This window comes from Manis javanica, chromosome 1, assembly GCF_040802235.1.
Source record: "Manis javanica isolate MJ-LG chromosome 1, MJ_LKY, whole genome shotgun sequence".
NCBI lineage: Eukaryota > Metazoa > Chordata > Mammalia > Pholidota > Manidae > Manis > Manis javanica.
The window spans coordinates 117,587,400-117,871,556 of NC_133156.1; the positions used below are offsets into that span (position 1 = coordinate 117,587,400).

Consider the following 284,157-nt stretch of genomic DNA (forward strand, 5'->3'; position numbering starts at 1 on the left):
GACATCTGTGATCTCCTTCCGGACTTCATCCCACTGCTCTTGCATTTTTCTCTGCATCTCATCCCACTGCTCTTGCATTTTTCTCTGCATCTCATCCCATTGCTCTTGCATTTTTTTCTGCATCTCTGTCAGCATGTTCATGATTTTTATTTTGAATTCTTTTTCAGGAGGACTAGTTAGGTCTGTCTCCTTCTCAGGTGTTGTCTCTGTGATCTTTGTCTGCCTGTAGTTTTGCCTTTTCATGGTGATAGAGATAGTCTGCAGAGCTGGTACAAGTGACCGCTGGAAGAGCTTCCCTTCTTGTTGGTTTGTAGCCTTTTCCTGGGAGAATAGCGACCTCTAGTGGCTTGTGCTGGGCAGCTGTGCGCAGACAGGGCTTCTGCTTCCTGCCCAGTTGCTTTGGGGTTTATCTCCACTGTTGCTGTGGGCTTGGCCTGGCTGGGGCTGTTCCTCCAAAATGGTGGAGCCCCGTTGGAGGGGGAGCAGCCAGAAGACTATTTATCTCCGTAAGGGGCCTCTGTGCTCCCTGCTGCCCAGGGGGTTAGAGTGCCCAGAGATCCCCAGATTCCCTGCTTCTGGTCTAAGTGACCTGTCCTGCCCCTTTAAGATTTCCAAAAAGCACTCTCCAAACCAAAACAACAACAGCAACAATGAGAGAGGGAACAGAAAGGAAAAAAAAAAGAAAAAACACGTGATTTTTTTTTTTTTTTTTCCTCAGGTGCCGGTCCCAGGCACCCGCGCACTGGTCCTGCTGCCCTGTCTCCCTAGCACCAGGGTCCCTGTCCTTTCAAGGCTTCCAAAAAGCACCCACCCACCGGTCCCGCAGGGAAGGAACGCTCAATATTCTTGGTCCTCAGGCACTGGTCCCACGCACCCGCTCACCAGTCCCGCCGCCCTGCCTCCCTAGCACCGGGGTCCCTGTCCCTTCAAGGCTTCCAAAAAGCACTTGGCAAAAAGAGAGAAAAAAAAGGGGAAAAACGCGCAATTTCTTCCGTCCTCAGGTGCTGGTCTCAGGCACCCACCCACCGGTCCCACAGGGAAAAATGCGGGATATTCTTTGTCCTCAGGTGCCGGTCCCAGGCACCCGCTCACCAGTCCCGCCGCCCTGCCTCCCTAGCACCGGGGTCCCTGTCCCTTTTAGGCTTCTAAAAAGCACTCGCAGAAAAGAGAAAAAAAAAGGGGAAAAACGCGCGATTTCCTCTGTCCTCAAGTGCCGGTCTCAGGCACCCGCCCACCGGTCCCGCAGGGAAAAATGGGGGATATTCTTTGTCCTCAGGCGCCGGTCCCAGCCACCCGCTCACCAGTCCCGCCACCGTGCCTCCCTAGCACTGGGGTCCCCGTCCCTTCAAGGCTTCCAAAAAGCGCTTGCCAAAAAGAGAAAAAAAAAAAAAAAGGGGAAAAACGCGCGACCTCTTCCGTCCTCAGGCACCGGTCTCAGGCATCCGCCCCCAGGTCTCGCAGGGAGAAACGCGGGATATTCTTTGTCCTCCGGCGCCGTTCCCAGGCACCTCCTCACCGGTCCCGCCACCCTGCCTCCCCAGCAACGGGGGCCCGTCCCTCTAAGGCTTCCAAAAAGCGCTCGCCAAAAAAAAAAACTGCTCCGGTTTCTCTCCACCCGCCGGGAGCCGGGGGGAGGGGCGCTCGGGTCCCGCCGGGCTGGGGCTTGTATCTTACCCCCTTCACAAGGCGCTGGGTTCTTGCAGGTGTGGATGTGGTCTGGATGTTGTCCTGTGTCCTGTGGTCTCTATTTTAGGAAGATTTTTCTTTGTTATATTTTCATAGCTCTATGTGTTTTTGGGAGGAGATTTCCACTGCTCTACTCACGCCGCCATCTTGGCTCCCCCTCACATCCTTTCTTTTAAAACAAGAGGAATGAGAAAAGTATGAGTACACATATGTTAAGATATATAGGTTTAGTAACAGGGCGTACAAAAGTTTATCTGTGAGCATTTATTTCTTTGTAGTGTAGCAAGTAAAGTTGTCTGCTGTGAAGGATGGCTGTGGATTGAAGAGTATACATATGGGGCTGTGTGTGTCTGTGTGTAGGTGTGTGTTGATGAGGTATGCTGGGGAGAGAAATAGATGTTTAAGAGAGTGAAAGAGTTTTGAAATACTCATTATGGAGAGTTGGAGATTGAGTTGACTAGATGAAATAGTGGAATTATCAGGTAGTTTTGAGGCCCAGTTGAAGTAAGTGATCAAGCACTTATATACAAATACACTCACTTCATTTATTTATTCACTTAACAAATACGTATTGATTGTCAACACTGTTCGAGGTACTGAGGGTATATTAAAAAAACCCAACAAATTCTCTGTCACTATAGAGCCAATATTCTCACAGAGGAAGATAGGCAAAGATCATATAAATACATGTATCATTATTATGTTAGGTGGTGATAGATGCTGCGCAGAAAAATCATGCACAGTTATGGGGGAGTTATCTGTTTTACAGGGCAGTCAGGGAAGGAGACATTTGAACAGACCTGAGTGAAATGAGGGGTGAGACTTGTAGATACCTGGAAGAAGAGTATTTCAGGTAAGGAAATACCTGATGAAAGTAAATGCAAAATCCCTGAGGCAGGAAGAAGGACCAGCAATGAGATCAGAGTGGCCAACAGGGGGACAACACCAGAATGGAAACTGTGGGCCAAATCACAGAGTGTTCTAGAAGGTGGGAAGGAATTTGGCTTTTAATCAGAGCAAGATGTGGAGCTATTGGGAGGTTCTGAGCAGAGGAGTGATATGACACGCCTTGCATGTTGGGATTTTTTTTTCTAGCAACACTCAGCTGTCTGAGTGCAACCTTGGAGAAAGTCCTGGAGTTGGGCTGGCATATGCAAAGAAAAGGTGGAGAGGTATTGGGCATGGAGTTACTGTCTTTGTTGACTCTCAAAGTTAATTTAGGTAGGGGGGGACATAAAGACGGAGAAGCCAATGGATAGGGATAGGATAGAATTATCAGTGAACTTGAGCTCCATGAGTATAAAGAATGGTCAAACAAATTAGCAAGGAGGTAAGGAAATTGGGTGTAGGGGTGGGTGCATGATTTCATTATTTTACAAGTAGTGTAGCATCATGAAATGTTGATAGAATAACCATGGGAGAGAGTGGCTAAGTGAGAAGGTCAAGGAAGGGAGAGGCTAAATGTTTGTTGAATCTGACATATGATTATATTTCAATATTTAGCTTATGCTGAAATTTTCCACTAACCATACACTTGAAAAGTGTTCTAAGGAACACTGGTAACTTTGACAAGCATATTACTGTAAGTAGAGCAGAGCTCAGAGTCCTGTTCAAAACTTTGTACAAAGAAGATTTTCTTGAGTGGTATCCTATTCAGACAACATCGATGAGGGAGTTTGCTCGTGAAGTGTGAGTGGGTGAGAAGGTAGGTGAAGTCTGGTGTTCTTAGCACTGTGTACATGGATCACACCTGGGAAGTCTGAGCATTATGAGATTATTTTACCACATTCAGTTAAAAAATGAATTAAATGAGACCACAGTGACTTAGATCTGGCTGATTTCTGAATCATCTACAAAACTTTTCCAATACATTACAAGCATCTAGTTCCCACCCTGAAACTAATGTTTCACAATTTTTGAGGGATAAAGCCCATGTATATTTGTCTATGTATATAAAGCTCTCTGAATTTTATATAGCCAGGATTGAAAAACTGGAGTAGTGCTTAGCAGACAGTTATTGCTTTTGCCTGCCCATAACCAGGGCCATTTTTTCTGCTCATGGTGACGTGGCTGTACCCCAGGACACCATCCCCTGCCCACTCTTGGTGTATGTGCTTTTGGCAGAACGGATGCTACACTGACCCCAGGGATAGCAGGTTATCCAAGCCTGGTTGATTTGGGAATTGCATCTCTCTTTCAATGGAAGAAAGAGACAATCTATATCTATATGATAATATAGATAATAGGTTAGAGGTTCTCTGTATTAAAGATATAGGTTAGAGATCATCTAATCTATAATTACATCTCTCTTTCTAAGCCAAGGTGATTTTTTCCAATTAGAGATAATTCCAGGACCTTTGCTGCACTCATTGAGTTATTCTCTTCACTGTGGGTTTAGACCTGGGGGATGTAAGCATGGAGTTGCTGGCAGGTGTCTTGCCAACATGAAGAAAGCATCTCTGAGAGGGGAGCAGCACAGAGGGAAACAGAGGCAGCGTGAAGACAGACCCAGGCCTGCTGATGATAGTTGCTGCATTAAGCCACTCCTGATTTTGAGATCTGTGAGTCCATATTCCTCATTTGCTTAGGTAATTTGACTGGGGTTTTCCATCTCTGGAAACTGAGGAGTCTGATGCCTGGAGTCTGGAGGCTTGTCCTCGGCGATGCCGAGACCCTCTCCCAGCTGCTGGCCTTGTGTCATCATGTGGACATCCATCCTCGCTGGTAGCTTTTTTGACACTCTGGCTCAGGAAACTCACCTTCTCAGCATCTGGCTCCTGTGGTAAGGAGAAAAGAAAATAGAATCAGATCAGAATGAGAAGAAAATGGATTCTCTATGAGATTATGGTGTGTGGTGAGCCGTAGACATGCTTAGATTGCTCAGCTTCTAGTTAGACCCTGTTAACATACTTAGTTGGTTAAGGAGCAAATAACCTCGGTCGAAAGAGCTATTTAGGACTGAGAATGCTAGAAGTAATTGACTAGAACTTTATGTTCTAAACTCAGGTTTAATATATGACATAAGCTAGACATATTAATCTAAATATTTTTCTGTGTGGGTATGTTTCTTAGATTCCTCCCCTTTATGCTTTTTCCCTATGGATGCCTGGTTTAATCAAGTTATTAATGGTTTCTGAAATAAAGTGCTAGGTATTCCATGTTGTCACAAGATGAGGAATCACTTTATTTCCTAAGGTAATTTTAAAGAAATCAAGTTTTTGTTGCAAGGAATATTGAGAATTGATATAATACCACCTACCTCATTAAGCTCCCTGCTTCTAGTTTTTTCTCGAATGTTTAGCTCCAGAAACACCAGAGAAACCTGGGTAGGAGACACATTCAGTTTGAAGCTAGTCTCATACTATAGATCCTGAGACTCACTTTGAAGAAATGGAGATTTGGGCATCTTGGTTCACCTGTTGTCTTGCTGTTCATCAGGTAAATAGCTTTTCATTTCCTTGGAATGTCAGATGCTATTATTTTAGTGTCTGTAGAAGAAATCACTGTAACTATTTCTATACCTAGACAGAACACTGACCAACATTTCGTGGTGCAAAGTCCAACTATCTCATGAATTGAAATGCTAGTCATAGATGAAACTTGAAAATACAGTCAGAAAGGAAGCTCAATATAATTAATGTCCTTTTATTTCTCTTGAAAATGGTATAATCTTAGGCCTCTTGGTGAAGGTCATGTTTAACTGCTTTTCTCAAATGTCACAATCATTTCAGAATACTGCATAAATACCATTTTGGTATCAGTTTTCTTCCACGAAACAATTTTCCCTAATAACCTGAAACTCCCTCTGAGCCACAGTGTCTAACTTTCCTTATAACATGAAACTCAATTTTAGGGGAAAGAAATAGCAAAGGACAGTTGGCATTCAAATTCAGGAACTTGTGCTCAGCTATATGTTTCTTTTTCTTTTTCTTTCTTATCATTGGTTGCTTAAAAGTAAAAACATACACACACACACACACACACACACACACACACACACACACACACACACACACCACCAAAAACTTGCTAATATAGAAACACAGGAACAATTTACTTCTTTATTTGATTAGTACTAACATGCCCTAGCTTAGGAGGGTGCACAGTGATGATGTGTGGGGACCACTTCCATTTGTCACTATCAATGGAGCCACAAGAATTCTAGAGAATTCTAAGAGTACATCTCAGTATGATTAAAACCATCCTGATTTATCCTTTGTCTGGGAGCAACAAAACACTCACTTGAAAGCTCAAGTTTATTTCTTGCATTTAAAAATCCAGTTAGGGTAAGAAAGAAGCTGTCATGCAATATTTAAAACATGAAATCCAGTCAACTAAGTAGTATTTTAAAATCCAGTTCAGTATAGAAGTGACTACACACACACACACACACACACACACACACACACACACACACACACCCTATACTTAACTTAGGTTGGTATTTGATGGGAATACACACACATGCATGCATATCTTTAGGAAGGTAAATGTCTCATGTTGTTCAAACCAATAAATTAGGAGCTCAGGAGCCCATGTTGAGCTTCAGCAGTGTTCTCTCTGGGTCTTAGACATGCCTGAGTTCATCTAGAGTTCTGCAGGAATGGCCTTGCTAGATACCCATGGGCATACATGATGCTGGGGTCCCTGAGGAAACATACATCTTAAGAAAATGGCCAGAGACTCAAAAGACCATAAAAAGAACAGCACCTTCAGATTGGAGGAGAAAGAGTGATTTGACTACAACACAGGGTTTCTCATGAAAATTGTACACATGCCCAGCGATGCCTCCCCTCTCAGGGGTTTGCTTCCCAGTCTTACAGGGAGGGTGACTTTGAGGTTTAAAAAAAACTATTTTGTGATAATCTCAGTGAATTATCAAGAGATCATGAACCCAAGGCTGTATTGCTTTGTAGTGTAAGTTAAGCTTTAGCCCCGATGGGAGAAGAGGACTGTCTTAATCAGGGATTGCTGCTGTTAAATATTCAAATATAGAATAGACACAGTAGCAGGAAGTGTGGGTCCAAGCATGAACTGTGCAGTGAAGCATGGATCTGGGGCAAAGAAGCAGGACATGGGCTCACCCTTGAGAAGACCTCAGTGGTGTCTCAGTAGCACTGGAGGCTTCAGTGGCTGAGGCAGTGCATTGCCAGGGCTTCATTTTAGAACCTTCATCAGGCAAAGTTAATGGCTTCATCAAGCCAGCTAATGGAAAGATCTCACCACCGACATCTGGAGGCTGCAAGGGAGGTGAGGGGAAAAGTGGCAGATTCAATGTGTGCATGTAGGAATCAGATCATCAAAAGCACAGAAACCACTTGAAGTCTTCATAAATAGGCAGGGTATTGGCACAACTCTGGGAGGGAGAATTACTGTCCCATGACTGCACTTAGGCACCTGCTTTCCCTCCAAGGTGGAAGTGGACTGGGAAACACAGCTGTCCTTTCGTTTGAAAAGAATTCTTCCCTTGAATGAAAGATTCATCTCAGTGTTGTTTGGACAATGAGATATGATTGTCTTTCCCAAAATATTTGAATTAGAGACAATTTTTCCAGAACATCTCACTGTGAAGAGTGAGGACCTTTTGTGCTTTTGATTGCCATGCTAATCATCCATGGGAAAAGGGATTGAAAACTAGGGGATTTTATTTGAAGATTACAAAGTTGAGTCCAAAGTAGTGTTGCTAGAAGCAAAGATGAACACACACATGCTCCTTCCCTTCATGTAGCTGAGAGAATGAATATAGGTTGTACTTCCGGGACACCAGAGCATTAATGGAGCATTATTCCATCATTTGTGTAATAAGAATATCAACTGCTAATGGAAGAACTTTTGAGGATAATTCAATAAAAAGTAGTATGAAAATAACTGCCTAATCTTTATAATAGTGCTAATATGAAATATGAGACATTTAAGTATTTCTATTCACTAAAGCCCCAATTTCTGTCTGATATAATCTGGTGACTTTCTCACTATAAATTAAAGAGGTTTTGAGGTTCTCATTAAACTAGAGACTATTAAATCCATCTGATCAGAGTTGTTTAAATTATTAGTATACATTTCCTTTCTTTAAAAATCTTCTGTAATCCTGTTAGGATTGCCCATTTCATGGAAACAAATGTAGATTGCAAATAGGTTATAAAAAAGAGAAAAATGCCACATGACATGGGGGTGCAGACATCTTTTCAAGATCATAATTTCAGTTTGTTTGGATATATGCCTTCCATTTGCAACAACATGGATGAACTGAGAAGGCATAATGCTAAGTGAAAAACCAGACAGAGACAAATGCTGTATGGTATCACTTATGTGAAATTTAAAAAAAACCATCCAATTTCTTAGAAACAGAGAGTAGAAAGGTGGTTGCCAGGGACTGGTGGGGAGAGGGAGACGGGGAGATGTAGGTCAAAGGATACAAGCTTGCAAGTGTTACAAAGACTAAGCTCTGAGGACCTAATGTTCAGCATGGTGACTATAGTAAAAATACAGTATTGTATACTTGACAGTTGCTGAGAATAGATAATAAGTATTATCGCCACATTGTTTCTCTAAGATATTACGTTTCCCATGGGAATAAAAGTACATGATCTTATACATGGAATCTAAAAAATTAAACTCATTAAAGCAGAGAGTAAAAAAGTGGTTGTCAGGGACTGAAGGTGGAGTAAATGAGATGTTGGTCAAAGGGTACAAAGTTTAATACATGGGGTGGATATGTTCTGGAGATCTAATATAGAACATGGTGACTGTAGTTAGTAATGCTGTATTATGCACTTGACATTTACTAAGAGAGTAGATCTTATGTATTGTCACCACGTACACAAAAAAATTGTAGCTATGTGGGGTGATGGATATGTTGATTGATTGTGGTAATCATTTCACAGTGTATGTGTGTATCAAAACATCACATTGTTTACCTTGTATATGTCCAATTTTTATTTGTCAATTATTCCACATTAAAGATGGAAAAAAAGTTTCAATTACACTGAAACATTACATTGTGCATGTATAACCTGATAAGAGAAAAATTAATGAGGAAAAAAGATAAACTTACTATAGAGTAAAATTTCTGATATTATAATGAAGGTTGTTCATTTGGCATTTCTGACTGCTATAAATACTGGCAAGTAAGTCTGTTTAGTCTCTGTACTTCTTAATTTCTGCTGAGCACAGAACAAAGGATAATGTCTTTAAATAAGAAAGTTTTGGCTGATAGTAAGAGTATTAATACATATGGCAAAATTTTTTGAGATCCTATAAATTTCTAACAGCAAATGTAATGTTGCCTGAAGAAAGGGAAATGGGTAGGTATGGAAGGCATGGTTTGCAAGTATGAGGTAACACAAAGCTAAAAAATTCTGATACAGTGCATATTTAGCCCTGGCTTAAAGAGGACCTTATCTGACTAATGATGAGCTAAATCCAACAATATGAAATCTATAGGCAAAACATTTAAATCACTGCATTAGGTTCAAGAATTCAACCCGGGAGATTGTATTTTTGAGGGGAATTGAACCTACAGTGATTCAGGTATGAAAAGAGTGAGGGGTTTTAAGTGACTTGCTTTCTAAAGAAAATAATGGGACATGGCCTGCAATGAAAAACAAAAGTCAGGTTCAAATTATGGTACGGACTGGTCCCTCTTTCCTTTGTACAGTTCATGCTGTGGCATGCTAAATTCACCTACTTCTCACAAGGACAGGGAAACATGGTCCTAGGATAGGACCCAAACATGTCCCAAAGAAGTCACTGAAAGAAGCAAGTGAATTTAATGAAAACATATGAGTTGCTTATCCCTCATCATCTCCCCTTCATCATATTATTGCAGAATTGTCACTGAATTCAGATATTTGTCCTTCCTTGTTTTCCTTCTACCCTGACTCCCTTGGTAACTGCATCCGGTCTCATGGCTTTAAATAACATCTACATGCTGACAACTACCATGTGTATAGATATCCAGCCCCGATCTCTCCCAAGTTACTCTAGAGTCTCATATTCAACTATTGACTTGACATCTTCACATGGATGTATAGTAGATGTTTCAAACCTAACATGGTCAAAGCTGAACTCCTGTTCTGACCACCCCATTCCTCTTCCTCCTGAAACCTGCTTCTTGGCATTCTTCCCCATCTAACTTAGTGACAACCCCATCCTTCATTTGCTTACATCAGAACTATCAGAGTCATGCTTCTTTCTGATCATTGCCCAGGGGACATGATTCCTGGCAGATGTGCGGGAGGGAGATAGAGGACACGCACTGATCCAGTAGGAGCCGGCCTCACCTAGGCAAGTTCATAGAAAGCTTAGGAAGTATGTGTTCAGAGGTGACACTCGGCATTTGACAGTGAAGATTCAGTACTGGGCATGTCTTTCAAGAAAAGTCTTAGAGTTCTAGATACCTGCTGCTTTCATTCAGATCTGTGGATGAGGGGCAGAGTGGCATAATGAAAGTCACATTTTACATGGGTAGCCTCTTTCAGGAGAGGTTGTTCAGCAATGTTTGGGAGAGTCTGACTCTGAACACAGTCAAGTGTTGGCAACTGTGAGACTCACTCTGATGCCTGTTTTCAGTGACACTGAGAACAAAGCTTTTAATGATGGGCTCACCCACAGTGTGCAGTACACCTCCCAACACCATGACAGCTCAGTCTTCTGTTCTTGTGGAAGTAATTATACTATTCATGGAGCACAATAATCTGCAATATTTCTCAGATGAGAAAGAACAAATTCTGCCTCTCTTGGTTCAATTTACAGAGCAAAATTCAACAGCTTTACTCTTCTACAGGAAAAACAAAACTGAAAGCAAAACACACTGACAACTCTGATGTACAGAAAATGGCTGTGGGTCTCGCTGAATACATTTATTTCTGATTTTCCCTCTGATTTGTCTTTTGTACAGATACAGTAGATTTTAAAAGCTGGTATTCAACTTACTCTAATTGTTCCATGCATTCCATGATCATTCACTTAACCATGCACTTCAGTGCCTTTCTATGGATATTCTATAACCAGTGGGACAAAATTGGAGTTTCATTTGCCCTGAGACTTAGTAGTTAAACCCCCTTGAATATGAGATTTGCCAGAGTTTACTTATGCCTAATCTAAATGGGACTATGGCTAAATATGAAGCAAAGGAAGACAGGTGCCAATATTTTTTGTTACTTAACTGATTAAAGAGGGCTAAGCACTTTATATATGTTATTTCACTAATTCTCAAAAATAACCCTAAATAGATACTACTATTCCTTTTTATGAGGAAAATAGGTTTCATAGAAGTTTAAATGATTTGCTTGAGGTCACACACTAAGAAGTGGCAGATCCAAAATTTGAACCCAAGTCTTTTCTTTTTACTTCAGAGCCTACGTGCTTAGTTAATGTGCTGTGGTGCTTCTCCACCCCAAAAAAGGGGAAGAATAAACAAAGGAGTGACATGAAGGAACAGAAAGAAAGATGAGTGGCCTTCCTCTCTAGGGAGCTTGGAGGATGGCCAGGGTGAGGGTAGATGTAACAGGGCTGAGGTGACAGAGTTGAGACACCTTTGATGTCTACTCGAAGCTTCCATGGCTTGAAGCCGTGGCCTTAATGAACGTGATAATGAGAATAGCTGTTTAAAGGGAAACCATTCATAGGGTATTTTCCAGGACACAGAGTTCACCATGGCCCTCATACAGTGTTTTCAGTACCTTCCTGCAGACTTGTCAGTAGCTAGCAGAACAGAGGCAAGGACATTTCAGCAGTTCAACTCCTACCAAGGGCTGGAAATCAGAATCCATAGATTTACTGGGAACAAGTGGAACTGAGAGTCTGACCTCCTAACAGCCTCAGTATCCTGAGTGGAATATATTTTGTCCTGGTATAACTGAGGATCTGATGGTAGTCATGGGTTTTCAATTCTTTGAAATTTGGTTTGACAGGAATAAAAGAAAATTTCCCAGGTGTTTTGTCATTAATTAGCAATGGCAAGGTACTTCGAGAACAACTTTCTCTCTGGCTTTCAAGGTCAAAATTGTTCTTGCATTATTAGTGCCAAAAGGGTCTGTTAGATAAGGGAGAATAAAGAAGTTAACAGGAGGTTGTTGGCTAACTAATCATGATTTTCTAATATAACTCATCAAAAAAATAAATATAAGTAATTAGCAAAATCTAAAAATGGCTTATTTTGTCTGTCTGCTTCTGTAAGTAAAACATTGTATGGTCCTGTGAACTGTGAGTAGAGAAATAGTTAAGTGTATTTTCAGTATTAATGCTTAAGGAATTACATGAAAGCCTGATGCCCAGGTGTAAAAATATTAGGCTAAAAAGGCCTATATTTGAGTGTTGTAAAGATTATAAGTCACTTACTCCGAACCAGGACACAGAGAGGGGTTAATAGCAGCTTCATTGTCATATATGTGAAAGTGAAAATTGTTTCCTTAATTAAAGAAAAGGCTTATTTGTATAAATGTGTTAAAACCACCCACACAAGTAAGAAACAAGTGGTCTCATGCTTTTTTTAAAAAAAATTGCAATACTTTCCTAGTACTGATGAACAAAGTACCACAAATCTGGTGGCTTAAAACAACAAAAATTTACTTTCTCCCAGTTCTGCTGATATCAAGATGTCAGCAAGGCTATGGTCTTCCTGAAGGCTCTGAGGGAAAAATCCTTCCCTGCCTCTGCTGGCTTCTGGTGGGCATGGGCAGTTCTTGGCATTGCTTGGCTTGTGCATGCCTCACTCCAGTCTCCGCCTTGGGTATTATTACATGGCCATCTCTGCAGATGTCTCTCCGTGTCCCAGTTTCCCTCTTGTTATAAGAACCTACCTTAAGAGCAGCCCCTTCTCCTCTGCCTGTCATCAGCAACCCTAATCCAGTGTGACCTTAATCTTAACTTGATGTCATCTGCAAAGACCCTATTCCCAAATGATGTCACATTCATAAGTACTGGGGGTTGGGACTGGGACATCATTCTTTGGTCTGCATCTCGAAGTATGACTGAATCCCTTCTCCATGTATTTCCCTTCTCATCAGCTTTCTCTCTCACGTACCCTGAAGACACAAAGCCTGTCTTCCCTTCGTTTTTACAAAGCAAAACAAGCAACCAGGGAAGTCATGGACCAAGGGCCACATCCAGAGCCTGGAGATTAGTCAGGAAAAAGAAAATCAGAGTTGTTACTTTAAAGAGAGAATATAATGTAAGGAATCAGAGAACTGAAGAGATAAAAACAAAGCCCTGAAGTGACACAGGTCTGGTAAGTGCAGGAGGAGTGGGGGAGTACTGGCTGGCACTGGGGCTGGGAAAGGAACTTCAAGGACCTGGGTCCCTCACTGCCCTGCAGGTGGTGCCGGGCCATCTGCTGGCATCTCTGAAGGCACAGTGAGGCTTGTTATGTGAGTGTGGAAAAAACTGGGACCCAGTCCCACCGGACACTGCCCAGGTGAAGAGCTGTTACTGGGGTGACACGGGCAGGAAGCGCAGCCCCTTCTCCCCTGCCTGTCATCAGCAACCCTTTAGTTAGTCTGCCTCCTTTTGCCAGAGCCAATCTGAGAGGCATGTAGCAAAGCTGAGACTGGTCCAGACTCCCAGGCTGCGGCGCCACGAAGGAGAGCACAGGCAGGTGGGTTTGGAGCTGAGCGATGTAGCTTAAGAACCAGAAAATGCAAGTTTGCAGACCTGAAAGATTAGTTAACCCTGGAAGCTGGTAAAGAGAAGGAAAAGGGAAGAGGAGTTAATTAAACTAGAAAGAAAGGTGCAGAGGAATTGGGAAAGGGAAGAAAGACCTCTTTTCAAAAGGATCAGGACATGGAACAGAATGAATGAGGTTGGTGGACTGCTTGCTAACACTGGATATTTTTAGGCCCTCAGCTGAAGGTTTTGAGCTTAAACAGTTTGGATGGATGTTAAGGGCATGTGGGGAAGTCTCACCTTCTAATTAAAGAGGAAATTAAACAGATCCAGGTGAAAATTTCCCCGTAAACTGCAGACAACAGCTGATACTGTATCGCTGTTAAATTCCACAAATAGGTAACAGCTACTATTTATTATATGCTCCTGCAGTATGCACGGAGGGGAATAGAAAATAAATATGAAGAGGTGGACAATTAATTGCTGTAGCAATCAGCAGATTAGGACTCAAGAGAACAAATAATTTGTATTCTATATTGTAGTGTTTCTCAACCTTTATTTTTTTTTCATTATTGCCCCTTAAAAGAAACTTTCAGACTTTTTTTCCCCTAATTGTTCTCTCCCTGTGACATTTTAGTGCCATAGATATACTGTGTATCTGTTTATATACTGTGGCCCTTTGGGCAGATACAAACCATTGAAATGACTAAGATTTTCCCTTCTCATATCCTACAGGAACTAATTTCACCCCCTTGGGAATATATTGCCACACTGAGAATTCAGGCTGTAGTGGAGGGTGTCATTGGCCTGTCCGGATCTCACATAGCTGGTGTACCTATCCCGCAGCGGCTGTGATTATGGCCCTAGGAGAAGTCTCTGGAGCATTGCTCCAGCTCAAAGGAAACTACCCCAGTGGAGGTGTCTTGCCAATGGGTTTCAACCCCGGGCAAATTTGCTATGGATTCAGTGTGACCAAAGGAATTGACAGCAAAACGTTCTTGGAGTGAAAGGGTTTATTACCCGGCTTGTTTTCCAGCAGAAGGTGGAGCACTAGCATCTATGCCTCTGCCCAGAGCACTAGGCCGAGCTCTCTATAAAGTGCAATAATAGCTTATTGCCTAAAGGTGTGGAAGTGGCAGCCCAGCAACAGGCCAATTACATCATCAGGCAGCTTAAGTTCGGTGAGGATCCTGGCCATAGGAACCCCAACCTCCCCACAGGAGGCCTCCCCCAGTCCCCACCAAAGCCAGCAGCAGTGGCTCACAGCAAGGCGTGCAAGGCTGACCCTTGCTCCCAAGAGCACCTCCGTAGGCCTCTAGCGGTGTGCTGGGCTGGAAGCATGACCTGGGCTAAAGCTCCAGGGCAAGCAAATAGGCCTCTTTCATAAAAAGATGGGGGTATGTTCAGTCAGCTGTCTGTGTGCTGCCCTGTGGGGTGTCAGAACTGCGTCTCCAGTTGTTACAGTCCCATGGGACCCTGGGTGGCAAGCTCCTCCTGGGGCAGCTGCAAAAGCTGGGGCACCAGAGGTGGGTAAAAGCTCATCCACTGGAATGAGGTAGAAGGGTAGTGTATAGAGAGTGTCCACATGAAACAAGGACAGAGCTTAGTGTTTAAAAAAAAAGATGGTGCCTACTAGCTAGAGCGAGCAGAGGGAGTGTGAAGATGGTGCCCACCAGCCAGCAGACCCTCAGATATGTACTAATTTCGATGCCTGCCTCTCAGGCTGCTGCTTTTAAGAGCAGCAAATGAGCCTCATTCCATAAAGAGTGGAACCTTTTGCTCAGTGGCCTCTGCCTGGGCCCCTGGGTGAGAGAGTCTGGGCCCTTCAAGGGCTGTTTCTCAGCTCACTGTGGTCTGGTGGACACCACCCCCCTGGTTATCTAAGCTAGATGTGTTGGGGGCTTGTCTCTCAGGAGCAGGTGTTTGGGGTGCCTGATGTGGGGTTCAAACCCTTGGTGCCTCAGGGAGAGGCTCCAGGTTTTTAGTTACCACCTGTCTGTGGGCCACTGCGCCAGGCTTGGGGTTTGTGGTAAGATTGTGTCCCAGCCTCTCCCACCCACTTCGATGTGGGCCTTCTCTTGTTTGCCTGATGGATGAGCTCAGACACTTTCTGTGCTTTTTTTTTTTCCACAGGAAGTTGTTCTGTATTTAGCTGCAGACTCAGTGTGCCCATGGAAGAGGTGAGCCCAGAATCCTCCTAAGTCACCATCTGATCTGGAATCCCTGAGAAGCCCCATCTCCAAGGACGAGTACCAGCTGGGTGAGCAAGGGGGAGTGAAGACAGATGCGTGTTTGTGGGCATCAAAATGAGCAATAGCATGGAGGGTTTTGGAGCCAGTGAAGAGGCTGGATATTCACAGTAAAGAGTAAATCGAAATGGGTTAATAAGGTAGTTATTTCAGAGAATGGCTCTATTGCAGGAGCTTAGGTAATTGGAAAGTGTTCTGAGGAAGACAAAGCAATTAATTTGTTAACTTCAGGTAAGGACTTGCTGAGAGCCTGCTTGCTTAGCACATGAAGTGAGAGCAGGGACCCGGCAGAGGTAGGTGCTTCCTGCTCCTGAGCAAAGGACCCATCAGACATGCACATGGAATAGTCGGAGGGTGACAGGGGGTGTGACACAGTGTGAGATGGCACAGTTCATCCCTGCTGGCCATAGGATTGTAGAGCAAGGGGTGACTGGTGCAGTTGGTCAGTTATGCAGATCCTGACATAGAGATAAAGCCTAGGATTTAGAATTTATAATTATAAATACATTGTCCCACTAAAGGCTGCTGTGTTGTAGTGAAATTAGGGGCCGGTGAGAAGGCGATCAGTATTGGTCCAAACCTTTTCAAGACTTCTTTATTTTCAGAGATATGACATTTCCAGGAAAAGCAAGCCCAGAATTTGTCATATGCTCTGCTTTTGGACAAATGAACTTCCTGTTGATTTTCATACTCCTTCTTCTTGGCAGAAAAATCGACCTGTAGCTTGTAGAATAAGAGAGAGCCAGTGAGGAAACTTCACTGAGGATCACTATGGTTAATGGTCCTGAGCTTTTGAGGGAATACATCCATTAGAAAGGATTGGAGGCCAAAAACAGACTGGTGGGAATAAGAATAACCAAAGGCTAATGGGTCAAAAAGAAGGGACTATTGGCATGTAGAAGGGATAGGGTGAAGGGAGTGCAAGATCAAGCAGATAGAAAGTGAAGGTTGGCACAGATTCAGCTTGATGCAAATTCTGCAGTTCTTGATGTATCTTTTCACTATTTCTTAGATTTGTCCCCATCTCTGCACACTCACTGTCCCCATCTCTCCACACTCACTGTCCCCAAACGGGTGCAGCACTGTCCCAGCTGAGCTCTCTACTTCATGCCTTGCCAGCCTCGATCCTACCCCAATTCGTTTTCCGCTCTGCGGCCAATGAGCTTCCTAAAATATTCTTCCATTTACCCTGTGAATACTTGAGAAACCCCTCCTGTGAGCTAGGCACTCTATGGGCTGCTGGACCGTCAATGATCAGCTGTAGGATCTGCCTTCAGGGAGCAGAGGATATGTCCTTGCGGGCTGCTGTGAACAACAGCAGGGCTTTCAAGGCAAAGTGTGGGAAGGATGAGAGCACAAAGGGTCACAGTGTGCAGTTGGGAGGAGGGGGGAGCACGGGTCTAAAAGAAGGGTCCTCGAGAGAGTGATGTCTGCAAGCCACATTAGAAGCTTTAGTTACTAGATTAAATCAGTGGAAAGTCTGGCCAGGGAAAGGTTGTTGATAAGGGGAGATCCTGAGTTTTGTGGAGGCCATTCTTGCATCAGAAAGGAGAAAAATGTGGAGGGTACTAATTGAGTTTTCTCCATCTCTGCTTCCAAAGGATCCCTTTGTCTTCAGGTCTAAGTCTCGTTCCTTAGCTTGGTTTTTAAAGGCTCTTTGTGAGCAGTCTCTGCCTCTGCCACCAGTTTCATGGGTGGCTGGGCCTTTTCTCACAGTTCCCTCTGGTTCCCATTCAAAAATCCCTGGGGACATGTTAAAAATTCATATTCCCAGGCCCCATCCACAGGGATTTTGTTGTTTTCATTTCAGGGTTTGACTTGAAAATTAACATTCCTAAACACTACCCCATGCTGACAGTCTAGATCCCTGCTGTCCAAATAGAACTAACGGGCTTTTTCCATGTCTGTGCTATCCAGTGCAGTGGCCTAGGCCACATGCAACTATTAAGCACTTGAAATGTGGCTGTTGCAACAACTGAGAAACTAAATTTTAATTTTAATTTACTTAAATGAATTTAATTTAAATAGCCACCCGTGACTAGTGGATATCAAATCGGACAGTTCAGGTCTAGGCTTTGGTGGGAACTACTTTTTATACGATGGCTGTACTTAATGCGCAGTTCCCTGCCTCAGGGTCAGGCACAGGCTGTCCCCTCCAGGGGTCTGCTCCCCACCCACACCCAGAACACCTCCTCCCTGCATCCCATCCAAGTCCCTCCCCTTAAATCCTCCAGGTCTGAATTAGATACCCCTTCTCCAATATCACAAACTTATGCCTCATTATACTCACCAACATTGTGAGAGCTGCCTGAATACAGCATTCTTGGCATAGGCTTGTTTTACAGATAAACGAAAAAATAAAAAGACAGAACGATAGGTTGTAGAATCCCTTACCTGAGTCAGGTATAGGGAGAAACTTCCAATTAAAAGATTAGGATTTTGTTTGTTTGTTTTGCTACTGTTTTGCTGTATGGAATTTTTCTGCTGAACTCCCAAGAATTAAACTGTTCATGATCTTTAGTTACAAATAAGGTCAATGTTATGTCTCCAGTCTCTTTATGGATTGATGAGCTCTGCGGCATTTGAGTGGCAGCATGGTTTGGGGAGAAAAATTTTGGAGCCAGACTGCCTGGATTCAAATATTGGCTCTGTTACCTGCTAGCTGTGCGATCTCAGGGAAGATGTTCAGTTACTTAGTATTTCTTTTTCTTATTTTTGTCACCTACAAAATGGGTTAACCATAGTATCTACTTTTTCAGTGCTGTTAATAAATTTAATATGTGTAAAGGGTTTAGGGTAATATCTGGCACATATCAAGAAAAAGTATTTGTTAAATAAATTAAAAGCAAGCTTGGCTATTAGTTCCGTCAATCCATAGTCAGTGATCTTGCATCTTGGTCAAAAGGAGAATTAGGAGAAAAATGTAGGCAGTACATATACGTTATTAATATTCAGCAACCACCTATACCTTCTGGGCCCTACTCAAGATGAAGGGGTGGGGGAGCACCATGACCCCGAGACAGGCTCATGGTAAAGAGCACTGCTTTCTCCAGGAGTCACTGCATAGACTGGAGAGAGTGAGGATAGGTGAGAAGTTCTGGAAAGGTAAAAATGGGCAGTCAAGGTTTAAGTAAAATCTGGTGTGCTTTTGACGTGAACTGTAAGCTTGAAAAATGCCTCGTTTCAGTGCTCTTACCACCTTTCCATCCAAGACTGAAGTGAACCTTGGAAACAGAATTTGAGCTCCCATCTCTCATTTCTCAAAGAACTGCTCTCGGGCATTCCTAACACACTGCTGGGGATCCACTTGGCGCGAGCTCCTTTTGATTTGTAAGGTGATAAACTAAAATTCACTCATCCTATGAGATCCAGATTGGCTCCTTCTACAGTTACGTTGTAGCTTACTGGAATGTATCATATTTAGACTCACTATATAGTCCATTCCATCATTTTGCAAATGAACAAAGTCACAAATGAACATGGCTCTATTCCAATAAAACTTTATCTACAAATATAGGCAGCAGATAGGATTTGGCTCATGGGCCATTGTTTGCTGACAGTTGTCTTAGAATTGTGCCTGGTATGGATCAGGCATTCAACAAATACTCTTGACTGCATGAATGAAAAAAGGGGTCAGTTTAGAGGTCTGGCACAGTTCCCACCTAATGGCTTCTATTTTCTCTAAGTATTAACAGTGTAAGTTAGGATGTTGACAGTGGAATAGAGTTGGAGCTTTGAGATCATTAGCAAAGTTCTGAAATAACTGCTGGTTGGGGACAATGTCCAACTCCAAAATTCAATTCCTATCCTCTGCTATGAATAGTTTACTGGAAGGGAAATTAAAGAAACTAGCATCTCTTCAAAGTCGAATGTAGTATTTCTCAAAGTATACTCTTTGGAACACTTGAAACAAAATTACCTGTGTGCCCATTTAATACCTGAGGTGTTTGTTAATAGATGTGGCTATCTATTAATTCTGAGGCTCACCCCAGAACTTTTGAATCAGAACCTCTGAATGCACTGTTATTTTTATCAAGTTCCTAAAGTGATTCTCATGCAAATAAACTTTGAGAACCACTGGCTTAGTTGGTTTCAGCAACTCAAAGTATATTATTTTTATTCATTTATATTTATATTCACAACAGCCTAATGGGGTAGATATTATTAACCCCATTTTACAGATGGGGTTATAATGGAGTTTAACGGGGCAAAGAGAATTGCCCATAGTCACCTAGATAAGAAATGAAAGTATGAGGTTTCACATCCACACTTGTCTGCATTAAGCCCCCACTTCCCCACTATGCTGTTCTGCTCAGGTAACAATGGCAGAACAAAATTATAGGTTAAATTCTTCCAGGACATTATCTAAGTGGCTCCATCTATGAAAAAATCTAAAATACTACTAAGGTTCAATGTGAAAATGAAATATCTGAAGATGAAATATGTTGGACTGCGACTTAAAGAATACTCTGTAAGTTAAGGAGAAGTAGTCATGTGATGCTCCTGTAGTTTCTAGGATCCATGGTAGATTCGGGACAAGGAGGAGCTTCTCTGAAATGTGTCATATTGTTGTTTTCAGCAGCCTACCACAAAATAGATATGCTAAAGATATTTTTTTGAGGTTCTTGCTGGCATCAACTTTATGCAAGCTCCTTTTGATTTGTAAGGCAATAAACTAAAAGTCACTTATAAATGAGCTATGAATGACCTTCACATAGGCTCCTTCTATAGCCATGTTGTATCTTATTGGAAGGTATCATATTTAGTCTCATGTTATAGGTGATTTCATCATTTCACAAAATCGTACATGTTTTATAGACCGTGTCTCAGTTCAACTGAGGTTCACTTAATTGCCAGTTGTCTCCAACTCTGTTCTACCAGCACGCTGACCTGGGACTTCTGTGCTAATATCCTGATGCAGGCCAGTCCTTGACCAGTATGCCAGCTGGAAGCAGCACAAGCCTAACTGCTCAGTCCTCCAACCAGTGGGGAGCCCTAAGTCACAGCTTGGTGAGGTCTGTGAGCTGTGTCTAAAGGTAGAGGAAACCACTCTGTATGTTTCCTAGAAATGAGGCATATTTGGATTCTCACACAGGCTGTGAAAGTTTGTTGCCTGGGTAATTTTATTCTAAGATTTAAAAGTCTTCTGTTTTAGTTCAGTACCTGGAAATACAAGCCAACTTCGGGAATTCAAGTACAGGAGTATGCTCTGGAGTAATAGGAATATAGATCTATTAACTGTAAGAAAATGTGCCTGTTCTGAACTTATTAAAAGGATATTCAAATCCAAAGCATGAAATTTATCATCAAAGTTTAAGAAATTTTAAGAATAATTCTATTTGCAAATTTGGGTTCATAGGATAGTCTTTCAAAGGTCACCCTTCTCTGATGTGACTCTACTCTTCTGAAATGTTTCATATATGCTGACTTGTACTTTAATTACATTCCTTTGTGTATTGTTGGGTGAAAAGCACAATCAGCACTTTATAAACTGAATTTTTCACCACAAAATTGAAAATAGTAGCTAGGCTTTTACTTGGTGCCCTCCCCTGCCCCCATGAACATGCTGGCAGTTGCTGTGTGCCCATTTAATGCCAGTCTAGGTAAAGCATAGATGGTAAAAACTCATCTATTGTATTAAAAAAACACCCATTAAATATGTTCCCCAATTATTATCCAAATAGTATATTGTGCATTATCTAAGCCAAGGCTCAGCTCCTTTTTGCATGGAAAATTGAGAAAGGGCTAGGCAGCCAGAATTATAGTGTTTACAAAGGACAATTTTATGAGCCAGAAACTGCCCTAAATTCCTGCCAATGGCAGGAAAGAAAGTCTTCCTCCAAAGCCCAGCCGTAAGGTTCCAGCTGCCGAGTGATACTGCAGAACCCAGGCACAGATGATCCCATGGTCTGCCCTGATTCCCCCGCCCAACGGGGAGTCTAGTACCTAGGTTACAACAGGAGGAAGCATGTGAACTCCAGTACTGAGGGTCAATACCCTGCTGTTAAATGCCCTGGAAAGGAAGGAAGAAATTTCACAGTAACTTTCTTAAAGGAACATCCAAAAAAGCTGCCAGAGAAGTGGCAGAGAAGTAAGAAATGGCCCTTTCTTACAGGGAAGAGAAAACTCTTGGCTGAAAACAAGTCCTGAGGCTCCTCTTGAACTCTTATCCTCAAGAATAAGAGGTCCTGTTTTATGCACATGCACCTCTGGATCGCTCCATGTGTAAGAACACAGGGCTCATGCTGGGTAGAGGCAGTGGGAGGGAGAATAGGTCTTTGCACTTGATGAGAAACAAAATGAGCCAGATCCTAACAGGCACCTGGGAACAACAGACCCCAATCAAGCAGAGGAAGGAATATAGATGATTCTTAGCAGTGGGAAGTCAAGCACCACATCAATGATGTTTTATAAGAAGTATTACAATTCAACGTGACTGAGTACCATGCTGTCCAACTGGGATTTGGGCGAGGACTCCAGATTCTAGGATAATTTGCTGGGGAAAGATAACCTCAGTACTAGAGTTACCAAGGTAGAGATCAGACACATGGAAATAACACAATAATGTTTCAAGGGCAGGAAGAATGTTTGAGTTATTTTTGGGTCCCATTTTCTAGCTCAGTGCCTGGTGTGCAGGGAGAGTGTTTGAAGCTACTGATCTCTCTCTACTTTGAATACTAACTCCCTTTGGTTTCTGGTGCCATCACCCTTTTCTGTTTTGCCTTAGTTCCCTTGGCCAGGCCTTTTTTAACCATGGCGTTAAGGGACTTCTGCTTGCCACATACGGGACACCCCTGTGTGGCTACTCATTGGTATCTGGAATTCAGTGCATCCAAAATACACTCACTCTTGTCTCCAAACCCACGTTTTCCTGCTACAGTGAATGGCACTAACATCTTCCCAAAAACTTAAATCACAAGCTGGGGCAGCCTTTCCTTTCTCCCTCATTGTCTACATCCAGTCACCAAATCTGATTTATTTGTCCTTCTGAATAACTTTTGGAACAACTACCACCCACTTTTTTCCTATCCTGACTGCCAATGATTGTTCACCTATAGTACTGCACAATCTGCTCAATATTCTCCTTGCCTCCAGCTTTGCTACCATCCATGCATTCTCACTATTACAGCCAGGCATGTTTTTTGAAAGCACAAATCTAATCATGTCTTTTCTTGCTTAAATCCTGAAGCTTTCTATTATTCTTGAGTTCCCACATGAAAATTTCTTAAAATGATTATAAGGCTCTTCTTGACTTGACTCTTGATTACTTCTCTAGACTCCTCTTTCAACTAGTTCCCCCTTTATTTATCCTCCACCTTTTTCCAACTTTATTTTAGAAGCAGACTTACACCATGCTGTCTATAAAAGCTCTAGGCCTTTGCTCATTGCTCTCTCTGCCTTGAATATCCTTCCCCTCTTTTCTTTGGCTTTCTCCTGTTCTTCTTGTAGGTCACCCTTTATATATTATCTCTTCAGGAACACGTTTTATGTTCCAAACACCCCAACATAGAACTAGTCAAAGGGTGTAGTGATTGATTTTTATTCTTATCTATCAAATGTAATCTGTGTAAGGGCAAAAAAGATCCATCTGCCTTGCTTATCATTGTATTCCTAGGAACTATCACTGTTCTTGGCACATTAATCTCTCTCCATAAATAGTGAATAAATAAGGACTTATTGAACTCACCTGAAGAAATTTGTGGCAACAGGTTTCACAAGTAGAGTGTGAACATAAAAACTAGGCAAGACCCCAGAGTTGTGGCCATTGTGAGTGTGTGGCCCTTCTACGAGTCCTAGAGGAACAGCACTGTGGTAGATGAACAATTCTGGGACACTCTTCCCATGGAAAGGTGAAGGCCTATTTCCTCTCCCTTTGAATGATAGAAGCAAAGCTTGGCAGTCTGGACCCAGCATTTGAGAGGGCTGGCAGCTTTTACTTTATTCTCATGAAATTCTGTGATGCCGCCTAAGAAGTCTAACTACTCTGCCAGAAGCCCATGTGGAGAGGTCCTGAAACCACCTGGAGGGGGAGAGAGGCCCATCTGAGAGCCTTGCAGCTCTTCTTGCTGAGGTTTCAGGCATGTGAGTGAAGCCCTTGGAATTTTCTAGGAATTAAGGCAAGAGGCTACCAGACACAAGTGATCCCAGTAGATGCCAAGTGAGCAGAAGAATTTCCTTGGCAGAACCTTAGCCAAAAATTCTTGCCCCCTCAAATCAAGAGATACAGTGAATAGTTGAGGGGTGGTTTGTTATACAGCAGAAGATAACCAGAACATCTTTTTCACTGGTTGTAGAGATGCAAGGGAGGGAAGGGGTTTTCTTGATTCACGTTCTCCCTATAGTAGCTGTGGCTTTACGCTTGAAGCTGGGGTGGGGAGATGTATTTTTGGAGTTCTGAGTCTCAGAGTCCATTTTCCCATAGTAACAATTTTCTTTATAGCCAGGTTTCCAGATCAGCCCTCAAAAATCTACAAAGCTTATTTCCATTTATTTTATTAAGGTATTATTGATATACACTCTTACGAAGGTTTCACATGAAAAAACAATGTGGTTACTACATTTGCCCATATTATCATGTACCCCCCAGACCCCATTGCAGTCACTACCCATCAGTATAGTATAAGCTTATATCCATCTTGAAGAATTACTTTTTCCATTCACACAAACAAATATTTGGAACCTGACCTATTTGGAAACTTGAAATTGATTGAGTAGAGAGATAACTATTAAGAAGTAGCAAGACATTCATGGATATGGCTTAAAATCAAGCTTGCAAAAAGGTGTGGTCATTTGAAGATGTAGTTGCAGCAAGGAGAATGGTGGGGGCTACAGATGCCTGTCCTTGGAACTTGTTCCCATCTGTCTCAGGTTCTGGGGCTAATGAAACCTGTAGGTGGAGGGAATATAATGGCTAACAGAAGATGTGTCAGTTGGTCTTTTGCTTGGGCCTGCTAGGATTCTGGTGTTCCAACGCCTAATTACTCATGGCTCATTTTCCAATACCAAGTCATTACCTGGTAGTTCAGTTCTTTAACCAGATCTTTTTTTGACTCAAATGCCAGGATCCCAAAGACCAAATCTGTGACACCTGCTGCTGCACATCTTACCCATCTTGAGCCTCTGCGGTTCCTATGATATAAGGAGCTTTGGAAATTGCTTGACCTGCCTCTGATTACAACAACATTCTGAATTTTGGACTCCATTTGGACTTTCCTTCTCTCACCCTTGTGGTTTTTCTCCCCCTCTTCAGTTATTACCACCACCTCTGCAGCACCTCAAGAGGGTAAATCTCCGGTTGATCCCACTTGATGGTATGCTTAATGCTTATGCCCAGCTGTGTTCCCAGAATCCTACCCTTTTTATATTAGTCAGGATTTTTCAGTTGTAAGAGAGTCACATCAAGCTAAGTCTCATTTAATCTAAAAGAAGGAATTTATCATTTTTTTGATCCAATAAAAGGACTGAGACCATCCTTTAAGCAATTGGATCATGGGAATGAGCCACAGGATTATCTCCTGATCTCTGGCATCTGCTTCCCTCACTCTTTTTTGCGATAAATGTGTCAGTAAACAAAGCTACAGAATTCAAGGCTTATATCCTTTTAGTGGGAAACCAGAGAAGGAAGAAGAGTTTCCTCTGATATGCCCAAACTGGAGCAATCATTGTGGGTAAAGCCTCGTGGCTGCCTCAGCTTGAGCTGTCTGCTCAGTCCTGTGACCTGAGAGGGGCCTGGTACCAAGCAGCCACTAGGCCTGAGCAAGGCCTCAGAGGCAAGGTGTGAGCCGAGACACCCCAATTTGTTTTTGCAACTCTTGCCTGATTCTATGTGCCAATTGGGATTGTCTGTCTGGTAGTGTGAGGAAGTACAGGTGAGACAGACTGTGGAGTGGTGAGGGATGAACATGGGAGATCAGGAATAGAGAGAGGCTGGAGTGTGTCCATCTGAACACACACCTGAGCTCACAGCAGATGTAGCAAAGGGGAAGAGCAAAGTGGATTCTCCTCAGAAAGGCCCAGATCTTCACCATGTGCCATTTATAGAGATTTATTGGGAAGGAAACCTCAAAAATAAGCATTTGAGAACTAGATAAACTTGAGATTAAGCTGTTTATTGCTGGCATTAGTTCCTGCAGGTAATTCTATTTTACTTGAATTATGTTTATTTACTTATACTGTACCTGCAGAATAATAGCTGGACTTCATTTGAACTGTTTGCAGACTTAAGAAAGGTATGTTTTCTTTTAAAATAACTATGAAATGATGAAGGAAGGCAGATTTTTAAAAAATCTCTCTTTACAAGAAAAGAGATCAAAGATTTTGAATGGATAGCCTAATTGCCTTCTCTTAAATATCTTTTTAACCAAGAAAAGAAAATGAACATGTTTAAATCAATTAGGAGTTGCGAAATTGGAAAAATGCCTTTAAAAAAACAAAATATATATATAGCATTTTGTAATAAACTGGAATGCATCTATCTACTTTGTTGGATAATTTGCATAATATGTTAATTGATTATCTAGAAAATCCTTGCTGCTTTATTGATTAAAGCTTAAGAGTCTATAGATCTTCACTGGTAAAACAATTGATTTTGGAAATCACCTATTAAATACTGGAATAGTGCTATGTGTGCACTTATTAAGACAAATACTTACTTTGCACCATATTAAGATAAATCTTACTTTGCTAACAAATTATTCTAACTGAAGTGCCTTTTCTTTTTCCTATTTTAACATTGATTCTAAATTGGGTAAGCAAAAGTTTGGGATTTCTGATGAGAGGATTTTCTTTTTGTGGAAGTGTCTTTGTCTTCACAGAAGGCAAGGGCTCTATAGTTGGATGTTTTTCATAAAACTTGGCTTCATGTTTATCGAGTGGTCCTACACTCATGACAAATTGACTTTCCGGAGAAGTTTGGATTTCAAATATCTAAGCGAGTGCAACCATCCAGGTTAGACCATGTGTCCAGGCTTAGTGTGAAGAAAACATAGAAATTACACTCAGATAATGAGAGTGGTGTAGATTTTACCAATTTTCACTTGGAAAGCTTAGTTCAAGTTGGCTGAAATGGGAAAACTGTCACACAGTGAAAAGTGACTTAAAGAACACCAGGAGCATGTTTCAAGTGGACGCAACAGTTAGTACCTGAGCCACATCTAGAATTTAGTTTATTAAAATGCAGAATGGACCAGAATGGAAAATGGAGAAATGGAGTAAAAACATTGTAAACAACAATTCTCAATGGGTAAGAAACTTACAGATCAGTTATTCTGAAGGAGGCACAGTTTGAAAAGTAATTTAAATTATCTGTGAGTGTGCTGGGTTATAGGGACAACTCAAAAATAGCCTCACAGAAGAGTAAAGACAATAAGAAGGTCAAGTATCTGAGCTGCATACTTCATAAGAGGAGGCAGCCTCTTTTTAGACTGTCAGGGGATGACAACTGGGCGAGGCTTAATTGCTGTGGTGCAGAGCCATCTCACCAGATAGCCAGGTAGGAAACTGAGAAGTAATGTCTGAGAGGACTCAGAGGGGCATGTGCCCTTCTTTAGCCTGCCTTCTTCCCTTGAGCTGACCTTGTAAAGGAGTGTAATGGGTTAAATAGTACCCCTTACCCCCAAATTCATATCCAACCAGAACCCTAGAATGTGACCTTCTTTAGAAATACGGTCTTTACAGATATAATTAATTAAGGATTTCAACATGAAATCATCACAGATTTAAGGTGAGCCTTAAATCCAATGACTGGTGCGCTTATCAGAAGGGGAGAGGACACAGACAGAGGGAAGAAGGCCCCATGAAGACAGGACAGAGACTGGAGTTGTGCTGCCATATACCAAGGAATTCTAGGAGCACCAGAAGCTGGAAAAGTCAAGGAAAGACCTTAAGAACCTTCCTCTAGGGAGCAAGTGTGGTCCTGGCCACACTTCTGATTTCAGACTTTGGTCTCCAGATCTGGGAGAGAATAAATTCGTGTTGTAAACCACCAAGTTTATAGTAATTTGTTACAGCAGTTGTAGGAAACTGATACATAGAATTGTCTCAGACTGTGGTGAATCCCCATTAGGCCACTGCATCTGATTACATATAGGTGGAGTCACTCAGTCACTGAAACACGTTTGTTAGCAGAGAAGTAACAAGAGCAGTTAATCACTGCATGAGTGGGGTGAACTTGGTGAAGTGAAAATCTCATTATAGGCAACCACATTTTACAAAATTACACATGTGTGGGGAGTGGTATATGGGAAGACATTAATATGAAAATTGTGTATCAGTTTTCTGTCTGGGATCTGGCAAACACATCAAGTTTGGTGGAGATGAAAAAACTAATGAGTACGTCTGATGGCCTGAGTGGTGAGCAGAGGGGGTAAATCTTGCATTGGGAGCCTCACTATACAAACCTGGTGTATCAGGAACAGCTAATAGCAGAGGCTCCCAAGAGTGGGCAGCTTTGAAAGTAAGGTGAAGGAACCTGTTATGAGTGATGAGAAACATATGTAAAATGTCTAAGAAAGTGCTTGAAATATGATCACTAGGATGGGTGTTTAATAAATGTGAATTCCCATCCTCATCCTCTTCCCATATTGCTAAGCACGAATCAACCCTACAGAATTATGTATATTATGTAGGAAATACTGTGGAGCTATGTCCTGTCTAACTCACTGTCAGGGCAGGGCCATGTCTAAACATGCTAACCCCAAACAAATTCTAATCTTTACTTGTCTTTCTCTCTTAACAAAAAAGGTACAAATACATACTTCATGGCCACTGTTACAAGTTCTCCTCTCTGCTTCTACTCCCTTCTATCCCCAAATGGGGAATCTCTTTCTCTTCTGCCCCAAGGAACTTTCTCATCCATTCTATCCAGTCTCTATCATCTTAGATCTAAGACCAACTCTTTTGTCTCTGTTATCTGTGGCCCCATGGCATGTCCTTGATTCTTAGAGTGGTCAAGCTTCTGCAGAAAATCCTTCTACATGAATTTTCTCAAAAAACTACATACAGGGGAAATTTTATCCTTTTCTTTCCTGAAAAGGAGGGAAAGAAATACATAAGCAGGCAAGAGGTGTCAGGGAAAGACTGTAAACCGCTCCACATTAAATGATTTTATTCAATTATATGCAACTTAACAAAACTATTTAGATTTTCCAGAGTAGCGTATTTTTCTTCCTATCTTATATTGTTTAAATGAATATGGAACCTTCATTTTCAGCCTATTAGCTAAAATTACCTAATGGTGTGTGGTAGGTGGCATATGCTGTAGATGGGAAATAAGACTAAGATGAAAAACTTGCTTAGAGAAAAATGGTACTTTGCTGCATTTCCCTCTGCCCTAAAATACTATTGTTCTTGCTATCCCTAATCAACTCCTACTGATTCTTTAAGGTACCATTTCATACTGTTTTTCTGCTGTGAACCCTTTTCTGTCTCCCCCAGGGATAATCTCTTTACCATTGCGACCTCACATCAATTATTACACAATTATTTATGTGTGAGTGCTCTGTGGATTGTTGATGTATCTGTCCCCCTACAAGACTGTTGGTCCTTTGTAGGTGAGGACTTTTATCCTTAGAGTCAAGCACATACCTAGTAGGTATTCTCTAAATATGAAATATAGGCAGTTATTTCTATACTCAGTTAATGCACTTCCCACCATTTATAATGAAAGCCTCCCTGATTCCATGAGGGTAAGGTCTTAACTCCCTAAAGCTTTGTCTTTAGTGGGTTTTGACATTTGGCCTTTGATCAAACAGTAGGACGGAGGCAATGCCCCTTGTGTACCTGTTTAGTTTCATATTCCAAATAACCAGACCTTCATTATTTAGTAGGGGTACTCGCTCTCTGTTGGCTATAAATGAGAAGCTTCTCCTCAGGAGACAAGAGGGGCTCTGGGGACATGTGGAGGCTGTGAAGAGCACTGGTTCAGTACAAGATGAGAATAAACTTGAAATGTGGCTCTTAGAATAAGTCAATAGCCTCTGGCCCCTTTACAGCCTGCCTCCAGCTTTCTCTTCTCAAGAATTGCCCTCATCTAGACTTAGATCAGCATTTGTACCCAAAACTTATTTTGGTTGGCCCTCCAAAGTTCTTTTTACCCCAGAGGCTGACTGTGTAAAGCACCTAATTAAATTTGGTGAGATTTTTCCCTGGGAGACTATGAGGCACAGGAAGGGTATACTGAAGAGAAGTGGCAGGAATTGAGAAATGTCTCTTTGTGAAACTGGAAGAATGGAAAGATAAGTAAACATTGGGCCTCGAAAACCATCCTCAGGATGCCTAGGAAACTGGGAGAAATGAGAGCTGTGTAGAAGAGCATCTTCTTATTGCTGGCCAAAGTGTTGGTTTGCTATTAACATACGCAGTATGGACATGACTTAATCTTTTTTGGAAAAGTTGTAAAAGCTATATTATCTTTAACAGATATTTCCTAAGTTGCCTGCCACTCTTTTGTTTATTTGGATGAGGGCTACCATTTGCATGCAGGATTGAGTGGTCCCAAGTACTGGTCTCAGAACACCCAGCCTGACTGTTGCCCCAGCAGTTAGTCCTCAGATGAATTCTCTCACCTTGAATGATAATGGGCTGTGTAAGTTTTGATATTCTCCAGGTGGAAGAATAAAAGTGCAGCTGCTTTATTACAGTCATAAGAATAACAGCAATTATTGTTGCCGTTAACAGCAAGAACCTCAGAAAGCTAAAAGTACTTGAAAAGTGAAACTCAGAGGAATCTGAACTTACTGGAAGAAAAGTTAAGCTATTGTTTGTCTCAACTTTTATCTTCCTCTGGAGAGAGCAAGGGGCAGAAATTTCAGGCCAAACCTTTTTATCAACAGTAGTTATATAGAAAATGCATCAGATGACTTTTCTTCCTTTCCCTTTAGCTAAAAATGAGGGTGAAACTGTTTTGGACATTTTATCCCTTCAAAGAACCAGAACCTCTATTGTCTACTAAGAACCTTTGGAATTCACAACTTTGCAAAAGAGATTAGCTTAAAAGAAAACACTATTATCTGGCCTTACAGAGACTTTCAGTTTTGCTTCAAGTCATGTGTGTCTTTTTTTTCCACTAAAAAAACCACAAAGGGCAGAAAAGCAGATATTTAGAAGGTCAAATGCTTTGCTGATGGCAGAATATATGAACTTCAGTCTTTCCTGTTTCCCCGAGGATCCTCTGTTAGCCTGTGCAGAGCTGGTAGGATGGACATTGAACAGGATGTGGGTGAGTGTCATGGCCTGGGGTACAATGGAGCATATTGTGGAGGAGACTATTCTGGTCTGAGAGGCTAGAAAAAACTGCTTCCATCAAAGAATATGTAAGAAGAGACCTGAGTGATGAATAGGAGTTAATGTTCCAAGTGAGGGAACAAGATGTGTGAATTTTCTAGACAGAGAAACTGAAAGAAGACCATTTTAGAGAGAATGCATGGAGTGAGGAGGGGAGAGAAGACAGTTTGGAGGGTCAGCAGACCTTGAAGGGACTTGGAAGGTATGCCAAGAGCTCTGGAATTTATTATGTAGGAGTACAAAATGACTGAAGAGAAATGATGATCAGATTTACCTTTGAAAAGTTTACCCCAACCTAGTAATTGATGCAGTGAGTGATCATCAATGAATGTTAAAAGCTGGGTGAATGTTCCTGGGGAAGAGGATATTAGCATGGTGCCAGAGGGTCACCCAGCAAATCAAGTTCTGCTTGAAAGGAAAAAATGTATGGTACAATGAAGAGAGTCCAGAGCTATTGGTCAGCCTGTTCACCACATGTTAAAATTTAGCATCTCAAAACAATGAGGCAATAAATCAACACAATCAAAATGTTGGACAATGCAACTGTCTTGAACTTAACAAAAAAGTCAATGTCATTAGAAAAATGATTGGGGACATTTCTAAACTAAGATGTAAAAGAAATATAACAATGGAATGCAATAACTTAATCCATATAGAACCCTGGTTGAGGGTGGAGGGGGCAAAGACATTCTTGGGACAATTGGGGAACTAGAAATATGGACTGGATATTACAGGTGATCATAGAATTATAGTTGATTTTATTAGGTATGGTATCGTGCTTATTCAGGACATTCTCCATATTCTTAAGATATATATACTGAAGTCATAGAGGTGAAGTGTCATGTTATTTACAAATTACTTTCAAATAGTATAGACATTTGAAATACAAATAAATTTTAATATATATAATATAGTATATTATGTGAATATTTTTATATTAAGTATTATATGGAAAGTGAAATAAAGCAAATATAGTACAATGTTAACAATTGTGAAATATAAGTAGAGAGTATATACTATTATTCATTGTAAAACTTCTCTGAAGCTTTCACAATTAAAAATTAGTAATAGGATTATATATTATGGGATAGAGAGGAATAAAGAGTGAATGTATCAGGAGGTTATTGCAGTAGTTCGGGTAAGACCTGGAGCATAAACTAAAGCAGAGGAGTTAACTTGGCAAATTACATTGTGATTTAGGTAGCAGAATGGATTAAACAGAATGAATTAGAGATGATGTTTTGGAACAGTGCATAGCACTTGGTAGGCACTCAACTGTGGACTAAAGAAGAGGAAGAAGTATACCTTCCATATTTTTTACTTAGCAACTGGATACATAGCAAGACCACTAATTAAAATAAAAAACAAGAGAAGCAGCACATTGGAAGGAAAATAACATGAGCAGGTTGAATTTGAGGTTTCTTATAGATCATCAAAGTGAAGGCCTCAGATTGGCAGTTATATATAGAGTTCAGGAGCAAATTATTTCAGAATTACTGGCCAATAGCGCAATTGAAGCAGAAAAAGTTGCCCAGGAAGAGTAAAAGCTAAAAGAAGAAAAGTCCAGGATGAAGCTCTGGGGCAGTCTACCCTTTGACATATGGGCAGAGAAGGGCAGTTTATAAGACATATTGGCTTAGGTGACCTAGGAAGTTGGAGGAGAAGAAAGGGACAGTGCAAGGGGAAACTACTGTAAGAGGGAAGTATCAGAACAGTGTGAAATGTTATTGAAAAAAGAGGCATGGTGGGATTGAACAGTGAATATGAAGACCGAGGAGACTCCGGTTTGGGCCTGAGGGAACATGTCTGGAGGAGTGGGAAGGAGAGACCCCAGCTTGCACTGTGCTGTGAGGCTGACTGAGAGGTGAGGACATGGCAGCACAGCCAACTCCTTTGAGAAACTGGACGGTGAGGAAAGAGACATAAACTAGGAATTGGAGGGCGGTAGAGATAGAGGAACGGATTTGTTTTTAAAGTTGGAAGACATTTGAGCAGATATAAATGCAAACTGGAAAGCTGTTGTGAGGCCGAATTTCCGTTACAGAAGCGGGAGGGAATCCTTGCTGGTGCAAGGTCCCTGAGAACACAGAGGATGGTAAGGAAGGTCCAGAGCAGAGATGCATAAGGTGGGCCTCCTTCTTTAACTGTGTTGGGCTAAGTTTTTGTTGGTGAAATGAAGGGCACTGACTGAGAGGTTTCCAAGGTTCCTTCCAGCTCTAACCACTTATGTTTTTGTGTGTCAGGAAGACTGTGGACTTGGAAGATGGATCCCATTAGGTATATGCAGGCAGAAAGACGCCATCAACCAGCAGGGTCAGGAATGATAATCTTGCGGTGACTGTGTTCTGGGGGCATCACCTGTAGGAGATGAAGTGAATGAATGGACACCTGTGAAAATCACCCTAAACATGGAAGTGCTGGTTTTTGGTACTATTCCCATCTAAGCAAGAACAGGAGGAAACATAGGTCAAACTATTTTGCAGTTTAGACAGGCTATTCCTGCACCTGTCACAGCTTAGGATCACTTTGAAGATATTTTTTCAACTGACAACTGAATTAAAGATAGTTTCCTCTAGGATTCTTTTTATATGCAACTTTAGTAAAAGAGCTTGACCATACAAACATTTTTTGGACTTCCATGATAACTGTGAGAGTACAGATTTGGCATAGGGAAACAGTTGAAAAGAGGGATTGGCGACCAAGACATGAAGGTGGGCCAGTGTGGTGGAGAGGAGAGAGGTGATGAGACAGGGAATGATGAGCACGGGTACTGGCTGTGACTCCCGTGGGTGTTCACAAGACAGTTTTAATTAATATTAATATGAATCAAAACAATAATGACCATTTATTGAGCATGTACTATGTGTCAGGTACTGTGAAGACAGTTTATTATCTCACATAATTCTCAAAACAATCCCATGAGGTACTGTTACTGTTTTTTTTATTGTGGTAAAATATATATCACATAAAATTGATCATTTTAATCATTTTTAAGTGGTATTAAGTATATCAACATTGTTAATCATCTATCAACAGAACCCTTTTATCACCATCATCACCATCTATCTCTAGAACCCTTTTCATCATCCTGAACTGAAACTCTGATCCATTAAACAGTTAGCTCTCCTTTCCCCTCTCCACGATTATTCCTGTTTTGAAGATGAGACCGCTAAGGCTTAAAGAAAGTAAAAAATATTTCCCAAGGGTATAGAGCTGGTTCTATGTCCTTAATTTTAGAGTCTGGAATTTATGTGTCTAGAAGGATTTGAAGTGAGTATAGCATTCCAGGCAGAACTTCCAGTCTATGGTTTAAGTTCCCAGCTCCACAGAAGAAAGAAGGATTGTGCTAAGAATAAAGTAAATCTGAGTTCTGGAAGACCAAAGACACTTTAAGAAAAGAGTTTCCTCTTAGAATTGTTTTTATATGCAACTTTAGCAAAAATGCTTGACCCTTGCAAACATTTTTTTGGACCTCTGGGATGACTATGCCTGATATAAAGGTGTGAGAGGGAGCACAGACTTGGAATAGGGAAATACTGAGTAGGGTATAAAATGTGGTTAAGAAGTTATAGGAAACTATATTCAGTAAATTAATGCAGCTAACATATTGCTCTCAGAGTCCTGGCTGGAGAGTTTCCTACTCCACAGTCTCTGTTACTCATGATCAGTACTTTGTACTTTTATGAAGTTCATCTGCTTGCCAAGGAATAAGGTCTTTTGAGGATGCCAGGAAATGTTCTTGAATTACCTTTTGGGCTAGAACAGTGAGCTACAGAAGAACCTAGTAAAGTATCTCATTTAATCCAAAACTGAATTCCCCCCAGAAATTAGTAGTTTATTAAACAATAATAGCTTGACCATCTTTTTTATTTGGGGTGCAGATTTAGCAGAGAAAATTGTTAAAACCTGAAAAATAATATTACTTTTCCATCTGATTTTATTTGGTTTCTTTTGCTTTTTTTGCCTTTTTTCCCTCTCTGTCAACCTCTTTCTGTAAAGTCAGGCTTACCTACAGACTATGCATACATCAGTTGGCAGCACATTTTTCATATGTTGCTTGGATACAGATGTTTGGAAATATAGGTGCACAATTTATACCTGATTCAGTTACTAAGGAAACCAGGGCAACTTCGGAATTTTCCTTTGGGAATCGTGATTACAAAGTGTAAAGAAATCTATTAAGAGTTTTGGAAGAAGAAAATATGCAAGGCATTGTATTTCTACACTGGCAAGTTCATATTTCTATATATTTCTGTAGCCTTTTTCTGTCTGTGGTATAAATATTGCTACATAAGTCTTTTCAGTAAGTTTGATCACATTACATGGTATGTGGGGGATGGCCAGGGTATTTAAATAGAAACACAAACCACACTTGTAAAACATTTCCTCAAACAGGCTAGAAATAAAATACTGGTGCTTTAAGGGACAACACTTAATGGATTTTAGTTCTACAAACCTTCTTTTACAAGGAGACCATGGAATTTGCAGGAGAAATTTCTTTACCTCTCCAGGTAAAACAAACAAAACAGGAGGTTAATTTGTCCAATCTATTTTGTTTCTCTGGCTACAAGGAAACATTGTGCCTGAGATTTCCTTCCATCCAAACCCTAACAGGCTCCCTTAATATTACTGAAGCTGACAGAGGGAGAGGTAAGTTTAGGGTGGCAAGAAAAACCCTATCTGCCCTTGCCAGCTGATAGTGCCTTTTAACGTATATGAAACTGAGTCCTGAAACATAGCTACTCATGAGAGTAAGAATGTTCTCTTCTAGACAGTGTCTTCAGTGAAGCTCAGTGTTCTGATAGCTCTAGTCATCTTCTAAAAACTGCTGCAGGCTGATGGTAAGAAGTACCTTGTCTCTGAACACAGAGCCCAAACAGTGCTAAAATGGGAAATGGAACATATGGTAATAAACTCTCTGAAGCTTGGATGCCTGGTGGTAATCAGCAACCTGGGTGAGAGAGGCCCTGGCAAATACGAACTCTCCCCCTAGGGCCTCATTAGCAAGGCCAACTGGGCCATGATGGAGGAAAACAGTGTCACGTACTTGAGGAAGTTCACAGCCTCTCAGGGAAAACTGTATTATTATTCCTTTGGCTGGAAGGAGCATTAATTGGAAGGAAAGGAAGCTTTAACAAGAAGCTGGAAGAAAATCACACTACCCAAGTGGCCCCTTTACCATAGGTGCCTCTGTTTATTTGGAAACAATATTGACGAGTTTCTGAAAGTTGATTTCGGTCATATGATGCACGTAGAGCCCTGTATGTAAGGGATCAGGAGACTGGCTCTTTGGCCGCTCCTAGCTCTGACCATAACGTAGTGGGAGGTCGTTCTTGGCTTCAGCTTTCCTGGAGGTGGAAGGGGGAGGGACTGTGCTTGCCTGGAGTGTTTGCTCGGATCCTTTATGGTCCCCCAAAGACGTTCCATGCAAAGGCACTCATTTGCAGACCTTTTCCCTATGAGGATGAGACCAGTGGGTGATTTTACAGACACTGCCAAGGCAGTATGTGTGTCCTTTTCAATTTCAAAAGGCTTCCTTATGTACAGGTAGTTCTGAGGGCCCTTCTCTCTCTCTCTCTTCAGTACATTCCACCACCTCCTTGTCCTCCTCTTCCTTTTTCTTCTTCCCCATCGTCTTCTTCTAACCAATCTTGTTAACGATAAATTTTCAAAATTCTTGGTACTATATATATGCTGAAGATATCATCGAAATAAGGTGGGAAAAGGTTTCAGGCTGGGTGATATCTGTGGCTCTGCCTACTGTTTTAGTCATAGTCGCCTCTAGTTACCCATTCAGTATCATATTTACTATCTGTTTGCAGGGTTTTCTTATTTGTTTATACACTGCAGTTTATAACTGCATTTCCTCTTTGTCAACCTGACTGCACTTTATTTTGTACTTTATTATTCCTTTGAAAATGATAATAGTAATCTAATAATCATTATTATTCAATAGCTATCATTTATTCTATGCTTGTTATAATCTTTATATACAGCATCACGACTAATCATTAAAACAAATCTTTGGCATAAATATTATTATCTTCATTTTATAGATGGCTCCTAGAAGCTCTAAGTCACAGAGTTAATGAGTGACACCCTGGATTCATAAGCAGAGAGATCTATTTTCTTTCAAAAGGTGTGGCCGTTCCATTACAATATGCCACCTTTATCTCAAGAGTGTACAGAAAGATTTTTGGAATCTTATGAAGTTGATTGTAATTTGTCTGGAGTGGGAAGACCCCTGAAGCCCTTTCCAGGGCTTTAAGTTGATGCTTTACATGTGCCAAATAGTGGAGATATTGGCAGCCATGATATTTATAGTGATATTATGGTGATACTATTTATAGTGAAGTATTTAGTTGCGTGTGAAAATGTGGTCAAGAAATTAAGAGAGACTTAGATTCTACCCTTATTTCCATGGATACCAAAGTGTAAGACTTTGAGCAAGTCACTAACCAGTTTGCCCTTCTATTCTTCCTCTGTGCGATGATTAATGAATTTATAGACTAATTCCATGTCTGCTTTAAAGAGAAGTAAAAACCTTCCATTAACCTGTGGCATGGCGGAGTTAACTAGATCTATATAATATTTTGCATTTTTCTAAGTCACTTAGAGTTTCATAGCATCTCTTAACAACCCAGAACGTGTTCTAGAGGAAGCATGTAGCTACGTGGAATGGCCTTGTTGTGTCTCTGGTTTGGGACTGAAGGATTAATGGGGAGAAAAGAAGCAGAACCCATGGTTGAAAATACCTGTGTACCCCACCCTTGGACCTCAAAGTCACCATGCCTTTCTGGAGGGTGTCTCAGGTCATCAGCCTGGAAGAGAAACAATGAAATGGGGGAAAACAGTGGGGTAAAATCTGCAAGGCTGGAGAGAACACTCCACATGGTCCCAGACTCAGAATGGGTCCCCCATGAGGCCTGTTGTGAGTGCTTTGTGGATTCTTCCCTCCCAGAGCGGAGGTGACCCTCCTCCTTGGAAAGGGTAAAGGTGTGTCTCCTGTCACCACCTGTTGAAAAGCCACACTTCCTCTCTCCTCCATGGGTATTTGAGCTAGTCTGCTTCTGTCTTCTGTCTAGATCATTTGTCTTTATCTTATTCTAATAAGATAGAAAAATCTTTTATATCAATTTTGGTCCATCACCCTTTGGAAGTTCCAATGTGTAGTTCTAAAAATTGCCAAACTTTGTAATAAATGTTTATTGAATAAATAAATGAACTCTGAAGTGTATCATGAAAAAACACTAATTCCTCCACTTTTCCTCTGAGATATTTTCCCCAAACAAACTCCATAACTTTTTGCTCACTTTTCTGCTCACATTACAATATAAGCCAGTTTTGTGTAGCCCCTGCTCAGGTGGGATGTGGAGCAGGTAGGTTTATCCCCACATTTACATACTCATGTAGTCAGCTCCCCACTGGACCTCTCCACCTGAGTATCAAAAAAAAAAAATCCTCTGAAACTTAGTGTGTTCAATGATCTCTTGATTTTCCCCCAGGTACCAGCTGTTTTCATATTCTGCATATCTAAGTTATTGTGTTCTTTTAGTTACTCTAGCCCAGAATCTTGTGTCATCCTTGGCCCTCTTGTTTCCTTCACACCCCACAACCCATCTGTCAGCAAATTTTGTTAGCTCTACCTCTTAAAAAAATACCCAGAAGCTGAGCCCTTCTCCTCATCTCCACCGTTAATCCACCATCATTTCTCACGACTGTTATTTTAATAGCCTTTTAAGTTTGATCTTTTCTTCTACCCTGTTACCCTATAGTCTATTTTCAATAGTGGCCAGAAAGGTCCTGTTCAGATTTAAGTCAGATCATGTTATCATAGTCATAAACCTTCCAAAGGCCTCCCATAGTATGTAGAATAAAAACCAAAGTCTGCAGTCTAGCTCCCCTGTTACTTTCCAGAAGTCGTCTCCTACTGCTTCACCCTTGTCCATTCTGCTTCAGCCGCGCTGGCCTCCCTGCTGTTCTTTGCACATGCCCAGTATATCCCACAGAGCCTCTGCATCTGCTCTTGTCCAGCTGCACTAGTTGGCTCCCTCTTGTTCAGGTCCTTAAGCAAATATCCCCTTTTCAGTGAGACTTCTTTTGGCTATTCTATTTAATACTGTGTATCTGACCTCAGTTCCCCACCTACACACATGTCATATTGAGTTTTCCTGCTTAATTTTTCTCATAGCATCTATTATGTGTTGAATTGTGTCCCCCAGAGCATATATTTGGAAGGCGTAACCCCCTGTACTTGGGAATGTGTTCTGATTTGGAGATTGTCTTTGTCAGTTTAATGAAGTTGAGATGAACTCATTAGCGTGGGTCATATCTCAATGTCATTTATGTCTTTAAGAGAAGAGAGAAACACCATAGGAAGACAGAGACACACAGGAGAATGCTTTGTGATGACAGAGGCAGACATCGGAGAGACACAGCTGTAAGCCAAGGAAAAGCAAAGTATCGGCATTCACCGCGAGGAGCTAGGAAGAGGCAAGAGAGGATTCGACCCAGAGTTCTAGAGGGAGCACGGACCTGCCTACACCTTGATTTTGGACTTCTGGCCTATGAGAGAATTAATTTCTGCTGTTTTATGCCACCTAGATTATGGTACATTATTATGGCAGCCCTGGCAAACTGACATAGCATGTATCACACCATCTGATGTATTACATATTTTACATATTTGATGTATTTATTGTCTGTCTCCCCAGTACTGCAATGTAAGCTCCAGGGGGGACACATCAGTTCTGGTTCTGTGTCCCACACTTCTCTGATCTCTGCTGGGTTCTATCCAACCTGAGTTCTACCCAAAGACTAATTGTTTCTAATGCTTCATGGCTGAACCTGCAAAGGAATTGCATGGAGAACTAAACTGAACTCAGAAGAAGAAATGGAAATTCTAGCTCCCATCTATGAAAAGTAGAAGAATAATTTGGGAATAAGTAGAATCTAGAGACTATCCAGACTGTGGTGCTGCCATATAGGAAGTCATCCATTTGGACTGCCATCTAATGCTGACCGTGTGCCCAGACCAAGTGGTGAAAGGGATTAGTGCCTGCACATAAGATGAAGAAAATGTTGATGGATTGGTTGGACATAGAAGGACACACACCTCAGAGAATTCCTGACAAGTTATGAAAATATCTTGTCAAAAATTCAGTTGTCTTTAATTTTACCTCACACTGTTAGCTTTAATAGCTTTTAATTTTTTCACAGCACTGTGTGTCTCAATAACACTATGCCTCAAAGGAAAATGCATTATCTTTGTAACACAATATGATATGCGTTATTGAATTATGAAGCTAAACTTGTTAGAAAAGTAATACAAAATGCACAAAGCATTCTCTAGCAGGCTTTACAGCATTTAGAATGACACCAAAAAGAAATGTTGTCCATTACCCAGGAGAGGCCCTATATCTCATCCCTGGTCTATAAATAAAGATAGAAAATGACAGGGGGAGAAAAAGTAAAGAACTAAAAACAGAAAATGAAGACTCTTAGGGTGATAGAGTGCAATGTTTGGGGGAATAGACTATGGCATTATAGCTGAATTTGAATTCTGGTTCAAAGACTTAATAGGTGTGGATGGTCCCTACTAATCTTAAATGTCCCAGCAAGAATACCTGCCTCAAAGTGTTGTTGTGGGTAAAAGAAATACTCATGGAATTTCTCCCTAATTTTCTAGAGGATACAAAGACACAGCCTCACACATTTCAAAATATGTAGAGGAGGAGAAAGGTTATCCCCGGGGTTGACTTTATTATTGTTGCCTTATTAATGTTTTTTTCTTTGTAAGTTCCCTTGAAAAGCTCTCACCGTGTACATGGATGGACCAGAGTCCATTATATGACAATTAGACCCTCCTGAAAACTTTGCCTTCCTATTTAAATTATTTTTCTGCTTAAGGCCCGTTATTATGCATTCTGATTTTCTAGTATTACCTTCACCTCTCTTATTTTAACAGACAAATAATTACCCAATTGGGTATTCAACTTTTCCCTTAACTAGGTGTGACTGGCTTTTAGATAAATGAATTTAAAATGACCCAGCTAATGGAAAGCACCAACTTGTAAATGAATCAAGAACTTCACTGGATCTGAACTTTGGCTGGCAATCTGAGCAGGGAGCTTGGCTATCAACACATGAGGCATGTTTTAATTAAGAATTTTGTTACATCATTACAGGGAGTAAAGACAGTGTGGGTTCTGGAGATTATATGCTAGATGCTTAAGGAGGCTCTCCTGCCATGAGACTCTTGTCAGAATCTGACCTTTCCATTCTGTAAGGTGATGACAAAGAAAACGTGCTATCTTTCTTTCTTTGCAAAGTTGTTAAGAAAATGACCAGATTCATTGAAATTGTGGAAAAAGTATTCCTGTTCAGAATTGTTTACTTTAGAAAAGGAGTATGGGATCATTGTTGTGCCCTCTATAGGGCTCCCCACCCTGGGATTGTGGGGCATGTTCCTCACCTTGCCTAAGTCTCTCTACTCAAATGTCTCCTCCTTATCTTTTGTTGTGTTACCTATCACAAGCTTATATTGCACTTTGTAATTTTGTAGGGTTATTTATTGTCTGTCTCCTCTATTGGAATGGGAATTCTATGAGAGCACAGATTTGAGATGGTCACCACTTCATCCTGAGTCAGTAATTATGAAATGAAAGTTTAATGACTTGAAGGAGATGGTGGAGAGACAGAATTAAACACAAATGGTGTCAAACTGGATTACTGTCTAACTCCATATACAAAAGTAAACTCAAAATGGATTAAAGGCCTTTAAGATATGAAACCATAAAATTCTAAGGAGAAAATGTAGACAAAACATCATGAACATAAGCATGAGTAATCTTTTTTTGGGCATGTCTCCCTGAGCAAGGGAAACAAAAGCAAAAATTAACCAGTGAGACTATATCAAACGTAAAGCTTCTGTACAACAAAGGACACTATCAATGAAACAAAAAGGCAACCAACAGTATGGGAGAATATAGTCATCAACAGTATATCTGATAAGGGGTTAACAGCCAAAATATATAAAGAACTCATAGGACTTAACACCAAAAAACCACAAATAACCCAATCAAAATATGGGCAGAGGAGCTGAACATCTTTCCAAAGAAGACATACAGATGGCCAACAGGCGCATGAAAAATACCCCACATCTCTAATCATCAGGGAAATGCTAATCAAAACCACAATGAGTTATTACTTCACACCAGCCAGAATTGCCACTATCAGAAGACAAGAAATAAGTGTTGACAAGGATGTGGAGAAAAGGGAATCCTCCTACACTGGTGGTGGGAATGTAAATTGGTACAACCACTGTGGAAAGAAGTATGGGGGTTCTTCAAAAAAACTGAAAGTAGAAATATCATTCAATCCAGTAATTCCACTTCTAGGAATTCACCTGAAGAAAACAAAATCACTGCTTTGAAAAGATGCATGCACCCATATGTTTATCACTGCACTATTTACAATAGCCAAGATATGGAAGCAACCTAAGTGTCCATCAGTAGATGAATGGATAAAGAAGAGTTGGTACATATACACAATGGAAAATTATTCAGCCATATAAAAGAAAGAAATCCTGCCATTTGCAAAAACATGGATGGACTTAGAGGGTATTATGCTAAGTGAAATAAGCCAGACAGAGAAAGACAAATACCATATGAATTCACTTGTATGTGAATCTAAATACAAACAAAACAAAATGAACAAAACAGCAATAGACTCATAGACACGGAGAAGTGACTGGTGGTTACCATGGAGGAGGGGTTGGGTGGGTGAGTAGGTGAAGGGGATAAAGAGGCACAAAATCTTAATCATAATATAAATTAGTCACAGGGATGAAAGTACAACAGAGAATATAGACAATAGTTCTGTAACATCTTTCTATATTCATAGTGACTACTAGTTGGGGTGAGGATTTAATAATGTATATAACTGTTGAATTGTTATGTTGTAACTTGAAACCAGTATGATATTGTATATCAACTATACTTCAATAAAAAAGAACTTTTTGTAATTCTATCTGCAAAAAAAGAAAAAAAAGACAAATGGTGTCAAGTAATGAAATGGACACAACTAGCTGGACTAGGGGCTATCAGGCCTAGTTTCAAAGAATTTTTATAAAAGCCTGATTCCTTTTGTGAGAACCTAGTTTGTGTCACTATGGTAGTAAGAAGCAGGAATAATTAAAACCTACAGGTAATCCTATGGAACTCTTTAGTTTTCATCAACAGTTAACCTCTCTCCCAGAGTGAGGAACTCTGCATCCTTTTTCCCTCACCCCAGGCAGAAGAGAGGAGAGTTAAGATGGGCAGATGCCAGTCAGTAAGGCAGAGGTGGGTGCAGCGTGTGTTGGTGCTTGCAGGGGCTTGTTGTGAATGGCACGTGTGGAGGCTTTCTCTCAGGTAGCAAGTGATCAATAGCTGATACATCAGCCACTGAATTGCTCTCCACGACTCCTACCTTCCTTTCTCACCCCTAAGCCTTATTCAAACCTTCCTCCATTCCTTTTCTTCCTTACTAATGTCTTTCTTTCCATCGCCTTCATAACTGGGGTAGCAGATGACTCAGCCTCCCTCTGGTAGAAGTCAGAGTACAAGGTTTGGAGCTAAGCGACAGGGACATTAAAATGGTATCCATTCTTTTAGTTATTGGCTGAGCTGCCCAGACTCTATGGTTGAGGGTTTGGGATAAATCATTCTTTTTTTCAGTTTGACTCTTTTTCCAGGAGATTAAGGATGGAAGAAGTTTTAAATGCATTTTTCAAAAGCATACTTTTGCTCTTCTCTGTGTATCTGTTTTGAATAACTTTACCGTCTACTGTTAGCTGAGTGAAAAATATTAGATGATGATGGCAATGATCACAGCGACTGTTTTTGAACATGAATGTTCTAGGCCTTGTACTAAGGACTATAAAAGCATTATTTATCTAACATTCTTAACAATGAATATCGTTATCAGTATTAGCTCTAATTTACAGATAAAGAAAATGAAATTTGGGTTAAGGAATTTGCTCAAAGTCAGTAGTTAATAAGAAACAAAATCAGTGGCTCAACATGCAAAAATTAATTACTGTAATACATCACATTAACAGAATGGCGGTTCCTCAAAAATAGAATTAACATATGACACAGCAACTCCACTTCTGGGTATGTACCCCAAAGCATTGAAAGCAGGGTTTCAAAGAGACATTCGCACACCTATATTCATGCAGGAGCTAAGAGATGAAAGCAACCTACATGTCTATTGATGGATGAATGGATAAAATATGGCATATGCATACAGAGAAATATTATCCAGATTTAAAAACAAAGGAAATTCTGACACATGGTACAGCATGGATGAATCTTAAAGACATTATGCTGTGAAATAAACCAGTTACAAAAGGACAAATATTGTATGACTCCACTTACATGAGGTACCCTTATTAGTGAAATTCAGAGGCACAACGTAAGGTGGTGGCTGACAAGGGCTGAGGGAAAGGAGGAAGTGGTGGTAATATTTAATGGGTATAGAGTTTAAGTTTGGGAAGATAAAAAAGTCCTAGAGATGAATGGTAGTTATTATTATACAACAAAATGAAAGTACTTAATGCCCTGGAACTGTGCATTTAAAAATGATTAAAATATTGAACTTTAAGTTTTGTGTACTTTAGCACAATTTTTTTAAAAAGTAAAATTAGGACTTATACCTAAACTTATAAAATAAAATGCCTTGAGAACCCAACATGTTGGAGCACTTGGAAGATTACAAAGGAACAACTCTGCTCTTGAGCTCATATGTCAGCTTCTGTGTTTTTATCCAAGATGCCTGGCCCGACCAATACACCACAGAAGTTGGTATTAAAAAGTGGGTAAGACTTGCATTTCAGAGTTAGAGTACCTGGTTTTAAATCCTAGAGTTTAGATCCATGCATGAGACTGCACTCTGTTAATCTGTTATCTTCCTTCTCATGCTTTGATATGAGTAGTAATTCCAGAAACTCACTCAGAAAGGCACACTTTTTCTGAGGCAAGTATTGGTTGTGCTGTTTATTTGGATATAGTTCAGTTGTGGTCTGTTCCACAACTTTATGAGTGAAGTTTTGATACAACAGCTCTTCTGCAATGCCTCATGCTCTCACAGAAATACCTTGTTGGCAAATTTAGTAGACAATGGAGTGGATATAGATTTGTGTGATGTAGTCTCCTCAAAGTCTAGACTTCACAATATGCAACAATTCACAATGGGGTTTTGTGAAGAACTTTCCTTCAATCTGCTTAACAGAAACTAAATATCAAAAAACCAGCTATCAGCCTCTGTTTTAATAACTTCGAACTGCTAACATGGAAGAAGGTATCCAGAAGAGCAATTAAAATTGATTTAGTGCATGGAGGAGGGCATACACACTTATAATTATGGCCTTCTCTACTGTGTGCTGGCTATGTGACCTTAAGCAAGTTATGTAACCTTCCTGGGCCTTGGTTTCTTCATCTTAAAATGGGTATTTTAATAGTATCTACTGCACAGGGTAATGATGGGAATGAAGTAAAATGCTTCCAATTGTCTTCCTGTTTCTACCTCTGCTCCCTTAAAACTCTTCCAATTCTGCAGCTGTAGCTGCAGATTTTATGTCATCCCGTCACATCTTGGCTCAATATTAGAATGGCTCCCCATTATGTTCAGAGTGAAAGCCAGTCTGCAAAGTGGCCTCCATGGCTCTGTGGATCCAGCCCCCTGTAGCCTCTCTGCTATCTATCTGCTTTTACTATTTTCCCCTCACTTCCTGTTAGCAACACTGGCCTTCAACATGCCAGGGATAATTCTGCCTGGAGTTCCTTTTGGGGGCTGATCCTCTGCCCAGGACACCCTTCATCCACATATGCACACAGCTCATTCTTTCTCAGCTTTAAAGCTTTATATCACGTCACCTTTCAGTGGCCTACACTGATCACCCTAATAAAACAGAAGACTGCCACCCCAGCATTATCTCCCCTCCTTCGCCTGTTGTGATTTTTGGATAGCACTTATAACCTTCTAATATGCTGTGCATTTACCTATATATTCTGTATTTGCCTGTAGCTGCTATTAAAAATTTAAGACCAAAGGAACAGGGATTTTTACCGTTTTTTTCACTACTGAAGCCCTAGTGTCTAGAACAGAGCTGGCACATAGTTGGTATTTAATAGTTTGGAAGAATAAGTCAATCCATATAAACCACATAGCTGCTGGTGCATACATTCTGATGCCAAGGTCCTGAGTATTTTTTGTCCTCTTCCCTAATTGTAGAGAGTGGAGGGCTGGGGCATGTTTTTGAATATTAATTTAAAACAAGTATAGGTCTTGATTAGCACACAATCAGATTCTTGGAAGGGAACTTAGATATTTTTACATTAACCTTTTAAATAGCAGCTCTTTGTTAATTCTTAAGACTTCAGACAAGTCATTAATGCTACTGAACCTCAGTTTCTTGTCTATTACATGAGTGTCAGAGAAGTGACTGGGAAAAAATTACTTTCCTTTATTCTCATGAGCATAGACTCAAAATTCCTAAACACAATGTTAGCCAATACAACCAACAATATAGAAATAACATAATAATTCATGACCAAGTAAGGTTTATTTGAGGAATATGATGATAGTTATTTAATATTTAATATTTAAAAATCAATGAATGTACTTTTAAAAATAACTGTAAAACAGAGAAAATAATACTATCGTCTCAGTAGATGCAAAAAAGGTATGAGACAAAATTCAACCCCATTCATGATCAAAACAAATAACTGAGGAACTTAGGAATAGTTCTCTAGCTTTTAAAATGTGATAAAAAGCATCTGCAAAAAAATCTTCAAAAAGAGTTCAACTAATATTGAACTCCTTCCCCCTAAATTTGAAAATATCTATTCAATGTAATTTTGAAAGTTCTAGTCATTAGAAGAGAAGGGAATGAAAATTATAAAAATATTAAATAATAAAAGAAATATAATTGCCTTTATTTACAAATGACGATTATCTGCATAAGAATCCAAAAGAAGTTATAAACTATGAGAATTAATAAGTAATTTAGTAAACTTGCTGGATGGACAATCAATACAGAAAAAGTACTTTATGTATGAGCCAAAATAGGCAGAATAGGTTAGAGAATTAGAAAAACGATGCCATTTAAAATAGCACCTAAAAACCATGTACCTATGGATTAAAGTTAACAAAAGATTTGTAAGACATCTATTATTAAAACTACAGAATGTTGCTACAAGAAAGTAACAAAGACGTCAATAGAGATATATCAAGTTTGTGTGGGAAGACCCAATATTTTTGTATGTCATTTTCCCAAAATTGATCTATAAATTTGATATGACCCCCATCAAAGCTGTAGCAGGTTTTTGTGTATAAACTGACCAGCTGATTCTAACATTTATATTGAAATAAAAGGACCTAAAAAAGCTTACATGACATTGGAGAACAAAGCTAGAGGGCTTACACCACCAGACTTCCAGACTTACTGTAAAGCTCCAATAATTAACACAGTGTGGTATTATGCAAGGAAAGACAAATGGACCAATGGGAAAGAATTAGGTGTCCAGAAATAGATTCATGTGTATGGAGTCCCTTGGTTTATTATCCATGTGCCACTGGAGTTCAGTGGGAGAAAGAGTGGTCTTTTCATTAAATTGTGCAGTAATATTAAATATTCATATAAAAAATGAACCATGCCTCCTATATTATAGCATATAATAAAATTAATTTGAGTTGGATTACAGATCTATATATAAAAGACAGAAAAATAAAGTTTCAAGAAGACAGAAGCCATCTTTATGATCTTAGGCTAGGCATAGATTTCTTTAAATAGATTCATAAAGCATTCGCCATTTAAAAACAACACTGATAAACTGGACTTCAATAGAACCATGAAGGTCAATTCTTCAGAAGATATCAATTGTTGTGAGAGTCCCAGACCACTTAATTATGTCCCGTTGGTCTTTGTCTCTCCTTGCAAAATACCACACTGTGTTAATTATTGGAGCTTTACAGTAAGTCTGGAAGTCTGGTAGTGTAAGCTCTCTAGCTTTGTTCTTCAATGTCATGTAAGCTTTTTTAGGTCCTATATGCTGAGAGTAATTTATATCTGACAAAGGTGTGGCATGCTGAATATTGAAAGAGCTTATGTAAATTAATAGACATAAAGCATATAGTTTTAAAAATATTTCAGGTATTCTATAAGCAGGATTTCCAAATAACCAATAAGCATATTGAAATCTAATCAATATTATTACTCATCAAGAAAATGTAAATTAAAAGCACAATAAAATAAAACTTTACATCCACTGAAGTGGCAAAGAGTTAAAGGGTTTACAGTATGAAAGCTTATTCTCATACACTGCTGGTAGGAGTGTAAACTAGTGTAAACACTTTGGAAAACTGACAGTACCTACTAATCTTGCATCCCTGTAATTCAGAAATTTTACTTTCAGTAATTTGAGGAGTAGAAATGCATATATATGTTCACCAAAACCACTACAAGGTAATAGAATTATTATTCATAATAGCTAAAAACAAGAAATAAAATGTTAATCAGGAGGAGAATGAGAAGAAAGCCACCATGCAGTCCTACAATGAAATGCGACAGGAAATAAAATAGAACCAACTGCTAATCAACCACATGTATGATCATCAAATAATTATGCTTTAAGAAGCCAGATTTAAAAAAAAGTAGTTCTGATTTTGTTTATATGAGGTTCAAAACAGGTACAACCAATTTATTTGTAACAGAAGGCAGTATAGTGTTTATCTAGGGAGAGTGTAATTATTGGGAGGGGGCATGAGAGAAATTCCTCCTGTGCTGGTACTATTCTGTGCCATGATTCAGTGGTGGTGACCCAGGGGTAGACATGTACAAACACATCTGGATGTATGGTCAAGATGAGGGCACTCTGTGAACCTCACTGGGTGCATCTTACACTTCAGTTAGAAAGAAAACAAAATAAAAAATTAGATTTTAGTGAAAGTAAAAGGCATCAGTTAAAAGAACATAAGAGGACAAAATAATAAAAGATAAGCCACCAGGTGGAAGAATATTCTCATACCTCTGGGTGGGCAGACCACTGGGTTACAGCTCCCTGGAGTGAGAATGCAGGCAGCATACACTGAGGTCTGTTCAGGATTTGAGTTCACTGGAGTCAGCTAACTCTCTGAGCAGCAGGCTTCAGAGCTAACAGCCTTTCAGCCTCTATGTGTATTAGACAGGCATTAACACCTCAAAAGGAGCAGAGAACTGGGCAGCATCGGCGCAGCCAGCTGAGCTCTCACAAGTCCAGTAGCCTCTAGCAACCAGAAGGGAACTTTTGGCATTTAGCCCTTTCCCTTTGTCACCAGTAGACCCCTGCAGGATGCCTCTGGCAAGGACTGGCATAGGACTTTTGCTTTTTGTCCATTCTCCACAAAAAAGCAATTCCATTCTGGGCAGAACTTTTTGATTGATGGATTTTTAGGCCTAGTCAATAACTACCATGATTGGAAAACTATTTGTAATCCATTCTGATGGGGGAGTTTGTTCAAGAACGGAAAGGGTATTTTAAATCTGGTTTTTGGATTTCATATCACATTCTCAGGTTTTGCTGTGAATGAAATGAGCAGCCAAAGAGCTCTGTCTAAACCATTGCTTTCTGTGGCTCCAAGCTTGCTCACTGTGGATGCTGGCCCAGATGCAGAGCTAAACCAAGAATGTCATAAACTCCTCGTCTTTGGTGTCAGATACTATAGTGACTAAAACAATAGTCTTGTTTGACAGTGCCTATCTTAGCCTCTTATTCATCTCAAGCTGTAAAGGGAGGTGCATTAGTATTTGTGGTCATGTGTTGATCAGTGGAAACCTCATCAACTGCTTTCAAATGCAAGTGAAAAAGTGGTTTTTAGGCATGAGGCACTATAAGAGCTGCAGAGCATTGTAATTGGCACCTCTTTGTCTAGCACATGTTCATATTTACTAATATTATAATTTATATGAGATGTGACAATTTCAACACACTTCTATGCACATTGTTTCATTGGATCCTCCTAAATTTCCATAAAATATTTACCACACCAATTGGACTTCTACTCAAGATCACCAAGTAGAGGTGTTGGGACTACAACTCATATGTTTTTGTCCCCACTGCAATTTCTAGGCTGGACTTTCACAAGCAAAATCTGTTGCTTTTGAACTTTCAAACTAGACAGCTTGAACTAGCAAGTGTATTTTCCCCCTTCTGAGATCACATGTTGGCACAAAACTTTGCAATGCATGACATTTGTACAGGAGGTGTTCATCACACCATTCTGTAAGGTAGGGCATACAAAGAACATGGACCACACAGAGATCTGGTTATATTTCTCCAAATTAGTAGATGCCTGTAATGAACGTACGGGCTGCAACGAACAATACACAAACCCTGACATTTTGCTTTAGGTTTAGAGTGTATCAGACAAAGTTTTATTAAATCATTAGAGAAGGGAAACAGAAACCTAGCTGCCATTTCAAACACCCAAGTGACCCTCATTTTTTTAGTGAATTATAAAATATTGGACACTCTAAGAAGGAAGTGAATGAAAAAAATTAAGTTTTCTGTAACTACTCAGCATCTGAAGTGATTAATAATGGATATAATTCATGAACTATCACTACTTCTTACAGAGTGGAAACATCACTTTTCTCCATTGTTTTATTAAGGTATAATTTACATTCAGCAAAATTTCTCCTTTTTAGTGTTCAGTTCTGCAGATTTTGGCTGACACATACGGTTGTATAACCACCACCCAAATCAAGATACAGAACAGTTCTAATCACCCCCCAAAATCCTATATAATCTGTATTATGATTATCTACAATTGCCTAAAATGTGTTGACTTACCATGACATCCAGAAACACAGAAATTAATATGTGTATGTATATGCCAAATATGTGTATATTTAGAGATTATTTGTCCTACATTTACAGATCGGCAGATTGAGGCCCAGGGAGGGGCATGATTTCCCTGAGTGGTGCAGCTAGGGTTAAACCATGTCTGTCTTAGAGCTATTATTACTGTTCTAACATACACACTGTTCATATTTGGAGATAGAAAGTTAAGGAAGAGCCCAGCTTATGTAGACAGACCTGAGAAAAACCCTCTGTCCTGAAAGTGGGACCTGCTGAGCTGGACTCCAGCTCCCTGGTTATAAATAAGTATGTTTTTCTTTGACAACAACACAAATCTGCCTTCATCAGTAATTTTTGACTTAGCCCAGTGTGGGACTTTTCTCCCCATATGAATACTGCTCTGATTTTATGGTAGAAATTTGTTAGATAACAGAATTTACAGAACTGTGCTGTACTTGCAGAAATGCTTGATGCCACAGCTGTAACTTGACCATAAAGTAAGGGATGCCTTGTTTTATCCACAGGCAAGCTATCAAGGACTGAAAAAACCCCACAGAGGAAGAAGGGGTGATTAATCAGACAAATAAAAATTTGCTGCTTATATCATCATCCAACTGTGCATGCTGCAAATGTCATTTTATTTTAACATGCTGGGAACACTTGTCTTGATTGAATGTTAGTCAATAAAAATTCCCTTTTAAAGGACTGCTGCTGTGGGGTCCTCTCTTGTTTCCTGAAGCTTCAGAGACATGCTGAGAATTCAGACAAAAACATAATGCACAATACTAAATAGAGTGCTATAAAGTACTAAAAAGGTACAGTCCCTTGTCCATTAAAAGTACAGTAAATTTTTCTGAAAGTTAGATTCAATATTATGTGTGAGTTTTTCTTTCTTGGAACCATAGATTTCCTTAAATATTTCCATTAGATCCAAGATAGAGTGACATGATAAAAATGAAATAAAAAATTATAATCATCCATTGGATATCAGAAGAAAAAGGAGACTGGGTTTTTTTTTCATAAAAATAAAACTCAAAGGAACTCAAGCTCATCCCATTTGCAATTAAAGCACACATTTAAGTCACAAAGTTACACAGCCTTGGCAGAGAAGCTGAGCTAATTTATAGGTATTTAATTAACTCCACGGGGTAGAGTCCCCTGTTGTTGCTTTGTGAATGTAAAATTTATATTGATGATTATAAAAAACTAGTTTAAAATAGTTAAGAACACCTGAATGAACACAGTAAGGCCTATTCTCTCTCAGACTCCAAATGGTCCATATCAGGTTGTGAAAATTGACACAATATTTCACAAGAGCTTTACTGGGGCTAAGTGGTAGGAGAACAAGGGTGAAGAGGAAGAAGAGGAAAATGCAGCCAGATTCCTTCCTTTTGTTTTCTTTCGATGGAGGAAACTGAAGAGTATCCTGTTTTCTTTTTCCCATCTTGGCGGAATGTAATGTAGGGCCAACAGGCAAAGCAATCTCCTTGAAAAGGCGTGGACCACTGCCATACGAAAGAAACAAACCCTACCATTTGCAACCACATGGATGGAGCTGGAGGACGTTATGCTCAGTGAAATAAGCCAGGGGGAGAAAGACAAATGCCACATGATTTCCCTCATTTGTGGAGTATAACAATGAAGCAAAACTGAAGGAACAAAATAGCAGACTCAGAGACTCCAAGAACGAACTGGTGGTTACCAAAGGGGAGGGGTGTGGGAGGGTGGGTGAGGAGGGAGGGAGCAGGGGATTGATGGGTATTATGTTTAGTACACATGGTGTGGGGGGTCACGGGGAGAACAGTGTATCACAGAGAGGGCACATAGTGGATCTGTGGCAACTTGCTGCACTGGTGAACAGTGACTGCAATGGGGTATGGGTGGGGACTTGATAATGTGGGTAAATGTAGTAACCACATTGTTTTTTCATGTGAAACCTTCATAAGAATGTATATCAATCATACCTTAATAAAAATAAAAAGAAGATGCAGACCACTGACAAACCAGCCAACCTCTCAGTATTTATTCAGTCTTTTTTTTTTATTTTTATTCTCTTGCATTTCTTCCACACCCTACACACGGGCAGTTTTTTTTTTCAGAGTTGAAGGCCATCACACGACTATTTTCTCCTTTCTCTTTCAGAACTATTTTAGCTGCCCCTGAAAAAAAGTCCATTAAACTCAAATGTATTAGAGTAAGTAATGGAAATGTAAAAAGAGGTATTAGTTGATAATATTTACTGAGCATTTAATGGGCAATGTCTGTACAATTTTCTCTAAGTTTCATTCCACCTGTCTTTGGGGAGATGAATGATAAATGTTATTTTCTAAATTGCCTTGAGTCAAAGCTTGGATTCATTACAAAAATATTAAGAAATTGTTAGTAAATATGTTTTTTAAAGAACAAAAACACTATTTGCTACTCAGAAAGAGGTACTTGAAATCCAACACTGTGTCTCTCCTACAGTGTAGCATCTTTAAATCCCCCTCCTCTGCTTGTGTCTCCCGTTTCCTGCTCTGATCCTGGCCCTCTAGCCTCCCTCTTGTGAGGACCCTTGTAATTCCACTGGGTGCACCCACATAACTCAGGATACTCTCCCTAGCTCAAGATCCCTAATATTTTTACATCTACAAAGTCCCTTTTGTATCATGTAAGTTAATATATACACAGGTTTCAGGGATTAAAATATGGTTAACTTTGGGTGAACCATTATCCTGTCTACCACACATGCCAGTTGCTAAGCTGTGTTTCCTTGGTGACAAATCCACTATTCTATATCTCTGATTTGAGATAATGGGACTCTGCAGACTGTGTTTCTGTTTTAATCACTGGTTGCCTGTTAGGTTATGCCAATAGGGGGCATTAAAGGATACTGGAAGGCAGGAAGAGGAAGAAGGGAATTAATTCTGTTTAGCTTGATACTCGTATTGACATTGCCCCAGAATGGTCCTCACTGGCAGCAGCAGATGGCACAGATTCCAGCTTTATTCCACACTCCCAAAATGGCTACACTTCCTGAGTCAGCCTCCTCACCCTCAGACTACCCAGACAAGAGGTCAGTGGACCTCTGCATGGAATCTAGTCTCCACTCATCAGCACCACTGATTCAGGCATCTGGGTTCTGATAATCTCAAATTATTTTGTCTCTCCAGACCTAGAGAGGACAAGAGTTTCTTGCAATAATTATTATAGTGTTCATTTTTAGATTTTTCAGTTCTCCAACATCTGTTTAACCATTTCACTACATTAAACATCTCTTGGTTTGAACATGTGGTATAATTTTGTTATCTGATACATTTATTTGCACTATGACTGGTTTTTCAATGCCCCCCAACAAATAGGTATGAAGTTAAAGAGTGATATCAGCCTTAGAAGAAATATGCGGGAATAGTTATGAGAGAGAGAAATTTTCTCAAAGCTGTCTGCTGCTAGTTGTTTGTAGGGAACATTATGATATAGAAAAGTATCTATCTTCCTAATAAAATGATCTCATAGAATTAAAAGTTCAAAATTTCTTCTTAATGTGGAGCAAGCAAAATCCAAAAGGCATTCACCTGGCTTTAATATTTTGAAATGGAAAAATCATCTAAAGGAATATAATTCAGGGTTACTAAAAAATCTTAATCCAGTTTAAAGTTAAAACTATACAAAAAGTGATTTAGTTTGGCCAAATTTAATTCAATACTTATATAATTTTAGTACCAGTAGTTTAACAGTCAATCTGAATACAATTTCATACACATGTGAGAGAAAGCGATTTATAAATTATATAGTCTTACAGTGTTTAAATAAGCTGACCAAAGAAACTATCCATTTGAATTTCTGGATGTATGCTGTAGTGAAACTACACTTACAATTTATGACCTCATTTATTACATATTTGAACATCCTTTAGATTACACTCTTATCAGAGATAAATGCACTCGACATAAAATAATAATGTTTCAATCACGGAAATGTGATCTTAATCATGCTTAAATTCACTTTTCATACTCTGACATTAATTAGCAACCCAGAGCCCCTTCTAAACCTCCACACCCAGTCTTTGAAGAGGTTACTCATCAGATAAGAATGATGTTTGTCTAGAGGTGCACTTCTCTTAATGGACTTACTATCATTATTTTTAAAATGTCCAGATCTTCATTCCCCTTCCCCCACCTCCTGCTCAGCTTCAATGGATTCTTAGAGCTCTTTAAGGTCATTGAGACACTAGGAAGAGTTGCTGCGATATAAATCTACCAGGAGTCAAAACAATCAAGTACCTATGAATTAAAAAGACAACACTTTGGGAGTTGGATGGGAGGAGTTGAGGACACGGAGCAAGTCACACTGAAAGTCCCCACATATCTGAAGTTGGTTATATGAACAATGGAGTTTAAAGGGGAAAATAATTCACAAAAGGAAAAACCAAAGTGGTGTGTATGTGTGAAGGGTAAAAGGTGGATAATATTCTTGCATTCCTAATAGTGAGGACCCCAGGGAATGTACTGGAGGTTCACGTGTGTATATTCTTTCCCAGTGGCTGCTTTCTTGCATCATTGCCCATCTGTCTGCTGTACCCCCTCCTCAAATCCCTGAACCCGGCTTTCCTGTACCCTAACAGCGGCTTGTTTGCTGAGAGCTTGAGGGACTCAGGATGAGATTAGTTAGGCTAATGTCAAATGCTCACCTCTCATAGTAATGACCTTAGCAGTCTGAATTACTGTGCAATATAAGAGATTCATGATGTATGCTAATTAGAAAAGAAAGGAGAGGTTCTATGGGAAAACATTAATTTTGATTTGAAAATATAGAGGTAAGGACAAGGACTGTCATGGGAATTTAAATTCTGGAGGATTAATATTAAACTTAAAGATAGCTGGACTGAAAGGAAGACCAAAGGAGGGATCGAATGAAAGAAGAGCAAAACCCCCCTATAAATTAATTTTAAGTTTATAAATCAGATTCATGATTCAGAACTACAGGCAAAAGTCCAACTGGAAATCTGGGTGCTATGCTCAAATTCCTATGCACACTTTTCCTTAAAAAGCACAGGATAGTGAGCATGGGAAAAGTGAAATTATTAGAAAAGCATCTATTAAGGGGTATAAAGACTATGATGGTAGAGAGGAGGTTTGAGGATACTTAGTACCTCAGAAAAAAAGAAAGTTGTGGAATGTGGCTACAGGGAGCCAAATGACAAATCAGTTTGAGTGATTGTTGCATATTTAATCATCAGGACCCTTGCATTGCTCTGACTGCACTGAAAGTTCGAGCCTGGGGAGAGAACCTGGAAAGCTAATGGGTTAATTGGTCTTAATCCCCCTGTGCAGTAATTCCAGAATCATGTACATAATGTGTCATGTATCTTAGTGCTGATGGTAGGTACTAAGGACTCACTAGTGTGCCTGCCTTCTTCCTCGGTAATGATTTCTAGATAAAATATGGTAAGGAGTCTGGATCACTGTGTGAAATATAGCTGGTTACTTTCTCTTTTAATTATTATGTCAGTGAAGGTAAATTTTCTGACAGTATTTAAAAAATTTTTTTCATGTTACTTTTCATCCTCTTTTGGCCTAACATACGTCCCTGGGGATTAAACAAAAATGTGTTACGTTGGTCTAAATTCTGTTGAAATAATGTATACTGCGAAAATATCTAAATGAAAAAAAGGAAGAAATTCAAATTTTCCTGATACAGGCAAAACATCTGAATAATGGAAGTAATCACCCCATTTTCATTGGGGTATTTTGTTAGATGGTAGCTTTAGGCATAAATACAAAATAGAAAACAAAGTGAAGGGAATCAAGCTAATTAGTGTGGCCAAATAAACAAGACTCTGGAGGGGCCAGAATTGGTGTCTTGATCCAAATTAACCAGTCAAGTTTTCTACATAATTGTATTAACTAACTAATTAACAAATTTTAGTTTTTCTTTCTGATGGAAAGTATAGTCAGAGAAGTTCATGACTTATTTCAGAGTCATTCAGTTTCACCCTTACCACGTTTTTCATTTAACTTCTGTTTTTGTTTCTCTTCCTGGCTTCCCTGCTTTTGCTGCATGATGGCTTCTGCTTCTCTTCACCTTTTCTGTCCATTTCTTGCAGGAAAGATGGTATAGACTTGTCCTTAAGCTAATCTTAAAATGGTTAATACTTATCGGTAACAGATATTTAAAATTATCTCATGATAGTCTGAAACCATTACATCATACTACTAATTGCCAGAATTTGCTTCACATGAAATCTGTCCATATAATTTCTAAATTGTCTATAGTATATTTTAATTGCTCTTATACCTATTAACTTCAGCAAATGTCCTACCATCAAATCATCACATCATTAAACTTATTGCATATGGAAATGTGCTTGCTTCACAAAGCCATATTATTGTTTCCAACAGCTATTTTGTATAGTTCATTTTAAAATCATTTTTACCTAGGTGAAGGCCTCCCAATCCCCTTTAGAGCCATTGTGATGAACTACAGTCAATTCAAACCCATTCTTTTCAAAAGCTGAATTTTCCAAACCCTGTGTCTCTTAGGTATAAGCCAAGAGCCACATCTCAGCATTTTCAGTGCTTGTGAAAGAAAATAAAAGCAGCATGAATAATCATAATAGATGTATTATTCTTCAATCTCACTAATCAAAGTCAATAATGAGGTATAATGAGTAATATCTTTGTGGAAAATAATACCAATAATTGTCATGTATGAAGAATGCAAGTTTTATAATTACACAAAGTATATGATAATACTGGGCTATAATTTTCTTGCTATAAATTATTTTAAATAGAAAATAACTTCCCTGTTATTAGCCAGTGCATACTGGGACATTCATCTGTTGCTTATCTGCCTGCAGGTGGCCACATCACTTAACTGTAACTTTAAGTATTGTATTTTTTAATTTCCATGCAAACTCAAGATTGATTAGTCTTGTGATTCTTTGTGTTTGCAAACCAGCATTATTCACTTTGAGAAGTGTGCCATTTTTTTTAATGCACTGACTTCACTGGGATTTTCTGCCAATCCCATTATAATTGAAAGGTTGTATGTTTATAAAGATTTTGTTTAAGGAAGGTAGCTCCATAACTTCCTCATCTCATGATGTGGGATTATGTGTGTGTGTGATTGGGGGTAGGGGTTTGGTCTCCTATTCAATCATATTTTCTCAGCTCCTATTCTCTTCCATTCATTTAACAAACTAGACTCACTCAGCCAGGGAAATAAGGCATCGAGACATATGCAGTCTCCTTTGGAGTTACTTTGTGATTTACGATGAATTTTGGCATTCAGCTCCTCTGGGTCCACAAGTATCTTTGCTGGAACCAGGAAAGCTAGCTGCTTCTTAGTCATCTTGCGTTAATGATAATTCGCTCTCATTTGATGTGGTATAATTTTTTACACTGCATTCTTCCATGTATAAGGGCAACTTTATTTACAAGCTCTTTATGTAAGCTTTTAAAGTAACTTTGATTTCAAATATAGCCATCTTGCACACAGTACAAATATTAGATAATTATTAGATTGAGTGCATTCCTTTATTTTAGAACATGTAATTTCTTTATAACTATAAAAGGATCTTTACATGTATTTTCAGAGACAATATGGGAAAGTAAAAAAAATTACATCTTTTGTAAATGTGACACATAAAAGAAGAATTTAGTTGTCATGTGGGTTACTTGGTGTGTAGTGGACAAAATGAGGCTGAGGTCTTAGGTTTGATTTTTTTTAATTAGAAATGTATGTTTTCTTTTGCTTAAAAAATAAGGTTAACATTTTTATAAAAAAACCACAAACTTTAATCATTTGTAAAGAGAAAGCTTTTAGGTTATGTAGAATATATGCAGTGATTATGGCCCACAGATTTAGGGAAATTATCTTTTCAAAGTATGTGCCTATTGTAATTATGTAACCAGGGGGTGTGGTTACATTGAATTTATGGTAGTCTATGTAAAGTTTTACTTTTACTTTATTTTGCCTTACGTTTACTTTCTACACCTTCCCTACACTACAAAAGTTGTATATAGGGAAATAAACCATCCCCAAGTTGTATATATTTCCCTATATACAACTTGACTTAAATAAGATAACTTAAAAGTATCACATTTATATCTTATCAGTGAGTTCAGAAAAACCACAGTCAGTTCATTCAGTCATTGGTGATTCAAAATATCTGAATTGACTGATTGCTTGACTGAAATAATCAGCTCAGGATATTGAAATATTATATGTTAAATGTTATCATATGTGGAATTTACTTCAAAATAATTCCATTTGGAAGAGAGGGTGTGAAAATAAATAAAAAGTGCCCATGGGCTGATAATCACTGAGACCTAGGAGTTTTCTAGGTAGTATTGGCTGGGCCTCATGTTCACCTGTTCAACCTAGACACATTCAACATAAACACAGCCACTCTTTGACTTCGATGAATTTAAAAAAGAAGAACATTATCCGTCTGTAATCGTGTCTGAAAATAGACAAAAACATTAATATTGTCCATTCAACAGAAATTATCCGATATTCTCCATTGACATGAGTGACTCCCATTTCTTATTACAGGTCTAGCCTTAGTCTAATCTCTCCTCCTTCTAGATGAGATTTATCAATATATCCATTGATTACCCCCACACCACTTCCTGGCAACAGCCAAATCAGAGCAAAACCCTACTTCCTTAAATCCTCCACAAATCAGCTAACATAAGAGAAAATCCTATGAAAAGTTCTAACACCCTCTTACTGAGATGATCCAGGGTTCCCATGACGTGTGTCCTCCCTCACAGCAGAAAGCAATAAACCCAATCGGTGTGATTTCAAGTGCTGTTCCTGGTAGTCATTGGCCAGAAGATAAACTATTACTAAAGGGTTATGGTGGGGACTTTCTAGTACATCAAACAAGTGTGGTCTTCTGCCCAACAAAGTCACTGGTCATTAGGTTTTTTAATTGTGATAAAATATACAGAACATAAAATTTACCATCTAAACTATTTTTAAGTGTACAGGTCAATGGCGTTAAGTATATTTACATTGTTGTGCAACTATCACCACTTTCTATTCATCTCCAGAATTTTTCATGATCCTAAACTGAAACTCTGTACCTATTAAGCTATAAGTCCCCATTCTCCACTTCTCCAGACCCTGATACCACTGTTCTACTTACTGTCTCTATGAATTTCACTATTTTAGGTACCTCATATAGTGGCATCATATAATATTTGTCCTCTTGGGTCTGGCTTATTTCACTTAGTATAATGTCTTCAAAGTTCATCCATGTTGTAGAAGATATCGGACTTTTCTTCCTTTTTAAAGCTGAATAATATTCCATAGATGATTTTATCACATGTTATTTAGTCATTCATCTGTGGATGAACATTGGGTCATTTTCATCTTTTGGCAATCGTGAATAATGCTGCTATGAGCATTGGTGTAATAATGATCTTTTTTTTCAGCAATGATGAGAACAGGTCCAGGATTTTTCTGGTTCTGCCTATGAATCTAAAGTAGTCTCCCTCTTTCTTTCCAAGCTATCCTCCACCCCTAGCAATCCGATACTCTGAAAAATCAAATATTTTGCTAGTAATGACCTTCAAACTCTAGAACAGTACATCATTTTATTTCTGTCATCATTGACTTTAGCTAGATTGCACTAGGGATGGGATACATGGGGAAGATGGCATAGAGAGGCAAAACAATTCTGAACTAATTTTTCTTTCAAAATATGTTTTCAAAACTAAGTTACAAGTGTTTGGCTGCTAGCAAAGTGCTAAAACATAGGCATACTAAAGTAGGGCTTTTGACATGAGGTGAGAGATACAGCCATGTGATTTATTTATTCAGCCATTAAAGCTACTACTGTCTGCTACTTTCTGCCAGTGGGGAAATGGAAGTTTCTAAGGCCAGGGTCCTCACCTGACCCTAAACTACTTGATAATATGACTGGACTACTGCTAGGCACTGCTTCCACACCCATAGGCAATAAGCTATTATTGACTGAGTCACTATATAAAGAGCTCTGCCCAGTAGTCTGGGAGGAGTCAGAGACGAAGTTGGATTATGGACCTACAGAATGCTGAATGCCGACATGATTCCAGTGCTCAAACTGCTGCTGGGAGAATAAAACTGGATATAAATGCTTTTACGCCAAGAATGTTCTGTTGTCATTTCTTGGTCTCACTGAATCATAGTGAACTTGCCCGGGGCTGAAACATAAAAGTTCAGGGACTTGTTACTGTCTCCTCTTTCTCTAGAACGGAGCACATAATAGATAGTAAATATTTATGAAATAAGTGAGCTAATGAATAATTATAATGAACCCTTATTATGTTATAGGCACTATGAGAGGTATCAGATAACACCATCTCTATCCACATAATGCTTTAAAACCAGCTGGGGAACTAGAAACACACTACTGGATAGCACTAAACAAATTGCAGTGCTGTGCAGAAAACGAAAAGATCACTTCTACATACGGATAGTAAAGGAAGTTGTAAAGATAATGTAGTATGGGAAGACTTTTGACAGATGAAAGTATGAAAGTGCATCCCATGTAGAGTTAACAGCATGAGCAAAGACATGGTAGCAAGAATCATAATGATGAACTGTAGTTAACTTTTGAGAGTCCATTCTGTTAAACAAAATGTAGATTCTTCATTTAAGCTTCATAGCACCTTCCATTTTCCCACCCTCAGGAGGAAATAATTGTTCTTCATACTTTAAGAGAACCAAGAAATATACCTAATTAATTGGGAAACCTGGATTTGAGTTTAAGCCTTCAGGTCCCATAGCCTGTGATTCCACCCACTAGATTATGTTCAGTGAGTGCTATTAGCTTACTTTGGGCCACGTAAGATGCAGATATAGAGGAAGAGAGGAGAGAGAAGCCTGGAAACTCTGTAGGGTTAGTGTGGTGGAGGGAAGTGGGGCTTTTACTTTTTGCTACTTTGAATTTAAGTGCAAAATACATTTTACACTTAAAATACAGTGAAGTTCTTTGAATGGAATATCTAGGTAGAGGTTGTAGAGAATGGTATAAAAAAGCATTGGTTTTTATAGCACTTTTGTCTGTGTTTTCTTTATGGGTTCTCTATAAATTTTTATTCTGAACATTGTTTCTTAATGACTTGACTGAATTATTTTAAACAGAGTTCCTCTTTTAAAATGATTAAGCTGAAATGTGTTCTGTTTTTTGACTTATAAGAACCTTGTTTTTCAGAACATAATTCAAAACCAATTTAACTGAACAAACAAAACATATATCTCCAATAATTAAGAAATGCTCTGAGCTAATGAAAGAAAATGTTGCCAAGAGACATATATTTTTAAGAGCAGAAGAGGATATGAAGTAAGGAAATGTTCCAAATGAGTAGCAGTGTTTATACACTGCATGGTGTTATTTTGATGGGCCGCTGAAGATTACATGTATAAGTTTTAGTAGAAGTATGAAACCATTACAAATAGTCATTTTGCTCTTTCTGTTTATGCTTAAAACATTTTTTTAAAATAAAAGGTTGGCTACTGTCAACACCACAATTAAAAATCATTAGTATTTTCTCATCTTTGTTGTTTTAGAGATAAAAATGTTATTCCACACCTTGAGTAGTCTGGAGGGAGTAAAAAAAACAAGTAAATATTTTCATTCCTCCTCTTGGTGTTTCCGGCAGCCATATGCATGAGAAATAATCATAAAGGAGGCAGAATGATAGAACAATAGAGTCAAAAATGGCCCTAGAGATCCGGAACAACTTTTCCTTAAGTTTGCCAGTGTTTGTGGTGGTTACTTTTATGAGGCAACTTGGCTGGGCTGTGATGCCCAGTCTTTTGGCTAAACACTAGCTGTTGCTTTGAAGGTATTTGTGGATATGATTAACATATACAATTATTTGACATTGAGTAAAGTGGATTACTTGCTAGAAATGTGGGTGGGCCTCATGAAATCAGTTGAAGGTCTGAAGAGCAGAAACTATAAGATTTCCTGAAGAATTCTGCTTCAAGACCACAACATAGATATCCTACCTGAGTTCCCAACTTGCTGGCTTATCTTTCAGATTTGCCAGCTCTCACAGTCACAAGAGCTAATTCCTTAAATTAAATCTCTACCTATTTATCTCTATCTATATCTAGATATAGATGTAGATATAACTGGTTCTATTTCCCTGGGGAACCCTAATAAAGTGGGCAAACTAAAGCCTATAGAAATTACATAATTTTCCTAATGTCATTTAGTAAGTGGTGGTAAAGCTGGTAATAGAAAGATGGGGAAACTGGTTGTAAAGTTGCCTAAAATATTGATCATAAGTCCTGGAAAGTAATTCAAAATTATCAACCCTGTCTTTTCTAGTGGACTATATGCTGAGAAATCTAAAATTTTGTATGAAATCAATACATTAAAAAATCTGAAATTCAAAGCAGATTAAACAGGAGAGGGACTGTTTGCTTTACTAAACATTTAAGGTGGTTTCATTTAAAAAATGCTTTGTAAACTTTTATAGACACATAAGTTCAACACACTTGAGCAGAGCATGTTTTTCAAATGTATCATATTAAAAAATATTCCCAAGATTCAATAATTATTTCATTCTCTTAAAAATGAATACTTTATAAAGATATAAAGGGCAAAGAGAAGAAAATGTACATATGTTGTTATCTTATTAAAGAGAAATCGCACATTTGTATGATGGTTTGCTGCTAACAAAGCTTTTTCATATATATACCCTTTCCTGGAAGCCTCACCACAAATCTCTTGAGCCCTAGACCACCAGGGCTGACAGATACTAGTGTACTTGCCCAAACTACTAGGATACAGACTGATTCCCAGATCGGAGCACTCCTTCCTTATTGCCCTGCAGTGATGCCACAGAGCATCAATGTTAGTCACAAGGGTGGTGTTTGTAGATCTCCTGACCAAGAATCCATAGTGATCTAAATAGTCATTTTAAACAAAAGGATTTGTGGTTTCTACTGTGTTAACAAGAATATTGAGATTTACCTTGGGAGAAAAATCCCAGTACATTTCTTTCTCATTCTTAAGATAGACCTACCATGTACTTTTCAAACTATGCATTGATTCTAGGAGAGAATGGAAAATTTGATCACAAAGATAAGGAATTATCTTTTCTGTCTTTCTCATAATGCTCACCATTTCCAATGAATATTCTTTGGGTTCTGAATCCTTGTACAGAAAGGATTCTTTAGTTGTTATTGTTTTTAATGGTATATGTTTACTGAAATGAATTTTCATTTTTCCCAACCTAAGAGCATTTACTTTAGGAAAAGGATTTACACAGCACTGGACTTTTACTGCATCTATGTTCTCTGGGTTGCAAAGACCCAACACACTTTCTTTTTGTATAAGCAACATTTCGCTGCTTATACATTCCTACTCAGGCCACCCTTGGACTCATCACATTTATAAGACTTGATTTCTCTCTTCTCATCTAATAGCAGGTAGGCCAAGACAGTTTTTTGGAGCCTCAATGAATTATTTGTCTTGAGAGGCACATCTCTCGAGTCTACCAGGCAACAAAAATTCAAACAACCACATAGATCATTTTGAAATAAATTCCACCAGATGATACTGGCAATAATTACGGCATGTTGCTGGGAAATGTGGTGATTTTTTTTCTAGTGTCAGCCTTCAGTCTTGTCCTGAGTGTCACAAAAATGACAGACAAAGGATGCAGGCAGCTTTCTCCATAGTAGTAACAGATTTCTCATGATCAGGGAAATGAAGGGATTGAAGTGCTTCTTTACCTTGAGATGTATAGAACAGGATAACAGGGATTAAATAGGAATCACCTAGAATTTACTGCTCTCTGCTGACAGCCCACTTGTCAACTACTCTAAAAATGCGCAAAGTGGTGAACAGAGACCACCATTTTGTTACAAGCAGGGCTGTGGGCTCCAGCTGAGGAAAGGCGCAACCTGTTGGTGCTCACAAAAAAGAAAGCTCGTTGTTAAGCCTCGAAAGTCGTAAAAGCCAGTATGAGATCTCTTCTATGGGAGGCAATAGCATCCCAAAGTCTACTAGGATTTTAGGTTCAACCACAGACTGTCTTTTATCCAAACAAGACTGGGAAGTCACATCAAAAGGCCAAGCAAGACCGTGAGCACAGCAGCTGGGTGTCCTAAGTTTAAATAATAATAATAATAATAATAATAAAAAAAGGAGTAGGGAGAAGCCAAGGAAAGCTGCAGAATGGCGAGAATCGGCAGAGACGCATGGGAGGGATGAGACGGAAGGAGGAGGGAGTGGGCAGGGGTGGGGAGAGAGGAGAAAGCCGAGTGCGGACGTCGGGAACAAAGCTACGGCGGAGTCTGGCGGAGGCACTAAGGGACCATGGGGTGTTTTGAATAATTATTAAAATTAGCATGTGTCTGCGCCATCCTGTGGGTGTGGCGCAGAGCGGAGTGTAAACTCTAGCGGGGCTGGAGCAAACATTGGATTAGCGGCAGCAGCCTGCCAGCCTGCGCGAGGAGCGCGGGGACCAGCGCGCACGCCGCCGGGCACCATGGCCTCGTCTCAGGGGAAGAACGAGCTGAAATTAGCCGACTGGATGGCAACTCTGCCCGAGAGCATCCACAGCATCCCCCTCACCAATCTAGCCATCCCAGGTAAGCGCGCAGAGGCTGCGGACGGGGCGCTCGGCGCCCGCTGCACCTGCCCCGCCCTGCTTTATCTGCCGCGAAGTGGTAACTTGCCCCGATGCCCGAGGGACGCAAAGTCGTCCCCACGGGTGGGTCTCGGGCCGGGGGAGTGCGTGCCTGGGAGGCTCCGGCCTCCTGGCGTTGCCCAAACCTCTGGGACCGTGGCGCGGCGGGTCAAGGTGACTGCTTTCGTCCTGGGCTTCTGAAGCAAGCGGTGCGGGGCTGGGGCAGGGGAAAGGCTCGGCCCTGGGACGGCGCCTCGCGCCCCTCCCACGGTCTTCCTCGCAGACTTGGGGGTGCGGGCGATTTCTGAGGCTCTGCGGTGATAGGGCGCATTGAGCGCGACCTGGTGTCCTAAGGGCTTGGCTCTGGCTAGTGGACCTCCGACTCCGTCCCTGTCACGGAATCGCGCGGATTAGGTAGATTTCTCGGTTAAACCCTACCCGAGTGATTAATATCCGTCCTCAGTCTCCTGTACAGAGACAAAGCGCTTCCTGAAGCACGGAAAGTTCAGGCACCGGCGGCGGCGGGATCGCTGCCGTTGACCGGGAGCCGGAGGGGGCCGTTTCCTGGTCTGCGTGGACCCGGAGGGCCTGGCCGGGTGGCCACTGTCTGGATTCTGGTTCAAGGGCTGTTAGCAACGCACGGCGCCCACATCAGGAAAGCAAACCCTTGCGGACCGTGCGTTTGTTGCTCGGGACAGAAGCCGGGCAGGGGAACCTGCGTGAGCAGCGGCGGAGGGGTGGGATCCACACGCACAGCCTCGAAGGAAGGAAGCCTAGGCAAACCGAAGGGGACAGGAGGGATCCAGAGGCTTTGGCATATCGCGCACGACTTGCACCAGAGGACTGGGCAGGTTTTTGGGGCGGTAGCGCGCAGCAGCCCCTAGCTCAAGTGTGCAGGACAGAGGGTCGTTTGAAAGCTGTACCACCGTGACAGCTGGGGACACGACTGACTTCGTTACCAATCTGATTTTTCACTTGGGTTGAGGGTGTAGATGCTTGATCCTTCCAGGACCCGGCTAGAGGGCAAATTACCCACAGGTAGTCCACCGCTGGCCTGAACCGAGCCCGGTTATTAGGCTCAACCTTCGGGTGTTACCTCCTTTTGCTCTGCCCCATCCAGCGTCCCCTCTCAGCCTCTGGGGAAAAACATGATTAAAATAAGAAAGAGAACGGTCCTGTTGAAAATCCCAAGGAGTTCTAACCAGCAGCGCTGGAATTGATCAGTAACTCAAATCAATGGTCGTTAGTCAAGTGGCCGCTTGGCTGTTAGGACAGGCATTGGCTGCACGCTGGGCGCCAGCCCCGGAAGGGAAGGGTTTGTTCCCTATGCCCTTCTTCAGGAGGTGGCTTCCCAAGAGCCCAGGTATCTCCAGGAAACAGAACAACCCAGCTCCTCAGCTCTGCACTTAACCCTGCTACCTGGGTGAGCCAGAGGATTGCTCTTTTGAAGGATACTGTGGAAAGTACACAACTTTGCTGGCAAAATTCCACTCTCACTTCCACACGCATTCCTATCCTCTTTTCTTACTATTTGGTTTTCAGACATTCACATGTTCTTACCTGATGATTTCTGTACACATAGGAAGTAAAAAATGCAAGGACTCTGATGCCAGCCTTGTTAGAGAACTCTCCAGAGACACAGGGAATTTAAGTCTAAATTCACATTACTACTTCTCAGGGATGATATGATACCATGTCTGAATCTCTCTTGCATTTCTGTAATACTTCACTTTTCAAAGTCCTAGTATGTACACCAGATCACAGAATCCCTCCCCAAACCTCGAGAAAGAAGCAGGCTGTGCTGGTACTATTAACTCCATTTCACAGGTGTAAAAATTGCTGCTAAGTGAAGGCAAATAACCTATTATCAGATCAGTGATCTGATCCCTCAAGTGATCCTTAGGGAAGATCTAGGAATTTTGGATGGGAATGCTTTGGGGTTCATATATAGATGATTAAGTGGCAACACGTGCTAATCATGGTGAGGGAACAAGGAACTAGGCTTTAGCAGGATAAAGGGCAATTTTCCTTTTCCCATAGGGACAAAGTGGAAACCTGAGGTCAGAGACTTCAGTATTCTAGTAGACATAAAGGTGATGACTTTGGATGGATACAGTGGGAATTTCCACTGCTTTCCCAACCCCTCTGAGTATTATACTCAAAATAGTTCCTCTGCAAAGTCTCGCATTCTCACATCCATTATTTCTGAGGGAAAAAAAACCATGTATTTCACCAAATCCATACACCTGAATTTCTCCATGATTCTGTAAAGTAGGTTTGGTAGATCCACATATAGAAACCAGCTTTTAAAATGGATTTGGTACCTTTCTGCATTATTTAACTGTGAGAATTTTTGGAGGAAAAACAACATTCAAACTTTGATAGAGAAGACTAATTGGAGACTATTAAACACTAATGGAATAATTGCCTTAAAATCATGCTAATAGCTTCCTGGCTGCTACATGTTTACTTGGCCAGTTGCTACAGCCTGAATTAAGTAATTATCGCCGCCATTTAAAACCACTGCCGATGTACCGCACAAGTGTTTCTATGGAAGAGAATGGCTGCTCAGTCATTCTCAAGGCTTCAGGTTTTCTTACGTGCAGCAACAGGAGTGAGGAGCTGCCTGATCATGAGGCTGCCACTTGGGGCAGCGGACCCAGATTATCCAGGGCTAGCACAAAGAACAATGTGCAGGTGTGTTACAGTGCCCACCAGGAGTGCGGTGCATCTCCAAACATTTCTCAGGGGCCCACATCTTGCATACTTTCAGAGTCAAATCTCTCAGTGGCTGTTTTACATTTAAATGGCCTCATGATGTAGTACTGACTGGCCGAGGGAATTAAGTACTTGGTATTAGAAGTTTTACTTTCAATTAATTTTTCAAAGGAATGGTACTGTTAGCACACATTTATCATTATTTCCCATCTCTTAGGCTTATTTATCATTTTTTCCTATCTCTGGTGACACCAAACTCAGTTTTCATTCATATGTGTTTAACAATATCCTGGCATTATGGAGTATGAATGAAGCTTTCTCTCACCACAAGCTGGTGAGGGGATAAATAGGGATGGAGGCATGAAAACAAACTATACAATTTAGGTGAAAGTGAGTCTGATGAATTTCTGGTATCTCTGAAACCAATTTCTAACTCTATGGTCATGGTGCCTCCAGAACTGTTTGGTGTACAAATACCCTTCATGGGAGCAAGCAGGCTGTTGCTTAATCTGGGGAAGGTGTCGGTGATCTGGGTGTGTGATAGGGAATCTTTCTCTCCAAAATCTAAAATATCAGGAAGGGTTTTTATTCCCGGGAGGAATCTGCAATGCATTTTCTGATATGTGACAGCAAATAGAACATGTGATAACAAAAGGTTTGCTGAAAATTTGTGGGACTGGAACCTCAGAAAAAGCATACATTTCCTTGGTGTTGGAGGAGGCCATCTAGAGGACATGACCCCTGGTTGACCTGTGAACTGGACCAGGGCAATCAGAAGCTCCGTACCCCTCCTGGGTGGGAATAAACATTTGGCGCACCATTCCCACAGCTGGAGTAGTTTTCAAGGATGCAGCCTTGAGGGAGTAATGTGTTGTTAACACCATCTGAATGCTGCATGTGATTGAACCTAGTTAAGGCCTCCATATAAGCGTCTTTTTTTGGGGGGTATCATTAATATACAATTACATGAGCAACATTGTGGTTACTAGATTCCCTGGATTATCAAGTCCCTACCACATACCCCATTACTGTCACTGTCCACCAGCGTAGTAAGATGCTATAGAGTCAATACTTGCCTTCTCTATGCTATACTGCCTTCCCCGGGCTCCCCACCCCACATTATGTGTGCTAATCATAATGCCCGTTATTCCCCTTCTCCCTCCCTTGCCACCCACCCACCCCAGTCTCTTTCCCTTTGGCAACTGTTAGTCCATTCTTGGGTTCTGTGAGTCTGTTGCTGTTTTGCTCCTTCAGTTTTTGCTTTGTTCTTATGCTCCACAGATGAGTGAAATCATTTGGTACTTAATCTTTTCTCTGCCTGGCTTATTTCACTAAGTATAATACCATCTAGCTCCATCCATGTTGTTGCAAATAGTAGGATTTGTTTTCTTCTTATGGCTGAATAATATTCCATTGTGTATATGTACCACATCTTCTTTATCCATTCATCTACTGATGGACACTTAGGTTGCTTCCATTTCTTGGCTATTGTAAATAGTCCTGGGGTAAACGTAGGAGTGCATATGTCTTTTTCAAACTGCAAAACTGCATTCTTAGGGTAAAGTCCTAGGAGTGGAATTCTGGGTCAAATGGTATTTCTATTTTTAGTTTTTTGAGGAACTTCCATACTGCTTTCCACAATGGTTGAACTAATTTACATTCCCAACAGTAGTGTAGGAGAGTTCCCCTTTCTCCGCATCCTCACCAGCATTTGTTGTTCCTATTCTTTTCTATGTTGGCCATTCTAACTGGCATGAGGTGATACCTCATTGCGGTTTTAATTTGCATTTCCCTGATAATTATTGATGTCGAGCATCTTTTCATGTGCGTGTTGGGCCATCTGAATTTCTTCTTTGGAGAATTGTCTGTTCATATCCTCCACCCATTTTTTTAATAGGGTTATTTGCTTTTTAGGTGTTGAGGCATGTGAATTCTTTATATATTTTGGATGTTAACCCCTTGTTGGATATGTCATTTACAAATATATTCTTCCATACTGTAGGATGCCTTTTTGTTCTGCTGATAGTATCCTCCGCTGTACAGCTTTTTAGCATGATGTAGTCCCATTTGTTCATTTTTTATTTTATTTCCCTTGCTAGAGGAGATCCATTCAGGGAAAGGTTGCTCATGTTTACATTCAAGAGATTTTTGCCTATGTTTTCTTCTAAGAGTTTTATAGTTTCATGACTTTACATTCAGGTCTTTGATCCATTTGGAGTTTACTTTTGTGTATGGAGTTAGACAGTAATCCAGTTTCATTCTCTTACATGTAGCTGTCCAGTTTTGCCAACACCAGTTGTTTTAGAGGCTGTCATTTCCCCATTGTATATCCATGCTTCCTTTATCATATATTAATTGACCATATTCTTGACTTTATATCTGGTCTCTCTATTCTGTTCCATTGATCCATGGGTCTGTTCTTGTGCCAGTACCAAATTGTCTCTTGATTATTGTGGCTTTATAGTAGAGCTTGAAGTTGGGGAGCATAATCCTAGCTTTATTCTTCCTTCTCAGAATTGCTTTGGCTAGTCGGGGTCTTTTGTGGTTCCATATGAACTTTAGAACTCTTTGTTCTAGTTCGTTGAAGAATGCTGTTGGTATTTTGATAGGCATTGCATTGAATCTGTAGATTGCTTTAGGAAGGATGGCCATTTTGACAATATTGATTCTTCCTATCCATGAGCATGGGACATGTTTCCATTTATTAGTATCTTCTTCAATTTCTCTCATGAGTGTCTTGTAGTTTTCAGAGTATAGTTCTTTCACTTCCTTGGTTAGGTTTATTCCTAGGTATTTTACTCTTTTTGATGCAATTGTGAATGGAATTCTTTTCCTGATTTCTCTTTCTGCTAGTTCATTGTTAGTGTATAGGAATGCAACAGATTTCTGTGTATTTATTTTGTATCCTGCAACTTTGCTGAATTTAGATATTAGATGCTTCATATAAACTTTTAAGAATCTGGTGGGCTGATGTGGATATCTACTTGTTTCGCGGCTGCCCAATACAAGCCTCATACATTCCCTTGTGCCCAACACAAGCCTCATATGTTCCCACTTTTGACTAAGCCCTTTCTATTTCTATTGGGCCATGCAGTCCATGTATGAATGCTCAAATTTACAGTCAGGCTGAGAGAAAGAACGCCATATTTGACTCAAACTGATGACTACCAGTCTGGAGTGGCCTGCCTCTTTTTTCAGTCTCTCTTTGTCCTCTGTGTACAGGTACCAGTTTGTGAGCCAATGCATGAATAAGAATTTTTGATTGTACTATAGATAAGTAACATAGAAATGCTTTAGAAATCAATAATGGTACCTGTTGATGTTGTTCATTTCTTTCAGAAAATACCAACACCAATTAGGAAAAAGGGTTTTACTTAAGGAAACTAGGTGTTTATACAGCTCTGATTTCTGTGGTTGTGTCTGATTTTATTGTTTTTAAATTGCTCCCATAGAGCTATCTCTTCTCCTGTTGCCAGTGTTCCTGGGGACAACTGCTTCTTCCTTTTTTCTTGTAATTTACTATTTCTGTTTTTATTTGGATGAGACTATCTACAGGACAATCTGGGATTGGGTCTAATTGTACAAATTTCTTTTAAAAAGCAGGGTTTTGGGCATCATTTTAGTCAGGATAGTGATACAAAAGTTAACCTTTCAAGGCAATAAAAAAGAAACAAAATTGTTAAGGCTGAATATCTTTCTTGTGTTGCCTTTCCAATCCCAGTTTTGTTTTTATTTTGTTGACAAGGAAAAACTGAAGAATATCTGGAATATAATTTATTTTACCAGCCAGGACTTTTTCTTGAGGAATTGAACTGAACCACCATTATTAATACAAAGTAAATACTTATGCCTTTTTATAGTTCACAGTGTTTTCTCATGTATACACATGCTCTTTACATGTTCCATCAATGATTGTCTAAGGCTTTGCTACTCAAAGTTGGTCCAGGGACAAGTAGGAGCAGGTACATCTTCGTAGAAATGCAGCATCTCAGACCCTACCCTGAGACCAATGTAATCACAATCTGCATTTAACAAGATCACCAGGTGACTTTTCTATACTTTCAGAGTTTAAGAAGCATTGCTTTAAGGTATCTTTATGGGGATCCTTTATGTAAGCAGCAGAGCCTAGTCTAAGTTTACACTTTTGACTAAGCTCTTTCTATTTGGCCATGCAGTCTACCTATGAATGCTCAAATTTACAGTCAGGCTGAGAGCCAGAACTCCATATTTGACTCAAGGCTAATGGACCAGGTTGGGAACATTTCTAACTGACATTATGGTTCTTCATGCACCTTGCACACCAAATGCGATTTCGTTGCTACTTAAGTGTTCCAATTAGGTCACTGTGATAAATGTAAAACCTTTCCCCTCATTGCCTCAAAGTCCTGCTGTTTGTTGGTATCAGCCATCAACAGCACTTAAAGTCAGCCCATTTGGCGATGCTGGTGGTCACTAATGACAATTTAGGAAACTTCCCTGTATAGGTTCATTGTCCATTTGGTCTCTTATCTTTGTTGTATTACAGGCCCAGCTACTTTTGTTACATTTATATTTTATAGGTTACAGATTCATTCAATTTATCTATAAGCTAGAACTTTCCAATATTGCTCTTGAATAATAGTGATATTATGAATGCAAAACTGTGGTAATAATCAGCATCAGAAAGCCATCAAAAACAAAGATAAATTAATTTTTGATAAAAAAATGATCAATCTTGTTTATATTTGCAAACCATGCCTCATTTATTTGATGCTTGATAAATATGGAATAGAAACATGCATAAATGTGTTTATAAACTCACTTGTTTGCATTTTATTTAGCATAATCAGTGTTCTAAAATAGTTAAAATAAAAACCCCTCAAATTGCTAATATGGATATCACAATGTTTATATGTTAAGGCTCACACACTTTGAAATGAAAATGTCTCCTATCCTTACTAATAGTTTGTTTTCTCTTATTTAATTCCAACCCACCCAATCAAAACAGAGTAAATTATGAAGAGGAAGAATAATCCTATTGAATTCCATACATCAGCAATCACAACAGGGAATATTCGGGAGGGAAGACTGACAAATGAAGGCACAGGGACACAAAAGGAAGTGTTCCCGAAACCCTGCCAGCCCAAAAGTAAAATCAGTCCTATTAACTGTCAGTTTTGATTCCTCCTAAAGGACTTCCAAATAGTTCTAGAAATCTCTGGGCAAATTCTTAAGTATGTTTTACAAGGCAATTTGGGGTATTACCATGTACATAGTTTCTGCCATTTTCCTTCGTGTTTTGAGGCAGCTTTGGGGAGTTGTCTCTTTTGCTGCTTTGACATATAGAGGAAATGCTTCCGTAAAACAGTCCTGCTGTTGACAGTCCCACCAGGGCTTGTGCTACGTCTGCAGAGACCCAGCATTGAGAATGTTAATGTGTAACAAGGGCTGTGGATTCCACTATGGCCAAAGGCTCCCAGAGGTGGGCCCCTATGTGGAAGCCAGCTTTTCCTGCTGACATCTCATCACTACTGATGCCATGAGTGCCAACACTGCCAAAACCTTTTTCAATCTTCTGCCTGTATGGATGTCAACAAAAGTGACATCTTTGAATTTAGATTGATTCTTCTGTTGTCCCCTGGCCTTAAGACTCAGGTATGAGTTTATGAGGGCTGGGCAGAGGGCAATGTATGGGATAGATTTTATTCTGTACTCTGCATCGTTCTCAATATTAGCTCACACTCTGTGCTTGTGTGTGTGCATGCACATGCATAGTGTATATTGACTTTCTCTTAAATAACTTCTTTTCCAAACAGCTTCTTGTTTATTTTTTCCTATAAATAGACCTCTGGTTGCTGTTATCTAAGTAATCATTTCTCCAGACAGATCCAGAGTAGTAATACAGCTGGGGATCTTATTGTTCCCAGTGAGCAGCCTGGGACAATGTAAATAGACCCAATTATCTGACATAAATAAAAGTAATGGCTAACACCTCCATTGTTTCAGAGCCCGTTAGTAATTGATGTGCTCTGAGCCTTCAAGAAAAGGTTGGTTTTCATACACACATATGCCCATCAATGCACACCTTTTAATTGTTGGTTTAATTGTTGTTTACTACTCTGTTAATCTGGAAATCTACCTATTACCACCAATGAGGCTGCCTCTTACCCACAAGCATTAGTTTCTGGAAACCAGAGAACATGTCCCCTTGATAGGAACTTCTAGACACAGTCATGAGATTTGACATCCTCAAGAAGCTTATATATTCTTTATCCTTCTCTGGGTAAGGTTAAGATCAGTCTCAGAAGGTTGGAGACCAGAAAAATATCTAAATCACATAATCCAGAAGGCAAAGAAAAGTGAGAGAGAAATGTACCATGGTTCAGACGAAATTCTGCTGCCAGAAGCTTTTTACAACACCATATGCTTTCATCATGCTTATTAAGAGAGGGAGATGGTTCAGGAAGAGGGGCAGGAGGAGATGGTTAAACATATTTGAGAAGCAACCAGAATTAGTCACCTCCGGAGATCAGGTACCGAAACAGATGGCCCATTGATTTGTTAGATGTGCTCTTGTTTTGTTCCTATATTTCATTACAGATCCGGGGAGTGGACAGCTCTTATACTACTCTACCTTAAATGCCAGCTAATTCTATATTTCACTTAGAAGAAGTCTTCCTGGGAATTAATTTTTATGAAGCAGCCATGTTTATCCTTAGTCAACATTGTAAAATGATGGTTATGCTCCTTGATTCACTTGGAGAATTTTTGTTTCCTGAAGCATAGTGGACTATGATGAATGACAATCTTAGTTGCCTGCTAGGCTTTCCTGGAGGTCCCCGTTAGCTTGTTGGGTGGTGAGGAGGAAAATGCACTTGAAGGAATCCTAATGGGCAAATGGGAACTTATCTCAATGTATGTCTCAGGCCATACTCCCCTGTTGCCATATAAAGAGGAAGAGGAGAGGACCAGGGCTGACTTAGTACGGAGTTAGCCTTAACCACACTCTTGACAAGACACCTGCCATTGGCTATTCTCAGGAAAAAAAGGTCGTCAGAGGGATATAAAGATCCTGCCTTGAAAGTTGATAGAAGGGAAGGAAGGCTGCAGAACTGTTAAGTTTTGTTCAGTCTTTATTACCCCTTATGTCCTCATTGTTCTTCATATCAGCTCAAATTCCTTGGCCCAGCATTAGAATCCCACTCTTCAAAGTGTCACTAATTCTTTTTCTCAGAGCTTTCCTGCTCTGCTTAACTGGAAAAACTCCAGCTCAGTTAAACTCAATTTTCTACCTAATCTATATACAGAAAATTTCAGTGGCTAAACATTGTTAGAGAAAAATTACACAACCCGGGTGTCTTGACTCACTAGAAATTTCGACCATAAATCTTTCTCTCATCCCCAGTAAACTTATTCTCCTATCCTCTGAGATAATTTCATACCTCTTCCTCCTCTTCAAATCAACATCTCCTTTATATCTCACTCAAAATTAATGACCTCTTCTCTCATTTTATGGAAAATATCAATGCAAACAAACAAGAACTTTCTCAGTTTCTCACCATTAATACACCAACCCAACCTGTATCTATTTCTGCATATTCTGCATTTTCTTCAGGTAGGATGAAGTCACGGACCTGCCCCTACCAAAGTCCAACTTCTTCACCTGTGGTCTGCATCCCATGCACTCAACTGTCTTCAAAGCTCACTTCCAAATTTCTCCCCTTTCTCCCCTACATCATTATTTTTCTCTATCTCTACTGGATTACTCTAGTCAGTACACAAATATATGTAAATATTATCAGTCTTTAAAAAAGAAACCCTCTTTGTATATCTTCCTTTCTACCCATGCATTATTTCTCTGATTTATAAAAATATGCCTGCTGTCTTCAGGTTGTTATTTCCTTTTCTGTCCCCAGCTAAAGCTAATCTCAGTATTTCTCCACCACTGCATTAAAATTGTTTTTATCAAGGTTTCCAAGGATCTGTATTTTGCCAAAGCTAACAGTTATTTCTGTCTCATCTTATTTGACATTTCAGCATCATTTGATATGGTTGACCATAACCTTCTTCTTGAAATATGTTCTTTTGGCTTCTTACGGCACTTTATTTTTTTGTGTGGTTAAAAAAAGCCACACACACACGAGATTTACTCTATACAATTTTTAAAAAATTGTTAGCTATAAGTGCAATGGCATACAGGATATCTCAAGAGCATTGTCTTCTTGCATGACTGAAATTTTATATCCTTTAAATAGTAACTCATAATTTCCTCCTCCCATCAGTCCATGGAAACCAGCATTCTACTTTTTGCTTTTATGAGTTTGACTACTTTAGATACTACCTGAGTATAGTATTTGTTCTTCTATTACTGGCTTATTTTACATCCATAGTGTCCTCAGGTTTCATTCATGTTGTAGTATAGGACATGATTTCCTTCTTTTTCATGGCTGCATAACATTCCATTGTGAGTATATACTGCATTTGTTTTTTCATCTGTCAATAGATATTTAGGTTGTTTTTATGTCTTGGCTATTGTGAATGATGGTGCAGTGAATGTGGGAGTGCTGATACCTCTTTGATATCCTTACTTCAGTTCTTTTGGATAAATACCCAGAAGTGGGATTGTTGGGTCATACAATTTAATGTTTTGAGGAACTGCCATATTGTTTTCTATAGCAGCTGTACCATTTTACATTTCCACTAACAGAAAATAAGAATTCTAAATTTTCCATATATTCACCAACACTTTTCATTTTCTGTTGTTGTTTATAATAACCACCCTAATGACTTTAATTTCCACAATGATTAGTGATGTTAAGCATTTCTTCATATATCTGTTGACTATTTGCATGTATTTTTTTTGAGAAATGTCTATTCAAGTCTTTTGCCATTTAAAAAAATTGGGTTATTTGATATTTTGCTATTTGGTTGTAGGAGTTAATTATGTGTTTTGGAAATTCATCCCTTAATTTCTTTCACTAATGTTTGCAGTTTTCTGAATTCAAGTCTTTACCTCTTTAGTTAAGTTTATTCCTAAGTATGTTATTTTTTGATGCTGTTGTATGGGATTATTTTCTTAATTTCCTTTTCAGATTGCTTATTTTTGTATATAGAAATGAGATTGATTTTTGTATGCTGGTTTTTGGATCCTGCAACTTACCTAAGTGCATTTATTTTAACAATTTGTGTGTGTGTGTGTGTGTGTGTGTGTGTGTGTGTGTGTGTGTGTGTGTTTATCTAATCTTTAGGGTGTTCTACATATTAGATCATGTCATCTGTGAACAAAGATAATTTTAGTTCTTTCTTTCCTATTTGGATGTCTTTTATTTACTTTTCTTACTTAATTGCTTTGATTAGATTTATAGTATTATGTTGAATAAAAATGGTAAAAGTGGGCATACTTACTTTGTTCCTGATCTTAGTGGGAAATTTTTCAACTCTGTATAATGTTAGCTGTAGGTACTTCATATATAAACTTTTTTATATTAAGGTAATTTCCTTCTATTCCCAGTTTGATGCAAATATGAAAGGGTGTTGAGTTTTGTCAAATACTTTTTCTGTATGTATTAAGATGATCATGTAATTTTTATCCTTTGTTTTGTTAATGTATATCACATTGACTGACTTTTTTTTTTGGTATATTGAACCATCCTTGCACTCCTGGGTTAAATCCCACTTGGTCATGCTGTATGATCTTTTCAGTGTGCTGTTGAATTTGTTTTGCTAGGATTTTGTTGAGGAGTTTTGAATCCATATCCACAGGGGATATTGGATTGTAGTCTTCTTTTCAAGTCATGTCTTTGTCCAGCTTTGCTCTCAGAGTAATGCTGGCCTCACAAAATAATCTGGAAGTGTCCCTGCCTCTTTAGTTCTTTGGGAGAATTGAAGAAAGATTGGTGTTAATTCTTTAAATGTTTGCTAGCATTCAGCAGTGAAGTCATCTGTTTCTGGGATTTTCTTTGATCAGGTTTTTGATTACTGATTGAATCTCCTGATTAGCTATAGATCTGCTCATATTTCCTATTTCTTCATGATTTATTCTTGGTAGGTTGTAAGTTTCTAGGAATTTGTCCATTTTTTCTAGGTTATACAGTTTGTTGGCACATAATTTCATAATTTTTCATACTAGTCTCTTTTAATCCTTTTAATTTTTGTGATCTCACTTATAATGTCTCCTTTTTCATGTTTTATTTCATTTGTTTGAGTCTTGTCTTTTTTTCTTAGTCTTGATAAAGGTTTATTTATCTTTTCAAAAAGCTATTAGTTGTGTTGACTTTTCTCTATTGTCTTCCTATTCTCATTTTCATTTATTTCCTCTCTAATCTTTAATATTTCCTTCCTTCAACTAATGTTGGGCTTAATTTAGTCTTCTTTTTCTAGTTCCTCAAGGAGTAGAATTAGGTTATTTGCTATCTCTTTCCTTTTTTTAGTTAAGGTATTTGCTGCTATAAACTTCCTTCGTAGTAATGCTTCTGATGCATTCCATAAGTTTTGGTATGGTATGTTTTCATTTTCCTTTGTCTCAAGATATTTTCCAATTTACCTTTGACTTTTGACCCATTGTTTATTTTAAAATATATTGCCTAATTTCTACATATTTGAGAAATTTTCAGTCTTTGTTTGTTAATGATTTCTGGTTTTATTCCACTATGGTCAGAAAAGACACTTGTTATTATTTCAGGATTTTAGATGTGTTGAGACTTACCTTGTGACTGAACATATAATCTTTCCTGGAGAGTGTTCCATGTGTGTTTGATAAGAATGTGTGTTCTGCTTTGGTTGGTTAGAATGTTCTATATATGTGTGTATATGACTACCCTTGGTCTATAGTGTTCAAGTTCTCTTTTTCCTTATTGATCTCCTGTCTGGATGTTCTCTCCATTATTGAAAGTGGAGTATTGAAATCACTTGTTACTATTGTGTTGCTGTCTGTTTCTCCCTTCAGTTTTGTCAATGTTTGCTTTATATATTTAGGCACTCTAATGTTGGTTTTGGGTACATACATGTTTTCAATTTGTATATCTTCCTTATAAATTGACCCTTTTGTGATTATACAGTGTCTTTGTGTCTTCTGACGGTTTTTAACTTTGTCTGATATAAGTATGGCTACCCCTGCTGTCTTTTGCTTACCATTAGCATGGAATATCTTTTTCCATCCTTTCATTTTCAACCTGTGTCTTTAAATCTAGAGTCTCACATTTTAAGAGGATCATGTACCATGATCACATGGGCTTTACCCATGGTATGCAAAGTTGGTTCAACATATGAAATTAATAAACATGATGTGCCATGTTTATAGATCATATGACCCTTTCATTAGATGCAGAGAAAGCATTTGACAAAATTCAGTAACATTTCATGATAAAAACTCTCAACAAATTAGATATAGAAGGAACATACCTCAGCATTATAAAGACCATATATACAAAACCCACAGCTAACTTCACACCTAATAGTGAAGAAGTTAAGAACTTTTACTCTAAAATCAGAAACAAGACAAAGATGCCACTCTAACCTCTGCTATTCAGCCTTGGATGGAAGTTTTAGCTGCAGCAATTAGGCAAGAAAAATAAAAGATATTGAAATTGGAAAGAAAGAAGTAAAATTGTCTTGGTTTGCAGATGACATGATCTTATATACAGAAAAGCCTAAAGGCTCAGCCAAAAAGTTGTTAGAACAAATTAATTCAGTAAAGTTATAGGACGCAAAATCAACATACAAAAATCAGTTACCTTTCTATAGACTAACAACAAAATTTATGAAAGGGAAATTAAAGAAAATCATCCTATTTATAATAGCATTAAAAAACAATAAAACACTTAAAAACAAATCTAACCAAGAAGATGAAAGATTTGTATACATTGAAAACTATAAGACATTGATGAAAGAAATTGAAGATAACAAATTAATGGAAAGATATCCAATGTCTGTAACTCAAAATAGTTAATATTGTTAAAATGTCCATACTACCCAAAGTCATTTATAAATTCAATGCAGTTCCTATCAAAATTACAATGCCATTTTTCACAAAAACAGGAAAAGCAATCCTAAAATTCATTTGGAACCACAAAAGACACTGAATAGCCAAAGCCATCTTGAGAAATAACAACAGAGTTGAGACATCACTTTTCTTATTTTGAACTATGCTACAAAGCTACAGTAATCAAAACAGTATGGTACTGGGCTAAGAGTAGGCATATTGACCAATGGAAAAAACTGAGAGCCCAGAAGTAAACCCATGTATACATGGTCAACTATATTTGATAAGGGAGACAAGACTACTCAGTGGGGAAAAAATAGTCTTTTCAATAAATGTGTTGGGAAAACTGGATATTCACATGCAAAAGAATGAAATTGTATCCCTATCTTAAACATACACAAAAATTAGCTTAAAATAGATTTAAGACTTAAACATATGACCTGAAATTGTGAAGCTCCTAGAATAAAACAGGGAAAAAGCAACTTGATGTTAGTCTTTGCTATGACTTTTTGGATATGACACCAAGAGCACAAGCAATAAAAAGCAAAATGATTAAAAGTAGGAATACATAAAACTAAAAAACTTCACACACAGTAGAAGAAATGCTCAACGAAAGGAAGAGGTAACCTACAGAATAGTAGAAAATATTTGCAAACTATATAGCTGATAAGGGATTAAATGCCAAAATATATGAGGAACTCCTACAATTCAATAGCAAAGAGACAAAAACAAAAATAATCTGATTGAAAAATAGGCAGAATATCTGAGTAGACATTTTCCAAAGAAAGCATAAAAATGGCCAACAGTTGCATGAAATCACTAATCATCAGGGAAATTAAAACTACAATGAGATGTCACTTCATACCTTTTAAATTAGCTATTATCAAAAAGATATAATCAACCTGGCTAGAGATTCTGGGGGCCTCTCAAACCTTTTTTGTGGATGTATCTTTTCTGAACTTCTGCTTGTAGATTCCTAATTAGAGGGATTTGCCAGGTTTCCCCCACCCCCCAGGATCTCATAGTCTCTCACTCCTTCTAATGTCTGTCATCATAGCTCCCACCTCTTTTTTTATTCTCAGCAGCTCTCAGGCATCTAGAATATGCCAGGTCCCATCAGGGCTTTGGGACAGGCAAAACAGCGGTCAGTTCCTTGGGCAGCCCTCTGAAAAGCCAGCATGTTGGACACACGCTCTACTCTTCTCTTTCCCCTGAGGGAGATGCTGCCGTGCTATACTGGCCTGTCTGTTGTATTGCTCTTCCTCTGGAGCAGCAGCGAGCCACCCAGCTCTCTGCTCAGTGGCCCCCAGGTGTCTGGAGTGTGCTGGGTTCCATCAGTGATGAGTGAGGCAAGACAGAAGCCAGTCTCAGGCAGCCCCCACAAAAAAAGTCAGAACATTGGTAAGATAGTCTAATCTTTTCTTTTCCTAGGAGAAACTGGGCATTTCCTCTCAATTGTGTGACACTGTGGCAAGGGGAAGGACTATGGCTAGAGTGTGCCACAAATTTTCCTGCCAGCTTCAGTGCGGCTGTTTGCACTTGTGGGGGGTGCAGGAGCCTCTAACTTTGTTCCTGGATTTCTTGTACAGGGAATTGGTATATGTATTCTTTAATCAGTGTCACCAGGGGAGGAAAAAAGGTTTGGAGTTTCCTACTCTGCCATCTTGTTGATGTCAGTCTTGATTGTACTAACTTATTTTTCTGACTTAGGTCATCTTTGCTAGCTATGCCTTCTTTTCTTTACATCTAAAGAAATGTTGGAATACCCAAGACCCAAGTATTGAGCACTTTTTCTTTATAGCTACACTTTTCCCTTAGGTGACAATATCTAAACCAATGGTTTGAGGTAATATCTATATATTGATGATTTTTAAGTTTATATTATTACCCAGACTTCTTGCTGAACTTTATTGTCATGGATCTCACTGCCTTCCCATCATTTGTATTTGACTGTTCTATACAAATCTCAAATTTAACATGACCCAAAAGAACTACTGAGTTCACCATCCACTGCCAAATTTGTTCCTAATCAAGTTTTCCTCATCTAAGTATTTTTCTTCACTATCTGTCAGTTTCTGAAGCCCAAAACCTTGGAGCGATTCTTCTTTTTTTCACCCCTCAAACGCTAAAAACCACTTAATCAGTAAACCTGTTGGATATTTCTCTAAAATGCATCCTAAACCCTTTCATTTCTCACTACTTCCACCATTACAGCCCTAGTTAGTGTCATCTCCCACATGAATTAATCCACAGGTTTCCTAACCAAGTCCCCTGCCCTCATTTGAACTTTTACACACAGAATCTTTCAAAAGTATAAGGGTATATCATTCACTTGTTTAAAATGTTCTGCATTTACTTGCCACATTACTGATCCCTGTTTATCTTTCTGACCTCAAACCCTTCCACGCTTTCTTACGAATCCCAGCCATTCTTTGTGGCCCTCATATCCTCCAGATTTCTTTGTGTTTCAGAGGTTTGCTTAGAATCTTCCTCCAGATCATTACCAGTCTGTCTTCTTCTGTTTCCTAGTATGTTACCTTTTCCTCAGGAGATAGTCCCTGACCATAGTAGCCAATGCAGCTTACCTCCATCCTCATCATTTTCTAACAATTGCTTGGTTTATACCTTCTTCATAGTGCTTAACTATGACTATTTATCTATACATTGACTATAAGTCAACTGAGTATAATATAAACTTCTTGAGGGCAGGACCTTGTCTTCATTTTTTCTGGAGCCCAGAATATGTCTGGCCTATAGTCATTGTGCAATACGTATTTGTGGCTAACCAATGACAAAGCCAATGTAGAGGGTCTCTGTGTACAAAGGCTTCAGCTGATCTGAGAATAAGGCAACCCAAAGAAGGAATATGAGTCAGTTCCACTATTCAAATTCTAAGAAGTCCTGACCCACAACAGGTTAATTTCAGCAAAGGGATGATTTCATTGAACTTTAATATAGACTCCACCGGCCCCAGTGTTTTTTGAATGAGACATACGACAGCTGAACCAAGCGAAATAGGAAGTTGTTTTGTGCAGCAGTTTTTAGCCAGTGTGGTACTACATGTTCAACCAATGTTCTTATAACTTCTACATTCATATGCTTAATGATTAGTGGTCATAATAAAGTCTTTGAAGATTATCTTGTGCCTTCAAGAAAAAAAAACTTTGCTATTTTTAATACTGCTTTGGTTTTTAAGTTTGGTATTCTAATTTTCTTGAAGTTGGTATTTCAGGTATAATCTCTATAGGGACTTATTTAACTAAAATATAGAAATAATACCCAACTCCACAATTACTTTGAATAATGGTTTTATTATTTTATTAACGTCTATAAAAGAACATGGGAAATTCTATTTAAATATAACGAAAGTATACATGATATCCACAAGGCAAAAAAACAGGATCCATCTAAGAAACCAATATAATTGATTTCAAACACCATGTACAAAAGGTGTGAGAGCTGGCATTTAATTGCATAAATGTGTTAAAACAATGAAGATGATACCTAAGTCCCTGTTCACTGTGCTTGGAGCTAGAAGAAGCATAAGGAAGGGATAAAACAGTGCTCACAGCAGGTAGTGTGAAATCAACCGGTGATAATAAGAATAACTGCTACCTAATTCAGGCAGAGGAGGTATAGTTTAAAAATGCAGGTTCTGGTTTCAAATACCTGGGTTTAAAGCCTGGCTTTGCCATTTATTAGCTCTGTGACTTTGGAAAAATTACTTACTCTCTCTGTGCCTCAGTTTCCTCAACTGAAAAGTCAGGATAATGATAGTACTTAATAGGTTGCCATGAGTACTTCATAGGAATAGCACTTCTTAGGTCACTGTTAGGATTAAGTGAGGATACATGTAAAGTGACTAGCAGTGGCGGTCATACACAATGCTACCTGTTCATATTTTATTTGTGATTTTCAATCAGGATGAATAATTGTCAGAAGTGAGAAGATAGTAAGGAAAAATGTTTCTAAAGGCGATGAACTCTTGTGGCAAGGCAATATGTATCTCCAGGTAACAAGGGGGAAAGAAACCAAAAGAATTTCAGAACTCAACAGTCATTTCTAGAGGTTGTGAAAATTGAGGTATAAAGTACATGAATGTCACAATTTCCAAGAGGAAAAATGGTTCTCAGAAACTTCATAATGGATATGGATGTTCTTCCCATCACTCCTCACCATGTCTGCCTAGCCAACATCTTCTCCACCAACGGGCAGATAGTTCCCCTCTCTGGCCTCACTCATGTGCCCCTCCCATAACAGCTCATTCTCCGTACCCAGAATTGTAGGGTATGTCTGGCCTATAGTCAGTGTGCAGTATGTATTGTGGCTAACCAATGACAAAGCCAGTGTAGAGAGGCTCTGTGTTCAAAGGCTTCAGCTGATCTGAGAACAAGGCAACCCAAAGAAGGAATTTGAGTCAGTTGCCATGAGTGGTTTAGGTTTGTGAGCCATTAAGAAAGGAAGAGATGGTAATCTCCATGCTGGGTGAAGGATCACCTCATACCATGAACAGCGAGCTGCCTGAGAGGGAGGAGACCACCACTGCGGTCCTGCGTCTGCAGCCAGGTGTCGGGCAAGTCACTGAACTCCCGCAGTCTCTGGAGTTAACCTCTGTGAAACTGCACAGCTGTTGATGTGAGCACACTTGGTTCAAGCCATAGCTTACTTGGGGGAGCCACTGAAAACTCTCTGGGTTACAATTTCCTCCATTCTAAAGTGGAGATAATGACAGTACCAACCTCACATCCTTTGTTGTGAGGATTCCATAGGATAATATATGTACTCTACCTGTGACAGAGTAAGTGGTCAATAAATATTGCTCTTTTTACTGTTCCTTCATGTCTGATTAACCCCACTTACTTTGGGAACAGGGTCCCCGGCAGGGCTTCTCTACACTCCTTTGTCCTTGTCCCCCTTCAGTTAAAGCCTCCGGACTTTTCTCTTTTCGGTTTTCAGGCTTAGGACTGCCTGAGGCCCCAGAACAGTCCAGCCATAAACAGGGAAGTGAAGAGGGCTGCTTGCACAGTTACCCTACTGCGTCCAGCCCTCCGCTCCTCCAGCGCAGCTGGGTGCAGAGAATGAGCTGCTGCGGGAGGGGCGCGTGAGTGAGGCCGGAGGGGGGTAACGATCTGCCCGTTGGCGGGGAAGATGTTGGCTAGGCAGACACGGGGAGGAGTGACGGGGAGAACATCCGCATCCAGGGAGGACGGTGACCGGCAATAGTTCTGAGGCAGCAGAGGAAACGGGCGCCAATACGTGAATAGAGATAATAGGAAATCTAGAAGCAGATTTTCCGGAAACAGGGAAACTTCAGCCGGATTGGACTTCCTCATATGAAGTTGACATGTCCAAGTCTGAACCTTAGACACCATCATAGGTGACTAGGTTTTTCTCTCAAAGATTAAGTTCTTCAGCTCCAGGCTATACCATATCCGAGGATGGGAGCAGTTCTGCATGAGTCTCCCCACCCAGTCCCAGAATACCTTGTGCCCGACTGAGCTGTCTTTTACTGTGATTTATGTGAAAACTCCCAGTTGTTACAAGTTCATATAATAGGTAACGGAGCCTAAATTTTAAGAAGATTTATAAATTTGAAGATTAATTGGAGCTATTCTGATGAGCTTTAACAAGAGTCAAACAAAAAATTGAAATATAAAATATGTAAGAGTCATCAACATAACTGTGATTTAACTGTGGCTTGTGAGAAAAAGACCTCGGGCATATAGCCAACTGGGAGCTGACTGCAAGGCGGTAGTGTGACACAGCAGCAGTAATGCGTGTGCACGCTTGGGCTACATCACCAGATGTAGTTTGTACAAGAAGGATGTGACAGTCTTATTAGGCAGAGCCACAGGCGACGTGGTGCCCAGCTCTAGATTTCAGGTTTTCACGGAGCCTGTGGAAAGCTGCAGTGTGTTGGAGGAGCAAGGGATGGGAGATGGCGGAGAGGCTCTACTGACTCATTTAAAGTTTCTGAAAGCTAAATAATATGGGAGTAGAACTACCTCTCTTCAAACACGTAAAGGAGTGGTCTCTGCACCTCTAAATTAAAGCAACCGAAAGAATTTAAAGGGATGAAGGTTTGGCAAGCAGAAAGGCAAGGAAGAACCTTTCATCAGTGTGGTTGTTAAGTAGTGAAATCACCCTTTCTAGAAGAAATGTGTAAAGAGAGGCTGGGTGGTCAACTTCAGAACATCTGCACAGCACTTAAGCCAGATGACCTCTCAGGCCGTTCCTGGTTCTAAGATGCTGTGTGATGTAGGGTATGTTACCTGGTCTCTTTGAACATCAGTTTCTTATATGAAAATGGGGGTAGGAATAGTGCCCTCTTCATATGATTGTTATGTGAGTTAAATGGAATAATTGGTGTGAAACATTTACCTAAGTGCCTGATGCCTAGTAAGCTCCCAATGAATGAGTTGAGTTATATATAATTACCTAATGAATTCCTGACAGACTGAATAAACCAAATCTCACTGATCACTATTTCTGCCTTAACTGTCCTCCATTTATAGAATGTTTTTGGTGTGTTTTACCTTCATTTTTATAAAGTTTAACTTATTGTTTAATTGCCTAGTAGGATTTAGCAATCTCTTCTAGCAGTCAGGATGTAAACTGAAAATTGAATACAGCAGGAACAAAACCCATTTTAATTTAGAGCCTAAATATATTTCCAAGGCTATTAGATTAAGAACAATGTTTTGACATATCAGTAGCTGCAACTTATTTTTCTCTTGTGTCAATGTAATTACTGAGATGGACCTCAGCATTAGAAGATGTGCAGACTCCTGGCTGTGGAGTCATTTTACACAGATTGGGATCCCCTGGGCCTTTCCTGAAGTCAAGATACCAGAATAACCCCAAGGGCCTGACTTCGAGCATACTTCTTCAGGGAGAAAATGCTGTGTGCAAAATTTTTTGGAAAATGTTTTTCTCCCTAAAGCCAATTTACTTTTCAGATAGTTCATTATGTTAATGTACAATTCATCTAAGGGTCATTTAAACAATTTAATAGGGAGCACTCTAGTATTTGGCAATGGTTATTAAATTTTAATAAAATGAATGATTAGGAAGAGAAAAAATCTACTGGACTTACAGCCTAGAAATGTAAGAACAAACAAAACGCTTTGCAAAAAGTTGCTCAAAAATAAAGGTGTGTGACTCATGGAGAAAGTAACTTGAATGTGGCTCATCTATTTTGGTTTCAGTTGTTCAATGAATATGCATTTAAATATTTGACTACTATTGTGTGTGTGTTTTAATTTTTTTATTGAAGTATAGTTGATATATAATATTATATTGGTTTCAAATATAAAACACAGTGGTTCAACATTTACCCATATTATTATTAAATTCTTACCCCAACTAGTACCGTTACTATCTGTCAACATAGGAAGATGTTACAGAATCACTGACTGTATTCTCCATGCTGTACTACCATTCCCTGGGACCAACTTATATTATGACTGAGAATTTCTGTGCCCCTTTATTCCCCTCACCCTCCCTGTCCACTCACCCCAACCCCTCCCACATGGTAACCACCAGTCACTTCTCAGTGTCTGTGAGTCTACTGCTATTTTGTTCATTTTGTTTTATTTTGTTTTTATATTCCACAAGTAAGTGAAATCCTATGGTGTTTGTCTTTCTCCACCTGTTTTATTTCACTTACCATAGTACCCTCTAGATCCATCCATGTTGTTGCAAATGGCAGGATTTCTTTCTTATTTGTGGCTGAATAATATTCCATTGTGTATATGTACCACATCTTCTTTATCCATCCATCTATGGATGGACACTTTGATTGTTTTCGTAGCTTGGCTATTGTAAATAATGTGGCAAAAAACATAGGAATGCACGTATCTTTTTGAATCAGAGACTTTGTTTTCTTTGGGTACATTCCTAGAAGTAGAATTACGGTGTCCTGTTGTATTTCTATTTTTAGTTTTTTCAGGAACCTCCATGCTGCTTTCCTGTGTGTTTTAGGATATTAAATCACACACTTTATTGATATCAAGAATTTACTAAGTCAAGCTTATTAAGCATGGAAATCATACATATAGAACCAACTTCTCATCCCCTCTAGTGCAGGTGCTAAACTGGACACTACCTTTTTTGTTGATAACTGGCAGTTTGGACTCCTAGGGTGGAGCAAGTCACTCAACATTTTTGTGTTTCTGTTTCCTCATCTACTAAATGGTTATATCAACGATTGCTTTCTTAAAAGGAAAGGGATTCTATGTTAATGCATTTGGAGCCTTTATAAAATATGCATGATAATACCAGGATCAGTAAGATTTGACTATTTAATTTTGTGAGCGTTTATAGTGCTGACAGTATTTTAGATAGAGGAGGGCAAAATAATGGCAATTCAAAATCTAAACACTGACACATGCTTATTAATTTAAATAGGAAAATAGTGCGACTTTTTAATTCCAAAACATGTAATCTGAAATGAGCAATCATTTTTAAAGATTTAAGTAGTATTTTATATATATGTATATGTATATAAATTAAAGAAAGTAATTTATAGTTCTAAAATATTAGCAAAATATACATAACAAAATTTACCATTTTTTAGTGTCCAGTTCTGTGATATCATCAAGTGCAGTCACACTGTTGTGCAGCCATTGCTGCCATCCATCCACAGAACATTCTTTATCTTACAAAACTGAAACCTCTGCCCACTAAATATAACATTTTGAAATTACTTTTATTTCTCACCTGTAAAGCACTTTTGATATTAAGAAACTAACAAAGATATTACAAAGATATAGTATATATTTTGTTATTTGTCCATCAACAGTCTTTTAAGAAAGATGGGAACTCAAGGCTCAGAGACACTTGGTAGCTTGCTCTCAGTTCTTTCTTTCAATTAATCACAGAGTCAGAACTGGAACTCGGGCCTGTTGGCTCCCAGTCTGGGATTTTTTTCTGCTGAATCCCATTGTTAATGCAAAACTAACTTGTTTGGTTCACCTGTTCTCTCAAGGAACTGGGATTATATTTCTTTTATTGTCTTAACCTATTGTAAACTTTGTATTTGCATTCCAGGTTCTTTTAATGTCTAGTATTTGTGGGTTTTTTTTTTCTGATGGGATTATATCACATTCACTTTAATTAAGATTCTTTATTCTTTAAATGATATTTGTAGAAACTGATCTTAAAAATGAACTTGCCCAGTGGATGAAGCCAGTGACATAAGCCGGCCACAAAAAGACAAATACTGGATGATTCCACTTATATAGGGTATCTAAATAGTCCAACTCACAGAATCAGAGTAGAATGCTGGGTGCCAGGGTCTGAGCAGAAGGGAGAACTGGAAAGTCATTGAACGTGAGCAGAGTTTCAGTTTTGCAAGGTGAAAAAGTTCTGGAGTGCCATTGGACAACAGTGTAAGTGTTCTTAACATATTGAACTGCACACCTAAAAGTCATTAAGATGATGAGTTTTATGCTATGTGTTTTTTGTTTGTCTTTCTGCTACAATTGGAGAGAAAAAGAACTTGTCCAGTCAGATCAAGTTTTATGGTTTCTGACATAACCACCCAGAGGTTTAGTCTGAAGTTTTCTGCCATATTTGTAACTCTTTGAGGCTCTAACACCAAGAAAGGGCATCTTTAGTTTTGCTCCTGGCTGTGAGGCACATAATCTTGTTTTCCCTCTTCTTATTTCATTTATGATCTCACTGATTGAAGATGGTCCAATTACATTACCTTCTTAGATCTGTTTCTTTAGTGTGATATCAGATTAATGTGCTCTGTTCTCTTAAGCATCCTGCTGGTTAGGGTTAATAAAATAACATGTGGGCAGTTTTCAGATTCCTTATATTGGAGACATATTCCTGGGAGGATTCACGCTGCCTAGACTTCCCTGCCGAAGATGATTTCTCTTGTTGGATGGAATCAGTGGCACCATACTATGACTTAGATGAGGTCAGGATTCATTCTTTCACTCAGAAATTATATTCTACACACTAAATATATTCCAGGCCAGTCTGGGGCTGGAAATGGTGGTAAACAAGAGAGATTAAACAATTCCATTCAGTAGTAGGAAAGGGACTATAAATAACAACAGAGAAACAAGATCTCTTGAAAGACTTCACCTTTATCAGAGGAGCATGTTGACTTTTATTGACATATTTGAGCTCCAGGACAAAACCAGTTGTCTTGGAGGGCTTCATTTTTTGTATCCACATTACAATTTGCAGTACACACACAATGGTTGGGCCCATAAACACTTTTAGGTCATTATCCATGTCACTTGGGCCAGGAATAGCTAATTAAATAGCAAGAATGTCTATCTGTATTTTAGGTAGTCCCAAATATCCAGATGAATGCCTGACACTTGCACCTTTTGCAAACATATTTTTGTGGACTCACTCCCTGATCCTCATGCTAGAAGGTGGGAGCAGGGAGGGAAGCCACAGCTGAGGTGCTCATACCCCAGTTTTTTTAGCGTCTGCTTCCAGGCCGGGTGACAGTTGCTTGTAATCATATCACACAGTTTATTTACCTGCTTCTTCCATTTCAGGCCCTGACCAGGGTAATATATAAAGGAAGCATCTCTTTTTTCCCTTGGTCCTTTTAGAAGTTGTCTGTCTGGTTGGAGAGCATTTGCTGAGTTTTAGGATCACACTGCCCCCTAGAAGTCTGAAGGAAGTTGCTTCCAAGGTGATGGGAAAACAATTGTTGGTTTTGCTCCTTAGTTGCAATTCCAAAGGTATCATCTGACTCAGCTTCAGGAGGCTGGAAAGTGCTCACGCCCGGCAGAAGTGCAGTTCTAGGAGATCTAGTAAAAGTACTTTAGGAAGAGATCATGGTAATAGCTGCCATTTATCGAGGGCCTGCCTTTTGACAGTCACTTACACATACTAACTCTGTATCTTACAGTAACCCTGTGCAGTCAAAATTATTCCCATTTTACAGATGTGCAGTGATTAAATTTTGGCTCACAGAGATGTTAGGAGATGGACACCCAGTGCTGTCAAGTTTCCAAGTGCAAGCTTTATTTCTTTAGTTAGCTTTTAAATTAAGGCATATATCCTGAATATAACTTCTAGGTCTTGAGTCGCAGTATTCATTATCTTTCCAGGATTCTCTCCACAGACAGTTATAAACTATGTTTTTCTGTGTTGCTCTGATTTGAGTAGTTAAATGCATATTTGTTTGAGCCCTTTAGAAACAACCAGTGTTTGTGTACTTTAACATTTTAACTTACTTTTCCATTATGCTGTAAGTTTAAAAATGGACCTAGAAATTTTCTTAAATCTTTAAGTAAGTAAAGCACCAAATTGAGCAGAATAAATTCAGCAAGAGCGAGATGAAAAGTTTCCTTTTGCCTTAAACCCCAAATTGTGTTTTTTTCCAACACCCTATCCCTGGCTGCAGAATGTCATTATACCGTTTTGTATCAGATGAGAAACAGCAAATGTTATAAAAGAGAAATACATTAAGTGCAGCTACATCAGCCTCATAAGTGCCTAAATGGAACTTTAAATCCTAATGTTATATTCAAAAGGACATTGCCTCTCAATGGATGATGCACTGGTCCTTGACCCTGGGATATGGCATTTTGATTTTGATTGCTTTTTTATGGAGAGTTTAGAACGTTTCCCAGAATATTGCTTTCAGGAGATTTTTCTTGACTAATCTTTGGGCAAAAATCATTTTTATTCCTGCTGAAAAGCATATTTTTCACCAGGATTCAGAATAGAATATGACAAAACTTTGACTCCTATCTATCTAAAGTGGTGTGATTTCATTATAATATTTGCTCACAATCATAACAAATGTACTTCCCCAAACTTTAACACAATATTTTAATAGAAATTAAAGAAATACATTTTACTAGATTTTTTTCTCCATTAAAAAATGTAGCCTATGGAACCATCATTTAATAGTTGCTTTCTCTATTCTAGACAGTATATTAGATACTTTGGCAAATATTGACTAGCAGTTATATGTAATGAGCTCATGGTGTCATTTTTTAAAAATTATGTAATATGCCCTTTTAAGGATGACACCACAATTAATTTCAACTATTTTGAACAAAAATTTCTCTCTCCTTTCTTTTTAGCAGATTACTAAGAATGAACAGAATTTAATCATTTTTGTGGTATAGGAGTATAATTATTATTAGCATAAATTCTTGAACTATATGTCATACAGAGATATTTGAAGAAGCTGTTGGTATGTGCACAGCGGTTTGCACACACACACAAAAAATCATTGGAGCAGGCATTGAAGTTTTTAAGTTCTTGTGTTTGTTACAGTTTTGTGTGTATGTGTGGTAAAATATACAACATAATATTTACCATTTAAGTGTGGTTCTGTAGCATTAAGTACCTTCATATTTTTGTACAAACAGAACCACCATTCATCTCTAGAACTTTTCTATCTTCCTCTACTGAAACTCATTGAGCACTAACTCTCTATTTCTCTACCCATCCCCTTGCAACCACCAGCCACCTACTGTCTTCATGAATTCGACAACTCTAGTACCTCATGTAAGTGGACTTGGGTAATATGTGTCCTCTTGTGAATGCCTTATTTCACTTAGTGTAGTGTTTTTAAGGTTTGTCCGTGTTATATATAGCTTCTGTCAGAACTTCTTTCCTTTTTAAGGATGGATATAATATTGCATTGTATGTATGTTCCACATTTTGCTTATCCATTCCCTAGTTGATAGACACTTGTGGCTTCTACCTTCTGGCATTAGGAGTGATGCTGTTATGAACACAGCTGCACAAATCTCGGTTCCAGTCACTGCTTTCACTTCTTGGGTGTGTTTATCCCCAGGAGTGGAACTGAGAGGTCATATGGTAGGTAGTTCTGTGCTTACTTTTTTGAGGAATCTGATTGTTGTAGTTTCAATCTCTTTTCTCCTGCTGCCGTTTCTTTGTACTGATAGCATGCCATCAAAAAACTGTTCCTACCTAGTTACACCTCTTTATACTTTGCTGTTTATTTTCACTTAGCTGAAGAGGGATTTAGCTGATTGCAACTGTGTTTAGAATAGAAGTAAATAGTCTTTGAGGGACTTACTCAATTACTTAAACTTCATTAAAATTAAGTAAAGTTCATTAGCTTTCCTAAATTTTATCATATCTAATATTTAGTAGTAGTATTTAGTATGTAAATTTTATCATGTCTATTTTAACACTGAAAGATCCTTTATTATACTTTAAATGTATATAACTGAAAGTGTTACTCTGATGGAGTTTTAGATAATTAAGATCATAGGAGTTGTGACTTTTGCATAAGCAAGATATTTGGTTATTTGAATTAATATTCCATAATCTAGATAATAACTCCATGTAGTTTCTTGTTCTGGTAGTGGTCCAAACAGTGGGTAATATCCATTGCAGAAATTTTTTTGAAAATCATGAATTACTATTATAGATGCTTATTATGTATCTGTGTCACTTCCTAAGCACAGTTTTAGATTAGCATATGGAAATACTGAGTCTAGATCTTGTGTATAAAATGGAAATACAAGCCTTTGTGCACATGCCAATAAACAAGACAGAACATAATTTTCTGATGGTACAAATGTCTTTAATGATAGCCAACCATTTCATGGAAAATAAATACCAATAAATAATATGGCCACATAGAAAGGGGATGTAATAGTTTGCTAATTTTTGAATAGTAGACTTTTAGCAAGGACATATGCAAGTTATCCTTAAGGCGATTTCTCAGTGGAGTGGTCTTTATCCTTAGATTATTGCAGGATTACCATTACTACTACAGCATTTCAGAAAAATTGTCTTTCCTTACTTCTTACCTTTTCTAGGCAAGCCAACTGACCCAGCTGACACTAGGCAACCTACGCTCCAACCCTACTCAGGACATTTATCTTGGAGCTTGGTTGTTTTTCTTCGCTTCACCTGTGCTCTGGGTCCATGTTTTCATCCAATGCCTGTTTGGATTCTGACCCATCTGGCTTTGTCTCCCTTTTCTACTTGCCTCTCATACTTGGTGACAGAGAGAAAAATAGACTTCTGGAAAATAAAATAGGAAGAACTATCTATATTAGAAATTTCATAAAAACCAAAACCAACATGGAAAGACTTCCTTCTCCTGAAGTAGAGAAGCTACTTTATTGAGGATTAGTGGTAGGAAAGCAATGTATCCTCCCTCTCTCTCCCCTCCCTCCTTCTCTCTCTTTCCTCTCTCTCTTTCATTCATCTAATGACCATTACCTTATAGAACTTATTAGATACTTCTAGTTTCTATCCCCACAGCAAAAAAAAAAAAAAAAAAAGTAGCCTCAACCCTTAAATAGTTCATAGTCCCCTGGAGGAAGCACACATGTTAAAAAAGTTTGATCAAAACCAAAGTAAAGATCTGCCTAGCTTCACAGCAATGTATAAACTGTAGGGTTTGAGGACCGGTAAGATTTACCATAAGAGGTATGCTGAGGTTGAGTCCCAGAGAATTAGTTTTCTTGGCAGAAAAGGAGGCCCAAGGCAATCTGGCAGAAGGGTCCAATATATGCAAAAACATCAAGTGTCAAGTAATATGGCACATTCAAGTAATATGGCACAACTATTATCTGTTTGACACAAGGCAACATATTTGGAGATGAGACAGAACAGTAGAAGAATGAGGGTTTCAGCTGGAGCTGAGGAAAAAAACATTCTTGTATCTCTGCTTAGGGAACAATCTCCAATTGCATGTAAATATGACATGGTGAGAAGAACTGCCGAGCACACTTGATGGTAGAACAGCAATGTCTGGAGAATCCCCTATCAGTGCATGCCTTGATCACTGGCATTGTGACCACTCAGATTTCACTTTGTGGGGTTCCAAGTTCCTGGCACACAATCTAGGACTATCTTTGGGAATATCTCTCCCATTGACTTAGTTATGTAACTTTAATTTAGTTTAATTTCCATGTACATTAATTTATCAATGTAAGAGTGGCTTTGGATCAGCTTCTCAATTCAGTTGGTAATATCCCTTTTCATACTTTTTACATAAGGTATAATAATACTTTTTAAAGAAGGTACAAATGGGCTTCTTAACGTAAATCCTAGAGTTAGACTTACCATTAGGGACTAATTATCACCATCTGGCAGAGAGGGAAACATAACACATTCTCTGAAAGGGCAGGATGTCTACTAAGACAAAGGGGAATGCTGTATGTGATAAAGTCATTCCAACACTCTGGATGGGAAGGCCTGAGGAAGTAGGCAGAGAGGCCAGGGACATCAGAAGTGAGGAGGAATTTTCTCCCCTTAAATGCTTTGTGCTCAGGTTGCTAAGGACCTCAGTTTTGACTTTTCCCATAATCCTCCAAAGAACCTAAGCTATACCTTGAACCACAGTTCCTGTGATCGGTCCTTTTGTCCATTTGGACACAGGATATTGCCTCTCTCTTGACTTTCTTTTCTTGCCTCCTGTTTAGATTTCCCTCAATTGCCTTCTGGATTTGTCTCAGCTCCATAAACTGTTGGCAACAGCCAACAAGTACTGTTTGTGATGGGTGATTTTACTCAATCTTTATAATCTATTCCTTTAGAGAGCAGATCATGGTATGTATGATTCATCATCATGCAAAAAATGTTTTTTTTAATCTGGCTAGTTGTCATATAAGATTTCTGGTGCTCAGAGTTCTTGTTTTTAAAATTTGAGGGTTGAACTAGTTGATCCTTAGGGTTTAGGAGGCTAACTTTTCCAAAGACTCTGTAGAAAATTTAAATGTTGGCATAAACTCCTTACCTCTCCATGAATCTACTTGGCACAGCCTCATTATGAGCAGAGGATACTTCCCTATCCTTTGGAATTGCTCATGTGACATGCTGGGAATAGGACAGAAGGTACAGTATGCCAGTTCTGAGCCTAAGCCTTTGAGAGGCTTCCCGCTGTACTTCTGCCATTATTATGAGGGTAACTTTCTCTGGGTAGCCTGTCAGTCCCAAGAGGAGAATGAGAGACATATGGAGCAGAGCCACATAAGCCATTGCTGCGTGATGCTGAGCCTTCTCAGCCACTTCAAATTTGTGAGCAAGAAGTAAATGCTAATTGTTGTATGCCACTGATTTTAAAGTTGTTTGTTATGCAGCATTATTATGGGAATGCCTAACTTACACAGCCTCCATGGCTGTAGTGTTTTACACATAGTAGATGATACATATTGATTCAATTACTCTATTTTTGAAGATTGTTTTATTATATGTGTTTTTGCATGAAGCACAATGTTCAAAATAACACTGCATTACAGGGGTTAATCAAACTAAAGTACGGCGACTAGGGATTCTTAAAAAAAGTCCTTTCTGTAAAGGAAAGTAGAGTGGTAGCTACTGAGTGATACACTCTGTCAGACATTTCTTAAATCATCTGTACCCCTGCAACTATGCACAACCCCACTCCTAGCCAGCACATGTCTGTATCTAGCTCTTGGAGACTCCACTCCTGGCAAGCTCCCATCAAAAGGTTCTCAAGTGTCTTTGCAATTTTTCCAGCTAGCTGTATTGTACCATTCTGACCTAGATCATTTGGGGGAGGAAAGAGAGGCTGCTAAAGAGATGAAAGCTTTTAATGAGACTCTTCACTGGAGTTTTTACAAATTAGGTCAGTTACAATCTGATAAAAGCAGGAGATAGTCTGTAGTGGATAATTAGGAAATTGCACTGAGATAAAGGACAGCCTCTTCAGGCTGACTTCTAATGCCTAGATGAGTTTTTTGGAGCAAGGTACAATGCTGAGAAATCCAGAGTTTGGAAGTTGTTGTGGTACAAGGGGGCTGAATCTTGATATTGAGTACCATTCCAGACCAAGGATCTGAGAAAAGAGGTACCTGATTCTTTTAAGTGCCCTTCAGAGAGAACCAGATAATGTCACAGGCCTTTTAGCAAGTAGGATGCTGGAATTTAGAGAAAGTAAGAAATTGACCCAAATTCTCTCTACCACCCAGTGACATCCTAGTTACTTCATATATTGCCATGTTAATAAAGTATGTTTCTTTTTTCTTGATCATCTACAATAAGCTCTGCATTGTACTAAGAAATGAAAGGATTATTGGATATTATAGAAATTATAACTACTACTAGTCAGCAAGTACCATTACTTGAGTTCTTTCTTTGAACTAGATGATTTTGTCTTTTTTATTTCATTTAATTTTAATACTTTTACTGGAAGGATAAAAATAGTATTGCCACTTTTCAGATGAGGAAATGAAGCCCTAGAGAAGTGATTTTCTCCAGTTCACAGGATCAGAAATACAAAACATGGGCACTCTGGTTTTACAGAGATTGAGGGAGCTTTGCCCGGATGACAGGGTTAGAAAAATGATGTGTAGGAAATGAGAACAGTACAAGTGGCATAAGATTGGCTAGGAGACATGTAGGGTCTAGAGCAGGAGTCTCAAACCTTTTCTCTGAAGGGCTGTGTGATCTCTGTTGCAATTACTCAACTCTGCCTGTGATAGAAAACAGTCATGGAAATATGTAAACAACTAATGGTTAGGGACGTGTTCCAATTAAACATCATATATGGACACTCAAGTTTGAATTTCTCAAAATCTTAATGTCACAAAATATTCTTTTTTTGCCTTTTTAAAGCCATTAAAAAATACAAACCCATTCTTAGTATGCAGGCTGTAAAAAACAGCTGGCAGGCTATACTTTGTCCCCTGGCCTGTAGTTTGCTGAGCCCTGGTCTAGGGCCCAGCAGCACATATGTATACATACATATAATTTTAATTATTTATTTATTGTAGCGAGAAATGGGAAAAGCATTGTCACTGAATACTGATAAAATCAGGAAATCTATGGCAACCCCATTTTGTGACCATCTCAAAAGAAGTAGAAGACTGGAATGTTAAGCACTGTTAGGTCACTCAGAGTCATTCTGACTTTTACTAAAAGCCTTGATGAAAACTTTGGGATTTCCTTAACCTTTCTTTACCTCAGTTTTCTCCTCTGAACAGTGTGGATAATAAAAATACTTACTCTCTGTGTCAGGTTCCCTGACACCAACCTCAGATTCAATGATGCACGAGGAGGAATCACAGGACTCAGCATGTGGGCCAGCTCCTAACGATGATGTACTGTGGTGAAAGACAGCAACCAAATCAGGAACTGAAGAGGCACACGGGGCGGAGTTTAGGGAAACCACTCACAAACTTCCAGTGGTCACACAACGCGTCATGACAACACATGTGAGTTGCTGTCAACAAGGGAAGCACTTTAGAGACTCAACACCTAGGGTTGAAAAAAATCTGTGTTTTGAACAAATTTATTTTACTGGGGGTTGATCATGTAGGCATCCTCTGTCATGCATGTATCAAATTCCAGACACCCAGAAAGGAAGCAGTTATTCAACAGAAGCCATAGTGTTTGCACAAGTAGTTTAGTCACAGGGAGGCACCCTCATCATTTCTGGCAATGGTGGAAAACCCCCTGAAAGCCAAGGACCAAGATGCCAGCCAAGAGTGAACACTGCAGGTATGCCTTTCAAAGGACAGCAGTTAATTCTTTTCTGTGCATTCTCCCAAAGTCCTGAGAATTAAATGAGTTAATGTGTTGTGCCTAAATAATGCTTGGCAAATAATGAGCCCACAACACTGTATATTTTACTCTGAGCAGACTAACTAGGAGACAGGCACAAAGAGAAAGTCTCACAAGGTTGCAGATATGACCCCTTTTCATGGATGTATTGGTGCAATGTGAGTCATTATACACTCATAAAGCTACATGGGAAAGTGTCATTAGTTTTACCTGTCAAGCTATAGCAATTAAGAATCTGAATTTCTCAGTTAACACTTGATTGTTAATGCTTTCTTAGCCAAACGGATACTTAGAGAAGTCCACACATGACGCAATGTCAATGTGATGTTCAGAATTCCTATAATACTGGAGGATGCCCATGTACATGGACCCTTGAAGATTGCCAGATTTGTTTGAAATTTTAACAAAGAAGAATAGACCTTTGGTTGCAAATTACTGCTGAAGGACTGGAGGGGACATCCAAGTCATTGTACAGTAATTGACAAGGTTACTTTGTGGACTATTCCACCATGTGCCTTTCTTTCTCTTAGGGAAGCCTAACCGTGGAATGTCTACACCAGTTCAATTTTTGTATTGCTCACCATTAGTGCCAAGAAAGGATGATAGATGTGCTATCAGTTTGTATGAGGGGGCAAGTCATTACTTTTTCTGTGTGCTGTGGAAATTCCAGTGATTGTAAATTGATTCATTAAAGGCACAAAATGTCAGGGTTCTTCTTTTATTCTGTTGAGATACTGTTAATCCTCAATTACCAGCCAATGCATTTTCTACTTTATGGTTAATTTAGATGCTAACTTTTAATACCAGGCAGAGTTTCCTCTGCCATCCAGAATATTTTCCCTCATGCGCAGATTTTTTTTAGACAATAAAAATGTTTTACAAAGTAAAACATTTAAAAATGAATTTTCTGCACAAAGTAACATATAAATTGTTAAGGATTTAGAAGAGGCTTATAGTTGTATTTATTATTTTGGATTATCCATAATCTTGAAGCTGATATTTGACTCAACCTTGAGTTTTTAAAACAAAGTGTCTTCTTAAAAGAAAGCAAAACAATTATTCTGTTTTTTTATACATAGTAAAACAATTATCCTTTTATAATGGAGATAGAACTTAAGTGGTAAACAACTGTAGTTATGTTAGTATCTACAATGAAGTTTTTCCTTTCTGGTCAGTTAATGAATCTCTTGCGTATTGCGGGATTAGACCAAGCTAAAGGTCATCAGTTCTCTAATAATCCAGTGCTTCTCTGACAAAACCATAACCTCCAAAGAATCATCACTTCTTAGAAAGCAGAACCTTAAACTACTGTATCTCCAAAACAGAACAACATGGTCTACCTGTTCAGGGATGAGATTTCATGCTGTTTGTTATATAGAAATTATGATCTAGTTTGTTTGTTTTAAAGAGCCTACTTCAACTATTCAAGGACTTTAGAAGAAATCTACCTGGTTGAAAACTAAAAAGTGCAGCCATTTTTAATTCTATCATGTACAATTTAATATAATTTGCATGCTTCTTCATCACCTTAAATATCTTACTGAGTTTCTTAGGCAAGGAAGTTTTGTCACGATAAAAATGGTATTTAGTTACACAAGGAAGGGAATGAATTCCTAGGCCATGCTCTACTTACTAAATGGTTCAGAGACCAGGCAAAGCAGACTGGGTGCAGTTACTGACACTTGGAGAATTAAGTACCTTTTCCTGAAATGTACGGAATGGCAGAAGCATCAGTTTGAAATATTAAGAAACAAACTGCCTCAACAATTAATCTTTTGGACCAGATAGGTTATCCTTTATGCTATAGTCCTGCTTAAGTATATCATTCAATTTGAAACTTTAAATTATGAACTCATCACAGTTAAAAAGTTAATTTTAAGTGGGAAATAGATCCAGATTTTAATTCTGTAGCATTATTCTGGGATTGGTCCAGGGACTTGATATCTTGATTGTCAAAGGAAGAGCGAAAGAGATGTGATAATCATTAAAATCCAGCTATACAGAGAGGGCAATAAATAAAGCAGTGTGAAAGGGGAAGAGCCCCGGGTGTAAGCAAATAGACTATACTTCAGTTTTGCTAACAAATACTTTTATATGTAGTAACAAGGAAGACCATATTTAGGTCTGAAAAACAATCATATTGGTATGTAGCCTGGGTTATAAATGAGAGATTAAATCCAGTGGGCAAGATGAAGTTCAATATCAACATCAAAACCTTTGTGAATGAAATAGGGAGGGGTTTTCATTTACCTTCAAAAGTGGGATTAATGAAATGTTCCTACCTTTATTGATTCAACTAGAGTCAAGATCAAATTGCTTATTTTATTGAAATCCATATAGGTTTCTTGCAGGTGCTCACCAAAGTTATTCATTTAAAATCTGACATTCAGTTAACTGTCACTCTCAGTATGATTACACGCAAAACTTGCTTTTACCAGAAAAGGCCACTTCTAAGAATATATCCCACTGATACACTTGTACATTTGTAAAGTGATATGTGTACTAGGATGTTACAGCATTGTTTGCAGTGGTAAAACATTGGCAACAACTGTATGTCTGTCATTTAGGGGTCTGTTTAAATAACTTACAGTACAATTAAAAAATACTAAGACAGCTCTATATGTCTAACATGGAATGATTTTTAAAGTATATTAAATGAGAAATATCATGTAGAAATCTGTTTTACATGCAACCATTTGTAGGCAAGTCTATTTTTAATGCTTGTATATGAATATGTTTATATTCATGTTGAAAATGTAGAACACCTTTGTAAGGAAACACAGTTGTAATTGGTAACAATCATTACCTTTTGGGAGGTGAAATATTGTTGAAGACCAGGGATGAGAGAGAGATTTAAATTTCATCATATATACTATTTTGCATCTTTTGACTTTTATGATGTGTTTGTGTTACCTATTCAAAACATAGTTTTCAAAAATTCACCTGCCTGGGAAGAGCAATGGGTTTGTCACCTACTCTCCAAAATACTTTGTACATACTCCTGTTATTATATTTATCAAACCATCTCCTGTTGAATTCTCTTGCTAGTTTGTGAGCTCCTTAAGCTTAAGACTGTATTACGCATTTTAACACCAGATCTAACATGTCTAGCATATGGTGGGGGTTCAATAATGTTTGAATGAATGAATGCATTTTTTTGGTATCATTTATCTACAATTACATGAGGAACATTATGTTTACTAGACTCCCCCCATCACCAAGTTCCCCCTACATACCCCACTACAGTCACTGTCCATCAGTGTAGTAAGATGCTGTAGAATCACTACTTGTCTTCTCTGTGTTGTACAACCCTCCCCGTGCCCCATGTTAGCAAGGTTGTGGAGAAAGGAGAACCCTCCTACACTGCTGGTGGGAATGTAAATTAGTTCAGCCATTGTGGAAAGCAGTATGGAGGTTCCTCAAAAACTCAAAATAGAAATACCATTTGAGCCAGGAATTCCACTTCTAGGAATTTACCCTAAGAATGCAGCAGCCCAGTTTGAAAAAGACATATGCACCCCTATGTTTATCCCAGCACTATTTACAATAGCCAAGAAATGGAAGCAACCTAAGTGTCCATCAGTAGATGAATAGATAAAGATGATGTGGTACATATACACAATGGAATATTATTCAGCTATAAGAAGAAAACAAATCCTACCATCTGCAACAACATGGATGGAGCTGGAGGGTATTATGCTCAGTGAACTAAGCCAGGTGGAAAAAGACAAGTACCAAATGATTTCACTCATCTGTGGAGTATAAGAACAAGGAAAAAAACTGAATGAATGCATTTTTATATGCCATGATTCACTCTAATTACAGTTTTTAGTTTTTACTTTATTATTTTATAATTAATTTATAAAAGTAATATTAAAAAATTTATGAAGTACAAATAGGCTTATATTGAAAAGCAGAAGTCTCCTGTCCCCATGCAGTCCCTTCCTGTGAAGAAAAACACTCAGCTTCCTTTTGGCTACATTTTCTAATATTTATCCCCATATCTCTAAATAATAATCTTACATTGAAGGTTGCTGATTTGTCAATTTTAAGTACCATCCATTGACTTCTTGGTGTAGTATTTGAGCTCTTAACTCACTTTTAACTCCCACTGCCTCCCACTACCACACCTTATCATTCTCATTATAATTATTTTACCATTGTCGGTTAAATTTATTTGGTGTCTATGTTCCTATGATGAGGTAATTATTTTTTACTACTAAGTGAAAATACTCATGTGGTAGATACTATTACTGTCTCCATTGTACAGATGAGGAAATTGAGCTGCATAGAGGTTAAGCAGTTTTCTCAATCCCACACAACTAGAAAGTGAAAGAGGCAACATTCAAATCCAGGATTCTGATTCCAGGATCTGTGCCTTAATCATTTTAATATCCTGCCTCATGTTAAGATATATCTTCTTTACTCATGAAAGGGTATTTGGGGGGTAAATTTTGAGTTCTTGCATGTCAGAAAATATACTTATTTTATGCTTATGATTGATTGTTATATTGGTTAGGTATAGAATTTTAAGTTGAAAATTATTTCAGATTAGAATTTTGGAAGCATTGTCTTTTAGCATCAGTATTACTTTAAGAAACAAAATGCCATTTGACTCCCTGTGTATGATCTGTTCATAAATAACCACTGTAAACTCTTAAAAACTCCTGTTTATCTCTAGTGTTTTGAACTCTGATGGTCTCTGATGATGATTTCCTTTCATTCATTCATTTTGCTGGATAATTGGTGGCCCTTTCAATCTATAAAGTTATGATTTTAGCTCTCAGAAACTTTCCTGTACTGCTTCTTTGATAATTTACTCCCTGTTCTTTTTGTTTATTTGTTTCTTTAGGAAGTCCTATTAATCTGTGTTCTTAAAGATACTTTTTTATTTGTTTTTGGGCTCTTTCCTGATGGAGGCTTCATTAAAATATCTGGTGATCCTTGGATGCCCATTCATATTTACAAGTGAGACTAGATAAGTTTATTGGAAGTCCAGTGATGGTGATGAGAATGACGTGTGTGCTGGAAGCAGCTTGGGGATGCCCTCTAGGATTCACTCTAAGGCGATGAGCAGACAAACATGTCTGCTCCCTGAGGTAGACACCTCCTTGGATTGTTTTGTGGAAGCATGTTTTTCTGTTTTTCTCTCAGAAGCTCTTCAGATTACCCAGAAAAGAACATTCTAGTTTTTTTGACTCTTTAGACTTCTAGTAGTAGGTGAACTAAACCAGTAAGGGAGTTGGAATCTCCACTGTTGAGTGGCACTGGCCCACCTTCAGTTTCCACCATAGACATGTCCCTCCTGGATCAATTTTTCCCAAGCAAAATCTTTGTTTTCCTTTCAGTTTGTGGGGAGGAATCCTTGCTCAGTTGTATGGGATGAAGGAAGAGACCCATGGGTCTAACTGCTCTGATTTAGAGACTGTTGACTAGCTATTCCCTCACTTTCAGCTTGTCGCATTGCATCTTCCGTGATGCTTGGTGCCTCTTGATGCATCTTCTCTTTGCCTTTTGTGGGTTCTGTGGAATGATGGACTTACTTTTCATCAGTATCTTCCTTTCAAGGTTTTGGGTTGCAGCTTCCTCTGCTCTTCTAAGTCATTCATAATTCATCTGTTCACTTTTTATCTTCCAGATATTTGTCAATGTCTCTTTGCTTCCTTTTACATTCTCATTATTCCTGTAATTTCTCTCTCTCTCTCTTTTAATTTGGGAAAAGAATGGAGATCGTAACACACACTTACTATGCCATGCTTCCTAAATTCATTTCACATGTATTTTTAAATGATACCTTGGCTAACAAAATAATTGGATAGAGCTCCTGTTCTAAATCACATCAAAGAGGACTTTGTTTTTTCTAAATTAGCTGCTATCATCTCATTATTACTTTTGGTCCCACCACTCTCATTTACCATCTCATCTAAGACAAGCAAGATATTTAAGAAGGTAGAGACTGTGGATAAAGTTCTATTGGTGCCTAAGGCATTTCATTAGGGAAAGAATATGGTAGATGAATTTATGACTCACACTGTTAAGAAAGTAATGAAAACAGCATATGTTATGATACAGAAAGAACATTTTCCTACCAAAATGGTATATAAGTATAACACAGATGAAAGTAGACTCTAATTTTTTTCTCACTCATTGTTTCATGGATGGTAAGTTTTTAAAAACATAATTAGTTCTGTTTTATAAAAATGTAACTATGATATATTTAATAGTACCTATGATTTTTCTTCCCACACTGCTAGATTCAGCTATTAACTTTATAGGAATTTTTAGATCTGTTTTTTTTGTCCAGTGCTCAATTTTCTCACACATTTTAAAATACTTTTCAATGAAATTTTTAAAAACTATCTACTGACTCTTAAAAATCTGTTTCTGTTAAACGTTTCTATAGTTTTTTTAGGTCAAATTCTTATTAGAATTTTAATTCTATTTGGAGACTACCACACTTTAGGAGATTAGAAAAATAAGGGATAGTGGAAGAGGGCAATAGTTTTAAAAAGTATTGGTTAATAAGATGTAGGGAGAAAGATGAAAGAAATGGGTTTCCTTTTGTGTTGTTCAAAGATAAGGGGAGAAAAGAAAGAAAATACTTAATTGGGTAGTTTTTTCATTTTTCAAGATTTTTATTTTGTGGGTTAGGAAAATTTGCGATTTGAGACTCTTGCCCAATTTCATAACAGAAGTATATTTTCAAATTGAATTGAGGAGAAAGTGCTTTCAAGGTTGTTAAGAATCATCAGTAAGCGAGCTGAGACAGGAGCTTTTACTCCAGGCTATTTCAAAAGTTGAGAGCAGAGTTAAGAATAGCTCTTCATAATGGACAGTCTAATTTTCAAACCACAAATACATGCTCCCTTGTCCCTGTGCCTGCTTAGAACATCATTTTAAAATATGCAGTGGTTGGATATCTCTGAAGAGACTGAGTCACTTTATTACTTACCTGAATTTTTCTGGTTGGTTATTGGATTAAAAGCAAAGCTGAGACAAGGACCAAGTTTTCTGATTCAAGAGAGTAAATTGAGAATAGAGCACATGCTGAATCCTCTCCCATCTGTTCATAATTTTTATAAGTATTTACCCAGTATTTTTCAAGAAAACACATAAATATTTCAAATGCTAGGAGAGAGAGGTCTCAGGAAACCCCAAGTAGATATGCTTAAAAAAAATTGAGAATCCATGGAGATAAGTAGAAACTGAAGTTTAAGAACATAAAATGGTGTTCTTAAACTGGAGTTTTCTAACAGGGCCTGAGTGCTGGGCACCACACCTTCAATGCTGGGGCATCACTATCTCCCTGAGTACCTGAGAAGGTCAATGTAATGAAAAACAGGCAGTAATTTAGCAAGCTTAGGAATCTACATCCCCCCAAATAGGGATCATTGTGCAATCTCAAATAAAATTTTTAAACCTACTTTTAATATATTTTAAAAGAAAAAATGGAATGGGAACACCAGAAAAAAAAAAAGAAAAAGTACAGGAGATAATAAAACAAGAACAAGTGATAATGAAACAAGAAGCAGATATATTGAAAATTACCATTAGAATTCTTAGAACTTAGTAAAATAGTTATTGAAATAAAAAGAAAATATAATTACATACATTGAATAGAAGACTGGCAATAGCTGAGGAGAGAATAATGAACTGGAAGAACATAGCACAAAGATAAAAATAGAAAATAAAAAAGATGATCTAGGAGACATGGAAGATTTAGAAAGGCCAATATACATACGCTGCAAATATAAAAAGGAGAAAATACAGAAAATAGTAGAGGAATAATGTTTAAAGAGATAATGGTTGAGAATTCCCCAGAATATAAAACATAAGTGTTCAGATTAGAAATATTGTCTGAGGACCGAGCAAGTTAAACAATGATCAGGATAAGCTAAAGAGCAACTTTGAACATGGAGACTGGAAATAAACATAATTTTTACCCATATTTCATATCACTATCTCATCTCTCTCTCTCTCTTTTTAGCATATGCATTACACTATTCACAACATGCAAAGCAGTAATACATACAAGTAGATATCTACTGATAGTGGTGCACAGTCAGAAAAATTTGGAATTCTTTTTTATTTCCTAGAAATTCTTAAATAAGGATTGAGCTCAACCAAAACTGTGGAAACTCAATAAATGTGCTGAAACTATAGACCACAGAGCTCTTCAGATTAAAGCCAATTAATAAATTATCGCTGTCAGTGCAGAACGAGGAATTCGGTCACATTAAAACAATGGAGTAATGAAAAATGTTTCAGTCAGTACTGGGCATGCTGTCGATCTTATCTGTGAGCAGCAATTGGAAAACACAATTATGGTAGCAAGAGGGTCAGCAAGTACCTGACTGAAAGTGTCTAGAGTAAAGCCTGTAGCATAATTGCTAATAAAACTTTTACATTCAAAAGTGTTGTTGTTGACTTCTGCTGAAATTCCCAAGGATTTAGGGGGCCTAATTCTCTTTTGAGAAGACAAGTATTCAAAGAGGAAGGGCAACCCTGAAGTGAATGCTGTGATTGGTAGAAAAGGAGGAAGCTCAAGGAAACCCAAGCCTAGCAGTAGTTAATGCCGATGCACAAATGGAGAAGCTTAGAGGGAATAGCGCAGCAGCCTTGTAGGGACACACACTACAGTCAGGAATGCAAGCTTTGTGTTACGGTAATTTAACTCTGGGGAAAACAGAGCCTTTGCGTCCAGATAGCAAGGTCTGGGAAAATCCCTAAGAGGTTGCAAACATGGATTAGAGATGGAAAACAAACAGACAAAGACCAGAAATGTGAATCTCCTATCAGAAGAAGCAAGTACAATATGGCAAATTCTTTTTGAGGTGGGATTTGTGTTTAGGTGAGATTATGCAAAACAACTGGTTATAGAACACACAGTATATAAACTTCCCTCAAAGATGAGGTTGTTCAGAATTCTACACATGCTGTTTCCAGTTCCTTACTTTCCGTTTTCCTATTCATACCAATCTGGCTGCTGCCCTTACCTTCTACTTAAAATGCTCATTCTAATTCACCAGCAACTTGGCCTGGCAAAATCAGAGGCTTTTAAATCATCATCTCAGGTTCATTTCACAAAGCTGAGCATGTCCTCTTCTTTAAGAAATCAGTATTCTACAGGCTTCTGCTCAGGGACTGTTCTCTTACCCCTTAAGCTACTCTTCCTCAGAAATCCTCTATGGTTGAATTTCTAAATATTAGGTTTAGGCTTTGTCCTGGATCCATTTTTCTTCTCACTCCATATTCTCTATATATTCACTCTAAGATGAGATCATTGAACACCATCTATATCCAAAAACTCCCAAATTCATATTTCTATCATGATCTCTCCTCTGAGTTCCAGGACTACCCAACTGACAACATGCAATCTCCACTGGATTGTCTCACAGGTACTGCAAATATGCTCAAAACTCCACTTCTGCTCATACACCCCATCTCCCTTGCTGTGTCAGAATCTGACCTTTGGTTAACCTGCTAGCTCTGTTGCTTTGGAAACCTGATATCAGAGTGAAATGTCACCCATATTTTTAGGCAGAATTGCTTATGGCAAAATGACCCTAGATTTCAACACTCTGTCCCTACTAGTAGCAACTCTGTATACCTGATGTGGACATCATAGCTTTGGACTTTCCTGAATATGGTGACTCTTGTAACTGGACATGTCTCTTGTAGGGATGTTACAGCTACTGTCTGGGTCACGTTTCCTGCTGAAGAACAAGCCTGAGTGCACCTGTGACCCCCAGACTCTCTCAGGACATGGTGCAGCTTTAATACAGTTAGTCTCTCAGGGCTGTGGATGGAACAAAGTTAATAGATTGTGAGATACCCACTTCTTCAACGGATTTGATACCTAAGTTAAAATTGCATCTGTTAGTAGAAAACAAATATGAAAGTAAATTGTCACAGTTGAATTTCTAAAGACTTGTCCAGTTCCCACTTGTGTTCCGACCCTGACAATGAGTTGGTTTGCTGCTATGCTTTGGGAGCAAGATAAGCTGCTTCATTCTCCCACATCCAAGCAACCACTGTGACTGGTGTTACCATCCCTTTCTCTCTTTTCCCTTAATCATTTGAAAGGTGATCAGACTCCTCTGAAATACTGTAGAAATAAGGCTAAAAGTAGAAACACCAGTGTAGGTTAACAAGTGAGGCTGTGATGAGATATGCTCATGTAACCCAGTGTCTTAGAAAGAAATCCCCATGGGCTTGTGACACACTGTGTGGTGGAGAGAAAATTAAATTCTCAAGTGTATGTGAAACAGATTGCAGTGACTTAGTGGAGAGTTATTACTTCCAAAAAATCACGTTTTTCTTCTTCCTCTTTTACAGATTTTTGAGGTAGGAGGGATGATTTCCTGATCCTTTGTAGAATACAAAAAAAAAAAAGGAGGGGAATTATTTTTGTCATGAATTACACTGCTCCTGCAGACTCCTCTAACTTAGAATCCTGTGTAACACACTGATGGACCCCTTTTGGTTTTGTCTGTTGAGTCAACTTATGGATTACATAGAAAAGTCTGTTCCAATATTTAGCAGGAATATTTTGCTTTAGTTTATTTACCAGTAAACCATGTAATTCCAAAATGTATTATGTAATCTGCTGATCCGTTTCAGTCTCTAGACACAGTCCAGAGAACTTTTTGTTCTTTCAGAAAAGATCACACGAATTTTTAAAGGTTTGACACTACTGAGAATATTCTGAATGCATTTGCTGATAAAACATAAAAAATTAACCTTATACCAAATTTTGGAAGGCAGAACATGTTATAATCCCTTTGATCAAAGACAAAGTATTCAGGCAATAACAACAATAGCAACAAGACAGAAACCTAACAATTTCTAACAATCAAAGAATAGCTCCAGTAACTTTACATATTCATAAACAATAATTTTAAATTACTAGAGAACACAAACTATAAACCACTTGTTAATGATAATACATGAAATCTAATTATCAAAGATTTAAACTGATGTATCATTGTATAAATATATAACAAACCCATCATAAAAAGAGGAATAGGAATCTTTCAATTCCTCCAGGGTAATGAGAACTCACTAAGTAAAATTATTGGTGTGGAAACACATTAAATTTCTTGGTCACCCAGTGCCCAGTGGTGTTAAAACAGAAGCACACATGAACTGCTTGGTGTTTTTCAATGTAACACGCACTCTTCTAACTGCTGAGTAGCTGCAATAAACTCTGGAATTTCTATGCAGAAAAAAAAATAAAGTAAATCTGATGCTGTGCATGTCTTAGTCCACTAGGGCTACTATAACAAAATAGTATAGACAGGGCAGTTTATGAACAGCAGAAACTTTTCTCTCATAGTTCTGGGGGATGAGAAGTCGAAGATCAGGGTGTTGGCAAATTCAGTGTCTGTTGAGAACCAGCTTCCCAGTTCACAGATGGCTGTGCAACGTACTCAGATGGCAGAAGGGGAGGGGAGCTCTCTGGGGTCTCTTTTATAAGGGCACTATTCCTATGCATGAGAGCTCTGCTGTCATAACCTAATCACCTCCCCAAAGCCCAACATCTAAATACCATCACGTTGAAGATTAGATCTCAACATAAGATTTTCGGGGGGACACAAATATTCAGTTGTATTACCCAAGCTCCTCTATTTACCCACATTCTGAATGGCTTAAGCACAGTTAAGCAGGAGCCAAGGTGGGTGGATTAAAGTTCAGCCAACATTGCTAAGAACTAATGGCATGGTCACCTCTGTGGTAGGCACTGGAGTGCTAAAAATGAAAATTCCCTGACTCTGAAAGGTTTACAATACAAATAGGAAGATAAAGCACCCATAAAATCACCTTGTACAGGATCCTGGGGACCATTAGGTATCTACATATCTTTGTTGGAAAATATAGGTTAATTAAGTCTTCTAAATTGCAGATCCTTTCTCTCCACACTGCATAGTTAAGCCCTTTGTTACTTATGACCTTGACCTTGGATTGTTTCTTGAAGCTGTATCTTGGCCTCCAGCATTATTAGCTCCTTGCAATATTTGTGTTTATGTATCTAATCGTTCCTCCTTTCCTTCGCCTCCATGACACCCTAGCCCAATGATAGGCACAGAAAAGATGCTCAGTCAGTACCTGTCAGTTGCTTGATCATGTGCTTGATGGAGGTAAGCCTTAAATCAGCTGCACAAGTTGGTGGACAAGAGGTCAGAATCTGAGCTATACTGAGAGTGCTGACTGCAGATGCTGGTAGAGAAGGAACATAATGATAGACTGAGAAATCGGAGTGAGGCGCCTCTGACAGAATGGAGTGGAATGTGTTAGGAAGCAGTGAGAGAGAAGGCCATCTAACCAGCTGGCAGTCTTGAAGCCAGGGCTATGAAATTTTGTTATTAACCTTAAGACTGTGGCATTTTATGAATATTAACTTGACACTGGTATGCTAAAGGGACTAGAGTTGCATGATACAAGTTAGACATGTCCCAGTCATTCATATGAATTTACTATTCTCTCAAAATTAATAAGATTAGCTAGATTCACAGTATTTATTCATTGTGACATTATTTTTTGGTTCCAGGTTGTGTTGACTGATTTGTCACCTCCGTTTCTAGTAATGAATTCTAATTGAAGGGTTTTTAAACAAGCTACTCTGCCACATTTATGTGGGCGATTTTTTAAAAATAACATTTCTGAAATCCTAGAGACTGTTTTATTCCTTTTGTCTATTCTGAATGCCATTTACATTTGGAAGAATCAAGATGTGAAATCCTAACCTGTTCAAACATGAGAGTGGCTGTCAATATGTTTTTTTCATTTGTCTTCTTAAACCATATTTTCCTCTCCAGCCTTGAGCCTAAGTGAAGAGACTTAGAAGGAGAAGAAAATGTTTAATCAGTAGCTTTACTTTTCTTTTTAGTCATTTGAGAGAGTACTTGGCACTTAAGGGAAATATTTTTCTTTGAAAAAGCATAATAAAGAATGAAAAAATCCAAGCAATATTCTATGGAAATGTATAAACAAAAGATGCTTTTCATAAGAAAACAAGTTGTATGAACAGATACTCTGAAAAATAAAAATATATCTTTTTTTATTGGAAAATGTACAACTAAATGTAGCATATGGTGCATATGTTTGTATAACACCACCCAATGTTTCTGTGTAAATTATCTTACAGGGTCTGAGAGGGAACTTGCCCTGTTAAATGTGTATGTAGCTCCTGACATAAATGCAATTTGTGTAGATGTCTTTGAAAGTTTTCCTTCTGAACCCTTGTCTTTCATATCAGCCCAATCCTTGCTTTAGCTTTCTTTGGCCTCACAGTGCAAAGAAAAGGATTTCCAGAGGGAATTCAGCATTAAGCACTGTTTGAATAAGTGTCTTTGCCCACACTGACTTGCAGTAGACTGTACAGAGATGCCTCTGTGTGTGTGTGTGTGTGTGTGTGTGTGTGTGTGTGTGTGTTTGGGGGTACATGGCAGCTCAAGTATATCACTGCTTTGTGTGTCTGTTCTTCAGATGTTTCATTCGGGGGTCATATTTTGACACTATTACTGTTGATAGTTTCTTCTCTGTAATCTGGCTGTCTTGACCTAAGTTTCATCTTCTCTGGGAGATCATTGCCTACTCAGGGAGTTGGTGCTGCCCTGGAGGAAAGCCTTATAGCTTCTATTCACAAAGTTTAGACCATTTCAAGCATGCCTTCTAAAGTTGGTGAAGATCTAACTAGCTTCACTTAATGTGTATAGATTTTTTTTTAAGAATCTAATTATTTTACCTTTTACTCTTCTTCAGTAGGTTCTGCACTTTTGGAAGCCTGATGGGATAGTACTAAAGAGGAGGTACCAAAGGAAGGTGGGCTGGTCTAGACCCCAGGTGATTTAACAGGTGATAATATCAGCAAAATTCAAAAGACATCAAGGGAAGGGCAAACCTGGGAGACAAATCAGGGCAGCTCACTCCATGTTTTTCCCCATCAGATTTCTCCTTCAGGCACCAGTACTTTGTGTATTGGTTTTATTTTAGTAAGGACCGTGATCCCCATGAGAGGAAAGAAAGGCTAGGGAAACAGTGTGGCAATCACAACATCCTATATTTCAACATAGCCACAAAATGGTCCTCATCTGAGAGTTATGTAAATACTATACTCCAAGTGTCAGACAAGCTTTGGGAAGTCTCCAGACCAACAATAAAATGATATTTTATCTTACTGTTCAGTCAGTTGATTATATTGTTTAAAGAAAATTGCTGTCAGAAAGATCTAGAATAAAGTGACAAATGTGAAAAAAAGGAAGAATCCCATGGAGAGCCAGTTTTTAGGGCACAGTCTCCCTCCAGTGTCTTTCATTAGATGAGTTCATCTGGTCCTTTGCTGGTAACAAGGAATAGGAGTAGATACCCCATGGAAAATAAAAAAAGCTCAGCTCTACCTGACAAAATAATTACTCTATTATTCTTCTGAGGTGTTTCCCAAACATTCCTGGCAAAGCAGTGCTTTTTCCTGTCTGTGTAAGTTTTTGGGGCATGCAGCCTTTATTACCACTGTGGTCTATGCCAATCTTTTCTGCTAGAGTGTGACCTTGTTGACATCAGGAATGGTCTTATGCTCATTTTTGTAGTAATAGGACCATAAAGGTCTATCAAATTGAATTGTAAATATAAACAATTTTCCTCCTCAAGCTGAGAACCTTTATGACGTTTCCAAAGATCATCATGAGCAAATATTCTTTACACTTTTTCTAGTAAGAAATTCCCTGGCTTACAAAATATACCACCTGGGTATCTCAGGAGCAAAAACAAGAAGACAAATCTGGATGTGTGCTTGCGCTTTGCACTGAGATGTCTTAGGATACCTTGAAGTGCTAGGAGCCCTTGATTCTCTTGAAGAGACTACTGTAGAGTAAAACTCTTTGTTCAACATGTACCAAGAGAACACTGTTTCCCCGATTCCATTTGTTTCATCAGAAGTGTACACCAGAAAAACCTTCTCCCGACCTAGAGACCTCCTCCAAATGAGAGATGAGGGCACAGAGTTACACTCCAGGGTTTTACTAATTTGGCATAGAGACAGCCAGAGGTTCAACTCCAGCTTTGCTAATCAGCCTCCTATTCATCTCCATTTTTCTGCTTCCATTCTTCCCAACATAGATGGGTCTACATTGCAATCCATCTCCCTCTTTTTCCCCTTCCTACTGCTCCTCTTCTCTCTACTCATCTGGGGAATCCTTTGAATGGAGAAGAAAGAATGAGTTAATGCCACTCTTCTCTATGTTCCTCATAGAGGAGGATCTGTTTGTTGGCATCAGAGGTAGCCGAAGGATTCAGGAGACCTGCCTTTAGAAAATGTGTCACTGGTAAGGAACGTCTATAGAAAATCTTAACAAGTAAAGCATTTTGGGGAAGATGAGCATTAAATGGGCAAATGGTAAATCAGCCTCTCTCTCTGCTGCTGGAGAGACGTGAAGTCAGGTGTGGCTTTGCCAGAAACTTTCAGCCTGCTTCTATCAGTGTTGTCCGTCTTGTAAAGTTTGTGTAAACTGCCAGGCAGCTCTCCTGACAGCCACCTTTCCCAGTCAGTGCCTAGGGAACTTCATCTTTAAACTGTTGATGAATAAAAGGTTAAATTTTAATTCTCTGTCAATCAAAACTTGCTAATTAAAATTCCATGTTCTTTTGTCTCAGAGGCCTTTGAAAAATGGTGTATAGATGCTTGTCTAGAGATAACATAACTATTACCTGGCTTGCAGCCTTTGTGCCTAAGATGCTAGAAATGTTGATTTCTTATCAATTCCAACTTGCAAGAAAATCAGCAGGTTTTTTGTTCTCCTTGCATTAGTCTTTTACACACATCTTCCTAGGCTGTCCTTCTTCCCTACCTTCGCCAAGCTCCTCAGCATCTTGATACCATAGAAATCGAGCTAAAATCAAGGGCAGCTTTGAAGATGGAAGAAGAGATGAAATTCTGTAGGACAGTCACTTTTCTTTCAGTTTGTTTTCAGGGTGCCATTTCCAGTTGCAGATGCATGGACTACATAGTTGCTCTCTTGCATATTCTTCCAAAGAATACCACTAGCATCTCCTTTAGAATTAAAATTATGAAAATATTTGGTTATTTGGTGTCAATACCATTTCCTTGGTAAGGGTTTGATTTAGGCTTTAAGATACATGGTGTAGCAGACACTACTGGTGTCCTGCCTATATCCCCTTGGTGCTCCGCATTCCAGTGCCCACCAATGGCTTAAGAGCACAAGGCTTCTTAATGGAGGGTTGATTGGGGGTGGGACAGAAGCAGAGCCTTAACCAATGACAAAAAGAAGTTGGTAGATAAATATCCGAGCCTCCTCACCCCTCAGTGAGAAAGCTCTGAGGCATGTTCTGTATTACAGTCTAGATGTTCCCAGTGGGATAGGGCCCCCGTGCCTATAGGGGCATCTTGATCATCAGTGAACTTTGCACTGACTTCTTTTCTTCTCTGTCTCATTTCTTTACTCTCCTGTTGGTGCTTCTGGGACCATCTCCTAAATAAACTACTTATATTAAAATCTTAGACTCGGTATCTGCTTTTGGGCAACCCAAACTAAGCTACAGAGAGAATATATTTTATTTTTTTGAACATGAAAAAATCTATGGTGTCACTGATAATAGTAGAAAAATCTGTATGTAGTTTAGGAAATTAGAAAGTTATCTTGAAACTCAACCAGGGCCTATACTCTGAGATTTCTGCTTTATACTCTCAGGACAATCTTTCTCAGACACTCATTAGAAATTTTTTTTTCTGAATTCTGATATAAGAGGCTTTAGTGCAGATTACTATGAGGATATCAGTAAATGTAATATCTTTTCCTATTTACAAAAATATTGGATTGGATGCTTGAAGAGAATAGATGGAATATAAAAAGTTAAAAGATAATAGATAAAATAATATGTGGAATGTCAAGGAGTATAATGAGTAAATATTAAATTGAAAAACAAAAATCAAAATAATACATACTGTGGAAGTTCATAGAGAAAGACATGTATATGGCAAGTGTCCTGGAAAATATCATGGAGGAGGATCCCGGATGAGCCAGAGGAAGTTTTAAAGATACAGAGTGGAGAAAGTATGTGTGTATTCTAGGTCTGGCTGACATGGAAGATACTTTTAGGAAAGCATTAAAATTAAAAATATGTAGGTACAATGTCCCTAGGTTAAGAAGGCCTGAATGTCAAGCTAAGGATTTTGGAAGATGAATTCTATTTTTCTTTTCTTTTCTTTTTTTCTAAATAAAGTACTAGCATTCATCCATTCTCTCATTCTTTTTTCACTAAACACATACTGATCTTCTCTATTTAAAGGCATCCACTAGGTTGTTACCTGAAGACAATGAAAGGAAGGAGAAAAAGGTGACTCCGAACTTGGATGGTTTAGGAAAATTAAGGGAGAATTGAATTTGATTTTAGACAAATTATTTATTTAGTTATTCACTACCTTTTCTGGAAAATACTTAAGACTGGCTGCACTGAACCGATATACCAATCCTGTGTTGTTTTTACAATGTGAAAGATCTTACAAATTTATCTCATTCTCGATTTTATCCATTTGCTCAGTTACTTTTGGAAAACCCAATTGGCACCAATTCTCAAGGCATTTTCAGAGGATTCCAGTAGTGGCTAAGGGCCAGTTTGGGATGGGAGAATTAAGAAGGCTCCAGCCAAAGTAAATTCGCCCAAAGCTTGGCCCCGGACCTCTTCTCCTCAAGAGCAGGTGGCCTTTTCATCTGCCTAAACTCCTTGAAGTTAACAGCATTCCTGGCTTGGATCAGCTGTGTGGACTCCAAGAGTGAGGGGAGAAACAGGCCTCAGGTGCCAGTCAAGAGTGCCTTGTCAGAAGCGTTGATTTCCTGAAACCTTTGACGGCTGTTTTGGTCCTGGAGATCCGTGGATACTACAGAGTCGAGGTTCCAACTCTTGATGGCATTGTAAGAGCTGTTATGAGGTTTTCAGTTACATCTGCACCAGTGTCTGAGGGTAGGTTTCTCTCTTTCCTCCTCTTTTCTCCCCCATGATTTCGGTGTATGAATGATTGGTGTTTGTACTGTTACATTGCATGTCAACCAACAACAGCCAGAATGCTTCTGAATCGGCATTTAATTTATTCACAACACAGTGTGCAGCCAGATGATGATGGCAAGTTAACGGGCTTTGCTTTACTGAAATAACTGTTTGCCTCCCAGGTTTGGAGTTTGGAGGTTTCTGCTAGTTTTGTGAGCCTTACCTAAGCACATAAAGGAAGAAGTTGTAGCTTTATGCTGACATATTATCAGGTCCATTTGCAGAGAAAGACAGATGTTAGGGCCTCTACCTACTGCTCTGTTCTTTGAGCCATGTCAAGTTTTATCCACCTTCTATTTTTTCACAATTAAATGCAACATCCCCTGGAGCTCACCCATGTGGCTTAGATGAAGAGGCTATTCAAGTTACATATTCCAGGGAGTTGCATCTTAATTCCAATATGCTCTTATCAAGCAGGGTCTGTAAGTGTACTGGCTCTGTCTTTCTGCCTCCCTCCCTCCCTGCAACTCTTTCCCTTCTTCTTTTTTAATCCAGCAGGATTTAGGATCCTGGAAATAATATGATGTGAAAACTAACACCTCCCAAAGAAAAAGAAATTGACAAGATGCTTGGCCCTAGCTCTATGTGTATATATATATATATATATATATATATATATATATATATATATATATATATATATATATACATGCAATACATATACAATTTTTATTTCTCTTTTTTCTCCACTCACTTCAAAATTATTGCTGAGTCTTTAACCCTGGCTAATGACCACATCTTCCCCAGTCTGCCTTTCTGGTAACTTATTAGTGCTCAGCAATGAGAAGAAAAGGGCAACAGCTCTATTAACACAACCAAACTGATTCATAATCAGACATGAACCAGGAACTGGGTAAGAGTTGTTACAACTGTTAAAGGTTAATAGAATCATTCTCCAGCCCGTTTTTCCAAACCAACCCCTTGTGGGGTTTTCTGACCTCCACCCCCAGACATACAGCCATCGCATAAGAACTTTTGGCAAAGGTGGCATGTAGGTAGAAGTTATTTATGAACAGTAATAGCTTTTTCAACTATTGAACAATTATTAGAGCACTGCTACATGTAGCCCCAGCTAGGTTCAAAATAAAGCAATTATATAGTTAATTTAGCATTTATCTGGAGGACTGGGCTTCAAATTAAAAAGCTTGTTCAGTTGAAACCAGCATTTATTCATCCCATGGGGATTTTTACACAGACTCTATTTGCCAGTATGAAACACCCATGTGAAGCTCTTTTTCAGAACTGACTAGTTGAGTGAGATCATAGTCCAATCAATTTCAGACTGAACAGCCAGCTGGAGAGAAGCCATACTTCCCATTACTGGTTCACTGCTTTGGTATGGATGTGACTGGCTAATCTATCCTAAGGCCAAGGAGACCTTGAAATAGTTTGCATGGGGTAATTCACTCCTAGAAAGGAACTAACCAATGGCACTGTGCCTCCACTGCCCCCCAAACACTGTTCTCTGATTGTTGGGAATAATAGTTTCACCTTTCTCCCTCTCCCCCAAAATATATTTGTCTTACATTTTAGTTTTGGATACATTATTTCATTGATCTTTTCTTCAAAGAAGTCTCTGCTAGAGTTTCAGAGATGTCTTTCCTCATTAAATTCAAGGCTTGCTTCCTAGTGAGACTCAGTGGCAGCATTGCCACATTCTCACAGATGGAGTCCTGAAGACTCTAATAACTCTGTATGAGTTGAATGACTCAATTGTTGAAATTTTGGCATGCAATTGAGGTGTGGGATATTAGTTTTCTTTGACTCCAAGGATAAAAGGTGGCATAATAAGGATGTGCCAATTAGGTTAATTCCTGCGTTGGGGGCCAGGATGATCTGACTTAATGTGCCCTTCCTTAACAAGAGAACCTGAACACTCAATATAAAGAATTTGGTACTTGAAAATAATCTGTCACCAGGAATTACTCCCCATGAGGCAATAAACCAGCCTTGCTGTGCATTCAGCTGGCAGGATCCTCAAAGTCACAAGTCAAAAATGACCTTACACCTGTTGACTGTACTTAGCATGTTTATGTAAAGAAACGGGTTTCTCTTCAGGGCCATGGACTTAGATTCTCATCGATGGAGAATTTTCTCTGGAGCTCTGTCCAGGGAGAGCATGTTATATATTTATAAATTGTTAACAGCAGTGTATGTGACAAAAGCTTACTGGATAAGCTTTCTCATCCTTTTCACTTTAAGAATATGAGCCAGTTATTACTCCCCTCTCTAACTTTTTCTTTTTTAAACTATAATATCAAAAGTAATCTACTATTTTATTGTTGAAATACTAATAGCAAATTTTTATATAGAGTTTACTACTATATGCTACCACAATCAAAAAGCCTACCAATATTAATTAAATAACTTTGGCACAACTTTACTGTAAGTGGTTGTTTGTGCCTGTTTGTTTTGATGAACAAATAGTTCAGGGGCTTCAGCCTATTACCTATTCAAAATTGAATTGGCCATTTAATTATTCATTTTATTAATATCATTATCTGCAGCTATGAAACCACTGCTGAAAAATGTGTCCTGTTTTATTAATTCATACATTATTAACCTTCTAGCATGTATTGTAGCTTAATTGGTATTACAGGACCTAGATCATTTGTTTAAGTAATGAGGAGAAAATAAGAAGAATTGGGCTTATATTTCAGCAAAGGGGATTTAGTTCAATTCTAGATAAATAGATAAACAAAGGCTGTTTTTGGTGAAGCTGATCTTACTCTTTAGGAGGAAGATGCTTTCTGAAAAACACTGAAGAAGTCCCTCCTACCCCAACTAAAACTGTGACTCCATCTGTTTCTGCTGGTACCTGAGATATATTGTTAGGATTTCTGCCCTTTGCCATCCGCAGAAAGAATGGTTACAGCATGGGACTCCTAAGAATGTAACTCCTAAGGAAGCTTGAGGAGTCCTGGGGACATGTGTGAGAAAAACTCAAAGGAGATACCTATGGGTAGACCAGGGGATACAATATTCAAAATATCGTACAAATAACCACATTAATATTATGTGAATAATATGGTTGTCACCTCTGTTCATTTCTAATTAAGGCCAACAATTATAGAGTGGAATTTACTAAAGACACTGGCCTGGAGATGAGTAATAAAACCTGAGAAGAAAATATCTCTACACTAATTTTCCATTTAAAAGAATTCCTGTAAGAATTTAACTAGGAAAAATAAAGCAGGTTCCAATCTTTTACAAACAAAATAGCTCAGGAAATGTATTAAGACAAAAGACTTGAAAAAAAGGTCAGGGGCAGAACAGTATGCATAGATCCTCACCTCAGAGAAATTTGCTGTTTTTTAACACAATCACAAGCTGTCTTAGTATTTAAAACTAAGTCTGGTCTGTTTTTGTTTCACTCAGCCTGCCCTGATTGCTCATCAAAAAAGGTAATCATTTTATTTTATCAACACATCCCAAGTTTCCTTAAAGGCTCAGTTCAGACTTCTTCCTTCAGAATGCTAACCTCAGCATTCTTGCAAAAAGTCAGCACAGTCTTCCCGCCCTCCGTGCTGTGACTCTCCTGACAATAAGAACAACAAACAGAAGCAATATATTCAATGCTTACTAAGTTCCAAGTGCTCTAATGACTGATTTTATCTACCTACCTGTCACCTAAACGAATGGGCAAATGTTAACGTGCGTCGATTCCCTGCATCTCCTCTTCCCCTCCTCCTCACTACAAGGAGACGTCTTTCTCTGCTGTCTTCACGTTTGTGACTTATGCAGCTTGGAGTAAAGGGTGAAGGGAAGGTCCAAAATAAACTGAGCCACATAGAGAGAGAGGGGTGAGAGGAGGAGGGCCGAGAGAGACAGGTCAGGTTCGACTTTCGTGTTTGAATGAGCAAAGGGGATTTAGGGGCAGTTAATGGAGGGGGGAAAGGAGACCACGAAGCTTTCCCTTGCATGGTGAGAGGACTCCCCGTTGGCATTGTTTTGCCACTGCCACACACATTTTTAAGCTTGCTTAATTTAATTATTTTTGGGTGTTGGAAAAGTGTTACTTCTTAGTGTGACTCTGCTCAGGCAAACCATAAAACACCTCAATGCTATATATTTTACACATTCATTATCTCATTTAATCCTTACAGTATTGACTTTTATTCTCCTCTCACTTTATAAATGAGGAAACTGTGGCTTAGAAACATGGTAATTTGGGCAGGCTGGCAGTAGCCTTATCCTCATGTATGTTTATTATTATTTTAATGTGTGTCATCACATGTAAAGGGTTGGGATGCACTGACATTAACTTGAACATATTAAAGAACTTCTTTGGCATTGGAAACTGTCCAATGAACATGGAAGATTGTAGAATATTGTTAGCTAAGTCATACAACATGCCTACTTTGTGCACTCACTTCCCTGTCAGTTAGCACCTGTCTGAGCTGTTTATTCATTATTACATATGGATTTAGAAGAGAAATTCACTATTATCCTGTTATATGGAAGGCTTGTTCTTCTTCAGAGTAATTATTTTATTTTCATAGGAAAGAAAAATCATCATGGGATAATCAAAATTTCAGTATGATCATCTAAATAAGACCTCATATAGATTTGAACATTTTTAAAATTTTAGATGTGATCAAAGAAAGCATCTGTGGCTTATATGTAGAGATGCTCGAGGTCTTCACATTTATAGGGTGGACCTAGTACATATTATTTTTGTTTTATAGGCAGGGGACATGAAGTACAAAGAGGTGAGATGATCTTTTCCTGTTCACTTGGCAGAACTGAGATAATACCCAAGACTTGGCCTGGGCTTCTCCTACAGGTGATATATAGAAGACATGCAGAGAGACAAAAGAATCAAGAAACTAACTTAGAAGTGCATGGTGAGGTCCGTAATATGTAGTTCAACATATATGAAAGTGGGGGTGCATGTGGGCAAATGGGGCTGCTCTGAAAAAGTCTCTTGAGTTCACCTACTGCTCCTGTGTCAACAGAGATTCCCCCAGGAGGATGCTTAGAGAAGCTATCTCAGGTGAGGAAAATTTCTTGGCCATAGAAAGGGAAATTGGCTCCCCATGAGAATGAGGAGAAGGGTGAAAATTGGAGCAGAACTGATGCATTTGTATTTTTCCCTGAGAGAAATAATGATCTTACAAATGTTGGCAGAGAGGAAGGCTTGTCTCTGCTAGAACTGCATAATGTTCACTGAGTGGTAACATTGATATTGCATGAGTAAGTTTTCTAAATTGATTCCCTTCTGAGTCTTGGTTAGTACTGTTTTGGGGGGTTTTTGGACAGGTACCTACTCTCCTTTCACTGCACGTCTCTTCAAGACTGTATTTTTTGGGTCTATCATCTTTTCCAGTATGAAAAGCCCAGCTTGAACTATCTTAAGCAGAAACCAAATAATAAATGGATGGTTGAATAGACAAATGGACAGGATTTAGAGGCAAGACACTATAGTCGTTCACAAAATTAAAGGAAGGGCTGTGATAACCAGGCAGTTCTGGGCCTGGACTATCACTGGAACCATGTCTGTTTTTGTCTCTACATCCCACTGTACACTGGCTTTCAGGGTCACACGAGGCAGTCCTTTATGGCAGGCAATCTCGTGTTATCCCATGAAAGAAATATCACTCTGGGCAGAAGGAGCATGAACTAAGGGCCTGGGTATGAGCTTTGGGATGACTATCTAGGCACAAATCCTGGAGTTGTTCAGAGCATCTGGGCAGCCCATGTTCAGTGATAGCTGGCCTGAGGGCAACCCAAAGAGATGAAACAGGGAGCAGGGTCCTTATCCAGGCTTAGGGCCCAACCAGTGACACTGCCAGACCCAGCTGGTCCCAGATACTAGAGAGGACTTAAACATGTCAAGAAAGGCACTCCAAAGTGTAGGGTCCTGGAGGCACAGGGCTTGGGGCAGTGGCCCTGCTTGCTCAAGACTGTTTGGCTTTTCCTCTTTAACCAGCTTCTTTATCAAGTTTAGATTCATAATTATAGATACACCTCTTCCCATTCTCCTTAAAGAGGGAAAATCCTCCTTAGCTTCAGTTCTAAAATTCTAGGAAACACCCTTGCTGCCTTATATTAGATTACATGTCTACTTCTTGAAATAACCAAAATGGCTAGGGGTGAGTTATTCTTTGGCCTAGTGTGGGTCCTCCTATTCACCTGTGAGGTGGTGGGGGAGGGCAGTACCGTGATTACCCTGAAGTAAGAACAGATTCCAAAATGAAGACAAGTAATGTTACCAGGAAAAAGCTCCAGGTCAGTCAGACTCCTAACAGCTAATACCTATAGAGTACTTATTATATGCCACACACTCCTCTATGTACTTACATATACTGACAATAGAGCTATAAGGTAGACTCTGTTTAAAGTATTAGAAGAGGCATAAGAGATTACATAAAATTTGCTCAAGGCCAAATAGCTAATAAGTGCTAGAGCTCGCATCTGAACCCACATGGTCTGGTTCCTGAAATCCGTGGTCTTAATCACTATACACTCTATTACTTTTTATCAATGGCCATCATGCAAGCCAAGCCAACGTCCACATGTCTATGAATCCTTCCCCTTCTACCCCTGCCCCAGTTTTCTCCTTTATACTTCTTAAAAGTCGTAGTCACTTCTCTCCAACTTAACGGTAGTTACTATTGTCTTTCACTTCTTATTCTGCAAATTCTGCCTGCCCAACTTAGCCTGAGCAGATGTGTGTAGAGAAACTGTTCTTTTGTGTCTCTAGAGAATCTGGTACTTAGTGGGGGACCAATATACAACTCAATGGAACGTTGAGATACTGAAGGTTTTAGAAATTAGGTTTGAGTATTTGGGAGACTGTCAAATAACAAATAAGTTTCAATGCACGTAACATTAAAAAAATGCAAATAATAAAACAAGGTGATTTTACCTGCCTCTCACCTGAAGAGAGTTCGAAGAAGTTAGTCCAGGGATAAAATAGTAACTTTATGATGTCTTCAGGGACCCGGGCTCCTGCCACCAATAGTACCTGGTGCCTATCCTCAAGTCTCTCTCTTGGTCAGGCATTACATCTGCATTACAGACAGCAGACAAGGAAGGGTACTCTTCAATGGGAAAACTTATTTTAAAGAGACTTCCTGAAGATCTCAAATAATACTTTAGCTTAGATCTCATTGGATGGAACTTTTCATATGGCTACTCCTAACTTCAAGTGTGACTGGGAATGTAGTCTTTTATTTAGCCCATCAGCTTGCCCACCTAAAAAATGAGTTGGAAGGGGAGAATGAATGTTAGACAGGCATCTAGTAAGTTTTGACACCAGAAGAATGAAAATAATCTATCAGTTTCTTCTCAGCTACCTTTTATTTTTTATGGACAAATTTTTTTTTCATGATCCATACAAGAAATTTAAATGTACTCTGGGTGACTTCTGGGAGGTACAGGAGGCCTGGAGAGGAGCCTGGTCTCCTTTCCATGGAAATAATATGTCAGGAAATACCCCAGAGCGCCACTGTCAGTCAGCAACAATGCTGTTTCATTTGCTTAGCTCCTTAAAGATTGGAGGTCTGCTATATTAAAACAAACAAAAAACATTGAAATTTACCTTGATAAATGTACTTTTCTATTTACAGAAATGAACATATGTAAAACTTTGCTTTTTTTGACTCTTTCCCAAGGAGAAAAACATTTGGCTGATCACTTAGCTTTTTTATGCTCTGATTTTAGTTGATAAAAATAGATTGTAAAGTTGCTTTTCTAATCACAGTTTCAATCCTAAATAATAATTTTCAAAGGACACTGTCCAGGTTAACAATCCTGGATATTTCTTCTGGAGAGACTTTCACATGAGTTAGCCTACTGTTCATTAAGTTACCTTGTGCATTAAGGTAAAACGATTAAATTGCTGAAAGAAGCAACCCAACAATACTTTAACTTAAAAATAAGGAATTTAATTTCCCTGTCACATAAAAGCCTGATGTGAGTGTTCTAAGACACTCAGGGACTCAGTAATGGCTTGTCTAGTGATCACTTTTCCAGCCAACTTAAGGCAGAACAAACAGAAACACAGGGCTAAGGATTTCTTCCCAACTTTCCTCATGTTTCAATGGTGAGCATTACACAAGAGAAGCTGGGAATCATCCTATAGCCTTGTCCAGGAGGAAGGAAAATGGCAGCAGTATCATCACACATTGATGGACAGTAGTTGGTCTCCCTTCTTCTACTCTCTGCACCTCATAATCCAGTCTCCCCCCACCGCCGTATTGAAGAGGTCTTTTGAAAAGTGAACAGATCATACTACTCTTCTGATCCAGTCTCACCCATGGCTGCATCTAACCCTTGAATAAAATAGTCTTTTTGCCTGTATCTATTAGACAAGACATCTGGCCAATGACCCTTCTTCTCCCTAACACCTCCATTTTTACATCAGTTGGGTTTGGCCCCATTGACTTCTTCCTATTTGTTGACCTCACCAAGCTCTTTCTAACATTTAAGCTTGTGAACGTGCTGTGCTGTGGGTCTGGAACGGAGCACCCTGAGATGCTCACATTGCTGCTTCCTTTTCATGGGTCCACTTTCCCCTCAAATGTCACCTCTGCAAAAAGGCCTTCCCCAGCCACTTCCCACTGTCACTAGTTATGATCACAAGCCTATCATTAGGGTCTTCTTTAATACTTAATGTTTTCTGAAATTTCTTCTTTTATGCATTTCCTTATTTATAGTGTTTGTTTATTTGCTATGTGTTTACCACTGATTAGTAGAAGGAAAGTTCACTGTGGCCAAAACCTCTGAGTGGCTCATAGCCAATTCCAGTGGGCCTGATGTCTCAGTATTTCATTCTTTTTACTTTAAGTTTGGTTTTAAATAAGGTATCCTAAAGTAGGTTTGTGTCTTTTGTCCCACAGAAATGTGAAGTGGTTTTCCACTTTCTAGAAGCTCCAGATTTGGTCCTCATTGCCCTCTTGCTCTGCAGTATTGAATTAAGTTAAAAAATTTCATGGCTGCTTATCCTAGCAGGTAGTATTGTGGGATCCCAACCTTCCACCACTGGAATTTCTTGGTGGAATGCCTGCTGGTGCTGTTAAAAAAAGATACTTTTAAAAGCTTTTCCATTGAGCTAGCAATAGTAATAACTGACATTTAATGAAGATATTAAGTAGCAAACACAAAACTTGTGTGTGTAATTTAACTATTTAACCAAGTCTTTGGTTGGAGATGAGTCAACCAAGGCTTAACAACATTAAGTAATTTGCAGATGATCACACAGCTGGTAAGAGACAAAGTAAGGATTTGAACCCAACTCCATCTTACAACAGATAACATTCTCTTAATGCTAAATTGCCTCCTATTAGTAGACATTTACAGAGACTGTGCTCAGTGATATTTATCTTAGGAAATGCTTAGATAATTGCAAAGATAGCAATTAAGGGTTGACATTTGAGTCTAACTAGTTATAATGTTCAAAATACTTATCAGACATCCAGGCAGAATGGATGCCAGCACATCTCACCTGGTGTATTCTTCCTGAATGTCATTCCTGTTCCAACCTGGCTACTGGAGCCTTCCTTAGATATTGAGGATACAGGATATCCAACTTGGATATTTGTCCTTTTCTCAGAGGATACAAGAATACTCTCACTCCCAACCAATATGTTAGGCTTGACTGGTACCCACACCACAGGCCAGGCTTTCAGGAGCAGAGACGCCATGCAGAAGGTAGTATAGGGTGACCTAAAGGACCCCACAAAGGGTTCTGTGTAGTATGATGCTGAATGATGGTTCCTGCCTCTTCATGGGAGAAAGTCTTCTTTCTCTGGTAAATTCTGATTAAGAACTTATGCTCTTTTAAGGAGTCTCCTTAAATCGTATTTTCCAAACTTTATCCAAACACTTGACAAATATTTTAAAACTAATTTTGCATGTATTTCAATCCATCAAAAACCTATCCACCTATTAACTTTGTTCAGAATTAGTGTCTTGGAAAATGCCATGCAATCCAAAGTATCTTCCCCTCCTGTATACACCCAACTCCCCTGATCCTAACCCTTTCCTTCCCCATTTATATATGAGGAGATTCAGATTCAGAGAGGTTAGGTAACTTTTCTAAGGTTTCTCAGGCAAGGGCTGAGACTTTGAGTTTTCAAAAATCTTTCCCATGTAGCCCACTGCACTTTCCCATCTAGCCTCCATCCCTCTGCTTGCACACCATAGCTGACCAGTGTCCATGTGATAGCCAGTGAACCCCAATTACAAGATGATAAAAGTAGACACTCATCTTGGGTTTCAATGACAGATTGACATTTTTTGGATACTCTGGCTTCTCTAAGGGTCTTTATCAGAAGGTTACTTATAATAGTCAAAACCTGGAAAATTTTATCTAACTATCACAAAGGGACTTGTTCTATAAATTGTTGTGTAAGCATACATTGGCACCCACCATCTTCATAAAAATGATGACAAAGTTGTACACTTGAGTTAGAGAAATGCTCAGGACGTATCAAAAAGTGATAAAGGCAGGTTACAAAATAATATTCTCAGTACACTATCATTTAAAATCATATGTGCCTTTGTACATACATGTGGACAGTTGTGCATTGTATGCAAAGAAAAATATCTAAAACCTACATACCAAAATACCAGTACACCAATTCCTTAAATAGTTACATTATGAATAATTTTTATTTTATTTATATACTTTTTTATATTACTGAAAATGTTTTATAGTGAGGATGTACTGCCATTAAAATTAAGATGAAAAAAACAACAAAGCTATTTTCATTTAGAAAAACCAATTTTACCAATTCCAATCCTATGTACTTTCTCCTCATCCCACACACTACCTCTTACCATCAGCTCCAGGCACAACTCCAGTGGCCCTCTAGAGACCATGCCTCCTGCCCCCACTCTCACCAGGCTCACTTTCACCCAGGTCCTCAACAATCGGCTTTCTACTTTCCTACACAATGCCTTTCTCTTCCCCTTTTTCCATTTTTATCTCCGTCCACCAGAAACCCATCCCATTCCATTTCAAGTCCCATTCTAAGATTCACCCCTGGATAACTCAGATTCTTGGTGCCTTTGAAACCATCTCATTGGTTGTATTCCTGTGCTTTTACAAGATTTCATATCACAGGATTGGATACCCAGCTGCTGTGTTCATTGTACTCTGCATAGAGGCATGTGACAGAGAGAGTGAATTAGAGAATAAGGTCCAGGCTGCAATCTGGTCACCACACTGGCTTCCTGACCTCCTTAACTACATCAGACCCTTCTGTTGTTAGCCATTGTCCTAACTGTAATTAAACATTACCAATGCCCATCTATCCATTACCCAAGAAGAAAAGAGTCCAGGTCTGCTTTTGCTCACCCAGTACAGTGTCTGGCATACAGAAGATACTCAGAAGATATTCATTGAATGAATTAATAAATGAATAGAAGTTCAAGTGACTTGCCCAAAATTACACACAGAAATCAACTTGGGGTGCTCTGTAATAGAGCAATTTGGGGAGCAGCCACCAGGGCAGATGGAGGTGAGCAAAGATATGTAGCAGAACCACAAGGTTTCACAGCTTTGGCAGGTACCTCCCAGGACCTTCCTCCAGCAGCTGTGAGAGCATCTCCTGCTGCTTCCCTGGACAGTGGGAGAGTAAACGGTTCAGATCCTGCTGCTAACCATGTTTGCAGTGTGAGTGGCACCTGTGCAGAATGCTCCACCCCAGTGGAGCCCATCAGATCACATCACATCACAGCTACATAAGTGACCCGTTCATTTTCTCTTTCCACCTCCAAGCTTTTGATGGACATGGAGAAGGGGGTGAGGTGGGGATGGGAAACCATATCATCTCAAAAGAGAGGAGTCATTTTGTTTTTGTTTCTGCACATCAAAGAATTGATTCATAAGGTTTTCATGGATTACTTGATACTGCAACAATTTTCTCTCTCTGCTATGAGGGGCTGATTAGGTCGACTGAAAAGAGCAAGGCTGAATACTTTAGTCATTCTTAGCATGAGCATTGGATTTCCAGATTTCTCCTGTCATCTTTCTGAGTCAGTAGTAGAAGAAACACTTTGGCACCAAGAGCTCAGGTCTCATTACTCCTGTGGCTGAGCAAACACGGAAAAATCTATACAACTGCTCTCAGAGGTTACTGAGAAATTAATCTAGCTGCTCCCACCTTGAGACTGAGGAAGAGGGTGTCCCACAGTGAGTGAGTGGGATACTTCATAATAGAAAGTTTTGGGGGAGCCGACGTTAGTCCATTTTTCTGACTGTGTGCTTAGGCACATGATAGATGGAGAAAGGGTCCACAAGGGACAGAGATAAGGGTCACTTAGTGAACATAAGACATATTCCAGATAATGATCATTAAGGATTTACTGTCATATAATCCTTAAACAGGACAGTGAGGTTGTTGTGACTATTTTCACTTAGGGTGTGGACTCTGAGGCTCAGAGAAGCAAAACATAGTCCCAGGTTACCTGGTTGGTAAGAAGCAGAGTGCAAATTCTCCCTGCTCTGACTCCAGCAGAGGAGCTGGCAGAGAGGCAGGCTGGGGCCATGCATGACCCCTGGACCCCCCTCATGTAGTGGAAGACTGCCAGGCTGATGGAACAGAGTTTTGGGTGTGCAACATTCCGACTTCACCATCGACACCAGCTCACCGCAACATTCCGACTTCACCATCGACACCAGCTCACCACTCCAGGACCTCGAAAGTAAGGTCATGTTCCTTGTGACGTAAGGAAATGGTTCTGGGCTAAACTGAAACTCCAGACAAGTCAGAGTGAGATGTGGACAGAGTAGGCAGCCTCCTGTGTTCTTTACCAAAGAAGAAAAGATGCATCCGTCAATTCAACCTATACGCAGGTCAATTCAATGAAAATACTAAGAAAGCCATGGAGCACAGCTAACTATTTATTTGAGGCAAAACAATTGGCTGACTACCCTTTTTTTCATCTATTAGTGGCATTATTTTATAAATACAAACAGAATCTTTTTGCTCCCATTTACTCAGCAAATATCTCTTATGCACTGAGTGTGACAGATTCTTCTGGATGCTCTGGCACCACAGACACGGCTCTGTTCTCAGAACTCAGCTCTCTTACTTGCTTTTCTTTGGCAGGTTGTGCTTTGGAAAGACAGTTTTAAAGTAATTTCTGAAGGAGTAACATTGAAAAAATGACATGCAGTTTATTGCTGAAATTCTCAAGACTTTATCAAATAATAAGGAATCAATTATCTGAATTCAGTGCATCATTCCCCTCCTCTTCCCTCTGCTTCCTTGCCTCCCCTTTCTTCCCTCCTTACTTTCCTTTATCCTTTGATAGACTTATGCTGGTCACCAGAAAAGCAGTGGTAGTCAAAGAAATGAGAGGTTTTCAGCTTTGATAAGCTTGCCCAAATTTCACAACCGGAACATTTAGAAATTCCTCTCCTTTAAGCACCAGTATGAGAATTGCAATTTTTGAATTAAAATCGTTCTTATTTTTAATTACATAGTAATATCATTCAGGCTGAGGGCCTCTAAAAGGTTTCACCTGTTCTGGATTATGAAGGCGATTTAAGCAATTTCACAGCATCCAAAAGCAGGAAACCAGGGGAAGTTGGGTCCTTTGTGGGTGGACCCTAGGTAATTGGAGGATCTGCGTTTTTGCTTCCAGACAGAGGGATCTCTCCCTCTGCTTCATCTTCCTGTCTCCCCATTCTGTTCTCAGCCTGGACCAGCTTCTCCTTCCTGCTCATCTTGCTCAAGGCCCTGTATGGCTGCCTGGGGCTCCTCATATACAGGAAACTTCATGCACCTAGTGCCCATTCTGGGCTAGTTGTAAGAGAGTGACTTAAAATTGGAGGCTCGCACATTATATTCCCCTCACACATTTATGAAGCCCAAATGTTATCTGAAATCTGAAATCATCTGCTTCTCACCTTTAAAACCCTTGCTTCTGTTAGAGATTTGTAAGCAGTTGCTCAGCAAGACAGCCAGGTCAGTGGGACCTCCCTCTGTGGGCTTTAATGTAAAATACTCTACATTGAGTCTGAAAACAATCAAATGAAAAGGATGATTGGATTTTGTTCTGTGGATTTTGTTCTGCTAGTTTTCTTTTTGAGTGAAGAACAGAAATGTGAAATATATAGACAGGCAAGCCACCCACTTAATGTACGAGCTAATGAATATTTCCGTCCCAATTCATGTATAATTTCTAGAACCTCTCTATAAAACTATATATGTTGGCAAGAAAATTTAGGATAAACTTATTACAAAAGGGATTGTGTTATATGAATAAATCTATAACCTAAAACAAAAATTACCACCAAGTAATGCATAAGAATTTGTAAGTCTACATATCAAAATTTTATAGATATGGCATATCTATATGCCAAAATTTATGGCATAGATTGTGGTGGTGGTTTTGCAGATGTTTAATAATATCTAAACTCATCAACACATGTTCATTAAATATGTACATCTTTTTGTATGTCAATCATACCTCAATAAACTGGTTATAAAAGTAAATATCAATAATTTTATATTCTCAGTGTGCTTTTTACCTTTACAAACTCTTACCACAGGCTATTGTATACACAGAGGAGTGTACATAAATGTTTTTCTGATTCCTATTCAAACCTGAGAATTGACAAGTAGTTCCATCTATAACCATTCTTTAATTAAATGAAATTTTGAATAATAACTCAAAATCTAGTGCTTGGAAGCCAAAACATCATCAGTGAGAGATGAAATCCATACATGGAAATAGACTGACGATTTCCAGCCCGGGGAATTGGCATGGATCTTCTCTGACTCTAACATCTATGTGGTGACTCTTACCCATTGTATAATGAGCTCCTCAACAGAGAATTCCTTTCTTGCATATTTCCAAGTGAAGACAATTTGGTTAAATACATGAAGGACAATCACTTGGTCAGCCTAAGCTGGGGGAACACAGTTGTTCCTAGAGTCAGCATGGATAAGCAGCAAATGGAAACATTGTGCGGGCTGAGGGCCAGAGATGCCAACATTTTCTCTGTCTTTCATGGTAACTTTTCTATTTTTTTACACTTGACAGTGTGTTTTTAAGAATGTTTTTGCAATTTAAATCTTTCATTTTCCCTCCCCAAGACTTTGGGTAATTTATATCTTCAAATTATTTGAGACCCAAGTACTACTCTGGCCTCCTTGAAGGTGTCCTGGAGAGAGACTAGAGAAGGTCACTGAACAAATGAGTACTTTTCCCCAGCTCACAGCACACACCAGGTCAGAGAATTCTCTTGCAGTCTTGCCAGGTTAATTTTGGACACAGGAAGGCCCAAGCAGAGAGGCAAGCGAAAACCCAGCCATAATACTAAGAAGTATTTTGTGTCTTTCCTAAATATTCCAGCCTTGATAAACCCCGTTATCAGAGGACATTGTGGAAATTTTTGCTGGTTCAAGCTGTAGCTGCTCCCAATAAATTGAGTTAGTGTGGTTTCTATATTTAACCTTGGAAAACTACCAACAGGCCAATTCTTTATGAGTTCATGATTTTGGTTCTATAATCTAATTTTACCAGAGTTCCATGCAACTGTTTGATTCACTTCAGTTCAGCAAACCTTTCTTGGGTTCATTCCTCCCTCATAGAAAGCAAAATTAACTAAATGTATGTATTTACTTTTTGGCAAGCGTTTAGACAGCATTCACCATATGCTAGGAACTATTAAAAGTGTTGTACAGATATTAACTCATTTAATTCATAAACTTATGAGGTAAGTACTATTATTATTCCTATGATACAAGTAAGGCAACTTAAGGCACAGAGAGGTTAAGTAACTTGCTCAAGGCTGCACACCAACCAAGTGGCAACACTACGATTCAGACCAGACAGTCTTGCTCTAGAGTTTGTTCTCTTGCTTTAGATCACTGGGAGATGCCCTGCCAACTAGGCCCTCGGCTCCATCGTTGACATTTACTTTCCTCTGCTATGTAAAACAATGTTTTCAGAGGCATCAGTGTTGATGAGAAGCTGAATATTTTTCTAACGCTATGATACTTGTAACTAATTGATGCTGAGCAAGAAAATTAAACATAAGTTAAAATGTTAACTTATATGGCTCCTCCAATGACTGTTATAGGTTTTTGGATCAATTTGGCTGTGTATAGATGTTATCTTTTATAGAAATCTCTGACCTGAACTTCTTCCTCCCTCATTCTCTTTTCTCTTTTTTTCCATCCTCCTTCCTTATCATATTTCCTTGTTTCTCTTTTCCAAGGGCAGTTATTTTCCAGAGCGCCCACTTATTCACAGCATCCACTTCCAATGAACCCAACTGGGCCTCCTTTCATTATCTGAAATCAATACATTCATGTTCAAGAAGATTTGCAGCCCAAATTCAGTGACTTAGAAATCCCAGTGCTATAAGATACAAATCCACCAGATTTTCCTTAAATCCTTTGGCATATGCTCCTGTTTGGCAATTTTTGTAATTCAACTTGACCGAGTAGTTGCTTTTCCCTCTGCCTCCCTCCCTCCCTGCAACAGTAAATTATCTCCAGATATAAAATGTGTCCATTCCCTCTGCTAGTAGCAGTGTCTTCTTTGTCCATTTAGTTTTCAGTCTCATCTATTCCTGCTTAATTGAAGGGTCACTTATTCTTTCCTAAGCAACTCCTTGTAGAAAACAGGAGTCCAGCAGCTTCTCTGAGTGAAACTTTTCACTAGATAATATTGCATTTCTGTTCTGGTGATTGAAAGTATGCCTAATGTGATAGAAAGAATGAGCAGTTTCTGCTCTGGGAGAAATGCAAAAGTTTGGGTGGGTCGGTACAGCCTGAGTAATATAGACACAGAAAGAATTTTTAGACAGCTGGGATAATGCCATACTGTTCCAAGGCAGAAATCTCTCTGTGCAGTGCTTCCAAGTTAGTCCATGGTCTGACTAGTACAGTTTCTGGAAAGAGTCTGAATTCAGGGAGTCTTTGCAGTATTGTATGAATAAAACTAGCATTTGTTTTACTTCATCCCATTTATCTTACTGTGATACCAATTTTTTAAAAGTACCTTTCTTCACCAACTTTTTAAACAGCATATGAAGCTTCTATAAGCATTTTCTTTGTGTAGAAAAATGTGCTAAATGTTACAGGGTGAATTTGGGAAGCTGAAGGTTTTAATTTTAAAAATTAAGCTATTTCTGAAAAATTATCAGAGTAGACTAGGATGGAGACCCTTGTGCTAAACTACTATACTAGTTTGCCAAAGCTGTCATGATGAAATACCACAGCCTATGTGTCTTAAAACACAGAAATTCATTTTCTCATAGTTCTGAAAACTAGACATCCAAGATCAAGGTGTCAGAAGATTTTGTTCTGAGGCCTCTTTCCTTGGCTTACAGATGGCCGCCATCTTGCTGTGTCCTGTTGCAGTCTTTTCTCTGTGTGTTTACACTCCTGGTGTCTCTTTTCCCATATCCAAATTTCCTTTTCGTATAAGGACACCAGTCGGATCAGACTGGATCAAGGCCCACCTTAGCGGTTTCATTTTGCCTTAATCACTTACTTAAAAGCCCTGTCTCCAAATACAGTTACATTCTGAGATTAGATCTTAAGGGTTAAGGCTTCAACATATGCATTTTTGTAGGGACACAGTTCAGCCCAAAGAAACATCTAGGGATGTCGGTTGAAAAACAATTTTTGAAATATATGTCCAAGCTTAGAAGAAAGACCTAGGCATTCCTGTGAGCCAGAGATAGGGAGCTAAAAGCCAGAGGAATTGTCTCCCATTTAAACAATGGCATATTGGGGTACAAGGTTTAGAGGAAGGATGAAGCCTAGGTTTGGATGTCTTCCCAGGGTTAGGAAACATGATATCTGATCCAAACAGATCTCACAGAAGGTAGGAAATGGGTACTGAGTCTCGTGACTAAAGATGGGAACTTTGAAGGACAGCTGCCTCAAGAAAAGGTGGACTAAATGGGTTCACTACTGGTTTTGGAAAAATGTAAGTTGTTGTTTCTTTTCTGTTTTTGAGTTGATTAAAAAAATGTTTCCCGTGTGCCTCTAATGGGGTTGGAGCCAAAATTTATCCTACCTAAATGGTACTTCAAACCCTAGGCTGAGAAATTAACATAAAAGTTTTTCCCATGTGAATGGTACTCATGGGGTGAATGAAAGAAGAAAATGCCAACCTAGGAGTACTACTTCAACAATCCAGACACCCTGAGGAAAAGGAGCCAAGATTCCCTCAGGAAAAAACAATACTTGCTTAAAATGATCTCCCAATAAGAAGTTCCAAAAGACACCTGGAAGTTATCTACTTACTTCCAGCAGCAGGTAATTAATCTGTAAGACTGGCTGGAAACTTAGCAACCATAAAACTTGAGATAATAGACAAATCATCTGATAGAAGAATTCACATAGTACAACTAATTTTTTTAAAAAGATTAAGATCTAGAAGCCAAAAGGAAAGAATACGGTGTCATGTAAAAGACTGAGAGAAATATGAAATATACAACAAATAAATCTTCTATATATAGAAGATTCTTCATAGAATTTAAGACACAGTGTATATTTGGTAAATAGATTATACACAGCTGAATAAATTTAATGAACTAGAAAACAGAGTTGAGAAAATGAACAGGACTGCAATATCAAGGAAAAAATGGAAATATGAATGATAGGGTAGAAGTCATGGAGGACAGAATGAGAAATCCCAAAGTAAGGCTCATAAAGTTTTTGAAAGAAATACAGAGAATAAGGAATGGGTGATATTCAAAGAAATCATGACTGAGAATTTTCCAGATTTGATTAGCAAGACTAATCTTCATCTTTAAAAACTCCATGGGTCCTGAGTAGGAAAAAGCAAAAAATAAATTTACATACAAATGTATTGTAGTTTAATTACCAAACAACAAAGGCCAAGAGAAAGGTCTAAGTAGCTAAAAGATAGGAAAGATTGATGTTAAAAAGAATAAAATCAGCAAATTCTCAATAAAATCATTAATGATCAGAAAAGAATGAAATACCTTCAAAATATTGATACCAATAATAATCTTCCTAGAATTCTCTATTCAGATAAATTATTATTTAAATGAGAACAAAATAAAGACATCTTTAGAAAAACAGAACTTGAGAGAACTGATCAAAGGCCCTTATCAAATGAACTACCTTAAAAAGGGGAAAACTTTAAACAGGATGCAAGAAGTAATGGTAAGCAAATAAATTAATAAATATTTATATAAATCTCAATGAACATTAAATGCAAAACTGAATAATAACAATGATCGTTAATTTGGGCAGAGAATTAAAAAGAAGGTAGAATGAAGATTCTTGAAAAATAATAACATTTAATGTAGAGAGAGATAATCGTTTTTCTAATAGTATTTTTTCAAGAAAAGGATAGATACATTAACTTAGATTGTCAAATTAAGTTGTGTATCAAATTTTGAAGGATAAAAACTAACATAGAAATAGAATGCATAACTTTCAACCCAATAGAAAGAAAAGAGGGAAATAAAGAATACTTGATTCATATAAAAGAAGGCAGAAAATAATAAAATACAACAAAAAAGGAAAAGTATGGCAAATAGAAGGCACAGATAAGATGGTAAGAATAAATCTACACTCATTGATATAATTAATGGATGTAAACAAATTTCGATATTTAACCTTGGTGCTTGTTGAGGCCTGCTATGTGACCTAATATTTAGTTAATATTTAAATGTACTCCAAAAGTGCTTGAAAGGAATGAGTAGCTTTTAATTTGGGGGGAGTATGATTCTTTATACCCATAATTATATCAAGCCTGTTTATTGCCTTGTCAAATCATACACAACCTTACTAATTTTTTAACTGCATGATCTAACATGTAATATAAGAATTATGCTACAAATATTCCTCCAGTAAAATTCTGATTTCATTATTGAAGTGCAATCAGCTTTCACTTTGTATATTTTGAGGCTCTTTTGTTAGGTGCATGCAGCTTCAGAGCTCTTCTAGCTTCTTGGCAAATTGTCCTTTTAATCATTGTATAGTAATTATCTTTCTTTTATTATAATGCTTTTTGTCTTACAGTCTAATTTGTGTGATATTAATGTAGCTACATCAACTTCCTTTCATTAATATTTACTTAGTATATGTTTTCCACCCTTTTACTTTTGACTACTTTGTGTCATGTCTCAGGTGTATCTCTCATGAAGATCATAAAAGCAGGATTCTTTGAAAGTGTCTCCAAATTGTATGTTTTTAATAGACTTTATTTTTAGAGAAGTTTTAGGTTCACAGCAAAATTGAATGGAAGGTACAGAGATTTCCCATATATTCCCTACTTTCACACGTGCAGAGTCTCCCCCATTATCAATATCCCCCACCAGAGTGGCACATTTGTTAGCACAGATGAGCCTATATGAACACATCATTATCATGCAATGTCCATAGTTTGCATTAAGGTTCACTCTATTGTGTTCATTCAATGGATTTGGATAAGTGTATAATGGCGTGTAGCCACCATTATAGTATCATACAGAATGTCCACTACTGTAGACATCCTCTGTGCTCTACCTATTCATTCTTTCCTTCCCCCGTAACCCTTGGCAACCACTGATCATTTTACTGTCTCCATAGTTTTGCCTCTTCCGGAATGTCATATAGTTGGAATCGTACAGTATGCAGCCTTTTGAGACTGGCTTCTTTTAGTTACTAGTATGTATTTAAAGTTCCTTTATGACTTTTTATGACTTGAGAGCTCACTTCTTTATAGTGCTGAATACTATTTCACTGTCTGGATGTAAGACAGTTTATTTGTCCATTCACCAAGAAGGATATCTTGGTTGCTTCCAAGTTTGGGCAATTATGAATAAAGCTGCTATAAATATCCATGTGCAGGTTTCTGTGTAGACATAAATTTTCATTTCCTTTGGGTAAATACCAAAGAGCACAATTGCTAGATCGTATGGTTAGAGTATGCACAGTTTTGTAAGAAACTGCCAAACTATCTTCCAAAGTGGCTGTATCATTTTGCATTCCCACGAGCAATGAATGAGAGCTGCTGTTCTGCCCCACATCCTCACCAGTAACTGCTCTTGTCAATGTTCAGAATTTTGGCCATTTTAATAGGTATATAGCAGTATCTCACTGTTGTTTTAATTTGCATTAAAATTAAATATACATTGCATTTCCGTAATGACATGATGTGGAGCATCTTTTCATATATTTACTTGCCATCTGTGTATCTTCTTTGGTAAGGTGTCTGTTAGGTCTTTAACCCATTTATTAATTGAGTTGTTTATTAATCATATATGGGAAATCACTGGACCTTCTATTCAATTTTGCCATGAATCTAAAACTTCTCCAAAAAATAAATCTTATTAAAAACATAGAATTTGGAGACACTTTCAAAGAATCCTGCTTTTATGATCTTCATAAGAGATACACCTGAGACATGACACAAAATAGTCAAAAGTAAAAGGGTGGAAAACATATACTAAGTAAATATTAATGAAAGGAAGTTGATGTAGCTACATTAATATCACACAAATTAGACTGTAAGACAAAAAGCATTATAATAAAAGAAAGATAATTACTATACAATGATTAAAAGGACAATTTGCCAAGAAGCTAGAAGAGCTCTGAAGCTGTATGCACCTAACAAAAGAGCCTCAAAATATACAAAGTGAAAGTGATTGCACTTCAATAATGAAATCAGAATTTTACTGGAGGAATATTTGTAGCATAATTCTTATATTACATGTTAGATCATGCAGTTAAAAAATTAGTAAGGTTGTGTATGATTTGACAAGGCAATAAACAGGCTTGATATAATTATGGGTATAAAGAATCATACTCCCTCCAAATTAAAAGCTACTCATTCCTTTCAAGCACATTTGGAATACATTTAAATATTAACCACATATTAGGTCACATAGCAGGTCTCAGCAAGCACCAAGTTAAAATATCAAAATTATACTTACTAAGTTCCTTATTAACAATGCAAAAATATTAGAAATAGCAAAAAATGGAAAAATAATTTTTAAAAACATTAGGGAATTAAAAATTAAAATAATAAAATAAAAATGTCAAAGGATTTTTATTTTTAAAAAAGCATATGGAGATTCCTCAAGAAAACAAAAAATAGAAATACAATATGACCCAGTCATTCCACTCTTAGGAATTTACCTCAAGAAAACATAATATCTGTTTCAAGAAGATATATCCACCCTTATGTTTATCACCGCACTGTTTGGAATAGCCAAGATATGGAAGCAACCTAAGTGTCCGTCAATAGATGAATGGATAAAGAAGATGTGGTACATATACACAATCGAATATTATTCAGCCATAAAAGGAAAAGAAATCCTGCCATTTGCAACAACACGGATGGATCTAGGGGGTACTATATGCTCAGTGAAATAAGCCAGGCAGAGAAAGACAAGTGTCATATGATTTTAGTTGTTCATGGTATATAAAAACAAAGTAAAACAGAGGGAACAAAACAGCATTAGACTCATAGTTACTGAGAAGTGACTGGTGGTTACCAAGGGGGAGGGGAGTGAGTGGGAAGGAGGTGGGGAAGAGGGGCTATTAAACCACTGTTACATGTTTGATTATTTAAAACAATTTTTTAAATAAATTAAAATGTCAGAGAAAAAGTAATGGAAAGTACAAGTAGATACCAAAACTTGTGTAATGAAGCTAAGCTGGTTCTTAGAGTGGAATTCAGAGCCTTTTATGTACACATTAGGAAAGAAAAAAAATGTGAATTAGTAAGCTAATCTAACTCAAGAAGTTAGAAAAATAAAAAGAAATTAAATACAAAGGATGGAAAAATGATGAGGAGAAACTTATTAAATACAAGTCAGAGAATATAGAGAGATAACAAATACAAATACACTTCTTCCAATAAAATAGACTAAATTCTAGAAAAATTGGGTAAGATGAAAAGGGAATGGAAAAACAAATAATGCTAGAAATGAGGAGAAGGCATGACTGTTGCTGTTGGAATATTTTTAAAAAGTCCATGAAGTACTTCATGCAAATACATTTGAGTAAGTTAATGTTTTAGAAAAATAGAACTTACAGAACTGACTCATTAGAGAAAATCTAAAACTCCTATAATAATTAAGCATTAAGCAAAAACTTTTAAAAAAAATCTATCCTAACTGACAAATATAACATTTGGACCAGACTATGTTCCAAACATAATCTTCCAAACCATCAAAGAACATATAACCCCTATTTCATATAAACTGTTCTAGAGAAGAGAAAAAAATTAAAATAATAAATAAAAGTCAGAGAGGGTTTATGACAAGAATGTTAGGTTACTTTGAAATTAGAAAATGTATGACTGTTACCACATTAGCAGATTAAGAAAGGAAAAAAAGATTTATCATCTCACAAATACAGAGATGTTTGATAAAATTCAACATCCATTCATAATTTAAAAAACCACACTTCTTAGAAAACTAAGAATAAAAAAAGAGACTCCTTAATCAGATAAAGTATATCTATCAAATATCTAAATTTAGCGTTCTATTTAACACTGAAAGAGACTTTCTCTCTAAATTTAGAAACAAGGCAAGGATGCCTGCTCTCATTATTGCCATCTAGCACTATGTTGGAGGACCAGCTAGTATATTAAGAAAAAAATAAATAAAAACATTCATATTGGAAAGAATGAATTAAAACCGCTACTTTTGTAGCAACCCAAGCTATATGATACATGAAAATGAGGCTAACAAAAGAGGCATAGAAAGTTCATGACCAAATTATAAAGTCATATTGAAGGACATTAAAAAAACCAAACTTGAGTAAATGAAGAGAAGTATGGTGTTGGAAGGTAAGAAGAGTTCCATGCAATGAAGATGACAGTTCTCCTCAAATTGTTCTATTTATGAATGCAATCTGAGTCAAAATCTCAGTAAGTCTTTTCAATGGATCTGACTAATATATACTAAAGTTCCTTTTAAAGAAGGCATCTACAAGATTAGCCAAAGCACTTTTCACCAAGCAAGGGAAGAGGATGGGTGATACCCATCCTACTGAGCTATGCAGACAGTGGTCGGGAAATTTCCCAGGACTGTATAGTTCAGGCAAAGCTAAGAGTAAACAGGTTCATTCTGCTGCCAAGGCCACACTCTTACACACTGTGCTCCTTCAGGACATTTAAGTCATAATGTAAAGCCATTTTGGGGATTGATAAAATGAAGAGTGTAAAAGAACAGCAAGGATAAGAAAGTTATTTATAAGAAAGAGAAAGCTGATTAATATATTCTGAATAATTACCCCAAAGCATATACAATTCTATAAGTCTTTAAGCAATAATATATACCTTCTATTTTCTACAAAGATTTAAGGATAAAGAATGCAATAAACATGTTAAAAAGAATACATATATAAATAACTCTAAGTAAGATTGGTAACTTTCTATATGCATTAGAAAAAAATACATAGAATGCATACTTAGAAGAATCTAGGTTATCTTTTCATGAGTGATACTGAGAATTATAGTAACTATGAAGAAAAGTGTGCCATTAAATCAAACTTGTTTTATTAATGGGTAACTGAACACTGAGGTCTCACTGCTCGGGACAACTGAGTTCATGTGAGCCTGAATTTTTGTTAAAATCAGCTGAAATTAGAATGTGAATATATTTAACCTGTCCATTCATCTGATTTCTGCCAGCCAGTCTTTTTTAAAGGATGTGCTAAACACCCAACACTGTAATATTCTGTAGACTATTAAAAGAAATATGTTATGGACACTACTTTCCTTATACTTACCTACAACTATAAAGGAATTTCAGTAATGTGTATCTGACAATAAATTTAATGAGAGATGCAAGAAGAAATACAAACAGGGAAGAATTTAATATTAAGAAGAATTTAATTCTGTTTTAGTGTTTCAAGTCTTGATATTAAGGATATTTTTCCATTTTTATGTTACTGGAAAATAATTTCCTAGGGCTTCAGAGCTCAGAAGTGGTACTGGAAGGGTCCTCTGCACACCTTGAGAGAGGAAAAGGGGATAAGGGTCTACTTGGGGGTTAGGAATCAAGTGAGTAAACCCGGAGTATGCAGGAGAAATGTGTCCCTATCTGTGACCTTAATGGATTTGATTACCCGTAGTCTCACATAATGAAGTTAACTGGCCCCATGATTGCAGAGAGAAGCCTCCTGCAAGAGTTAGTATAGCAAAAACAACCAATAGCTTGCAGACCATGCAGAGATGATGTGACAAAACTAAGCAGTGAGGAAAAGATAAAAAATGCACAAATACTGTCATATTGTGTCTGGCCTATTGTCTGTAAGTATCCGGTTATGCAAAGAGAAATTCTGTCCTGAGCACTGGAGGTGCCACTTGCCACAGAGGAATTGGATTGCTGAGTACGGCAGGATTGGCAAAAGCCCAGGCTGAGAGATGTAACCTCTTTGCTAACTGGCAGGGGAAGGCGGTTGGTAGGTGGGCATGGACAGTTTAATTCCTTGGCATCTTTTCTTGTTACCCTTTACATCCTAGAAGAACATGTGATGATCATAATCTTGTGTCATGCAGCATCTGAAGCTGGCTGTTTAGAGAAAGCAGAACACTGCAGCTGAACCAGCAGAGCTTTGGGTTGTTGCTGGGCTTGGGCTCGGATTTCCATAATTTCCCTAACAGGACTCAAAGGCATGTACTTCTGGGCTGAGGAGACAGGTAGACATAAAGAGATTCATTTCAAATACATCATATTTAGTGACATATATGTGTTTTCTCCTATTCCTTTTTACTACATCCTCTGATTAATATACATTCAGCATTCCTTTTTGTTCTGAGGATAGGAGTTAGATATAAAAAGAAGTCCATTTAAAAACTCAGAGGTGAAATATTTGATATATAGATACAATTATAGTCTTTATTTTTATTTGTAATTTATGCCCCACATCCTTTTTGAAAAGATTTGAATGTAATGTAGCAACAACACATTTGACACAGAATAATGAAAATGAAAAAAGATTGGTAATTGAGGAATAGAAAAAAAAAGGATGGGTCATGTACCTCTAACATGGTGTTATTTAGCCACTGAAGAGCTTGTTAAGGAAGCTCAGAGAAATAATATTCTGACTACAGTCATAATCATAATAGTTAATTATTTGGCATTTAAGTGCTGAGGTAAGTGTTTACATGTATTCCCTTATTTAATTCCCATAACAGCCCATTGAGTGAGGTTGGTCTATGGTATTTTCCCCATCTCACAGGAAACTGAGGCACAGAGAGATTAAATCACTTAACCTGCTGACATAGCTAAGTAGTGGAACCAGGCAATCTAATTCTAGAATCCATGTCATTCTCTCCAGTATGACCTTTGGTGTGAGATGACTTACTGGACAATAGAATAATACTATTCAAAGAAATAAGAGGACTAATCCAAATCTCTGGGACTTCAATCTCAGACCTTTTTTTTTTTAATGGCTTCATTGTAAACGTAGCACAAGTTGCTATCTACCAATTTCTCAATACTCCAACTATGTCTAGCATCATGGAAATTTGCCTGACTTACCATATATGTTATTGTCTACTGGAAAGAAAATCTCACGTCCTAGGAAACCTCTTAAATCTTTCTCTTGTTCTTTGATTCTAATATTCCAGAAAACCATTCTACATGATGAATGCATTGTATAGGGAGGGCATGGGCTTAGTTTTTTGGTCCTTGTTGTTATCATGAAAACTGAGGATGGGGAGTTTGATCTGATCTGGGGTAGACCTGATGCTCTAAACTCTTGAGCAGAACTGGGCAGGAAGGGACTCTTGCTGCTGGCTGCATTTTCCTATTTTTTTCTCCCTGGGAACCCCATCCAATGGCATTTTTGCTCAAAATCATTACTCCTAACACCTCTCCTGCCAAACTGCTAACTTTCACGTTTCTAATCTACAGAGAAGGAGAAGAGGGAACTACTAAGGGCATAAAGTGAGACTTACTGTCCATCAGGCGAGGGCTGGGGCCTCAGTTTCTCCTTCAAGACGGTGGAACCTAGAACTCTGTTGCCTGCTGCTCAGTCTTAGCCTCTCTCTGACTCTACTGCTCTACTGCAGATGATACAAATGATGAACAGTATAATGTTTTAGGTGTAATGGTTCATCATTTCATTGTGACTCATTGGAAATGACAAAATATTTAGGGGTCATATTCTTCTAAAAATGATGAATGATTCCTTGTCACTGTAGGAATAACAAATGGTTCAGACTATTTATGAGTGATTGTATTTTCAGCTGGAAGCTGGGGTGGGTGATGCAGGGAGGGGTGTGGCAGGAAGGAAAGCGGGATCAAGAAGGTATCACTTCTACTTTAGGAACACTTGGTCTACTTTAATTCATAAACTAGGGGACTTGTGAGTGAGGTGATGTAGAATTCAAATTTATGTTTAGTTCAGTGTCTAGGATATTGCCAGACAGATGTTAAATATTAAGTAACACTTACCAAAAAAACTGATATAACTCATGTATTTTTAATCTTTAGCTTCTAGGTTTACGAAAGACCTTAAGGGCTCTTCCTACTGCCTGTCTCTCTACTTATACACAGGGCTGTACATTACCAGAATTGCCCGGAATTTTCCACCCAAGAACTTCTAATGGCTATAGGTGAACAGCAGTCCCCCAAACATTGGGGGGTGGGTGTAGGTTTCTGTGTTGTTCAGGGTAGCTTGCCACAAGAGAGAAAGTGTTTGAAGCCTTATGTTTCATCTAAAAATAAGCAAATTTTGTCCTCTTCTCCTTCTCCTTAACTTCTTAAGGATATGTGTGTGTGTGTGTGTGTGTGTATGTATTTGATGAAAATAGTATCTTCCTCCTTCAAATATCAGGTAAAATTGATGTCCTAGAAATATACCATGCTTGCGCATTGGCTTCTAGAACATTATGCTGCCACATACTTCTATTGCAGTTTGAAAAGACTATCCCACGCCATCTTGGACACATTTTTTTCCCTAATAGTGAAGAGGCAATTACATTTGCTGTCTGATTGTTTGATAGGGGTTAAGTTTGGCCACTTTAATATGCCTCTGAAAACCAGTACATAGATAATTCCAAACTGTTAGTAAGTGTGATATGAAACAACCCCTGAGGATTCTTTTCCTCTATTCTGTATATCCTAATCTCCAAAAACCTGCTCCATCTCTTCAGCCAGGCTGACGTGTGCACCAGATCAGGTTCCACTGTAGGCAAGTTTCCCTGGCTGCCCTCCCCAGTATCGGTGCCCACCCTGCCTGAGTTGGCAGGGCCTCCTCGCAGAGGTCCAGTCATCACGGGCTTGTGCAGTGCAGGTCCATGCAATGGCTTGACAGGTTTGTGAGGGCAGCACTCTCCTAATTGTCGGGCGGAAGGTCACTAAGCTCATTTGCAACAATTAGCTGCTAATCAGAGAGTAGTTAATACTAATGTGTTTTTCTGTTCCAGGATTTTTTTTTCTTCCCTTAGGATTTCTCCAAGGATTTCTCAGAGGCCTGATTGCCCTCCTCCTGTTGATTCTTTAGTCACCAACTGTGTCTTCTTGCCTTGCTAGCTAGGACAAGAGGCAAGGGAATACTTTTCACAGCCTAATCAAGCAACATTCTGAGCCCCTCTTGGTATTGAGCCAAGTGTCATCATCTGCTTCTAGCTCCTAGTTTTTGGGGTGAAAAGAAGGAAGCTGATGCGATAATTCAGCTGGAGTTCTTGAGAAGACATGCTCTGTCACTTAATCCACTCACCTGCAGTGGGGAAACCCTCTTTGTAATGCAGGCGTCAGCAATGGAACCAACTTTCAGTATAGTGGCTATCCTACGGGGTTGGAATGGGTATACCTTCCTGGGACCCTTAGGCAGTCCGTAATGGGTAATAATAACCATGGTCATATGTAGAGAGCCCTACAATTTACAAAGTGCTTTTTCACTGTTTTACTTAATTATCATAATAGCGAGGTGAGATAAGTCTATAAAGAAATAATGGCCACCATTAGGGTTGACTACAGATTTGAGGAGGAAGCAGAGAGGTGTAGTAGACACCTGTTATCCTGAAATGTCTCCACCATTGTTCTTTTTTTGAAGTATAGGTAATATACAGTATTATATTAGTTTCCGATATAAAATGCCATGCCGTGCATGTTAGTGTTCTCTGTTTAATGATTGGTCCTGGGAAGCATCTTTTGTTCACATAGGATTAATTGGTATTTCTGGGACTCTGCTGCAGCGGAAGTTTAGAGGAGCTGTCTTCACAGACACAGAGGGTGCATCTACTCCTGTCTTCCAGAGTTCAGTTCTAGCTCAGACTGGGGCCAGGGGTCTTCTGCGTGGGCAGAAGGGCACTGATGGTTTTTAAACTTTTTCACCCTGCCAGCTCCCTTCTCACATGGGCAGACCCTTCACACAGTTAACTTTCAAATTCTGAAAACTAGTGTGTCTCTTTGAAGCCAGACCAGATCTGTCTTTGGCTGTGGTCCCACACTTCACACAGTGTCCGGCCTGCCATATGCTGGGTTGTGTCAGTGTTTAGCAAAAGAGAATGCTGAATGGATCTGGTTGTTGGAACATTCCACTCCCTTGGCCCTGGGCCCTACCCTGGCTTCCCATCTGCTTCTGGGTACAGCTCTTGGATCCGATTCTAATCTGAAAGTAGAAGATGGTCTGAGACCCGCCCTCCCTGGGCTCTGACTCAACACTGTTCCCAGAGCTTCCTTCTAGTAGGAGAGTTTTCATTCAGGTCAGCTGAATTTAACTTAACTCACTAGGCATTTTGAGCAGTATAAGAAGCATTATCTTTGGTTGACAGTAGACTTGGAGTTAGAAGAAATCTATTCCAACCAAAGCTATATGTCCTAGATATTGTTTCTTTTTCCCTCCAGATCTCTCTACCCTCCTTCCCCTTCCCCTTGGCTCCAGAAGGCTGACTATTATGGAATCCATTAATGGGTTTCTATGTTCTCAGGCTCACAAATGGGTTTGACCAATGAAAATACCTTAAGATGATAGAGGAAGGTGATGTTGGGATATTTATTGCTCTGGATCCCTCTCTGTGGGTGCTTTGGGATGGGTGAGTCCCTTCACTGAAGATCCTTGTTCCACTCAAGGCAGACTTCATTAAGACCTCTCCTACCAGTTTCTTATCTTACCCTTATTTTTTGCTACCTAGGAGTGGTAGCAGTTCTTCAACCATGAATAGCCTTGAGACACTACATTATAATTTGTGGTTTCTCTACATCCAATTTACACGGTCCCATTATAAATGAACCCTCCTTGGATTACCTGATTGGAGTGTGCCATTTGTTTTCTGTTGATGCTCTGACAGATGAAACAGTGATTTGGGGCAAGTCACTTCACTGGACTAGTTACATCCAATGTAACACAAGTTTAAAGCAGATAATATCCCTCCCAGCTCTGCCAGGGAGGTAAGGTAGAGACTGAAAAATAAGTCTCTTCTTTGGAAGATTCAGCTCTCATTAAAGAGATAATCTATAGACCTATGAAATGCAGAATAGAGTAAGTATCCAAGTGATTAGGAAACATAATAAGGGCTCTAAGAATTCAGAAATGAATAAGGTCAGTGTGAACCGATTAGTCAAAGGAAACATATGGATCTGCCAATAAATTCTGTGCTAACACCACAAAAAAACCATTTGTTCATGGATTTTCTAATCCAGATCCAAGATGGATGTTGTGTGCAAGGCTGTACCATGCAGAAAGCCTGTCTTGGAGCTGTTCCACAGAGCCCACACAGTATTGCTTAGTCCTAGACAGTGCTCCTGGAAATGATTTACTCTTGAGACTAGACACAGCCACATCCCACAATAAGATATACATCTTCTAGGATTTCTTGCATTGGAATACTCTTTTAAAAAAGAAGTACAGAAAAAGCAGAGGTTTAGGGGTTGAGAGGCTGGAGTTCTAATCTTAGTTGTCACTAGTTAGCTGTTCCCTAAACCTTTTTAATCTGAAAATAGCTATCTTTTATTTTATTTGTTATAGGCCACTTTGAGTTTTTTTTTCCCCTTTGATTCAGAAATGTTAAAGACATACATACTAACATAAGAATATTATAGAAATCACCCTTGTATCTAACATACAGATTAAAAAATAAAATATTATAATACAACTGAAGTCCACAGAGTATCCTTCCCCATTTGGATACTGCTATTTTTCCACAAAAGATAATTCCTATGCCCTGTCTCCACCCACCCACCCAATCTACAGCCAAAGTCAGGACGGACACATTGCTTCGCCAACTCCCTTTGCGTAGAGAAGCCTCACTTTCATTGAGAGTGTAGAGGGATGATATACCAGCCCTCAGAGGATTTTGGCTTTATGTGAACACCACTTGCTCAGGCCCAGGCCTTTCTCCTTTGCATGTATAAAGACCAAAGCCCTAGGTTTTTGTGTCAGTGAATGTCCTCTTGATATCCAACGTCTCAGGGATGGCTCACCCTAGTGGATTCTGTCTGCTCCTTTGTTTGGATTTGACCACTGGCAATTTTCCTTATTTTTCTAACTGAAATACTGTTAACGTACAATCTTATATTGGTTTCAAGTATACAGCACAGTGGTTCAACGGTTACCCATATTATTAAATCCTCACCCCAACTAGTGTGGTTACTATCTGTCAACATAGGGAGATGTTACTGAATCACTGACCATTATCTCCATGATGTACTATCTCTGTGACCAACTTATATTATGATTGAGAATGTGCGTGCTCTTTAACCCCCTTCATCTCCACACTTACCTCAACCCCTCCCTGTTAGAAACCACCAGTCACTTCTCAGTGTCTGAGTCTATTGCTATTTTGTTCATTTGGTTTTGTTTTTATATTCCACAAATAAGTGAAATCATATGGTATTTGTCTTTCTCCAACTGGCTTATTTTGCCTAGCTTAATACCCTCTAGATCTATCCATGTTGTTGCAAATGGTAAGATTTCTTTTTTATGGCTGAATAATATTCCATTGTGTATATGTACCACCTCTTCTTTATCCATTCACCTACTGATGGACACTGACATCGCATCCATAACGTGACTATTGTAAATAATGCAATTTTCCTTATTTTCTCACTAGCTTAGCTGTAGATTTTAATAATAAAATAATGATAAAATAAAATAATAAAATAAAAATATTTGAAGGTATATTTTCCAAGATTTCTCTTGTAGTAGGAGACTTTAAAAATAATTTAGTTTACTATATTCTGCACTATAGAGTACAGAAACAAGACACTCTCCTGAGAGTCAAAGACTACTCCTCTAGAAGTTTGAAAACCCTTCTTCCACTTCACAGGCAAGGTGACCGTTGTCTAAACTATAAAAATAGAAAAGTTTCATAACCAAGAAGCTAACTCAGCTAACCCACATCTGTTGCAACTGAAATGTGCTGATTATAAGAAATGAATAATGGAAAGTAAAATAACAGGTTTTTGATGCTATTCTTTACACCTTTTCACCTAAAATTCCTTAAAGGCAGAGACCATTCTTTTAAACACATTTGATTTTATTAGAGCCAGAGATTGTCTTATTTGTTTCTACATCCCTCATGGCATTTAACACATTTCCTTTCACATTGTAAGTATCCAATATGTATTTGTTGATTTGATTTGAATCGACTCTTCCAAGTTCAGTGTGAGGACGAAATGGCCCTCATATTTCCTCTTGTTTTACTGGTCCTGACAGTGAAACAGAGCCAGCTCATGGCAGCCCTTTCCTGGTGTTCCACAGAATTTGTGATTTTCATGATCTAACATTGGGCTCTTTCACTTGTGCAGTACTTGCTTGGTTTATATAAAAATAAATTTAACTTTTCACTAGGGAGTTGTTTTTAATTATTTGCAGTCTTGTGTGGTTGAGTGCTAATTCTCGAACTAAACATAAACTCTAACTAGTGTAGTGCAATAAATGGCAGGCTTTATTATGATTACTTATTGCTTGATTTTGTTTTCATCTCAACCTTGGGTCATTAGAAAATGACTGATTGTCATGGATAGCGGCCTTCTTTTATATCTATTGCTAATACGGCAGGACACATACTAGGTGTCATTCCACCTCTCATTATTTCTTTCCTGATGAGACTGAAAGTGATTAAGAACATGGGGTATGTATTTGACTACAATTGAAATACAATCTGAAGTTCAACCCCAAGACAAGATAAATACTCAATATAATAAAATGGCTTTTCAAAAAAAAAAAAAGAATTTTCTTAAGCAGTAAACATTTTTACTTTGAGAATGTGTGTTGGAGATGTGTTTGTCCCTGTGTGTGCTCTAAGTAGTGCAAATTCAAGCCCAGATGATATCAAGCCCTTTTAACAACTCTCTGAGGTGAGGTCTTGAGTAACTAGACATTAGAGGTAAGGACTGGCCAAAAAGAAGATAAATAAGGAAATAGATATGTGCCCCATCAAGGCTGAGACAAGAAATGCCTGTGTTCTCGGGGGAGCAGACTGAGAAAAACATGTGATTGGAGTGATTTTCAAAGGATCCCATGGCCACTGTAATTCTCCCCACTCATAATTCCCATGATCTCAATAGCCAGCTTTTAGTGTCCTTTGCTTCCTTGTTGTGGTTAACACAACTCCAAAGGCAAGAGGCAGTGCTAAAGTAGAGAGGGAGGAAAGAATATGTTAAGTCACCCAAAAATATAAGACTATTGAGTTTCTGAAAATTTACTGTTAAAGAAATTATGGGAAGAGGTTCCCTTCAGTATAGTGTTTATAGAGGAAACTTAAAAATGCAAGCTAACAGAAGAAATGTTAAAGTACATATTAGCATATATAATATAAAACAGTCATTTAAACAATGTTTGAAGACTGTAGTACTACAGAAAAATATTGATATCATCCAGTGTGTTTGGTATATACTGATCAAACTATGTAAAATATGACTGCATGTGGACACATACTGAAAGGATATACGGGTAATGGATAGTTTTCTCTAGAAAAGCTCACATAGGGTAGGAAAATGTGCATGTCTTCTTTCTTTTTAAACTACCTTTTAATGGTTCATACTTGCTTTGTAGCCAGTAAAAGCAAGATACATATGGTGGGGCGTGGAAAAGGGAGTGGGGAGAAGTTGGTGGAGGGCGAGACCACCCGTGCCTGAATCAGACTGCTGGTATCATTGTTCCCAAAGTCTCCTTTGCTGTCTTATTTTTACCATAAGAGACTAAGAAAGATCCTGAATGGCCAGGAATAGCTGCCTTTTTTTTTATCTACTACTAATGTGTGCAGAACACATACTAAGTGCCCATTAAATACTAAATTAATATCCAGTTAATGTATTTTGAGTGTCATTCCATCATTTTTTCATTTCACGAATGGCAACATCCATTATCCATTTTAGATACCATGTAGAGTCATGGTTTTTCATTTGAAAGTAAGACAAATATATATCTCCATGATTAATATATAATGCTTTATAAGACATACTTTGGGGTGATTTGTTTGGGAATGTTTGTATGGCATGAAGTATGTGTGTATATTCTTGGATTTGGGGGACAGAGTATCATGTGTCATTAAGGTGGTGCTATTCTGAATCTTATTACGTTCAGTAGTGGTACCTATGTTACAGTTTTTAGAAACTAGTCTATGTGTGCACCAGATCTACAGACATTACTTATTCTCTTAGCTCTGCTGTAAGTTTGGGAAGAAAGAGGATGTATGTTGTTCTCTACATATCCAGATCTTCAACCCTAAGGCTGGAGGGAGGGAAAGGGAGATTGGAAGGAAGCCCAAAGGAATAAACAGTCCCCATGCCTCAAACATGTTTTCGATAAGAAAGATCCAGCTGGTAGCAAAAAGTGGTGTTTTGTGAGGGCATCATAGAATCAAAGGCATATATTTCAAGGGGATGTTCTTTTTGTAGCACAAACATGATTAAGGGTAATGCTGTATTATTTCAGATTTTCATTATTCATAAAAGGAAAACCAATAGTGCCAGACATGCAAGAACAAAGTTAAATAGACTTCAGAGGCCTTCTGGCTCCCAGATCTAAGAGACTATAATAATTGGGCTGTTTATTTGCCATGCCTCTTATTTGTTTTCTTCTCAGAGGGAAAACACAGTAGAGGTTTTTTTTTCATTTAGAATAGTTAGAGTTAGTAACATGGATTTGGTTCTATCTATATGCCCCCTCCTTTCCCCAGGCCATTACCTCTGCCCAGCTAACCAGAGCTGCTCCTGTGCTTACAGATCTCCTAGGCTGCCCCAAATGCTGGAGTCTGCCTACAGGGACAGAAACCAGAGACAGTGGCATAAAAAGACATCAGCATCTTAAGCAATCAGCTCCAGAAGAGGGGTGGGCAAGACTGGGCAGACTGTAGCAAGTGCATCTAGCTCCAGCCTCTTTTTCTGTTCCTTATGACGAATGTTACCACAGCGTGACTGAGTCCTTTGCTTTTCCTCCAATGGCTGCTATTAATCTTAGTTTTAGCAAACTATACCAAAGATAAAACTACTGTAGGAAGAGATGGTCATGGAGCAAGCTGCCCTACCCTTCAGCCCCCTACAGGTAGCCTGGGTTGAGGGAAAGCTGTGGGCTCTGGCTCTGGACATCGGGAGGAGAAGCTACGCTGTGGTAAGAATTTCTGGAATGGCATGTGCATAAGGAGCCCAGCCTTCCTTCCAGAGAGGATGGCTCTTGGCATTGCTGCATCTGGTACAGGAACTCATGGTCCAGAAAATCAGAAAGAGAGAGAACTTTAAAACCCATTTATCTATCTAAAGCCCTTCCTGGAGACTATGGCAGTATTTTTATTGAGTAGTTCTAAGAACTTATATCAGTCATTGTGTTTATAATGTTTTGGTGCAATTCCCATTCATTCATGCATTCATCCAGTGCCAGACACTTAGTGCTTAGAGTTAATAATGTACAAATAATACTTAATAGTGACAATGCAAACTAAAAATAAAAACTATATTTATAAAGTATTTTCTGCAATTGATATTTAGTGCTTATCATTTATTTTACCATCTTTATACATAGATAGCATCATCAGTTTACATATTACGATATTGAGGCTTACAGAGATAAAAGGATAGTATTTCATACAATAAATATTTACTGGGTATCTTCTCTGTGTCAGTTGCTGTGCCTTTTGCTGGGAATACTGTAGTGAGCAAGACTGATTAGATTCTTTTTTGTTTGGAATTAAATTCTCATGAGGGGATCCATGTATAGATGAGTGGATAAACATGTGGTACATACATACAATGGAATATTATTTAGCCATAAAAAAGAACAAAGTCTTGCCATGCGAGGCAATATGGGTGGACCTAGAGGGTACTATGCTAAGTGAAATAAGTTATACAGAGAAAGGCAAATACCATATGATTTCATTTATATGTGGAATCTGAAAAACAAAACAAATAAAACTAGATTCATAAACACAGAGAACAGACTGTTACCATAGGGAGGGGGTGGGAGGATGGATGAAACAGGTGAAGGAGAATAAAAATTAGTGATCATGTTTGGTATCTTGATCAGGCAATGGTTACATGAGCATATATACATGTTGAAATTTGTCAAGCTATATGCTAAGATTTGTGCGTTCTATCATATGTACCTCAATAAAAAAATTTAAATAATTCTTGTGAGAAGAGATAGATAAGAAGTAAATATACAGTTTAAAAATCTGAAATGAAGCTAGTGAAAATACTGTGAAGAAAAGAGAACTTCATCATCTGATAGACTTATAGCCAGCAGGGGCAGGTTGGACCCTTAGTCCCTGTAGAGACAGGAGGGCTTACTTAAATTGATGACAGCTGAGCTGAGACTTGAACAAAAAGGTTGCCAGCTATGCAAACGACTAGAGGTAAAGCATTACTGGCAGTGGGAATAGCAAGCACAAGGGCTCAGTTGGAATGAAGTTAGTGTATTCAATAAGCGGAAAGAACCCTCTGTAGCTGGAGTCCAGCCACCAAAGGGAGAGTGACCTATCTGGAGTGGTCTTAGGATCCTGGGCTATGCACTGCTGCAGGATTCTAGGAGTCCCATTTCTTTAGGCTCCATTGAACATCTCTGGGGGCAGTGCATGGGGGAAGAGCAAGGCAGTCTGCTGTGCAAAACAGATGTCCTCATGTTTCCTTATAGATAAAGGACATCTTTCTCTTTTAGATCTGGACTGTCTTGTCCTTTCTGAGCTGCTCAGGCCCTTTGGGAGGTGAGGCAGGAGGAGCGTGGTTTTCTTCTGGTTGTCTCCCAAATTACTCACCAACAGATATGTCCCTTCTGGGCTCCTCTCTAAGCTCTGCTAACATAACCAGAGCCAGTCAGCCTTGTGGACAACATATGCCATGTCTCTCCTTCAGCTTTACCACATTTCTCTCGTGGACACCACTTCCCACCATGCTTATTTAATCACCATTGATTCATCCTTCTCCCTGACTCACTGCAGCTGGTAGAGTGGTCATCATGAATCTAAACACAGATCATTTGAAAGAGAGCAGCTCAGCGGCCACAAGGATGAGATGCAGGAGTCTTGTGCTCAGATCTGCTCTCGCCCTGTTCTTACGGCCAGGGGCCTGTGTTTGGTTTATTGATTAAGATGTGCAGATTGACTTCCAGAGTTCACGGAAGTGTTAATAAGTAAGTGACCTCAGAAAATTTACCAAAATAAATCTGTTAATATAAAAATTAGTAATGAATGTTTTATTAATAAGTAAAAAGATCAGTTCAGACTCTCTTCTTTGTGACACAGCAAAGGGCTCAATCAGTAAGCCACAGCACAGGCATTATGACGTCCCCCCAAACTCAAAAATCACACAAGCAGAATATGTACATGAATGTGTGTGTGTGTGTGTGTGTGTGTGTGTGTGTGTGTGTGTGTGTGTGTGTGTGTGTGAAGATAGACGGACTGAGAGTGGAGAAGCCTAGGAAACTGAGGAAAGAAGGCAATGTAATGAATGGTTGATAAGCAAGAAGATGCCAGTATTACCTTAATGCCTTTTATTTATTCAAAGTGTGGTCCTTGAAACAAAAGCCTTGATAATAACTGGGAGCTTATTAGAAATGCAGAATCTCATGCCCCATCCCTGACCAGTGTAATCAGATTTTAACAAGAACCTCCAGTGATCCATATGCATATTAACAGTGAAAAAGTGTAACCTTAATGATTGTATGTGTTTGGAGTTTTGTTTTTACCTGTCAGCTCTGATTATTAGTTATCTCTAGAAGCTCATGTTGTACTCAGGACTGAACTACCATTTTATTAAAAGGTATCACATACAATTTGTGATAGCATTTATTGTAGTTTCTGATAATGGTGGTTTTCCTTGCCTGTTTCTCCCACTACAATATGGACTCCACAAGGACAAAGCCCAACTGAGTCTTGGGTACTGTTTTATTTCCATATCCCTGACCCAATGCTTGACATATATAGATGTTCAATAAATGTCTACCAAATTCTTGACACAACCAAGCAGGAAATAAAGTGTAGGAAATCCTTGTTGGAAGGAACCCACCTTCCCTTCCCTTACTTGATAAATGCTCTTCCTTTTATCTCTCCAACCCCCACCTCTTCTCAGCCACACCCCAAACAACACTCACAGTGCCTTGCACACCACAGCCACTTGATTTATTTAATAAATGAAATAAAGGCTAGACAAATCTTGTCCCCTCAAAACTCGTGCCACCCAGAACCTCCTGGAGTGGAGATGGAGATCAGTGAACAAAAGGTACCTATCTTCATGGATTAATTTAGCCTGAAAGATTTGCTGATTATCTTGAGAACATGTCAGAACAATTGAAATAAATCTTGGAGTAAAGATCAAGAGATCAGTAGAACCCAGTGCAAAAGCCACAGATGCTGTTGGATTTTGAACACACTCAAAAGCATTGCTTCATGTGTGATAGTTTTCAGTTGCTGTAAGGATTTAGAACAGCATCACAGTAAAATGGCACAGTGAGAAGTGTGTGAAAGATGAATTATAGGTGTGGGGAAATGTGTGTGTTATAGGTGCAGACAGGGGTGCAACTCAGAGTGGCTTCTGCCTGTGGCAGTTACTTCATCTGCCCATAGGGTTTCCACTAGAGCAGGTGTTCTCAGCCTTGTTACTGCTGACATTTCAGGCAGGATGATCCTTCAATGTCAGAGCTGTCTCGTGTCTTGTGGGATGTTCGGAAGCATCCAGGGCCCTCTACCCACTAGATGCCAGCAGTGCCGCCCTACAGGTGTAACAATGCAAAACATCTCTACATGTTGTCAAATACCTCCAGAGTCACAATGCTGCTTAATTAAGTTCTCCTGCTCTAGGGAAGCAGATGGGTCTATAGGTCTTTCTAATTATCCAACAAATACTGCTGTCTGCTCTACTGATAGTCCTCTTGAATCCTTTTATTTCTGATGTAGATTCTTACTGGTCCCAGAGCCTTCCCTCTTGGGCTGCTGCCCTCACCAATGCTCTGTAGGTTTAGAAGGTTGCACTGCTGTTATTATTGGCTTAGCAGTGCCGTGTACATGGCAAAACCTTGGAGCATGATTCCATTTGACTGTCTGCTGAGAAGAGTTCAGATACAGTAGAAAGGGAGACTGCTTGGCTGAGTTGCTTTAGACAGTAATTTAGGACTTCCCCTATTTCTTGGGGTCTCTTCTAATTATTTTTCTGGCAGCCCTATTGATAGTCCTTGCAAGGAAACTTTTATGAAAAGAAAGCTTAATAGTTTCACCCAGGGTGGCAATTGGACTGGGCTCCTTTTTCTGCCCTTCAACTGGAACACCGCTGCTCTGAAATATTCACTGTCAGCTCATCTATTGGTTTAAGGGAACAACCCAGGAAGTTTAAAGAAATAGTGTTGAATATTGAGCTTCACTGCCCTGGGAGGCATCAATGTAACAGACCTTCTCAAATTTAGCATCTGGGAACCTAGAACAAAAGTTTTAAGTAAGGAAACCAACCTCCTTCACTTCAGCTTACTGGCTCTGCAATGTACTGAGGGGGAAGACTCTACCCAAGATGAAAGTTAGAGATTCACCCAAAGAGAAATCACAGTGTCACTGTTTTGATTTTTCCTTTACTAAAGGATTAATCTCGGTGTTCTGCAAGATATGCCAGGTTTAATTTAATATTTGAACATGTATTTCTTATACATGTATTATGTATAGCAAACTATACACATTAAATTACCAGTGTGTGGTTTTTAATTATCTGTTCAATTCTAGAAGTGTTTTGGTTTGTGATTCATATTGTGCCTTATCTTGGATGGCACAAAATCTCTTGTCTTGTCCACAAAGACCTGATCATGTGCTGCAGGACTGAGGAAAGATTATCTACCAGGAATAAGGAGTGATCCTTATTCTTCAAGATTTGAACTCTTCTCCAACAAATCCAAGTAACAGATCAGCTTAATCAATTGGACAAACAAAATTAATGAAATTAGTTTGTCAAGTAAGAACCAAGTAATTAACTTTAATTTTTTTCTGTCACATTGAGCATCATGCATTTAAAATGTAGAGAACTGACTGACTTTCAAACCAAGTAAAACTGATTTGAGAATTAATACTGTTTCCATAATCTGTGTATTTTCTCTCCTCCATTACAGTTAGAAACCAAGAGTGGATTTTAATTATTTTGAATACTATAAGGTTTGGGACAGTACAGATCCACCTGCAGAGAGCATATGCTGTGGTTAGAGTCCTATATGCCATCAATTGGATTTATAACCTCTCAAGGCCAGGGTCCACACACAGGGTTTGGTTAGGGATTTACTACAAGGTAACAGGGAATGGAGCCGGATAATTAGTACTCAGGAGACAGTGGTATTGAAGGAATTCCAATACGCAAGCAGACTCTGGAGGTAACCAGATTCTAGTTACCAGTCTACATTTAACAATGGGATTTCAAATTCCTTGGGGTGGAGAATGTTTTATAAAAGTGAATAATTCACATAGAAGAGTTGGTTACTAGATAAATTACTAAATCAAAATTCATGTTAATGAAAATGGGACAGAATCATGAGGAGCATGTTGATGAGTGCCATTGTACCGGGCTGGAATCAATTATATCTCTTCCCTAAAATTAAATCCGTTTAGAGGATGAGGCAGGGAAGGAGGGTTAAATGGTGGCTGCTGGGATGAAGGGAACAGTAGCTGAAAGCTATTTCAGTGGTGTCAATAGGAAACAAGGCCACTGACAATGGGGCAGGAAGGAAGAGGGCATGAAGAGAGGATAGGAAGTCAATGCAGTAGGACTTGAGGACTGGCTGAATGTGAGGTTTGGGGGGCAGAGAGGAATTAAAGATGAATCCAAGGATGAGATCAAAGGATTATAAGATGATTAACTATGTTGGGGGGCACATGGAAAGGAGTAGGTTTGAAGGAGAAGATAGAAAATCCATCAGGTTTTAAGTTTAAGGGTTCCATGAAATGATGAAATTTAGTTGCCTGGTAGGCAGACAGGGGTCTGGAATGCAGGTCAGATTAGATAGTATCAGTTTATGGTGCACCTATTAGAAGCATGAGGCCAAAGAAATGGATGAGATTACCCAAGAAAAAAGCATGGAGCAAGTAGAAGTCTTGAATAGAACTTTTGATAACAGCCTTATTTAAGAGTTGGGAGAACAAGAGGCAGAGAAAGAGACAGAAGGGATAGTTACAGAGAGAGTAGAAAAACTAGGAAGAGTTTTTGTCTTTCCTAAGCCCAAAGGAGGAAAATTTTTCACCAAGGAAGTATAGCATTATCAAGATTTCCAGAAGTTGGAGCAGGATTCACTCACTGGTTTATTCAATATAGCTAAATGCTCTGTGCTAAGGTTTAGGAATGAGCTCACAGAACTATCTGGTAGGTTTTCTTTATTAGACATCAGTGATATTTCACAGAGGATTTATCGAAGTTGGATTAGTGATAGTCCGATTACACTGGATTAAAGATGAAACCAAAGTTAGGTAGAGAGAGCCAGGCAGTATAGACTGATTTTCTGAGAAATTTGAGAGGAAATGGTAAAGAAAAATCAGGCCAGTAATGGCCTAATCTATAAAAATGATTATTAGTAGAAGTAGTTATTTCATTTTTGTAGCATATCCCATGTGAACAATTTTAACCCATTGACTTGAGTCAAATATTTTGACATTAATAAAGCTAGAAGCAATAGTAGACACAGAATTATAAGGCTCTTTTCTTTTCTTTTTAGAAAGCCTACAATGTAGCTTAAAATCAATGTGCAGATATACAGAGCTTGCAGATGGAGAACAAGATAAAGGCAGAATGAATTTCAATGAATGTGACAAGTGTTAGTAACAACATCTAATAACAATTACAGACATACTTTGTTTTATTGAATTCACATATATTTTGTTTTCTACTTGAAGGTTCATGGCAACCCTGCGTTGAGCAAGTCTACACCATTTTTCCAAATAGCATTTGCTCACTTTGTGTCTCTGTGTCACATTTTGATGATTCTCGTAATATTTCAAGCTTTTTAATTATTACTGTATTTATTTTGCTCATCTGAGATCAGTTGTCTTTGATGTTATTACTGTAATTGTTTTGGAGTGCCATAAACCACACCCACATAAGACAGCAAACTATTGATAAATGTTACATGAGTTTTGATTGCTCCACCAACTAGCCATTCCCCCATTCTTTCTCTCTCCTTGGGCCTCCCTATTCTTTGAGACACAGCCCTATTGAAATAGGCCAATTAACAACCCTGTACAGCCTCTAAGTGTTAAAGTGAAAGGGAGGGTTGCACGTCTTTCACTTTAAATCAAAAGCTGAAGTGATTAAGCTTAGTGAGGAAGGCATGTTGAAAAGCTGAGATAGGCCAAAAGTTGTAACTCATATGCCAAACAGTTATCGAAGCTGTGGATGCAAAGGAAAAGTTCTTGAGGGAAATTAAAAGTGCTACTCCAGGGAACACATGAATGGTAAGAAAGCAAAACAGCCTTATAGCTGATGTGGAGAAAGTTCTAGTGGTGTGGATAGAAGATCAAACCAGCCACAACATTCTCTTAAGCCAAAGCCTAATCCAGAGCAGGGCCCTAACTCTCAATTCTATGAAGGCTGAGAGAGATAAGGAAGCTGCAGAAGAAAAGTATGAAGCTAGGTGAGGTTGGTTCATGAGATTTAAGGAAAGAAGCTATCTTTGTAACATGAAAGTGCAAGGTGAAGCTGCAGGTGCTGATATAGAAGGTCAACAGGTTTTCCAGAAGCCCTAAGATAATTAATGAAGGTGGCTACACTAAACAACAGATTTTCTATGTTGACAAAATAATCTTATCTTGGAAGAAGATGCTGTCTTGGACTTTCATAACTAGAGAGAAGCCAATGCCTGGCTTCAAAGCTTCAAGGGACAGGCTGACTTTCTAGTTAGTGGCTAATGCAGCTGGTGATTTTCATTTGAAACCAATGCTCATTTATCATTCTGAAAATCCTAGGGCCCTTAAGAAATATGCTAACTCTACTCTGCCTGTGCTCTATAAATGGAACAACAAAGCCTGGATGACAGCACATCTGTTACAACATTGATTTACCGAATATTTTAAGCCTTCTGTTGAGACCTACTGCTCAGAAAAAAAGGTTCCTTTCTAAATATTACTGTTCATTGACAATTCTTTTTACTCAGGAGCTCTGATGATGTCCAATGAGATGAATGTTGTTTGTATGCCTGCTAATACAACATCCATAGATCAAGGAGTCATTTTGATTTCAAGTAATTGCTGAAGAAATACATTTTGTAAGGCTATAGCTGCCATACATATAGTGATTCCTTTGATAAACCCAGGCAAAGTAAATCAGAAACCTGGAGAAGATTCACCTTTCTAGATGACATTAAAGAACACTCATGATTCATGGGAAGAGGTCAACATATCAACATGAACAGGAGTTTGGAAGAAGTTGATTCTAACCCTCATGGATGACTTTGAGGGGTCAAAGATTTCAGTGAAAAAAGTAACTGCAGATTCGGTGGGAGAATCAAGAGAACTAGAATTAGAAGTAGAGCTTCTATTTCTATTATGCAATTCTAATATGAATGCTACAATCTCATGATGAAATTTGAATGGGTAAGGAGTTGTTCTGTATGAGCAAAGGAAGTGGTTTCTTGAGATGGAATTTACTGGTGAAGATGCTGTGAAATTTTAAAGTGATAAAGGATTTAGAATATTATATAAACTTGGTTGATAAAATAATGCCAGGGTTTAGGGGCTGATGCTAATTTTGAATGAAGTTCCACTGTGGGTTAAATGCTATCAAACAGCATTGAGGGCTACAGAGAAATCACTCATGAGAGAAAGAGTCAATTGATGGGCTCATTTCATTGTTGTCTTTGTTAAGAAATTGCCACAGCCACCCGACCCTTCAGCAACCACCACCCTGATCAGTCAGCAGCCATTAACATTGAGGCAAGACCTTCTACCAGCAAAAAGATTATGACTCACTGAAGTCTAAAATAATGTTAGCATTTTTTTAGCAATAAAATACTTTTAAATTAAGGCATATACATTGCTTTTTTAGGCATAATGCTATTGCACATTTAATAGACTCTAGTGTAATGTAAACATAACTTTTTATGAATGGGAAACCCCCAAATCCATTGATTTGGTGTTACTGCAATATTTGCTTTATCACAGTGGTTCTAGAACAGGACTAGTTGCTATGGCGGAGCTGCAGGCCAGGTGAACTGTGAATTGAGGGATAGGGAAGACTTCCATGAGTGAAAAAAGGCTTTGCCACAGAGAATGAAATACATGTGGGTCATAAAAGAAGACTAGAATTAAGACTTTCACAAAGGGAAAACAAGAGGGTAAATTTCACTTCAGACTCTCCCCATGGAAGGTGGAAATTGTGCCACCTGCCCATCTTCCTCCTTAGAAAAGGGCCTCAAAGCCAAAATCTACCCTTGCAGCTACTCACCCAACACTCTTTCAGTTCACAGATGGAAGGCACATATGCTTCCCCACTCCTGTGGTGTTGGCCCTATTATTGCAAAAGGTATCAAGGCATCAAATATGCAGGAGACCTATTATCAGAAAGCATAAAATAATGTCTTGCCAAGTGATAGGACAGAGCAGGCAAGGAGAGGGAAGCCCTGGGTGCCGTACATAAGCTGTTGTCAACATGCACAGGGCCTTGCAGAGGCAAGCAGGGGAGTGGTTCTTATTTTAATTGTGCCAGAGCCTGAGTTCTGAGGTCAGGTGTAGATATTGGAGTTACACACTCTTGGTTATGTCAAACTTTAGCCTACAGGGCCTTTTTGGTTTGAAGGTTCACAGATGAAATTGACATGATGTGTTTTCTTTGATGTTTATTAAACCCATAATTTTGTAGTTTGAAATGGAACTATGGCCAAACCAAGAGACTCCCCCAAGGTTCAGCCCAAAGACCTTTTATCGATAATAGTGGAAAGATACTGATTAGGATTTAGTAAGCATAACATTAATTTTCTTAACATGGCAGAATGTAAATATTTAGTTGCTGTTCAAAGCAACAAGAAGTGATGTACTTTTGATTTTTCTCTGTTTGCTTAATCTTAGACAAATGACACGTAAAAATCTTGCTTTCAAAAAATATTTACAAACCTAAATCCTGTGATTTAAATTATTTCTCTTCCATGCTTCCCTCTGCGTGAGCCTACACAGGCATTCCCAGTCCTTTGTCACACAGGCCTTTTCGATGTGGGAGTTTGCTTTGTCAGAGCCAATAAGGGAGAGAGCACCAGGACGGAAGCCACACGCCTTTATGACCTGATCCCATCATGGCCAACACTATATTATATATTTTCACTGAGAAATGCTTAGAGTGTCTTGCATCCACCAATGCTTTCATTATCCTCTCCAAATCACATTTGCATCTGGTGTATCATTCTGCACCTATAGTGCTTGTACCTCAGAGTCATCTAGCTTAGAACAAATATTGGCGGGGGTACCGATGTTTCCTCCGTTTGACTGTTAGCTGTTTTTAATTTTAATTTTTAACATTATTTTTTCCTTAAATGTCAACAAATTATGTAATCAAGAAACTATAATGTCCTTTTACAGGGTTGTCAAAATCAGTGAATTTCCTAGACTATTTCATTTATTTATATTGAAGTAGAGTTGATATACTATATTTTGTTGGTTTCAAGTATACAACATAGTGATTCAATAGTAATCTATATTAGTATGTTCACCCCAAGTAGTGTTCTTACTGTCAACATAGAATAGTGGTACACAATTATCAACTATATTCTCATAGGCAATTTTTTTTTAATTTGTCACAAAACCATATGATAGAATGGTGGAACTAAAGTCATGTTGAAAACAAAGAACCATTCATTTCTGGAAAAAGATATTTAGCCATATTTAATGCCCTTTCTGCTTCCTTCCAATTATGTCCTCTACTAGATTATAGAAGTAATCAATTACTTTTATCCCCTTGTTTCACATGCCTGGAAATTAACTTGAAATTTTTTATATGTTATAAATGAACCCTTATTTCAAGAGTTTATTCATTTCTTTAGACCTATTTTAATGGTAGATCATTTAATGATAACTCTTCTTAAGCTCACCTTTTCATTTATTTCTTTAAACATATTCTTGCTGTATACTGAGCCATAGTATAGTTTATTTAGCTTCTTCATTTATATTGCAATCAACTGAATAGCAACTACTAAATCTATATGTAGCAGTTTAAATCCCTGTTAAAATTTGCCCATGCTGGATCCAAACTGCTTACTTGGAAAGTGCTGACATTTTCTTCCCATAGCATCTACTAAAGATAAATAGATCAAACAGTTCCAGATTAAATTAAACATGGCATTTCTGCATGTTTGAGTTACCTTTCATTGTCTGAAAAAAAATCTAATAATTCTGAGGGGTTATCTGTTCCAAATCTTAAAGGTTATGATTTGCAAGGTATCAAAATAGTTTTCAAAATACTTTCTCTAACAACCTACCATGGTGTCTGAAGTCCATCCTCTTGTGATTCCTATGGACTATTTAATGTTAAAAATAGATATGTAGACATACAGAGATATAAATATAGATTGATATGGGCATGGAATATAGACAAAGATAAATAATACAATTTTTTTATTATCACTGTAAAAATAATTGCTTCAAGTAGCTTCTCAGACAAAGGCCCTGAGGTGATGGGTGATAAACTTAGAGAGAGTGTGTGTATGTGTGTGCGTGTTTAAGCTGGAGGAGTGAAAGAACTAGAAAAATGTGTGCCTTTTTTAGTTCTGAGAGAACCAGATTGGAAGTGGGACCAGACCAAATGTAAAGAAGATGAGTAATTGATGGGGAATCATGATATCTGCCCTTCCTAATGTATGAAAAATCTAGGATATATGAATTAATTTTATCTGTTCTGGGCTCTTTCTCAAGGGTTAAGGAAGCCTTTAAAAAAATAAAATTAAAACTTGAAATAATTTTTCTTTATTGGGTCTAATAATATTTAAATGGCACTCTCTGTACTTACAGGCAAACCATATACACGTTCATCGCTACATTTCTGGTTTTGTTATTTGTAACAGCCCAAAATAAAATAATTAAATAGGTTGTCTTTGTTCTTCCCAGGAAAACATCCTTCTAAATTTGGAAACCAACTCCAAAGAGAGCTTTTACTGTTTAGAGGAAATAGCTGAAGAAAGTTGTCTATTAGTTAATTTTTAAATGCGGTCAGTTGTATTAAGTTACAAGAAAGATCATTTACCCAATATGTGAAAAGTATTTGGCCTCATAAGTCCACAATTACCCAAACGTAGGGGCAGGAATGAAGTTAAACACACCAGCATTATACTGTCCCCTTGCCTTATTTCTCTCCCTCTATCCCTGTGACCTCTTGGGCTTTCTAAAGTGTATGAGGTAACAGTTCATACGCTGATTGTCTCCCTGTGGAAAGCACTTCTTTATTCATTGAAAAAAGCCCTATGGGCTTAAAATCATCTGAAATGAAGGGGAAAAGGGCAAGATTATAGACAAAGTACTTGGGAACTGGTGAGTCCCCATAAATTCCACTTTATGAATTGTCACTTATGCTGCATACATGGAAAGCCAATCCGGATAGTACATTAAATTCTCTGCTTACAGAAGTAGTGATCATTTGAATTTAAAATATCCATCAGAAGGGATTTTTCTTATCATTTTACAATAAATTTGATCTGTTGGAGTGCTCTGTGTATCATACAGGCTGTAAAAAGACCATCCTAAGACATGAGAGTGAATGAGGGGGTGAGATATGGACACTGCAGGAGCGAAAGAAGTTGGAAAGACAAAGGACTGAAATATAACCACATTATGCCTTGTTTTTCTTCCAGGATCTCATGATTCCTTCAGCTTCTACATTGACGAAGCCTCCCCAGTGGGGCCCGAACAGCCAGAAACTGTCCAGAATTTTGTCTCTGTGTTTGGAACTGTGGCCAAAAAGCTAATGCGGAAGTGGCTGGCCACTCAAACAATGAACTTTACTGGGCAGCTGGGAGCTGGGATCCGTTATTTTGATCTTCGAATTTCCACCAAGCCCAGAGACCCCGACAACGAACTTTACTTTGCTCATGGTTTGTTCAGTGCCAAAGTCAATGAAGGCCTGGAGGAGATCAATGCATTCCTCACAGATCACCATAAGGAGGTGGTTTTCTTGGACTTCAACCATTTTTATGGTATGCAGAAATACCACCATGAAAAACTGGTTCAAATGCTGAAAGACATCTATGGAAATAAAATGTGCCCAGCAATTTTTGCCCAGGAAGTTAGTCTGAAATACCTGTGGGAAAAGGACTACCAAGTGTTAGTCTTCTACCACAGTCCAGTGGCTCTGGAAATGCCCTTTCTGTGGCCTGGGCAGATGATGCCAGCACCGTGGGCCAACACCACAGACCCAGAAAAATTGATCCAGTTTCTTCAGGCATCCATCACTGAAAGAAGAAAGAAGGGCTCGTTTTTTATATCTCAGGTGGTGCTGACCCCCAAAGCTAGCACTCTGGTCAAAGGTGTGGCCAGTGGTCTCAGAGAAACGATCACAGAAAGGTAAGTGTCTTAAGGTATCAGGGAAAAGTTTAAGTCATTTAACCCAAATTCCTAGAGCTGGTAAACGATGGAGCTAAGCTCATACCTGTGTGTGTTAGTTTCCTAGGGCTGCCACAACAAAGTACCACAAACTAGGTGACTTCAAGCAGAATTTCATTGTCTTTCAGTTCTAGAGGCTAGAAGTCTAAAACGAAAGTGTTGACAAAGTTGATTCCTCCGGAGGCTCTGAGGGAGAGTCTTTCCATGCCTCTCCCTGAATTTCTGGTGATGCTTGGCAATCCTCTGTATTCCTGGGGTGTAGATACATCGGCCCAATCTCTGCCTCCATCTTCCTATGGCCTTGTCCCTGTGCATCTCTGTCTTCTCTTCTTATAAGGACACCAGTCATACTGCATGCGAGCCTGTTCCAGTGATACCATCTTAACTGTAAACACTCTATTTCCAAGTAAGGGCACGCTTATAGGTGGGGGATTAGGATGTCAACATATTTTTTTGTAGGACACAATGAATCAGTACATAGCACCATGCATTTTGATACCATCTCCAGTTATCTTTTCACAGTACTACTTTCACATTTGTGTATAGCTCTGAAAAATTACAAAGCCCTTTCTCTACTGTTTGCAGTCTTTCTGTATACCTAATTCCACTCCATCTGCATAACAACCCTGGGAAAGAGATATTATCTTACAGATAAAAATTGAAGTTCAGAAATTTGAAATGAAATGAATGATGAAGCAAAGTCCCAAGCCCCATTCTTCTGAAGCCATAATCTATGCCTTACCCTGTAACATAACCCAGGATCGCCCTTCAGAGAGTGGGCATTCCATTCAAGCTCAGTCATACGTGTAAAGTGGTAGTTACCTGCAAGTATAATTTGAGCAACCAGCAAAGATGTCTGTAGGTCTTTCCCACGAGTGTGATACATCATGTAGAACTGTCCATGTACATGTATTTATTCTTTTGAGTTGAAGTATTAAACAAGGCAAACATTGTCTGAAGAGAAAACATAATTCTTATCAGACATTTTATCTTTACCTGATATTTTGAATCACAGTAAGGAGACAGAGCATGAATGTTTGCTAAAAGTCTTTGTAGAGCAAGACAAGAAGATGAAGAGCTGGAGGTGAAAATAGTATGGGTGGCCTTATAGCATAGCATATAGGGCAGGGAAGGGCAGGGGATGAGGTTTGTAGTGGGGCAGGACACACCTGCAAGAAAGCTTTTAGCCAGGCTTCATGGAGCTTCATCCTGTTCATGGAGAACTAGAAAATGAAATTTAGCAGTAGAGTGACTTACTCAGATCTACAATTTAGATAGATAACTGGTGCAGCATGGAGTGGAGAGAGGGAACAGCTAGGAAGTGGCGCTTGGAACTGTTTTAGCAAGGTAATACGAGCTAAACTGAGGAAGGGAGAAAACAGAGCAGAGTGATAAGCCACAGCAAAAACTGGGTGATTTGGTGATATTTAGCTCTGTGTCATAAACAGGTGAAACAAACTAAGGATTAAGTTGCTTCTTGAGAAATGGAATGAGTGATACAAGCATCTACAGAGGCAGGAAACAAAGGCACAGGGACATGGTGAAGAGGTGGGGAAGTTATGATCAGGGTTATGCTAACTCTACAGTGCTAGCAAGGCATCCAGTGGATGTGGCCAACTGATCATTAGGACTATAGGCCAACTTATTTGGGGTTGTAGGGAAAGCCACAAGCCAGTGGAAAGGAAGGATTCCTCCTAAAACCATAAGTTCCTTCTGTTATTCAGATGTTAGCTGAGATCTCCCTGTTCCTTAAGATGTATAGATGATCCCCAACTCTTCAATGTACATCCCATGCTAGTAAAAATATAAGGATGCTTTCCCTAAGATTTCTGCTGATGTCTAGATTTCTTACATTTCTATGGTATTTGTTCTTGCTGCCTTATGTCCCTCTCTGTGTTACCTGAGACAGAAAACTTGTTTATTACTCAGTTTCCACAATGGTTTTAGGACTTTACTGAAGATCTGAGAAGACAGGTGAAGTTTTATAATCATAATAATGCAGATAATTTAAAATGAAATTTTAGACTTGTCTGTAATTACAGATGCTCTGACCTGGGATATCTTCCCCTGCTGACATCTGTAATACCTCTCACCCCTGCCTCGAATCCTCCAGCTGAATCGTTTCCCCCACCTCTTCTCCGTGCCTTTTCTCACCTCTCTCCCCATATTGCCTTGGAAACACTGCTGTCTCCTCTAGGTGGTTACACCAAACTATTCACCTCTCTTCTGCCTCTAGGCCGGCACTCAACCAGTCCCATCAAATGTTCATCAGAACAGGAAGGTTTTTTTAGTCAATAGTACCATGTTCTAACAAAGTTAATTGTTTTGGTAAGTAACTTACCACCTTTCTTAAAAATAAGGGAGTCATATACATGTAAGAATGTGTTGTTTCCAACTTTCCTCTGTAAAGTCCCAGATTTTGAGGAATCCCCGAAAGCACACAAAAGTGTGGAAGAGGCAGAAGGGACCAGCTGACTCCAAGTCTCTTCATTCTCACTGTAATGAAAGAAGTTTCATTTCTAGCTTTTACATACTGGACATGAAAAGTGTCTTCCTATGGCCCTTTCAGCTTTACCTCCTCTTCCATAGTTCTATGGAAAACATTTTTTCATAACATATCAACTTTGCATTTGAGCAAGAACCACACCCTGACTTTACCTGTGTAGGAAATAGCTTTTGGAAAGTCAGGAAGAAAAATCTACCCAAGGAATAAATGATTCTCCTTTTTTTCTCTTATGGCATTTCATGCAGTTTAGGACTCTGCAAGATGTAAGTTGAACTGCTTTTTGGTAACTTATGCTCTAGTACAGTATTATTGAAACAGAATTTGTAGGGAAAAGATCAAATAAGTTAGGAAACTTCTGAAAATTATATTATATATCTACTCAACTCTCCCAAAAGGTTCACAGTGCACATTAGCATATAAAGGCACTAACAAGTATTTTAGTGAAGAATCCTGTTTAATTTAACTTATACAATGTTTGCCAAGCACTTTTTTTTTTCAAATAACACTTATTAGCAGCCCATGGAATTAGTTTTGAAAAACTGTCCTCAACCATTTGCTCTAATTCAGAACTTCTCACTCCCTCTGGCCTATATATCTGGAATAGTAGAGTTATATCATTGAAAAGAGAAAGAGAAGTGGGAAAAAAAATTTTTAAGTAGAAATGAAGGCTCTATAGGTAGAATCAGCTTTTTTCTAACTTGGATTATTCAAATACTTGCAAATGATTTTCAAACGTATCTGAACCTGGCCATGATACTTGAGCTACAAGCATTCTCAAAGAATTTATCTTGGAAGTACTTGAAAGACCTCTTTAAAACCAATTGCAAAGCCTGTATTCTGCATATGGTATTAATGTGAAACTTGGGTTCTGTTTGGTTTTGATATATATTAGGTTCCTGGGTAAGGTCTTTAGGAAAGATAATTGTCAGTCCCTAGAGAGTGCGTCACAAATGTCATTTACTTACCTCTGAAGGAGTAAGAGAAGCAGCACTTGGCTTCCCAAAAACATACTGCTTCTTTCTTCTCACCAAGTGATGAAGCCCATAAAAGGGGCCTTTTCTGCCATTTTCCTCTGCTCATTCAGGAAGTCATCTTTTTTGACACCAAAAGATGTCATGAGACTCACCTGTGCTGCTAAATGAGAAGTCACTCAGCAAATTTAAGACTTCTCTGGGCTTTAAGTATTTTCTTCTGTAAAACTTAGAGTTTAAACTAGTTTAACTCTAAGATGCTTTGCAGTTCTAAAATCCTGTAGTTCTAAGATCCTGCATTTAACTAGATTCTGTATAATTTCTTATTGTGTCTAATATTTGGGTTAACAAAACTCTGAGCACATGCCTTTAGAAAACAGTGTTTGAAGGTGTGGGTGGCTTTCAGGGAAACCAAATCCAGCCTGGATTCAGGTACTGTAACTTCAATTTGGCTACCTGATCCAAGCACTGTGGATGCATCTTCTACATTTTAGCAATGCCAAAAGACACAGATTTTTATTTCTTAAAGACCTATTTTTAATTTATTTTTCAAACACCAGCTTTTGCACCTCACGCCCACGAAATTCACACATTCTTAAAAAGAAGGTGTGCAACTTTAGTCAAGTCCTTCCCTAATTTGTGGAAGTTTATTAAATTATAGGTTTGGGGAGTCTTTTAGTTAAAAAAAAATTCAGTTAGACTGCCTATCAGAATATTTAAGGAGCAATGCATCTTTTCAAGTAAATTGATGCTGAATTAATTTACACAATGTTTATATAGGCCAACAGCTTAGAGGATGATAACAGCAATAATAATGATGATCTATTTTAAGTGTTCTGTATCTGTTTAATAAAGCTAGGTCGATTTCCCTATCCCTTTACTCTCATGATTATCGTCATTGCCATGAAGGTAAGGCAGAACCTTCAGGTTGGGGCCAGGATGTGGTTGGCTATTAATAAGCACCGATATTACCCAACTGGGGGAAAGGAAGGCAAAATTATATTTGTTGAACCTACATTATTTTCCAGGCACTGTGCTAAGTGCTTTCTTTACATGAATCCATTTCATCCTTCCTTCAGCCTTGCCAGTGAAGTATTATTAGATTCATTAGAGATAGATAACTGAGCTTGAGAAATGTCTAGCACCTTCTCAAAAATTCCATAGTATTTCAGCGAAGCTAAAATTATTTGGATTTGTTTGACTCCAAGTCCCATTCTTATTTCCTATAAATTGGGTAAAATTCACATTTCTTAGCAGTGAGTACATGCAATACATTATCTGTCCTCTTGGAGGGCAGAGGCAGGTCTAGGGGTCATGGAAAGTAAAGTATGCAGATGTGGGATGGGCAAGGCTGTGAGAAGAGCAGATCTGAAGTGTGTGGCCTGGCCTCAAGAAAGCAAAGCCAAGTAGAAAGCTGGCCTGGGGGCCCCAGGAAGCACCAGTTCTCCCACCTGCAGGCAGGATTCAGTCCTCCACATTTCAGGGAGGGATGAGGACAGAGATGGACAGGAAGATCAGGGAGGGCAAGCCAGCCCTAAGTCTGCACTAGGTGCCAAAAACATGATGCCCTGGAACCCTGACTGACAGGATCAAAGGTCGCGCCTGGGGATGGACAGTGATCTTGTGAAGGACCAGTCTTCCCTGGGCTTTTGCTCTTAGTGCCTCATATGAGCACAGTGGACTCTATTTTTTCTATACAGTGGGACACACCCCAGCTTAAAAAAAGGCCAAACTACCTGTGCCCAGTGTCCACGTCACTGCCTTCCCCAGAAGGTGAGGGGCTGCTCTCCAGGAAGTTGTTGTTCACTGGTCGCACCAATCATCTTAGCAGCTTTGGGCCAAGAAAAACCTCCCTGAGAGGTGGAGACTCAGAATGGCTCAAAGGCACCTGCAGGGTGACAGGAGAGCCCTCCTCTCCATGAAGAGCAGCTTTTTGGCTCTGTCCTCCAGGCCATGCCCCCAAAATAGATCAGTGCAAAAGTAGAGCAGCTGAAAATGGATCAATCTTTTCAGTTAAGGGAAAGCTGCCTCCTCGGGCTACATATGCCCGAGGAGAAAGAATATCGAGGACCCTGTGGAAATCCAGCATTGAATAATCATTGTTTACAACATGCTTTCATCACAAGATTCTTTTCTTCAACATATACTTTTTGGAGGCCTCATTTGTTCAGCAGGTATTATTCCCAATTTGCAATTTAAGAAATGGAAGATCAGAAAGGCTTAATTATTTGTTCAGGTGCTGCTGTGAGCCAGTGCTGGGATCACTTCAGAGTCCAAGCCTTCGAACCACTAGAAAGAGGAGTGAGGCTTGTAACTCGGAAAGAATCTCCAGAAAGAAACCCTTTCCCTACCTCAAGGCTTGGCAAACCAGAATGTGCTGCTTGTGGGGAGTTTGTTAAAATACAAATTCCTGGGCACCACCCCCAGAGGCTCTGATTCATGATTCTGTGGCTCAGATTTTTTATTTCTAGCAGATTTCAGGTGAGCCCCCCTTGAGTAACCCTGCTCCTATCTGCAGACAGGCCACACCTCAACCACCCCCAGCAACAGGTGGACTTGGCTTTAAGAAATCTGGAAAGAGAGAGTCAACCCCAAGATTTATCAGTCCCCTGCCACCCAGGTTCAGGTAGTTCTTCCTTAAGTCTAAGCTATGACTCCTCTATGCTCCTCTACCCACCAGCCCTACCAGATTTAATGTCAGATTTGCTTGTTCTGTCATGAAGGTAGAGCTGCCCATCACTGATTTCCAAAAAAATGGTCCTCTGCTGTTCTCCCCATGCATCTTCTTTGCCATGCCACATAGGTGGCTCCTAGGATTCCTGAGCCACAGAGGCAGTGGCAAAGGCTTCTGGAGGAGCGGGCTCCCCTGGGCTCGACAGTACATTCCCACGGGAGAAGTCTCTCGGTAACTTACAGGCTCAATGTGTCCTACCAAACCCAATTAACATTACAACACTTTTTAATCCCAGCCCTCATTTCAAACAGTTAAAAAGAAGTTCTGTAACAGCTTCCAACTCTGAAGCCATGTGACAGAAGAGTGATTTCAGCCTGCATCCTGCTGGGTTATGGCAGGAGGGAGGGCTGTCATAACTCTTTCTGTCTTAACAAATTTTGATGCAAGAATTTTTTAAATAGGAGTACACATAAAAAAGCTCTCTGTCTCCTTCATTCTGCTAATTTTGTTAGATTAAAGTACAGGCAAATACAGGCAGGCACCTTTCATTATTTGTGTCAGGAGGGTCAAAGGCTGGAGAGAATTCCAAGCTATTGGGAAGTAGTTACCCCTTCAATGCCTGGTGAGTGTGTGTGTGAGAGAGAGATGGTGGTGGTGGAGCCGAGTGGTGGTGGTGGTGGTGATGATAGATACACTTTTGTAAAAAGCATGGCATAGGATAGACACTCACCCACTTTAATAAATCTCTCTGGATCTCAGTTTTCTTATGTGGAATGCTGGGCAAACTGAGTTTAATGTCGGAAAAGGAAATAGCCCAGTATGTAGCTGGCACTCACAGAAAGTTGAGAGCTGGTGGGTTATGGGGAGCAGAAGAATAAAGATGGAGGGTCTAGGCAGCAAGGAAGTTTGGCCAGTCAGGTCATGGCACAATAGTCTGGGGACTTCAGCCCACAGCTGGGGGCTAGAGAGGTTTGTTCGACCTCTGAAGTGAGCCCCTGTGAACTGTCTGCAGATGGGCAAGCATGATTCATGACATGAAAGGCCCTGGATCTGGGCAGCGCAGACGCATGCAGACGCTGCAAGGAGGAGGTCTTGGGCCACCTCTCCCTTTCTGCCTTTCACAGGCTGGACTCCTGAAGCAGAGCACCAGCTAGTCCACGCCGCCAACAACTCATCCAAGGAGGAACAGCTCCACCTAGATTTTTCTGTTTTAAACTAGGAACTGGGGACGTAAGTGTTCTGTGATTGCCAACCCAGCAGACATGGTTGAATATGCCGTTTATTGCTTGTTGCAGCAAGGGTGAACACATACCAGGGGAACCAGGACACATCTCAGTGGGAGGGCATTATGAAGGACTTTTTATAGGGTTAGGCTTTGGGTGACTTGGGGGAAGGCATAAGGAAGCAAAGGTTCTGTCTAGATTGGATGCTGTCAGAAGCTAGAACGGCTCTGTGAGAGGGTATTTCAGTAAGTCTCATCTATAGGGCCAGAACGAGGATAACCTATAATTGATAAAGAAGCCAGAGTAGGTTCATTTTATTCTAGAGAAGTAGACTGTTTGGTTATTTTGTGGGTGATCTTGTTTTTGTGCTTAGGCAAAATTACCAAGTATCCTTTTTTTATCTCACTTTCTTATGATCTCGAGTAACCTTGCATCCAATTGGTATTCTGGGAAATGGTTTATTTTTATGTTTCTCCAAAGGAGAACAACTTGGCCTAGTTGTATCAGGCCAGCTTCCAGGTATAAGGGTTGCTTTTTAGTTTCTTGTCCTCTTTTTCAGTGCAATGCAAGAAAAAAAATATCACTTATTTCCATTTGGCTTGAAGGCTCTTGGTGTGATTAGGCTTGCTATGTATTTTCTCTTTGTTGATCTTTTTCTCATTAAAACAACTGAGGCTGTATCTATGCAGAAGCCCAGACCATTTTGATAATGAGGCAAATCAAGTGTTGGCCTAGCCTTGGGCTTGTCTACTGAAAATGAAAACCCTTCAAACTGAGCCATACTGACAATCAACTTGACATTGTTTCTCTGTAGTCTAAAGTTTCTGTCTATCTCGTTGGGCAAAGGTTGGAACTGACTAACAAGAATAACGAATCCCCGGTGGTACAGACTGAAAAGGTTGGGGGTGGCAATGAAATGCAGGAACACAATATTTTGTAATGGGAATTGCTGATTCTTTATACTTGGGAAAATTCCAACTTCTTTCCCAAGGTTTTGCAACTCACTCAGGGCACAAAGAAGCAGAAGAGGAGAGGGACAACGATGTTCTTTTCAACTGAAATATTTTCTTGCCCCTTTTGGTGGGGAAAGGCATTCCTTTTTTTTACCTTGTTTGAATGCGTGCCCCTGAAGGCTTGTTTGTGTTGTTCTACTTAGCAGACAAGCTTTGGGTGACTGATCTACTGACTACCAAAGGGTGACTCTGACAAGTATAAAAGCTTGTTTAAGTGAGGTGATGTAAACCAAGTCCTCTCTGTCAAAGAATATAAAGGTGAAGAGTTGCTTTAAGTGTGCCCAACCTAACAAAATTGTTAGATAAATCTCCAGTGACTTTTGGCAATGACGTGTCAGCTTTTAACTTAATGCATTCAGTTGATAAAATATTTTCTTCCATAATATTTTCAATATAACAACAGCAGTAAAAAAGCTGAAAATAGGAAATTTTCTCAACATATCTGGCCTTGGAAGATTACATGTAACAGTGGCAGACATGAATCTTTGGCTTCATTGTATGGAGCATGAAGCTGGCTTTTGCTCTGTGTGTCTGGGATGACAGCCTATTGCTAATTAACTTATTTTAAAGTAGTAAAAATAACAAGACAAGAATGGCTAGAGACTTGCTTGTCATAATTGATTTTTTTTTAACAGAAATTGTTAAGTATAGCTAGAATTTTTGCTTTAAAAATTTCCTTCCTCATACCCCCTCATCACTTATTTCCCTCTGGCCTCAGCTGTAAAGAGAAAAGCAGCTTACACGTTGTTCTGGAGCTGTGACATCCTATCTTGAAGGAGTGGTATGTGGCAGTGAGACTGTAATGTGTGATTTCATTAGTGAATGCTAAAAGCACAGGCTGCCCTTTGGAAATGCATGTGATTTGGCCAACATAAAACTGAGCAAATTCACCATGTAGCTGTTGCTTATCTGAATACTAAACAGAAAAGCTGTTGCCAGTATAACTTAACTCGGGTTCAAAAACGGACCAGTCAAGAAAACAAATAACACAATAACAAGTTATTCATGAATGCACACATTTCAGGTTTTTTGGTTCACTTTTGAAGGGTTTAATTTAGATTGCCTATATCTCCAAATAAAATACTATAGTAAGTCACTTGTAGTGAATAGATTGCAAGGATACTTGGTTAAACAGTTCAGTTTAATTTCAGTCTGTTAACAGAGACCATATGTGCCCTCAGGGGAGACATAGTGGATCTACTGATAAAAAATAGCTTATAAACTTAGTTTTATTTCTGTTTCAGTTTTACATTTACCGGTTAGTTGTTAAAGGGTTACTTAATGAGTTTGAGTGTTACTGCCATTCATAGGCCACGTGTGTTTCTACATGGTTTTATAGGATGAAAGGAGAATTTCACACCTTTGCACACATACATAACTCATTGCCAATGTGTTTAAACTTCACATGTGTGTCCAAGTAGCCCTGAGACAGGATATGACCAAGGATTCTTGTACCTGATAAAGACTGGAAGCTGTTTACTGCCATGCACCATGAGCAGGGACATTTTGATGTCTTTATGACATGGGCAAATACAGGCAATGTCAGTGATATACCTTTTTCTACTCCAACTAGCACTTGGTAGTCAGCTTTATATTGAAAATATGCATGTGTGTGTATGTGTGTTCATGTGTGTGTTTGTGTGTGTGTTGAAAGGGGTGAGAGAGAAGTAATGAAAATTAGCAGAAATCTAGTCTTCCCAGCCCCTGGGAGGGCGCATTGCTTCACTCCTGCGCGTGAGGGAAGGACGCTTCCCGTGTGGGGTGTCCTTCTCTCCCAGTGCAGGGAAAAGGAAGAGGGCTCACGTACAACAAGGTGGCACTTTCTCACCCAGTTTTGTGACTGTCCTGGAACATGCATTTACATTTTTTAAAATCTGGCTCTAGATCTCATATTTTCTTTCGTGTTTTTCTTGAGAAAAACTTGACTGTTTTTCTTTGGCAGTTTAGTTATAAAAGTTTTTTTTTCTTCCTCAACACTTGTTTGGCTTATCTCTGTGATATTTTGGAGCTTTTTTCTTTCTATATCTCTTGCTAAAAATGTAAACAGAACTTAGATGTGGTAGGACAGAGAGGGGAAGAAAATGATAAAATCCACTTGGTGACTAGGATGTTATTTATATTATGACTTTATAAAATCTTCATTTCTCTTTTTTGAAGTAGACTAAAGTAGTTTTTCCTAGTCTCAGGAAAAAAAGCCAACCATTTATTGCATCAACCAGTCACCCAACCAGCAGGAATATATGGAAACTATAAGCTATGGACTTGAAGTAGGCCCAGGAGAGGCATGGTGTAATGTCATAAGACTGAGCCTCATGATCCTTGTCCTAGGGTTACAGAGCAGTCTCTGTGGAATGTGACATTTCTATAACATACGTAAGTAGAGAATGACAGGAGAGAGTTTGCAACTGAGTGCTTATATTTGACCTGTTGATTTCATATGCTATAGGGACTCAAAGGAAGGAAAGATGACAAAAGTGACCAATATCTTAGGACAATAACACACTGACCTTTACCTTTCCTCAAAACATGATAATGTTGCACTCAAATATCAGGAGCACATCTCTTTTCTCTACTCAAATATGATCTACTTATGTGGTTGTCCAGTCATTTGGACATCGATCATCAACAATGGTAAAAAGCATCTTTTCTAAGGTAGAAGATGATGCTTGGTTTTGGGAACATTTTCGGACAATAAGGTTCAGACTAGGCCAACAAGTGAGGGTTCCTTGGAGACTGGAGAGACTCAGCCACAGACACTCAACATTGTGTGCTTATTGTTGTTCGTGACAGCTGTTCATGGGGAGGGGAAAGCAAAACCATTAGGTGAAAGGGTTCTTTCTGACCACAAAACTCAGCAAGTCCCCAGAGAAAATTTGCTAACTACATGTTACATATTTTATTTTAAAAATTCAAGGTAGAAAAATATGCTTTTAGGCTTAACATTCTTTCATTCCGAGTGTATATGCCAAAATTTACCCGTTTATTATCAAAAGTACATATCAAATGAAGTATGTTCCTTACTCACAGAATTGGCTTGACACTGAGGGAGGCAGCTTCAGGCCTTCTGAAGGACAGCTGAGAAGCAGCCTTTTGACAAGTGTGGTTGGCCTTTGTACTGTTTATTCCTCTCTTTCTTCTCAGTTTTGCAGTGGAAAGGAACAATTTTATAGCAACTTGGCAAAACGATAGTGCAGGAAGTCCCAGCTGTTCTTGCCCCAGCTGTCTCTGAGATCTAATAATATAGGGTGGGAATAGCACATCTCTCTAAAGAGCACACACATTTTAAGTTGCTTTAATTTTCCTGCCAATTAGATTTCTAAGATGCCAAATGCATCTCTAGGCAACCTCAGTGAAAATTTAGTACCCTTTGGTAAAGGAGGCTAAGGCAAGGAAAGTTTTCCAGTGGCAAAATAGCACGGAAAAAATTTACTCCTTCATCACCAAAGAAAAATATATGTGCATATATGTAGGGAAACATGGGGATACAGGGGTATAGACACTGATGCTAGTGAAGGCTACTTAAGAGTCTGGGAGTCAGAATTCCCAGCCTAAAGGAGAATTTCCCAGCCTCAGCATAACTGACATTTTAGACACGGTAATTCATTGTTTGGGGTGGGGGGTAATCCCACATATTGTACGATATTTTGTGGTGTCCCTGGGCTCTACCACGGTTCGAATAGCATCTCCCCCCCCAGTCACAATGGTTAAACATGTCTCGAGACATTGTCAAACACCTACTCTCCCCCCACCAAGAGGGGTGTGTGTTTGCATGGCTGTGAGAAAAACTCCCCCTGGTTGAAAACCACTGGCCTAAAACCTTGTGGCCACTGTACAAAAGATCTTGTGACAGTCTCTTTTCCTGGAGCTCAGTTTCTTATTAAACAGATAATACGAATTGCCTAGGGACTGGGGAAACGTAGATTATATACGCATATGGCTTGCTTTTTGTTTAAATGGATATGCCCGAATTTATACATTTCCGGGGGTCTGCTGCCTTCAGATTAGTCACCCTGGAAATTTATTCATCCATCCAAATGATGCTGAAGGAATTTAAAGAACAGTGTTAGTGGGAAGTAAATCTTTATTCTGTCAAGGTGAATTAGTTTTTGAAACAACCTAAATTCATTCAGAGCCAAGTTTTGTAAATAAGGAGGGTGAGCAAAGGTGATGAATGATGTTTAGAGTCAAAATCCAAGTGGAACAATAATGAGATCAATTTTCTCTTATGTGCCTCGTGACCACACTCTGAAGGCAGTTTCAACTGAGGAGTTATAAAAAATTTTGAGTCATTCTATCATTGGTGGGATAACTGAACAGTCATCTCCATAGGTAACAATTCTGAGTGACGACTCACTGTCAGCTTGTAAGTTTGGTAGTCTTTACTGAAAAAGGAAAATCCCACTGCTTCAGAGTCATACTTCATAAAATAAGATAACATAAGAGAAAAATCTTAATTCTTGAAAAAAATCTTTCTTTAAGGAGTTATAAAAAATTTTGAGTCATTCTATCATTGGTGGGATAACTGAACAGTCATCTCCATAGGTAACAATTCTGAGTGACGACTCACTGTCAGCTTGTAAGTTTGGTAGTCTTTACTGAAAAAGGAAAATCCCACTGCTTCAGAGTCATACTTCATAAAATAAGATAACATAAGAGAAAAATCTTAATTCTTGAAAAAAATCTTTCTTTAAGTATTTTTACTATTATTTGTACTAATTGGGTCAAACAATATATATTCATAGAACTTTTACTGAGCCGGTGCTAAGTGCCTACACTTCAATGTGGCTGTGACACAGTCCCTGATCCTCAAGGTGGTGACGTTCTAGTAGGGAGGCATGTTTCAGCATAGTGTGGTTAAGTGCTAAGATAAATCACAAGCAGCTGTTCATCTGGTCTCTCAGCCCAGCCATTTACTAAGAACTGTGTAAACCGGAGGCAGTCACTTAATTTTAACCTGCCTTTAGTTTCCTGATCTTCTAAAGTAAAGGCATTGATCAGCCTTTATTCCCTCTTCCAGCATCAATACTCTCATTCTGTGGTAACACACTGTATGGTAATACTCCAACATTGCTAAGGACATATGTATTGCAATGTTTTGTAAGGGAAATCTAATCAAAGGGTATCTAAATACCAACCACTAATTTCCTTTGCATCATATTACCACAGGGAGAAATGCCCATCTAGATGTTCATGAACACCAAATGTTGAGAGATCTGACCTGTCACTGGTAGTTCATTACTAAAGAATGACCATCAGCCAAGTAAATTATCCTGACTTTCTTCTTCCTGGACTGTGCAGGGTTATAATGAGCTAAAGGTAGACTTGGTTGACCAGAAGTTGCTGCCTCCTAAGAAAATGGCAAGCAGTGCAAAGTACAGTAAGAAGTTTATATTTAAAACTTAAGTCATAAATCCTTCATTATTTAAATTAATGCATTATTGGAAAAAAACATGAGTGACCTACATAAACTTAGATTCAAGTTTGGATGACTTTCACAGTGTCAGTTTCTGACCTCAAAATTCTCAACTGTAAGATGAAGGGATTGGCATGAAAATAATGTATTTTCAATAACTACAGTGGACATATGATGTATGTTCTCATTTTAGACGTCCTAACAACTGAATGATGCAGATATTTTCACTCCGATTTTATATGTGGAAAAATTAAGTTCAGCAAAGTAAGCCAACTCACCCAGCCTTCCACAGCATCTACGGTAAAGCTGGGATTCAGACATATGTCTGCCAGATTCTAGAGTCTGTTTCTTTACTTACCCCCTACACATCACTCTACCTTTCAAGTTGTTTCTGATTAAGTTCTGAAATTACACGATCCTTTCCACAAGTAACCCAAAGCAGCAATAGGAAAGTATCAGGTATTTACTAACAATTGCAAAATGAAAGAGAAGAAAATGTTTATAACTACTTCCAAATTCAGGGATTTTAAATGGCAAACAACTTAAAAGTCCTGTCAGAAGTGCAGCTTTTCCCAACATGTGAAAATGGCTACCAAGAAGTGTTCTTGATTCTCACTCAGAATATTTCAAATTCCCAATGCTTCAGGGGTAGAGGTAAAGACAACTGGATTTTCAGGTTATCTCCTTTGGTCAGCGTACGAACCAACAGGCTACCATTCTGTTTGGTGGCTTGTGCGAAGAGCAGCCACCTCCACCTCCAGTTTTTAACCTCCATCGGTAAAAGCCTTGGTGATTCATGACTCGGCATGTTAGCATTGTGATAACTAATTCGAGATTAAAATTGGCAATTAGATGAAATGTATTTTTTAATTATATTACTTTTGTGTCTTGTAGATTTTTAAAAAATGTATTGAATTTTACAGCTAGAAATTAACTGATAGCCCTGATATATGACATTCCCTCTTGACACAGAGCTGGGCTTGTCCTGACTCTGCCTCTTGCCATGTGTGCTCTTAGACAAGTTCCTTAAACTCTCTGAGCCTCAGTTTCTCCTCTGTAAAATGGAAATAAAAATACACCTGTCTCATAGGGCTATTGTGAAACACAAACATGATAATTACACAGGTGTTTAGCTCAGTGCTTAGACATAGTGAATGATCAATAAATGTTGACTTTCATTGTTATTAACAACAACAGTTTTGTAAGGATACTCAATAGTACTTTGTTAAATTAAAAGAGTAAATAATCCTTTTTAAGAACATTATTTCCTAGGAAGAGATTTCCTTATTAAGGCTAATTAAGTTTACTTTAAATAGAACCTTGTTATAATAGAGTTTATTATTTTGATTTGGATTTTTTTAATAGATGTGGACACATGGCTGTTCCATACTCTAATTGTCAGATGTTATGTGGCCACCTTGCAATAGATATCTTGGGGTTTCACTTTTTTTTCTAACACTAATATTACTGATCTCTTTTATGTTTACCATTATTGTTATTTTCTTATAATCATTTTAAGAACTAAGCTTAAATCTGATACAGTGGTTTTGTACATCAGAATTACCAGTGGGACCTTACAATACATATGTGTTCAAGCTCCCTTTCTGGAGGTTCTGCAGTGGGCCTGGATCCTAATGCTATTTTGGTATTGGGTCTGGTTTGAGAACACTGATTGACTATACCATGAGCTCCTTAAAGACAAGGATCACTACCTCTTCAGTTCTGTATCCCCTAAAATTCCTTATAATAACTATTAAGTATTTTCTGAATAGCCTTGGGGGTCAGATATCATAGAAGATAATGAAAGAGAAATGGAGTTACATATTCCCAAATAAACCAAGTGTTGGCATGTTTTAAGAAATGAGTTGATATCTGACAAATTCATAATTGGCTAGTGCCACCTTAAATCATGACAGTAACAATTTTTAAATTGATACCATTGTTTCTAAAGCTCAGTCTCTAGTGTTTTTATCTACATTGGTTTAGACCAAGGAGCAAAGACTAGCCACAATTAACGCATAGCTTAAATACCTGTCCGTTAGGGGTCTACTGACAGATTGGGCTAGCTGGGTAATGCTGACAAGACATTGTTCTGAGAAAGCCATGTTGTCATTAATCCCATTTCCACTATTTGAATGTATCAACCAATGCAGCAGATGTTGTGTAGGTAAGCATAAATCCATCGTAGGGTGAGGTCAAGCATGTCTGCACACATGTGGTTGTTATAGTAAAACTGAAAACAGTTCATTAAGTCTCTTCTAGGATCTCTGACAACTTGGTGTGACTGGTGTAATTGTGCAGCTAATAATGAAAGCTAATGGTGGGACCCTGGGATGTGTGAGTTTTCCAAATCCCTGTGCAGCCCTCTGTTTGCCCTGTAGCTTACAATAACACTATGCCCCCTCCAGATGGTATGGCTTAGTGAGGCCATCTCTTGGTAGCAGAGGCCCCCTCTTTTGGAGACGTGATTGGGTAGTAAAGATAAATGGTCTGGGTTTGCAAACAATCATTTCATGTAAGTTAAAAATTGAAGCCAAAGGAAACCATTTGATGTATAAAAGAAAAAGATACACTAGTGGAAAAATAAAAAGTCCTGATTTGTGGTACATGGATGCTATTTTCTCCTCCTAACATTACCCTCACCTGTCCCAATACAAACCTCAGCTTGCTCCATATTCCCCCATGCCTACCTTCTCTCCAGACCTTACATGAAGCTCTCTTGTGACTAGGGCAGCACAGGTGGGGAGAAAGACATCATTTGGTGAGTGAAAACAATGCAATGATGCTGATTTCCTTTAAATGTGTATAACATGCATCAAGCCAGTTAAAGAAAAGTCCCAAGGCAGGGTCTTCCATCTCCCCCAGCTGATATGGAAGTCCTCTCTGGGAGTTAGCAAGGAAAGAATTTGAATGGAGTGCAACTGGACAGTGACAGTGCATGGCAGGACTCTTGTTAAAAGTTAAAAAGAAAAAAAGAGGTAGGACGTCAGGCTGAAGCAGGAGCATGGAGGTTGGAGTAGATGGGGATTGTGATGTTATTTTTTCAGACAAGGGCCTTATTGTCTGGAAAGATAATTATGCAAGCTGAAAAGTGTTCTAGAGTGTGTCATCCCCATCTCACTTAGGAAAGTGTCACTTCAGGGGCTGTGTGACTCTTTGCAGCTCTGTGCATTTTAAAATACGATCTCCGAAGACAGAACATCATTTACATCACATAATCAAATGTTGGGTTAGGAGTTATAATACCTGGAACTGCAAGGGCACTTTTGCCTGTCAAAGGTCTAAGAGACAGCCTGCTTCTGTACTCTTAGTAGACTGGTACCTGGTGCCAGGCCAGTGTTAGGGGAGGGCGCAGATGCTGCTACAGTGAGGTTTATGTTGCAGTTAGCATGGACAACAATGCTGTTTCAGAAGCTTGGTGTGTGTCACTTTGTACTCTGATGGGAGTTTTCTTTAGACATACAGAACTGCATTTATCTGGAGGTAAGAGAAAGCACACATGCTCTTGGGGAACTGCAATGGGTTCTATATGATGAACTACAGCATTTGGAATTAGAGAAAGAGATAAGTCTAGAAAAAAAAATAAGGGACCTTCTTTGATTTCATGATGAGAAATCTGAGGATTTCTTCAGAATGAATTGAAAGGTTTTATGCAGGGAAGTGATATGATCAGATTTAGATTTAGACAAATTACTCTCTCTACAGTAGAAGGAGTGGGTTCAAGTGAGACAATACCACAGGCAGGGAGACCAGGGGAGAGCTGAGACCAAACTCCCTAATGGAGTAGGCAACTTCGGCTATTTTTTCTCCTCAGCACCTCAGTCTGTAACAGGTAGTCAATAAATGTTTGCTGTTACATGAGACTGTGATAGTCATTTAGGTGCTGTGTGATGATGGACTAACTAATGTGGTTGGCAGTAGGGATTAAAAGAGGTGGACAAAGATTCTAATGATGTTAGAGAGGTAGAATCTACAGCAGTTGGACAATTGACTCACCATAAGGAGAGGGGTGAAAAAAATTGAAGAAGTCAAAGTAAAAACAGGTTTCTGGCTTGAATCACTCATGATGCCATTTGCTGAGGTTGGAAACACTGGACATAAGACATGTTGAGTGAGAGAAGAAGATAGTTTGCTTCAAATAGGTGGACTTTGAGAGGTCTGTAGGACTGTAAGTACTGATGACTGCAGGTAGCCTGGGTAGAAGGGTCTGGATGGAGCTCAGGAGAGAGGTCTGGGTTACAAAAGTGTTGTGGAAGGTCACCATCGTGCAGATGGGAATTAAAGTTATGGTAGTAATGAGATCACTGAGAGAGGGGGTGAAAACCAGAAAGGTAGACAAACCTCTGACAATCACCAACCTTTTAGGTTTGGGTAGAAGAATAGCGGTTGCAGAAAAACTCAGGGACCAAAAGTTGGAAGAAAATATTTCAGGAGATATGGCTTCCCGGAAACCAAAGGAGGAGATTTCAAGAGGAAGGTGTACATATTCTAAAACTAAAGATGTAAAGATCCAAAAAAGCATTGCCCTTCTCTAGAGAACTTCAAATTCTGGTGAGGGAGGAGACAATGAAGTAGATCATTCAACGTCATTAATGCTCACAGTCGAGAAGGAAAGCATTGGTAAGGCCCAGAGGAAAAGTGCCTCTATTAAACCCTCTGTTCCAAATCTCCAACCAAAACAAACTCAGAAGTAGAAGGCTCCTGAACAATTGCTTCCCTAATGAGTGGTCTCACTCGTGAGAGTCTCACTCACAATGAGTTTGTGTATTATGTCTCCCTTCAATCAAATGGAAACTCCACAAAGACATAGTTTTTTGTCTGTTTTGCTCACTTGTGTGCACCATTGCTTAGAATAGTGCCTGGCATGTAGTAGATGCCCTATAAATATTTGTTGAATGGATACAATGACTGTTGTACTTCTGGACCAGATGTGTACTGACCTTAACCACATCTATGAAAGCCTACTTATATAAAACCCCTGAAGTGAATTCATTTTCTTGTGTTTGGCTCTTTCTCTTTAGAGCAGAGTGCTCAAAATACTGGTTTTGACTGAAGGTTCTAATATACAGTGTTTTAGTTAACCGAGAGTTCACTGTGTCATGAGGATTATTCAACACTTCTGGCAAACCTTCTTACCCATGATGTGTATCGTCTTGAAATCATATGAAAAAAATCCTCATTATTATCTTGCTCTTTAAAATTTTTCACTAAGGGATTCTCCTTCAAATAGGTCCAATTCTGGGAAGTATTCTAAAGCCAGTGATGATGTGAAGGGCCTCTTTTCACATTAATTTCAATCACTTAGAATTCTAGAAAAATACCTGAAACTTAAAAAAAATTCAACCTGCAAAAGCACAACTTGATAAAAACCATTTGTGTCATTTTAAGCTCTCTAAACAAAGCATTTCTCAGCTGTCAAGAATTGTTCAGATGTGTATTTGTGTTTTGCTTGAATAACTCAAAGACAGTTGGGTCTTAAAAATATCAGACCATGCAGAATTCTGAATAGAGACAGGTGGTTTACGCAGTGGATAGCTACCTTTATTCCAACCAAATACATTAATAAAAACAAGCAGGGATTTAAAACGGGAGTAATTATCATTTATTCATAACTCAAGCACCTGCTTTTGTCAGCATTTGCTACAGTGTCCATTTAAAGTTAAATAAGATACCGCCCTTGCCCTCATGAATCCAGAGATTTTCAAGAAAACTTCACAGAAAGAGCAATTTTCAAATCTCAGAATTATAGCACTAGGAATTTGCCAAATTAGTCTGGTGAAAAAGACATCTTGAGGGAGAGTGAGTACTTCATGCAAGTTGAAGGAGGTGTTTAATAGGAAATAATGTTCGCGTTCATCATGCACGAGTTGTTACGGGTCTTGAACCCAAGTGCATGTGGGAAAAGGCCAGATGAAGCAACCAGAAGTTTAAGAGTTCAGACAGTCAGGTGGTCTCTTGTGTGTAGAACTTTTCAATTGATAAAGGAGATCCAGTGCTTTATTTTATAATTTTAAATACATTTATTGATAAGGAGAGTATATTTGTGGCTACAGTCCATACTGTGAATAGTTTTATCATCAGCCAAATTCATTGATTGAGATTCATAGGATCTGGCCATTCTTGGGAATAGGTCATTCTGGCCTCACGAAACCCATAAAACTTAACATTACAGTAGATAAATGAGGCAAAGGTGACTTAGTTCTGATATGTAATAGTCACCATAAAATTTGATATTTACCTTGCCAGAAAATTGCAATGACTTTGCTCCTTTTTTCAAATGTTCCCTCAAAGAAAAAAAGGCATATTTCTCACATTTCAAAGTAGCAAAGTGAAGCATGAAAATTGAGTGATATGACTTAACTGAAAAACTAATATAGACTTGACTTAACCTTCTTAAGACCAAGATCTGTGTGGTCCTTAAAATGTAATGGGCAGTAGTAATAACAACATTGCTTATTCACTGAATGAATGAACACTTCGCCACACTGGCAATGTGAGAATCCTGGAATCTGAAAACTGGAAGGGATTTTAACTGCTCTCCTTATAGAAATATCATTTTAAATATATGAGAACTGAGAGCCACAAGTCAAAAAGCTATTTAGTAAAGCTGATCCTATAATCTGGGCCCTTGGGCTCCCAGTCCAGTGGCTCCTTTCTACCCCATCACTGAGATGATATTTGAACTCCTTCTGTTCTTCAAGGAGTCCAAGTAGGAAGCACAGTGAGAACCTCACTTCACTTGCATACACTGGAGTGTGCTGTGTGCTCAGTCCTCCTGCCCAGTTCTGGGGATGCAACAATGGATAAAAGGAAACAGAGTCCCTACCAGTGTGAAGCTCATGCTTCAATGAAATTGGTTATTAGTGGGATACTGATAAAGTCATAGTATGTGAAATGACAAGCTGTAGGTAATGTTGATTAGAAAAGGTGTATGGTCTAATGAAAGCAAATATCAGAGGGATCTAGTGAGTCCCTGTATCTACCTGATTTTTAAATTTTCCTAAAAATCCAAGAAATACAAAAGTTAGAGCAAGTTTGTCCCAAAAAAGTATGTGCTCTGAGGCCCTAGGGTTTCTTTGACAGTTTGTGTGACATCTCATCACCTGACTTTCAGAACCTTGTTTTACAGCTGGTTTTTTCAGAACCTAACAAAGTTTTCCCAGTCTTTGCCAAAAGCAATATTATAATATGTGTTTGGTGATTTTTGTTTACTGTAACAGTAGGAATCAATTATTTGCAGAGCTTATCACTTCAGGCTGGTGGTAAAGGCATAAAGTTATCAAAACCAGTTACCAGTCCCAAATTAAAACAAAACAACAAAAGCACCAAGATCTAAGAAGAATTTAAAGAACAAATAAGAGATTTTGATTTGTTAGTGTAATTTGTTTATCAGACTTTAAGAGGCAATTTTCTGAGAGAAATAATATCATTTATAATTACTCTACTTGATAGTTTGATAGTTCTCTGTGGGACTTTTCTCATACTGAATCTTCTAGAGTGGATATTGAGGGGAAATTTTCTTTATGTTGCCTTTTATACAGGATCTTGTTTTTGGACAAGATTGCACCTAATTTTTCTAATCCATGTTATATGCTCAGACCACCTTTATTGTATTCCTTTAAACATGATATAAGGAAGATGAAATTTGTATTTAATTACCCAGTTCTCCTTTGCCTTGATGGTCGTTCTAATGGAATGTAAGCCTGAAATAGAAAGACAGAATCCCAAGAAAATCCATAATATCATCAGCATAATGGAGATAGGATCTAATACCCTAAGATTATTTCCCCTACTCTTACAGCTTCAGACAGAGAAAAAGGTAAAACGTAGAGGAAAAGGGCCAGTGAAGAGAAAGAGTGAGGGAGATGGGGAGTGCAGTAGATGTGGGTTGGGTTGGACAGTAGCTCAGCCTTCCCAGTACCTCTTTTATGGGCTGTGCTCTAGAATTGGCTGAAATTAACATGCTTCACTCATTTTCAAAAAGGAAACAGAGAAGCAACTTTAGAAATGAGACAATTGGGCCTTTAAAGAGAGGAGAGTGGAGAGACCTAAACCAGGCACAGGGTGTTTCAAGTTCAGTTATTTCTAGGATCCTGACTGGGGAAATGACCTTGAGTACTTTCAAAGGACAGATAGTCAACCAGCATGTTGCAAAACTGCAGAGTGAGCTGTCAAATTTTGATCATTGTGTACAATTTATTTAGGCTTTGTGACAACAAAAAAAGCAGATAGTAAACTGCTCCTAATGTTTGCTACATGAAGAAGAAAACACTTAGCATGTACTCAACCCAGAGGAGAATGATTTGGTACCTTGAAGTTAAAAATGTTCTATGCAGAACTACTTATAAACTTGAGCAAGTGGAAGTCATGTGAGGGTTATGGTAGACAGATACTAGTTCAGCTGAACAGGTTAGGCCACATGGATACAACTGGATACAGTTCTCTGCAACAAAATGGTTCAGAGCACTAAGAAAAATAAATAAAACCTGCATGTTACTGGGACATTCCAGAACTTTACCCTGGGAGTTTATGAGTATGGTCCGGACAGTAAGCAGATGGAATAGTATAGCTGAAGGACAACCAAGTGACTAGTGCTTCAGCACTGTAGGGTGATTTAAACACTGGGACACATGGTTGTGCTGTAATGATGACTCATTTGCTTAGTGCTTTTTTGAGACTTTAAGTGTGCAGCAAAAAATTCTAGCATTTTAAAGTGTCATTTATATCTCCAAAATACAAGAACCACAGCTTTAAAGCCTTGGACCACCTCACATGGGGAAAGTGCGGGATGCCTTTGACACTCCCTCACCTGCAACCTCACAGCCCCCTGCACCAAAGTGGGATGTGCTCTGCTGGCTGCAGTTCAAAGGAATGTTGATTTCTTGGGGATAATGTCATTTTATCACATTGTTCAGCAGAATTTAGTATAACAAAAGGTTAAAGAACATCATACACCTTTCCCAAGGAGAATAGTTAAAATCTCTGGATGTGGTAGAAGTTATCCATAAGAATGACTGCCCTTTTTAGGAACTGTTTGATTATCAAAATGACATTTTCATCCAGACATGTCCTTTTGTTCCTAAAGTCATGTTTAAGTATCCTAACAGTCTCTAATGAACCCAGCTATCCTTTTAAAAAAGTAAATCTTGCTTTCAAAACAGAAGAACAAACACAAGAACAATTTTTCTGGCCACTTAACTACTGGATAGCCCCTTCACCTTGCATATTGTAGAGTTGGCAACATCTCGGTATCTGGAATCTTCCCAATACTTTTGTGCTAACAGTCATTACCTGTTGATGGATATTGTCAGTAAATCATAAGAACAATTATAAATCACATTACAGTCATCTAGGGGTTTTGAATTGAATGGGTGCTGATTTGACCTTGGTAGAGTCTACCACTCTTCAGTACCCTTGGTAGACTGCAGAGTCACAGTGTGTCTCTACTTTATAAGCATAGCAGGCAGTTTACAAGTTTCTCTCCTCCTTTGCCAAGCACTCATGGATCATCTCAGGTCTTGATCTCTCACAATACCTTTTTACATAAGAAACCTGCATGTAGAAGACTGCCAAGCATCTAATGTATTCAGCGTCACCTCTGGCCCAGTGCTCTTGGGATCTAAAACAAAGCTACGTCAAAAGCCCGGTTATTTGTTCTCTTTGTAAGTCATCATTTTCTGTGATGGTTATGGCATTTCTGGGGGAAGAATATCTCTTTCAAAACTGGGAGAACTTTTGTATTGTATTTGCAAAAGCCACTTTGTCTTCTTAATTAACTAGTTAAGCTAGAATAGTAGATATTAACATTGCAAAAGACCACAGAAATGGTTGGATTTTTTCCTGGTTTCTCACAGCAACTCAAAATTCTGTTCTCATTCTTATGACATCAGATATAAAGATAGAAAAAAGTGAGTTCCTGACAGGATTTCTGTCCTGTACTGATTACTTCTTTTCATTCTCCTACCTGTATTTTAAGATAATGGTACATTGGGGTCCATTTAGAACCTCTGTTGAGCCATAAAATCATACCAGTGGTCAAGCCTTTGTTTTGAAAATATCACCCAGAGCTGCTGCTTCCCCAAGTCACTTAGGGAATGAGGCTATTACTACCAACTTGCTTTACAAAGTGAGAAATGCTTTATGGTAGAGAAACTTTATGAAGTGTTAACTCATCATTTGGAAAAAGTATTTATTTCTCTAACCACCCACTGGAGCTGCCAGAGAACATCTCTAAAACAATCTGCAATGAAGTATCTTGACTTTGTGCTTTAGGGAAGCCCTGAGAAGTAGTGGCTGGACTGCCACTGACCCTGAGGAGTGATAGTTGTCACAGAGAAGCCGCACCTCACTACCTGGGGAGGGAAAAGAGCGGTAAAGCCAAGCCAGCAACTCTCTCTCCCTCTCTCTCTCTCTCTTTTTTTTTGGACTGGTTAGTCCTTTTGAAACTATTTAGGTTTTTCTCTTTCATTCTTGCCCCTACTTGAGTAATCGTGCTTCACCTTGATCAAGTGTTGGAACGAGGGAAACCTGGGACAACTGCAACTCAGCACACAAGTGTTAGAGCAGACAGTGAAGCTGAAGGCCAGGATGAGGGCAAATTGGTTTTGCATGTCCTTCACTAATATCTGTGGTAATCAGGAGCAAACTCTAAGCTGATAAGCACCTCGTACAGACTCTGTGCTTGACACAGGGATGCAGACCCAGGTCCATCAAGCTTCCTGCCTTTAGGACTAGAAAGTCCAGTGAGAAAGGCTGGAGTAGAGCAATAAATTGTTGCAGTGCAGTATGATTAGTGAGTAATATAAGTATGAACAAGGTGCTGCAAGAGCTCGGAGAAGAGAGAGATCAATCATTTGGCTTTGAAGTGGAAGGTTGCTAAAGACCTATGAAACTGATTTAGTAAATATCCAGAGCAGACCAACTCTACTGGATGGCAAGCTTTGCCAACAATGAACCACAGATAATTCAAATAGGTGCAGCATTTTTTTTTTACCACTGTGCTGAGACTTCTCTTCAACATTTTGATCTGGAAAAATTCTAAAATATTTATTTATTAAAACAGTGAGATACCATTACACACTTACTTAGAATGGCTAAAACCCAAGACACTGACAACACCGAACACCCCACCAAATGTGGAGCAACAGGAGCCCTCATTCTTTCCAGCAGGGAATGCAAATTGGAACAGCTGTTGTGGAAAGCAGTTTGGCAGTTCCTTACAAAGCTAACCCTAGTCTTACCATATGATCTAGCACTCTGGCTCCTCAGTATTGATCAAAATAATTTGAAAACTTATATCCACATACAAACCTGCACATGGATGTTTATAAGCTGCTTTATTCATAACTGCCAAGACTTGGCAGCAACTGGAATGTCCTTCAATAGGTGAATAGGTAAACTGTGATACATCCATATAAGGGAGTATTATTCAATGATGAAAAAGAAATGAGCCACAAAAAGACATTGAAGAAACTTAGGTGCAAGTGATAAGTGTGAGAAGCCAGTCTGAGAAGGCTACATACTGTATAATTTCAATAACATGACATTCGGGGAAAGAAAAAACTATAGAGACAATTGGATACTGGTGGTGGTTTGCCCAGCACCAGTGAATGTATTCAGTGCCCACTGAACTGTACACTTAACCATGCTTAAAAAGGTATATTTTATGTTATGCATATTTCACTACACAGGCGTGCACACACACACACAGAACTAGGATAGGTCAAGTAGGTGGAGCACAGAGCATCTTCAGGGCAGCAAAACTGGCACTGTACTGGTGCATTCAGGACATGATGTATTTGTCAAAACCAACAGAACTTTACAAGACAAAGAATAAATCCTAATGTAAACTATGGACTTCAGTTAATAAGGACATATCATTATTGGTTCATCAATTATAATGAACATGTCACACTCATGCAAGATTTTAATAATAGGAGAAACTGTGTATGTGAGGAAGAAGGAGAGAGAGTATATATGAAACTCTCCATACTTGCTGTGTAAATTTTCTATAAACATAAAACTTGTCTAAAAAATAGAATCTATTAAAAAGTATCCATTTGGATAAAGTCAAATAATATATAGCAAAAAGTAAACATGAGGTTGGCTATGAGTTCATGCCAATTTTGGTTTTATCAAAAGAGTAAAAATCTATCAAAGTTAGTGGCTTTAAACCTGGAAATATGTATACACACACACAAAATTTAGGGAAAAAGTTGACGTATGATAAGTAATTGGAAGCTTACCAAGATCCTCAGTTGTGTACATAAGCTCTATTTTTCATTCACCATTGATTTGAGCTGCATGACAGGTTATGTTCAGAAAACAATTGTTACTTCATGATTATTGTCATTCTCTAAGCTCTCTGATCACATTGCTATCCAGTTATTGTCTTACTGAATCAAAGTAAATAAGATTAGATACACCAGACCCTATAGTATGGATAAGAGGGATGTACTCTGGACAGGACTTTAGCATAATGGGGTTCCAATTTCATCTCTACTACTGAGAGAAAACAATGCAGGGGAAAGCTACTCACCCTTCCTCATGTGTAGTTACCATGTCTCTCCTATAACAGGACTGGAACACATGCTCTCTGAACTCCATTCATGCTCTCAAGTTCTTTTGTCATACCTAGTTAAATTCAGCCAAGACATAATTTAAAGAATCCCAAAGAAAACCCATGTCTGCAGAGATAATTTAATTTTGAGATGAATCTAATGTTGACTTCATCAATTACTATTTGGACTTTGAAAAAGATAATATCCAAGGTGCTATTATGATTACCCTGACTGGGTCAAAGTCGCCCCATTATGTGCTCTTAGAGAGCCTTTTAACTTCCTTACCTATCTCTTTCCACAGTTTGTAATTATGCTGCTATGTTTATGATTACATTGTTAATGCATGCATACACATACCCACCACTAAATTGTGAACTACATGAGTGCAGAGGAAGAACTGATTTTATTCACCATTAATTCCATGATGCCTAGAGCCCATTCAGTGAATGAATGAATGAATGAACAGAGTCAATATATTAGTTTAATTAAACACAAATATAATTTTTAATTATATTTGTAAATCAAGGTAAAAGAATCATGATTTTTAAAACATTGTTTTCTCTGCTTGAATTAGGAAGCTTTTCCTAAATGATATCCAACATTAGATGCAGATTTGAGCTAAACATTTTTTTCAACAGGAAGTTGGGAATTTCAACTTTTAGTAATCAGTGGTAATTTCTTTTGCATAAACGATCTTCTATTAATTGATATGAGCCACAGACATTAGTTGCATTTATATATGTTTTATCTAAAATAAATTCTAGGGAAATTAATGGATTAAAATTAAGTTATAAAAACAAATGAATGTGAACTATGCTGAATATAAAACTTATACCAAAAATAACTATTCCCTTATGTGACAAAATGAAAACAAATTTTTCATTTTAGATGCAAGTGTTTGATCAAGTATTTGATCAATTTTTAGTTGCAAGTTGATGATTTGATATTAAGAGCTCATGTTTTCATTTTTCTGCAGAAAAAGAAACTGGAAAATGTAAAAAGTACTCTTTTTTTATTTGAAATAAGCAATGAAAAAGATTTGAAACCTCAATGATTAGATCTACTTTTTATAAAAATAAGTTGCACTGCTAGGTGGTTGACTTGGTGCTCAGTCTTTTGGTCAAATATGTTGTAAAATATTGAATAGACTACTTTTGCTTTCTTCTGTCCTGTATTTATGGAGATGATTCTAAATGCCAGCTTAATGTTTGGCCTTTATGACCAATTTATTATTCATGTTTTAGAAGCCCATCTGAAATAATTCCTTTCAAACATGTCCATTAATTCAGAACAACAATTTAGAAAGATTATTTTTGCAGTTCAAGATAATGTTTTATGGTGAGTGGAGAATCACAAAAGCCATTTAAAACTTATAGCAAATACAAGACAGTAAAAAAAAGCTATACAGTTTTTTTTTTTTACTTATCTGAAATCAAAATAGATGCCTGAGGTGTAAAGAAGAATTTTTCTTTTCAAACAAATGAATCATCCAATTCAGCTTAAGCAAGTAAATAACACAACTCATGGAAATGTTTGCCTTGTGTGTAGCAAATATATGCTTGGGTTTTAGGGGCAAATGTTTTAATGTGACTGTGACTTGGCATTGAAAAACATATTCATTGAGATCAGAAAAATGTCAGAATCCACTATTAGCTGATGCCATTCTCTTATTTTCTCCAGGTTAAAGCATATTGGATTTTCATTATTACTAAATATATTCTCAGTCTAGACATGTGTTATGGTTTTATATTATTTTAATTCACTGCTCAGGATGTAGCTACACACTGAGTTTTGTGATTTTTGTGAAAGTCTGACATGGAACCATCTACTGGGCTTAGAAATTTTGCCTTTAGTATTGAATTGACCATTTCTTTTAGCCAAAGAGAAGGCACTTACTTGGTAGATTAACAAAGTTAATTTTTCTGTTGCCTAACAGCAATTCATTTTTAAAATATTAATTGGGTACTTGGAGATATTTTGTTTTGGCTTTGGATCGGGTTTTCTTTCCCCTGTTTATGTAAAATATTTTTGAAGCAAAACCACTAGATTTCAAATACACATAAAATCTTCAGATTGTATAAGAGAGGACAGTCCCTTTGTCTGAAAAAAATATGCTTTTAATATCTTTAGTCCAATTTTCCCAAGTCCTTATGATGTGTTAAGTGGTCTCCATGTCCTGTATGCTTAGAAGACCAGTAAGTGGGCAAGAACTCAGGACAGAAAAAGTAGAGCTTCCTGAGTTTAAATCTGAGGATCTACAGCTTGTGTAAAGTTGGAGCTGCTTTGACAGCACAGGTGTGTTGATGGTAGAAGATAATTATCATTAAACTTTTATATGCCTCTGGTGAAAAGAAAATCTGTATTCATCCCATACTCACACTCGGGTAAGTATAGATTTTTGTAGCTTCTGATTTTCCAGTTTGGAGAACATGAAATCTTCCAGGATCCATCCAGCTGTCCACCATTATTATTTGCTCCAGATAGAACCCTTTTTTTAGACAAAATGCAAAAAAGGAAAAAGAAAACAGCATGATTGCTCATGTTTTTCTATATGTGAAACAGGGATACCAAATTTATTGAAATAAGTAAGTACATTATGCAATCTCACATATTTGAATTTGAAATGAATGAGTTCCTTTTCTATTGTTTTACGTTTCTTTTCATGCTGCATTTGTGAGTTTTGCTTTTGTTTTGAAATCTTCCCTACAACAGTTGCTGATGATCATTGATATATTAAACAGAGAAAGAAAGTGAGATTGAAATTGGTAATAGAATGTCAATGTTACATTTACAAAGTATTCTGGATATCTTATTTTGTAATTTCAGTAAGACATAGTTTGTGAACCTTCATCTTAATCATCACACTCCTTTTTGGCTCAAGCTTTTTGGGACCCAAACTTTCTATACCATTGTTAAGGTGTTTGGTGGACAGAGTCGATAACATCTAAGGCATGCACAGCTGGTGAAACTAGGGCCATTTTTTCAGTATATGTTCATCTTTGCTCGTTTTAACTAAACTTTAAGGTCTCATCTTTACATACTCTGCTGAGCTCACTGGACAACACCTAGAACAGTGCTGCCATTGCCTACCATAATGCCTAACATGCAGATGTTAGTGCTAATGACCCTGAATGAAAACTGTGGCATCACCAGCCAGGAGGATCTTTAATGGGGTACTGTGCTGAAGCTGATATTACCATCACTGGATCAATTAGAGGATATATGGATTACCCTGTGAGGGACATTGCCTTCAAAATCACATCTGCTTGCTGCTGTGCTTATTTCCAAAAGGGGCAGATTCCCTCCTGGCTACCCAGGTTTATTCTTGAATTGATGGAGGAGAAGACACGAGCACACCAGACCTCAGCCCCATAATCGAGTATCCTTTATTACAGTGATTGGAACAAAGCCTTCTAGTCGATGGTGGGAACTCCAACTAAGAGAGCACTGTGGGCTCATATCTTGAGCAAGAAAACATGGCTAAGAATGGGCCAGGCCCCTTTGTAGCCCAGTTGAGTTGTTTGGCCCCAAAGCAGAATGCTGGAATCTCTGTTTATAACCTTATGTACTTACACAGTTATACAGAAACTAGATTCCAACTTCATTTCAGATTCAAGTTATTTGATATTAGCAACATGGGGGAGATTCTAAGAAATGTAAAAAAGAAACAGTGATAGAAACCTTCTTTTCTACCATGACCTTGACTATTTTTCCAATACTTTTTATGGCCTCTAATAGGAGGAATGTTGACCAAGGCAAGTTGGGTGAACATTGAAAACCCAATGGCAATCCAATCCATTTACACATGAAAAGTTCAGCAGAGAGTCAAGAGGATTTTCAGTTTTCATAATTCCAAATAATTCATTTAATTGGAACAACTTAAATTTGTAGGGCTCCTTGCAGCTTTCAAGGATGCTCACAGTCATGATTATAGCTGAGCTTCCCAATAACCTGAGGTGGAGTGATACATTTCCAACCTGCTCATTGCTAGAAGGTCAGTGACCTACAGACATGGCTCAAGTAAGGACACAGTCTTGGTTTCAAGAACTACTTTTCCATAGTCAGATAGGCAACTAGCCATTTTGAATATTTATGTGGCAGTGTAGGAATATGATATTGATGGCTTCTCTTCTGTGGTTGCCTGTTAGGAGTAGAGCCAGGTTTAGAAGCAAGGATTCATAAGTCTCAAGCCAATCTTACTGATTTTGTTTTCCAATCAGTTCTACTAGCTATAACAGTAAAATGTAGCTAAGAAGAGTAAATCAGCATTATGGACCGTTCTTTATTTGTCATCTGAAATAGTAATGAGCAGCATGCAAAAACGGCAGGTATTTTAGCCGCAAACATCTTTTACATCTATTTAGAATACCTTACTTCAACAGGATATTAACAAAGGCTTCTGTATTTTTTTTAACATTAAACCCTTTTTATCCCCTAAAATGGAACTGAATACCAGGAATAAGCCCTGTTATAAAATGCTTTCTATTATTAGTGGCTGAGAAAGACACATATTTGAAGATATTTTCAAACGATTTCTACTTAATGACTTCCAGTGGGACAGGAGTGCCTAATAAAATTAACAGTATCATTTCTCGGGTTCTTTCCTGCTGATCTCAACCTTTAGTTGAAAAGTATTCATTAATGCCTTCACTCGAAAACAGCACTGTCCCGCTGAACTAATTCCCTGTCAAAGAGGCTTAAGAGGCTTTAACTCCCTGGGAGAAGATTCTTCCCTGGCTTTGCCTCATAGGGAGGTAGGGCTGGTCTAGCTGATGAGCTGCTGGCCCCCAGTCACCAGAGACAATGCCCATCTCTGGTGCTGCTGTCTAACTCACCTCCCACTCCCTTTGCTCCTTTTCAAATTTGAACTTGGTTGTTTGAAAGAAAATTGTCCAGTCTACATGAGTGAAGAATATGTGGGATTTAGATAATTGCACTTCTGGTCTGCAGCAGAGAAATTGGGAACACCAGCATTCACATTATTTTGTAATGTTTGGTTGATTGATACACTATAGCAGTTATATAGAAAATATATTTAGTTGCCTCTAGGGTAGTTTTGATATTTTGGAGTATTAGTTATTTTAATTTCATAGTATCATATTATCTGTTTTCAGAGACGCTGTGTGCAATCAAGTTTAAAATTCAGTGGCAGGCAAATGCATTGATGTAAGGCAGATGTGGTACAAGCTGGTCACCACATTCATTCCCTCAGTGAAACTGCTTCTTCATTATCTCACAGAGTTACTGCTGATGGAAGGACCTAGGAGAATAACATCTATATAAAAATAGGCAGTTAATGCAATTATTTTTGCATTATGCAATCTATGACTCTATAGATCTTTGGAAGTTGAGAACCCAGAAAACACACACACACACACACACATATACATGAGCTCCTTTTCTGAAATTTCAGCAATGCTTCATGTCCTCACCAGAAAGATCCTCTGCCCTTCTCTGTGTTGGTGTCTTTTCTTGTTGTCTAGCCTGAATCAGTCCTGCAATAACTTTTAAAGAGTTATCCTCACAGACGTCCCTGAGATAACTAACCCAGGACTGGCCTGTCACGAAGAAGCATTTTATTTCACTGTTTTGGGGGGCTTTTTTATAGCATTATAGATTAATGTAAAGGGAGATTGTAATTAAGCAAAAGTGTAGCAAGTATTCTTTTAGGACCACATTTTCAAATGCTCTTCTAAAATACACCTACACAAAGTTGCTAATAATGCTCCAATTTCATATACCACATTCTATGTTCATTGACTCTTAGAATCAATAGCTAGTTAATTAATGACTTAATTAAAGCTAGAATGAGCACCAGCCCTGAGGAAGGGCAGCATTATTGTCATTATGTCACCTTGCTAATCTCTGCTTCTATATTTGCTAAGTGCAGACTCAGTCAGGCAGGTGGATAGTTTACATGGCCAAATATTCACACGTATATGTGATTCCAAGTTTGGAAAAAATTATATTAGCTACAAATTTCTCTATATCTGTACAACTTTTCCTGATGGTGATACTTTAAAACAACTCAGAGAAGACTTATCTGGATGGCTAACATCCCCTAACAATACCATTACTACTACCTGTTGGAGCCACCTCCTAGAGGATCAAAATTTCCATTTTTCATCTGTTCCTACTCCTTGGTCTCCATCCATTATCTAGCCAAAGACCACTCTTGAGGACTTTTCTAGAGTTCTGGTGGAATCCCAGCTCCAAAATGCTTTGTATCTTTTAGGGGCAGCAAAGAGGAGATTCCCTGAGCTGAAGAGGGAGAAGAATGTGCAAGGAAGCAAGCTTATGTTGACTTTTCTAAAAGTAGAGCCACTTTTTAGAAAACTTCCCCTCCACTAGTACTGCCTAATCCTTTCCTGCTTCCTTTAGAAGAAGTGGTTGAAGAATTCCAGGAAAGTGGTGAAGATGGAATGATTTGGGGGTATTGAAAGAGAAATAGTCAAAATAATCTCTAATTGTACTAAGAGCACAATAGTAACTAGAATGAGGGTGGAGATGCTCTGTTATACTCTACACCCAAGTTAGCAAGCTGCCTTTCTTTTTCAGGAACCTTTTGGGGAGGAATGTATTTACAAGATGGAGTATTCAAAAGAGAGTGACAAGGACAATAAGAGTATTCCAAACTGAATAATCTAATAAGGAAAGGAAAAGAAGAAGGGTAGATATAGATGGCGGGGTAGGGGAGTCCTAATTATTTTCACATATTTAAAGGAAGATTATTATGTTGAAGAGGAATACACTTGTTCTGGATAAGCTTAAGAAAGACTAGTGGGTGGTCAGAAAGAATCATCTAGTAGTGGGAGCAGTCCAAAGATGGGAGGGTATGACTCAGGAAGCTGTGAGAATTTCAAGTCCCTGAAACACATGGCAGAGCTGAGCCCTTGAGTAGGATATTTACTGTAGAGCAGTAATTCCAGAACAGTGTTCTATAGAACACTAGGTCTGCTAGATGTCCACTGATGGTTTGTAGGAAGAAATAAAAAGACTCTGTGTGTGTGTGTGTGTGTGTGTGTGTGTGTGTGTGTGTGTGTGTGTGTGGTGTGTGTGTGTTTGTAGCTGTGGGACTATTCTTGGGTCAAATAAATTGGAAACACCAGTTTGAAAAAAGGGAAATAAGTTCTTAAGTTATTTCAATAACATGTCGGTGTCCTTAATATGATATTAATATGTTTAATATGCTATTACATGTATTGTGAACATCAAAGAGTCTTCAACATTACCTAAATATGTTTGACCAAAGGAATATTTATTTGTCTTAGAACTATCTTTCAATATCTCATGAAGATGTGTTCCATGTAACTCAGTTTAGGAAATATGTTTACAGAGAATGTCACAGTTTATAACATTTTAAGGACATTTTCAAACCTGTAATCCTCTGTCACTTTTGTAAATGTGGCAGTAAGGGAATATACAAGGAAGAGGGAGTATGTATTATCAAGTATGGCACATATATGGTCCAGAGATGTCTGCTGTTTGTTATTAAGGTCTGAGGAATTTTCCACATTGTGAATGAATGTAAAGTGGGCAATTTAAGAAGTGCCAAATAATGTGATTTTCCAAAGAGAGAACCAACAGATAACTCAATATAAAATGCTCTTCTCAGACTAATTGACTCAAAATTTTTCACTCCTTTGGTTCTATTAAAAGAGTAACTTTTTAAGACCGCTGTCAGGAAGAAATTATAGAATTAACAGCATAATGAATATTATTCTCTTGCAGAACAGATGACATATGCCTCTACCCTTTACACCTGCAGTTGTCACTGATTAAAGGGGAAAAGGCCAAAGACATCACTCCTGATAATTATGCATGATTACATGGACCCACAGACACATGAGCACATTAGCACCTGGGATAAGATCAAATTAAATTCTGTGTTCATTCTGCCTATTAGCATTTTCTCTAAGGAATGTGAAATTTCTGAATTTGGCTTTTTAAAAATTGAACATCTGATCTGGATGCTGTAACCACATTCATCTTTGAAAGAACATGTCAGGAACATGGATTGCTCAAAGCACTATATACAAAAGCCCAAAGATGTAATAAATACCCTCCAGCTTCTGCTGGGCATTTTGGACTGGAAAAGTCACCCATTAGAGTGACTAAGACAAATGTTTTCTTTAAAAGCAGGTTTAGATTTTCTGAGCCTCAATTCATTATTCATAGCATAATGACATCCAGAGGGAAAACCTAACAGGTGACTGAGATAAGACTATGTGGTCACTGTTTCTAAGTAACTGACTTTGGTGGCCTTTCCACTTTGCTGGAGGAAGTAGAGGTACCCACATGAGTCTTCACAGTGCACAGCATGAAGCATAAATGGCAATGGTTTCAATTTCTCTGTCTCCTTAAGGTTACCAAAGACCACTCTTGATTCCTTCTTGGGGTGAAGCAGAATGTCTACTGATCACAGAGTATTGAGCCATCTAAATCAGTGACTTGTTGGTTGGGTTTCTCCAATATTCTTAGATGCTGAGGTCTGTGTGCAGAAGTTTTACTCTGGAGTTCCCTTGAGATCAATGCCTATTGGAGAGTGAAAGATACAGGGCTGGGTAGAAGGAGAAGTTGGGCTGTGGAAGAGGCGCAACAAAGGCCTCAGCCAAACTTTTGGGAAATTCTGGAGCTGTGAGAAGTCTGCAGAGTTGTCCCACCTTGAGGCAAGTGCCTTTTCACATGCTCCTCCGCCAAGATCAGTCACTGGATGTGTGTTGTCCACAGAGAGGATCTGTAGCTTTAAATAGGTGGCTCTCTGGCTGAGGGCAATTCCTGGACAGAAACTCAGCTGAGAGCTGACAGGCAGCAACACTCCTAGCAGCTGGGAGAATGGGAGATTCCCTCAGTCTGGGATGGAGAATCTGGGTGGCTATTCACAGCAATCACTAGACATCTAAGCACAGAGTAGCTTTTTCAATTACCTGCCTTAAAAGCAACCTAAAACTAGAAAAATGTTGGCAACTATCATTTATTTACTGTCTACTATGTACTATGCACTTTAAGCATTAACACTAAAATGGAATGGCAGCTAACATTTATTGAGTTTTTGTTTCTCAGGTATTGTGCTAAATTTTATATACATGTTACTCTATTTAATCTTTGAATCAATTCACTCATTTTATTCTGTTTCACAAATAAGGAAACTGAAGCTAGAAAAGTTTAAGTGACATGTCTGAAGTAACCCAAATATAAATGAAAGTGTCAGGATTTGAATTCAGACAGTCTGCTCCAAAGTCTTCACTCCTTAGTTCCAGGTTATACCACTTGTCTACACTGTATTGCTTTCTTTTATGCTTGCAAAAATGCATGTACCATTATTATCCCCATTTGACATTGAATAAAATGAGCATTGGGGAAGTTATGTTACCTTCCCCAAGGTTACTCATTATTAGTAACTCAAATAGTCTCCATCTTATTCTAAAGCTCTTGTTCTTTTTACCGCCCCTGTATCGATTGTAGGCAGTGCATTAAAACTCGATAAACACTCACTTAACTTATGAGGCCTTGGAGAGTAGTTTTTATTTAGCCTCATGAATTTATAACCATCATGGAATATTTCAATTAGAATTGGAGTGTGTGCCAAGAAAGAGGCCAACAGCTAGTTTATGAAGCCAAAGGAAGCTTCATGGACATCTCCATTTCCCCATGTTTCATGCAAGGCTATTCAGAGCAATTAAGCGATTTCTTTTTGCAGCAGTTCAGGTAATTCCAAGATTAGTTCCATAATTAAGGTAAGGACCATGTCTGATTCATACCTGTATCCATCCAAGTGACTGCCACATTGCAGATGCTCAATAAAAATTTGTTGACAGTGTGAGGGAACATAAGAATGTGATGGAGACCAGTAGTTCCCACGATTTTACCATCAAGGACCTCTTACCCCATGTTCCCTCCCAGAACCCATTTCCTCTTAATAAATTCATATTTTATAAGTAATAACTTATTTTACCATTGTTAAAATTAAAGAATTCCACTAGAACCCTAACCCTAACCTTAACCCAATAAGCTACAGCTAGTTAATACTGAAACAGAATTAATAAAGTGATCCTGCCAACAGAAAAGTAACATTTCAGTTAACTCGTGTGGCCACAGTTTACAGGTGACTGATTTCTATGGTGGTCGACAATGTTACTACCTTTGATATTTGTAGGTCCAGGACCCTCAGATTGGAAACCATTGAGAGTCAAGGGATCAACCTAGATAGTCCCTGAGATGTTTATTTCAGACGAAAACAAGACATTTTGAGTTTCCTTTCAGCACAAGTTCAGCAACAGCTCTTTCTTAGTGAAGGGAGAGGAGCAAGGAAGGGCAGGTACCAGCAGATGGAAACTATATGTTTGAACAAAGTAAATTGCTTCTTAATTCTGAGCACCCAGACTCGCTGAGCGTTTGCACTGGATGAGGGGCTATTTGGTGCTGAGGAAGAGACTGAGATGGGAACAGTTGATTCCACAAGTGTTCATTAGAGTGACACTCTACCCTTGAAAGAAAACCCATTGTCTGCCAACTCGCAACCTGAATCTTAATATACGGCAGGGTCTTTTTGTTTAGAGCTTGCAAGCTTTCTTTCTTTCTTCTCTTCTTAGAAAATTATTGAACAGAATAATCCCTATGCAGCAGGAAGCCCCCGCAGCAGAGCTGACTGCGCTCACGTTCTGTCTCCCGGCAGGGTTTATGGCTCTTTCGGAAACGTCGGCTAGGAGTAAAAGATGAGCCTGCAGACACAATACATTTTATGAATGCCAAACACCATTTTTCTTGTAGTATGTATGATCTTATTTTAATTGAAAATGGATTTTTAGCGCCTTTCTTCCGTTCCGCAATAAAAAGGACTTCTGTTGCTGTCATCAAAAGAAACAGGCGGCATCTTTTGCTTTGATTTGACTGCATTGCTTTTTGTTAAACAAGCACAAAAATAGACTAAACAACCTGCTCCCTTGTATTCCGAGGACTTGGCGTTCATCTCTTTGAAACTGCAAAGCAGTAGTGCAGTTACAGTGATGGTGAAGGCAGGTCAGTCTCTGCGCCAGATATTCCTGGGGTGGCAGCAGCTCTTGTGTCCTTACCCTGTGACTCCCAGGATATGTCTGCATTCATGGCTGTGGCCAAGTCCTCAGGAACATGCCTGGACCTTACAATGGAATAGTGCCCTCATAGACAGCATCACCTGTGTGTGGGGGTGTGTCTACCTTCAAGGGTTATTGTTCCTAATTTTACAATTGGGACTCAGAAGAGGTGCACAATTTATGCAAGATTATAAATAAACACAATGAAACACATTACTGTACTCAGGACCTGAAATTTATCTCTTAATGCCAATCCGCTTGATATGATAGTTTTTGTTTGTTTAGTTATTTCTAGTAAATCTCTTTCCTCTAGTAGACTGCATATACCCAGAGAGTAAGGGCTGTGTCTGTTCCTGAGCACCGTCATGACCTCAGCACACAGAATAATATGTAGCACATGAGAGGTGCTTTATGAATATGCATTGGACAGATAAGCTTGAATGCAGTTTGAACTTGACTTGAACACAGAATCTGGGAAAGTCAAGGAGAGACGGATTCTTTTTTTCCTTTCACAGTCAACCCAAGTATATGCTTAGTCATGCTTTTAATTATTTTCTGTCTTGCACCTAAATACTTGCAGTAATTTAGTTCCAAAAATAAGTAGTGCAGGTCACAGGAAGACTTAGGAGGGCTTTTGTCTCCTATTCAGGGAAGCCCAGGTACTCTAAAATCTCAAGAGTTGTTTGTTAGGACATTTGTTTTGCAGACAATTCATATGACTTCTTTCTTTCTCTGAGTGCAATTTTAAGGGAGAATTTTTTTCAAAACTGAGCTATTTTCATCAGGTATTAATCAGATATGCTGCTTCCTGAAGAGAAACAGGTTTAGCAAAAAATGATGAGCCTGTATTTATGGAAGTTATGATTTACAGTATACATCTGTCTGTCTACCTGAATCCTCTTCTAGAGTTTAAACCTACAAATGTAAAAAGCTTTGCCTTTGATCCCTGTATGCTTCAGTGAATGAAATGCCAACCTTTTGGGCAAGTCTCTTTTCATTGTCTTTCTCTTCTTTACATTTCCAAAAAAATTTCTAAGCTTTCAGAAATGCCCAGATTGACAGGAAATCATATTTTAAAATATGTCAGACTTGATTTTAATTAGTTGGTCCTGGGTGACTCAGTTGCTCTATGGAAGAAAGATCTGTGATCATTATTTTAAACTCTGCAGATCAGTGAAGCCTCCATTTCCCAGGAGAGGCTGAGTTTGGGACAGGCAGTCATGAGGCTCTGACATTTTCACCATAATCTTTACCCGCAAGGGCATCAGAGGGTTCTGTAAAAACTAATGAACTGAACTTGGAGATTTCTATTTCATTTAACAATAGAAACATTTTATTGTTTAAATTAAATACATTCAAATTAAATTCACTAAAAATGCCAATGTTTTATTACCTACAATCATTCATCCACAACTGCAAAGTACAAATTTAGAGATTTTCGAGAAGTAGCATATATAAAATGCATTTGTTGTAAAAGTGTTATGTATACACACACATGCACACACACTTGAATGTGAATTTGACATGGATTCCTAATATTAAATATTTAACAAATATTTAATAAATAAATCTTAAAGTTTAAATAAAATTAAATAATAATTAAAATTAATAATACATTGATAGTAAAAAAAGAAATCTGATAAAGTTTAATTCTAATAAACTTATTCATATAAAGGTAATGATTATTACTATCATGATTAACACAGATGCTCATGATACTATATGTATAATGCAGGGAAAGTTGATTTGCAAATAGGTCAATTTGAAAATCTGAAAGCACAAAAAAGTTAAAATCCTTCAAGTTAATTTAAAACGATGCTTTTATTGTGCAAAACAGCAATAAATTCACAAACTAAAATCTGTGGCAGTAGCCACAGTGAGAAAAACTGAGTGGTCTTTTCATGAACTGTGTTACTGCATATACATATTCTAAAAGCAAATCTTTCACTTCTAAAAATAAAACCTGTTTATTTATTCAATAAGTATTTATTACTTAGTCTACGCCAGGCACAGAACTAAGCACTGGGGATGCAGCAGTGAGTAAACAGACAGTCCTTGTCCTCAAAGTGGTTGCAGTCTAGGTGGGGAGACGATACTGATCAAATATATAAATATAATTACAGTTCTGACGTGTTTTAAAGAAGTGACATTTAAATGATCACCCAAAAGATAGTGAGTTGGCCAAGAAAAGGGACAGGGAAGAGAAGGCATTCTTGGTAAAACAAACAAACAAAAAACAGAAAACAAATGACAATAAACAGCATTTGCAAAATTGCATAACGAAAATTCAGCTGGTCAAAATGAGCAAGACTGAGGAGGTGGCTAGAGTGGCGAGGGAGAGTGTGAACAGAAATGAAAATGAAGGAGCCGCTAGTGGCCACTGTTCAGGGCCCTGTGGGCCAGTTAAGGACTTTTATCTTTATGCTAAATGCACTGAGAGGTGATTGAAGCATCCTAAGTAGGAGATTGACCTGATTAATAAGTCAGTGTCAGCACAGTAAGGGTTAGTGAACTCAGCACTTCCAATTCCTTAATCTTTTCCTTTAAATATTTTCAAAACCACTTCTCAAAGCCAGCACATCAAAAGACCTCTAGCTTCCACATCTCTCCCCTCCTGTTGTTCGTTGGAGGAAGGTTTTCTGATTTCTATGGACTTGCCTGTTTCTCTTCTAAGAAGCCTGCAGTCTGTTTGAAGATGCCTTTCCTCAGATAAGCACCACATTCCAGAGAAGGGCTTTAGGGCTTCATGTACCAAATTTTGGTTCTGGGCCTGCTCTTTTACCAACTTAATTTATAACCTATGATAGGAAATGCAGACTTGGACGTTTGCCACAACTATGTGCCGAGGAATAGAGCACTTCCAAGGATACGTCCCCAAAACCTCATGACCAGTCTTGCCCTAACAGTGTCAAGACACCCCCCAACTTCCTTTGATTGAATCTCACTTTGAGTGGAAGTTGGAAAGAAATCCTGCAGGCTCAATTTTGCATTGCAACTGTATTTTGGCTGGGTGTCACACTCAGAATTCCCTGCTGCCTTCCAACTTTGAGGCTTTATAGCCTCTGCAGTTGGCTGAACAGTCTAAATCCAAACTATAAATCCATCATCTAATGAAAAAGATTAAGAAAAAAAGGGGAGGGGCATTTATAAGACAACATTGCAGTGCTCGTACAATCATATCTTTCTATACCAAAGGAGACCATTCCAATAATAGATGTTAAAATATTAATATACAAATTCAAAGGGAATTTAGTCATCTCGAGATCACATAACTCACTAAGAAATATTTTCCTTTATACTGTTAGTGAACATTAATCAAATTTCCACTGGCAGCTTTTTGGCTGTAAAGGTGGAGGTAATACAAATGAATGAGTGAGGGCTTTTTAGGATCTCATAGCAAATTAAGAAGTTTCATAGGGAGACAATTTCTTTACATGTGAAGAGAACACAAGTTTCAGCATCATTAGATGGTAGACTTTGTATGGAACTAATATTAGATTCCACTTTGCATAAAAAAGTTGAAGAACTCTTCTTTAATTGGACAAGATCAATGACAAATCTTTAAATGCACATAAAATGAAGTTCAGACTCCACAGGGTGGCAAAGGAGGCCCTTACCAATCTGGACAATGCACCCTCCGGCTCCTCCCCTCTTCTGGTCAGTCTCCCTACTGTCACCATAAATCCATGGCCTTACTTTCTGGTACCTTGTTCTTCCTAACCAGGTCATCTTTTATGCCTATATACTTTTTTAAAATCACTTTATTAAGGTTTGAATGAAATATATAAAATGGTACATAATTAATGTATACAACTTGATGAGTTTGGGGATAAGTATATATCCAAGAAACTGTCACCATCCAGGCCATAAACATATCCATCACTTCCCGAAGTTTCCTCCCTTCTCCTTGATTACTTTCATTGCTTTTTTATGTAAGTGTGGTAATTATTAGCAAATTTTTTTTGAAGTAAAGGATTGTTAGGACATTATGCTAAGTGATATAAGCCAGGTGCAGAAAAGCAAATACTACGATCTCATTTATATGTGGAATCAACACAGTGAGACTCATAGAAACAGAGAATAGAGATTGCCAGAGGCTGGGGAGAGGGAGAAATGGAGAGATGAGAGGCATAGGATACAAAGTTACCGTTACGCAAGATGAGTAAGTTCTGGAGATATACTGTACAGCCCTCATGCTTTCAACATGTGCTGTTCCATTTTCTTGAAATGCCTTCCTTTTTTCTTTATTAAAAGAGTCATGACCCAGCTCAAATGTTCCCTATTTTGTGATGTGTTTCTTCAATTTCCCCTTAATGTCTCCCAAGTGAAATAACTCATTTCATCTACTGTGCTCCTATAGAGCCCTATGCCCATGACCATTGAGCTATACTGTTATGATTGGCTCAAATCCATTCTGCTTGTTGGACTTTGACACTAAGATTCTAGTTCAACAAATATGTTGTTTTCCTTTCAAGTTTCAGGGAAAGTGGTAGGTACAGGGGATATATGGATGACTATGATACGATTTTTGTTTTTTTGAAAAGTATGCAGGTACTGATAGAAATAGGCATGGAATTGGATAACCTCAATGCGCCGTGCAATGTACAGTTACAGAACTATGCTTAAAGGAGTATAAGGCATAAATAAAAGGGGCCTTCACCTAGGTTTGGATGGGAGGTATTGAGATAATGCCCAGCCAAACCTTGAAGGGCAAGCAAAAATTAGACCACAAAGTGAATTTGAAGAAGGAATGGTATTTCATATAGAGGAAAGGCCTAAAAAAATACTGCTGAGGCATGATACCACGGGTGTGCACTGGTGGGGGAATATAAACTTTTCCATATTACTGGAGAACAAATTAGCACATAGGAGGTAGGAACAAATGAGGCTGAAGAGGGATGTGTGTCATAGTGGTATGAGGGAAGCTTGGAGGAGACTTGTCTACATTGCTAGAGAACTGGGGCTGTCTTAGAGGCAGAAGAAGACTTTGCAGTTGTTCATGTAGAGGGATCATGGACTCAGGTAAGGGAAAGATTGTTCTGACTGTAGTGTAGAAAAGATCATAAAGGAGTCTGGGAGCAAGGCTGTGGCAATATGTGTCTGAAAGAGATGAGGAGGTCTGAACTCCAGGACGATTCTACAGAGCTGCAACTAAAACACTGTCTTCCATAGGTGTGCATTGCATCGTTGTTGAATGAATGAATGAGTGAATGAGTGACTGGATGATTTTTAAAAATTAAATTTTAACCAGCTTGTCTTATGCCATGAAAACTGTTACATTGAGACACTGTGTTATTATCACCAGAGTGGGCTTTTCAGTTCATCCTAATTATCTGTCCAATACTACATATAATCAGAATTTTGCAATTGGCTGTAAATCATGCATCCTAAATATAATGGTGTCCCCAAGAGGGCAAAAATTGGCTCTTGGGAGAACCAACAAAAAATTAACTTTCTTTATGTAAAGCACAGATATAAGCAGTATATAAATGTACACAGTCTATCTGTGGTATTAAAATTTCATGGAGAAGGAGGGTGAGTAGGAAAAAAAATACTTTAAAAGGTTTCATAGGGGGGCAATAATGAAAATCCATTAAGAAATGCCACTCTAAGTAATTCTTGTAACTTCAGCAGCATATGCTAGTTTCAGTCCAGTGTATTGATTCTTTTTGTTTAACATAATTCTACTTAGGAATTTCTGAGTATTTGAGATTCAACTTGGCATCATGTTGACTTTAGGAAGTATATCTGAACCAAAAAATCGAAATATTTCCATGGCTCAGAGAATGGCGTTTTAAATATAAAACTCATATTGTGCCTGAGGATGACAAGCTATTCCAAAAGGACGTCCCATCCATCCTCCAAGCAATCTGTGTTAGAGAGAAATGGAGAAGCTCACTCTTGTATTCTCCTAACTTCTCTCCACGGGGATAATAATTAGTTTTTCTAAATTCAAGCCCAGGAATTTGAATCTAAGAGCATCAGAATGCATTTGAAGAGCTGTTTCTGTAATGGTCATGGTTCTAGGATGGGAATTTGGTTCTCAGGAACCTCCCGTGAGCTTGTACCCCAGGGATCCAGTGAACCAGTTACTCGGTTAAAGTTGGTACAGAATCAGCACTGGCCTCAAGGTCATTTATCAACTCCGCTCCTCCCATCTCAAGGTGAGAACATCTGTTGAACAACCATTCTTCCCAGGAAATGTGCTGGTTCTGATAACTTTTCCAAAAAGTATTTGCCTTTTTGAAAATGCCAAGGTAATACTATATTCCCAACAGAGATGCATCACCTACTCTGGCAAGTCCAGAAGGGAAAGTGATCGAATTCAAACCTGAGTGGCTGCACACACATAGCCGCAGCATCTGCCTTCCTAATGAACTTGAACATGCTCGTGTCTGTGCTGTAAGCATCCAGAGTTTTCATTTTAAGATAGGTTTCTCTTCTGAGACTGCTGCTGTCAGGACCAAATCTCTCCACTTGCCAGCCTATTTTGAAGGCCTTGGGTCTCTTAGATCCATCTTATGTTCCTTTAGAAGGAATTGGATCCTTCTCTATCTATCACCAGGAGAAAAAGGTATGTGCTGAAAACCATGGATCAGAAATGTGAAGGTGTTAACCCACAGGATTAATGTCGCCCAAGGCAGCTGACCCACTTCTTCCCAGATGGGTTGCATTTATTTAAACTATACATGCTTTCTGAAGTATGGAGAAGTGCCCATGTATTACATTCCATGCTTCCACCACACCAGCTAAAGGGAGTATGGCTTCCTTTTTCCCCTTATTTTCATGACTCTATATGCCCCTGATTTTCCTCCTACTTCTCTTTTTCTTTTATTGAGTCAGCTTTTCTGCCCATCCCTCGAATGCTGCTGATCTTCAAATGTTTTCTCTCCTCCTTCTACAAAATCTTCCCAGGTAGTTTCATCTATTGTCATGGCTCTAACTATTCTATATGATGGATCTTGACAACTCTGTGTCCTGAATATCAGACCTGTACTTGACTGTCAACTGAGATCTCAACCCATATGTCCCAGAGTTACTTCAAATACTGCATGTCTCAGACTGAATTAAGCATGTTCATGGGAAAGCCTTCATTCCTATCTTCCCAAGATTAGTGGATGCTGTCCACTTTCCAGCATATTTCTAGAAATCTTGGCATAATTCATATCATTCATGGCCTCTTTCTCCTACCCCATCTACATCCAGCCCCACACCGATCAAATGTTGTCATTTTATCCCCTCAGCTCCTTTCACTATTGCTGCCATCACAACCTAAGCTACTGCCTCTGGACGTCTTCAACAGCAGCATGGCTGTGATTTCTGCTCCTGGTCTTGCTGTCTCCCACTCATCTGTCCTCACTAGAGATAAACCACTCTGCACAGATCACAAATCTGAGCATATTATTTCCCTGATTAAGAGCTTTCAGTTGTTGTGCATTTCTGAAAAGCCTTCCATCATCTGGTTCTTTCTTGCTTGTCCAACATTTTTAAAGCTTCCTTAATTTGTATGATATAACTTCTTTGAGATTCTTACCTGCATTATTCCCTCTTCCCCCTCTGCTCTTCTCTCTCTCCTTCCCTCTCTATCTCATCCAGGAATTTAGGGTCCACATGTCTTTCTTCTGTCTGCCTGCATGTCCTTCTCCAGGTACACATCATACTCCTGTCAATGAATGAAGAAATGGTATTTCCTCTGCCTCAAAGTGCATGCATTATTCTTCACCCCCATTCCTACCTTTACTCCACTAAATCTTCCTAATCCCTCAACATTAAGGGAGCATGTTTCTGAAAATTTACCTTGACCTCTCAGGCTAGGCTAGGTGACTCTCCTCTATGCCCTCATGGTCATTAATCATCTTTTATTATGAAAGTCAGATCACACCACACACCTGCTCTTCCTAAGACTCCCCATTTAGTTCAGAGTGAACCTCAAAGCCCTGATGAAGGCCTACATTGCCTATGGGATCTGCTGTCCTTTCTCATTACCTCTCCAAGATTGTCTTTTACTACTCTCCCCTTTCTTTTTACAAGCTTAGGCATCCTAGCCCTTTAGGGCCATGGTAGTAGCTGGAATGTTTTCCCGAGATATCCACATGACTAACTCCCTTGTCTCCTTAGCACACGTGTCCCTTTAGCGATGAGACCTGCTAAATCACCCTATTTTAAGTTGCAATCTGCTCTGCTCTTCTCCACCTGCACACTCCTAATTCTTTTTTTTTTTTTTTGCTTCATTTTTAGAGCACTTACTTCTATCAAAGGATATAATTTATTTATAATTATTTTTTATTGTTTGTCTCTCCTTATTAGAATGTAAGCTCCACACAGATCGATGTCTTTAACTGCTTGGTTCACTCAAGTTTTCCTACTGCCTCCAGTGGTGTATAGAATATAATAGGCAGTCAGTAGATGTATTTAAAAGATAAGCCCTGGTTGCCCTACATTAAAATTTGTGTCCTCATTTATCTGCCACCACCATGCACTATGAATGCAGGGGTTTGCTCATAACTATATTCATTTATGATATCTAGCACATTTCCTGAAAACAGTGGGCTCATAGTAATATTTGCTAAGTGCATGTATTTATCTCTGGCCTTACCATCCCATAGCTTCACAGGTTTGCCATCACGCTATGCCAAACTAGACTCTGTTCTTAGTGGAGAAATTTCACCACAGATTCCCATAGCCTATGATAGACCCCAAGATGAAAAGCCCAGTAGGGGCCAAAAGAGAGAATATTCCTGCATAGTCTCTTCAGAGGTTAAGAATTTACCATTGTCCATTTGGTTTTTTCCTCCATTCTGTATATTTGGAGCATTTATTTTAATACGTTAGGAAACCAAAGGGAAGCCTGGGAAGTGTGGGCTCGGATAACAGTGCCTCGCCCTCTGTGACCCATCTCTTCCCTCCCTTCTCAGAGCTCTCCCTTCCATGATGCAGTGGGTCTGCGCCCAGAAGCCGGGGGAGAGCGGCATCAACATCATCACGGCTGACTTCGTGGAACTTGGCGATTTCATCAGCACTGTCATAAAGCTCAACTACGTCTTTGAAGAAGGAGAAGCCAACACTTGATAGGACCATTTGGAGCAGCCATGAGTAAGAGAGAGAAGAGTCCTTGTATTAGGCATAGTATCTATAAACACTCTGATCTATTCCACTGAATCTCTGAGGGGATTAGGGCTGGTAGTGGGTGGGCAAGGGGAAACCACTTCTTCAGTGATTATCATAATACTCCGCATTACTATAAACATTTCATTTCCCATTTGATGAGCAAAATCTACTCGTGCTAGGGATAAACAAGACCGGTGGATTTTGTTTTTCAGAATTAGTCTTTCTAGTGTATAACTCATGAGTGTTTACTTGCTTGCATTTCTGATTTCAAGGTAGGGCTCCTACACTGTCTGTATCCTCTATCTGAACCTTACTGCGCCCTCTCTTGCTCGCTGTTTTTAATCAGATGCTGTATGGGACTCGAAATAATTGAATACCCTACATAATGTGTATTACATTGTTGTACTAAAATTTACTTGTTTTGTGGGACTTGGTGTAATATCCTGTAGTCATCTGCAATTGGGCAATCATCACTAACTTTTGACCATAGAAAATATGCATCCAATAAGTTTCCCTGTATCATAATATTAGAGGCCATAATCAGTGGTTTTTGTGTTTTAATAAAATAATAGTGTTTCACAGTATTTCTGTTTAAGGCAGCTATAAATATAGAGTAAAAACTTTTCTGGAAGAACTACTAGTGCCAACTCCATAGTGAGAAATGGGGGGAGGGGGTGAAGATGGAAGCCATTTTAATACGGTACTCTCTTAAATTATATGGCCCAGCAAGTGCTCAGTAAATAAAAGACTTAAATTAAAATCAGAAAACTGAAAATAACTCTTATAAAAGCTCTCCTAACAATTCTCTTGATCAAAAAGAAAAGAAGAAAGAAGTGAAAGGTTGTTCAAGCTTTCCTACCAAATTGGGATTTCCCAATGCATATTTTCTAAATTCCAGATTCTGAGGGAAAAATTTCAAGAAGCTTTGATTCAAGGATTTTACTTAGAGCTGAGGAAGGAGGAAAGATAGCAGAAAGAGTTGGAACAATACTTTTGAAATTATGTCCATAAACCTCAATGATGCATGAAACAGCTTTAGGTGACCCTTACATACATGTGATCTGGGCAGGCTTATTGAAAATTGGTAATGACTCATCACTTCTGGATTCCATCCTGTGCCAAGGTCAAGATTGAGGCAGAGGAAAAAGCTCCACAGGAAATTTCTGTGGTCCAACATTTGATAGTTAAGGTCTATGGAGAAGAAAAATATTATAAATTTGAGCCTTTCGGTATTTCTGTGCTAATATGACATCTCTAAAGTAATCTTGAGAGAGCACAGTAACCCTTACTCATGTGTTTCACAGGAATATATCGTGAGACATTTTTAAAAATCTACAAATTAATGAAATTCTTACAATTTTGAACTATTTTATCTTCATGTTTAGAAGTAATCACACCCTAATAGTCTCCTGGGAAAATGAAGTCCATGTGAAGTGGGGCCATAGAAAAATAAAAGCATGCCCTCAGTTTTTAATGAATTTAATGTAGGGCATGTTGCTTGATCTCCTAGACCTAGATGAGGGAGTTGACTCCAAGATTATGTATGTGAAGATTATAAATAATCAAAAGTTGATGACAAGATTATAAATACTCATCACAAAATACTATTTATTAGCAACTGCAGGGAGGAAATAGACATTGTTTATACTGAAGAGAATGTTTATGAAAAGTGTAAAGATATGCTTAGTAGACCAAGTAGCATGCAAATACATGCAATAGATATATTCTACATTCCAGTTTGTATGTATGTCCTGCCATATGCAGTATACCAGTGTATACCCATTCCTGCAGGCAGGCAGACAAAAATACACACAAACATACACAGACATGGACCGACACTATCACATTTCTTCTTTTCAAATGAAAACATCAATAATATTAAATGCTTTACTTTTAAAACAGAAACCCTTAACAATGTATGAACAAAAGTGATAAGGTCTTTGAAAGTAGAGTAGCTGGTCATATTCAAATATTTTTGTAAAAATATTCAAGCTTGGGACCTAATTATTTACAAATATAGTCTTCTTTCCAGTCTCCCTGCCCTTGCACTTTATTGTCTTTCTATCTCTTTCACTTGCTCTCTACATGAATCCTTTCTAAAGGACTATTGATCATTGAAATTTATGCCCTGTAAATTTGCTTTGTGGGCATATTTTCTCTGACTATTCATTATTCATCCCTCAAGAGGATCTTTAGCCAAGCACACTTGCTATGACAAGGATTTAACTTATAAATATGACAGAAAATAGGTCTTTCAACATATTAATGAAAAACAAATAAAATATAGAGGTAACTATGTTGTATTTTCTTGAACTTAGACGCTTTCTTATAATGTTTGCTTAGAATTACCTTTGTCATATTTGTCATTTGGGTGCTGGAGAAACAAACATGCTGAAGCATTAGTCTGTGCATTTTCTTAACTGAGGAAAGCTTTTTATTGCTATTAGCGATATGCACACAGAAACCTTGTTTGACAAAAGGTACTTTCAAGTCAATGTTACGGTTGCCATGTAAGCATACAGTACCAGTGTAGCAGGCATTGAGAGTAAATGGACTTGCCTTAATTTCTAAAGGAGGGAGCAGGTGGGAGTGAGCCACAGGTCCTCCATCTTGAGGGAGAGGTCACTAGGAGGGATTCCTTGAAGAAGAGAATGGAGAGAAGGTGGCTTTGGCTGTCTTCTGTCCATTGGCCCTGCCCTGGAGCACACTTACGGAGCAGGCTGTGGGCCTTAAATTAAAAGGGTCGGGGGGTCAGGACTGGTGTTAAGCAATCAGAGTTTGCCCTCAGTCTGTGCTTCTTTGTCATAGCTGGGCATTCTTTCCAGATAGCTAGGAGCACAAAGGCTACAAAAAGGTCCCAAGATGGTAGGAGATACATCTTGGTGGACTTTTTGTTTTGCATGTTTCTTAAGACTTTATGTCATGAGTCTTGCAAAGCAAAAAAACAAACAAAATCCAACTTTTACCCAGTCTACAGCAGGAAATCAAAGAAGTGGAAGGGATGAAGGAAAATAAGCACAGTATCATTGTTTGGTTGGTTTTCTTGTCTGTCATTTTGAAGGACCAATGTGGTGAATACTCCCGCCATTATCATTTACGTCTCCCTTATTACTACACAATCATATGAATGCAGAGAGATGAGGAGGCATCTTTTAAAAGCCTTAGGATATTCTACTGATGACCTCAATATTCACTTTCAGCCATACTGGGAAAACTCACTTTTCATGGAGTGCCACCTAACAGTGAATGTATTAGAGCATGAAGTGTTTGGCATGTATGCACCTATGTGTGTACACATATGCAAACATACACATATACACACACACAGCATGCACATCTCACACACGCACACATTATTCAATTTGAAACTGCAGTCTAATCACCCAACCTGATTCTGTGGCCATCAACTTTGAAAATCAATATCTCCTTTGTTAGTAGGCATAAACATAATTCAAATATTTAAATATTTAAGAGGATAAAAATCACTAGAAAACCAATGAAAAATGAAACCATAAATAAGAAATGCCTAGCAGTCATAGTCTAAATACATCGTCAATTATACTGAGAGCTGGCAAATTGAAGATGGACTTGAATATAAATTACAAGCACTCATGTTCACTTGTTTTAGCCAGGGATACCTGTTCAGGTTCTTTCCTGTTAGGATTCTAGACTGGGAAGTTGGAAGTCTCAGGAAATGCACGTTTTCACGAGTTTTTTAGTTCTACAGTTTTACAGATGCAATGATACCATCTTCTAACCTTTGGTCCCTCATCCAAATGAGAGCTCCATAGGTTGAATGCTTGCATTTTGAATTGCTGACTGAAAATAATGCAGTGTCCTCTCAGGATACGCTAAGCAAGATTTTTAAAACTATTTTATTTTATAGCACTTTAGTCTTTTCAATTAGATTTCAGTGACACAATCGTGTAAATGCTGTATTTGCCATAATTTATAGGTGGCTCCTGTGTTACATACAGTTTTAAATAATGCTCTGAATTGTTTGTTTTCCCAATGACAATGATAAAAATGTTCTTCAGAATTTGTAAAACGTGTTGATGGAATCTGTTGAAAATTGTGTCATTTTTATTTTATTTGTGATACTATTGTGTGGGTATTAGTTCTAAATGTACATTTGTATGAGTCACAAGTATGTGCTTGTATATGGTTTGTGTGTGTAAGTATATTGTATCTTATCAAAAATTAAACTTATCCTAAAGAAAAAGGGCACATTGTGACCAGGCTTAATTCATTGCCATTTTATGTTGTTGCAATCTGGGATTAAAATTTAAAGAGAGATTATGTTTTTATTTAAAATGGCCTTTATTTTTGTTTAGATCATAGGAGGAATGTCCTTTAGAGCTTATCTGAGTTTCCACAAGCAAACTATCCAGCTTGTGGAGCACCCAGTGCTTCTCAAATGTCTCGAATGTCAATTAATTTATTAACTTCATTATCCTGCAAAGAGATTAAATTAATATTCATTTCCATCAACCACAGAACCAATGCACTTTTAAAGCTGTTCTTCCAAACCAGGAACCCATTTTGCTTGTAATGATAAGTTTTCCATGAAAAAATTGTTTCTCTAAAGCATGACTTTTTAAAAATTGGATCTTCTCAGGTAAGATGAACTGCCTTGGCTCAGTGAAAGTTGCTAAAGGCCCATCAACATTAGGTGGTTCCAACATGGTTCCCTTATCAAAACATGATCATGAGCACTCTTCTACACTTCCGCTATCTGCCTACATGTAGAATAGCAATAGAAAATGCATGTACAATTCAAAGATCTGTACAGATTGTCATGCTCAAAGCAAAAACTCTGTAATCGCCTTGGGCCTTGGGTCTGGGTATGGAATAGTAATCAGTCTCCTTATTTCCTCTCTTTCTCCATTCTCAATTATTTCTTTTTCACATTTGGGGTTGCCAGATAAAATACAGGATACCCAGTGAAATTTAAATTTCAAACAAACAATAAATACTTTTTAATATTAGAATTTCCCATTTATTTTATGAGATAATCCATCAGCCCTCTCCTTCCAACCTCTCTTTTTCAGCTGGGCTACCTATAAAAGGTGAGATCCTTCTTCCTTCCACACCATTATGTTAGATATCTCACAAAATTCTATAGCCCTAATACCCTTCATGAAAGAAAATGCTGATCTATGCCAACCTCCACAAATGCTTTATAAAGGACCAACTCAAATAGATGGAATAATTAAGCAATTACCTTTATGAGATTAATACCACCACATTCAAAATTTCCCTTCACTGGCCTGTTGGAAGAGCCAGAATCTCCCCCATTAATCCTTTAAGTAACATTTCTCCAGTAATTGGGATGATGAGAAACACACCCACACATTAAACATGCCACTGGAAAGTGGTGGCACCTTCTAACTCAGGACCAGGACCTCTTTTAAAACCGAACTGCTCTTTCTTTCAGAGGGGTAACAAACTAATCCACTACTCCTCCTAGTAACACCTTCCCACAGGTTATTTTTTATCAGATTAGAACTGGTCAACTATGAAACTGTAGAAAATTTGACATAGAAAAGACCTCTCCTGACTGCCTGAGGGAAGAAGAGTCTGAAGTATAGACACATTCCTGTCGGTGGATCCTGAGGAGACCGGGCAGGAGCTGGGGGCTGGGTGGGGAGTGGAATATGGTCCCTGTCAATGAACGAGCACCTGACAGAGATTTGCCAAAGCAAATTATAACAACCAGCACTTGTTCTGAGGAACTGGAGACTTGACACCCCAGAGTAAGAACAGAATGATCTACAGCCAGTTTCTAGAACACTTTGTGGAGAATACAACCATGTTGGAATTCCTAAAATAGAGTTTTCAAATACTGCTATACCCCACAATGAATCCTTGGCATAGTCTGAATGTGGAAGGAGTTTTGGAACAGTTTTGGTACCTATCCCCTCTCTTCAAATTCCTGTAAGTGATAAGAAAACCCAGATTCGGTCATAGAACATCTCCATCTCATGCCCTCACTTGCACATATTTGTGTTGATTTGTTTCATTTCCAAAGGATGGGGATTTGCAGAGCTGGTGACATTTCTTTCATTAGACACTAGAAATTCACCAGAGGGAGACAGATCTGTGCCTTCTCTTTTTAGGATCTGGTCACTGATACTTCAATAAATGTAGTATAAAGAAAACACACACCTACTGTTCTGTTTAGCTAGTGTGAGTTTTTTGATAAGATTGTGTTCTTACTGTAAAAAAAAGTTTCTTTGTATCCAGTGAAATGCCTAATAAAGTCCTGGTACCAGTTATCTTTATTTTTTTTATTTCATATTCATAAGTGCTTCATTATAAGCCCAAAAGTGGCCTCATAAATGGGACATGACTCAGAGCATCAGAAAATATCATTCTTTTTAAAAAGCATGAATCATAATATGAGGATTTCCTCTGTGAAAGAATATATTCTCCACCAAAAAAGGCATCGAGTTTGGCTATCTCTGAAGCCTGATACTCTTAGCTTCTGATACAGGCACCAAGAATACCAACATCAGTACAGCTATGCCATATTAATATAGTATGTTAATATTATAAAACACCATCTCAAGGCTAAAAAGCTTAGTGTGAAGGAAATCTATTTTGCTGAACCTCCACTATGCCCAATGTACAAAAAGCTATTTCAGAAATGAAATTGCCTTTGGATTTCATCAAATAAACCCTATGTATTGCAGTTTAGATCAGTCTTAAAATGAAAGCATTGTAATTTTATTATGAAGGCAATCTAGCAAAAAAATGTGATCCAAGACTATTTTGGGAGTTGGACTGGGACCTAAGTCCACCAAAACACCATGCTTTTTATATGCATTAGTAGGTTCATGACAGAGGATTTCTATTTATAAAGTTGTAACAATTTCCACATTTATGAAATAGTGTATATCTGCAAATATTACTACACATAGTCATATCTCTGTTCTTAACATTGCTATAGTTAGTTATCAGAGCCATTGTTCATTTATTCAGTTACTCAACAAGCATCTGCCAAATGCCTACTATATGGCAGGCTCCTTGCTAAGCACTACAAATCATTTCTAAAATGTTCCTTAAGAAAATGGATGAACAAAAGACAAACAACAACAAATGTTGGTGAGGTTGCGGAGAAAGGGGAACCCTCCTACACTGCTGGTGGGAATGTAAATTAGTTCAACCATTGTGGAAAGCAGTATGGAGGTTCCTCAAAAAGTTCAAAATAGAAATACCATTTGACCCAGGAATTCCACTTCTAGGAATTTACCCTAAGAATGCAGCAGCCCAGTTTGAAAAAGACAGATGCACCCCTATGTTTATCTCAGCACTATTTACAATAGCCAAGAAATGGAAGCAACCTAAGTGTCCATCAGTCGATGAATGGGTAAAGAGAATGTGGTACATATACACAATGGAATATTATTCAACCATAAGAAGAAAACAAATCCTATCATGGATGGAGCTAGAGGGTATTATGCTCAGTGAAATAAGCCAGGCGGAGAAAGACAAGTACCAAATGATTTCACTCATATGTGGAGTATATGAACAAAGAAAAACTGAAGGAACAAATCAGCAGCAGAATTACAGAACCCAAGAGTGGACTAACAGTTACCAAAGGGAAAGGGACTGGGGAGGATGGGTGGTAAGGGAGGGATAAGGGTGAGGAAAAAGAAAGGGGACATTAAGATTAGCATGTATAATGTGGGCAGTGGGGCATGGGGAGGGCTGTACAACACAGAGCCCAGTGACTGTAATGGGGATTGTGGGGGGGATTTGGTGAAGGGGGGAGCCTAGTAAACATAATGTTCTGCATGTAATTGTAGATTAATGATAACAAAATTTTTAAAAATGGATGAAGCACGTCTTTGATAATTTCTCACTAGAGCTAACATTTCATCCTCTAAACAAACAAATTTGTTCTCAGTGACCTTTACAATGTAATATCTGTAGCCAAACTCTTTGAACAGTTATTCCTGAAAACCCAAGAAGAAAAAGACAATTTCTACAGTAAGTATGATTGGAAACGGTTTGGTCATGTATACAAGAGTAGTTCCACCTCTCTCCCTGCCCCATTCCCTGTCACCATGTATACTATGTACAAGCTCGGCTACCATGTTCTATCCGTAGCCCTAAATCAGCAAAAAAGCAGAGGCTCCACCCCTTCTTCCTTCCCTTGCTTCCAGGACTTCAGATAAAACTGCTTTTTCTCAACAGGAAAGGCTGACCTCATAAAGTAAAACAGATCCTTTAAGTCAAGAAGCGTCTACTTCACACAGGGCAAAAACGGTGAAACTTAGATTGAAGGGGTGAAAATGTCATTGGAAATTGGAGGAAATGTTTCTTTTTAAGTGAAAAATAATACTGTGGCTAACTTATATTGCACCGGAAACTTTCAACATCGGCTCCCTGAGCATATGATCCGATAGGCATCCTTAGGTAGGAGTCATAATAATGGCCACACTGGAAGTAAGGGGCAAGAAGTGAGTCTGAATGCAGCTGGACACCTTTTACCATATTCTTCCTTCAGTCTAGAGGATAGGAATGTTCCTGGAACCATCTCGAGCTTTTAAGCAAAGGTAAACCACAGTAAAACCACATTATATTTTAAAAAGTGGGAGTTGGTGCCCTCAGTGACTGGAACAGGGAGGAGGTGCGGGGGGCCCAGGGCCGCCAGGTGCCGAGCACCTGGGGGCAGAGCCTCCTTCTCGGCTTGCACTAGTTTTCCTCATAAGGAAGTGTAAGCTTGAACCCCTGTGGTTTTACTGAGAAATAATTGAGAAAATCTTTTGCCTCAACACTAGTGCTCAGCTATTATTAAATTGCAGTCTTCCATTTTAAGGGGAAAAAAGGTGCCTGCAGACAGGTTTCTATTTTGGCATGGGGAAAAGCCAGAAAATATTTAGAACTGGTAATCCTTTTCTCATTGGACTCTAAGATTATGGACTCTGAGACTTTTATTTAAGCTTTGACAATAAGCAGCACATCTTCGCTATTTTTGTTTTCCCCAGGGCATGGCAGTTATTAAAACATGTTTGGAAAGAATGAAATGAAATTATAACTGGTTGTGACCCCCATCGAATGGTGGACAAGGGCCATGCACATGCAGAGCACTCTTAGGTGGTGATGAGGCTCAGAAAACACAAGGCCGTATTTTCTGTTTCTTGTATTCCTTGGAGAAACACTGACAACATTGGGAGAATCTAGGAGAATATACACTTCAGGGTGCTCTCTCCAAGTGCAGGAAGTCCCTGTTTCTTAGCTGTAAAGTCAAGTCAACTTTTGCAAAGAATATGTACCCAGGAGAACTTGGCTTATGATGCATCTATTTAAACGGAGCTGAGAAAGGAGAAAGGGTGTGAGAGGCGGTTTACATTTTGAGCTTAAAAAAGGTCTCTTGTTAAATTTTCCTTTCCTCATCTGCTTGTTGATACAGTGCGGTTCCATGGACACATTAACTAAAGTTCCACAGACTCCGGCTTCCACACAAGACCTCTCTGCTCATACACCCTTTTAGAAGACTGTTCCCTTCACCGCAATTTCCTGAGCCCCCAGAGGATGTTTCCTGTGTGCTTAATAAAAAGCTTCACAGCTGCTGGCCATGGGTCCTTCCTCACTTTGATGCTCACTTTGGTCTCCAGTCTTTGCCGCTTTCCTACCAGACCCAGTAAGTCTGCCCAGGTGGCCCTGCTGGTCCCCAGCTGAGCATTACCGCAAAGGTGAACTTCTCAGGTGCCGAGTGGGTGAACAATCCACAGCCGTGCAACGGTAGGTGTGAAGTGCTTCTCTTCCTTTTATGTTACACTCAGATATGTCCTGATAATTACCCAAAGATCATTTTAGATACATTCTATCTCCATCCTCTTCTATGGGCTTAGGAAATTTATTCCATTGACACCCACCATGCTGTTCTCACAGTCATAGGATGGTCTCAAAGCCACTACTCCTTTCTGCTGACCAAGGCTTTCTTCCTGGTCAAACGAATCTCCCTGGCTTCTTCTTCTCTCAAGAAATTATCCTAGGAAGTTTCTTGGTTCTCAGATAAGTTGGCCTCTGATAGACCCATGCTCCCAATTCTGTTATTTAGACTCATCCTAGAACCCAAGAAACATGTAGCCTACAGGAACCAACAGTGCCTGTCAGCAGCCATCTCAGTCCTGATGGACAAATGATGCAGTGGGATGGGAAACTGTGTTCAGGTTCCCAGCTTCTCCTCGGTGGGATTCTTCCTTCCTCTCTCCACCCCAGACAAAATCTGTTCCCTCACAATCTCAGGAGCTCATTGACAGTGAAGTATTAATAGGGCTTAAAATAGTGGCTTTCAAGTGTTTCTTACTTTGAAAAAAGCATTTATAGAAAATTAAAACTCACAAAGCAATATATTAGAGGGTAGCTTTCATAAATAAAAGGCCAATAGCTTTGTGTCCCCCTTCCACACTTATGAGTTTTCTATAGAAGCACAATGGAAATTCCTAGGACCCCATTGAGCTGCACTTCTCAAACTCTATTATGCATGCAATTACCCGAATTTTAATAAAATGCAGGTTCTGGTGGAGCAAGTCAGGGAGTGCCATATTCTGTCTTTCAAACAAGCTCCCCCAAAATGCCTATGCTAAAAAGTGCTGATGTCCCTCGTTGAGTAGCTAAGCTCTGGAGCTCCACTTTAAAACAATCACTTAAAAGTCTTGACTTTTCCATGAGACTTGCTTTGGAGAAAGAATAAATAACCAGATCTTTAATTATAAAGTCAGTTTGGGTAAAGAAATTACTACAGGAAAGAAGGCTCTAATAACTAAAACCATTTTATTTCCCAAACCCAGTCAACCTAAAACCACCAGTAACTACGCATGGTCTGATAACATCAGATTCCTTTGCCCATGAATGAGAGAGACCACAAAGATGAAACATGAATGTCTCACCAAACACAGTGTTCTACAAAAGGGTGGAGTTTAGATGAAATTTAAACACAACACTATTTGATAGGCTCAAAACAAAAAGCTTTGTGAAAAAGGGTCTGCCAAGTGGACCCAGAGTCCTATTCCTCTGACCCTACAGAATCAAGATAGCTGTGGAATGTCATGTGCAAAAACCCCCTTCTCTGAAATTCTACTCCCTGGTTGTTAATTGAAGCTGCTTTTCTGTGTCAAAGTGACTTAGATCCTGCAAGCAAGAGTGGGATGTTTCACTCTTAAATTGTTAGAATTTCAACTAGCCAGAGCCACTCACTCAAGAAGGGTGATTTTGACACTTCAGAGCTGCAATGTGACCTTGGGAGAGAGCGTTTCCTGTTCACTTTGCAGAGCGTGCCTTATCTATGCCTGTTATTCCAACTTGATGAATGGCTGGGCAGATTTTACTTTCTCACTCCATGCTAATTTTTTACCTTCTCAGTTTGTAAGTGATAGAAATTCAACTCAAATTAATTTAAGCCAAAAAAAAAAAGGTACTTTTCAGGCTAATTGAAACCAAAACAGAAGCAGCTTTGGGGATTACTGGGTCTGGGATCTCACACAGTATCATTAGGCTTGATTCTTCTTCATCTCTTAGTTTTACTTTTCTCTGCATTGACTATGTTTAAGCAGGGGTTTCCACAATGAGTCAAGATGAACAAAGAGTACTTCTTTTTCTCAATAATTTCAACCAAAAAACAGAATAATCAAGGTTCACTGGTCTGAGTTGGGCCTGAAGTCAATTTCTCAGTCAGGCATTGCACACTGCAGAATGGACTGTGAATGGGAAATGGTGATGTAAAGGAAAAATTGAAACTCTGCCATTAGGTGTGGGAAGAAGCTCTAGTCAGACACAAATACAGATCCTCTACAAAGGCTTTCCCGACACCTCTGAACCACGCCCTGTGGGGGCATTGTCTTTAATCTCATCAGGGTGGCCAGGATGGCTTTGACTGCAGGTCTGAATCCCAGAGAAGATGAAAAAGTGCAGATGTATCTTATTGTGCTTTGCAGATTGGCAGTTTTACAAATTGAAGGTTTGTGGTAACCCTGCCCTGAACAAGTCTATGGGGTGTCATTTTTTGAACAGTATTTGCTCACTTCCCGTCTCATGTCCCATTTTGGTATTTCTCTCAGTATTTCAAATGTTTTCATTACTATTATGTTTTTTATGGTGATCTGTGATTAGTGACCATGACTCACTGAAAGCTCAGATGATGGCATGTTTTAGTAATAAGGTATTTTTTAATTAAGATATGTACATAGTTTTTTAGCTATAATGCTGTTGCACACTTAAAGACTACAGTATAGTATAAACATACATTTATATGCACTGGGAAATCAAATAATCCATTTGACTGGCCTTATTGCAACAGTTGCTTTACTGCGGTGGTCTAGAATAGAATCTGCAAGATCTGTGAAGCAGAGCCTGTAAAAACTAACATTAAGTAGATTTTTAAATTTTGCTTTGGGGTCTTTTTTCTTACTTTAAACTTTAGATAATTTCAAACAGAAAAGTTGTAAAAATTTTGGAGAAAACTTACACATATACTTTCTTTGGAGTCATTTTCTTAATTTTTTTTAATGTTAGGTTCTTATGATTTGGGAAGTGATGTGTTTTAAAGTATTATTTACATTCCAAAAGCACACAAGATGTCAGAACTGAAAACTAGAAAGCTATATCCCTGAAGCCACTCATATAATAAAGATAATAAAGTTGATCTCCTTTCAAAATGCACCACAGAAAATTACAAAAACAAGATCAAAGGTTCATATAAAAAAAGGAGGAAGGAAAATCCTCAAGATGTGTAATATATGAAAGGCTGTCAGGTGTGCTCTGCAGTCTGAATAAGATGCAGGCTAGCATTCTTCCTGTGGGGGAAGTGACAGGCAATTTTGAGATCATTTCCAGAAGAAAGTGGTAATGTAGTCAAATGGATGGCTCTATAATGGAAAAAATTATAGCCTTGGTTGCATCAAATCATTTCTCCCTAATCAACGCTAATCGTGAGAGATCTGGAAGTCATCAGCTCAGTTCTTGGGGTCACTGTTGAAATCACTTGGCTCAACCATATCTACCTGATTCCTGTAAAGCATTTCTCAGAGAGGTGGATGAAGTAAAGTGTGGGGGTGTATGTATGTGTGTGTGTGTGCTAATGTTTAAGAGCTCCATAGGATATTCTGAAGACTTCTCTTCAAAATTATTTGCTAATAATTGAGTTGAAACTTATTAGATGCCGCCTCTAATATTCTCCCCCAAGGCCACAGTTCCACATTTTTGGCTGCTATTGCAGCAGATGTAATTACTTATGATGTGGCAGAAAGAAAAAGTCTTCCAAATCAAAAGTATTATGGAAAAGTAGGTTTTTAAATAACAGTATAACTATCGAGAGATGATTAGCTTTAGCGGCCATAAGGACATGAATGGTGCATGTCTTATTTACCAGTGACTTCCTAATGCCTTGTAAGGAAAGTGCATATTAGTTTCCTAGAGCTGCTGTAACAAACTGGATGGCTTAAAACAACAGAACTCTATTATCTCATAGTTCTGGAGACTGAGGCTGAAATCGAGATGTAGGCAGGTTTGGTTGATTATTTCTGGAGGCTGCGAGGGAAAAAAAAGTGTATGCTTCTCCCCTAGCTTTTAGTGCTGGGAGGAAACATTTTGGCATTCCCTGGCTTATGAATGAATCAGTCCGCCTCCATCTTCACATTGCCTTCTCTCCCATGTTTATTTCTGTGTCCTTTCCTCTTCTTATAAGGACATCACTTATTTGATTTAGGGCCCATGTTAATGCAATGTGATTCATTTTAACTAATTACCCTGTAAAAATTATTTACCAAGATGATCACATTATGAGTCTTTGGTAGATACTATTCCGCCAACTACCTGTTGGTATACATATTCTAAAGAAATGCTGGAATAGCCACTGTATGTTAAAAAATAGTATCAATGCATCACCCATTTTTCTTCTGGTATATTCCCCTACAGTTTGGTGAGATAGTTTAAATCAAACTTAATTTCATTAAGTCAAAACAATGCAAAATAAAATTCAAATTGCTAGTATGTAAAAACCCATTTGCAACATTTTTTTTCTTATATACAGAAAATATGACAAAGAAATACAAGACCTGGACACCAAACATTATATTCTCACATTGCCATTATGTAACCTTAAAAAAAATAGTCTAGCATACTCTGTTCAAATAGTGTGTCTTTTCTCCCTTACTACATGTCTCTTAGACTTTCTCTCAAATAGAATGATTACATGATTAGCAACCCTTTTATCCTTTTTATTTACCATTTCTTGAAATGTTGCACTTCAAGAGATATAATAGAATGAGCCCTGTGTTAATAAGTTTACAGGATGACATCCAGATAGAACAGATTTGTTGTCTCATGGTCCCATATAGATAATAATAAAATCTAGTGTCTCTATCAGGATCAAGCAAGGAAACAGAAACCGTACAGTAATTTGAAAAGGGAAAGTTTAATATAAATAATTACTAACTATAACAAGAGATTGAAGCAATAAGAGTATTGGCTAGTATGAAGTAAGGAGAATTAGAACTCTAAAGAATATAGGAATAGAAGAAACAAGGACTGGTCTCTCTCCCTAGGGCTGAGAAAGGACATCCAAGAAAGAGGCCCTCCTCACGTGAGAGCCATAGTTCATTAGGGATTTGCTGAGACGCTGCTGTGCCATTGGAACTTGGTGGCAGTCTGCCCTCTGGAGAAAACCATCCAGAGGGAGGAGTTGAGCTCAGAACTCATTGCATATTGCACAAGCGGGTGTGGAGAAAACCATGGACAGGGGTGCATCCACCAGTCTCTGCTGCAGAGCCATCCCTGGGGTTTCTGGGGAAGCAGCTGGCCAGGGGGTGCTTCTGCACATCACACACCGCAGGAGCTGACACTGGAGAAGCCGTGCACTGCAGACACCCAGCACTAGAGAGACCATGCTGGAGGAGCCCAGCAAGAGGAACAAACAGGGACCAGGAAGAAAAGAATACTTTATTTCTCCAGCTCCTGTGATAGTGTGATATATAAGAAATACGTATTTGGTCATCAGATGACCATCTCATACATATATGGTGTTCATCCACAGTCCTGGCTCACAGATCTCCAAATCCCTGAAATTTCCCAAGTGTTGGGAGTGACTGAGGTGTCTTTTGTTATGCTAATTAGGTGGCATTTGGCCTCCACCCTGAGGATGGCTGGTGGCCAGGGGAGCCAATCAGGCAACTAAAGGGTTAGAACTTTTAGTCCCACCCCCACCCTCTGGGAGGGGAGAGGGGCTGGAGGCTGAATCAGTCACCAGTAGCCAATGGTTTAATCAATCATGCCTCTGTAATGAAGTCTCCATTCAAATCCCAAAAGGAGAGTACAGAGAGCTTCTGGGTTGACCAAACACAGGGAGATGCTGGGAGAGTGCACACCTGGTGAGAGTGTGGAAGCTCCTCCCCCATTCCCCATGCCTTGCCTTATGCACCTCTTTCATTTGGCTGTTCCTGAGTTACATCCTTTTATAATAATCTAGTAAGTAAAATGTTTCTGTGTTCTAGTCCTTGAAATTCCAGAGATTTAATGGAACAGATCAATACAGGAAATGATTAAAAGGCAACTTGGAAGAGCAAGGAAGCTATGCAAGCAGATATCCTGTTAATCAGTGGACATTAATGAGTCTTCTCATTCAGCAATTAACTTTAGGACCCACTGAAGAGGTACTCTAACCTATCTTTTAATGCTTAAAATATTTATTTGATAAAATAAACACATGATCTGTGATTAGAACGTTCCATATATTTAATGCAAGTATATCATGAAAACTGACAGTACAAGTCAAGAATTTTTATAAATAATTCATTCACCAAATACTTGTTGAATGTATACTCTGTGGAGGCTGGTGATAGAATAATGAATAAAACAGACAAAAAATCACAGCTGTCTTAGAGCCTACTAGTTAGGGACACTGAGAAGCAAAAAATAAGTGATTTTCTGTTATATTAGAAGGTAATATGGAAAGAAAATAAAGCACAAAGAGTAGGTATATAGGGAAAGCTCAAGGAGTCAGTTTTGGACATGCTAAGTTCAAAAAACCCATTAAACTCCCAGTGGAAATGTCAAGAAAACAGTTGCATATATGTGTCTGGATTTCAAGGGGAAGTTCCAGGATGGTAATCACCAAAGTGTTGTTAGAATTTAAAGCCATGAGACTAAATGACATTACCAAGGAAATGAGAGTGAGTAGAGAAAAGAAGAGATGTGGGTACTGAGCCCCAGGAAACTCCAACATCAAAGTGAGGGAGATAGGAAAGAAGACTGAGGAGTGGTAGGTGAGGGTGAAAACCAGGACAGTGGTGCTCTGGAAGCTCAGTAAAGAAAGCACTTCAAAAAGAAAAGGGAACAAAATCAAAGAAAAGAAGTGATTTATCATGTCAAGCACTGCTGTAAGGACAAACAAGATGAGTATTGAGAACTGACCTTTGGATTTAGCAACTGGAACTTATTGTTGACAACAGTACTTTTATGGGAATAATAGACTCAAAAGCACCATTTGAGTGGGCTTAAGAGAGGATAGGAGAGGAGGAACTAGAGGCAGTGAGTAAAGGGGGTTCAGTATAGAAAAAAGCAAAGGAATGGAGTGATCACTAGACGAAAAAGTAAGGTGAAGAAAGGGTTTATTTGAGGTTGTTAACATATTAGCTTAGGAGTAGATGATGGGGAGTCTAGTAGGAAGACAGTCGACAATGTAGGAGAGAAGTTTTACTGGGGAAATATCCCTGAGAATGTGAGGATAAGGGAACGTGACGGGAAATTAAAGAGGTTGTCCTTACCAGGAACACAGACACTGCATTTACACTGTCAAGAGGGAAGGGGAAGTATAAGGGTGCAGGAGCTGGTTGGCTGGTAAAAACGGTGTGGGAACTGATGGACCTTCCCCTGTGATGGCCATGGTGTATTTGGTGAAACTGAAAGCAAATTCATCAGCTGAGGGTAAGGATGAGTGAGGAGGTGTGGAAGGTAAGGAAAGGAGAGGGCATGAAATACTCATCTGTCATCCTTTCTGTTTAAGAATTCAAGGTTTCTCTTATTCTAAGGTATCTACTCCCATCCTACCTACCTCGGCCACCAGTGCTGAGTGGTAACCAAAGTAGAAGAACTCAGGAAAGGGTACCATAGTAGGCAGGACCTAGTGAAGTAAACAGCTCTGCCCAGTCAATTCTTCTATTTTCCATGGGCCACTAGGATGGGGCTAAGAGTGGGCTCCGTTTCTGTCATATACAATTGTTTTTAGCAGCAGCTCATCCATCTTCATGTCTAATCCCAGTGGTCCAACAGCCACCAGGTCCAGCAGCTCGGTGAGTGAGTGGTCAGGCAGAGTTTCTTTTCTTGCTTGGGATGACTGCCCAAGGAAAAGATGAACCGATTTTCTCTGGTACACATCCAAGGGATTCTGGATATTTTGATGATGTAGCATGAATCCGAAGTTTTCTTCCTTTCTTTTCCTCAAGGACATCTACAGGACAACTATAAGTTAGAATTTCTGTGCCCCAGGGAATAGTAAGCCAAGCAAGTATTCCTCTCACTCTCTTCCATTTTGTTATCATTCAGTAGATTTTTGTGGAGATATACTTTTGCATGTCTGAATTGGGAACTACACTGCCTCATCTTATGAAAAAGATAAATTACAACATTTAGAACACTTTCTCTCTGAAAATAACTTTTTGCATGCATTATCTCATTTACTGCTTTGGAAAGTATCTAATTTTATAAATAAAGGAACTGAGGTTCAGAGATTTAAATGACCTACTCAAGTTTGCATAGCTAATGAGCAAAGGATGATGCATATGTATGTTCTTTTACTACAGATCTCATAATTTTTGCTAGGCTATATTACATTTGCTCATCTTTCTCTGTGTCATTTACTTCCATCCTTGCTACAATTATACCACTATGCCAATTGAATAAGATTCTAGATAGAGTAAACTAATCTGAGCTCACAATATCCAAGTAGAAATTTATTTATCTTGGACATACAGCATACTGAAGAAAGACCCTAAACTCTTCAGTCAGTGAAAAGGGACACTTCATCAGTAAAAATAGAGAAGTAGAATTTTTCACTAGCTACTAGTGTGCTTAAGGAATCTTAAATTTCCCTAAGTTACAGAAATCTGGAGAATCTGCAAGCCAATATTCTAGCTAGTGAATACCCTGGAAATTAAAGAACATCATCAAGAGCCTCATAGACCAGGATGACTATGACAACAGAGGCGTAGTAAGGAAAAAGAAAGAAAGAGAAAATCAAGGGGGTGTGTGTGAAAAGAGTAAACTAATGTTTATCTACCTTCTGTTGTCTGCCAGGTGTTTTATACATATTATTTATTTCAACCTTGACAGCTGTGAAGAAGAAGCAGAACCTCTCAAAGAATACTAATATTCAAAGCATTGCAAAATTTGTAAGTAGAAGTTCAAACCAGGACTACCTGACTCTAAAGCTCATGCTCTAAATAGCATTAAAAGAGAGGATAGAAAGAAAGTGAAAAGCATTCTTTTCTCAAGAGTCCTAAAATGCTTACCAATAACAACATGGTTACAGTATATGTATTTAAGCCAAAAACAAATTCCAAGTGGCCTGAAACAGGTCAGACAATATGAAGTCTACGTATTTCACATGTTCCTGCAATTGCTTTTAGCTACCCTTCATTTGATTTCACTGCTTTGCATTTTCCATTGACAGCCGCTTAATGGTGGCTCTCGGTGATCAGTTACAACCTGTACCTGCCCAATAAGATATAAACACATATTTACTGAAGCACTAAAGCCGAAGGACAAGGTTTGACTCCCCAATGATGTGCCAGTCTAGGTAATTAACTAACACAAGTTCAGAATAACAAGACATCTTTTTGTCTTGAGAAGCCCTCAGTAGAGACTGCTGTCTTCCTGTACATGTTGTTTTCAAGTGTGAATAGCTTCTTACCAAGGCAGTTAAAAGGAAGGCAATTTTGCAAAGAGGAATAATGCATAGCTCAGTGTTTTACTTGTATTTATCAGTTTAGCCATAGAGATGTTAATTATATACCCAAGCTTTAATTTTTAAAAATAATTAATTGAAAAAAATAAAATGAAATTGAACTCTCATAAGAAAGAGACATTCATTCATTCACTGAATTAATATTTTAATCAAAAACCCTCTTTCTTTGGGCACTCTCCAATAACTTATAGATACAGACGTGAATAAGATAGGAACATACTTGTCCTCCTGGAAAAACTTACATTTATGGCAGGGAAAGCAAAAGTAATTAAATAAATAATTGCATAATCATAAGCATATGATATATGAAGTGAAAATAATGAGTTTTAAGTCAGTGAACATACAAGAGAATTACCTGACTTCATCTGGGTGTCATAGCAGGCTCCTAGAAGAAGTGATGCTTTAATTGAGTTTGAATGGGTAAGTTGATGCTGGCTAGTTGAAGAGAGAGAAAGTTCATGGAGTGTAAGGGGAGCAACATTAAAAGGAAGCCTGGAATGCTCAGGTATCAGAAACAATTCCAGTGGGGTTCATGAAGAGTGAAGAAGGAGAAGCTTGAGACGGAACTGGAGAGGTCATGCAGGGTCTTGTGGAATGTGAGAAGCATGCTGAGCTGTATTTTACAGATAATCTCATGCCATGAAAGGATTTTAAGTATGAGATGGAAGTAATCATATTTGCTTGTTAAAAGATTTCCCTGGATTCTATGTAGAGATTAAACCAGAAAGACCAAATAAAAATATTTTTCAAGAATTCAGGAGAGAGATGATGATGGTTTGAACTAGAATAAAGGCAATGGAGGTGAACAAAAGTAAGTGGATGTGAGAACACAGGATTTAGTGTTTGACTCAATATAGGGGTCAAGAAGAAAGAGGGTCTAAGACTACTCCCATGTTTCTAACTAGAGAAAATCAAGAAATGTGCTAATTATGAAAATCAAAGAAATTCCACACTGTAAACATTTGGAAAGGTGGACCATTGGTTTAAACTGGATTAATGAACTTTAGATACTGATGTGTTGGAGGGAGACCCTCAGTAAGCTGCTGGATGAACTGGCTAAAGATACACATTTAAGAACAAGGTGAACATCTCCAGATCTATTTAGGAACAGAGCTTGGATTAAAGCAAAGCCCCCTCTCAATTATTAAGATTGCATTGCATGAAGACAGCAAGAAAAGACAGGACCAAAGTAGATACCAATGCTGATATCTCTTGTGACAAGTATTTTCCTCCCATGTGGCCCTCAAGTTAATGGACCTAACCAAACTTAATGTTCCATTATCTAATTGGTTTTCTTATTTAGTTCTATTAGCATAGGATTTGAGCCATCAACAAATGGGAGTAAAGATGTGAAAGCAACATTGCCTAGATCTTTATTGACCTAAGAGATGGTAAAGGCTAAAATTTTAAGTCTGAAATGACATATTCATAGAAGAAAATTTCACAATTTGTACTGAACAGAAACCAGAGTCTATTATCAAGAAAGAAAACAGCTCATCAAGTATAAATTCTCAAGAATGGACTAGGTAGTATATAGGCCTATACTTGCTTTACATCATGCTTATGATTAACCAAAGGTAATGATTTATAGATGAAAGATACTTCATTTTTAAACAGAACAAGTAAAAACTCAAGATATGATCAAATATATGGTATAGATTATTTATTCAGTCAACAGACACTTGTTGAAGAATCAGAGGCAGACTCTGTGTTGTATCTTTGTATCTATATGTGAAGATATACAGATGAATAAAATATTACTTTCTTTCATGTTGTAAAATCAAGTTTTAGGGAAAACAGACACATAAATATCAAGCAATTGCAAAGCATATGCACTAGAATTAAAGATACCTCCCATGGAAATGTGTAGATAAGATAAAAATTTGATATTAAAGGATGAATATGCCAAATGGAAAATGGTGGAAGGGCCATACAAGCATAAGACACAGTATGGCAAAAGAATGGAAAAATGAAAACTTGTGGTAGGCTCAGTGGCTGGTGTATGGTGGGAACTGGTGGAAGAGAAGAGTCTGGCATGCTGGGTTGGTGTGTTGTGTACTGTGCTGTGGGTTTTATCCTGCAGTTAATAAGGGAGTTATCTGACCTATTCCCAAGACAGAGGTGAGCTGTGCTGCAGCATGAGAGCAAGTATGGGTATTGGTTGAGCAGAATGGTCACTTAAGCAGTCACAGGACTATGACAAATGATGTTCAAAAGAGAACATAATTATTCAACATTAAGAAAGTAAAGTCTTTCAAGTGTGAGGGGTGAGCACTGTAGATAAAGACTATCACAAAGCAAATGATTGCAGGAATAGGTGGATAACAAAAAGAAGGATACAGTAAAATCAAGGGTCCCAAAGCCAGAAGAACAAAGATTTGTTTAAGTGGCCTCTGACTTGGACACGGGTGAGATGGCCTGGTTGCAAGGCATGCAGGTGAAGGAACTCTCATATAGGGAGACACGGATACTTGCTAAGAAAGGGGCTAACATAATCAGTTGGTATTTTAGAAGGATTGCCTTGGGGCATGGTGAAAGATGGAGTGGAGATCTAGGGTACACAAGGGTCAGGAGAGCATTTTTGCATGAAAGTGAAAGAGAGACTTTGATGAACGTCTGAAGTAGGACAGTGTCCCTGGGCTTGAGTAGTTTGATCTGGAAGGGGAAAGATAATATGGTGCCAGAGTGGCTGGACAAGACTGCAGGGACATTTGCAAGATGAGTAGAATATTTAACTTAATAGTGAGGGATGGGGAAAGGTCTCCATTTTTGAGGGCAGGGCAGAAAAACTTTTTACAGGATGGCAGATTTGGGAACTCCTAAACCTGAGCCCATCTGGCACTTTGGTACTCATATCTGGTTTCTGGCATGAGTTCTATTTCTTGGAAAGAATCTTTAAGCAGGTTCAGCAGTGACTTCCTGCATCATTCACCTCTAGAACTTTCAGCACAAAAGCCTGTGGCTGGGAACCAGTACAGTAAGAGGTAACCTGAGCCTGAGTTTATTTAGGAGTCCACTGAGAAATTTCCAAAGGTCTTCAACTGTCCATTTCCACCATCTTCATTGGATATGAGCACTTCTCAAATGTGGCTGACCTTTGACACATGACTTTGCACCATAGTGTAGAGAAAAGAACTTGAGCTTTGGCCACATAGCTAAATGATTGATGAAAATTATCTTAAAATAGGAAAAGATGGCTGTCTGTCAAAAGAAAAAATGATATGGCTTAAGTATCTACATATTGAGCTTCACTTGCTTCCACAGAGACATTCTGCAGACTGGTCACTGCTTTTTAATGATTCCATTGACGTCAGACAGTGTCTAGTGCAACCAGCTATTTTTATATACCAATTGAAAATGCAGCAGTTATCTCTCTCTTGAATTAGATCACAGAGCAGCAATGAAACACATGCCTCTGCCATAAGGTAGATGAACAGGCACTTCTGGATTATGTTAGACAGAATATGAGTTTTTCTCAATCTGCCCTAGAGCAATGGTTGCAGTTGTCAATTGAACATATCACTGGTGCTTTTTCTTGAAGGATTTGTAATGAAAGAAGAAAGGGAATATTTTGCTTTGCTGATTGAGAGTAACTACAGGAAAGCTTCACACAGTACACAGACAAACCCATTGTTAGAGCAGCAAAATGGTCAATGCCAGACAAGGAAACTAGTGAGCATGAAATGGTTGATGTCCTTTTCTCCATCTTAATGCTGATTTCCTTCATGAGAGGGAAAGTGGATGATCAGGGTAAGGACCAAGGAGATTATCTGTGTACCAGGACTCTAAGGGGCACCTTCTGTGATTTTTGAGGCTATATTCCTGAAGAATTTCTCCAATTGGATATATTCTGATACAGATGTTATTGAAAATACCTCCTGATGTTACCAAATAGGAATCTCTGGACTAAAAACCCTTCTGCATAAGCACACAGCAGAAGCACCACTATTATTGATGTTCTCAGCAGGATCTGCAGAGCAGCTTTGAATATATTTTCATGGGCTTTTATATTTTGGCTAGAAATAAAGCAAATATTCAACAAATATCACATGATACATATTTAAGAAAAGTCTCTTTATCATGATGACAAGAGTCATAATACAATTTTGTTTGTTGCAGAAGCTAGAAACTCATGATTTTAAAAATTTGAGGGTGAGGTGGGAAGGAATAAACACTCAAATTCAAAACCATCAGCTTTTTGTGACTCTGTGTTGTTTCCCCAGATAAGTACAGACATTTTAGCAAAACCGTTAGTTTGCTGGGCTGTATAATTTGACTGCACTTCATAAAATCTGAATTTTAAATTCCAAAGATAATATCAGCTCCCAAATGTCAGGTATCATGATGAATTGGCTTTTCAACTTTGTAAGTCATTTGCTTTCTTTGCTTCCAAAATGTCAAATGTAACGTCTTCTGATAACAAAGCTGTGCAAAGCATGTTATTTTTTTCTTTTCCAGCAGTCATAATATTTTATGGACAGAGTTTCCAAAGTTCGTTTCATACATAAAAACCTGTGTTCTTTTCTTGCTATTTTAACTGTTCAAAGTGAGTCAGCTTTTCAGTTAATGAATAAAACCTAATCCCTCTCCAAGATAGCATATATGAAATGATTGTTTTCACCACTTCTATAGCACCACTTTTATAAAATTTGTGTTCAAAATGTCAATTTAATGCTTAATTAATCTCTTGTTTTTAATGTCTTTTGTTCCAGACACACAGATGTTCATTTTGCCCTTTTTGAAAGTGAAGGTAGAGCAGCTAAAAAAAGAATTTCAAGGCTCATGAATTTTTCTTCATTAACATCTTAATCTAGCAAAACTGGCATAAGAATTATACCTTACATTTCATGGGGTGTTGTTTTAAAGCAGTATTAAAAACTGGACTGTTAAACCTCTTTTTTCTATTTTCCTCAGAGCTCAAATAGAAATACTCATTGTTGAAAAGTATAAATAAATTAGTTGTATCTATACTGTATAGATTAATGAGTTGGTTGATTTATTTATAAAGGTACTATTTATTTATTATTTACAAAGAGTATCTCCCAGGGTCTAACTACTATGCTAGGTAAGAAATAAAGGATAAATAAAGCATGGCTTCTGAATTCAAGAAGTTGGAATTAAATGTGGGAAGAGTCTCTACCATAGCCATAGATATCAAGAACTCACTCAGTAGACCAAAGACTATTCACTTCTTTTTGGACATGAATTGGAAATGGAGCTCCTGAAGTTCTGAAGACTATCCAAAACTCTTGGAAAACTTACCTGAACTATAACCTAACATAGCTCTGAAGGATATTCATTTGCTGTGGTCACATTGCCATTCAACTTTTATCCTCTTACTTAGCTCTACCTCCTTGATAAGGTAGTTGAGGTGCTCTTATATGCTCCACAATACAAACAAATACAGATTTCTAATGGTGACCCTCACCAAAATAATTGTATGTATTGCTCCATTTTCAGCAAGTTATTTCTCCATTTTCTTTTTTATATCTCAGAGATGTGGTGACATTTTAGACAATTCTGATGATCATGTGCTTGTCTTTTATTATAAAGGAAGCACATAAATTTCAGAAAGCTTAAAGCAAAACTGCTAGCACAAAAAACTCCAAAACACTTCCTCCATATTGGCAATGGAAGAGAATAAATATCGTCAAGACAGATGCATCAAATATCTCTGGAAGGGTTTGCAAATTCAGATTCTGAAGGCCTCTGTAATCAGATTAAATCTGCTCTGCTCCAGAGAATAGAAAAGACTCAACATTCTTCTCAATGAGAAAAGTAGTGTCAATTAGAGAATGTTACTCTAATAATAATAACGCCTAGCACTGGTGAAATGACTGCCTTGCACTTACTCATTTACTTTGATCACATGGCCATTCAACTTTTATCCTCTTATTTAGCTACACCTTCACATTCTGCCTTTGCATTCATCATCTCATTTCATCCTCAAAAGGGCTCTCCTCAAAAGACAGATGCATCAAATATCTCTGGAAGGGTTTGCACAGGCCAAAGGTAGCCCAACACAGGTATAACATCGATAAAACCTGTTACATGCCATCGCAACTGCCACCCAGCAGTACAGTTCAGTGGAACTTGAATATGCAAAGGTAAACTTAAAGTCCAAAGATGACATTATTATTCTGTATTTGAGAGCAGAGAAACCAGCAAAGTAATATGGGGAGGAGAAGGGATTAGAAGGAATAGAAATGAGAATGAAGCTGCAAAGAAAATGTCCCCAGTGATATGGTGGCCCAAAGATTTGTCATCCCAAGGATGTCTACAGTTTAATTTGAATTTGTTCATGGGTATTTAATGCACACCACTACTCTGATATACCTCAGGAGAGTCTTCTACTAACACAAAGGTACCTTGTTTGCAAGTATGTTTATTTTTGTTGGTTAATTTGTGGGGGGAGCAGGTTGCATTTTTTTGTGTTTGTGGAAAATAAGGAAAAGATCAAAGTCCTACCTTGGAGTCACACAGTATGAAAAAGAAACAACATGAGCAAGACAACAAGTCAATTCATAAAATCAGAGCCAACTGGTGGAAGCAGTTGTCCAAAGGCAGAGGTGACCACAACACAAAACCCTCTGGAGCTCATGGCGACCTTGGAAACGATTCTGGTCTTTCACAGTCCAGGGAATGGGGTTCAAATCAATCCTTTTTAGACCTGAAGGGTTAGCAAGAACTCCAGACACCTAGGTTACATAAATATTTGCTTTGAACAAAGCACTTTCCCCACAATTAAGTTATTATGGAAACCAGAGGCAAAAGTTTTGTATATATCTATTGCCTGTTAGAAGGTTAAAGAAATATATGACTACACATAAATTAAATCTCCTAAATAAGAACTGTATTTCTGTTTTCCCTGTAACAACTTCATTTTTTACAAGTAAGTTGGTCCCTAGAGAACTAATCGCCTGAAGTAGAGCCAACACAGTAAATATGTAATTATTTCTCCAGAGCTTCAGTATGTACTTCTCTTGGAAAAAGCTTGGAGACCTAGGCTAAGGTGGAATAGATGCGCCAGTATTTTGTGGTTATAGGACTTTGTACCCTTGTCTCTGGTAACATATTTCTATAAAAGCCTATTTGAATTTTCTGTAAAATGATCATTGAAGGCTGACTGTGGCAGAGACTCCTAGTTGCTTATCAAAAATTTTTAATGGAGTACAATGACCCAGAAAAAGGCTGCATTTCCCAGTCAATCCTACATCAGTACATGATGTGTCATGTGACTAAATTCTAGCCAATAAAATAGATGCAGAAGTGTGTGAGATTTCTGGGCAGTTTTCTTAAACAGGAAGGGAAAAATAACTTTGAGGGCTTACTTCTTCTTGCTGACAGCCCAAAACTCAGCTGTGATGACTAAAGATCTGGCAGCCATGTTGGACCAAAAGATACTTTGAAGATGGAAACTACAAATCGCGAGGATGATGGAACAAAAATAGGAGTCCACATTCTTGGTGACACCATGAAGATTCTCTGAACAAGCTTGGGATTCTCTATTTTACATGAAAGAGAAATACCTGCTAATTTATTTAAACCATTTTTATTGGGGGTTCTCCTATTTTATGCAATAAATCTAACCATCTGTCTGTTATATAAGAATATGAATTAAGTTTCTTGAGTTTATTGCCAGGAAAGACTACTTCTTCCCTAATAGGTTTACTTCATATCTCACTGCCTTTGCTCTCTTGGCCTTTTCTACCATGTAGAGCAGAGTTAAGCTTAGTAGTTATTTACAGTAAAGACTCTTGCCCTAGGTTGCTCGTATAATGATTTCTACCCCTTCCTCCTACCCCCAGCTCAGCCCATTCCCACATCTTCATAGTTTGCTTCCATTCAAATAGTCCTGTTGCATGGCTTCATAAGTTTTATAAATATATAATCACAGGATTTAGTATGATCTGCTGATTAGGTAACTTTACATTTTAGAAAAGATAATACAGGAAAAGAAAACTGTGATTCAAACCACTGATATTTAAACCTAAATCTACTTAGTCTCCATTAGCTGTGGTATGTTTTCTCTGCCCACCAATCAAATCAAAGCCAAATGAGACCTACATAATTTTTTTAAACAATTCATATTTTAAATATAGTTCTTATGCTGTTGCCTTCTCTGTATACATAGGACTCAGGAACCCAAAGCATGGCTATTTACAGCTATTAAATTAATTGATGTTGGATTATGAATATTTATGGTAACAGGTAGGAAGTGGCAGAGCCAGGACACAAACCCAGGTCTGTGTGCATCCGAACCTCAGTCCTCTGTCTGTATTGACTCCTACATGTGGAAAACCATTATTTGTGAGGCACACTCTCCAAAAAAAGCTGATCTGCTAACAGCCGCCATTTCTCCTCATCAAAGAGGGTTTTTTTAATTACAAAGATCAAGTAACAGAAAATAAACATATGGCCCAGCAATTCCACTTCCGGGAATTCACCTGAAGGAAACAAAATCACTAATTTTAAAAGACATATGCACTACTGTGTTGTTCACAATATTACTTATGATAGCCCAGATATGGAAGCATCCTAAATCTCCATGGATAGATGACTGAATGAAGATGTGGTACATATATACAATATACAATGGAATATTCCTTAGCCATAAAAAAGAATGAAATTTTGTCATTTAGAATAATGTGGATGGACCTAAAGAATATAATGCTCTTTAGGTCATAATAGTAAAATAGGTCAGAGAAAGACAAATACTATATGATTTTTGCTTATATGTGGAATCTGAAAAACAAACAAACAAAAACAGAAATAGACTCAGAAACACAGAGAATAGACTGATGGTTGCCAAGAGGGAGGTGGGTGAGGAGATGGGCAAAATAGGTGAAGGGAATCAGAGGTACAGACTCCAAGTTATAAAATAAATTAGTCCTGGGGATGAAAGTAAAGCATAGGGAATATAATCAATAATGTTATAATACCTTTTTATGTTGACAAATGGTAACCATGTATGGCAGTCATCAAGTCATGTATATAATTGTCAAATCACTATGCTGCACACCTGAAACCAATATTGATATCATGTATCAACTATATGTCACCTGAAAAATAATAAATAATATACATTTTCAAAAAACACACAAAAAGGAAGAGAGCTACACAAATTCGAACACTGCACCTTCACCTCTGAGGTGCTGGCATCTTGAGATCAGTGGCGTCCTGTTGACACACCTGCTGCCCCGCCCCTACCTGTTCCCCTCTTGCTTCCTCTGAGACTCTGTGGAAACTTCTCCAGTCTGCAGGGACTTGCTACAGGTATAAATATATTGGAGAGAGGTCCGGCATGATTTTCACCATGTTATATAAATAAATGCAAAAAATAGAAGCCTCGGCTTCATTAGAAGGTAGTTCTCTGACTGCCATCTCTTTTGTGGGTGGATAAAGTTATGCTCACAGTAAATGATTTTGATAAACCTGCTGTCAGTAAGAGAATAAAGTTGTATTTCCTTTGGGTAGTCTTCTACTTAAACGCAAAGATTATCTTAAGGAAATTATTTGGAAAACATAATTCAATAGAGCAACATAAAGGTATTTTTTTCCTTAAGAAGTATCCCGAAATAACCTTTTAAAAGCCCAGAGAGATGAATGGCTTAACTTCCCCTAGACATAGGTTCCAGTTTCCCGAATTGTCTTTGCCTCTTCTATACGCTCCTTGATCAACACCTGCCTTAGGATAGGGACGTCATGTTTGTATCCATTGGTATCCTCCACTGTAGAGTCTACTAAGGGCTGTGCCACAGCACAGGCGCAGGAATACATGTAGTGGAGACGCAGTACATACCGAAGTAAAACACATTTCTAATTTAAGTCTCTCTTACCAGTTTTCTGTTCTTCACTGAGAGATCTGCTCATACCCACACTTCATCTATTCTTTTCTTTGAAGATTTACAATCCCCCTCTGCATTCTCCTCTCCAAGCCACTCTTGCTTAACTGTTTTTCTTTTTTAGTTTGGTGTGGTTCTTGGTCTTGTGACTGCTCCCTCCCTTTGAATGAGTGGGGAACTAACTCATTCCTTTATTGATAAACTAAAAGTAGTTCCAACAACAATAAAATTAGGGTATGTAAATTAAAATGTCAAAGAGATCCAACAGGCTGGCATAGATGACTGTCTCCCACAAACCTGGTCTCATTACCTGGCACTTGGGACCTAAAAACTGACTCCACAATGCACTTGCCAGTCTGTTACTTGGAACATATAAAGCATGAGTTTTTGTTATTAATCAATTATTCTAATTAAGAAAGATTAGTTGAATTTATCTTTAAATGGATAGTTTAAATTCTGTCAGTTTCCATGGAATTTAAATACAATAAAATATAGAGAAAAATACATTGTGCAGACATTTTTTCAAAATCCAGAAAGTATTTCAAGATTGCTTGTAGAGCATTTCACCTAGTATCAGGAACACACTAAGTTCACAATTTTAACTGGAATTAGTTTCATATTATAATGGAAACTGTTATGTTCAGACATGTCAGTAAACAGAGATGTAGATAAAGGAGAAGTCATTGTATTTAACCAGCCTTAAAAAGTGGTTTTGATGACATCTTCAAATCAGATGAGGTGCCAAAAAAAAAAAGGTTATATATGGAAGAGCCAGGCTGAGGAATAAATGACTAAAGCATGACGAGGTAAATGTCTATTTTTAAGGATCCTTGCTCAATAAGTTTATTAATTTTAAGCTATTAGGACATCTAAGATGCTGAGCTAGAGACTCTGCAGGAATAACAAGATATAATATCTGGATTCTACCCTAAAAAATCTTCAGAGATAAACAACAAACTGGCAGTATAAAGCAAATCATAAAAACAAAATTATAGAAACAGCTATAAACTCTTCCTAAGTGTTGGGGAGGAAGAATTTTCCTCTACCCTTTAAGGTTCTCCTAACTGGTCTAAGAATCAAAGTGACATGAGAAAGATTAACAGAAGAAAAAACCCCAAGTTTTATTATGGATGTACAGAGGTCCAATAATGAATTGAGACCCAAAGAGTGACCAAGGCAGGCAGTTTTTATACATTTAAATACAGAGACAATAAAACTGTGAGCAACTGACAGGACAAAGAAAACTTATGTTTGAGAGTGTCAATTAGAAAGAAATTCTAAACAGCATTTGGGTATTTAATAAAAAAGTAACAAGATTTGTTTAGTAGGCTTTTCAGTTCTGTGTTCTCTCTTTCTAGTGATAAGGGTGCCTTTTATCCTCCAGGTGCAGGGAAGGCACCTTTCTCATGGGAGACATATGTCCTGGTTTGAGGAATGGGGACAGGGAGGGTCAGAGAATCCCTCTTGCACAGGCTGTTTCTCTGGTCACTTTAGTTTGAAGTAATCAATATGCCAATGTGGCACATTTTGGGGTCGTTGGACCCTATGTGGGTCAAAGACAAGAAAGGTTTCTTCTCAGAGCAAAACTCACAGACCACCTAGGAAAGTAAAAAATTTCTAACTAGCTGAAGACAAAGCTGGTAGGGGTCAGTCTGTCCTCTGCCTTGTTCCAGTTCCCACCTCCATCCCCATACTCAGTCTTATTCTCTGTGGATTTCATGAAACAAACCATATTTCATAGCCAAGTTCACCATCCAGAACTCAGTGGGTAAAAGCAAATCCATATTGAAGCTAAGTCTCCAGCCTGACGTAAAGGGCTGTGTCACCAAATCTGAAAGGAAAGTGGACACATAGGGGGTGTTTCTGTGATTGACAGGGTGAGAGAGAAGGAATAAGTAAGTGTTGGGTAGAGGCAGAACTGGGACTGTGATGCCTTTAACTAAAGGCCTCTGCCAACCCCACCCTAGCTTCCCCAACCCCCAGCCCCCTGGAGCTCCAAGTTTAGCTGGGATTCCTTTAGAGCTGTTTCAAGTTGGAGCAACAGGCCCAAGCCATTACTTCCCCAGGTCAACCAGTTAGTGGGGTTAGTGAGAGAGAGCTGTGACTTTGGGCAGGCTGTCTTTCTTCAGTCAAGGCAATTCCAAAAGAGCAGACAGTTCTCCACAGCTAAGGGAATAAATCTTTTGGCACTTGAGGGGGATCAGTGTGTCTGTCACAGACCAAAATCCATACAGGTTACATACATATTTTTTCCACTTTAGTTTTCCAAACTCGATTGGTATTTTTAGAATTGCCCTTTTCACTAAATGTATGCATGCAATATATTGATGCCTCTTAATTAGTATTATAATTACCAATTCTGAGTAACAAAAAAGTACTGTAACTTTATAGATGAATGTGATATTGTGATTTATAATAAGAACTATATATTTGGTCTTCATCCCATTTCTGGCACAGAGCTCCTAAAACCCCTGAAATATCCTAAGAGAGCCGTCTTATTTTGTGTTCATGAGGTGACTTTAGGACCCTGTCTACCATGGGGGCTGGTAGCCAAGAGAACCAACGACATGATTAGGGGGTTGGAACTTCCAGTGTCACCTCTACCCCCACCTTCAAGGAGGGGGAAAGGAGAATGGTTGGAGGTTGAATTAATTGCCAATGGCCAAAGGCTTAATCAGTCGTGCCTATGTAATGAAGCCTCCGTAAATCCTGAAAGGACAAGCTTTGGAGAACTTCCGACTGTTGAGCACATGGCGGTGCTAAGAGATTGGTGCACCTGGAGAGGGGATGAAAACCCTGTGCCCTCTCCCCGTGCCTTGCCCTATGCATCTCTTCCATCTGGTCCTTCCTGAGCTATATTCTTTTATAATAAACTAGTAATCTAGTAAGTAATTGTTTCTCTGAATTCTGTGAGTCACTCTAGCAAATTCATGGAACCCAGGGAGGAGATCACGGGTACCTTTGATATACTGTACAGGTTAACAACCTGGGCTTATGACGGGCATTTGAAATGCATGTGTAGGGAAGAGGGGAAGGACATGTTGTCTTGTAGGACTGAACCCTTAACCTGTGGGACCTGACGCTATCTCACCCAATATGCACACTGAAATTGAACAAAATAACTCAAAAGAATTATAAAACTTGAAAGCACTGACTTGGTGTTATGTTCATGCCTCATTTCCCAAATAAAATAGTTCTCCCTTCTCTCTTGCCCAGCTGTTGCCAAGTAATTTACAACTCAAGAAAGGCTATTGGAAAGTATAAACAATACACAGATGTCTCTCTGATTTCCTTTATTATGTTCCTTTGGGGATGTTATGGAAATCATACCTCGGCTTTACCAGAATTCATTAAGTAAGTTGATCATTCTGGAGATGAACAGGTGCCTGTGATCCTGGAGAAGTCCTGTTCTTCCCATCAAAGAATGTGATCAGAGGTGCTATGTCAAGATGCCACCAGAAGCTGGACTTCTGGGAAATTGTTTTATTGAGAATTTAACTGTGACACATTCAGCTACTGCTTGTATCATAGAACATGCAGAAAAACAATAGTAGCTAGCTGAATTTTTCACTTAATATTTATTCAACAACAAATTTCCATGGGTCCACTAAGAACCTTGGAGTTGTAATGGTAAATACAACAGATGCAGCTACTGCTTTCATGGGGAGTGCAGAATAACAAGGTATTAAACATTTTAACTAAGAAAATACAATAAAGCCTGAGGTGTCACAGGAGCATAAGCCAGGTTTCAAATCTAAACTAAAGAATTCCAAAAAGAAGTGACATTGAAACTGAGACCTGAAAAATAAGTTGGATTTTGACTTTCAAAGAGCTCAAGGAAAAATGCTCTAAGTAAAATGAATAGCATGGTCCAAGGAAAAGAGAATTATATACTTTAGAAAATAATCAAAAGAACATTGTATGTTCAAGGGAAATAGTGAAGGGGAAAGAACTGGAGATCCAGAAGGAGACAGGGACTAAATTATGAAGGACACTGGAAACCATGTGAAAGGGCTTGGACTTTCATGTCCCAGAGACACGGGGAAGCCACTGAAAGATCTGAAGCAAAGAAAATATATAACTATAATTTAATTTATAAAAAAGACTTTGGTGGCAGTGTGGAGAGTCAATCGGAGAAAGCAAGACTGTGAGTAGAAACCAAGAAGGAGGAAAGAGATGATGTTGGATTTTATGAGGATATTAGAGATGGAGGTGGAGAGAAATGGTTAGATTTCAGAGACACTTGGCGACTAGAATCATGAGGGTGAATGATTGATTGAATGATAATGTGAAATGTAGGGGAGTTAGGGAGCACTCCCAAGTCTCTGATTTGGGCAGTATGATGGAGGTTCATGCCATTACTGTCAGGGATGGCTGGAAGGAGAAAAGATTCAGGATGGAGCTGATGAGTTCACTTTTTCACACTTGAGGTTTAGGTAACTTTGAGACATTGAGGGGTAGCTTCAGCAGCAATTTGACTTTATTTGGGGCATCGCTGGGCTAGAGGTGTACACCATGTAAAAGAATAATATTGATCAGGGAAAGTTTGTGGAGACCAAAAGAGTAGCAGACTTAGCACAGATCCATGTGGACAATCAATGTTCTAGGACTCGAGTCACTGGAGTCACAAATTCCTCTGAGAAAGAGCATGCAGAGGTAGGATGAAAATGAGGAGAGTTTGTTTGGCACAAACTGTTGTCTGAGCACCAATGTGCTTCCTCTTCTTTCTAGACCATTTTCCCCAGCCTCCCTGGAAGCTCGGTATTGCCATATGGATGAACTCTAAAGGAATGAAAGCAAAAATGATGAAGGCCCCTTTCAAAGTTGGTGAATAATGATCTCTCCTCCATCAAGTGGCCCAATGTCAACCCAGAGGAAGCCAGAAACCTTCTTCATCAGTGGGAGAAACACTGTCAAACTTCACACGAATGAGAAAAACTTTTGTGTTAAGCCACCCAGATTTGGGGGTTTATCTACTGCAGCAGAAGAGCTACCTTCCCTTGTATGGTGTGGAATCACAGAAGCCAAGGGAAGAGAGTATTTCAAGGAGGGAGAATTCAGCAATGTCAAATGACTGCTGAGAAGTCAAGCAAGTTAACTACTGGAAAGAGTCCCAGAGACTTAGCAACGTACAGTCCTGGGCCTGCAGGTATCAGTTTTAGCAACTTAAGATTTTTAGGATAAACCTGAACATAGCTTTGACCTTGATGGTTGTGACTGTGTTAAGGCTGTTTCTGCTCTCATAAATCAGTTCAAGTACCTTCACAAACTTTGTGTGTAGGTATTTTAAGTGTCAATTTTTCGGTCAAAAGAACAGAAAGAAGACTTCTGAGACTGGCTACATAACTGGAGTTTGGTTTGTCAACTTGGTCCTTAGATTTTGACTGACACCAAGTAGAATATTCAACTCTCTTCACTCAGTTTGGATGAAGAAACAAAGCCTGTCCAAAGTGTCAGAGAACAACGTGGGAGCTAGAGCAATCAATCAATGAATGAGTGGCTGTTTTGCCTGGCTGAAACAACTGTACTTATTGTGAATTCTCGGAATTGTCTAACTCAGTGGGTAAAATCTAAATTGTACACACACTAAACTTTAGCGTAGGTAAAAGCCATAGGGACTTCATTAAAAGTGAAGAGGCCTAGAACCCCACATCCAGATATTGTAATTCAGTCCATAAGCCTTGAATCCAAGAATTCATATTTTTAAATAGCACCTCAGGTGATTCTGATGGGCATGGTCCTTAGCTTGCATCTTGCTAAACATCAATCTGCATCTGCTGAAATGCTTCAAAATCCAAATTTATTCTCAAAAGAGGAACTATAACTAAGCCTCAATACCAGAAAGAAAATTTTTTTTAAAAAACAGAAAACCGGTTTTGTTAAAAATGAATGGAAAGCACAATGTCAAGAGACAATGCCCATTTTTCTTTCCTTACATGTTTACAGGCATTATTTTCTCCATTTTTATACATTGTCTACTCATTGTGAAATTTCAAATGAAATGTTAATGCAACAATGAAATTTTCTCCTTTCAGAGCCTCAGAATGCAATTAGCAGGTGATGCAGCAGCCCCTGCAGTACTTTGTTGCATTATGAACCCATTATGGAAACAAAAATGGTTTTTACTAATCTTCAGATGCACAGAAAGGCAGCCGAGGATAATATCACCTACTCCCTTTCACTGGTGCCTGAAGCTGATGTCTTAGGCAGCTCACAGAATGCCTGTTTACCATTAAAATTTAATTTGCTCCCATTAAATCAATTTCTGAAATAATTTCTCTATCAGTAGCAATTTCAAATGTAGAAAAGTAAACAAATGAACCTTTTTGAAGCTTATATACAAGAAGATTATGGGGTCTCCATTTTCCATGCCTGGTGTGATTTTGTGCTGAACTAAATTCAGTAGCTAATCCAATCTGGGAAAGTAAAGAAAGAGAAGGGAGGGAGGAAGGAAAGAAGGTAGAGAGGAAAGGAGAGAAGAGGGAAGGGAAGAAAGAAAAAAATGGGAATTTGCATTTAATCAATTCCAAGTGCATAGAGTAACTAGTTCAGTGATATGAACCTGTGCAATTTCTATAGTCCCTTGCACACAGCATTGCCTCATCTACTGACAACTTGATTAAAAGCTTGGAAAGAGTAATATGCTTTACTAAGTTAAAAGGGAAAGAGGTTATGCACATAAGCATATGTGGCAAAGCTTGAAAATCAGTTTTCATCAAGGTTATATGCTACCTTTCCATGACAGCCTCATCTAACAGAATCTTACTTCCCAGCAAAGTCACCTTTTAAGAGAAACCTCCCACTGGAATAATTTAAAGAATAGGACCTTCCCCTCCCATCCCATCCAGATGCATATCCACTTAAAACACCCATTCTTTTGTTGTCCATTATTCTCTCTCAATTTCCTCATTTATACAGATTAGACAGTAATAGACCCAACCTCATTAAGTAGAGAAAATTAAGTGACAGAGTATATGTTAAATGTCTAGAAAAGTGTCTGGCATTTTGTAAGTCTCATACACATGTTGTTCAAGAAAAATACTAGGAATACTAGAAAAAACCACCACTATGTGTATGCAGTCTTCACTATTTGAAAAATCACATACTAAACATAACCATGCTCATGGGAAAAAATAGGGTTAAGAGCAGATCCTTCAAAGCCTATGGCAGTTTTTAACCAGTAGAATTCAATAACAAAACTAATAAGAATCCTAAAGATACCAGCTAAGTTAGATCTCCCCTGGCCTTTGCCCCAGAATCTGAGTCAGTCTAGCCTTTGATGTCTGGAGCCCTGGAACTCAACTGTCCCCCATGGGGATGTAGTCTTTTGCAGCAGACACTTTGATAAAGGACAGTAACATCCCAAATAAAAATATGATTCAAAAGTTTGTTCTTCTGTTGCTGTCACTGTTATTGTCTTGTTTTAACACAGGGAAATGTCTTCCCAGGTTCTGAATCTACATTTACAGTTGCTTCAGGTAGTTGAGCAAAAAGGGCAGTAGAGCACGTCTTCAAGCCACTAAGCCAGTCACTTTCTTGTACTCAAGGAAGATACTTGGAGATTTTTCAGCTTTTTTTGTTTCCAAGGCTCAAATATCATTAAAGTTTTGTTTTACCCAACTGTGAAAAAGTTTCAAATGTTGCTTCAAATGATGAACACGATGAGAAAAACCGTGTTTGGTCCAATTTGATCTCTGTGTTATGCTAACATCATTCCCCATTATAATTACCAATTGCATAGGAGTTGATTTGCATTTAAAAATTTGTAGCAGAACACTGTAGGTGTAATAACCCAATTCAGAAGGATTTGAGAATTGTGCTATGATAAACAGCGCCTCAGAGGTCCAATCCCCCAATATTCTTTTCAAAAGTGCCTGGAGCTTGATTATTAAGGGGTAAAGATGCTGATTTGTTAGAAGTTTGGGATAGTGTGTGCGTTGGTGCCTCCTGGTGGTAAGCAAAGGATGGTCAGACTTGATGCATTTGGCTAATCCATTAACCAGAGAAGGCAGCTCTATTGTTTTACCACCCTTTGTATCTTAGCCAGTAATAAACGAATAAAACTCAACTGAGTTTTCTCAGAATGTTCTTTGGCTGTTAGTTTTTTCTTCTTTTGGTCATCACTCATGGCTTGTTTTTCCTTTTCTCATTTCTTCTTCAAAACAGGTGGAAAATAAGTAAAATATTCTACTGTTGCTCTAAAAGCAAGAGCTGTTTTCCTGAAAAATCATATCCTATATCCTTAGAGGGTAATAATGCATGGGAATGTGATATGCGAACAAGCAGTGGTTCTCAAAAGGCTTGTGGACCCTCTTAAAGAGGAAGATGTTAAAGATGTTCCTGTAGACTTCGTTACGCCCACTCTTCCTGCTTTGTTGGGAAACAGTACCACCAGATAAAAGAGGAACCAAGGATTTTGTGGATAAGGCATCAACTGGTTGCACCAGCAACAAGAAAATAAGTCTTGGTAGGTTTCTGGCATTTGTTCTACTGTCTATGCAGCCACAGCCAACTTGGAGAGTAGCCACTCTAAGGATCCCAATGGTAGAAAAAATCACCATACAAAACTGAGCTCACTTTACTCCTTCTCTCCACAACCCCAGGCTACCTAAATTTCTTTAAAAGGTAAAGTTCCACCATAAGAAGAAAACAAATCCTACCTACCATTTGCAACAACATGGATGGAGCTAGAGGGTATTATGCTCAGTGAAATAAGGCAGAGAAAGACGAGTACCAAATGATTTCACTCATCTGTGGAGCCTAAGAACAAAGCAAAAATTGAAGGAACAAAACAGCAACAGACTCACAGAACCCAAGAATGGACTAACAGTTGCTAAAGGGAAAGGGACTGGGGTGGGTGGGTGGGAAGGGAGAGAGAAGGGGAATAAGGGGCATTATGATTAGTACACATAATGTAGCAGTGGCAGCGGGGCACGGGGAAGGCAGTATAGCACAGAGAAGACAAGTAGTAATTTTATAGCATCTTCCTATGCTATGGACAGTGATGTAGTGGGGTATGTGGTGGAGTCTTGATAATGGGGGGAATCTAGTAACCACAATGTTGCTCATGTAATTGTATATTAATGATACCAAATTTTTTTAAAAAAAGAAAAAAGGTGAAGTTTCCTACATCAGTCACTATATAAATGGTAGTTAGACTATGTGGGGACTTGCGGAGTTGTATTTAGGTGAGGTCGTGGAACATTAGCAGTGTTAGCTATGATCACTAATGAAAGAGACGGCAGCAGAGCTCAGAAAAATCCAAAGCTTGATTCCTCCTCATATTCCAAGGAGTTACAGGAAGGAAAGGCATGATCAGCCCACTATAATACACATAGAGAGAGGAGGCCTGTTTGAATAGCCTGTGAATCCCCTCACCCCTGCAGCTATTTCCTATGACCTCACCAGGTGATAGGATGACTCCTCAGTAGCCATCATACTTCCTTTACCTTATTTCACAGACACTCCCTATAGCCACAGACCAACTAGTAAAAGTGCCTAGACTCAGGCCACATGTCTCTGAGAATGCATTCTTCCTGAGGAGGTTAATAATAATTGTCAAATCCAGTGGATAAAACCAAGTCCTCTGGCTGGTGTCTACTACATTTGGTTCAATGGTCCAATCCCACATCTTCCTTTCAGAAATGATCTCCCCAGAGCTCTTTTCCTAGGTCTCCATCATCATCCTTCTCACCCTCACTTCCACTCTGGTTGCATGCTTCATTGCTGCCTCTCTCAGCACCGCAGCTCCATATTCTTATCCATAGACTCTGCAAGGCTTGGAGCATTTCTGAAGCCCTGTAGGTCTGACTTGCTTGTGGCTCTGGCTCACCATGAGGTCAGAGCTGATCCCCTGTCTGCAGGACTCTTCGACCCAATGTACAAACTGTATGTCTCAGCACAGTCACCAACCACATTTCTCAAGACAAATGTTGAGATAGAGAATCTGCTTGGTCATAATCAAACCAAAGGATGAACTGAGTTTGAGCCGGGTATATACCTCTGGTCTAATCATTGTGGATGGCAGTAGGTGTAATAGCCACACAGTAGGCCCCAAAAGGAGCATTATGTGAATTATTCATGGCATAAGAGTTCTTCCCTCTGTGCTCCCAACTCATTTCTACCATAATCCATTATTTATCTCTTGTTAGTCCCCTGCTCTCCCCTGTCCATCCTTTGCTACATCCACAGTGGAAGTTCTGCCATTTTTGCATTACTTTCTCATGCCTCTGAAAATGTCATTCTTTCTGCTTGAAAAGACCATTTCTTTGTCTGCAAAGCTTATCTTTTAGGATCCAACTTCATCTCTGAAATACCTTTCCCTATTTCAATAGGCACTGTTGCTTATCTCTAAATAAGTAAGTTCCAATTCTCCTTTGTTCTTACTTCCTATACCCTGTAAGCCCTGTTTATGAGGTCTCTCCTAGTTGAACTCTCCCCCCTGAAGTCCACATCTATCTCTTAGCCATCATAGCATCTTTACCAGTGCTAAGGACTATGTCAGAGAATGCAGTAAAGATTCAATAAAGGTTTTCTGAAAGAATTCAGATATAAGTGAATGAAGTGTTTGAAATGAAAATGGAAATAATAAATCAGGGATTAGTAAGGAGGAAGAAGGGAAATGATAATACTTATTCTACAAATGATGGTCATTTTCTTAGGATACGTTTTGCCAAACACATATACCAGTTTCAGGCCAGTTTCACTTCTCTATAAAAGGCAGAGCTATATTTATGGGAAAAGAAATTAATAATATAGCTTATCTACCATGAATCCCATTTAAATGAACTTCCTTTCTACAAAATAAAGTTAACTATAGCTTTTCTTAATGTTAACATCCTGGGAAAATTTTTAACAAAACTTAAAATTGGTCATCAAAATTAAATCTTACTAACTTGAATTAATCTAGAATAAGAGTAGGAGATTAGAAAAAAGTTTCATTTATGGAAAAATGTGGAATTATATACTTATTAAGCAAATAATTGCTACAGTTTTTTATTGCAGCAAAATAAACTACCCCCAAATTAAGTGGCCTTAAGTAACAGTCTTTCATTATATCTCAAGATTTTATCTGCCACAAATCCAGGTAGGATTCTATTTCAAGTGTCATCTACTGTGGTCACTTTTGGATATTTAGCTAGAAGCTGAGCTGTTCTGGGTGATTCAGGATACTGTTCTCATATGCCTGGTCCCCGGATGGGGGCGGCTGGAAGACCGGGCTCGGCTGGGCTCCTCTCTCCGTGTAGTCTCAGGACCTCTTCAGCAGTGAAGCTGAACTTTCTATATGACAGCTCCAGCCTCCAAGAAACCAAGGCAAAAGCTGCCACCCTCCTAAAGATCGGGGTCAAAACTCAAGTAGTGTTCCTCTCGCTGTACCCGGCTGGTCAAAGCAGTAACAGGCAGGGCTAGATTCACGGGTCTGGAGGAACAGACTTCATCCTTTGATGGGGAGGTGGCATGTGATATGGTCAAAGAAGAAATAAAGGCGGCCACCTTGAAGACAGCTACCACAAAAATATAATTCTATTATTTCTAAGAAGATAGAGTCATTTGATTCAGGCTTAAATCAGTCAATTAATAGTTCCTGAATATTTATTTGGTGCATCTGTGTTCATTTTATCTGGTCTGCCTTATACTCACTCCTTTGAATACTCAGTTTTATTGTATTTTGTTTACCTTAACCAGAATTCTTATGCTGTTTCGCAGAGAACTTTAATCTCTCTACTTCACAACTATTGGAAATTATATAGTAATATACTGATACATACTTCTTGGGCCATGGAGGAAGGTCCTAACTATATAGATATGAAGGCATATAGTTACAAATTCCATTTCCAATTCCTAATGGGAGTGAGCTTAGAAAACACAGTTGTTCAAACACAAAAGTTCCTTCATTACTTACACCACAGTATTACCCCAAATTTTTATTACATATAAGCAAAAAGACAGGTACCAGAGACATGGTTTCTATGGCCCTCTTTTCTTTCTCTGAGCTGTCGGGGAAGCATAGAATTCCAGAATATTGACACCAGAAGGGATTTTAGAACATCTCTAGGCCAATCTCTACATTTCACAGATGTGAGAACTGAAGCCAGAGGGTTAGCAGCCCTTTTTAAGGTCCTATAGACTGTCACCACAGCTTGAACCAGAGTCCAGCTTTCTAATTCCCAGGCAGGGCTCATGTCCAAATGAAAGAACTTTGCTGGAACTTTCTCAGAAAATTGTATTCTCATTTTAAATGAACGCAAGAATGTAATTAAAGCTATTCACCTCCAAAAAGTAAGGGCTCATATTTGCTGTATATCAGAGAAAAGCTTTAAAAAAAATATCCCCTGCTCTCTTAATCACAAAGACATCTTCTTCTCAAACAGCTCCATTGGTCCACATAGATCTGTCCTGGATAATAAGGAAACATTCCATTGTCTTAATGAAAGTAAGACAGAAAAGATGAGACTTCCTGGTCGCCCTCAGTGACTTTTTGTTGATATCAAAATCATTTACCATGGAAATTCCTTGAGCCATTATTTTTTGTGCACACCAGGTTTCCTCAAAATTTTCCACATTAAGGAGTTGTTATGTGTATTGCATGTTACGTATTATATTTTAAGGATAAATATTTGTGCAAATCAGATGTTCCTTTCATTTCAGCCAAGGCTTGTGTGGATATACCATAATGCAGAGCAGAAACTAAAATAGCCACTCCTCACAGCAGTGTGAATGCATTTGTGCTCAGTGGCACTATAGGTCTTTCTGTGATTTCTCTTCATTTATTGCCAAAAAACCATCAAATCTTCCTGCCTAAGTTGTTTTTATGTCCTGTTTATTCTTCATTATAAATATCTGCCCCTTATCTTACTGTGTTCTTTCTCATGTAGGTACTACTACAAATCTATTCTATGACAGAACAGTATTCGGGCACCACAAGTATTTATAGCACATAGACAAATCGTCTAAGAAAATGAATTAATGTTTCACTTTTATTCTCTATGTATTGATGTTATATAGAAATAGCCTGACTCTACCTGTACTTTGAGTTGGATAGGAAGCCTTTAGTTTATTTTAAAAATAGGCTCCCACTGAGTAGGCTTATCTCTTCTGACCTAATTATGAAGAAAACACCTAGCCCTTTCAAAAATAGCCTGATTCTGACTCCCAGACAAAAGTGCTATTGGATTAAATCTGACCTTTGGGGCTCATACCCCTGAGGCTCTTCACTTACTCTTTTCAATGGGATTTGCTGATATTGTCCTCTGGTTCTAACGCAACCTAAAGTCATGTCTTTAAATCAACTTTAAAAAAAAGAGAGAGAGAGAGAAAGCAAAAAAGCCAGCCTCAAGGTATAAGCCAACAGAGGTCAGACTCATTCCTATGGCAGACTGAAAAATCTCCATTTGGTTGTGGCAGCAAGCCTAATAAGAAGAAAGCCATTAATTAAATAAATAAAACATTGCAGTTCGATCAGAAGAGGCAATGCAGGTAGCAGCACATTAACCAAACTCTTGACCCTTTCTAGGAGAGAATTACTCATATTCTAAGGAGCTGGCTTGGTTTAACCTACCTCCATCACTTCTAGAAAACAACTTCAGAGTATATGCTCCTGAATCATTGAGCTCATCCTGCCCTTTGGCTTTATCTTAAGGGCTAAAGTTTATCATAACATCTTGGTTGCATCCCTTCCACATGAGAAGAAATGAAGAACTACCCCACATCCAGGTTTTAGAAGATATACAGCCCAGAGCAGTTCTCTTAGCTCTTCTTAGAAGAGTCCCATTGCTGGCTCCTATATCCCCAGTGTCTTGTGGCACCCTGGGAAGCTAGGGCCACCCCACTCTGGTCCTGTCTTCTGTCCACTGCACTATTCATGGTGGAGGTAGTGATGTAAGAAGCCTGTGTGCTATTCTCTCCATCTGGTCTCCAGCACAGCTGTGGTACCTCACTGGAATGTGGCCTAATGGTTTCATGCCATCAGATAACTATTTTTCATGGGACTTATCTTCACTGAGCACATGTTGGGGAGAAAAGTAATAGAAGTATACAGGAAACATTATCTGCCTCAGATTCAAAATTGGCTTCCAATGACTTGATTCTGGTTCATGTCATAAAAGGAAAATAAATAGCCTGTCCGTTGTCCCTATAAGTGCTTTTGCTTTTGCTGAGCATCCACCCCATAACTTCACAACCAAACATCAGAAAATGCAGGTGTTTCCTGCTGTTTTCCAGTGATGGAGATGGATGATAGAGGCATCTATGTTACCTCTGTTGGCCTTGTTGAGACCAATGGCATGTATTTCTGCCATGACATGTGCGAAGGGAATCCCATCTATATTTGGGCCAATGCAGTCTGGTTTCAAGTGACCTCTGATAAAACATAGCAATGTTACCTGGAAGGAGACATTAACCCCCCACCCCAAGTCACCCCGTGTTCATTTTAGCAGATTTGGTTAAGATTAGATAGCATGAATTCAAAACCATAAAGAGAGGCAAGATTTTATAATAGAGGAGAAGATTAAAGATTTCTTACAAGTTTAGATATCTGTAGGTTGTAAAATTAAGCACAACTCTTTACACTCAGGGCCTATCACACAAGCTCTGAGGGCCTAAGCAATGTTTAGAGAGTAACAGCTAAGAAGTCCAGGAGGAAAGAAACCATCAGGACAGTTGGATTGATGATGATGTGAGTAAGGTAAAATAGGGGCAAAGACAAATCTTGAGTGAAGTTCACCTTTGATTTGAATGTGAAGTTTGAGGAATTCAGATGGCCTTAAAAGGAATACTGTTCAGATATGTTCCTTGAAATCTGTATGTAGACTTCTTAAAAAGTCAAATAATCTTAAAATAGCAAACATCTTGCAGCCAACTTACATGAGGTTTTGATTCATTCTTCTCCAATGAAGCAGTGGGACTACTGGCCTCTAAGTTACCAGCACGTGGTCACATGTTCTTCTAGTTACTGTGAGAACTATCAGTACCTACTTCCCAGGGCAACGCTGGGCTGCCACCTCCAGAGATGGCCTTTTCCAATTTGATCACTTTGTACCCTTGTTAATGACTTTATGTTTCCATCCAATCCCAGTTACAAAAACAAACTAAGACTGACTTACATACTCTAGTATTTCATATTGCAATAACCTTCTCCTTAGGTTATAGCCAAAATGAAAACACTTCAGACAAAATGCTTTGAAAAATAAAACTTTTTATTTTACATCCTGATCCATGGGTAAAGAATCAAGTCCATAGAAAATCCCTCTGTTTGATGATATGCTTTTCATATGATGAATAAAACTAATTTGTTTTGTGTTTATATCATCTATTAGATGTTCAAACACATTACTTAGTTAATTAAATCTTCTCATAATATTGTAATGCCTGCTTTGAAAGGGACTCCAAACATCAGGGACATGTGAACTTCGGTCGTGACCAAATGGGTCACAGAACACAGAGAAGTGAAATTTCAAACAATCTCAATTTTCTTAAATCAAAGAATGTCTTTCTCCAATTTTTTTTTGAAATTATTAAGAATGGAAACAGATACAAAAAAGATTGCATCTCATCCCCAAATTGGCAAATGAATTATATAGGCCCATCCGTACATATGCACAGTCTTTAAAAATGGTCTTTTAAATCATCCCAGAACATTTAAACTTCCTGCTCACTATGTGTGGCTGGAAGTCCTCCCAGAAAGTAAAGTAGCAGAATAGACGCCCCTGCGTGTTGAGGAATGATGCAGGATGCGGAGAGTAGGTAGGGAGGCAAATTGGTTTCAGGAGGCGACTCTTCCAGGATCCTCACATCACAGCACAAACCAGAGCTCCTGCTCCATTTAAATTACTTCAAGCAGCTTCTACTACCACTTTGGAGTATGACTGTAGACTTTATAAATGGCCTGTTTGCTACAATTTTCTCCTTCTTTGTTTTCTGTTTGTACTTTCCCCATCCTTCCTACCCACCTTAGTTCTTCAAGTTTTGTAAAACATACCTTAGGAAGACTGTATTTTGAAAGGAAGAAAGGACAAAAGTAGAAAGGCAGGAAGGGAAGAAGGAAAAGAAAGAGAAAAACAGAAGGACAGTAAGCAGGCAGGCAAGAAAGAACTTGCGTGTTCACTTACCGTATCAGGAATTTTTTCTTTTTTGGCCAATAATTTTTCTCACCACAAATGAGAAAAACTTGTTTTTTTTCATTTTCAAAAACTTGCTTATTACAGTATTTAGTGTATTTCATTCAGTGGGATGTTTTTTATTCAATTTCTGTGTATTCCAAAAGCCTGTAAAAAACATAAAATTTGAAATGTATTTTGAAAGCAGGAGAAACCACCACCTTCTGGTATAGTGATATTGCCATTTAAAAAATCTCACTGGAAATGAAATAAAAGATGTTAACACATTTTGGATTTATAAGTGACCACTAAACAATTAAAAAACTTGTGTTTTTACCATTTGAAAAACTTAATTGTAAGATTTTAAATGTTTAGATGCAACTCCAAAGTTCTTTTCCTGAACTCATGATTTTTACAAATTGAAGTAGAAAGTCATTTTGTGTTTAATTTGTATTGTTGAAAAAAAATGTTGGAAAAATGATGGGAAGAAGAATCAGAACAACATGTTTGTGCCTCTATTTGTATTGCCAAAGATGTTGTGGGCCCTCTGGCTGTTTTCCCCTGGTCCAGAGGGGCCCCGAGACAATTCAGCCCACCGTCACCCTCAAGAAAGGGTCGCACTATGGATCATGGGCTTAGACAGGGGTGTCGGGGGGCTCTGGAAAAAACAAAGCAAGATGATCCATTGTGGGATTTGCTTTGGCCTGCAGGGGGGCCCAGCTTATTTTTCTGACTTTACCCAGGTGCTGCTTTTCTTCCTCCAGTCCTAGTCAAGTGATTTGCCACCTGGACAATTTAACAAGCAAGCCCAAAACAACCAGGAAGGATTCCATCTTGAAACTAAGATTGCATTTTAAATCCAATTAGTTAAAAACTAAGTTTTTTAACATACTCTTTAACAAATAGACAATAACTCAGCCCACCTTGGGTGCAAAACAGGCCGTCTTAAGTGATATGCTCCCAGACCAGGAAGTTCCTGGGAGGAAATCAGAGCAGTAAATTTCTTATAAATAACCAGGAAGACTAATCAGAAACTTAATGTCTCTTCAAAGATTAATGTGTGTGTGCCCACACACACTTTGGAGCCTCTTAGCAGGTGTACATCCCTAGCCCTTTGTATCTCAACCACCTATAAAACCCCTAGACAACACACCACCCCTGGACTCTCTTGTCCCTTCCTGGTGTGAGCCAGGAGCTCTGTCCTCTCACTTTATCTTTAAATAAAAGCCTCTGCCTTGCTCTCCTACCGTGAGTGTTTGTGAAGTTCGTTCTTCAACTCCATGAACAAGAACCCCGGCATCAACATCCTCTCAGCTTGTCGTCACACCTGTCCTCAAAGCGAAGGCTGCTGTGTTGGCCTTGACTGCACGCACACAGAGTTTGTGATGGGTCTGGCCGTATCAAGGGCTCTGGTGTCCTGTTCTCATCACTCTTTCTTAGTTCTGCTGTTTGTGCTTCTAAAATAGCCAGGACTTGATCACATTAAAAAAAAAAGTTTTAGGAAAACTTAAAACTGTAGACATTTTAATCAGGTTTGTAGTATATAGAGATTTCTCCCTAAAGTATGTTTGAGTCTCTCTTAATTTTTTTTATCTTCAACTTCTTAAATTTCATTCTGAAACTAAGTCTTATAAACCAGAATCCATTAAGGGGAAATACTTCTGACCTAAATATTTCAGTAGGTGTTGAGATTCCTGATGAAAGCCCATAATAAAGAATAAGAAATAAGTTACTCTAGGCTTGGCCGTTGTGCTGAAGTATCCACTGGTGTGTCTTCAAGTCATTGGTAAATGGTGAATTTTCCACTTTTTTAAAAATTATTCTTTCCTTTGTTGGTGGGTATAGGTGTGAGGTTTGCATTTCTTGGAATGGCTGATTAAAAAAAAAGGATTTCTAGATGAAAGTTGGCTAAGGCAATAATGAAGTTTTTTTTTATAGCTGTTTAACCTGTGTTGAAGTGTTCAGGATTTATTACCTATCTTCTCTGTAGTGCAATCTTTCACATGTGTACAAATGTTAGTAACTCATGAATTGTTAACATTAATGTGTTGCTACTTTTTTTTGGTATCATTAATCTACAATTACATGAAGAACATTATGTTTACTAGGCTACCCCCTTCACCAAGTCTCCCCACAAACTCCATTACAGTCACCGTCCATCAGCGTAGTAAGATGCTGTAGAATCACTACTTGTCTTCTCTGTGTTGTACAGCCCTCCCCGTGCCCCCCACACACATTTTACATGCTAATCACAATGCCCCCTTTCTTTTTCCCTGACCTTATCCCTCCCTTCCCACCCATCCTCCCCAGTCCCTTTCCCTTTGGGAACTGTTAGTCCCTTCTTGGGTTCTGTGATTCTGCTGCTGTTTTGTTTCTTTGGTTTTTCTTTGTTCTTATACTCCACATATGAGTGAAATCACTTGGTACTTGTCTTTCTCTGCCTGGCTTATTTCACTGAGCATAATACCCTCTAGCTCCATCCATGTTGTTGCAAATGGTAGGATTTGTTTACTTCTTATGGCTGAATAATATTCCATTGTGTATATGTACCACATCTTCTTTATCCATTCATCTACTGATGCACACTTAGGTTGCTTCCATTTCTTGGCTATTGTAAATAGTGCTGCAATAAACATAGGGGTGCATCTGTCTTTTTCAAACTGGGCTGCTGCATTCTTAGGGTAAATTCCTAGAAGTGGAATTCCTGGGTCAAATGGTATTTTTATTTTGAGCATTTTGAGGAACCTCCAGACTGCTTTCGACAATGGTTGAACTAATTTACATTTCCACCAGCAGTATAGGAGAGTTCCTCTTTCTCCACATCCTCACCAAAGTTTGTTGTTGTTTGTCTTTTGGATGGAGGTGATCTTTACTGGTGTGAGATGATATCTCATTGTGGTTTTAATTTGCATTTCTCTGATGATTAGCGATGTGGAGCATCTTCTCATGTGTCTGTTGGCCATCTGAATTTCTTCTTTGGAGAACTGTCTATTCAGCTCCTCTGCCCATTTTTTAATTGAATTATTTGCTTTTTGTTTGTTGAGGTGTGTGAGCTCTTTATATATTTTGGATGTCAACCCTTTATCAGATCTGTCATTTATGAATATATTCTCCCATACTGTAGGATGCCTTTTTGTTCTACTGATGGTGTCCTTTGCTGTACAGAGGCTTTTCAGCTTGATATAGTCCCACTTGTTCATTTTTGCTTTTGTTTCCTTTGCCCGGGGAGATATGTTCATGAAGAAGTCACTCATGTTTATGTCTAAGAGATTTTTGCCTATGTTTTTTTCTAAGAGTTTTATGGTTTCATGACTTACATTCAGGTCTTTGATCCATTTCGAATTTACTTTTGTGTATAGGGTTAGACAGCAATCCAGTTTCATTCTCTTACATGTAACTGTCCAGTTTTGCCAGCACCATCTGTTGAAGAGACTGTCATTTATCCATTGTATGTCTATGGCTCCTTTATCGTATATTAATTGACCATATATGTTTGGGTTAATGTTTGGAGTCTCTATTCTGTTCCACTGGTCTGTGGCTCTGTTCTTGTGCCAGTACCAAACTGTCTTGATTACTGTGGCTTTGTAGTTGAGCTTGAAGTTGGGGAGAGAGATCCCCCCTGCTTTATTCTTCCTTCTCAGGATTGCTTTGGCTATTTGTGGTCTTTGGTGGTTCCATATGAATTTTTGAACTATTTGTTCCAGTTCATTGAAGAATGCTGTTGGTAATTTGATAGGGTTTGCATCGAATCTGTATATTGCTTTGGGCAGGATGGCCATTTTGATGATATTAATTCATCCTAGTGAGGAGCATGGGATGAGTTTCCATTTGTTAGTGTCCTCTTTAATTTCTCTTAAGAGTGTCTTATAGTTTTCAGGGTATAGGTCTTTCACTTCATTGGTTAGGTTTATTCCTAGGTATTTTATTCTTTTTGATGCTATTGTGAATGGAATTGTTTTCCTGATTTCTCTTTCTATTAGTTCATTGTTAGTGTATAAGAAATCCACAGATTTCTGTGTGTTAATTTTGTATCCTGCAACTTTGCTGAATTCCGATATTAGTTCTAGTAGTTTTGGAGTGGAGTCTTTAGGGTTTTTTATGTAAGTTAACGAGTTTTATAGACTATGTTGTATATAGTACATTAGCACATCGTATCCTTTAGAATATGTGATAGCTGGGTGACGAGGTCTACATGAGGTGAATGGAGATTCTATTCACACACCAGGGAGCAAACCTTTGAATACTATCCACCCATTACTAACTGAAGTCTATCTTGTCAGATCTAACTTGTTAATATTTTCATTTATTCCTTCCATTTCTCCTTGTTCATATTGTTCAGTTTTAAGACTGGTGTTTAAAACTAGAAGAGTTTTAGGGTTTGGTTTTGTTTCAGTGACCAATTTTGGATTTATGGAGAAGGGAAGTCTGAAAGTACTTATGTCAGAGGTTGGATGTGATATGTTTCAAACTCAGTTTCTCAAAAATGTGCAGTGTATCCTTTTCCTGCAGAAAGTTATGTAACTGAGTCACAAAGCTATTTTTGTGTGTGGTGCCAGCTTACCACTTGGGAACCACTTCATTTGCTCAAATTGAAAGTTTGAAAGATATTTGAGTTTTAAGCTGCAGTAAAATAGAAACAAAATGTTATCCTGAATAACTTAAGAAAAAAACTAAACTATAGGAAACTTTGGCTGTAATTTATGAATGACCTAGAAAACATTAACAGTAAGTGGATAATAAACAGATACATTAAAAAAAATTAGTTCTTCCTGGTCTGAGGTTTCGGTCTTCGTCTGGGGGTGGTTTACTCCCTCGAGGACATTTGGAAATGTGTGGAGGAGGTTGTGGGTTGTCATAATGACTGGGGACAGCCCCAAGCATCTTGTGAATGCAGGCCCTGCATGCCAAATAACCCTCAACACATACCAGACGTTCTGGCTTAATGAAGAGCTTCCCCCTCATAATGCCAACAGCACCCCTCTTGAGAACTGATGTTGTCCCTATTCTTAATAGGTATGACATGTGGGAGATATTAGGAAGCTAGAATGGATAATATTCTCTCTCTCTTTTTTATTTTTAGTACTACCTCAGGCCAATAAAATGAACTAATTAGGAAACAGAAGCTTCTTCTTCCTAAAACTATAGTTAACACCCACTGTAAGCAACTGGTAATTTAAACTCTCCATTGTTGTGCCAAGAGGTTTGATGGTTTTATGCAATGTGGTAATGTGCTGGTAACTATCTTAATCTTATTGTAGGAAAACAGTGCTTTCATCTCAGAAAACAAAAGATTTCCTATAGTTTCAACTGTTCAGAATTGGGACAATTGTAGAGTTCTAATAGCACTGGGCCTGAAAAAATAGAATTTAAAATTAAAATTAACCCCGTTAAGAGCCCAGACATCATTGTTTACACTGATGGTGAAAGAAATATTAGAGAATCTAGAAACCCATGCATATTCCAAGGTATATACAGAGGGTAAAAACCCACATATTTAGTTCGGCCCTGGCCAATTAAACATTTTATACTTTGTTTTCTCCATTAAGAATGTGGGTGAAATTGCAATTATTTGCAGAGTCTCTCACCTGGCCTTAGTACATCTCCATATCAATGGGTGTTTCCAGTGGTTGGAGAGAAGTAGTCCATCTCCCTACCAATAGGTGATTACAAAGGGGAGTAAGAGCGCATCTGGATGGGAGAGGTCAGGTGGGGCCCCTTTTTGCAGCCTGGTCGGGAGAGACACCACGGGGAGCAGAAGTGGACAATTGCTTGCAAGCAATAAACGAGTTTCTCCCACTTTATTTCTCCCTTTGACTGATTTCAGTTCAAAGGTATTTTGCCCCAGGCTGGGAAAATGTATTCCCCCCAGAGTCACAAAGAACAACTACGGTTGGGCATATTTTTTTCAGATTTCATTAAATGTTTGATTTAATGATTTTTAATTTTTTTTAAGTCCATTAGAGCAATACTTCTTAAAGGCAATACCAATTGATTACATTTTTCTTTTTTTTTTAACCTTTGAGATGTAATTTCTCATCTGTGATAGTGACCCAGAGTCCAATTCTTTATCACTGAACTAATACCCCAGAACATCTTATTTAATCTCATTGTACATGTATAAAGAAGGTTACTTTCCTTCCACAAGTGTCTAGATTTAAAATTTGTTTAATATAAAGAGATCCCTTGTAGCTTTCAAAAATATTTGTGTGTTTCTCTTCTCAATTTTTTGAGCTATTGCTGGAAAACAAAGCAGATAAGAAAAATATTTCACTTTAGACTTTGGACTTTGAGCTTAAGCTATTACATTACATTTTGCTGAATTGCACTTTATGTTAGAAAGCACTTTGCCATTATCTTAAATAATCCTCAAAACAACCATCTGGCTTTGGTGGTATTATTTCTGAACTACAGCATCAGAGCACTTCTAAGACTGAGTCCTGAGGTCTAACATTTGGAAAGACACAGATCTGCCTTTCAATTTGAAGCTTTTCCTGTGACATAACTTCCAGATTTTCATTTAAATGTGATTGCCTCATATATTAGCTAATAAAAGCATTAAATGACATCAGGAAACTACTACAATGCAGAAACCTAAACCTAAAAACATTTGAAAAAAAACACATTTGAATAAGGGTCAGAATCCTTCTTCTCACTCCAAGTAGAATAAGGAAATTTATAAAATTTGACTTCACAGGTCACCTTTGGGTTTTTAGGCTCTGTAAGGTGATGTAAAAATAATGGCTTATAAATTTGTTTTTTCTTTCCTTTTATCATAATACATTAATAAGAACTTTAAAAAGTTTTTATGCTGACAGTATTAACTTGTTTCTTTTTAAAATATCATTGTATTTGTCAAATAAAAAGAGGAGATTAAATGAAAAGAAAAACTGGCATAAAAATAAGTGACTTACAAGAGTCACCAAAAACAAAAGCAGAGAAATGAGAGGGTCACTGGAGGTGACTGTTTTATTTTATTTTGGTTTGAAGGTGGGAAAAAGGGGAACACGCATATATGTTGATGATTAACAAAAGAAAAGGGAGATATGTCAGAGAAATCTTCCTGATTCAACAAGAGCAGATGGGATCTGGAACACATGTTGTCCTTGGATGGGAGAACAGATATTTAAAACCCTCAAATGCAGGGAAGGCTGAGCATGTGTGCACAGATGCTGATAGGTGGGTAGAGTTAGGGGTAGCTGTTTGTGGACGTTTTGTGCTGGTGGCTTTTATTTTTTTAGTGGTAACACTGTCTTACACTTCAAGAAGTCTGTTCTCAGACATTTCATTCATATAAAAGTATAATAATCCTTAAAAGTTTGAAGTGTTACTTGCTATATCTATAGTGTGACAAAGATGAAAGTCTTCATTGAAATGGCAGAAAGCCTGGTTCATTCAGAAAACAGAACAAAGCCAAGGTGAATGTGGGGGTTGGGGTGGGTATTGGAACCTCCCCTAATATTACATCATGAGACAACTGTTCCTTTACCCATTTGTAAAATCGGCTCCATTTTATCAAGGAATTGGTTGGCCTTTCAACCTGTGTAATAACAGTTCGTAGGTGCAGAAGCTGGAGAGAAAAGAAGATTGGCATGGAATATGCTGCAGTTGGCGAGATTACTGGTGTCACTAGGGGCATGATATCTATCTTAACATAAAACCAGGCAAGCTTTATGTCAGGGAATTTAAATCCAAGATTGGGCAACTCCATTGTATGCTACGCAGATTAGCTGCTGCCAAACCACAAAATTTCATCAGCATTGGAGCCGTCTGATTTCAGCCCCTCAAGGGATGGGAGTTGAGGGAAGCTTAGCAGTCTGGGTACTACAGTCAGTCTGAGGCCTGCAGAAACCTAAGTTTCTTAACCCCAAACACATTTAATAGATTGTTTGCTTTTGCTGCCCAGCATCCTCATGTTATTAACTTTTCAAATTAATAATATAACTCCCCTGCCCCACCCTTTCTGTTAACACATCCCAGTTCATAGATGCTCAAACATCTTTTCACAATGATTTTCTCCTCTGGAAATTGCTCCCTCTACATATACTGATCCATAAGGATGGGGTCTTTGCAGTGATGCAATCCCCCATTGGACCAGGAGAACTCCTTACCAAGGTGATACTCATAATCCCTCCTCTGAGATTAAGACTTGGGACCACCAGTTTGTTTTTACCTTTGCTAGATTTTGCTAGACTTGTAGCATGTAAATTCAGTTGTGGAACACTGTCTTTTCCTTCATAGATTATACTCAGGGAAAACCAGTCAGTGGAGGTACAGGGATGCATATGCAGGCAGAGAGAAGCAGAGATGTGCCCTGACTTCATGGCTGCCCCTGATTCTATGATACATTCTTGTCCCAGTATATACAGTTTCCTTTAGGTAAGTCATTGTTTATGTTACTTGAATTCAGAGTTCAACTTCCCTTCTACTAAAGATATGAAATAATGAAAGCAGATACTTTGGTACCATCTTAAGCTATTGAGCCTTTGTTAAAGGCAATTCCTAGTTGACCCCTCCAAGCATCCCTCCTCTGGGAAGATGATATAAATAACTAGAGGAAAAACACAAACATCCTTGTGTTGAAACTCTAGGTCTTCCCCAATTTCCTGTAAAATTTAAAGTGACTCAATCTTTCTTTATTTGTTTGTAAAATTAGACTAGAATAAAACTTCCACTGAGGCTCACGGTAGCAGAAACTACATAAGCCCATGACAGGACTAGTCACTGTTTGTTCCCTATGTATCTTTCTTTCTGGATTGCAGCTGGTATTCAGTCAAAAATTCCTAAAGATTAAATGTTATCAAACTGATTAAAGTCTATTCCAGCACTATGTTAAGATTTTCTTGCTAAGGTGAAATAAGACCTTAACATTCACACTGAGCAAAACTTTACAGTGATAATCTCTGAGCCATCAATGATGTAAATAGTTCTGAAGGTCCTGTGAATGGAGTAATTGAGGTCCTCTGTCCTTGGTAGCTATACGAATATCACCCTAGTTAGTGGGTGGGCAAATGTGACTTAATCCCACTGTAGATACCCAAGGACAATGTGGAACATATCTCAGAGTTATTCCAAATAAGAGGAGAGAAGTGAGAGTATCTTTCCACCAACTCGCCAGCTGCCCAAGGCTGAGGACTACTCTAGCATTAACTCTGGCATTTCTGGCCTACTTTTTGTTTGGGCTAAAAGTCTTCCCAGGGTCATTAAAGAATGCTTAGGTAGAGAGCTGCAGAGACTTCATTAAGCAGGCTTTGGTTGTGCAGGGATAAGCTAAGGGGATATGGCAGGCTATCCACAGCTATTGCTACACCCTGGCTGGAGATAAGAAATATACTAAATAGTAACGGTCACATCTAGCTCAATAACTTGTAACGTTCCCAGAAAAGCATTATAAATCAAAAGAACTTTTTAAAATGTATATATATAAATATATGAACCAAGTTCAAGAAATTTTATTTTAAAGGCTTAATTCATTATTATGAAACACTATATGAGCTTAAAAAGGCCAAGGACAATAATTTTTTAACATAATGGAGCACCAAGTGAGCAGTTATTTGTAATACCTGTAATGCTACAAACTAAGAAAAACAATGCACCCATAAACCATAAGATGTGAGGATCAACATAGAAACCCTCCAATCCATGTACTTTTAAAAATGACCCTTAGTCTAACTGTTTGCCTGAAGCCTGAGCAACTTTCTGTTCCATCACTCTTTGATACATGTACTCAAACACTAGTCCTTTGTGTGTTGTAGGTAAAATACATTACACTTTAAACAAGCTCTCTTGGAGCCTTAACACTTTCTTTATCAGCTGTGCTCATAAAACCAGGTTCTCCCCAGATCTTTGCCCAGGGTAGCTGCCACTCACCAAGTAGTAGCTGCTATTAGCCAGAAGGTCAGGAAATAGAAACTGGGATTCTCCTTCCTCTCCTGTACTAATGACTCCCTATCTTCTTTTTCCACACCATAAATCTTGCCCTTGTATAATTCTTTCTTTCTCTGTGGAGCACTTCAACTTCCAATCCTACCATTTAGTTTTCAGGCCACTCTTTCTCACTTCTTAAGAGAAACCTTCTTGATTGTAGACTCTCTGCCCCTGTTCTGCCATCCTGTACTTTTCCTAAATTTATTCCAAGTTTGCAAATGAAGAAAGTGAGTCTTGGTAAGGTTAAAAAAAAGACTTGTCAATCAAAACAAAAGAAAATAACACACAGAAACAGGCTCATCAACACAGAGACTAGACTGGTGGTTGGCAGAGGGGAGGTGGGTGAAGGGATGGGTAAAATAGGTGAAGGGGAAAAAAATAGTAAAATGTTTGATACCTTGATGGTTATATGAGAGTATACACATGCCAAAATTCATCAATCTGTCCACTAAGATTTGTGTATTTCATTATCTGTACCTCAGTTTAAAAAAAAAGAAAAAGAAAAGAAACTTGTCAATCACACAGTTAGAAAACCTGGAGCCAGTTCAGTATCATACTCAAGTAGCCTAACTCCAGAACTTGCTTTTCTGCCCACACTGCCTTCACGGTATTTTAATTTGTTTTTTCATTACTATTTAGGATTTATTTTCTTGAAAGGTTCTCAGCCTTCTGAAAGAAGGAATCATATCTACGTTGCCACACACCTAGGTCCTGGACTCATGCTTGACACAAAAAAGTGTCTTGATTTACACTTGCTGCATAAACGAATGAATAAACCAGTTAATAATCTTGCATTACAAAATCACTAAAGGGATAGTCTACAGATTGGTTATAAGATAGTAGTTCTATTTTCCTATGATAAATTCAAGCACATTGACCATTTAAAAATGAAACCACAAAAATAAACTTAATGTTTATCCTTAGCACATGATGTTTTTAGATTTGTCTTCTTGAAAACTTACATTTGCATTTAAACATCTTAGTTAGACTAGTGGAAGGACAGTTTCAACTAACAAAGGAATAGAATTCCATTCCTCAGTTGTATATTGCAATAAACCAAGGCAATAAGATTTGCTTAATGGATATAAAAATAGTATTCCAACAAATTTTTTTTAAATATGAACATGTATGTCCAAGATTATGCTAAGTGTTATGGAAAATAGAAGGAAAAATTATAAACTGTTCTTAAGTACTTTATAATCTAGTTTGATATATGACACAAATAATGGAAAAGCACGAAAATGTCTAATAATGTGACATTTTCTAGGTTGTAGATTATAATGTTATAGGTATTCTGAGCTGGAACTTCTTCTTGGGCTGGAAAGGTGAGGAAGTTTTAGGGGAAGTGGTGGGCTTGCGCTGAGCAAACACAGGCTTTCCGTGAGTGGGGATGAGGGACCACTGGGGATTAGGAGCAGAATACCACTGTGAACAAGGGTTTAGCACCAACATTACAGAAGGATGAAGGAAGAGCACAGGCAGAAAGTAGGGAGATCAGCTAGCAGGCTACCAGAGTTATTCAAAAAATGAGGTAAAGGTGGCCTGGATTCTAGTTAAGAGAGGAGGAATCAAAAGGAATAAAGAGAGACCCCACGAAGGCAGACCTGAAGGGGTCTGTTGACTGGTTGGGCGTATGGATTCTCTGGAAGGAAGAAATTAATGGTCACGTCAGCGTTGTAGTCAGGAGAGCTGGGACGACTGGGCGCCACTACTGGTATGAAAGAAGTAGTTGTGGAATCAGTTGATGGGGTAAAGAAGGAGAAAAAGAAGTTCAGATGTAGACACTGCTCTGGAGTGACAGAAAGCCTAACGGGGGATTTCTGAAGGCTTTTGCAAACACGAGACAGAAATGTAATGGAAAATCTTGGCTGGAATTTTATTTGGGATTGCAATATTATTTGCAAATTATTATTTGAAGTAAATTGTAATACATAGAGAAACTGTTGAAAAATTTCTTCTCTTAAGTTTGGAAAAGTTCTCCTTACAAGTGTGTGCTAGCTGTAAAGGAATTGAAAGGGACCCTGCTAGAATTCAGGTGTACCTTGAAATGCAACTCTGTTTTCTCTATGTTCCTCTTATCTTGCTGCCCCTTACTCAATGACTGAAGAAAAACATCTTAAATTTTTAAATTGATATTATTCAAGGTAAACAGTAAGCTCAAAATTTAAACTCCCTATCTATGTTGCTTTTGTCATGTTGTGTCATCTACCTTCTCTGTTTCAGAAGTCATCCAAATGCTCAGAGAGGTGGTAGGATGGGGCTTCTGATCCACAGGCCATCGTTTTCCCACAGAGTTACTGAGCATCCACACTGGTGTCCATCTTGAATTGGTCTTTCCATCTGGTCTTTAGAGGCATTATGTTGTCCCCCCTACGAAACACATGTTCCCTGTTATAGCATCTAGGCAAGGCACTTTCTGTCCCATTTTCTTGTCACTCTGACTGGGCAGACAAGAGCCGTACGTAGATACCACAGATGGGCTGCACACAACTGGGAAATTATCCCTCGTCCATTCAGTTCCCCCACCACGTTGTTTGTGACTCCATTCTGAATTCATAGCTTCCCTGCAAGGCTTGTAATTTCTTCAGTCTACATCCAAGGAATCAGATTTCAAGGTCCCGTATTTTTGATTCCTCACAATTTCTATGGATTTGTTTACCGTCTGGGTTTCAATTCCAGGAGAAAGCACATCACCAAGATCCAGGGTATCCGGGAGGCAGCACACGCCAGCTCCTGACAGCTCAGGCTTGCCGGCAGCCAGCTGTTAAACACAGACGTTATTTTAAATTAAGTTATGTGAATTTACATTTAAATTAATTACATTAAAAACTAAGGTAAAATCCTCCAAATCATAATGTCCTGATAATCTGAATAATGTTTTCTAAATTTGTATTAGTATTCTACTAATAAAATAGACTTTACTAATATCCATGTCCTTGATGGTATTTATGTGTATTTTATCTTTCCAACTCTCTTTTCAGTAACATTAGGTTGGTAGTTTGAAATTGTCCATAATGTGAGTATTGACACCACAGAAACAGAAAATGCTACAACTGCCCAGCGTTTATCAGCACACCGCTGCTCATAACTCACCTCCTGCCCATTACTTCCTTGAACCTTTCATCTCTTCTCCCTTCTTCCCCAGGGGTCTAAGGGTTTTATTATTTCTGCTGCATATGTGATCAGACCCACCTCTTCACACTCCTCTTTTACCGTTTTTCTTCATGCGATAATTAAAAAATCATTATTTATTAATTAAAAAAGGCTCAGAGGACCTAGGCTTTCAAAAATACTATCCTCACTGCTTGACTACTAACTTGCTTTCCAAACCCCATCTTCACGATGAATAAAAGGACAAATCTCAGCCAAGACTCCAAATCATCCCAAACTGCAAATTAATAGGTTCCATTAGTGAGGATTTATTATAGCAACAAGTGGCAATAAATTGTCTATCTTGAGTTCTGAATAATTCACAAGTGCAAATGTGCCTCCATATTTCACCACCTTGGCATTCTTGGTTCCTCATAACTTAGTGTCTGATGAGAATAAAGCGCATTTGATTCAACTAGTAATTACTGAACATGAGTAATTGTGTTCCCTTGGCATCTTTAACAAATGGAATCACCTTAGTATAGCAATCTCAAAGCTGAGGATTTTCTGTACTTCTGTTTCCACAAATGGTGTGGAGGAGGTAGGAGATTGCTTCATTAGTCACTAATAATCATTTATAAATTTGGAGAAACCACAGACTAATGAATCTTTCAGCTTCTTCCAGCTCCTACACGTAGTCCTAGTCCAATTAAGTTCTCAGCTAAATCTCTATTTTTTCAGTCAGTTGATTAAATGGCCACTTTGCCCGACAGAATTTAAAAGAACAAGCATTTGGGAAATACATTTATTGCCAAATTCTCTGATGAAATGATTCCAGTTCCTTGAGCTATGTAACATTTCCAAGCAAAAAAACTTAAAATAACACAGTTTTACTCATGGGATATTTTTCCCAGAATATTATGGGCAATTGGAATTTCTATCGTGAGACAAGGAATCTCGTTACTCTGGAGGACATCAATATTGATACTTACAGTTATATAGGTCTTTCTACTTTTATCCTACAAAAGAAAGAATGTGAAGTTCACCTGGGAAGAATCCTTCTCATGGGCAGCATTCTGTAGATGATACTGTTCACCTAGTTCTGCAAACTGTGGCTATCAAAACCTTGACTTTAACGATTAGTTCTAACCCATCCAGGTATCATATATAGCAATACTTAAAGGTTTTAATTTGATCTCAGGGATTTATCAAGTAAAACAAATACTTGTGGAAGCAATATTTGATCATCATAATATTGCCATATGTGTATTGTAACCAAAAGAGAACAGTAAATCAATTTAATGAAATAATTAACCAAACAGTAAATGTTTACACAGATAAGGTTCTCATATCACCTCATGATAATCCAACATATCTAGAAAAAATGATCAGGTCTCATCTGGGTTTTTCTGTTTGTCTCACAGTACTCTTTTTTCAAATCTTCTAAGATGGAGAGTTCTTTTTCCTTCTCATCCTTTATTAATAAGTGCAATTATTTCTTTTTGCGTATGCATTTACTTAGAAGCAACTGAGTGTTTATTACATTTTTGCGGAAGTGTTGGCCACCCTCTAAAGTGCTCTACACAAAGCTAATTGCCTACTTTTCTGTAGTAGGAATAGCTGCATCTTGTTTTAGCTCTATGTTGGTCTCTTACCTCATTGCTCTGTGACACTCATCCCTCTGCCATGACGCAAATATTCTATATGTGAAGAGGCTCTCCATCTATTATGTTAACAGAGTTAACACTTTTCGGAGAGACTGAGGTGAACACGGATCTCCCCATTACACTTTTTGCAAATCATCCATCAAACAACAATGATAGCAACAGTTAAAGGCATCATTGTTTAACCATTTCATATCTAATATCTTTTATGTCACAATTTCTTTGCAGATCAGTGGTCTCATTTACCTTAACAGCTATCAGAATGAGTAGTTAGATCAATTATCATTTCCCTATTTTACAGATGAAGAAAAATGAGCCCTAAAAATGTTAACTGACATCCCAAGGTCAAATACCTAGTGACTGAGTTTGTATTAGAAGAAAATCGACATGTGAATAAATGTTTATATGTTGTCAAGTGAATTTTTAAAATACAGAAAATACAAAAATGCAGTAAAAGATTATATGTATAATAGATATTAAGAAAAAATATATACATTTAAACATACAAAGATGAAATATGAAATACTGGTAGAAAAGCACTCTTTTAAACATCAAATATCTTCTATATTCTAGGCTGTTTTAGCTACCATGTTTACAGAGACATGGTCCTCACCACACTGGAACTAATATTCTAATAAAAGAGACAAATTTTACTCAAATAAATTCTTTAAATAAATATATAACACATTGTAAAAAATGAAAATTTAAAAAAATATTTAATTTAATATAAATGAGGGCTGATTAGATTCTGAAGAAGTTAATTGAAGCTGAAAACAGAAATCTGACTAGGAATTAACCAGGTAAATGTTGGATGACTTTTTAAATTTTTCCTCTTTGCTTGCTGACTTTCCAATTTCTACAAAACATGGGTGCTACTTTACCAACTAAAATGATGCATGTGTGACTTTTGCTTCTCCCTCAGGCAGAGTACTTCCTGTCAGACAAAACCTCCCAGAAAAACAACTCAAAAAGGTAAAGTTAAAAAGAGAATAACCAAGGCAAGATACACTTTAGCAACCAAGAAACCAAAGGAAAATCCACTGTGGTAAGACAAAGTCTCTGCTACTTTTCCTTTTAAGGAATTTTCTAGTATACAAGTGAAGTGATAACAAAAAGCAGCAGAACACAGCTTTCTGCTGCCTCACAGTTCTAGGGAAACAAAAGCTAACAGGACTGCTCATATAACAAGGACTGAAGGAATAGGCAGCGATGTTGGAAGGTTTTGACGCACCTCTCAACAGTAACTGATGGAACAAGCAACCAAAAATCTTGAAACAATTAACAATATTGAAATACCAAGAATATGAACTGTATGTTACATAAAAGTACTGTATCTGCTGCTAACGTTTCTAACTTAGGTTAACAGTACTTGGATCAACAGTAGACTAGGTACAAACTCAGAAGCAGAGACTAGAATGGTGGTTCTCAGGGGCTGAGAGAAGGAGGTAGATGGGAGCTATTGGTCAAACAGCCAATTTCAGCAACACAAGACCAATAAATCCTAGAGATCTGTTCTGCAGCATAGTGCGTACAGTGAACAATGCTGTTTTACTGAATTATATACTAAATTTTTGCTAGGAGTGTAGATCTTATGTTAAGTATTTTTATCACATACAGAAAAAAATAATAAAGCAGGCAGGAGGAAACTTGGAGGTGCTGGTGGGTGTTTATGGCATAGAATGTGCTGACACTTTCACTGGTGTATACTTATCACCAAACTCATCAAGTTGCATACAATAAAGTATTCAACTTTTTATACACCAATCCCACTTCAGTAAAATGTTTTTTTGTTTTTTTAAAAAAAGAGTAGACCGAATAAATAAACTGTGAAATTCCTACAATAGGATTTATCTTTGTTGTCTTACATACATCTAAACCTAACACACACTGTTTTTAGTCAAACAGACTGCTTCAATATGTCTACTGGGAAAGATCGAGCCAATGCAATCACACAAAAAAAATCAATTAGGCGTATTCCGTAGTTTTCAAGAAAAGGTATTTTGGGACCTCTTTTTCTGAACAGGAGAGCTGTGAAGCTACCTTGTCCACACTACCTTGAGAGTTTTACTTGGTTATCTCGTTCCTGGGATTGCCCATCCACCGAGCCTGTTGTGTGATTGTTGCCCTTACTGATTTCCTCTAGCGTCACTGGAAAAGAAGAGCAGAAAAAGCATTTCTGTTCAAGCCTGGGTTCATTCAACTGTCTAGTCCTTGTAGAATAATGAAATAAATCATCACAGCTTTGTGACAAATGCTATTTACTCTTTGTTTTCCTGCCTCCTGTCACATATATCTCCCTGGTGCCCAGTGGGATAACAATACCCGTTAATCCCCAAATGTCAGCTGTAGGAAAACCCACAAAAACCAAAGCACTGGTTTATTACAGTAGTAGCCATGGCAAGTTCAGCTTCAGGCTGAATGCAAATCTTTCCCTGATATTTTCATGAATTGTATTCTTTAGATCTGTGATCAAAACAGATCAGAAAGCTTAATTTACAATAGTAATTCAAAAGAATTTATGCATGTTGAAAGTTTCTTAAAATGGGGGAGGAGAAAAGGGAAACTACCTGGTTAAATGAATATGATTAAAATGTTAAATGTATTCCAATTTAAAAGGCCACATGGATTTCTACTGAATGTAGTAATTGGCTGTATGAGCTTATTTTGTCAATCTCCTGTTATAACAGGAAGAAATAAAATGTTGTAAACCCAAAAGGACAAGGAGGATAGAGAAGATCTCAGGAGATACAATATTTCAACAACTTTTGGAAAACAGAAAGCAGGTGGGAGAATAGGACCTGACTTAGAGCAGAGGCAGCTCTATGCTAAAGGGCGCACAGAGGTGAGTACCTAAGAGAAGAGAGTCAGTTTTCACCTGCAAAGGAAGCCCTGCGAGGCAAAGGGCTTGGGGCATGAGGTAGGCAACCACATCACCATGGTCTCCTGGCAGGAATCTCTGGGCTTGGAAAATCATACCTTCCACACAGATGAAGAACATCAGAATGATAAAATTGTAGGTCTGCATTTTTAAAAGCTTGTATTTCCTCTCAACTTTTTAGAAATACACATGGTAGTTTAAATCAGTCTCCCAATCTTTTTCTCAATATCACTCCTCATAGATTTTCCAGACTTTTTTTTCCTCACCACTCACCCTCCAATACATGAATACATTAAAACCCATGATACATTGTATACCCACGTATGGGTTGTGTGTATATATGTGTTTTATACATAAAAAGAAAAAAATATAAAGTTTACTCTTTTACTCAAGGCAGGTTCAGAATGACTAAACTATTAAAAGTTACAAGTAAAATTAAAAAATTAAAAAAACAATAGCATGTAACTTACCTTTATACCTGCATGATTAATGCAAAGAATTTTTAATGTGATTTCCTTAGTTCTACAAGTTGTAATGTATAAAATCAATAGGCAAATGAGCAACATGTATAATACACAGTATTACTACTTTTGAAATGATCAGTTGTAGGGAAAACAGTAAGTTGAAAATTAAATTTCTTAAAAGTTATGCTTACTGAACTTAACTTTTACTTTTTACTTGATAAGGGAAAAGAGCTTTTAAATAGTTGCTGTATGTTCATGTGGATATTGGCATCATTTTTTTTCTTTACAGTACTTGATCTGATAAATCGAATACCTATAGAATTGGATAACATAAACTATTTTTATTTAATTTGCAAAGTCTAAGTCACACACAAAAACACTGAAGATCAAACATAAGTAACATGTACAGGACAACCAATGGCAGCCACAGACATGAGTATGCCACCTCTTGCTATAAGCCTCAGCGGAAAAAAAGCAGCCATCTGCTCACCAAGGATTTTAGCACAGGGCTTGTGTACATTTTGTTACCTTCCATAATCCCGATGCCAATGGTGCTTGTGCCATATCCAGGAAATCCCCACAAGATGAGTTAAATTCTAAGCAGCAAAGGTCTGTTGGGTAGGGTTAAGCTCTACAGGGCCACAGACTATTGGAATCCCTAAGAATTTTTCACCATCCCCAACAACATCCAATTTTCATCCTCTTGAGGGCAATGTTATCCTTCTTGTGAATGCAGGGTTTAAAGCAAAAATTTTGACAGTGTATAATGGAGTTTGCAAGAAAACTATAGGATAGAGGCCTGGGATTGTGATAAATGGAGTTATATGGATAGTAGTACTAAGAAATATGGAGACAAAAACCAAAAAAGAAAAAAAAAATGAAAGAATAGCTCTAATTTGAAAGTCACTGGTACTGGAGAGAAGGCTGAAGAAGTGTGAAAGGTCAAGTGGTGTCTCTGGTTTGCTGCCTTTGAAGTTCCTTTTCTATTATTTTTTGAACTAAAATAGATTACTTTAAAAAATAAAGAAGATATTTTAATGAAATATTTATTAAAATTAAATAGCCAAGAATGCTTATTAGATCCTAGCTGTTTACCTAGTATACTGTTAGCAAGCTCATTAAAGAATCATATCTGTTGTTTTATTCACAATTATATTCAGGGTTTTCAAGCCATTCCCTCACATATAGGAGATACTTAATGAATATTTTCAAAATGAACCTGGAAAATGGGTTTTTAAAAATATTTACAAAAGTGGGGGTCATTTTGGAAAGAGTTTGAGTTCATTATCAACTCTCTTAAAGTCCAACTTTGATAGATTGGTAAAAAAAAGTAGCTTTCTATCGGGTCACAGATACAGCCAAGTGACCAGTCTCATTCCAAACAAATGTCTGGAAAACTTGTCAAGAAATCAAGAAACTCTTTGTCCTTGTACCACACACTATCCCATGTCAATAGAGGTCAAGTGCTTTGTCACTGTACAACTGTATCTTGTCATCATTCATAAAAAATACAACTATTCATCAGTTTGGTTATTTTAAAAAAGGACCTCCCCAAACACTTTTCATTTGTTTCATTGCTTTCAATCTCCTTTCCACTTTGGCCTTGAGATACGAACAAGGACGACTGGGGGAGCAGTCTTCCTTGCACTGCTGGGTTAAATATGCTGAACATGTGCTGATAACAATCTTCATAGGCCCCCAAACATTTGACTGAAACAACTTCTACCTTGAAAAACTTGAAAAAATTTGATCTATTTATTTGTGTGATCCAAGCCTCAGAGAGAACGTCTGTTCTTTCTCTCGCTGCCTTTCACTCTTAGACTGTTGTTGAAGCTTGGAGTTGTCTACATGCCCCAACACAGCATTTCTGCCTCTGCCTCACAGCCACAAGTCTAGGCAAGACCCCACTGCCCTCTGACCTAGACTTATTTCCTCTTTTGTTTCATGCCTCAGGTATTCCCTGTGCCCAGAGGATCACATCGCTGCTAACATTAACTTTTCAGGAGTTTTCCACAGCCTCAATATTCAGAATGAAAGTTTTCCCTTGAGCTGCTTTGTCAGAGCTAGATGAAGGACCACACATCAACCTTCATTGCTTTTATTGCCTCATTTATTAGATACTCATAACTCAGAGAATAAATAGTGTTCAGTATAGCCCATTCACAGCTCTCTCAATGCCACACTTGAACCTCAGATGGCCTTTCTCAGCCTCTTCCCTTCCATCTTAAAGATCAATCTACCTCAAGGAAGCCGTTCTGATTTGAAAGAACAATTTCTAGCTGCCTCTTTCCACACTACCCGAAGAGGTAGAGTAAGTTGTTCTTGGTAAATATGTAAGTGATGTACTAATTTCTACAATTGCTGGTGATTAAATGTAACTCATAGAAAGCAGGCAATTGACTTCATTGTGGAGAGGGCTCAGGGCTGACATCAGTGCGGATATATAGTTTGCATGAATTAGACCTGGGTCATTCTGACTGAGCAGTGCCATAGCATACAAGTTGTGAAGTCTTTGAATGCCTCTCTTGAAAATGTTTGAAGCTGCAGTTGTTTGAAAACCGCAAAATTTATCTTAGTTAAGGAGCACTTGTTTGTAAGTTACAAAAATATATTCGAAGTATCATAAGCAAAAATATATAATTTATTGAAAGTAAGAAGTGTGCCTTATGGAATTCAAGGGAAGGAAGTGCAGCTGGGACTCATAAGGGACATTAATTTGTGCTTGGGCACATTTCTTCAAATTCCTGCTTCATTCTTCTTTCTCTCCTCAAAGAGACATTCTCTGCTTCTCCTTGCATCACGTTACGTCTGAGTTCCGTTCCCCAAACTTGGCCTGTACAATCCAGTTGACTCATGCCCCCTCCTGGCCCATCAGTCTTGTCTAAGATGCAGGATCATGAGACCTGCAGCAGGACCTGTAGGACTAGATTTCCTGAGACAACACTGGACAGATTTTCTTCAAAAAACCATAGGGGTAGGAGAAAATAGAGGCAGAGCAAATGACTTGCGTTTTTAGAAGATAAAATATTTTAATAACTATTAAAGAACTGCTTCTAAAAACTTATTTTGTTTGCTTATTTAGTTTGTTTTCTCTCTCCTTTGCCCAATAGGTTATAAATTCCATGAAGGCAGGATATTTTTGTTCACAGTTCAAGTGCCTAGAACAGTACTTTGCAGTAAATTTTTACTGAATGAGTGAATAAAAGGCTTTGGATCATATCAACGGTAGCAATTATAGAGAATATGGCCCAAAGACAAGAGTACAGATAGTCAACTGCATGCACAAGGGAGGTCATGATTTCAGGATAGACTTCTTTTCATTTTTAGTACTTCTCATAATCTTTTTCTCCATCCAACAATTATTATCTTTAACTAACATGATAGTTAGTTAGTTATCTTCAATGAACAAAACTTACTCATCTTTAAATCTTTAATCTTTAAGTCTCAGCATACTGTCTGGTGCATAATGGGTGCTCAGTAAATATTTATGGCTTGATTAGAATGAGTGAATAAATACTATTGCTCCAATAGAACTTTGAAAAGTGTTTTGCAAGCAATAAAATGCTATTTAAATACTGTATTTTTTTTCATCATAGTAGAGCTATTGGAAACTGCTATAGATTGAATGTTTATCACCCTGAAAAATTCATATGTTGAAACCTAATCCTGAAGGTGATAGATAGTATTTGGAAGTGTGGATTTGGGTGGTGATTAGATTACAAGAGTGGAGCATGTGAATGGGATTCATGTTTTTATAAGATCTCCGAGAGCTGTCTTACCCCTTTTGCTGTGTGAGGCTGTAGCATGAGGACAGCCATCTGTGAACCAGGAGGCAGCCCTACGTGGAGACCAAATCTGCCGGCACCTTGATCTTGGCTTCCCAGCCCCAGAACTGGGAGGAATAAATTTGTGTTGTTGACAAGCCACCCAGCCATGGTATTTTTGTTTTCACAGCCTGAACAGACTTAGACAGAAAATTACTGTGGTAATAGTGTTCAAGATGCATGGGACAGCTGGAGGCCAAGAAGCAAACTGGGAAGCTGACTCAACAGTTTAGCAAGACTCATTGGACCTCAATCAGCTTTTTTCTTTCCTTTTCCCAGAAGGCCCTGAATTAAAATCTAATCCAGATTTCTCTATAATCTTAGAAGGGCCAAAAACTTGCTGATGTTTGACTTGCTTTATCTCAAACTAGATTTCTATTACTGTCTATGTTAAATCAGCCTTATATTAAGAGACTAAAGAACAATTCATTTTCTTTTCATTCCCCAGAATCACCAAAGGGTTTATTCAATTTAATGTTATCATTATGCATTGCTTGACAACTTAGCAAATATAGAAATAAAATCCATTCTTGGAGCACTTTGCTATGGGAAAGATTATTGCCTCTTATGCCAAATGGATGAGAACCTACATAGTGGAATTTTAGCTAAGGGCCTATATGTATAGGCATAATGTAAAATTCAGCAATTTTCTTGCAGATTCATTTTGTGGAGACAACTCAATTCAATCAACATTTATTTAACTTCTTTTTAAGCAATGATAAAGATGAATAGTATCCAGGTTCTGTCATTAAGGAACTTTGACGATATTAAATGGAGTAGGAAAGCATAGAAATAATCCTATCACCTGGCAATATCAGGTGAGTTCCATATGGAGATAAACAGAGTTATGTAAGCTTAACAGAATTATTAGTATATGATCTCAAGGGTGAAAGTGTTTATGAAATACAGAAAGGTTTAAGAAGAAAATACCTTTAGAATGGCCTTTGAAGAACAGATACCAGTACACTAATATTTCAGAATTTGAAACTGGGAGAATAAGTTTCAAGAAAGACAGACAATGGCAGGAGAAATTGTAGGTCATTTTGAAGAATAGCAAGTTCTCCAAATTGGCTGGCTGATGGAGTATGCAAAAGGAAGGATAAAAAACAAGTACAAAGAAGTAATATAGGATCAAATTGCTGAGGACCTCAGATATTATGTACTAAGGTTGATGATCTGTTGAAAAGAGAAATATTGAGATTTTGAGTTGAGTTGTGCTACTGAAAGATGAGTTTTAGAATGACTAACCTGGCAGAGTAGTGTAAGAGGCACAGGGCCAGTTAAACCACTGATGCAGTCTTCAAGCTGTGAGTTCATTAGGGCTGGGAGTGTAGCTACAGCCGTAGACATAGGGAAGAGATGGGAAAGATGAGAAGTGCCCAGGAAAAAGACACTTCAGAGTTAACAGCTATAGGATTTAGCATTTAGTAAAATAGAGAAAGTGGGGAAGAGAGAATGACTTCCCTGTGGCTTGGTTTTCTATCTGGACTCTATTAGTGAACATTAGGTTATGGAGATTGGTGGACTAGGAAGCAGTCAATACAAGGTGAAGGATAAACCCATAGAAGTAGATGAAATTTCTGATGAAAGAAAAAATGCTGAGGGTAGAAGTCCAGATGAGAGTAGGAAAGAAATCACAGAGGGAGGAAAGAAAGCAATTTTGTAAGAAAAATATGCATTGTACAGGGTCCTGGAAGCCAATGGGGAGCTGAGGAACGGTCACGCACTTTGGCAATTAGAAGGTTCCTGGTGGTCATGGAGAGAACAGTTCTCGTAGGCTGGTTGTACGTATAATGCAGATGGCAAAGAATGAAGTTAATGAGGACTAGATGGCAAGAAATTAAGTGTTATTCAATTTAGACTATCCTTTAAATAATTTTAGTAGTTAAGGAAACAAAAAAAAAGCATGACAGCCTAAGGTCCAGAGCAAACTTGTATTTCCTCTTTTGAAAGTTTTGAGCTATGATTCTCCAAGTGAAATAATTCATTTTGCTATTTCACTTTATCTCTTCACACACTGACTGAGAAAGTACACTCTAAAAGGGCTTGTGAAATAGATGGGGTCATTAGCCTTGCCTCTAATGAGAAATTACAGTATTCATGCTGTAATGATAAGTCGGCATGTGAATACTTAGCATACGAAAAAGCCCTTAGATAGTCACCTGCTTCCACTGCTCATTATCTTATGTTTGGGGTTGTTTTCTTGGCAGAAAATACCATTTGGCTATGAATCTGTTATCGTTAGGAGAGGAATAAAGATTTTTAACAGAATACATATTCTCCTTCTGGAAAAATTATAATTGCTCCATGTTAACATTCCCTGTCCCAGCTCTGATTTCCTCCTACATATATCCTTCTGCTCCTTTACGATTAAAGGCTTTTTCTACTGGTCAGTTAAGCTCTTCCTGCATTGTGAAAATACAAGCATTCTGTGTGAAAATGGTGCTCCATGTCACCAGCCAACACTTACCAAGAAGGCCTGCAGTTTCTGAAACAGCTCAGCTGGCGACTCCACTGTATGCTTTGTTCCTCATCAGCATGCAACCAAATATCGTTTAGAGGGCAAGACAGGCATACCTGAGCACAACTGCACACAAGCATTCAATTTCTAGTTCTGGAGCAAACACCCATTCATTAGTCCCAAATAAAACTCTTTTTACTGCCCAAAGCAAACCAAATAATGTGGTTGTATTGATCAGACCAGAAATTTCTCCCTCTGGGTTGCAAAGTTCAGAAAACCTTCTCAGTGAAGAGCCACACAGTAAATCTTTTAGGCCTTGCAGACTATACAATCTCTGTTTCAACTACTCAACTCTACTGTTGTAGTGCAAAAGCAACAGTAGAAAATGACTAATTGTGTCTTTATTTCAATAAAGCTTTATTTACGAAACGGGTAGCAGGCTAGGTAGTAGGCCTCACTGACTCTAGTTTGCCAGTTCCTGCTCCAGAAAAGGCCTGGAATGAGATATGCCATTTAACTCTTTATGAGGACCCAGAATGGAAAACCCAAATACATCACTGAAAAAATGCTGCTTTCTCAGTTGACACCAGGTTAGTTCTGGTATCTGGGTCGCAGACATCTGCACTCCATCTCAAGAATTCCTCCATGCCACACTCAACACCCCCACCTGTGTTTTCCCTGTGCCATGACACACAATGGTCTCACTTCTCTGTCCTCCTCTCAGCCCACATACTTAACAACTCTATTTAGCCTCATCCTACTGGTTCCCAACCTTCAGCTCTCTAGGTTATGACTAGTAGCATTTGCCCATATCTCCAAACACCATGACCACAGGAAAAGCGAATTTCATATTAGGGCCTCAAAGAATCAACTAGAAAAAAAGTGTACACACTTAAATGATATATTTTCCCTTCCCAGTCACCAGTCAAGGGTGAAACTGCTACACCAGCCCCAAAGTGTCTTCAATACTGGTCTGTAGCACACCACTCTGCTTTCCTTCTTAGCCTGAAATTTCATCAATCTGTATATTCACAATATGTATAAAGAAAACAGACTGTAAATTTTTGGGTCAGTTACTACCATGTAAGTTAAAGCATGTTACCTTGGAGCGGTGGTTTCCTAGCTGGGCTTCAGAGAATCTTTAGACCTGCTGAGATAATCATTTCCCACCTTATGGTGAAAATTTAAATAGTCTTAGGAATATGTGTGTTTTAGCTGTTTTCCATATTGAGGATCTAATTAATATTTTTAAAGTTTTCTACTGTTTTGGAAAAAGTTGGAAAAACATTTCCTTTTATTTAAAATGAAACAGTTTCAATGAAGTGACTTGTTGAAGAGCATGTAGTTTATTGCAGAATCAAGAGTAAAATATGTCTCTACCTTCTCTTTTTTTCTGTTTGTTTTCTACTGCACTGTTTTGCTCTGCTTCGCCTTAGCATAATATCCATGTTAGCCAATCTCAGGCTATATTGTGAACCTTTCATAGAAGCATAATCATCATTAGATGTGAAGAAACTGCTTGCCTGTTGCTGTTTAAATCTTTGCAGGTTTAATTTTCTATTTGGTTTTGCTGGTACATAAAAGCATTTTTTTTCTGTAATACAACTGTATCCAACAAGCTTACCAAATGCATTTATTAATTCTTATAAGTGTCTGTAGATTCTTTTGGATTTTTCTACACATATGATCATGTTTTCTACAAGTTACACCATTTTCTTATCAATGTTATGCCTTTTGCTTCTTTTCTTTCCCTATTCACCACACATGATCTTCAAGACAGTATTGAATAAAAGGTGGTGATACTAATCATCCTTGTCTCTGTTTTGATCTTAGGAAGAAATGGTTTGATATTTTTCCATTAGCTATAATATGAACTACAAGTTTTTGTAGATACTCTTTGTCAGATTAAGAAACTTATAATGTTGCTAATTTGATGGAAGTCTTAGTCATAAATAAGTTTTGAGTTTTAACAAGTGCTTTTCTGTAACATGCTTATTAGTTGTTTGGGGTTTTTTTTTCATTTACTTTATTCTACCTCACACCACTTATAAAAATACAGTGTAACTGCAGAGGATCAAATAACTCTTCATGAAATATAAAACTGCAAGACTAATAGGAAAAAATTTAGGAATGTACCTGTATCTTCAGATCTCTTAAAATAATTTCTTAAGCAAAATAAAAAGCTATCAGGGGGAAGTAAACAAATTAGATTAGTCAAAGACACCATAGATAAAACTAACGTGTAGGAGACAGACTGAGAGAAGCGATCTGCAAAATCCAAAACTTACAAGGCATTATTATCTAGGATGTCTGGGACACGGCTGATAATCAGGCGACAAAAGTGAAGAAGCACAATAGAAAGGAATTAGAGAATATGAATTGTTAATTCACAGATAGGAAGCCAAATGTCTCACAAGAGTAGAGGGATGCTGAAGTTCATTACCACCCAGAGACCTGCTACCAAATAACCATGAGATAGTAACTTCACTTATGTCATCAGTGGTTTAGCTAACAGCAATGCCGGTGGTAAGAATTCACTAGAGATAAGCCCTCATAGGCTGCTGCTAAGAGAGTAAACGTGTATAGTCTTTCTAAGGAGCAAGCTGGAAGTCCTTGGGAATTTTCTCACAAGTTCACAAGGGAAAAATACATTGCGTTTACAGTTACAGGAAGTTGAAGGCAACAAGAGTGAACATTAAGAGAGCGGATAAAGTGTGGTTGATACAATGAATGTCTATGCTCCAGTAGATTTACACTGAATGAGGCTCAGAAGCATAATGTTGAATAAAAAAAGTAAGAAATCAAATAAAACGTTTAGCACAATACCATTTCTGAAAATAACAAGAACACACATGGAAAATGAGGCTGTATTTTTGAAGGATACACAGATATCTAAATAATCAGATGTAAGGACAAACCATATATTAACACATGTAATTAATCTGGGAAAAGAAA

General features: G+C 38.6%; 1 protein-coding gene and 1 long non-coding RNA gene across 2 annotated transcripts; one reads left to right on the forward strand and one right to left on the reverse strand.

The window, feature by feature from the left end:
- Positions 1-1,907: 1,907 nt before the first annotated feature.
- LOC118973424 (uncharacterized) lies at positions 1,908-49,208 on the reverse strand. Its single transcript, XR_005062736.2, has 3 exons — positions 48,893-49,208; positions 6,771-6,925; positions 1,908-4,463 (listed from the first exon to the last, which is right to left on the reverse strand). It is a non-coding gene; the product is annotated as an uncharacterized lncRNA (long non-coding RNA).
- Positions 49,209-64,947: 15,739 nt separating this feature from the next.
- On the forward strand, positions 64,948-218,264 carry PLCXD3 (phosphatidylinositol specific phospholipase C X domain containing 3). The gene is made up of 3 exons (XM_017671223.3): positions 64,948-65,290; positions 164,701-165,409; positions 211,796-218,264. Exons 1-3 carry the CDS (start codon positions 65,188-65,190, stop codon positions 211,947-211,949), a joined length of 966 nt encoding a protein of 321 aa, XP_017526712.1. The 5' UTR covers positions 64,948-65,187; the 3' UTR covers positions 211,950-218,264.
- The last annotated feature ends 65,893 nt before the right edge of the window (positions 218,265-284,157 follow it).

Excerpts from the sequence above, each read along its gene's own strand:
- PLCXD3 (XM_017671223.3), top strand. The coding sequence starts at position 65,188 with ATGGCCTCGTCTCAGGGGAAGAACGAGCTGAAATTAGCCGACTGGATG. Across the intron at positions 65,291-164,700 it reads CACCAATCTAGCCATCCCAG|GATCTCATGATTCCTTCAGC; the intron begins GTAAGCGCGCAG and ends TTTTTCTTCCAG. Across the intron at positions 165,410-211,795 it reads AGAGAAACGATCACAGAAAG|AGCTCTCCCTTCCATGATGC; the intron begins GTAAGTGTCTTA and ends CTCCCTTCTCAG.